The 288358-nt window shown below is 46.4% G+C and overlaps 1 protein-coding gene across 3 annotated transcripts; it reads left to right on the top strand.

Annotated features, from left to right (window-relative positions):
• The first annotated feature begins 5203 nt into the window (after positions 1-5203).
• On the top strand, positions 5204-208403 carry GCNT4 (glucosaminyl (N-acetyl) transferase 4). Of its 3 annotated transcripts, XM_086960770.1 has the most exons (4): positions 5205-5365; positions 102513-102633; positions 123359-123450; positions 207047-208403. In XM_086960770.1, exon 4 carries the CDS (start codon positions 207048-207050, stop codon positions 208401-208403), a length of 1356 nt encoding a protein of 451 aa, XP_086816896.1. In that variant the 5' UTR covers positions 5205-5365; positions 102513-102633; positions 123359-123450; position 207047. The 3 variants fall into 3 exon arrangements, with proteins under 3 accessions (XP_086816897.1, XP_086816896.1, XP_086816895.1); XM_086960769.1 differs by lacking the exon at positions 102513-102633; XM_086960771.1 differs by lacking the exons at positions 102513-102633; positions 123359-123450 and having other exon boundaries at positions 5204-5365.
• Positions 208404-288358: the final 79955 nt, after the last annotated feature.

Consider the following 288358-nt stretch of genomic DNA (forward strand, 5'->3'; position numbering starts at 1 on the left):
TCGTCCCCGACATTCAGTAGTGCTAGTCGTGACTTTCTACGCAAAATTTTGGTTCCAGCACACTGAGGTCGAAGTGAGCGGGATCTGAAGGGCACGACGCGCCCATACTATTTTTATTTGGCACATGCAATTCCTAGGTAAATGTACTGGAGTGGTTAATTCTGGCATTTGCCATGCATTAGCTGATGGGGTTATGAGGAAGTCTCAAGCACTGCGAAGTTGAGTGAGGGACAGACTGCTGAACAAGAAAGAAGCCTTCTTGCCAGGATGTATGCTACCTGAAAGAAATGTAAAGGCACACATTTGGCGAGTATGCAAATGTAAAGACGGCTTGAAAGCCGATATTGCTTCAAATTGATGGAGTCCCTGAAAGAGTATTTTTTAGAGGTATTGTAAGGTGATCTGATGAGCTATGGGATGCATGCTTTCAATTGACAGTTTGCACTAGGTACAAACTGGATATTGTTTCATCGTAGTAGGGGTAAGGCCCAGGGGGTTTTATGCACACGAGACAGGACCCTTTTTAATTATCCAAGGTTGGAAAGCCTATCAGATGGACACACCCCTACTTTCCACCAAGTAATCCACAAGATAGTTTGAAGGAGACAGGCTGTACCTAAAACTAATAATTATTTATATAAATAAATATCCAAATACTCTTTGTGCATTCCAATGAGTTTACTGTGATCATCCGGATTTGAGCCTGAGACTCATCCTAGACAAAGTAGTTCCCTTGAGTGCTGCAGGATACCATGACAATGTGTTCTTCTTCAGACCAAAATAAAGTTTTCCTTTTAAGCAACTCTTAAAAAATATATATATATGTATACATATATATAGATGAGGATCCAGCAGCTCAACCAATACATATTGCATAAGCCAAGACAAAACAAGCAATGTTAGAGTCAAAGGGTTGGTTGCCAGTGCTAGACTTCTTGGGTTTGTAATTGCAAATGCTAGGTGTCATTGGTCTAAGAGTTGTTCACGCTCATTTTTGCAAGTTTCACCTTACGTTCCCGCAGACATTTATCAATATTTCCGCAGATGTTACACTTTTGGGGAGATCCCGCAGATTTGGACCACCTCCAGTCACTTGCCACCTATGGTAGAGGTGGACACGGCAACAAATTAACACTGAGCCTAGCCAGAGCTGAGGGTCTGGAGGGGCTTTCACCTTACGTTCCCGCAGACATTTATCAATATTTCCGCAGATGTTACACTTTTGGGGAGATCCCGCAGATTTGGACCACCTCCAGTCACTTGCCACCTATGGTAGAGGTGGACACAGCAACAAATTAACACTGAGCCTAGCCAGAGCTGAGGGTCTGGAGGGGCTTTCACCTTACGTTCCCGCAGACATTTATCAATATTTCCGCAGATGTTACACTTTTGGGGAGATCCCACAGATTTGGACCACCTCCAGTCACTTGCCACCTATGGTAAAGGTGGACACGGCAACAAATTAACACTGAGCCTAGCCAGAGCTGATGGTCTGGAGGGGCTTTCACAGCCCGTGGACCAGTTGAGCTCAGAAAACGTTTGGCACATAAACTGTGTAACAAACACTATATAAAAATATGATGAAGACTCTTCAAAATAAAAAGAAAGTGTTTTGCTTTAATATGTGGAAGTGTTTCAATCTAGTAATGAGATTATACAACTGAATTGAGAGGCATTTATTAAAACTGACAGTTGTTAAACATGAACTTAAAATGATTCACGTCCCATCTATCTTCTGCCATAACAATCAATCAATCAATCAATTTGTAAAGCGCACTACCTACCCGTGAGGGTCTCAAGGCGCTGTGGGGAGGGGGCTGCTGCTACTGCTCTAAGAGCCAGGTCTTGAGGAGTCTTCTGAAGGTGAGCAGATCTTGGGTCTGCCGTAGGTAGGTAGAGAGGGTGTTCCAGGTTTTGGCAGCGAGGAAGGAGAAGGATCTGCCGCCGGAGGTCGTTCGTTGGATGCAGGGGACAGCGGCGAGGGCGAGGCTGGCGTAGGGCGAGGCTGGCGTAGCGAACCTGGCGGGTGGGGTTGTAGAAGCTGAGACTGCTGTTGAGGTAGGCTGGTCCGGTATTGTGGAGTGCCTTATCTGCGTGGGTGAGGAGCTTGAAGGTGATCCTCTTGTCGACGGGGAGCCAGTGTAGGTCTTTCAGGTGAGGGGTGATGTGGCTGCGGCAAGGGACGTTGAGGATCAGTCAGGCGGAGGCATTTTGGATGCGTTGCAGTCGGCGCAGGCGTTTGGCCGGGATTCCTGCATAGAGTGCGTTGCCGTAATCTAGTCTGCTGCTGACGAGGGCCTGTGTCACTGTTCTTCTTGTTTCAGTGCGGATCCACTTGTGGATCCTGCGGAGCATGCGGAGGGTGTTGTAGCAGGAGGAGGAGACAGCATTGACCTGCCTTGACATGGAGAGGGAGGAGTTGAAGATGATCCCCAGGTTGTGTGCGTGGTCAGTGGGTGTCGGTGCTGTTCCCCATAGCGGTCGGCCACCAGGAGTTGTCCCAGGCTGAGGAGGTCAGACCGAGGATGAGGATCTCCGTCTTGTCTGATTTCAGCTTCAGTCGGCTGCTCCTCATCCAATCGGCGATGGCCTTCCTTCCCTTGTGGAAGTTGGTTTTGGCTGTGTGCGGGTCCTTGGTGAGGGAGAGGATGAGCTGGGTGTCGTCGCGTAGGAGATGATGTTGAGGTCATGCTGGCGGGCAACTTGTGCGAGGGGGGCCATGTAGACAGTGTCAGGCTGAGGGATGAGCCTTGGGATACGCCGCAGATGATGTGGGTGGTTTTGGATCGATAGGGTGGGAGGCGGACGCTCTGTGTTCTGCCAGAGATGAATGATGCGGTCCAGTTGAGGGCCTTCTCTTGGATTCCGGCTTCTTGGAGGTGTGTCTTTAGGGTGCAATGGCAGACCGCGTCGAAGGCGGCTGACAGGTCCAGGAGGTTCAGGGCTGATGTTTCGCCGTTGTCTAGTTGGCGCCTGATGTCATCTGTGGCGGCGATGAGGGCTGTCTCGGTGCTTTGGTTTCTTCTGATTCCGGACTGGGACGAATCTAGGATGTTGTTGTTCTCGAGGTAGCGGGTCAGTTGTGTGTTGACAATTTTCTCGATGACTTTCACCGTGAATTGGAGCAGGAAGATGGGCCGGAAGTTCTTGAGGTCCTTGGGGTCCGCCTTGGGCTTCTTAAGAAGGGCGTTGATCTCGGCGTGCTTCCAGCTTTCCGGGAATGTGGCAGTCTCGAGGGAGATGTTGATGACCTTCCATTGGTGGGGTGCGATGGCTGCGTCTGCTCTGTTGAATACGTAGTGTGGGCGGGGGTCAGATGGTGATCCTGAGTGGATGGAGTTCATGACCTTGCGTGTCTCGTCGTAGTTGACGTTGGTCCAGGAGGTCAGGCCGTTGATGCGTGTGGGGTTCATTGGGCGGGTGGGGATTGGTGTTGTCGGGGTGGTCGAGATGTTGAAGCTGCCGTGGATGTCAGTGATCTTGTGGTGGAAGAAGGTAGACAACGAGTCGCACAGTTCCTGTGAGGGCGGGATGTCGTTGGTGTTACTGCTGGGGTTGGAGAATTCCTTCACGATACTGAAGAGCTCTTTGCTGTTGTGTGCGTTGTTGTCCAGGCGGGTTTTGAAGGAGGATCTCTTGGCTAATCTGATGAGGTGGTGATGCCTGTGGGTGGCGATAGAGTCACTGAACTGAGTCTAGGGTCCGGGGGGGTCTGTAGACGAGTGTTCCTCTTAGGGTGGTGATGGGGTCGGTGTGGATCCAGCAGTGCAGGTGTTCGGCTGTGCTGAGGGTGTCGCCTGAGTGGGTGGAGACCTTGAGGCTGGACTTGTGGACGATGGCTATTCCTCCTCCGATTCCGTTGGTGCGGTCTTTGCGGGAGATCTTGTAGCCGTCTGGGACGGCTATGGCTATGTCGGGTGCTGAGGAGTCGTTCCACCAGGTCTCGGTCAGGAAGGCAATATCTGGGGCAGAGGTGTCGAGCAGGTCCCAGAGCTCGACGGCGTGTTTGGGTGCGGAGCGAGGGTTCAGGAGTATGCAGTGGAGGTGGTTGGGTCCGGTCTTCGGGGGTTTTGTGACTCTTTCGCAGGTGAGGCTGCAGGTGCGGCAGGAGAAAGGTCAGTGGGTGCTATTCGGGGCGGCTTGGAAGCAGCTGTGGTTTCGTCCGTTGTTGAGTGCGTGGAGGGTGCTAGTGTTGCAGCATAGTCTAGCGTCATCGTGGCTGTTGCGGGGTCCAGGGGTTCTGGTGCTGGGCGCGGTCCAGGCGCGGACGGGCGCATAACAACACTATTACTGAATTAAGAGGCACTTCAGTTGTCCATTGCACCCTATATGTAGCCTGGATTTTTAGATAGAGCAACATTGTAGTGAAGTCTATTTAACCCCTCCCATGCTCGTGACGGAACTGTTCCATCACGAGCCTCGGTGGGCTGTGCTGGTGACGGAACGGTTCCGTCACGGCCTGCTCGCCGCGCCTGCGCGGCGCAAATTCCGCGCCTGCGCTGACGTTCTAAAGAGCAGGCGGGGCCGTGACGGGACCCTTCCACACAAGCACAGCTCACCTGCGGGCCGTGACGGAGCGGTTCCATCAGGAGCACGGGAGCGCCGCGCGGCCCCGCCTCCCCCTTAGCGCTGTGGCGGAATAGCCGCCGCAGCGAAGGGGTTAAATCAGAAACAAGGAAGGTGCTCGGATAGCAGCACACACCCTGAACTCACATACTTCAAAATGCTCTCAAGTGCTACGAGGAAAAAGGAAATACATTATTTGTTTAGAATTACACAATTTGTTTAAGCCTGGAAGAATTCTAGGAATTTATTTTCACATTGTATCATTCAGCCACTAGATGGGTATCTATTTTCGTCTCCTTTTACATCAAAGGTTATTTATTTAATTGTTGGGGCCACGGATTAGCGCACGAGTGGCAGGCAGAAGAATGCACATTCAAGCTCGGCTCGTTTTGGGCTCGAGGGTCTCAAAAGACCTCGAGCTAAACTAGAGCCAGGTATCTGGCTCGAGATTTCAGTGGCTCGCCCAGCTCTAACCACTGGTAAGCTGAGTCAAAACTCTTCTAGTTACAAAATCCTGGCACACTCTTCCAGCTACACAATCCTGCCACAGGCTCTGTAGATAAGAAGGGAGGCTCCCGCTGCAAAGAGGAGTTTGACAAACGCCCCTCCCGTCGACGGCGGCCGCCCAGCCTCTTTTCCGGGACGTCACGGGGCTGACAGCGCGAGCCAACCCTGGAGTGCTGAAGAAGAAGCGGCAGCAAGCGGTAGTTCCAAGTAGCGGTAGAGAAGAGAAACTCAGAGGCAGAGTTTGCGATACTATTGCAAGCGGGCCGAGCACAAACACTCCTGCTGCTCTCTCGTAAGTACTCTGTTTTTTTGTTATGTGTGCTTAGAGCAGCAGTGAAAACGTTTGTTTCACCCGTAACCGCTTGTATTAAAGTGAACGATAGACTTGTAAGTTAGGACAGCTGTTGTGAAGACCTGCCTGTCACCGTAAGCGGGCGCGTGCACGTCCCTCGGGTTAAAAGCGAGTTTGCCAGGTGTGTTCGAAAGTTTCTTTTCAGCCCCCACCACTTGCCTATTTGCGAGGATGGCCGTATGAGACTTTTGGCGGTTTACTTATGTTTTGTTGTTCCGACACCCGTAGTGTGTGACTGCGGGGAGAGAACCTGGAGGAGAGAGGTCCTCCTGTCTCACGTGGTACGTGTGTTAACAATGTTTTTTCTGACGGGTTGTTTGGTTGCCCCACAAGGTGCCCACGGCGAGAGAAGTTATTTTGTAATCTTCCCCTGCCTGGTGTTTGTGTACTTCTCACCCGTATTCCATCATCTCACATCGCATTCTCGTGTGTGCGCATCTCCAGTCCCGCGAGCAGAACGTGCTATTTTCAGTCAAAACAAGTTTGAGTGCGCCCTTCCTGTTGCTTATGTCAGAGCTGCAACCAGTTTCCCCTGGCATGCTTTAACAGGCAGAATGTTCCTCAGCGTTGCAGTCGTAAACCAGTATTGTTTGTCTTGAATCAAGCGTAAGCAAGCGCCAGACTTTGCCCTGCGAGGGTCGCCGGGAAGCCTGCGTGAGAGTGCGGTTGAGGCGCATGTGAAGCCCAAGGTCTCACAACGAAGCCGATACTCATTCTCGCTAAGTGAGCGCGCAGTACCATTAAAGATTCATGCATTTGGGCGGACACATCAATTTTTTTGTTCACGACAATTACTTTGTACAGGATGCAGGGAGAGCCCAATGGGGAATAAAGGGAGATAAGAACCTCCACCCCTTCCTAAAGTGGCTCCCACCGACCATTAATCTGCGTTCCTCTCCTCAGGGGTGAGGTGCGCGTCTTTTATATGGTGCGGTGTGTACTCCATCAGGCCTCAATGCATCGGTGGACATTCACAGGGCACTGGCATTTCCAACACCGTGTGCATGTGTGCAAGTGCTGTGGTTCCTTATTAACACCCTGTCGCGAGCTGTTCGAATGCCAATTGTCAATAATTAAAAAACAGAATTGTATTAAGAGATTGAACTTTGCCGCAAATCAGGTTTGATTCGCTCCTCAATTAAAGGCGAAGGGCGAATAGCAGCAAAACTACTAGTGACATAGTGCATATATAGGCAACACTCCACACCCGATGCGAAATAGCATGCATTGCATAATGGAATAAATAAATACACAACACAAATTTTTGTTTGGGAAAATATTGCTGCAGGTTTATTCCATACAAAAGTATGCAACATGGTGGTTTATCTTACGGGCGATCCAAGGGCAGGCAGCGTTGACTAACCTACGCTGCCCTGCCCGCCTGATGAGCCAAATAGCACTGAGGCCAACCCAATCAGTGCTACCAATTACTGTGTGGTCCGCCTCACTAGGATCACGTGGACCACTGGACCACCATCTTACTCGCGCCCCTTTCAGGGGGGAGAGTTGCAAGGCAAGCTCCCGGTTGTTCAGGCCTACAACCGACCTCAGGACCAGCGGGGCGCCTAAGCTTTTATTCTAGGGACCTGCCATGAGAACTCTTGAGATTTGGTGCTCCTGAAGAGGTACCCTTCAGCCTCCAGATCGCCCTGTAACTCCGCCTGCAACACAAAAGAAAACATTACAAGGTCCTTCCTAGCCATGCTTCCCATCCACACGCCGGGTAAGTGGTGGGGTGGGAGACGGTGTGTCCGGTGCAAAGAGGGCGTTAGAAAGGCAGGGGGAGGTATGAGTACCGTCCCCCCAACCCTTTAAGCGCTGGAAATGACGCGACCTGCACGCCAGGCAGAGGGACTCCTCCCCGGGTCCCTCGACTAGAAGGAGTGCTGGTGTGCCTAAGTGGCATCAAGGGGGACACCCTTTTAGGTGGCCCACTGCGTGAGCCGCGGGAAGCCACATAGTGCCTATATAGGTAACACTCCCCACCCATGCGAAATAGCATGCATGATGGAATTAATAAAAACACAACACAATTTTTTGTTTGGGAAAATATTGCTGTAGGTTTATTCCATACAAAAGTATGCAACATGGTCGGTTATCTTGCGAGCGATCCAAGGGCAGGCATTAGAGACTAACCTACTCTGCCCTGCCTGGCTGATGTGCCAAATTGCACTGTGGCCAACCCAATCAGTGCTACCAATTACTGTGTGGTCCCCCTCCCTAGGATCACGTGGACCACTGGACCACCATCTTACTCGCGCCCCTTTCAGGGGGGAGAGTTGCAAGGCAAGCTCCCGGTTGTTCAGGCCTACAACCGACCTCAGGACCAGCGGGGCGCCTAAGCTTTTATTCTAGGGACCTGCCATGAGAACTCTTGGGATTTGGTGCTCCTGAAGAGGTACCCTTCAGCCTCCAGATCGCCCTGTAACTCCGCCTGCAACACAAAAGAAAACATTACAAGGTCCTTCCTAGCCATGCTTCCCATCCACACGCCGGGTAAGTGGTGGGGTGGGAGACGGTGTGTCCGGTGCAAAGAGGGCGTTAGAAAGGCAGGGGGAGGTATGAGTACCGTCCCCCCAACCCTTTAAGCGCTGGAAATGACGCGACCTGCACGCCAGGCAGAGGGACTCCTCCCCGGGTCCCTCGACTAGAAGGAGTGCTGGTGTGCCTAAGTGGCATTAAGGGGGACACCCTTTTAGGTGGCACACTGCGTGAGCCGCGGGAAGCCACATAGTGCCTATATCGGCAACACTCCCCACCCAATGCGAAATAGCATGCATGATGGAATTAATAAAAACACAACACAATTTTTTGTTTGGGAAAATATTGCTGCAGGTTTATTCCATACAAAAGTATGCAACATGGTCGGTTATCTTGCGAGCGATCCAAGGGCAGGCATTAGAGACTAACCTACTCTGCCCTGCCTGGCTGATGTGCCAAATTGCACTGTGGCCAACCCAATCAGTGCTACCAATTATGGTGTTGTCCCCCTCCCTAGGATCCCGCGAACCACTTGTCCACCATCGTACTCACTCCCCTTTCAGGGCGAAGCGTTGCAAGGCAAGCCCCCGGTTGTTCAGGCTTACAACCGTCCTCAGGACTAGCGGAGCGCTGACGATTTTCTTCCAGGGACCTGCCATGATGACTCTTGGGATTTGGCACTGGCACCCCTATTGTGCTCATGAAGAGGTACCCTACTGTACCCTTCTGCTTCCAGATCACCCTGTAACTCCGCCACAGCCCTGGGGGCAGCCCCCATTGCCTACAGAGCCCCCCAGCAACACTGCTGTTTTCCTCACCTGCAACCCGCTGTTTCCAGGGCCTCCCTCATGTCCCATTGGAACAGCTCCATGCTCACTTGTGACAAGTGCACCCCATCTTTGTCAAAATAACCTTTGATGTATGCCTGGATTAGCCCGTGCCTGATGGAAGCCATATCCCCTTCAGTCTCTGAACTTGCACATGTCGCTGTTTATCCTTCTTCGGTAATGTACAACTGCCTCACAAGACCTGTAGGAATGTGATGGCCTCCCAGGGGGGAGCTCTACTCTTAACCACAGCAATATTACCCTTCAAGCTAATGTAGGCTCCAACCTCCTGCAATATGTAGTTGCAATCCTTCTAGCACTTTATGTGCCTTAACATCTGTTTCCCCAATTTGAGACAGCAGCACACTTGTTAGATTTTTTTACAAAAAACAGTGGACCCTAGTATTTGTGAGATCTGGGTAAGAATAGACATACACTAGATAGTTAGTATGTCCTTTGTCCAGCCGGACAGGAATTTATTTGAAAAATGCACACAATTAACAGCGATTCTTAAAATAATGTCAAGTGGGCACGGCCTGTGACCCACAACGAACAAGATAAAACAAACAGAATTCAGGCAAGAGCGAACAAGGCGGTCTGTGTACTTGTAGTCACTGAACAGACTTTATTGCATTTAGGGCATTTTATGTGGCTTTCACCCGGCGCAGGCGGCGTATTGATCATAGATTGACATAGAAGGGGGATCTATATCACCAAAATGAACATTTAAACGAAAAACGGCGCAGCAGTACATTTGTACCAGAGCGCTTAGGCTGCTGGAGTTGTCCCCTCTATTTGACACAAGGTGGGCCAAAAAGGGGAAATTATCCTACACCACTAGCACATGTGCCATTTATACTCTTAAAGTACTTAGTCAAACCAACCCCAGTGGACATATGATTCTGGTCTGGCTGATGAGGCTCTATTTTAGGCAGTGGGTTAATGCTGAAATCTAAATGTCTCTGAAGTGGGCTGCTGAAGGACACAAGACCCCGGCAGAGAACCAATGGGAATGGCTCTACTCGGTCAACGACCAGAAAGCCACCTCAAACCCCCAGAGACACCTTGGAGGTATGCTAAACTGCACCAAAATTTGTCTCCCTCTGTAACGGACTGGGAGCATTGCATGAAGGAACAACCTCTCAGCCTGTGAAGCTCGGTGTGAGCTCAGCTGGCTGAAGCTGCAACTGAATTCTATTACAATTGTTTGCCTAGGCCTGCAAAATTGAATTTTATTTCCTTATTCAGAGCCTGGGTGGAATAGAGGTGGTTGGGGAGACTCATACCTGCCTATGGAAACCAACATGTTGTCTATCCCCTTATTTGGGACACAGGTCGCTGATAAAAAAAAAAGCCCCTTCCAATCTCTGTTTCTAGCCCATTGAAGGATAAACCAAGTGGAGTTTGCCTGAAAGAACCCCCAGATTTGACACATGAAAATATGGCGCCTTCACAGGACCTGGAAATGGAGGACTAATGTGTGCTCTACTTTGTCCCCAGAGACTTTGCATTCTAGGTCAACGTAATGAACCCTGCTATGAAGACTCCAAAAGACAGCCAGCTGTATTACTCCCAGTGGGTCAAATCGTATACCAAACCTGCCGTCTGGAAATAGAGTAGAGATGTGCTGCAGTCAGGTGGTTAATGGAGGGTGCCATTGCCCATGTTACTGGGATCTGAACCCTTGACTTGGACGAGGCCCATGGCACCAGCTGCGGACGACTTCGCCTCTGCAGGTCCTGGATTCAGCCCAGTAAATATCCTTAAGTCTGATTAAATGAGACCTACTGACAGCCCCGTCATGGCACTCTGAGCCACTGAATTCTGTAAGCATACATAGGAGCATTACTTTGGAAGCTGAAATTAATGGCTTCTTAGGTTGACCTATTTGGCGCAATGATAATAAGGCTTTCCATTATTGCAATGAGAAATGGGGTAGCTGCTTTAGTACCAGTGCCAGGGTGAGACTGGGAATTGCTGTGATCGGCCCTGCCAATGTCCTGGTCAACGCTGTCCCTAGACAAACCTCCGATGTCTTCCAGGCAGAACCTAAAGATTGTCGCAGCTTTTTGGGAGTTTAACAATTCGGCCTCAATATTCAGTACCTAATCAAGTGTAACTTTGGGCTCACTGCCCCCTTCTCTGTCCCGTGACACCATAACTATGTCACGTTTTTGGCGCAAGAGAATCACCATCATCTTTTACATGCTGCTGCAAACCGTCAGTTGGGTGTGCGGGGGTGGGAGGGGCAGCAGGAGAGGAAGGGAAGCCAAGCGCTAAATACAAAAGGCACCACCTGAAAACCATATGACCCTTGGACACATTCGTCCCCAGGGCCACAAATGCACCACCTTCTCAAGCTGCAGACACTGAACCTCAGAGCCCCACAACCTCGAACTGCCAACGGTGAACAATTGTCGCCGCCCTGAGCGGCTATGCAGCCCGATGCAACCCGCAACAGGAGCAAGGATGAACCTTTCTGCCCCAACGGTACCAACTCACTTGTTGGGAATACAGAAGCTTGTCCCGCCTAACTGCAACAATCTGGGCATGACAGAGTATAAAACTGAAGGGGGCGTGGCTTGGACGCCGATGGCGATGGTCGCCCGAGAGCTCGGCTCCGAGGCTGAGCCCGCATTTATCCTGAATTCCGAGGGTTTTGGGGCGCCCCGACCCCCACAAATCGAAGATCAAGTTGAGGCCAACTTGGTGAGGCACCTGAGTGAACCCGAAAATCGACTGTTGTGGTCGAAAAGCGAAGTTGCGGAGGGAGCGGAGCGGAGCTCAAGATGGCGCCCGGACCTTCTCGATAGACTTGCCGAGACCCTCGGCCCGGAAGAGTCTGCCAGCTCTGCACGTGCCTTCTCCACGTCTCATCTCTCGGAAAGACGACTATCCACCCGACGACCTGGGAGTGTCCGGACACCGTAGACATCCCCGGAAGATTGATAGTCGATTTTTCGGCGCCGGATGGTCCCCGGCGGCCGGAGGTCTTGGCCAGAAAAGCGGAGCCACCCGAGACGGTCAGCTGTACTCCGCTGAGATCCTGTAATCACCTGACCCCAAGGAACTTTATAGGCGACACTATAACATGGCCCTGCGGGAGTCCCGGCTGTATTGGTGACCGCAATCCGAGGCCTCACTTGACCGACGGGCCCACGTCGACTGGTGGTGATCGCCCCCACTACCCCCTTGGTGACCTCCGGGGACTCAGCGGTGGCTCATCCCGAGAGATCGGAGTAGTGGCAGAACTCTGCGCCACTTCGTTGGGGACGATTGAAGGCCCACTCCACCGCGGCCGCTCAACGGGCGAGCAACAGCCGACGCCCATAATTGGTGGGTCGCCTGCCTAGCTTCATACTGCAGGGCACGCCCGCCATGGGACAACCAAGAGGGCCTAAAGGGACTACCCCGGCCGCCTCGGACACGGAAGCGCCGGATAAGGACGATCGAAGTGACCCGGAGAGTTCTGGAGGCCCTCACCTACAGCAACAATTCGACAGGATCCTGGAGGCGATAGCAGATATGCGAACGGCCCTACAACAAGACATCGCCCAGGTTGCGACGAGTCTGGGCCTCCTCAGGGCGGACCATGGTAAGCTCTCGGACAGAGTCAAAGAGGTAGAGAGCTTGGTGAAGGTCCTGGAGCCAGCGCAGAAGACTCTGGCCGCTGCGATGAAGGATGCCCTGACCCGGATCGGGGACTTGGAAAGACGGGGGGAGGACGCTGAAGGGCGTAATAGGAGGAATAATATTCGCGTAGTGGGCCTACCGGAAAAAAATCGAGAATGGTGACATGGTGGCCTATCTAGAATCTTGGCTCCGAACTGTGGTGGCGCCGGAGGGTCTGTCCTCCTTCTATACTCTGGAACGTGCACACAGAGTACCGGCCAGACCTCCTCAACAAGGCCGCTCCCCCCGCGCCCGGTGGTGGCGCGTTTATTGCATTTCCGGGACAGGGATCTGCTCCTCAATGCCGCCAGACATAATGGCCCATATCAGGTGGAGAACAGCCAAGTGAACATTTTTCCGGACTATATTTATGAGACCCAACGTAAGCGGACCTCCTTCCTAGCGGTCAAACGTGAACTGCGGGGCGAGGGTATACAATACTCTCTCCTCTTCCCTGCAAGACTCCGCATCATCCTTGATGATACGACCCAATTTTTTGAAACCCCGGAGGACGTCTGCACTTGGCTTGAACTGTACAGGGCTGGCAAAGATGGCTTCGGATCCTCCTTCCACGCGACGTCGGAGCCCGGACAACAACGGCGATCCAAAAGACTTCGGAGTCGCCGCGGTAAACCGGGCAAGCCCTCAACGGTAGAGACTTTGGCTGAACGGCGAGGAGTATTGGAAATGGTTTCCAACTTATCTGGCTCCCAGGGCGGCCCCATCGTCGAAGAATCGGAACCTGGCAGAGAGGGGGCTCACTCGGACACTGATGACTCGGAGACTGATAGAGTTAATTTACCAGTGGTTACTCTGGACTCGGCTGAGGGCATGCTGGATGGGCAGGGATGAACTCGGGTGAGCTGATTCCATTTGGGCGGGGGACTGTCACGGGAGGTGTGGAGGTTGTAGGAGTTGCTGCTGGACCATGAATCACCGATGGGGTTGGGGGGCCTTGCTCTGCCTGATACCTGTCATTTGGTGCTCGGTCTAGTCTCGGTAGCCCGAGACTCGGTGGCCCGTTGCTGGCGCCCGGCCCGCACTCGGCCCTTAAGGCACACCTGCGGTGGCTACCGCAGGATTAGTTGGGAGAAGGGAGTTTACTGAGGGTACAGTTTGGATGGGAACTGGATGGTGCTATTTGGGTCCTATTCTGGGGTGGGTGGGAGGGGGTTTGTTTCAAGGGGAAGTTTTGTTGTTCTTGGGGGGGATGGCCGCCATTGGTGTTGAATCGAATATTGAATGTTCCATGTCTGAGCGTTGTTGGGGGAACCTGGATGCAGCAATTTGGGACAATGGCTGAGATCACTAATGTAAAATGCGTCACTTGGAATGTGCGGGGCCTTCACACTATGTCCAGACGGCACAAAATTCACGCTTATCTGGTGCGTAGAGGGGTGCAAATAGCGTTGCTGCAGGAGACACATCTTACTAGGGCGGAAGGGGCGGCGCTATAGCGTAGATGGAGAGGGCAGGTTTACTACACTACATACTCAGCTTATGCGAGAGGGGTGTTGATCTGGATAAGAGCTGGGATACCCCTACAGGTTTCCAAATCTGTGGTGGATCCGGAGGGTCGCTACGTGGCTATCTCTGGCACATTGGGGGGGAGGGCACTGAATATTTGTTGCATTTATGCGCCTAACGTGGACCAGCTCGCCTTCCTATCCGGGTTGTCGGGCTCCTTGGCCCATTTCCTGTCGGGGACCCTCCTGCTGGGAGGAGATTTTAATTCGGTGGTGGACGTCGACATCAATCGTTCACACCCCCCCCCCCTTCCGGACTCCCCGGTCCGACGAGTAGCTAAAGGCAGGAGGGAATGGTAGGCTCAATGGGGGCTGACAGATATTTGGCGTGCGCAGCACCCCTATACTAGAGATTATTCGTACTTTTCTGGTATGCACGAATTACATGTGAGACTGGATGGGTTTCTGGGGTCGACGGAATTGGTGTCCGTGACTGTGCGATCTGAATATTTGGCTAGGACCATCTCGGGTCACAACCCCCTATTAGTGGATTTCAGTTGGTTTCCCGGGGTCCCCAGCGTACCTACTTGGAAACTGCGCCCCGAGATATTAGAGGACATAGTCTTCAAGGCGGACCTAGAGGATAAAATTACTGACTATTTTACGTCCAATGGGGGCACTGCTGGGTCGAGGGCCTCGGAGTGGGATGCATTCAAGGTGGTGATCAGGGGCTACTGTATATCCAAGAAAGTGGGAATGCGTCGTGTCATCCTTGATGACCTGGCCAACGCGGACCGGAAGCTCCGCGAGATGGAGCTTCGCCGCCCCGGCCACCCAGAACTTCAGGAACTTACTGCTGCAGCGAGAGAGGCTGTGGCGGCGGAGGTCGAACGATTGCGACGTTTCGATTATAAGGCCTATGTCACCAGATCGCTCACGGAAGGGGACAAGTCGGGCGCGCTCTTAGCTTGGTTGGCCAATCCTACGCGCCGGACCTCCCCGACGGTGTTCATACGCACCGCGGAGGGACTTGAGGTGCATACCCAACCGGAGATACTTGATTGCTACTTGCGCTACTATGAACGGCTATACCATAGTAGACTGACCCGTGACCCTACCCTGCTCGACGATTATTTACAATCCTTAGAGATTCCCGCACTGGAACTTGACATAGCGAAGGCCCTGGGCACCGATATAGAAATTGGGGAAATCCGTAGCGCGATAAAAGGGATGGCAAGAAACAAGACCCCGGGCCTCGATGGGCTCCCGGTTGAATTCTACTCCACCTACGTAGATCTATTAGCACCCCGACTGTTAGTAGTCTACAAGGAAGCGAAACGCTTGGGACGCCTCCCTGGCTCGATGTATGAAGCCTTGGTAGTCCCCCTCCTCAAACCTGGTAGGGAGTCCGCTGACCCGGCGTCCTATCGACCGTTATCAATGCTAACGGTCGACTATAAGATTCTAAGCAGCATATTGGCATCGAGACTGCTGGGACACATGCGTTCCTTGGTGCATGAAGACCAGGCAGGCTTTATCCCTAAACGCAATACAACCATGAATATTCGTCGCTTATTTCGTCTGCTAGAGGAATCACACACGGAGGCCCTGTGCCCCTTGGTCCTTTCGGTTGACCTGGAAAAGGCCTTTGACAGCCTGGAATGGGAATATTTGCGTAGAGTACTACTGCGTTTCGGTCTGGGAGAGGGATTTGTCAGATGGACCATGGTGCTCTATGCCTCGCGTCGGCCAAGGTGAGGGCGGGCCCGCTGGTCTCTCAACAATACCCAGTAGAACGTGGTACAAGACAGGGATGCTCGTTATCCCCTCTGCTCTTCGCGCTCGTGGTGGAACCACTAGCGTTGTCGGTCCGGACCGGAGCTTATTTCGGCGGACTGCGGACCTTATCTGGACAGCAAAACCTCTCTCTGTATGCCGATGACCTGCTGCCCTTCCTTGAGGACTCGGGTAATGCTCTGGATGGGGCTGAAGAGGCTCTCACAACCTTCGGGGAGATCTCGGGCCTTAAGGTGAATTGGGCCAAGACCTGCCTATTTACGGTTCGGAAGGGAGAGCCCAGACCCGACACCACTAGAGAGATTAGATGGGAACCTAGCAGCCTCAAATACCTGGGGGTATACGTGTACCATGACCCCGCCGATCTTCTGGACGGCAATATAGCCCGCTGTATTCGCGCGCTGCAAGGCAGCAAGGATTTCTGGGCCACCCTGCCGCTTTCGGTGGCTGGGCGTATAGCACTGTTGAAAATGGTGGCACTACCCCGGCTGATATATTATTTTAGAGCGCTCCCAATTTGGGTTCCGCCGGCTACCTTCCGGCTCTTGAGATCCATGGTGGTGGGGTTCCTCTGGGGGTCGGGCCGCCGAAGGGTGGCACTCAGGACCCTGATGAGACCAAAATCGGAGGGCGGCCTAGCTGTGCCGGATTTTGAAAAATACTATTTAGCGGCTCAGTTGCAAACCTTCACCCAGGAGATAGCGAGAGAGTTCCGAGGCCCGGAAGATGGGAGAGGCAGGGGAATGCCCAGACACGTTATATCCTACGTTGCATTGCGCCAGCGCTTAGCTCTGCAAGACCTTACGCTCGAGGACCGGACTATACGGCTGTGCTGGAATCGCGCCCACGCCCGGGGGGAGCTGAAACTCCCATATGCCCCGGAGATTCCATTGGGGATGTTAACGGCCTTGCCGCACAGTGGAGACTGGTCTCGCTTAAGGCATTGAGAAGATGCAGGATTGCAGTTAGTGGGAGATCTTTATGAAGATGGGGTGTTACTGCCCTTCCAGGTGATTCTGGACCGTTTTGGCGTTCCCCGAGGCAACTTCCTCCTTCATACAGCTATAATTAGGGCAATTCAGACGCACTGGAAGAGGGGTATGGAGGAGCCACCAACATCATCGGTGTGTCAATATGTTATGATGTCCTCGGGGACGGTCAAGGCAGTCACGTGCTTATATAGGGTCTGCCCCCGCTTGCCGTACTGCGGAACCGCTGGGAAGCCGACATAGGGAAAGATATACCGGAAATGACGTGGGCACAACTAATGCGTCGAGCCTGGAAAGGCACGCGTCACGCCCGGTTTCAATTGGTTCATTTTTATATACTCCACAGGGCCTACCTGACTCCGGCGAAAATCCAACAATACTTCGCCACAGACACGGTGGCTTGTCCCAGATGCCGAGCACCCGCGGCAGACCTCATACACATGCTGTGGTCCTGCCCAGCGCTGTCCTCCTACTAGCTCCTGATAGAGGACACCCTCAATGGGGTCACTGGGAGAACCTTGACTTTCGACGCGGCGGTGGGGATCCTACACTGGTTCCCTCATACCCCTAAAAATAAAATCTCAAGTAAATTTATTGACCTAGGGCTCATTCTTGCTAAAAGGGAGATAACCAGGCATTGGAAGGCAAGAGTTGGTCCAACGGGAGCTAAATGGCACAACGAACTCCTGAAGTGGGCCACAGGGGAGAGCACCTTGCGATACCAGCTGGCGAGGCGACAGCAGAATGAGATGTCGCAGGAAGCTGCATTGGAATGGGAGACGTTAGTGCAGGCCCTGCGAGATTACAGCGCTTCCAGCAATTCCGAGAGTGATGACGCAGCACAACCTGAGTCCCGTTAGTTGCCCATAACACTGATCTCTACTCAGTTACTTAAGGTTTCTTCCCACAAGCTCTTTTTACACATACAACACACTGATGGCGGGGCTGGGCGGGGGGAGGGGTTGGGTTGAGTGGGTGTTGGGGGGGGTTTGTTCTTTTAGGATGTTTTAGAAAAGCAGATGAAGGTCGCTCGTTTATCCGGATCAGCCTCAGCAATATAACGGATCCCCATATGCGATTTTATAGCAGACGCCGCCCGACCCTCGGGTTGCGGGCTGAATGGCTGTGTAACCGGACTGAAACCAGAGAAGCAGGCAGTTCTCTTCGGCCGAATAGGGAAATAATTGTTTTTCGCCGGGAGGACAAGACGAAAGCGCCCCTGGTTTCCACTTCTTTTAAACAGAAAAAGACGCTCTTTAACGAGCAGTATCGCCAAGCGTACCACGTTTATCTGCAGGACTTTTAAACCGAAGTCAGACACACAAAAGTGTGAAAGAAAACTGATGTCACCTCACTTATCCTTAAGCGCACATTTCTACAACTGAACGTACAGGGAGTTTATCCAAACAAGAATTTAAAGGGTGATCGTTCTTGACCCCAGATACACGACAGACAAAAGATTGAGTCTTGATAAAGGTGGTCCAAAACCATTTCAACCACCGAAACGCGTCGACGCAATTTTCAAGTACAATTCCTAGACTCGGATACCGGTGTTGACACAATATAAAAACTGTGCACAGCACATGGTTATCACATTGAGTTCGAATGTACACCTAGTACTGTAACAATTGGATGTCGTACTGTTGTCTGTTCCCCTTTCCTCGTATCAATATTGCTGGTCGATTTTGATCTCCATGTATGCCAAAAAACCGTTTTAACAATTTTTTCCTCCAATTTATTTGTTTTTATTTGTGTACCGTGGTGCTCTTGCCCACTTGTGTTTTTTAATATATTTTGTAATATTAATAAATTGTGTACAATTTTCTTAACTTTATTGTCCTAATTGATTTGTTATTTAAGTTGTTTTATTGAATATCTTATTCAAGGGAACTTCTTCTCAGTATTGGTTGTTTAACCCTACTTCCCTTGAATCTTTTAAGGGGTACCTCTCACTTTGTTTCATTTGAATGGCTGTGTATACAAGGTGTTTCCTCACGGGGGTTCGGTTGTTTTTCTTCTATACTGAAGCTATATCGCTGATCTGTCATGTAACTTTGGCTAATTCCTGCAATAAAAATATATTAAAAAAAAAAAAAATGACAGAGTATAAAACTGAAAGTGTACTAAGAGGGGCGTATCTGATATCAGGCAACTCATCCCTTGTCATCGGAAGGATGAGTCCTGAACAAACACAATTATTAACAACAACAGGGGCAGCCCTGCACACCTGAACCAGGGGCAGTCAATATTTAGTCCTAACAACGGTTCGAGATACTATTTACTTAGACATACAAATTTTACAAGCAATCAGTGATACTGACAAATTAAATAGTTCAAAAAAGGAGAAAAAAAGGACTAGATAGAAAAAACTATATAGAGCGAGAAACCCATATAAAGAAGTATTACAAAATGTCAATTTTATTTGATTTATAAATAGGAAAACAATTAAGACACTTGAAACAATACACTGGTACATAAAAAATTGAGTCATACAATACAAAACAAGACAAGTGGCAGACTGAAGGGATTACATAACAAAAGAGGATCAGGACAAAACTGAAACAACATCAAGTGTAACAATGCGTCCTTCATTAGTTACAGCTACAAATGCGTCATATGCCGTAACTAATGAAGGATGCATCGTCACACTTGATGCTGTTTCAGTTTTGTCCTGAACCTCTTTTGTTACGTAATCCCTTCTGTCTGCCACATGTCTGGTTTTGCATTGTATAACACAATTTTTTATGTACCAGTGTATTGTTCTGAGCATTTGTCTTAATTGTTTTACTATTTATAAATCGAATAAAATTGTAATTCTTTTATATGGGGTTCTCTCTCTATATAGTTTTTTCTATATAGTCCTTTTTCTCCTTCTTTTTGAATTATTTAATTTGTCAGTATCACTGATTGCTTGTAAAATTTGTATGTCTTTGTAAATAGTATCTTGTACCGTTGTCCTTTTACGTGGCCCAATGCGTGAGCCGCGGGCAGCCACAGTATGTAAAGACAAAAACTAGACTGGAATAAATTTCCACTCCTGACCTTGGACAACCTTTGACTTCATTGTAAAGATTTTACCTCTAACGTTTGTCTTGCAGCAGCAACGAGGAGTGGGGCGCTTTGTTGACATTGCTCTTATAACCAAGTGCCTAAAATAACATCAATGATTACTCGTGTAGAAGTCAGTGGTTGCTTGCATCATAGGCTGGAGAGGACAGATGATGGGCATCAAAGAGGAAAAGTGTGTCCAGGACGTGTTCAGCAAACTTGTAATGGAGCTCCTCAATGGAGGCTTTCAGTGCATGCAGCATCAAGGCTAGGCTCGAGGTGCGCACACAGTCAGCACCTTGTCGAAGACTTTTGCATATCTTCAGCGTACTTAGGAGGCTGCAGCTCCTCCTCAAAACTCGAAAAATCAACATTAAGCCCAGTAGTTTGTAAAAAGGCCCAAAAACTTTATTCAGCTCTATTATCACAACTAAATGTGTCCCTGTTTTGTATTGATCTCACTGCGTTGCTTTAAGTCTTAAAACTGAACAAGTGGTTTTTTTAAAAGTCAGATTTCATCAACAGGGCATATGTGTCAGTAGAACTTTGTGTTCACCAGTGTAATTTTAAAACATGATCTCATTGACGATGGGGTGCATGAGAAACTCCACCGCTCCTGTCAAGTGGGATCGAGAGCAAAAAAGTGTCAGTGTGTGTAAAAAAACAGGAGGAGAAAAAGAGCTTGTAAAGGAGGTGAAGTGAGAGGGTTTGTGACCAGGGAATGCAAGGGGTTTGATGGAAATGAGGTTGGGAGTGGGGTTGTAGTTGTCTTGAGAGGAGCTTGTGAGTGTTAGAGAGAGAGTCGTCTGATGAGAGGAGTGTGTGGGATAGAAAGGAGGATCCTAGATAGAAGATTTATTTCCACACTTACTGCTGGCGGTTTATTGGCACATTCTAGCCGCTTTGCAGCCCGTTACTCGCGCTTCCTCCTGAGCCCTGATTTGGAAAGGGTGGGAGGACACCACTTCCTGGTTGGACACCGCTTAGCGGTTAGCGCTCTAGCGGTTCACTAGCTCGGGGCTATTTAGCCCTCGCCTCCCTGTGTACGCACAGCGGGAGCCGAAGAGCAGCCAAAGAGTGGCCCGTCTGTGCCCGTCCGTGCCAGAACGGGCCAGGGGCCTGTTACTCTGTTCCTTTTGTCATGGAATCCCTGCAAGATTTACGATTCAGGTACTCCTCTCACGATTTATTTAATCTACAGCCCCAGGGGGTGGAGAGATGTATTAGTGACTGTTGGCCAAGTCCTGAAGGACCTTTTTCATGTGCCAAGTGTAGGTTTCAGGCTACACACACATCAATTATCAGGGGTTACGTTAGGAAGAATACTTCTATGATGGAAGGCTGGAAAAGCTTCCTACTAAATGTTCGCTCCCTACCACGACATCATTTACAAATATGGGATCTTATCCATACCCTTAAACCTGAAATTAGCTTCCTTACTGAAACGTGGCTAAAACCGCATACTACCCCTTCCATCACACTGGGGATTCCCGCTGGGTATAAAATTCTAAGGCAGGATCGTCCTGATAAAATCGGTGGTGGTATCGCCATTATACATAAAGAACATCTTAAAGTCATCGTTATAGAACAGATTATTCAGCTTGCTATGGAAGTTATGATTTTTACAATTGTCATAGGACCTAAGGAGCACTGGAAGGGTGCCTTAGTTTATCGCCCCCCTGGACCCAATGCTGGTTTCACCTTAGTGTTGATGGAATTACTGGCACAACACATGAAAGTTGGAGAAAAGTTTATTTTATTGGGAGACTTTAACTTTCATGTGGACAATGTAGACCATCCAGAGACAAAGACTTTAATATCTGACCTGGACTTACTGGGTCTTGAGTTACAGAATAGTGGGCCCACTCACAGAGGTGGCCATACACTGGACCTAATATTTACTAATTGCACCTCAGTATATTGTCATCATCCTAAAGCAGTTAATTGGTCAGACCATAGTATGCTTGAATTTATCCCTAAGGGTCTAAACAAACCAAATAAACCCCCTATCATACCGACCATTAAACGAAGGCCCTGGCATAAGATTACTTTAGAAACAGTGGAAGAAGTCTGGAATGAGCCCGTAATATTGGACTCCGATGACATTGGGTTAGCCTTGTCTAAATTTGATGCCACCTTATCTGACATGTTGAATCACTTGGCCCCTTTAAAAACAATTAAATAACCGTCTGTGGCCAAGAGAGAGGTATGGTACACTGAATCCTTAAAATTAGAAAAACAAGGGTGTAGGAAGCTGGAAAAACTCTGGAGGAAAACTCATACCAGTGAAAATAGGATCAACTATCAAAAAGCAATGTCTGCCTATTATAAAAACATTAAGCAGGCAAGAAAGAACAGCATTATTGCACAATTAGCGGAAGCTGGCAATTCCCCCAGAGAGTTGTATAAAATCTTAGATACTTTCACTAAACCAACTGCATGTGAAAGTCCAGACGAATTCACACAAATCCTGTGTAATAACACCTCTCAATTTTTTGAGGATAAAATTGAGACAATTTATAAAAAAATCATCATTACTGCCCAACGCCCCAGTGATCTGGAGCATTCCAGCATGAATTACCCCGACACATCTAGAGGTGCCTTACTTACCTTCCCTGAGATTAGTTATAGTGATACCCAGACACTAATAAACAATATGAAAACAGGATCCCCTCTTGATGTGATACCAGCTAAGCTAACTGTTACCTTGAACAATATTCTTTGCTCCACAATTCAAAAGATTCTAAACCTCTCCTTCAAAGAAGGTCAGCTCCCTCGGCAGTGGAAGGAGGCAGTTGTGAACCCAATACGGAAGAACACGGCCTTGCCATGGACAGAACTCTCCAACCTCCGCCCCATCTCTCTCTTACCTTTTTTAAGTAAATTGGCCGAGAAGCATGTAAACATCCATGTGTCCAGGTTCATAGAGGTGACAGGGGGCCTGGACCCATCACAATCTGGGTTCAGGCCCAAGTACAGCACAGAATCGGCACTCCTCTCCGTGACTGACAACATCAAGATGTCACAGGATAGAGGAGGATCAATGATTCTGGTGCTGTTAGACTTGTCGGCTGCCTTTGATACTGTGTCTCATGAGATTCTTCTCGACCGATTGCAGAGAGTGGGGATTGGAGGATTGGCACTGTCCTGGTTGGAGAGTTTTCTCTCCGGCCGCTCACAATTTGTTAGCATGGGACCCTATCGTTCCATCTCGAGGATACTCACTAAGGGGGTGCCACAGGGCTCATGCCTAAGCCCCACATTATTTAATGTGTATGTGGCCCCCCTTGCAGAGATTGTGAGAAGGTTTGGGTTCACTCCAGTGTCATATGCTGATGACACCCAGCTGCTTTTCCCTTTCAACTCTCTTACGCCCGAGGTGAAGAACAGTTTTGCCGAGGGCATGAGAGCAGTATCCAACTGGATGGCTACCAACTGCCTCCAGTGTAATGTCGGGAAGACCGAGGTAATGCTATTTGGGAAAGCTAGCATGCTCTGGTCTCCCGACTGGTGGCCTTTAGATCTTGGCCCTGTCCCATGCCCAAAGCCAACTGTTAAGAACTTGGGGGTGAAACTGGATCAGAACTTGAGCTTAAAGGAGCATGCTAACTATGTCACAGGAGCCTGTTTTAGAACAATTGGCCAGTTAAGGCGAATCTTCCCTATGCTGCCTGACAACCACAGGAAGACTCTTGTACAGGCCCTGGTAATAAGCCGCCTAGACTACTGCAACGGCCTCCTCATATCAGCAAATGAGGAGGCGCTTAATCGTTTGCAGGTGGTCCAAAATACGGCGGCCAGACTAATTTTAAATGCTCCTGCAAGGACCCCGTCCAAACCCTTGTTAAGACATCTTCACTGGTTGCCCATACGACAACGTGCTACATTTAAAATCTACTGTTTAGTGCACAAATGCCTTTATGGGCAAGGCCCTAGATATTTGGCACAAAAATTTCAGATATACAAGCCTGAACGTCTATTACGTTCCAGCAACCAATGTCTACTGGAAATTCCTACTATAAAAAAAGTCAGACAAGGTGGACGTGCCCTATCATTTATAGGCCCAACCATGTGGAACAAACTTCCATCTGACCTAAGACACAATGACAACCATCTGTGTTTTAGGAAGGCCTTAAAAACTCTTTTGTTTCAGGTAGTATAACCCTCCCTGTGGTATTCCACAGAGACGACATATTCCAGCATTCTTGCGAGCAAAGCGCAGAGATACCTCATGGGTCGATTCTGGCACGATCTAAGTAATTAAATAAATAAAATAAATAAATAAGGGTTTATGAAAAAGCTCAGACCCAGAGAGAGGCTGTGAGGAGGCTATAAAAGAGGACACAATGAAGGCCAGGTAGAAAGTATGATGGTGTGAGAGGTTCAAAGTTCAAAAAATTTGTATAGAGGTATTGAAAAGTGAGAGGAGGTGAGTAGCGCATCTGAGGTTTTAGATGTTGGGCTTGGCCCTTATGGCAGGTTCACCTCTAATCTTTTTGCTTTTAATATGTGATCTGGGTTGATGATTTTTGGTCTCTGCGCACTTTTTTCCTGTGTCCCAGAGTAAAGTGCGTGCGTGTGGTAAGGCTGGCCTGCCCTCCCATAGGAATGCTTGGGGAATGTCTGTGTCCCTGGTAGTTCCTGATGCGTGGGGAGTGCAGGCTCGAGTTTGGTATGTGCGGATTCGTAAGAGTGAGTGCTTCGTAATGATGTATGTGGCATGATTGTGTCTTGTGTGGAAGTGCCACTTCTAGGAGTTGGCATATTAGTGTAAAATATGCCTGGCATGTGATTGGCTGGAGCTGGCTTGCAAGCCTGGCTCCAGGAAGTCTGGATGGGTCTGCCCGGTGGTGGGTGTGGAGATTAGCATGCTGATGGCTGGGGAGGAGTGCACCTGGTTCCTGAATAGGGCTGGGCTTTCCCCACACAATGCTGTCTCCGCCCCCTGTGGGGCGACTGATGACCCTAGCCTGCCAGTGAATAGAGTGAGGGGCTGAGCACATCAATGGTGCTCCAAAACCAGCTGCGACTGGTTTCTCCCCTCACCTTGTGAAAAAGACAAAGGATTTAGTAGTATAAGAAGGGGCTGTGTCCCCTTGCAATTGGTTCTGTTCTGTTCCAGGATCCTGCCTGAGGGGGCTGCTGCTGTTGCAGGGCCAGGAGGACCGCCACTTGGATTGTCTCCCTGCCTGGAGACCCAGTGAGCTGGCTCTGGGCCCAGCCTTGCCCCACTGCCTGCCTACAGACTCTTGCAGGACTTTTTGGTGTCTTTAGCGCTGGGAGCGCTTTCCTTTCCCTGCTAGCGCTGAGGAACGCTTTACTTTTCCTCTAGCGCTGGGAGCGCTTTGCTAGCTGTGCAGGTGCCCACACTGCTTGTGGTTGCCTTGGCGAGTGCCCACCTCGCTTATTTTCTATTATTTTGACCCCTGGCAGGTGCCCACCCCGCCAGGGGCCTGGCCGCTATTTTTATATTTTAAATTTATCACGAGGGAGCCTGCCCCTCTGATAGTGATACCCCGCCTGCAAGTGCCTGAAACGGGCCGCCGCACTGCCCGCGACGACGACCCGGAAGTGTATGCCCTGCGCGGCCCGACCGGGAGAAGGACTGGAAGTCCCGCCCTCGGCGCCGCAGCGCGAGGAGAGGAGGAAGGCTGCCGGTGCTCGCTGGGCTCCCGTGAGGAGAGGAGAGCCCCGCACCGAAAGAGGGACCGGCCAAAGCAGAGACGGAGCAGCTGAGGGTCCGGAGAAGGAGAGAGCCCCGCTAGTAGAAGCCCAGCAGGAGAGTCGACGCCGCCTCCCCATGTAGCCGGTGAGTGCGGGCGGGCTCCGGGGTCGCTCCTTTGCCCAGGGCTCCAGAGGTCATTGTTATTCCGAGTTCACGAGGGACTCCAACGAGCGGGCCTAATTGTTTTAGGGCCGCAAGAGGCTCTTGGGGGCCTATTGTTATTCCAGAGTCCCCCGAGCGGGACTCTGACGTCTGGGCCACATTGTTCCACGAGCCCTGAGAGGCTCAGGAGGACCATTTTGGTTGTTAGAGCCCGCGAGGCTCCCACTTGCCCCACAGATCGTACCGAGCCCTGGAGGCTCAAGGGGGCACATCTGTTATTCAGAGCCACGAGAGGCTCAGGCGCATCCTTGTTTGTTTAGAGCCCAGCGAGGCTCTTGAGGGACAGTCAGTTGGTCAAGCCCAGAGGCTCCCACGCTGTGTTTCGCCCCACCATTGTTCTTGAGCCCACGAGGCTCCAACGTTGGCATCATCATTGTTTACAACTGCCCAGCACTTCGTGGGCAGTTGCCACGTTTAGGTTTGTTCTTTGCTGCCTGCGCAGCCTGCCCTGACATTTTGGAGTAAGGGCATTTCAGCCCTTTCGAGGCCAGTTGGCCTGAGGGACAGTTCTGGTGTTGTGATGTGCACCTTAAGCAATTTATGATTTACTTGCTAATGTGATTCATGCGCAAAGGTATTACCTTTGCTAAATGTGACCTGCTTAGGTGATTGTTTTATGTTTCCTATAGGTCTTGATAATAAGGTCCTAGTTCCCATGTTTCCTATAGGTCCTGATAAGAAGGTCGTAGTTCCCTGCGTGATTTTCCTAAGGTGGTTAGGGTTGCGTAGGAGGTATTTACCCTTTACCAATGATTACTGGTTGTGTGCTATATTTACTATTTTGGTGCTACAGTCATTGTATGTCTATGTGCTAAGTGTTATACCTGCAAGTATTATTATTTCTACAAAGTGCTAATTACAACAAGTGCTAATTCTAAAAGTGCCTACCCCTGACAGTGGGCCATGTGGCCCTGTCCTGTACATAATCCCCTGTAAATTCTGCCTGTTGGCACATTGTAAAGTGTGTGTTTATCTAATATGTTTTGCTGTAATACAAAGGCTATTTTTTATATAACCTTGTGTGGAGTTTCTTTTGTGGTGGGCCTTGGGTGTTGTTGCTGGGTGCGCGCGCAAACGCTTTACACATCGCCTCCGAGATTAGCCTTGCTGCTCGCGTCACGTTACCTAGAGGGTGAGCAGGGGTTATCTTGGTGTGTAACTCCCTTGCCCTGATTTGGGAATGGTGATCTCTGACTGACTTTGGCGCGAGCCTTGGCCAGCCAGGGGTCCCGTTTCTAACAGTAGAGATAGGAGTAGCGAACTGAAAGTGGAAGATGGGACGGGGAAGGAGCAGCAAATGTGAAATAGAGAAGGAAAGTAAGATGATAAAAGGGAATGTAGTGAGTGCAAGTAGAGGAAAGAGGACGAATAAAAAAAGTGATCAAGAGAGGTGGTGTGACAGATGATTGTGTGTGAGAAAGAGGAGCAGGTAGGGACATCCTTCTAGTAGTACCCTCGGCATCCTTCCGGTGAATGCTAGGCTACTACCAGAAGAGGATGCCATATTATCAGTATAGGCAGCAAATGGTCACCCATACTAGAGGATGTGTCACAGAAAAACGTTAATTGACTACTGTGGCAACAGTCTTTGCGCTAGCCCTTTATGGTGGAGAGTGCAATAGTGGTAGGAGAAGGGAGGAAGTAAGAGATGATGAGAGTTGGGAAATGAGGAGAGTGGGTGTTAAAGAATAGGAAGGTGTGACAGACAGGTGTGAACAAAGAATGTGAGTGGGTGAAAGGGGCTAAGAGAAAAAGATACAAAGAGAAATAAAGGTGAAACCGGTAAAAGACTAGAGGAGATGGAGAAGAGTGAAATGAATACTGAGGAGCAGAACTTTAGAGAGAAAGAAAAAGTGAGATGGAAAGAATGAGTAGAAAACAGTGAAAGGGATTAACAGTAGTGATGAGGGGGACATACCGAGCAGAAGGGGCACGGGAAGGGTTACACAAGGACAGTCAGGACTGAGGTACATTGATTAACTATTTATCACAATAGAGAGTGAGAAAGAAGCAGATCAGTTGCAATCTCCTAGGAAAGCTTTTTATCACAAATAAGCAACTGCTGTTGCATGAGTTCCCTACCAGGTCTCAGGCATTCCCTAAAAACAAGCAAGATGATGTGCCCGGTCCTTAAGTAAGTTTTGTTGTTGTCCCTTATCCAAAGATATTGGATTAGACACCTCACTCACTTATCGTGACATGCTTCATCATAGGCGTCTATCCACACCCGGGTAAGATGGTACTACCCGAGCGGACTCAACCAAAGGTGTAATGGGAGTTCCTATATAATGCACAAGCTGGTCATGCAGGGAACCAGAGAGTGATCAAAAAAATACCTGCCGGTATACCCAAACACTATGTTTATTAAGAGGGTACCTGAGGTACAGATATAAATGTGCCAAATTCTGGGTTATCCATTCAGCTGTACCCCATTAAAAAGTGCCACATGTTTCGGCCCACACTCTGAGCCCACATGGGTCTGGGGCCTGCGTCAGGGCTAGGTTTTGTTTAAACGTCCCTGTGTTATGTGAGGAAAATCTACTGGAGGACAGAGTGAAGACAGGTGAGCGCATTAGGCCTCACGGTAGGGCATGCAATTCGTGCAACTTGCATAACACAGGGACATTTAAACAAAACCTAGCCCTGACGAAGGCCCCAGTCTGTATACCTCTGTTGTGACCTGCATCATGCATTGATATCCATATCATGAAACCTTCTTCAAGCTCTGATGAATCGCCTCTTCACGTAGCTACCCTATACACCACTACTGAGGCATTCACAAAGCTCTCACAGTGCCCTTCCATTTCCAGTTCCACCATGAGTTAAGAGCCTGTGTCTTAAAGTGTGTTTGCCTCCATTGACTCGACTTTTCGTATGCGTATTTTCTTGCACATCTGTCGTCACTGTAACTGTTGAGTTATGTTGGGCAGAGTGGTTAATACCTCCCGAAATCTCCGACTTAAGGAGAATTCCTTTGTAACAGTCAAGTGTACAGTGACAGCTTGTTGAACATTCATTCGTTTTTACATTTCCTAAGAAAGCCCTTCTATAAAATGTACCTCAAATCGCTGGCACAGGATGATTGATGGTTTCTTTATTTGATTATAATATAAATATATATAAATTAAAATGAATTTATATTCATAAAAGAGCAAGCATAAAATACATTAAGATTCAATAGAATTGCATTAAAAAGGGACACCATTAAAAAGATAACCATTCCATATTACTGCACACTTTGTAGCTTGTCTAACTTGCGCATAGATGACGCTGCATTAAGATACAATCAGCAGCAGATAAGGAGCTCCAGTACAGTATACATACCAAATAAGAGAATAAGAATTCAAACTTGAGAGAGATCTAAAAATCAATAGACTTTCGCCAACGTAAAGCATTTTCTAAGAAGAGCTGCCATAGATGCTTGCTTCAGACTCTCAAATAAACTTCCCTCTCAAATTAGCAAGTCTGTGCTTGTGTCTCGCCCTCTCTTCATTTCTCACTCAACCTATTTAAACAAGTTTCCTTTGAAAGCTGTGTTGTGTTTGAGTTTAGCCTTGATGCTATTATTTAAGTCTAACGCCTGTTCAGTTTTAATAAGCAGCAGCACCATTCTGTGTGTGCAAATTGCTCTTTTGTGTTTTCATTGAGAGAAAAAAGTTGGCGGTTGGTGGGGGAGTTGTTGAGTGGAGTAATATTAAAGCCACAGACCTCTGTGATTGCTAAAGGCAAGTGAGACTCGTTGGCCTCACTGTACTTACCGCAACAAATGTGTTATTGTAACATATTTCTTAACTGTTTGAAGGAAATGGCAGCATTATGCCTTCTTTTAATGCAACCTGCATTTAAGAGTATGCTGCTAATCGCCACTGCTCACTAAGCTATTTCTAGACCCTCTAGTTCTCCACTGAATGAATACAAGTGAAAATGTGACCTACATCATCTAAGCATTGGGCTCGATCCTTCGCTAAGGACAGGTGCAGCAAACACGTGAAACGTGGTGTGCGTTATATTATTTTGTTTCTTGAGAGCGAATGTAGGTCTAAAATTTGAGTTAAAGTATGTATAGACCTCTCTTTTCCACACACAAGAATACCACCATCTAAATACACCTTCAAACATTGCAAGGCGGTTCTCTTTTGATGATCGATTTATTAGTAACTCTTCTAAAATGGGTGATTATCATATCAGGCAGATTAAACTTGTATTGCTGTAATTGCAGTTACCATGTATGCAGCTGCACAGCTCACAAGGCTGTAGGGAATTGATATGGGTTGGTTCCGGTGCCCTTTGTTAAGCTACTTCAAAGCTTATTTCAACACCTCTTGTTCCTTCTCCCATTCCATTGAAAGCGCGCCCGAGGGGGATACCTGTAGCTGGCTTAATGAGGATGCTACATATAAACACGGCACTTGTGTTTGCATTCTTTGTGGAATTTATCTTGGCTGTTATTTTTGTTTTGTGCTCTCAATGGCGTCATTAAGTTCCTTTTATTTTGTTTCTAAATAACCATTCTTAGAATTCTGGCCTCAGCCTTGGCTTGGGTCCTAGAATTTAAGCGATGGTACAAAGGGATTTTGTATCAGAAGTTATGAACTATAACTACTCAACCAAACAATTTCGTTTTTTTGAGCTACAAGGATGAAACGTAAAATGACTAATCTTCATTCTGTGAGAGCTGCCTCTCGTATGGACAGCTGAGTGCACCGTAACTCTTTAAAGTAAAGGTTCATAATGTAAATGTAAATGTATTTGAGCTTATATAGCGCACAGCTACCCACAAAGGGTTTCCCGGCGCTTGCTTAGGGAACCCGTCCTGGTATTCCCCTGTGAGATAACCCTGGCAGGGTATCCACAAGGTGAAAGCCAGGCATCCCGCCACGAGGGGCCGTTGTGGAGATTAAGCAAGCTATTGCCCAGAGTCGCAGAGTGTGAACCCATGAGTCGAGAAGGCACCGAAGCGAGAATTATCGAGTCCGAGGAATTTTTGAGCCCAAGACCCGCCGAGGCGGGGAATTGAACCCTGGTCCAGGGCCGATCTCAGCTTCCGGGTCTGCCGCCTCTAACCCCTGAGCCACACTTCTCCATACATTCTTGGTCATCATTTAGTCATAATATTGAATTTCCCTGATATATGTTCGTCTTCCACGTTTATGTTTAGAGTTAGACGGATATATATATATATATATATATATATATATATATATATATATATATATATGAAACTCTGTCTAACTCCAAACATACATGGAAGACGAACATATATCTGGGAAATTCAATAATAAATCCCTAGTAATATCTACAACCTACTGGCAGTCACCAGTAAGTAGATATAGTTAGTGTGAGAAGTTGGCCCGATATGCAACGTTCGCTATTCTAGCGACCGCTATGTATCGTTCCAACGACCCTTATGGTGTTTGGTTGTAAGTCAACCTATAGACCAGCTATCCTAGTAGCGTGGATACGAGCAGTCTAAGGCTAAAGACTCGAGAGGGCGCGTTAAGCCAGCTGTTTACCACACATGTACCCCTTGAACACCCAGTGAAAGGACACCACACAAGTGTTATGAAAATAAACAGTATATTTATTAAGAATCACAACAGCCCTGTACTCTTTATGAGGACAGGGTACTAAGCACAAACCAAATCTCTTTAGCAAATACTTCAAGTGCACAATTAAAACAAGTGTCCGAGGACACGGAAAGATTAAGGTCTCGGGCGGACCCGATAAGGCAAGTCGGAAGCGAGGGACTCGGGACCCTAGAGTAAAGAGGCTATGCAGGCACCGAAATGCCGAGTTACCTAGCCACGAGGGCTGCGGCTGCACAAGTCTTACAGGCGTCGGGGTCTTCGCTGACGAGCCAGGAGCCGGAAGAAAAGGAGTTGCTGGCCGGCGACCAGTGATGAATAGTTCGTAGAGATCCAAGCCTGGATCAGAGATTGATGATACCTGAAAGCAGAGGGGACCAAGTTCGTACTACTAGCCAGTAGTCAGAGGGTACCAGGAAGGCACCGGTTGGCCGTCACCTCGACCAGGTGAGTGGGCGACGCTAGGCTCTGCAGTCTCACGGACCAGGAGGCGTTGTCGGCGACCACGGTGGAGGTGCGAGCTGTCCCATGAAGGATGATGCTGTCGGCGTCGCTGGGCCCAGGATGGGACAACAAGCCTTGGCAGATCTCAGGGCCACGTGGTGGGCCTAAGATGGCGTCTTGAGTGGACCAGGAGGGTCCGGGGTGCTTCTCGAAAAGATGGAAGCAAGGGCCAGTCTGGAGCAACCAGACCGGCAGGGTTGATTTCCGGATGTCGTCACAGAAGGGCACAAGCCAGCGGCTAGTGACCAGACAACGTGCTGAGCAGCGAGCAGAAGGGCCCCACGCAGATCGTGGAGATGCTGGGAGACTGCCCTTCGGTGCTGGAGCGGCTCAGGGTCGGGGCTTCTCGGACCCCAGAGCACTCACCAGGGAATTGCTTCGAAGGTCGTGCTGGTTAAGAGCGTGCAGGTTCTGATGATGGCCGGTCCCTCGAGGTCTCGTCGCACCCACAGATCACAGCTGAGCTGATGACGTGGGTAGAGGTCAGAGGTGCCAGGGAAGCCGGTTCTCGTCGAGCTGGGCCGTCGGATTCCTTGAGGAAGGACTTACAGCAAACCGCAGAGTTCTTAGGTGGTGCCCGCTGATGCAGGGTGACTACTCCTTAGTCACAAGGGAGAAGTCTTGAGAAGAGTCTTGAATGTCCTTTCGTAGAAAGTAGTTCTTGAATCAAAGATGATCTAATTTGGAAGGGTCCCCGCTCCGGCCTTTATTCTAAAGAAAGGGGTGGGTACATGACTAGGTCCTGCCCTAAGGGTGGGACCAGGAAGGGGGGTAGCTACTCCCCTCTCCCCTGCCGGACTTTCCCCAGGCCAGGGCTGTCGCCCCTGGAACTGGTTCTAACCGGCAGATGCGTAGTGAGCACCGGGGTGCCACTCCGCAGTCACCTTCTCGCAAAAGCCCTACCTACCCAGAATACACAAACCCTGTCTGGGATGGTGCGAACACCGCCCTCGACAGGAAACCCTTTGTCCAAGCTCTCCTCGCTGGAAGGACTCCCAGCAGCAGGAGGTCAGACTCGTGTCTGTGGTGGCAGCATCCATTTTGTGGAGCTGAGGCTTTAGTTAACTTTAACCGGGGTTCACAGTTACGTACATGTCGTGTCCCTCTAGAAGGGCGGAATGCTAACCTCGTCGCCAGAGTTGGTGAGAGGGCAGCACCCCGATTCGTATGACACCTTACTCGACATGTCTTGATAACGCGACACCGAAGTTACCGATATGGTACGCGTTATCATGGAACAGCCATTGGGTCTTGATTCCGCAAGCTGCAACCGGACTCGGCTCGGGCCAGAGCCTAGTTCACACGAGCCCATGCACTCTGCCTTCAGGATTGTCAAGGCCTGCCATAGGAGTGACTGATAGGAACTCGAGTGTCCATTGTATGGTTAGATATAGTGCTACTATATCTAAAGCAAAGTGTGTTTACACGACTTCGCCCCAGCTGTCACGCAGCCAGTTGTGTCAAATTTAGGAGGCCAGCCAGGGGTGGCATAATACATGCTGCAGCCCCTGGCGGCCCTGGGTACACCTATGCCCTGCGTTACGGGGTCTGATAAGGTGGCCCAGTACCAATGGGAAATGTACCTAGGGTACATGGAATCCATTTTAAAGAGAGAGCAGTAGGCCTGGGGTCCTGATTGGCAGGGTCCCAGGTCGACTATGTCCAAAACCAGCTAAAACACAGGGCAAAAAGTTGGGGGCAACCATAGTCAGGATGTACCTTCCTACAGTTAGGACCTAGTTACCGTTGTAAAATCGCAACATTCTATTCCCAATACAATAACTTTGGCGCGATTGACATATCTTCGCAAAATTTTCAAAACTCGTGGGGCGCTCCGGTCCACTCCTATCTTGAAAGTTTCGGGGTGATTCGGCAAGCAGGGGCCGAGAAAAAAGGGGGGTCCCAAAAAGTGTTTTCTCCATGTTGTTGTCCATAGGAAACTTTAGCCATGGCTACAGCCCGTACTGCTGAACAGAATTACACCACATTTAGCAAAAAGGTAGCCCTTGGTTCAGAAAGAACTCCTTTTGTTAAATGGTGTAAATCCGTTCAGTATTTGCTGAGAATTTTTTATATATATTGATATCTAGAGGAGCGCACGATCCGCGCACCCTGCCGATCACGAGCTGCATGCTAATTGGCTGTCAACACTCCAAACCAGAAGTGTTGGCAACCATCTTGTGCCTCGGTAATCAAGGCACAAGAAAAGAGAAAAACAAACGCGCAAAACACGAAAGGGGGCGGGGTAGAAACACCCTGACCCCCCCTAGGCCTGCTCAGGGGGTCTCACAAAAAGCATTTTTTTTAAAGTCACGAGATGCGTGCTGGATCCGCGGATCTTGCCACAAAAATAAAATAAAATAAAAAAAAGGAGCGCGGCTCCCGCGCTTCGTTTAAATAAAGCCCCCTGGTGGGCCAGGTCCCGGGGGCAGAAAAAAAATGTGTGGGGTGGCCGAATACCCCCACACTGCCCCGGGGACCGCCACCCCCTGGGGCTTTGCAGAAAGTTTTGCGGGGGGCACACAGCCCACCCCAGCAGTCCCGGGGACTGTCAACCTACCCAGGCTTTGATTTTTTTTTACGTGGAGGGCATTCAAGCCCCCCCCAAGCCCTGGGGACCGACACCCCCGGGGCTTTTAATAATAAATTTGCGGGGAGATACGACCTCCCGCTGCCCTGGAGACAGCCACCCCCAGGGGCTCTTTTTTAAAAAATGACTCGTGTGTGTGGGCCCCCCAACGGATAGGGCCAGCTTCGGGGGATGGGGTCCCCGGGGCCAGAAGTGGCCCTGGAGGGGACCTCCCCTCCCAGTGATGTCATTTGAGATGTCATCCGTGATGTCACTGACCATGTAATGAGTGATGTAATATGTGACGTCATCAGCGGTGCATTGCGGGCGTGCAAGTTATAGTTAGGTCTACTGACTATAATGGGGGAATTTCTGTGGTTTCGTTAGTGAAATGTCCAACTAACTATAATGCATCTGAAACCTATGTTTTTTTTCAGTGAATTTCTAAGGATTTTAGGTCTTGCGCTTAGCTTTGTAGTGCTCAGCAGTGCTTGTGCAGCGCAAGACTTTTTGTAGGGGGGTTATAAAACGAGTCTAGGAATCTCACTCGCTCGTGCGTGTGTTTTTTGTTTTTCCCCATGCTATTGGCTTATGCGTGTGTACTTTTAATAAAGACAGCACGCAATTGGCCAAAAGCGGGCGCATCAATCAATCAATCAATCAATCAATGACACTTATAGAGCGCGCTACATACCCGTAGGGTCTCAAGGCGCTGGGGGAGGGGGGGTGCCGCTACTGCTCGAACAGCCAGGTCTTCAGCTTCTTCCTGAAGGAGAGGTGGTCTTGGGTCAGGCGCAGGTCGGCCGGGAGGGAGTTCCAGGTCTTGGCGGCCAGGTAGGAGAAGGACCTTCCTCCTGTAGTCGCTCTTCGGATGCGGGGGACGGCGGCGAGGGCGTGGTTGGCTGATCGGAGGTGGCGTTTGGGAGCGTAGAAGTTGATGCGGCTGTTGAGGTAGCTCGGGCCTTGGTCGTGTAGGGCTTTGTGTGCGTGGGTGAGGAGGCGGAAGGTGATTCTTTTGTTGACGGGGAGCCAGTAAAGGTCTCTCAGATGTCCGGAGATGTGGCTGGTTCGTGGGATGTCGAGGATGAGTCTGGCTGAGGCGTTCTGGATCCGCTGGAGTCTCTTCTGGAGCTTGGCGGTGGTACCGGCGTAGAGGGCGTTGCCGTAGTCCAGTCGGCTGGTGACGAGGGCCTGGGTGACGGTCTTCCTGGTCTCGGTGGGGATCCACCAGAAGATCTTCCGTAGCATGCGTAGGATGTTGAAGCACGCCGAGGAGACGTTGTTGACTTGACTTGCCTGGTCATGGAGAGGGAGGAGTCCAGGATGAAGCCCAGGTTGCGTGCATGGTCTGTCGGTTTGGGTGCGGTGCCCAGGGCGGGAGGCCACCAGGAGTCGTCCCAGGCGGAGGGAGAAGAGCCCAGGATGAGGACCTCCGTCTTGTCAGAGTTCAGTTTCAGGCGGCTGGTCGTCATCCACTCGGCTACCTCTTTCATCCCTTCGTGTAGGTTGGCTCTGGCGGTGGCGGGGTCGTTGGTCAGGGAGAGGATCAGCTGGGTGTCGTTGGCGTAGGAGATTATGCTGAGGTTGTGTTGGCGTGCGATGGCCGCGAGGGGGCTCATGTAGACGTTTAAGAGGGTGGGGCTCAGAGAGGATCCTTGAGGGACGCCGCAGATGACTTCGGAGGCCTCTGACTTGTACGGTGGTAGGCGGACTCTCTGAGTTTTTCCGTCGAGGAAGGAGATGATCCATTCCAGCGCCTTGTCCTGGATTCCGACGTTGCTGAGGCGCTGTACTAGGGTGCGGTGGCAGACAGTGTTGAATGCCGCGGAGAGGTCTAGGAGGATGAGGGCCGCTGTTTCTCCGTTGTCCATCAGGGCTCGGATGTCATCGGTGGCGGCGATGAGGGCGGTCTCGGTGCTGTGATTGGCTCGGAAGCCGGACTGTGAAGGGTCGAGGGATCCATTCGTCTCGAGGAAGGCGGCCATCTGCTTGTTGACGGTCTTCTCGATGACTTTGGCTGGAAACGGGAGGAGCGAGATGGGGCGGTAGTTCTTGAGTTCGGTGGGGTCCGCTGTTGGTTTTTTGAGTAGAGCGCTGAGTTCGGCGTGCTTCCAGCTCTCAGGGAAGGTGGCCGTGTTGAAGGATGTGTTGATGATGTCTCGCAGGTGGGGTGCGATGACAGCGTCGGCCTTGTTGAAGACGTGGTGAGGGCAGGGGTCGGTTGGTGATCCGGAGTAGATGGAGTTCATCGTGCGGATGGTGTCTTCGGTGCTGATCGGGGTCCAGGCGTGGAGGGTGGTGGTGGGGGGTGGTTGTTCGGTCATGGTGTGCGTTGGTTGGTTGTTGAAGCTGTTGTGTATGTCCGCAATCTTGTTGTGGAAGTATGAAGCGAGGGAGTTGCAGAGGTCTTGCGATGGGGTGATGTCGTTGTTTCCTGCGCTGGGGTTGGATAGCTCTTTCACGATGTTGAAGAGTTCCTTGCTGTTGTGTGCGTTGTTGTCCAGCCGGTCCTTGAATGCAGTTTTCTTGGCGGCGAGGATCAGCTGGTGATGCTTCCGAGTGGCCTGCTTGAGGGTGGTCCTGTTGTCCGGTGCATTGCTCCGCCCATGGCCTATTGGTGTCTATTACCGGCACCAATGTCATGTGGTTTCAATTATCGTGCCCAGACCCAGGCACGATAATTGAAAGCACATGGTTCGCTGTGGCACGCGCGCACCATTCGCGGGCTTGCACAACTCATTTTGGGCCTTCATGCCAGTGCATTTAAGTAAAGTAACAAAATAACACGTGCATCTCTCTTCCACTATAAGCATATGGAGGGTGGTTAGCAAAGAAGGAAAAAGATTGCGCCAGCCGGCCAGCTTTTAAGAATTGTGTTTTATTTATTTTTTAAAGGTAACAGTTACATTGGGGGGGGGGAAAGGACTTTATTTTAGTTTTTTTTTTATTCTGGGAATTCAACGTAAAAAGGATGTGTTGGCTGAATTTTCCCCATTCATCCAGGGCTTGACCTTCATTCACCTCTGACCTCCACCTCCCCTTCCACCCACCTCTCAACTTTACAGCAAGGCCTCCCCTCCAATTTGCTTCCCACCGGCACTTCGTTTGGCATGCCTGGGTCAGACTTCTCACTGTGAACAAATATTATGCAGAGTTCAGGTGTAATATCATAAAAGTATATCTTTAACCTGTCTCCTTTTATAAGAGACTTCCGCGACTTCCCTGTAACCGAGGCCTACAGAGCTGTGCATCCTAGCTGTAACGTAGAAATGGTGTGGTTATCATCCATAGAATGAATTAGAAGGCTATGCAGTGATATTTTGTGCAACCATGGATTGGGTGGGGGGAATTCTTCGAAGAAACTGAATTGTACAGAAAGGCCTGTTCGGCTAACACGGTTGAGCTGTCTCTCGGACAGACCTACTGCGTCCATGCCAGTATAGCTGCCTCTGCGCCCGATCACCTTGGATGCCTACGACAGGCTATTTAAATCCCAGCAGGGCAACGCAGTGCACTTGGTCCCAGCGCAGGGCTTTGATTGCATTTCTGTGCAAGAATTCCATTGTTCACACAATCGCTGCCCGTCCTGTGGAATTTCCCCTGACTCATACCTTCCTTCCAGCGCCTTTTGGGGGCAGTGTTTGTGGTGGGGTTGCAGAGAAGTCAGGGTGGCTGGAACAAGTGATTTCCACAAGGCAAATGAAAGTTTCTTGAGTATTGTTTCCCTAAAGCAAAACTTTGTCACATGTTTGCTTTTTTTCAGGTTATTTCAGGTTAGTTATGTATTGCTGCAAGAGGTTCTAGGAACTACTTTGTCTCTGGGTATCCACAGTGTGCTCGGAGTACAACTGACAGCCTGACACTCATTCGGATAGTATCATGCCTTGTCCAGACTGAGGATACCTGGCACTTCACTTTTCTGTGGCCTCTGCCTCTTTCCCCGACAGTCATTGCTGGGTGCGTGACCTTTTCTCTTCGTTTTGAATTAAAGACTTTCGAACATATCACCTACTTTACTGTCTGGTTGATGCTAGCTAGCTAAACATTGGAAAGTGTGTGAGGACATCTAGCAGTTGCAAAGCTTTCATCATACAAAACTACACAACATTCTTGGTCACATTGGCAAATATAAGCCTACATATTAATCAATTTCATTACTGTAAAGTAACCCGTGGTTACATTGTCCTGAATCACTAGACAATCACAACGGCAACAACAGCCACAAGTATATTTTTTAGGTCTTGTGGCCACCCCAGCACTGCACCCTATATATATACGGAGCTTAGCAGCCAAACAAATTGCACAATCGAGTAATCAAGCTTATCCTGTGTATTGCAAGAAACAAATGTGTCCAGAATTGGGTATTTGAATTTCTGACACTCGATGTGCAAGTTTTGATGACAAACTACACTGTCTTTTGTTCCTCTCTCCCCCTCTTATATGTTCTTGTAATTGATAACTGTATGGTACTGTCTTATTTAGGTTGATAAAAAATGTTTTTTCTTGCTCACAATTTTTAGATGATTTAGAACTGTGACAATTTTAGTATAATATGCCAATGGAATGTTAAATTGTTTTTACTGTGCATTGTTTATGTTTTTAATACACAAATAAATGTTATATAATTTTCAAACATACCTATATGTTCTGTCATACTTATCTAATAGTAATGTCCAATATTAACATTTGGGCGTGATTTGTTAGCAATCTTGCCAAGGGAATTTTTTGATTTTACTGTAGAAGTGTTGACAGCCAATGAGCATGCTGCTTTCTCGGGAAGGCATGCTGATTGGCTGCCACTGTCTGCCAACACTCCAAACCAGGAAGTGTTGGCAGCCATCTTGTGCCTCGGTAGAACCAAGTCACAAGAAAACAGTGAAACAAAGGTGGAAAACACGCAAAGGGGGCAGGGTAGAAGCACCCTGAACCCCTAGGCCTGCTCAGGGGGTCCCACAAGGACCCCCAAGGCCCCTAAAAAAATTTTTTTTTGAAACATTAAAAAAAAAACTTTTTGTGCCTGGGGGTCCTTGTGGGACCCCCTGAGCAGGCCTAGGGGGTCAGGGTGCTTCTACCCTGCCCCCTTCTTGAGTTCTAAATGTTTGTTTTTCTGCTTTCCTGTGCCTCAGTCTACCGAGGCACAAGATGGCTGCCAACAATTTCTGTTTTGGAGTGTTGACAGACATTGGCAGCCAATCAGCATGCAGCTCATGCACGCGAAGGTCCACGCACGTACGTGTACGTACGCGTATCTTGCGCATACCGTACGCGGACCCGTGCGAGTGCGGTGCGCGCATATGGATATATAATTTTTTTTCCTTTTGATTTTCTCAGGAACTACTGGAGGGATTTACACCATTTAAGCAAAAGGACGATCTGCGAACCGAACTCTGCCTCTCTGCCAAATTTGGTGTAATTCCGTTCAGCCGTTCGGGCTGTAGCCGTGTCTAACCGTCCTATGGAAAATAACATGGGGAAAACACGTTTTGGGACCCCCCTTTTTTCTCAGCCCCCACTTGACAAATCCCTCAAACTTTCAGGGAAGGAGCGGAGCGGAGCGGGCCATCTTCTTTGAGAAATTCGCGAAGATTCATCAACCGGCGCCAAAGTTATTCCCAATAGAATGTTGAGGATTTCCTGTGGAAACTAGGTCCTAACTATATATACCTACTGGCGAACGCCAGTAGGATGGATATATATATATATATATATATATATATATATATATATATATATATATATATATATATAGATATATATATAGATATCCACTCACAAACGGAAAGATGAAGTGCGAACCCAAAGTTCTTTGTGTCAAGGTATTTTTTATTTTTCAATCACCCTGCATTGCCGCCACGGCGCGTTTCAGCCCCACCTGGGCCTTGATCACATGACTCATTGCGTATGTGTAAGAGAATATTTAAAGTGCTAGTGCAAGAAAATTACATTCAGCTGTTTAACACACAGGAGACAGAGAAGAAAGACTTTTTCAAATGAAGGCACAGTGCATAAGCAGATCTCTAGTGGAAAACACACTCCTGAATTACTGCTTAAATGCAGATCAAAGGACATAATTATATATATTTATATACAATATAAATTGGTAATACATTAGGCATTTAAAATCTATAAAAACATAAAAAATGTAAAAATTATAAAAATGCCACATTAAATAATACAATAGTATAAATGTGTTATACCCTGAATGTCCATATTAAACCAATACTGAGTGCCAATCTGCTGTCATTCTTCCTAATAATATAAACACAATTGTTTATCGACCGGTATGACCATCCTCATGCAAAATGCAGCCCATAGTGGGCAAATTGTATCTTTCTAATCGTGTTATACAGCTGATGTATTTAGAAAAGACTAACAGGACATATTAACTCCTTGAGCCAGCCGGTTCAAAGGATAAGCTACTATATGTGAATTGCCCTCTGAATAAAGGTACCATTACCCTTAAATAAGTGCATTGAAATAAATAGGTGCATAAAAAAGAGATAATAAAGAGATGAGGAAAGCTTTGCACAAAATATAGTTTCATTATACAGTTTTGGAGGATTTAAATTAAAAGCGGACATCTCACATTCTAAAGGCAAGTATTTAAGTCCTCGCTGGTGTTGAGCCCCATTGGTGACTTAGTATTCAGCTCCAGTATATAGCGTGTTTCTAAAAGACGAAGAGTGCCTTCACGATTTCCGCCCCTCCTAAGGGGAGGAACACAATCAAATACAAAGTAGCTGAGATGTGTTGGGTTACTTTCGTGGGCCATCTCAAAATGCCTTGCCACAGGATAAGCCTGGTCTTTGTTGGTGATGGCTCATATATGTTGGAGTATCCTTTTATGTACTGGTAATTTGGTGCTTCCAATGTACCTTAAAGCACAAGGACACTCCAGCACATACACGGCATGGTCTGCTTTGCAATTTAGTCTTTTATTGATACTTACTGGATGTGGCTTAAAGGTTGTTGTGTAATTCATCCTGTTCTTGGCAAATTTACATGCCTTGCACAATACACACTTTGTAAAACCCTTTTGTGCAGACAACCAATTGGTGGGCACTCTAATTTCTGGACTATTCTTAACCAGGCAGTTTCCCATAGGTCTGGCCTTCCTTAAGGTCAATTGAAGTTTTTGAGATTTCCTAGATAGATCTGCACCTATCACAGGGTCATTCAATACCAGGTTCCAGTTTTTATTTAGGATTTTCATGATGGCTCTATGTTGTTTATTGTATGTAAGTATGACCCTACATGACGGTGGTTCCGATTTATTTGGTAATGTCTGTATGTCTTTTTTTTTTTTTTTTTTTTTTTTTTGCAAGAGCCTGATCCCTGGTAAGCAGTCTTGTTTTATTGATCGCTCTATCTACAACCACCGGGGCATATCCTCCCGCTAGAAACCTTTGTTTGCTGTTTTCCTGCGCTGTTTGATCATCAGTATCACTGCTGCAAATACGCCGCAACCGAAGCATCTCCCCATAGGGGATGCTTTGAATTAGGTGTTGCGGGTGATGACTCGTGGCATGCAGCAAAGAATTTCCTGCAGTAGGTTTGCGGTACATTCCAGTGGAGATGATTTCATCTTGTATAAATACCTCCACGTCAAGAAAAAATACTGAGGATTTACTCATATTTGCAGTAAACTCAAGATTGAGTTGGTTTCTATTTATCTGCTCAACAAATTGTAAGGCAAGTGAATCAGGAGCCCTCCAGATTAAAAATAGGTCATCTATATAACGTAGCCAAAGGGGTACATGCTGATCTATGATGTGTTTGAAGTGCCCCATGAGGACCTGCTCCTCCCATAGCCCCATATCCAAACAAGCATAGCTTGGTGAGAAGCAGGTCCCCATCGCAACTCACCTGATTTGTTGGTAGATTTGATTATCAAATGAGAAGAGATTTTGCTCTAAACAGGTGGCGACCATATTGACCAACATTTTATTATGCAAATAGAGATATGCCGGTCTACGGTTTAGATAGCGTTCTACTGCCTTAATGCCGTCTTGGTGGCGAATGGATGTATATAATGCAGTGACGTCCATAGTTATTAAAATTAAATCAGCCCTCCATTCTTTTCCCTGGATTTTTCTAAGGAAATCAGAAGTATCTTGGAGGTAGGACGGTAAACCTTTAACCCACTCCTGGAGGAAATAATCAATGTATTTAGAGGTGTTTTCCATAATGCTACCTATGGCTGATACAATGGGCCTACCGGGGTTTTGGTTTCCTTTTTATGTATTTTGGGAATGAAATAAAGTGAGGGGATTACCGGATGTTCCTTTCTCAAACGATATTCATCATCACATAGTAACCCCCCACTCTTCCCAGCAAGTAATTTGCCATATTAATCATTCCAGGCAGCTCTGACAATGTTGATGTTACTTTTGTTATAACATTCAATCTCATTAGGTTGGAGGCGGGCTTCCTCCTTGTACAACTCTGGGGCCACAAGACAATATTTCCCCCCTTGTCAGATTGTCTCACAATTAGGTTTTCATTGTCCTGCAACTTCTTCATAAGTTGTACATAGCACTGTTGTTGATGATTGTATTTGTGCCCCGAAAAATTTGTGGATTCATAAAGCTTTTTTTAATTCAAATACTGCCTGTTCATGGTAGACATTGAGGTTATCATGTAACATGACTTGTTGAAAACCTGATTTGGGCTTGAATGGTGTTTTCACAATCCCACCTAATTCCATCGTTTCCAACCCCAAATCACTTGTGGTAGTTGTTTGCTCCTTTTGAAGTGTCACCAAATCATGAAACCAGTTCACATCGCCAGCGGTAAACAAAGAGGGACTACCTATGGTTTGCTGGCCAGGATCCGGCAGTATTTTAGCCCGCAATTTATGGTACTTTTACAACTTAAGTTTCCTGATGAACCTGAATACGTCCATCCGGGTCTCCGAATAGTTAAAGCTGCTTTCGGGGCTATAAGAGTCCTAATGCCAGGATTTGAGTTTCGCTTTCGTCAGGGTGATGTCAGTTAGATTTATTACAGTATTTGAGGCCGCACCTGATTCAATTTGGCTTTGCGGTTCCATCTTCCCCTCGCAGCTGTTTTGTATGGCTGCTTTGTGTCGCTGGCTGCGCATTCTTCTCTCACTGCACTTTTCATTGGCTCTCCTGTTGTTTTTGGGCCTTTGTGTGCACGGGGTTGCAGTGTGTCCCTTCTGTCCTGGCACAGGCAGTCGACCTCCTGTGCCAGGGATAACTTGGTAAACCCCACTCCTGAGGATCTTGCCACCTCCCATTCTGGTTCGCTCACTGGTGCCGAACTGTTGTTCTGATTGGGTTAAATAATACATAAAAACATCTGCAAATCATTGGTATTTAATAAATATGTATTGATACAATTCATACCAAATTGACATTTTTGTGCAAATCAGCAATCCTAAATATATAAAAATACATATGTATGTCATCACAAAGCAAGAATATATGGTTATAATCCAAATTCATAAAAATACATACAAAACCCAAATATTGCATAAAATTGTAATAATACAATCAAAAGAGCTGGTTAAGATGTTTGCTTTGTTAATGTTCTGGTCATATAGACGGTATTGGGATAATGCCACTTAAATGTGTGTTTACCCAAGTTTTTAACTCCTATATATTAGGCTGATAAAGATGGTATATGTGCACATTGGTAGCTATGATCCGTGCTGATCTAATGTTTTTTTTTAAAAAAGGGGATAGATATCATGAAATTTTAAATATTCAAGTTGGTATCAGTTGGAGATTATATTGGTTCTCTCAAGAGAAACAGGCTCAGGAAAACCAATACTGGATAAAATTGGTGTGGGAAAGTAAGCAAAAAAACACAAGGAAATTCTGGTCCCTCGTTAACCGCACCCATTTAAACCTGACAAACTCTGGCTCTGCAAATATCCGGGAAGCAGAATGGGTAACATATCTAACAGCTCACTTCCAGGCACAAGATAACCATGATAGTTCCAGACCACCCATGGGACGCGGGACTGTAGACGACGAATCACTGAACACCTCTTTGGATACAAATCAGAGACCAACCCCTGTATATGCACTAACAGAGGAACGAGTCATCAAAGTAGTGACACAAGGGAGACAAGATGGAGCACCAGGCCCTAATGGCCTGCCACAAAGACTATTTAAATCAGACATTCCTTTCTGGTCCATGGTGCTATTGAATCTTTTCAAATACACCCTGCGAACATCGACAATCCCGGAGTCATGGTGGGGCGCAATAATTCATCCCATCTACAAATCTGGCCCACGAGCTATGCCAAACAACTATAGATTAATTGCCCTATTGGACATAGAGGCAAAACATTTTGCAGGACTCATTCTGGAGGATCTAAGGCAATGGGCAAAGGACCACAATCTGATTCCTCTAAACCAGACAGGGTTTGTTGCCAATTCAGGAACTATGATAAATTTACTGGCAGTTTCCACCATAATCGACAAAGCTTTATCAACAAACAGGATGGTCTTCTGCTGCTTTGTCGATTTTAAAGCCGCGTTCGATAGAGTGCCCAGGGCGGCCCTTTGGAAAAAACTGACCCAGTGGGGCATTCCAAATGAAATACTGAACCCAATTATTCAACTCTACTCTGACACATGGGTCCGAGTGAAGCTAGGGTCCGGCTCGCATCTCTCGCGGAAAATTATGACCTCTCGCGGTGTCAAGCAGGGATGCGTGCTGGCCCCTCTCCTCTTCAACCTATTTATAGCCGACCTGTCAAGCACTCTAGACAAGGTAAATAGCCATCCACCCAAAATAGGTGGTGCGGCACTATGTAACCTTTTATACACTGACGATTTGGCCTTGTTCAGCCTTACCAGAGTAGGGTTACAAAGGCTCCTCGCTGAACTATCACAATACACATCTGACAACCAGTTAGAAATCAACATGGAGAAAACCTTGATAGTCCCATTTGGCAAGAAACACCACAGCGGCGGCGGTTGGTCAATTAACAATACAAGCCTTTCGATTGGCCAGTCATATAAATATTTAGGCGTCCATTTGGACGCAAGGGGCAGCTTCTCAAAGCAAAGCAGTGTGATCGCAGCTAAAACTACGGCCTTAGTGGTATCCTTAGCCAAATTATCGAAGAAACTTTCAGGACCAACCTTTGCCCCTTTATTAGAAGTCCTTAGAGCTAAAATAGGGCCAACACTTTCTTATGGCATAGAGATCTTTAAAGGCAAAATTAATACTGCTCTTAACAAATATACAACTAAAATCTATAGGAAGCTACTTCATTTACCGAGCGTTGCTTCCCCTGCTCAGATTAGACTAGAGCTGGGATTAACCAACTATGAAGCCTCTAACGTCGGTACTTACCTTAAGCTATGTCATAAATTAAGACAGGCCGAATCAGGCACGCTAGAATCCCTAATATGGAATGAAATAAACTAGACTAATCCAGGGGGAACATTTGGGCGCCTTCTGAATGATTACATTCATCAAATGTCAGCTGCCGATCTTTGGGCCCTCAACCCCAGCCAGACTGTCTTTAAAACCATAATCAATAAATGCGTCAGACTGAAATCTCTGGCTTCAGACAAAGCTCTTGTCACGAAACGCAGTCACTCCTGGGCGATAGTTAATTCCTACAAACGATTGACCCCTGCGGCCTACCTCTCTACGACATTTGCACTTTATTTAAAGCGCTGTCTGATTGCCCTAAGATTGGGAGACTGGCGCTTTCTTCAAAATCTTCCCACCTGGCGTCGTAAGAAGGAAGATACAACATGTAGAGGATGTGGGTCAGCAACAGAAACAATCTTGCACGTGCTCTGCATCTGTCCCTCATTCAATCTCCAGCGTCGATACCTGCTCAAGCCAGAATGGAACAGACTTGGTATTCGGACCTGTAGGCACGCCATCATCGCTGCTCTGTCTCCAGATAATATTGTTTTAAATATAAATCGGTCTAAATTTGTTCAGTATGCCTATCGCAATTTAGATAAAATGGACATTGCTGAGGCCATATAGCTGATTACTAAGACGGAACCTGCATTTTAAAAGCCTTGCAATAACGGGGAGAGTTAATTTACAAATTGAAAGGTTTTTAACTAACATACTTCGGTCTTATTTCTTTCTTTTATCATCTTTTATTCATAAAACTGTACACAATGTGATTTGTGCAATCTTTTAAAGATATGTTTTTTTATATCTAAATAAAGAATTACTACCAGCAAGTTGGTATCAGTTGGAGATTATATTGGTTCTCAAGCGAAAAAGGTTATAATGCTATGATAGTCCATCACCCTCATTATAACCATGTGTGGAAATCTTCGCTTGAGTTGTGTCCATTAGGGGTCTTTGTATCTAATTCCAAGATATATTGTGTTTCAAGTCTTCTCAGTTTGGCTTCTCTGTTCCCTCCACGTCTGGACTCTATATAGATATATTTATTTTTTTGGTCAGTAGGGGGAAAACACACTGAAAGGACCAAAGTTTGTTCTGAGTTGAACTCTGGGTTTGCTTATCCGTGTTTGTTTGCAGTTGGACTGGAATTCAAGGCCCACTGTTTCTGTTGTGGATTTTATCAGTGTGGGTCCAGCAAGCATTGTTCCAATGTGGAAATACCGAACTGAGTTGCATATAAACTTCCGACAGTTAGGGTTATGAGGAGTTGTCTCCTAAAATGTTGTAAATATTTTCCAAATAATTAAAGTAAAATGCAGGAAATGACCCTTCATTCAACAACAAAGAAGGCTCAACTTTGTAGGAAATCAATTTTGTATTACTCCGCATTGGGCCCTAGTAGGATGGAATTAAATATACAAATCACTCACCTTTCATGCGGCTAGGCTTCTTGGCCTCTCCATCGTCTCCATGTGTCTTTTCCATATGGCACTCAAGTGGATTGATGGGCCCTCATAATGGTACATGAATGGGGGGAACTGTGCGGGTACCACAAACGGTGGGTTGTACATTGGAGGTCTTCCACTTGCCAGTTTTTATAGGTTTAAAAGTGTGTTATACCTGTTGCTCAGCCAGTGTGAGCATGGTGTGAAATGTTGGGGCATGGTGATGCAGTGGAATGGTAGATGTCTGTGAGTGTCAGTTGGAGTATGGACTGAGCAGCAGGCAGGCTGCTCCTGGTGGGGCTCATTACTACAGCTCTTAATTGTAACTACTTAATAAACCATTTTACCTAATCTACACCTGGACTTCCAGACCTCATTTGTATTACAACAAAGTACCACCGTGGAAACCTACCCTAAAGTGCAGTAGTATATTTTCTACCCACTTTTCCCTCTTTCTTTGCTGCAACTGAAAGAATAAAACCGAGCGCAGCGGAAGAAGTGGACATTTTTATAGGCCATTCTCAAATGCCAATATCCTTCACCTGACTCAGCAGAAGCCAATTGTGGCAGGTGTGATATTATCACCAGTCTTCTACACAATCCGTCGGAGACCACTATTGGCCAATCAAAGGTAGTAGCAAAGGTTACTGCTGAGCTGCATGGCTCAGCTGAAATGATGGTATAAACAGGGCAGGCCACCGTTTCCAGATTTGCTGTTTTTACCAGCATACAATAAAACAATGATCCTACCTTTTTTTTAAGGGACGAGTTTGGTAGAGGGATGTTCAGGGGCTGCAAAAGTCTGGCTAGGAGGAAGGCTGAGGCTGATTCAACCACATCCCATCGTTTTGCCAATGTACCTGAAAATGTGTGCTTTGTAATACCCAACTGAACATCAGTGCGGTGTTTAAAACGCTACGTTTTGTCGTGATGAAATATAAGGTAACATGAAGCTAGTATAGAGATACTTTAAACCCTAACTCTTTGCAACCAAAGGCTCTTAGACCTATTTAGGCTGCATGCATTTATCATGCATCATTTTATATACTTATTGTGAGATTTAAAAAGCACCATGGCACATCTTCCTCTGTTTCTGTTTAGGAGGTAACATCCGCCCAGAGTATTTGAAGTGCAAGCTCACACACTACAACTTTGTTGCTGTTTGTTTATTGATAAGATGTGAGGATATTGAAGAACATGTTGTGTGAAATTAGTACAACGCGTTCTATATTGGACTAAAACACTGACTTGTCAGCAGCATTGGAGAGGGAGACGATGAAAAAATGATAACCTTGTGGGCACATGTTATGAGAACATTATGTTTTAAACTGGATATACTTAATCACCTGGACGAACTAAAACAATCTGATTAACACCAAGTCTAAGAAGAAACCATTCTAGACTGCTGAGCCTCAGAAGTTGCATATGCACTATGTAGGATGTGGATGTCATTGTGGTAACCACCTGTGTGGGCAGTGGCGGCTCCTCCACTAGGGTGGAGGAGAGTCGCCCCACTACTTTCGCGCATTGCGAGAAGCAGAAACATAAAATGGTAATAACTGCCATTTTATGTTTCTGCTTCTTGCACTGCGAGAAATCAGAAGGGTTTGGTTGTTGGCGGGTAGGTGGACGGGGCTACTCTGCGTGCAGGGCTGGGCATGGGAGGAGTGGTGTGCCCACTCCTGAGGGAGCAATAACTGTTTGGTCGGCTCTCTGGGGCCGCCCAAACCAGTCATGCACACTCTGCCCTCTCTCCATGCAGCTGCCATGCAGCTAACATGGAGAAAATGGCCTCCCCGTAAGCCCCTGGTTGGGCGGCGTCCCCCCTAATCACAATGCTGCAAATGCAGCGTTGTGATTGGCTATGGGGAGGGGAGGGGAGGGTAGGGAGGCTGCCAATTTCCTGTTCTGCCAGAAGCTGTAGAAGGAGCCAAGAAAACGCAGGACCCAGCCAGCGGACAGGTACGTTTTTGTCTTTTATTAATTATTACATTTACCTCACCCGCAACTGTCTGTGGGTGAGAAGTGAAGAAACAGTTTTTTATGCTATCTGCACTTATCCGATGTAATGGACGCCTTGACCGGATCTGTCCCGGGGCAGGAAAAACGTGCTTTTTGTGGAAGAGGCTCAGATTTTTACTTTTTAAATACTGTTCTTTGTATATACTGTAAATTATGACCTTGGGAGGGGCAGACTGAGCCCGGGGAAGCTGGAAACAAACACCGACACAGAGTCAAACACAGCACAAACAGCGACCACAAGTAAGGACATTTAAGATGTCAAACAGCGACCACAAGTAAGGACATTTAAGATGTCAATTTGAGGTTAAAGTGGTAGACTAAGCCAGAGAGGTTTGAGATAATGGGTGACGTTACTGTTAACTGGGTATGTTTTGTAGTACTCTTAGCAGTGGATTTGGTGCAAAGTTTAGACAATTAAAGCTTCAGTGATTTAGACAATTAAGGAGATTACCTGGGAATTTGAATCTCAGCTGGGGATCATTGACTGTATGTTGTTGATTTAAAACAATAGCCTTTAAATGGAAAGGCTTTGTTTTCAAAATGCCGCCTTGAGTTTCCCTCCAGCTTGTGGTCTGGAAGAGGACCTCAGTAGTGACAAAAATGCGCCTAATTGGTGACTGGATTCCTAGACGCCCATGATCCTATTCTGTTTTTTCTTTTCACATTTCCTCTTTGCCAGAGTCAGTTCTGTTGTATAGCAAGCAGCAGATGGAGTAGAACACTGGGAAATAAAGGACTTCTTAGGAAGGGTAATAAAGGACGTCACAAGAAGGGTGGCATAAAGAGCATTTGTGATCCATTTATTAAACTAATCTACATAGTTGTCAATACTACCAGGAGTCTCGGGCACAGTATGCTCCAAGCAGGTGATAGATTTAGGATGGTCCAGTCTTGACCATGAGTGATAAGAAATGTTGGAATACTCATTGGCTTTCATTTTGGACTCTCTTCTTGATTGACAAAAAAACTTGCTTTGTAGTCCATCTACGTCAGTTCTAAAGCAGAAAGAGTGTTGACTAAATCTTAGCAGGACTAGAAATGGAGTGAATTGGCCCTTGTACAAGTTACAGCAAATCAAAGGCCGAATAAACAGCAACTCTGTGGCTTCCATGTCCGATTCCCTGTCCAAATAGAGATTAAAATCTTAAAGCAATGTAAAATTGTTAGTTTCTTTGCTACAGAGATCGCCTCCAGTAATGAAGTAACAACGTTCTTCACACGGCCAGGAAGTCGGTAAATTAATATTTTATTATTCGATTCATTTTTATCAATTGAAATTTTGAATGAGAAATATTGAGGATACATTCTGTAAAGGAAAGTGACTTGATAGTCCATGAGGAGACTAAAAATTTATTTTTGTAAATAATTGCATGGGTCCGTTGCCTAATTTGAAAAGATAACCCGGAGGAATGTAAATTCAGGGGCAGAGTCCACTATAAATGTTATAAATGCAGAATCAAACTTAGTCTACCAGACTCCTCCCTCAGTCAAAGGTTTAACCATTAAACAGGCATGTATTAGGGTTGGATATGCTACTCCAATAACCAATGTGTCTTCAAGTAGTAGAATAAAATGGGTGATATAGAATCCTGAACACGTTTAGTTCCATTGTGTTTGCAAGGTGTAGTATTCTCTGGTATGATCATCCTCATCCGAGCCAGAATTTCAAATACCGAGCAGCTGATCTGTGTACTGCTCGTTATTTGTTTTCTACTACTTGAAGACACATTGGTTATTGGAGGAGCATATCCAACCCAGATGTAGTCCTGTTGGACGAAATGCATTCGCTGGGCTGCTGTACGCTCGAACTTGAATACCGATGAACGAGACTCCTTGATGAATAGAATTGAATACAATGGATGAATGTATCTTTTTTTTCTGTATATTTTTTTATTGGTGATTATATGACAGTAAGTACTGAGAGGAAGGGGTCCCAGTGTGTGTGTGTGAATTAATTTAATACACTTAAACCAAATGATAATAAACAAATCGATTGGGTCTACATTGTTTTAATCACAACGAGACTCAGTATATCAAATATACACAAGAATAAATCAATTGGTACAATCGGTTGTACAGTGCACCGGGGGGGGGGTGGGGGGGAATAGGGGAGGAGGGGTGAGTGATCAAGTGAGGATCAGGTGGTGAAGAAGCGTGAGTGATAGTAAAATCAATGAATTGAAACGAAACTGTATTCTTGAATCAACTACAGTAAGAAAGACATAAAGTTCATAACAATGGTTCAGAAAATCATACTTCACATTTAACAATCAATGAAATTAGTAGTGGCGTGAAGTTGATGGATCAATGGGCAGTTGTCGACGTTTCGACCCTCTAAATGCAGGGATGAATGTACCCTTGCTGGGGGACTTCATCAGGACTGGTCAGGGGGGCAGGCAACCTGAAAGTGACCTGAGATAAGTAGAAGTCATACGTCGTCCGGTACTGGGAAAGAATTCAGAGGATGGTAACCCACAGGCGTAATTTATTGCCGCACGTGGTAGCAGCAGATGGTGATTCAAGTTACTTGGAAAGCCGGTCTGTGGAGTTTCATCTAGGACCGGCCAGATTTTCTTCTTATCGTACAGGCGTATGTCACGAGCCAATTTCTCCAATTTCCGATTTTGGGTTGTCAAATCAAAATCCTTTAGGGTAGCCTCCAGGTTAGTTAGTGTGTCCTTGGCGCTGGCGAAGTTGGCATCTGCTGCTATCTCGGCTTTCAGAGTCTTGATTTCTGCTGTGATGATTTGAACTTGTTCAGCAGCCGTTTCTACACCTAGGACCATCCAATGACGGGAACAGTTATTGGAAATATGGCTGAACCCCTCTTTGAATTTTGGTACTTCAATGAATATGGCCGGTTCCGTCTTGATCTGTAAACCCACCGGGATGATATTCTCCTTCAAATACCTGGTTAACAGATGACCATGCCACCTGGTCCGGACTAGTTTTTTCTCCAGTCGCTCTAACCGTGATATTTTGTCCTTTAAAGAGAAGTCTATGGTGGGAACATTTGAAGAAAAGAAAATGTTGTCAGGGTTTTCCAGGAGTTTATCAATATAATCCTCAGAATAGGAGAGAAGTTCTCTTTCTACCATGGTGTGCTGTAAGGCAAATGAATTGCACAAAGAAAACCTCGCAGAGGGGTGTCTGCTCGAAGTAGGGTATATACGGGGGGGGTTTACCCAAACATAGTCACTGGGACCTGGGTGCAACAAGTACTGAGAGGAATGGGTCCCAGTGTGTGTGTGAATTAATTTAATACACTTAAACCAAATGATAATAAACAAATTGATTGGGTCTACACTGTTTTAATCACAACGAGACTCAGTATATCAAATATACACAAGAATAAATCCATCGGTACAATCGGTTGTACAGTGCCCCAGGGGGGGGAGGGGGGGGGGGAGTGATCAAGTGAGGATCAGGTGGTGAAGTAACGTGAGTGATAGTAAAATCAATGAATTGAAACTAAACTGTATTCTTGAATCAACTACAGTAAGAAAGACATAAAGTTCATAACCATGGTTCAGAAAATCATACTTCACATTTAACAATCAATGAAATTAGTAGTGGCGTGAAGTTGATGGGTCAATGGGCAGTTGTCGACGTTTCGACCCTCTAAATGCACGGATGAATGTACCCTTGGTGGGGGGTCTTCATCAGGACTGGACAGGGGGGCAGGCAACCTGAAAGTGACCTGAGATAAGTAGAAGTCATACGTCGTCCGGTACTTGGAAAGAATTCCGAGGACGGTAACCCACAGGCGTAATTTATTGCCGCACGTGGTAGCAGCAGATGGTGATTCAAGTTACTTGGAAAGCCGGTCTGTGGAGTTTCATCTAGGACCGTAACACTTTCCCAAACAAGCATATTATTCCGAATACAAAAGTCTTATGGTCAGTCGACCAGTATATATAATCCTTTACCACAGATTATTAGTATTTCTCTTTTTGGTATTCAACCATTGTTCTCAAATCGCAGATGTCCTCATCATTCCTACAACCATTGGTAACAACAACTGTTAACTTCCCCTCCCGCCATCCCTTCCCCTCCCTACCCCGACCCCCGGGTCATGTGCAATTCAGAGCGTGGAGACAGGCATTATGGACACCTTAACTAACTGTTATTCTCTGACGAATGCAAAACCATTGGTGAGCGTGACCTATTGGTCTCTACCTGAGTGGCACTCGGAGAAAGCCCCTCCGTCTCTAGGGTGACCCGTCTCCTTGGATAATTCTGTGAGCATTAAGCGCCAAGCCCTCGCATCATCCTCCAGCCTGTCATCCCTTCTGACCTTCTGCATCCGTATCACTTCCGCGGTGGCCCACTCCAGCACATCTCTGATCCATTTCTTGGGCGTGGGCGGTTCTGAGCTTAACCCATGAATTGCTACTTGCCTTTTTGCTAAGATGAGACCCAGCTGCATGAACCTCTTAGTGAACTTCTTAGTTTGGGCGTAGGTAATAACCCAAACACTACTCCTTAATAGTGACTTGTATGATCCATGCCGTTACAGTCTGCAAGGTATCGATAACACCCCCCAATATCGCACCAGATCGGCCCATGTCTCACAACATATGGATAAAATGTGGATCTGAGCATCTACATCTAGGACAGGTCTGCTCGGTCCGGATATATTTTATGCAGTACTCGAGAGTGAGGTATGTCTGGTGCACCACATTATCTTGGGTTAATTTGAAGCGTGCACTAGCACTTATCTGTTTGACCCCCTTATGTACTTTCTGCCACTGCGCTTCCGTAAGGTGTTCTCCCATTACATCGTGCCATATTGTATGTATCGGAAGGGGAGCCGCGGGCATATCCTCCCTTGGTGCTTTATAAATGTGTGAGACCAACCTGCTTCCCTCAGCCAACGTGGTCATCATCCGCAGTTCCTTTGTGACCTGTGGTTCCCGTGGGAATGCCGGCCATATTTCTCTGGCCACGGCCGAGATCTTGGCATATTGAAAAAAACTGCCCCCTACCCAGTTGGAAGGTGTTGTCTGCTTCCTCTCTGGTCACAAACCGCTCCTCAACGTACCGGTCTCCCATCGGAAGGCAACCTCAATCCTTCCATTTGCTAACATTCATTGTTTGCCCTCTCTGCTTGAAGGGCGTACTCGCCCACAGCGGAGCGTCTGGAGCATACGGCGTTCTCTCGAGTACGTTTCGCACCACTCTTCCCCAGAGCAATGGGACATGCCGTATGATATAAGGAAAGGATTCTGGAATCTTAGACCCCCAGCAGAAAAAGCTCCAGCAACAGAACTCCCCGAAGCAAGCCTGCCAACAATCTCTTCTCCCAATTCTCGTGTTCATCAAACCAGTGCACCGCACGTTGCAACTGCGCAGCTATGTAATAGTACTACAGCTGAGGAACCTCCAAACCTCCCTGCCCCCAACATCTCTGTAGAGTGCTCAACTTTATTCTCTTCCTTTTAGGCCCTCACAATAGCTCTACTATCAAGCTATCAAGCTGCGAGAAAAACTTTTGTGGGTCCAAGTACAGGGAATTCAGTAGTGTGTATAGACATCTCGGCAAGACAACCATTTTGGTCAATGCCACCCTCCCCAATAATGATAATGAAATGAAAATGAAATTAAAATGATTTTTGTGAAGCGCACATAGCTGCCCTGAGGCGTCCAAGCGCTGAGACTGATAGAGAGTACAGATTTAATTGAGATAATGAGGACCCAGGGGAAATTCTACTTATTAAACAGGAATGTTTTTAATTGCTTACGAAAAGAGGTCAGTTCCGAGTTGGATCTTAAGTATTGTGGAAGGGCATTCCACAATTTAGCCACATTAAAAGAGAAGGAGCGGCCTCCGGCTCTCGTTCTCTTTATTTTGGGCGCTGTGGCCAGAGGGGCATGGGTTGAGCGCAGCTGTCTGCTGGGGTGATACGGGGTGATTAGGGAGCGATTGATTACTGGGCTAGTAGCCCAGAATACTTGGTGAGCGAGACAGAGAGATTTGAAACTGATTCTCTCCCTAATGGGGAGCCAATGTAGGCTTTCAGTCTGGATTTAACAGATAACCTGCGAGTAATTTGCAATAATGTCCGGGCAGCACAGTTTTGAATTGTTTGCAATTTACGAAAGGTAAAGTCGGGTGCTCCTAGATACAGGGCATTCCCAAAGTCCAGACGGATTGGATCAGGCCCTGTATCAGTCTGTTTTGCTTCGAAAGGTAACAAGGGAAGGATCTTTCTAATAATTCTGAGGAGACCGAGGCAGATGGCAGATAGTCTGATTGCTTGCTAGTCAAATGTCAGAGATCTATCTAACCAGATTCCGAGGCTCTTGATAGTATCCTTGTGTGCCGGTGGTGGGCCCTGACAGGCTGGCCAGATCGAATCGATGGAGGCTGGAGCGAGCCGTCCCAGCAACATGAGCTCAGTCTTGTCTCCATTGAGTTTGAGACAAGACTTGGTCATCCAGCTTTTGACCCTCTCCAGACAACCCGCTAAATCCACCTTGGCCGAGGGGCCGTTCTCTTGGGCCAGAGAGACCACCAGCTGAGTATCATCCACGTAGATAATTATCTTAATCCCATATGGACGGACGATCTCAGCCAGCGGTCTCATGTAGACGTTAAATAACGTCAGGCTCAGCGATGAGCCCGGAGGGACACCGCAGCCCAGGGGTTTGCTGGAGGATATGGCATTATCTTCATATACCTGGAAGGTTCTGTTACTCAAATAAGATTTAAACCATTCCAGAGCTCTGCCAGATATTCCTATATCCACAAGACGTTGCAATAAGGTACTGTGATTAACCGTGTCAAATGCAGCACTCAGATCGAGGAGGATGACTGCCACCGATCCTCCTCGATCTAAGATTTTTCTGGATTCCTCCGTGACCACCAAAAGAGCGTTCTCCGTCCCATGTTTGGGGCGGAAACCTGTCTGTGAGGGGTCCAGCAGCTGGTTGTTCTCAAGAAAGGATGTTAGTAGGCCATTTACATATTTTTCTAAGATTTTGCCAGCCCAAGGAAGCAAAGAAATCGGGCGATAATTGTTGAAATTATTGGTGTCCAGATTAGGTTTTTTAACAAGAGCCCTCACCATGGCCTGTTTCCATGCCAATGGAACGATACTTGAAGAAATTGATGTGTTGAGTACTTTCAACATAGTAGGAAGAATGGTGCGGGTAACAGCGACCAGGGTACGGGGAGGAGCAGGATCACTGTGTGAGCCTGATTTCACCTGCGTCATTAGAGTGGCAAGTAGTTCGGAACTCAACAGGGGAAATTTGTTTAATAAAGGCGGCCGATTGCAATTAGCTTCCTGTGAGGAAGAGAAAGATAGGTCCCCAGGAATGATCAGATCCGTGGTCGAAAATGAGGAGTATATGAGATCGATTTTACGGAAAAAAAATTCCGCTAGATCCTCACACCGTGATTGGGGGTTGTAGTCAATTAATGGCGGTGGTGGAAGTTTAGTGAGGCATTTCACGATCTGATAGATCTCTTTAGAGTTGGATCCGGCTTCAGAGATTTTGTGTGTGTAATATATCAATTGGGCAGTCTTTATATCATTTTTATAAGCTCTGATAGCCTCTCTGTAAATGGTTTTGTCCAACTCAGCATACCCCAAACGCCATTTCCTTTCAAGTCTTTTGCATTGACACTTTTTCTCCCGGAGCTCAGCCGAGTACCAGGGGTCGGTGATCCTAGATCGTTTTAGGGCAGTTTGCCTAATAGGGAGGATGGCATTGAGAGAGTTCTTTATCCATTTATTAAATGTGTCATTAGCTATCAGCGGTCCTGATTGATTGATTGATGGAGTTGACATTTCTAACTCGTGTGTCCATTGGTCCAGCGGCAGTTTTGACCAGTTGCGTGCTTCCGGCACTCCAGGTGTTAAAGCCTGCGTTTTGTGAGTCTCCCACACGAGGGGAATCAGCAAATGATCTGTTCAAGGAAGGGCAATCAGGGGTTATGCCTTCAGATTAGGACAGTTGCTGAACACCGGATCTAACAGGTGTCCTTTCGTGTGTGTAGGGGATAAAACAAGCTGGGTCATCTGTAGGACGGAAAAGTCTCCGTTTAACTCTCTGGCGATGTTGTCAGTTAAGTCATCGAAATGAATATTCAGATCGCCTAGTAGCGTATAGTTGGCTGGGGAGGAGGCAAGATCTGCGACCGTTGGAGACAGCGAGGCATAAAACTGTTTGGCAGGGCCTGGTGGACGATAGATAAGTGCCCCAGTGAAACTCATGTTGGGAGAAAACTCAAGACAGAAAGACATGCTTTCACAATCCGTGAAGGGGTTAGGAAGGCATCGGCAGGCATAGTGATCCCTAAATATGACTGCTAAGCCGCCTCCCTTCTCGTTGGGTCGATCATGCCTTACTATTTGATAACCTTGCCCCAAGGCTTGAACTAACTCAGGTTCCGAATACGGGGATAACCATGTTTCGGTAAGAAAGACTACGTCCGGTTTAAGTTTATCGAGTAGCAAAGATATTTCTATACAGTGCTTAGGTAGGAACCTACAATTTAGAAGGTACATTTTAAATATTTGTTGTTTATCCAAAGTGGGCACAGGTTTAAGCTGGGCGTTACAATGCAAGCACTGCATAGGCATATCTGAGGGATAGTAAAGATGTTGACAAATCGCTTTAGCCTGTGTTCTTAACCTCAATTCAATAGAAGTGTAGCTCTTAACAGTCCCAGTAAAAGATTCAGGGGTTGTGGCCCCTGGCCCCGTCCGGACGCGGATGGGGGCAGACGGGCTTGCCTTTGGCGAGCCTTCGGCGCGCCGCCAGCGTGCCCGCTGCGCCCGTCCGCTGCCCCTCCGAAATGGGGGTACCATTTTATAGTGACGAGGGCGGGAGTGGCCGAGCACTGGTCTGCTCGCCGTGCTCCTCACTCAAGATGGCGGCCGTTGGGCAATTATGCCGGTTCGAGTTGGTCAGGCACCGCAGGTAAGGGAGGTAGCCCAATATTTGGTCAGGGTGTTGAAGGGATAGCCAAAAGTTAATTAAAAACAAGTAAGTGCAATTTTTAAAATCAATCGCAACGTTCTACTCACGGTCCCGGCTTCCGCCTCAAGACCACACAATTCTCACACACGTACACACTGTCAATCGGAGTACGTGGGATTTCTGGGTATTTTTATAGTGACGAGGGCGGGAGTGGCTGAGCACTGGTCTGCTCGCCGTGCTCCTCACTCAATGGGAGGTCCTTCCAGAAAGCCACAGATCTTCTGATGCCGTTCACTCTCTTCCCTATATTTTCGGCTAAGTATGTCTCGCTGGTGTGTGTCAGCATAATCCCAAAGTACCGTGCCCCATCAGGAACACATCTCATCCCCACCATGGGCATATCAGTCTCAGATTTCCCTCTTAAGCCCCCCATGGGAAGCAGCTTCGATTTCCCTGGATTGAGGTGTAGACCAGACCACATGCCAAACCCTTCCAGCTCCGCAATGAACACCGGGACTGCCTCCTCCGGCCGACTTAAATATACCAGCGTGTCGTCGGCATGCATAGAGACCACATGCACTGTTTCCCCTAATTTAATCCCCCATCCTTACAGCTTTGTGCGTAAAGTGATGGCCAGCGGCTCCATTGCGATGGCAAACTGGAGCGAGGACAGGGGGCATCCCTGGCGAGTGCCACTTTTCAAACACAAACTTTCTGAGACTTGCCCTCAAATGCGAACCCTTGCGGTTGGTCTATTATAATGACTTGCATCCATTTCATGAAGGATTTTCCTACCCCCATCCCGGCCAGCACTGCCCACATATAATCCCACTCTACTGAATCAAATGCCTACTGGATATCCAATAGGCCCAGTGCCCAGTTTTCTGCTTCCAAACTTGGTGCATGTCAAACGTGCGCCAAGCGCCACAAATTATGAGTGGTATTGCTGTTAGGAATAAACCCCCGCCTGATCTGAATGGATCAGTTGGGACATGTATGGCAGTAGTCGTGCCGCCAATATCCCTCTCAAACTTTTTGCATCCACATTAAGTAGCGAAATAGGTCTGCTGGAGCTCGCCAAAAGGGGTCCCTTTCAGGTTTAGGGAGCATAGATGTAATTTCCTCTAACATTGTTTTTGGCAGCGTTTTATTGCCCAAGGCCTCATTGAACACTTCAAGTAAATGATCCACCAATAAAGGCGCATACTGCTGATAAAACTCTGCCGGGAGCCCATCTCCTCCCGGACATTTCTCTGACTTCAAGTTCCGTATGGATGCCAGGATATCCTTCCTGGAGATCAGGCCACAAGGGCTTCCACCTACTCATCATCCAGCGTGGGAAGTGTCATCCCTGCCAAAAACTCCTGTAAACCTCCATATACACGGCAAATTCCTTTAGTATCGCCCCCTACATTTGCAGCAGGGTCCCATCACTTGTCTGTAATTGTAAGATGGGCGTATAGTCCTTTTCCATTTTTATTAGTCTAGCTAGTAGCGCCCCTGACCTGTCCCCCTGTATGTGCAGCCGCTGTCTATACGACGTATAAATACATTTTTCCAGCCAGACCCAGGCGTTTAAAAGTTCCCCACGCACCTTGGTCCATTCAGCTAAGTGTTTCTGTGTCTCATCTAACATGTACTCCAGCCCCTTCGAATGGTGTTCAAGCCTTGGGATGTCCCTATTTAACTGTTGTCTCACCCCGTAGGAGGTTTTCACACACATCCCCCTTACAACTACCTGCATGGCTTCCCATTCAGCTGATCTGGTAGAAGCGGACTCGCAGTTCTCATGGAAATAATTTTGTAAAGTCTCCGACACCACTGCAGCGTATGGTACATTAGATAGTACCTCCACCCTGAGTCTTCATCCACTCGTCCCTAAGTTGCAGACCATGCAGCAGCTGGTCTAGTGATTGCAACTCGCGTGGCTTAACGTGCGACCTTGGGGGGTGGGATGGGGGGGTTCCCTATCCAGATCTGTGTCAAAGACGCAATTAAAATCTCCTACAAGGATAGTCTTGCAATCCATCAGTGCAAATTTCGACACCTACTGCCCCATACCTTCCAACCCCCACCCTTCAAACATCAATTGGAACATAACAAACTGAGCCAAACCTTGGCTCTAGTCCGGATCCAAATTCCGCCCTGAAAGAGCATATAAAATGGAATGCTGTGCAAGAGATCTGAACCCGACCGAGGTGCAAGATTGCTCTCAAGCGTCCTTCATGGGGTCAACCTCTGATGGGGGCGTCGCTACCCCGCGGCAGCCCACTCTTGTTAGTTTATGCAAACAATGAGAAAAATCCTTATTCATGAGTCTCATATGACTCTCAACAACCTGCCAGACCATGCATGACTGGTACCCCAGTAGTGCTTATGCGCCAGCGGCAGCACTTATCTGTCCTTCCGCTTCATCGAAGAGCCGACGCCATCACACCCGTTCACTTTCCTGGTCTCCGCTGTGTGCTTCCGGATAATGAGTCACCACAATAGACTCAGGGACAGTCTTGGTGTCGGATGTGTGCAATGTGCCATCCTGAAGCACCTGGATACGGCCCAGATCCCTCTGTGAGGCCATTTGTAGCTTGTAGGTGTGTCTGGCACGGTGCAACTTCCAGAGGGTTCTGTAGATGTTACCAGTCTCCAGCCGCTCGGTCCCCTGGCAACCAACCATTCTGAAGCGTCTCCAGCTGTATGGAAGAAGAGTATGCCCCTCGTTCTCAACCTGCAGTTTTGCAGGAAACATCCGACTGTATTTCAAGTTCAACTCCTGCAATCTGAGCCTGACCGCTACGTACGTTTTCTTTTGATTTTGTACTCTCTATGTAAAGTCCGGGTATATGGAGATAAATTGGCCTTCAAAAAGGAACTGGCCGCGGTTTCCTGACAACTGCAGCAGGTAGTTTCTGTTCGTAATTAAACAGTTTAGCAATATTGTCTCTCTGTGGTGCCCCCAGCCTTGGGGGTGGAGCAAGCACCCTGTGTGAACGTTCAATGTTGAAAACTTTGGAGAGGGTCTTGAGAGCAATCACCTTAGTGAGCCAGTCTTACAGAAATAACTCTGTGGAGGGCCCTTCTGCTTTTTCAGAAACCCCACAAAATGTAAGTTATTCCTACACGAGCTCCTCTCGGAGTCCTCCGCCCTCTCGCCCAGGTGCACCACCTGCCTCTTCAGGTCAATCACTGTAGCACTGAGGGACTTGACCTTGGATTGTAGTGTACTAACATCCTTCTCGTTGATGGCCAATCGGTCGGACACTCTTCGCAGATCGGCCCTTAGTAAGTTGACATCTATAGCCACGGAATCCATTCTATTGACCATGTCCTTCCTGGTCGACTGGATGGCTTGAATCACATCCACCAGTGTGGTGGGGACCGTCATCCTGACCACCTGGAGGCACCGGGTCCGCATCATTATTGTACTCCCGTTGCACCGCTCCCTGCACCAGTGGCTGTGCATATCTGAAATGTTATCTGTTTGTGGCTTGTGGATTCTGTCCTTTCCCGTATTTGTGGGCGGTTCCTTCCGGTAGTATGATCTGTACTGCCCTGGCTATCAGAAACCTGATGCACTCAGGCCTCCCAACCAGTTGCTTGAGGGACGGCACACACTCTCCTCGTCTCGGTACCCTCCACAGGGATAATCACGCCCTCACTGTCCGGCTATCCTTGCCAGTGCCTTTAGGGACCCGGATGCATAACAAGTGCCCCTAGAAATTGTCCTGAGCCCTTGAGTACTCCCTGTAGTCCAGAGGGCCCCTCCAGACCAGTGGCTCCATCCTCCCTGCAGAAGACCCTTACACACTTTCAACCGAGTATCAGGTTTGTTGAACAGCCCCCCAGCTTAGGCATCTGGGCCTGTAATTCATGGCCCTGCCGCCTCCAAGCCATCTCTCTAAACCACAGGTACTCATAGTACGGCCAGCGGGCCGGCAGCGGCCCGGCAAGCCTTCCGTGGCGGCCCGCGGACCAGGAGACATCGTACCAGTGTTTTCAAAGAGTGTCTGCAAACATTCTGCTGCTCTGTGGGGACGGGCGATTTATTCCAGGAGGCCAGAGTGGAGCTGCAGGGGCGCTCAGAGGAGGTGAAATACAACAAAGCCCTATTCACGTGCAGATGGTTTTTTAAAGACCTGTGAAGTGCTCAGGTGGGGGCTGTGTGTCTGTGCGCGCCGGCTGGGGAAGCTGTCTCAGCCCGGTGACACACAGGCAGGTTGGGGTGACAGAGGGTGACAGAGGGAGGTAGAAGGAAAGAGACAGAGGGAGAGGGAGGGAAAGGGAGACCGAGAAATGGAGACAGAGAACGGGAGACAGCCATAGGGAGGAGGGCGACAGAGGGAGGAGGGCGACAGAGGGAGGAGGGTGACAGAGGGAGACGGAGTGAGGTGAGTGAGGAAAGGTGAGTGAGGAAAGGTGAGTGAGGGAAGGGAGGGGGTGGGAGGGAGGGTAGGGACGGGAGAGAGTGAGGTAAGGGGAGGAAGGGGAGTGAGGGTGAGGGAAGGGGAGAGAGAGGGGGAGGGTGAGGGGGAATAGGGGGAAGGAGAGTGAGGGGAGTGAGGGAAGGGGAGTGAGGGAAGGGGAGTGAGGGAAGACAAGGGGAGTGTGGGAGGGAAGGGAAGGGAGAGAGTGAGGGAAGGGAATGGGAGGGAGTGGGGGAAGGGAAGGGAAGGGAGAGAGTGAGGGAAGGGAATGGGAGGGAGTGGGGGAAGGGAAGGGAAGGGAGAGAGTGAGGGAAGGGAATGGGAGGGAGTGGGGGAAGGGAAGGGAAGGGAGAGAGTGAGGGAAGGGAATGGGAGGGAGAGAGTGAGGGAAGGGAATGGGAGGGAGTGGGGGAAGGGAAGGGAGGGAGGGAGAGAGTGAGGGAGGGAGAGAGTGAGGGAGGGAGAGAGTGGGGGAAGGGGAGTGGGGGAAGGGGAGTGGGGGAAGGGGAGTGATGGAAGGGGAGTACGGGAGGGAGAGAGGGAAGGGGAGTATGGGAGGGAGAGAGGGAAGGGGAATACGGGAAGGAGAAAGGGAAGGGGAGTATGGGAGGGAGAGAGGGAAGGGGAATACGGGAAGGAGAAAGGGAAGGGGAGTGAGGGAGGGAGAGGGGTGAGGGGGGAGTGCGGGAGAGAGAGAGGTGAGGGTGAGGGGGGAGTGCGGGAGGGAGAGAGGTGAGGGTGAGGGAAGGGGAGTGAAGGGGATGGAGATAGGTGAGGGTGAGGGAAGGGGAGTGAAGGGGAGGGAGAGAGGTGAGGGTGAGTGAAGGGGAGGGGGTGAGGGTAGGGGAAGGAGGGAGGGAGAGGGAAGGGGAAGGAGGGCGGGAGAGGGAATAGGGGGAAGGGGAGTGAGGGGAAGGGAAGTGAGGGGGAGGAAAGAGAGGAAGGGCGAGTGAGGGAGGGAGAGGGAAGGGGAGAGGGAGTGAGACAGTGAGAATGAGGGAGAGATATGGAGTGAGAGGGAGTGAGACAGTTAGAGTGAGTGAGACAGTGGGAGACCGGGGAGGGAGAGAGGGAGACAGAGAGAGGGAGGGAGACAGAGGGAGGGAGACAGAGGGAGAGAAAGAGAGAGGTATGTATGCCGGGTCGGGTAGCTCAGTGGTCGAAGGCGTCTGCTGCAGGGACCTGTGTTCAACCTCATGGGCACAGTTTTTTTTTGTTGCTCTAGCCCCGCCCTCTCCCCCACTGACACTGCCCCCACCGGTGCGGCCCTCGGACACAAACCACACTGTAAATTTGACCCCCAGAGAAGTTTGTGAGTACCCATGCTCTAAACTAACCTGACCCATCAGTAACACATTTCGCCAGGCCCTGTCCCAGCGGGTTCGCGCTGTCATCACCTAGTATCTTCGCTGCTACGTACCTCCGTATATCCTGATATTGTGTCTCGGGATGGCTGCAGCTTCTAGTATGTTCTGCCGTCTTCCAGCCTGACCAGAGATGCCGTCGGACACAAACCACACTGTAAATTTGACCCCCAGAGAAGTTTGTGAGTACCCATGCTCTAAACTAACCTGACCCATCAGTAACACATTTCGCCAGGCCCTGTCCCAGCGGGTTCGCGCTGTCATCACCTAGTACAGCGCTTTCCAAACTGTGTGGCGCGACACATTGCTGTGTCGCGCCCCATGTGTGGGTGTGTCGCGAGATGCGAAGCAATGACGTCACGTCTGCGGCCGATATTAGGCCGGGGGAATGCGAGCCTCTGTCAGGACGTGATTGCGACGTACATGAAGGCGAAGTGGTCCGGAGCTCGATTCCCTGTCTATGCTGAGGCTCAGTGGGGGCATTGACTCAAGTTTTAACGGGGGACTGGCGCGGGCCTGGATCGAAATAGCGAGAGGCCACTTGAAGAATTCTATTGACCTCGACCCTCGGGTAGTGCTGCAGCGCTGCTCACTGCTGGGCCCTGAAAATTAAAATCAGCGTCTTCCTTCCCGCAAAACGGGACGTACTAATGGGTCTTAATGTTGGCAGTACTTTGTCCAGCTCTCATATTCCCCTGTCTTCGTGTTTTTTGTTTTGCCACGGAGTCCTCGGGTGGCCTTCGGTGTGGTGATTCGTTGTTGATCATAATTTATTAACTGTCTGGGCTTCGCTAGTCTCTCTGAATTCTCAGTAGATGCTATTTCACAGCACTTTGACCTGGTGAGACTGCGCAAATCTGCTTTCGGAATTAGGGGCTGTTCTTGAAATCGTATCCTCCTTCCATCTGAGTTGAAGCCCATCAATCCTGGGGTAGATTAAGAGACAGAGGAATACAAGTATCCAGAGTTATTATGCGTACTTGTTTTCCATATTTTACTGGCCCGTAAAGTAAAGTCATTTATTGCCAAACTAATAGATTCTTATTCACCATGTTTAGAATGGGTCCACGGTAATCGCATGGCTCATTGTGGTTTGTGAAGTCAGACGAGTAACCTGATGTTTGCAGATCCACTTGGAAAGCTGCACCTTTTAAGATATTATTGGAATAAAAATGTTGACATATTAAAGGAATGACTGTAAATTGTTCCCATGTAGATGATTTGGATGGAAATGCATTCCTTGTAGATATTCTGCTCTGGTGGACCCACGTTGCACGCCTACTTAAGAGTGTTTGTCACTAAAAAGTGTACTCCAGTTTTTTATGATTGTGTGGTAGACACATTTTAATTCAAATTTCAATTGGGTGGCTGCAGTGTGAGTGTTACTTCTGTCGTTTACAAGTAGTCCGGTCTTGTGGCTGAGTGGACTAATGCATTCACTCTAGATATCTGTTGATCAGGTGGGTCCATTCAACCTTTCTGCATTCTGAGGTTGATAAAATGAGTACCATTGATTTGGAGAACAATAAACGTCTTCTATTTCAGCGCCAAAATATTGTTGAGGGTGCCTGTCTGCTTTATAAATACAAGTTATGTTCTAAAGCACGCATCGGTTCTGTGGGATGTGATGTCTGGTGATTGGCAGGAGCATAACAAAGCTTCCGTAACCCCTGTGGCACAGCCCCCCAAACCTTTCACGTGGTACCCTGCCATTTAAAGGGTCCCCACACAGGCCAATGAATATCTGTGAGATATGGTAGACTTGGGAGGTGGCAGGGGTGGCTGGCATGTTTGGGCACCGGTCAGGCAAGCAAGTAAGTGGTGGGGGAGTGCATGCAAGGCGGGTGGCAAATACAAAATAAATTCACTTACCTTGCCTGCTGCACGTCCGACGTCCTCTTCGATACCTCCTCCTTCGGTTTCGTGGGCTCCAGACTTTTTGTATAACTCATATTCAGCAAGGCAGCAGGTGGACTTTGTGCGTGGTTGAAAGGGTTGGCAAGGCGTGCACCTGCCCTTTTTTTGCCGTAAATCACTGGGGCATAAGTCAATGTGTCCATTATTATATTCTTGTTTCATGCACAAACCTAACCTTTCTTACACTCAGTTTTGTCAGTCACTGGCTTTGTTAGACCAGATTAACAATTGCTTTATTAACCTTCATGCTGTCTCAAATTTGCTTGGAATTGCACTATTTGCCCACTACTTTTTCAACAATTTCTCGGGTGAGAACGGGGGTTCGTGCTCGCTGCGCTGTCTCGCGGTACCGTATCCCTGAAATTTTTTTCACAGGAATGTGTGTCACAAACATGGAAAGTTTGGAAAGCTGTGACCTAGTATCTTCGCTGCTACGTACCTCCGTATATCCTGATATTGTGTCTCGGGATGGCTGCAGCTTCTAGTATGTTCTGCCGTCTTCCAGCCTGACCAGAGATGCCGGTACCGCCAACCTTGGTCCCAGAGTGTCCAGCTATAATTGCGAGGAGCCCAGGCCCCTAGTTGATCCTCGGGTCTCTCCGGCGCATCAGCCCAGCCGCCGTCACTGGCCCACGATGGCGCATAGTGCTCCCGAGGCCTTGGTTACTTTGCTACAGGCCTATATGTTAGTAGCCCCCTGCTCGTCTCACATCCCAAACGCCACGAGCAATAAGTGAAACCACTGCAGATTGCCAAGGTCAGGATTATTCAGGATATTGAGGTAATGCGGGCCTCCGTCAGAGCTGAAAATGAAAAGCATCTACATGGCCATGTTTGGTAAGCCATGCCCCCTGGATTAATGTATCTTATTGTACTTACAATCAAGTGATACACAAGGAAATAGTATGATCCTTTTCGCTTTTGTTTATTAATGTTTGTGTTATTGGTGACTTCAAAGCAGTGGGATCATGAAAAGTTGAGCACTGAAAATCAAAACACTGATTAGAAATGTATATTATTATGACAATGGAAAGCCCACACTTTTGGAATTTGAAATTGAGACCTTTATTAGAATGCGTGTCATTTTGGAATTCTGACAAGAATGATATACAGCTTGACTTGTAATTCTAGAAGATAAGGGGGGACGGAATAAAGATCAAATGTGTGTGCTGCTCCTTATATATTTGGTTGCACTAGTGGGAAACTTCAAACTAGTAGGTTCAGTGCTACACAGGTGCAAATCATTTACAGAGGTATTAAGTCCTTGCTTACCGGCTGCAAAAAAAAGACTAGTGAGTATCCCGGACCCTGGACAATGTCTGGGCATCGAGGGACGTAGACCGGCTTGCCTTTATCGCGCTTCTCTCTGCTGCCAGTCTAAAATAGGGCGTGGTTGGATGACCTATCCCAACTAGCAAAGACTAGGGAGAGCACGTCTAATACGGCACCTTTAAAATGGCACAATTGAGGGTGAAGTATAAATTGCCAGTGCACTCGCCCGTATACAAATGGACATTGGCGGCTCGCACAGGGAATGCTGTGGGCCGGGCGTGGTAGGGTGGGGGGTAGTGGAGTCGGACATACGACGGCAAGGAGTAAAGTAAGTAAATAAATAAAAATACTTACCTTGCGCTCGCTGCATCACCGAGTTGGCGATGCAGAGAGCGCAAGGTAATTAGTTTTTATTTTTTTACTTACTTTACTGCTTGCTGTCGATTGTCTGACTCCACTACCCCCGCACCATGCACCGCCCCACCACCCCACAGCATTCCCTTGCGAGTCGCCACTGCTGGCAGACCATAAAGTTAAAATAAAACAAGCACTGGCAAAGCCAATAGGCCTCGCCTATACAAGAGATATTGTCTTTGGGAATGTGTTTTAGCCATGTTGTCTCCAATACACTACCCTATATTTCACCCTATCCCTCTCAATATATCCTCTACCTCCACACTGACTCATCCCAAACCTCATTCTACTACTATGATCTCCAAAATAACTCTTTCAAGACTTCTACTTCCTTGTATCACCCCAAACCTCATTTTAATACTATGATCTCCCAAAACAACCCATCTAAATTCTTCCCTCATAGTATTTATTACCTTTTTGACAAGCATATTTACATCCTTGCCCTTGGTGGGATAGGTCTGCTTCCTATATAGACTTATCATTGTATATGTGCCAAATGACATTGGGCTTTAAAATACTTTGTCACTGTACTGCATCATTTAGGATGAACGTTTTTTTCAAATTCGGGAGAGTCTTTAAAAGGATAGAATTTTTCTCTCCTCTGTTCATAATGATTCATTTAACCTGTATACACATTTTCAGGCGGCGTGCAACATAGCGTACTACCGTCTTTGTAACATTTGATGCCTTCTGGTGACTGTGTCACTCCCCATGTCCCTTGATGATATAACATCCGCCAGAAACTGAACACTTGATCACGCTTGTTGCAAGTAACCGTGTTTTATTTACAAGGTAAATGCCACATGTTAAACAAGCAGAGATATTAATCACATGTAAGAAAGCTCTTTGGATGTTGTTGACCCCTCCTAAATCTTGCATAGTGTACTCGCAGTCTGTATTCTCAACAGAGACCAGTGTCTAAAGCAAGGCTTGAAACTTTACATCCTACCCACCATTAATTACACATCTCAGTCCTAAGTTACTCTCAGCCAGTCGAACATAACGCATCATAACATATGCAGAAGGCAGCAGCTCATGGAAGGTTGTATGATAGAATATTGTGTCTGAAATATATTCTGATATGCATATCATATTCTAATATATAGGTGGCAAAATGTTTATTATTAACTTTAATGTGGTGATATTACTTAGACAATATTTAGGACACAGTATTTATGTCAGATGATCTTCTGACCACACTATTCTGCTACTCCACCCTTGAGAAAGCAGTGATTCGCATTGCCGCAACATCAAGCTCCCTTAACACAGTTAAGTTTCACAGGCAGAGCAATTCCACATTAAAAACTCTGCGAAGACCACCAAACCTCGGATGCACGTTATGCCACTTCCACTTATGTCATCCAGACAACTTCGCACTATGAAACAACTACAGACCAGGTTACATGGTGGGTAGACGACCTGTAAGCCAGGACTAAAACACTCCAACCTCTAGATTGTGATACTAAACTATTTTCTGCTGGTCTATTTGTAGATTGGATTAATAGTATATTATGTGGTCTAACAACTTTAATCTAAGAGGCTCACAATGTGACAGAGGGGGTATGCAAGTTCTGGTTTTGTTATTAGAATAGAAATATGGGGTTGAGTTTAGCTGAAAAGGAGTCAGATGTGTCAAGGTAAAGGACACTTGCATCGAGGAGCTACTTCAGCACATGCTGACATTTTAAACAGAGGAATAAGGACCTATTGCATTGTGCTTAAAAAGATAATTTCTTTGCAAAGAAGAAAAACAATACATTTTTAAAGTGCCATTTTTCGTAGATGGTATGTCTAGACCTTACACCAGATTCATTGAGGTTTTTTAACTAATCATTTCAGGATATAAATTAAATGGAAGAGCACATAAGTTAATTTATTATTTGTTAATTAATTGTCCTGTTTTTCTTCCGTACACCCCCTGTTTAAGCCAGAAGTAAAACCTCTGTCCCTGTCTATAACAATATTATTTAAGGCAGACCTCTTCACGTATTTTTAAGTTCTGATATGCAGAGCAATTAAACATACCTGGGAGCGTTGGAGGTTGCTGCCTGTCCCTCCGATCTTGGGACCATCTGCTGTGTTGCCGTTTGCCGCTGCCCCTCGCCGCACCCGCTCCGCGGGTGCCGCTTCGCGGCGCCAGTACTTGGGAGAGTCACCTGCAAGCGCCGGGCACTGGGAGGCACCTGAAGGACCAACAAGACGGCGCTGTAGCAGGGACTCGCAAGTCCAGGAGTCCCTGCTTCCCCAGCGGACGCGCCCACCAACAGACACGCCCCCCCGCCTGACTAGTGAAAAGGCGGGTGTTTCCCCTCCCCGTTGGGACACACCTGGGAGCGTTGGAGGTTGCTGCCTGTCCCTCCGATCTTTGGACCATCTGCTGTGTTGCCGTTTGCCGCTGCCCCTCGCCGCACCCGCTCCGCTGGTGCCGCTTCGCGGCGCCAGTACTTGGGAGAGTCACCTGCAAGCGCTGGGCACTGGGAGGCGCCTGAAGGACCAACAAGACGGCGCTGTAGCAGGGACTCGCAAGTCCAGGAGTCCCTGCTTCCCCAGCGGACGCGCCCACCAACAGACACGCCCCCCGCCTGACTAGAGTGAAAAGGCGGGTGTTTCCCCTCCCCGTTGGGACACACCTGGGAGCGTTGGAGGTTGCTGCCTGTCCCTCCGATCTTGGGACCATCTGCTGTGTTGCCGTTTGCCGCTGCCCCTCGCCGCACCCGCTCCGCGGGTGCCGCTTCGCGGCGCCAGTACTTGGGAGAGTCACCTGCAAGCGCTGGGCACTGGGAGGCGCCTGAAGGACCAACAAGACGGCGCTGTAGCAGGGACTCGCAAGTCCAGGAGTCCCTGCTTCCCCAGCGGACGCGCCCACCAACAGAAACGCCCCCCCGTCTGCAACGTGCCTACATTACGCTCTGCCTGACGCTCAGCGGGACGCGAGCGGGACGCCGAGCGAAGCCCGAGCAAAGGGCGGGCAGTCTGTGGCAGTCGGGGGCTGTCAAGGCTGGGCTGGGCCACGTCCCTTTCCACTCCAACAGCAGTGTATTCAGGCGGTTTGCGTGAGGCCCCTTAGGGTTTCCTACAATCATGTCCACCCGCTCTGGAAAACTTCTCAGGAGTGAGGGTGAAAGGGGAGTCGTTGCCGGGAGCCCTGTGATTGGAACTATGGACCGCTTCATTACCAGGGTGGCGGCTGTAATAGAAAAGGAGATCGCTATGTCAGAGCGGCGCCTGTCCGAGGTCTACCTCCCTTCCAGACGCTCATCCCTGGGGGCCGCAGCACAGGCGCTTACACCGGCTTGTGAGCGGGTTCAAACTGTCCCCCCTGCTGGTGTTCCGGACGATTCTATAGACCCCCCTCAGCTGCTTGAAATAGGGCAAAATATAGACAGGTTGGAACATCTGGCCGCGCTTCTTCCTTGTGGCATTAAGGAAGAGGATGGTCTCAGTATATCATCCCCCCCTGTATCGCCTAATCACCTAGAAAAAGCCACCAGTCAGCCTTCATTGCCAAAACCGCCCACCCCGACTATAGTAATACTAGACGGGGTGCCAGATGGGGTGCCTTCTATAACTGAAACTGTCGACACTATGCAGGATAAGAGGTCTACAAGTAAAAAGGCAGGATACCGTAAAAAGGGTAGGGTGGTGAGACAGGCCGCGCTTTATCAAAGAATAAGAAAGCCTTGTGGACTTGGTGGAAAACATGCAAAGGGCCTGTCCACAGAGAATAAAGCCGAGGCAGAGGGGGATGAAGTGGTCTCCTCCAAGGGACCACCTACTAATGATAACACCGTTAACGTCCTAAAGCTTACCGACCCCGTGACTATTGAAAATATCTTGGAGAGGGTAAATAATCTCTTGATGCCCCTACTAACTCAGGTTAAGGGCCTGGGGGCGAGATTAGATAAGCTAGAGCAATCAACCCTCGATGGGTTCTACTCACTTAAAACTACAATTAAACAACTATCTAGAGTGAGTGATAACCAGGAAACGGGCCTAAAGGGGAGCGAGCATCCAGTAGTTTCCATACCAACACAGATAGATTCCAACCCCCCAAAAAGCCTAAATAAGGTTGTTACTAACAGAGTCCAAATCCAAGCTCCCAAAATTTCTCCTCTTCCTAAAGCAGGGCCGAAACCCAAGGGACCGGCAACACACATAGAGGCCGCTAAAACTAAACTTAAGCCACTTCCACAAAAACAGCCCCAGACAGCCAGTGGTAAAGTGAAAGATATTCAAACACCAGGCTCACGAGATAATGTCCAGGGACTAGTAACTGGGAAGGTCACCAAAGCTGCCCCCCAACCTATAGCCTCAACTTCTACCACAGTGGCCCCTAGAAATCCAATACGCCGGATCCCTCCAGTAAACCTCCCGCCAGACTGTCAACCCTTTGTCGCTGTTCTGGTAAACGTTCCCCCATTAAAGGAAGGCCAGCTGGAGAATCACCAATCTCTCAAGAATAAGTGCATCCACTGGCTAAAGTCAAATAAGCCAATTCCGCTGGGTGTGGATGGGATTATTCTAAGTGTCCGCAGAGTAGGATGGGTAGGGCAGGGAAAAAAAATCAGGAGGGGGACTGCATAATAATAAACTTTCAAGACCCCAGAGTAGTGAACTCCATCTGTACTCCCATAAAAAACATGGGGGCCCCAGGGGTGAAAGTAGTAGACCTATCCTACTTTTATCCCAGGCAAATTGTTAGCTTAACTGGGGAAAGCCTAAGCTCCCCTGATTTTTTTCAAAACTGGGAGACATCTTGGGCTGGGGCACATGGGGGTACTGGGATGAACCCTCCGTGGGTGCCAGGGTGTTACTGACTGGAGGAGGATAACCCCAGGGTATGCACGGACGTAGCTTCAGACAAAGAAACTGTGAATAGAGTAGATCCTATGGCAGTGTCACCCTCCCGAATTGACTTTCCCTCAATTGTAGATACTAGTGGGATGGTAGCCTTAAAGGACATTCCGCAAGACTTTTGTTCCCTCCAAGCACCCTTTGTGAGGGCCACAGACAATAGTATTCTCGCGACCAGTGACACTCCAGTTGTGACAGACCTAGTTTTCAAGGTTTTCAGCTGGAATGTCGCAGGGATCGCAAGAAAGCTGGCTCTCCCTGATTGGATTGCATGGGTTGATGAGCACTCCTTATGTATTTTCCAAGAGACCTGGAGCTTGGTGCCGGTACACAGGGTGGGATTCTCTTCCTACTTTGTGCCTGCACTAACCTCGGAAACAGGGAGGGGGCGACCTTCAGGCGGTCTACTTATTTGGGTAGCGGCCTCCTTAGACTGCAGAATAGAGGAGATACACACAGGTAGCCCAGACATCCAAAATATCATCTTAAGAGACCAAAGGGGAAGACTAGTTTTAAATGTCTATAATGTTTATGCCAGAGGGACTAAGGGCGGGAGAAAGTCACCTGTAATATCTCTTCTTGAGACCCTCCTGAATAAAACTCCTTACAAGTCGCGCACACTGGTTGCTGGTGACATGAATTGTACGTTCGAGCCTCTGGGCTCGGACGTTGCCCTTGACCAAGACGAGGAGGACATTAGGATAGGGATCCCTGTACTGGAAATCCCACCCATCAGGAGGTGGACAGAAGTGGCGCTACAGCTATACTCCCTGAGCCTTGAACTAAATCTAAGGGCAGTCAATGGGAGGACAATCTCGGATAGGGGGGGTGCCCATACGTACAACAGACCAGGACACACCTCTAGGATACATTACATCCTAGTAGATGTATATCTATGGAACCATGTGAGGGACATGTTGGTGGTGCCTACGATTGAAAGTGACCACAACCCACTTTCCTTAAGCATGGACCAGTGGTGGTGCCCTGTAAAAAAGGGTCTTAATAACCCCGTATTAGCTCCCTCCGACGAGTCTGTAGTCTCGCTCTGTGGAAGACTAATAAAATGGGCTAAACTGGTCCTCTCCGAGGCAAGGGTCGGAGAAATTGCAACCCTCTTAAACCATGCAGTGACAAACCTGGGGTCCCCCTTAGAAGGGGTGGGCAGGGTGAGTGGACTATTTGTCTCCTTAGTAGATGCCTTGACAAATGTGTTTACCATCCATTCTAGTAAGTTGGGAAACAAGCTAGGTAAAAAGCTAGATGATGGCTGGTACACTCAAGCATGCAGGGCACACAAGTCAAGGCTTGTTGAGGCAGTAAAGCACAAATCCCACAGCGATATACAGGAAGCAAGGAAGGCCTACAACAGATCCCTAAAAATTGCTAGGATGGAGTGGGAAGATAAATTCTGGGAAGACCTACTCCAAGCTAGCAAAAGTAGGGATTCAAGGGCCTTTTGGAACCTTGTAGGCTCCCGGAATAAGCCCGAGGCAGCTATGAGACCCTGTAATATCCCCCCTCAAAGTTGGGTAAAACACTTTGGGGATTTATATCTCCCGGCAGATGGGGAACTAAATGTTAGGGTGAATTCTCCACTAGTATTAGAACCTCACGCCTATGATCTCTTCACCCCTTTAGAGATCGAAAAAGTAATAGGGTGGGTAGCCCCCCGCAAGGCAGCTGGCCCAGATGGCCTCCCGGGGGATCTTATGAGGGCATACCCAGTGGAGTGGGGAAGGGTTATTGCAGCTCTCCTCAATGACATCATGACTGGAGGGCCAGTGCCAGAATCGTGGAAGGGGGCGGTAGTGGTCCCGATTTATAAAAAAGGGTGTAGAGAAATCCCGGGGAACTACCGCCTGATAGACTCCACTCAAAAGATAGCAGGCAAAGCTATACTTGGAAGGATTCTACACTGGGTGGAGGAGAAAAAAATACTTTCGGACTTCCAGGCAGGTTTTCGGGCAGGAATGGGGACAATAGAGCAGGTGTTCAGGTTGGCACTCCTGGGGTGGAAGGTGGTGGAGCTAGGCAAGGGCAGTCTATACTTGGCCTTTATAGACCTAAGGACTGCCTTTGACCTAGTTCCCCGGGAGGAGTTATGGAGGGTGCTTCATGAGCTGGGATTGCCCCCTTACATCTTGTCCCTCCTCACTAGCCTCTACGCCCATACCTTTGCTCAGGTCCGCTGGGGTAAAAACGGAGAGCTAATAGAGAAAATACCAGTGTCTAGGGGCTTGAGGCAGGGATGCGTTCTGGCGCCCACCCTTTTCTCACTATATGTGAATGGGGTGGTAGAACATCTCCAACAAGAACCAGCCGACGCCCCCTGTCTCGGAGGAGTGCGGATCCCCACCCTGCTTTTTGCGGATGACACGCTTTTGATCTCCAAGACACCGCAAGGCCTCCAGAAACTGCTAACCCGTTTCCAGGATTTCTGTGCTGCAAAGGGACTAGTAATTAACGTGGACAGAACTAAGTACCTAGTCCTAAATCCTCCAAAGAAACTGGGCCGCCCACCTATTCTTAACTCTGTTGCCCTGGAGAAAGTATCCGAATTTGACTACCTTGGAATTCGGATTACGGATAGAATGACCTGGTTACCCCACATTGATAAGATGGTCCTCAACCATAAGAGAGTAGGTGGAGCACTCCTGAGGAAATTCCGGGCTTCACCTAGGAGATCGCTTACCCCAGTAATTGACATCTACAAGGCTAAGGTAGTAACATCAGCCTTATATGGGGCAGAACTCTGGGGACATTGCCGTCTGGACGCCCTGGCTACAGCGGAGAGTAAGCTCCTAAAATCAATCATCGCCATCCCTCTGAGCACCCCAACTGTACCTGTGCTGTTGGATACAGGCTGCAAAAACATTAAAGATCAAGCCCAGCTTCGCCCTCTCCTTTTATGGACACATATTTGGAGGGGTGAAGAGCTAAAATCTTATGCTGATGGGTTGGCGAAAATAATGAGCTTGGGCGGCTGGGCAAAAATAAGATGGCTGAGAGACACTAAAAAACTTATGGAGAAAATCGGACTGGGGGACTGTTGGTCATCACGTTCAGCTCCACCAAAAGAGGCCGCGAAGAGACTTTACTGGAAATGGGCTGCAGAACAACTAGCTACAAACCCGGATCATTGCAAGTCCACTGCTGCCTTTTTATTAGTAAAAGATGTTGTAGCTTTCGAGCCTTACCTGGACCTTATCACCCTCCCCTTTGACCGAGCCCTGCATTTTAAATTTAGAGTAGGTTCGCTCGCGCTTGGGGCCTTGGTATCAAACTGGAAATCAGCTGCTCATACGTCCCCAAACTGTGCATGTTGTCCTAGTAGGATAGAGTCCATCACGCATATCCTATTCGAATGCCCGGACTATGCAAAACCCAGGAGCTCTTGGCTTAAACCTCTCTGCCGAAACATGGGTACACGTAGTTACCTAGTAGCTTTGCGCATCCTAATGACAGACACTTCCCCTCCTATTGTATGTGGCATAGCTAAATTTTTAAAACAGTTCTGGCTTATTCGTTGCAAGAGACTGTCAGTAGCGGTTTAATTCTCTTTTTAGCTAAATTATTCCGGGCATTTTATGTCCTTTTATCCTTTTTAATGAGATTTAATATTGCCTTCTTAAAATTGTTGCTTTTTGTATATTCGTAAATGGCTGTATTGTATGTGCGCTTATAAGATATCTTGCATATCGAATAAAAGCTTATGACTGACTGACTGAATTAAACATACATTACATTGATTTACATGCCTACAAAACCAGCAAACATTGGCAAAGCTGATCAGTCTCACAGCTGGCACATAGAAAATTTGTAGCAATATAGACAAGGGCCTCTGATGTGTGAGCCTGGGATTACATTTTTTTTTTAATACCGCGAAATTGTGATTTGGTCTTTGCTATTGGCTTATCAATGAAAGATGCTTTTTAAATGTGCTGACATCGGCAAAGATGAGAGTGGTGACAAGCCATCTTAAAATGATAGAAACATTTTTTTCTGTACTCTAAAGTTGACTACCGTGTTGGGTGATGCAACATCATGGTGCAACACTGCAACCATGTTGTAAGTATGAAAATGTTGTCTGTACTTTCAAGGTGGCTGCCAGATTGTGTCTTATTCCATGTTTTTGCCCTGAATTGCACCAGCGGATATCAGTGTCTGCAGTTCAACATTGCTACTATTCAGACCTTCCTATAAATACTCTTCCTCAAAATATTCCCGGACCGGAGTTAGAATAGTAAATAAGCCTCCTGGAATATCTGGTGAGAAGTTGCGCTTTCCCCAAATATTATAGGACTGGAGTTGGAATAGTAAATTTGACATCGCATTGTCTGCCGTACCCACTGCTGACCTGAGGGTGCAGTTCAAGGAAAGAAACACAGTGTGATTGTGTTGTTGCATTGCATTCTGCAATGTGACGTTCATCTTGAAGGCATAGAAAACAACATTCCAAGTATGGAATGAAAATCTTGTTGTCTGTCGTGTTAATATGGGTGGTGTTATACTCCTGGCATTTGGAAATGCAGGCTCATTATGTGGAATCTGGCTTTGGTTAGGCAGCTGGAGTAGGCTACAGTGGAGGGGGAGAGGGGGGGGGGAGAGGGGGAGAGAGAGAGAGAGAGGGAGAGAGAGAGGGAGAGAGAGAGAGGGAGAGAGAGGGAGAGAGAGAGAGAGGGAGAGAGAGGGAGAGAGAGAGAGAGAGGGGGAGAGAGAGAGAGAGAGAGAGAGAGAGAGAGAGAGAGAGAGAGAGAGAGAGAGAGAGAGAGAGAAAATATATATATATATATATATATATATATATATATATATATATATATATAAACAAAAACAAAAAACACTGGACGAGGCGCATGAGTGTGCTGCGTTACAACATCCAGGGAATCACCAAGCCTGCCAATCAGTGCTTTTTATGTGTCATAAATCTGAAAGGAGGGAGGGAGTTGGGAGAGAAACCGGTTGTGGGAGGTTCAGGGCTAGTGGACAGCATCCAGGGCATCTGATGCCTGCTATTTGATTCCTTTCACGCTGAGGAGGAGCACTGGGATGAAGGATGGGTGGGCAGAAAAAAAACATGGAAAAGGATTGGTAAGCATGGTAATAGCATGTACTAAAGAGACAACGAAGCAGGACATGCCCTCCCATGGACTGCTACATAGCAATTAAGTTGAAAACAAAAAGGTAGTTCACGGTTGTCAGCAGTGAAAGACTATACCTCATCCAATCAAAGGTAAATGATGTATGTCCTAGGGACTGGAAACACATAAACGCATGGAGGAAAGACATCCAATAAACAGCATGAACTTACATCGACAGGAAATACATTGGTTCGAGAGCAAGGGGCTGACCCAAACTCCAGTCTGTGCAGTATTGAAGATGATGGTAGCACGACCGCAAACAGAGTTTAAACTGCTACTTATTCCAGGTTATTATTTTGTTAGTGAGGCCAGAGGTAATGTCTCTAGCCTTAATTTACGCATATGTTCAGCTGTAGACACAAACCCTGATGCTTTACATTAGTGGGCCACGCTCCATTTCTTTTTGGCGATGGATGCTGTATAGCACAATGAAAGCCACCCTCAAGTTAAAAAAAAAATCTCCTCAGAAACCTGGTTAGAACCATGAAATATGTGATATTTCTGAACTTCTAGATGGATATAAAAATCACACTGGAACTAGATAAGTCTAACATATAGTGAAGACTGCATCTACCACAATGTCATGCTTGGATGCCTCTATTCACATGTCAAGTGCAGCCATACCTGTTACATACCTGATGTGCCGCAACTCTTCGACAGTAGGCTGCCAACATGATACTGTAAGGTTAGTAGGCAGACTGAAACTAGATCACATTTCAAGAATGCACTGGCACTCTCTGTTGTGACAACTAGAGTGGAGTTGGAAGTAGGCTGTTAAGATGCGTCATCGATTAGATAATCCACATGACAGCGGTGTGCCGTGTTAAGGTTTTGGAACAGTGTTAACCTTAAAATCTATGACCATATTCACATCAGAAATTCAGAATACAGTCCCTAATAAAGGACTGGTTCAAAAAAAGGGAATTCAAAATCAGGAATTCAAGAAACCACAAAGGTTTATTATGAATGAAAGTGCAATACAGAAATTTGGAAAGAAATGCAAATTTAGCAGTTATTCAGTCAGTCTAAATACATAGAACTCAACTGCCATGTAGACTGTTACAAGAATAATGTAATAAAAAGCAAAATCGTGAAAACCGTCTCAAGTTCCAAATGTGCCACAAATCAATAGAAAATCAGGCAGCATCCCTAGAGGTTCAGGAAAGAGCGACTCATCCATCCCCAAAGTTGGCCATTTTCAGCATAGAAAATCATTTAAACTGCAAAGTCCACATGGTACGAGCATTATTCGAATAATTCATATTTTTTAATTTTATTTTTTCAAATCTGTTTTATTAAACATATTCCAGCATTAAAATATAGCATTATCACAAATCTCATATTCTACGCATCCTCAGTACACTAGTGCACAATCAGCAATCAATATGCGTATATGACAATGAACACGTTACAATCAGAATCTGAATCTAACACAGATCTCTTCTCCTACCCTCTCCCTCAGCTAGCTTCCTGAAATCTCCCAGTTGCCCCTATAGGATTCCAAAACTATTCATATTTTAAAAACATTACAACTCTACCCTTTAAATGCTACATGAATATTGATTAGTCCCTTCTGCCCCCTTGCCATTCAAAGGTTTTAGAGCAAAATAGTTACATAAGCAACAGAAAACAATCATGAATTAATGTAATTCAGTGTGCTAACAGGAGGCCTTTGTAAATAACAACACGCATTTGCAGTGCAATAGGCCTTGCACTTATGAGAGTTTAAACTATTAGCATTGTAAATGCCAACAGCTTAAACTTTCGCAAATGCAAGACCTATTGCATTGCAAAAATTCTTTTTTTTATTGTCAAAGACCCCATGCCACACTTTCATGTGCATGAAGGCCACGCCCCTTTCTTCAAATAAGCTGTGTCTAACAAATGGTGCGCGACTGCCATTAAAAGTGAAGCAGTGGCATGGGGGCATTTACAAAAAAAAAAGAAGCATCCGTTTGTCAAACAAATGCTTTTTTTGTTTGTTTTGTAAATGCCCCCATGCTGCTGTTTCACTTAAATAGTGGGCGCGCACCTTTCTTTAGACACAGCTCTTCTAAAGAAAGGAGCGCAGGCTTCATTTGCGTGAATGTGTGGCATGGTGGCTTTGACAAAACAAAAAATATTTGCAATGCAATAAATCTCGCATTTGCGAGAGTTTAAGCTATTGGCATTTATAATCTCAATTGCTCAAACTCTGCTAAATGCAAGATCAATGGCATTGCAAAGAAGCAGACGCCATTGTCCCAGCTGCTTGGAAAGTGAAAGCACGCTTGGCGCTCTGAATGTAAGGAAAGCATGTCGTGCCTGGAGTAGGGCAAAACCCGTTAAAGAAAATAGTTCTTACAGACGAATTAAAACATACCGTGCAGCAACAGATGTAAAAGGGTCAGTCCTCATGGGACGTTTCAAATGAAGACAAGGCGGTACTAAAGAGGGACTAACAAGGCGATTAAGGAATCGGAAGCCAGCATTTTTAAGGGACGACACAAGCCAATGAAAAATATGGGCATAGAGTGGGCGGAGCTTCAAATCCCTAACTCAACACCGCATGCCTCACAGAGCAGCGCATGCGCTGCCCAGGCTCAACCTACACAATCCTTCCTCCAGCGGGTTAGTTGAGAATAATACATCATACAAAATAAACAGTGTATTTCTTGTTTTAAGTGGTGTCCAACTCGAACAAATGGACACAGAATCAACGTCATGAGTCTGCAACCATTTTTTTAAGTTTAGAAAGCTTTATTGAAAATGGTAAACATAGTAAAACATAATTACAAAAGCAAATGGTTTACAATGAAATATGGAATGATATAGAGTATAATATTTGCAAATTCAGTCCCAAGAAAGGGAAATAAAACTGTACATAGGAAAAAAGCTTTTTAAGATTTTTGAAAGGGGAAGAGAGGGAAAAAAATAAAGAGAGAGGGGGATGAAGGGGTAGCATTAAAGAAAAATACCTATTCAACAACTTTAAAATCTGTAAAAAGATAAAAGTAAAGAACTAATAAAGAAAGAAGAGGGCGCTTTAAATGGGAACAAGAATGGCTCAAGGAGCATTTTTGGAGAGCTAAGCTGTGAGAGGTGACCATAAAAAGTCCTTTTTAATTAATAAGGAGACTGCGGTGGCAAATGCATGATCAAGCCTGTGGTGATGGCATAACAAGTTCCACCAAGCCTGACATGAGATTTTAGAGGTATCTTTCCAATTAGTTGTAATGATTTGGAGGGAGATGGCTATAAACAAGTCTATAAATCTTCTCACATTACAGTGAACATTCCATATTGGCGAGGAGGCTCCCAAATATATATGTAGAATATCAAAAGGGACATTGGTGGATAAAATATAATTTAATTTGAACCAAATATGAAACCATAGAGATTTAACTAACGGACAGTGAAAAAACATATGGAGAAAAACACTGTCCTCACAGGACATGACCAACATTATTTAGAATCGAATAATTTAAATCTATTTAAATCAGAAGGGGTAAAAAAGAGTCTGTTATAAAAGAAAAATAAAGTCTGTTTAGTACTTGCAGAATGGGAAGAGGTATGTATTTTGGACGAAACAGATTTCCAAAGCTGAGGTGAAAATTCCTGGGCTAAATGTTTCTCCCATAATAGTTCTGTTGGCAACTTAGATCTGTCTGCTAAACGACGGGAGAGTAATTTCTAGATGGCAGCAGCTCTAAGTGGGGGTAGAGAAATCAAGTGTGAAGAAGGGGACTTGAACAGGTGTGGCTAAAGGGCAATCCTGAGAAAAGATTCGAGTGAGGGAGACTTTCAAGAGGGGTAATGGAGAGAGTTGTTAGAGATGTCAAATGATCCGCGAAGTTCTGAAAACTCCCTTGGTGAATTGCCCTTCATTAAATGATCAAGAATGATTATACCTTTATCAATCCATTCCTTCCAAAAGAGCGCTCTATTATTGGTCTTTAAAAATGTATTGTACCATATTGGGGTTTGGGAGAGAAAGCTCTTAGGAGAGAGAGGCGAACAAAACGGGAAAAGAGAAAGAGCCTTGGATTGGTTGAAAATAGGAGTGGAAAGACGTTTCGGGGGTTGAGATAAATGAGTAGCTGTGAGAAATGAAAAGAGTAAGAGTTGAGCGAGTTCAAGTGAACTCCAAGCTGTTAAGGGAGGGAAGGAGGAATCAGTCAAAAAGGGCCAAATTTGTTTTAATGTGAAGGCAGAGTGATATCGATTGATGTCAGAAAATTAACTCCACCTAAGTCTTTGGGTTGCTGGAGACGGGAGAGAGAAATCCTAGCTTTGCGGTTATTCCATAAAAATGTTGTTAAGGAGCGATTTATGGTACTAAAGAAATAAAGCGGGAGGGAAACCAGGAGCATAGAGAGGTAGAAATTAATAATGGGGAGAAGCATCATTTTAATAGTGACAAGTCCTCCCCACCAGGATAAAAACAGAGGGGACTATCTCTCTATGAGAGCAGAATGTTTTTCAAGTATATTTGTGTGATTAATCTTGATGGTTTCCCTAATAGTATTTGCATTAAGAACACTTACACATTTGATGCTCTTGGGATTCCATTCAAAACCGGAGCCATGAAGCATGTGAGAAAGACAACATTTGTTTAATGGTAAAACTTCAGATATATCAAAATACCATTTATAGCCAGAGACTAAGGAATATTCTTGTAGTAAAGAGAAAAGAGCCGGCAAAGAGGCGGAGGGGTTATAGATGTAAAGCAGAATATCGTCTGCATAAGCAGCAAACCTAATGTCAATATCCTGAAATTGGAAACCTGTGTATAAAGGTGAGCGTCTGATTTTTTTCAAGAAAAGGCTCTAAAGCAAGAATAAAAAGAAGTGGGGAAAGGGGGCAACCTTTTCTGGTTCCTCTATAAAGAGAGAAATATTTAGATTGACAGCCGTTAGCCGAAATAGAAGTAGAGGGGTCAGAATAAAGCAATTGGTCATATCAAATAAAAGGGGGCTGAAACCATGCCATCTCAATGCTCCAAACATAAAGTCCCAGCTCACCCTATCAAATGCTTTTTCCGCATCCAGCGTGATAGCAGCAACAGGAGAATCCATTTTAGAGGCAAGGTGGATGATGTTGAGAAGAGTTCTGGAATTGTCGGTTATAGACCTCCCTTTAACAAACCCAGATTGGTAAATATAAATAAGATCAGGAATCACTTTGTTGATTCGGATGGCCAATAATTTAGCAAACATTTTAAAATCTGTGTTACTTAAACAGATGGGCCTGTCCTTTTTACAAAGGGAGGGATCTTTGTCCTTTGTAGGAATTAGATATAACATTGCTTGGGTAAAGGATCCCTTTGACTCTCCCTCGTCAAGAAAATGATTTATCAGTGAAAATAGATGAGGTATTAGAGATTTTTATAAATGGAGATAGAACTGAACAGTGAAGCCATCCGGACCAGGTGTTTTATCCTTGGGTAGGAGATTGATAGCATTAATAATTTCCGTTTCTAAATTATGAGTATCCAATAATTTAAGATCTGTCGAAGCAACAGAAGAATTAGGGGTGGATTGAAAGAAAGAGTCAATTTGAGCGAAGGAAGGAGTAGACTCTGGAGTGTAAAGAGAGGTATAATACTGAACAAAGCAATCAAGTATTTTGTCATCAGCAGTGTGACGAACACCGGAATTGTCAGTGATAGCAATGATTTTAGACTTTTGTTTCTTAATTTTGAGGTAGTTGGCCAGAGATTTGCCCGCTTTATTCCGTCCGCCATACATTTTTGCATTAAATTTAAGGAGGTTGTTGCATGCGGAATCCCATGAATGTTTATTAAATTGCATTTTGGCTTTGATAAGAGAGGATAGAGTATCAGTAGAATTAGTGGTGAAATATTGGTGTTCTAGAGCTTTGATTTGTTTAAGGATGAGCGAAGAATCAGAAAGGGCTTTTTTCTTCTTCCGAGATACAAAATCAATAATGAAGCCTCTGGCAGCGGCCTTAAAAGCATCCTAAATAGAATGGAATTGAGGAGTAGAGGAAAGAGTAAGAAAGAATTCATCCATAAAAAGTTAAATTGTTCAACAAATTGGGTATCTAAGAGAAAAGAGTTATTAAACCTCCGTTGGCGAGGAGTGGGGGAGGGTGATGGAAAATCCATATCTAAAATGACAGGAGCGTGATCTGAAAAAAGGATGAAGACTATTTCTTAATTGGTCATAAACTGCAGGGCATGCTGAGTGAGAAAAATATAATCAACACGGGAATGAGATTTGTGGACTTGGGAAAAATAAGAAAATTCCAATGTGTCGGGGTCAGAGATCCGCCAAGTTTTTATTAGGCCTCTAGATGAAATTGCTTTATGGAAAGTTTTCTGCATCTTTTGTTTGTGATTTGCGATCCAGGAAGGGATCCATACGTTTATTACAGTCTCCACCCAAGATCAAATCAACGGCATGTGAAGAGAGAAAGGTAAAAAAATCATTCCAAAATTGAAAATCAAAATCATTTGGACCATAAATATTAAGAAAAGAAAGTTGAGTAATGTTAACAGTGGCATTTAAAAACGACCATCTCCCCTTCTCATCATGAAACTCATTTTGTAACTGAACACTTAAAGATTTGTGAAATAATATAACCACACTATTTTTGTTTTTCACAGCCGGAGAACAGAAAACTTCTCCTACTTAATGTTTACGTAAAGAGGACCAATCTTGCAGTTTGAGGTGTGTCTCTTGTAACAGTGCAGCATGACATTTTAGCCTCGCTAAGTGAGACAAGACATGTTGCATCTTAACAGGGTTAGGAATAACTTTGACATTCCAGGATATAACACGGAACCTTTCATTTATAGAATTCAAATGTTGATAAGCTTAAAACTATATACAGGCCAGAGAGAGGGAAAAGAGACATAAAAGGAAGGAGTAGTTTAAAGAGTAATAAGATATAGGAAGTATAAAGGAAAGAAAAGCTTATGTAGACTGGCCACAAAGGGATAAGGAATGGAAAACAGTAAAGTACAGTAAATTGAGGAATAGAGGAAGAAGATAAGGAAAGAGATAGGACGAGAAGATCGTGCAAGAGAAAAGGAAAATAGATGGAAAGAAAAAGAAAGAAGAATAATATATGAGGCGGAACAAAGTTGTCCTGAAAAAGTTAGCAAAGACGAGAAGACAGAAAGCCAGAAGGCTTTAGCCTTGTTGAACCAAAAAAAAAAGAACAAATAACATTAATGGGGGAGGGGATTGACCGCAAAAACCAAATCAACCACACCACTGGGGGGAGCACAGAGAGCAAAAATAAACTATACAACATCAGATAAAAAAGAAGGGAGAAAATCCTCCAAAAAGGAATTAATAGACAAATGAAACAACGAGAAGGGGAGCTTAGCAGACACTAGAGAACAAAGCAACTGGATACGTCAAACAAAATAGGCAAACGGATTATGTAAGCAGGAATCTTCAACCACAGCACAAGAAAGACCTAAGAATAGACAAAAAAAACATTCACATTGATGTATAACAAATGCAAAACCTAAAAAGTAGATAAGAAAACATTAACAAGACAATCAATGTTTGCCAAGTTCCATATGTTCTTCACGATAAGTATGGATACAATTTCGGAGATCAACTGGGTCATCGAATAAAAAAGTTCTGTCTTTGTAAGTCACTTTGAAAAAACAGGGATGCATAAGGCCATAGCAGGCATTCATGGATTTTAAGGCTTGTCTGAGATCTAGGAATTATTTCCGTCTACTGGCAGTTGGTTTGGATACATCCTGACTGAAAAAAACTTTGTGACCTGACCAAACATCTGTTTGTGTTGTTTGACAGCATGGAGGATTGCCATAAGGTCAGAGTATAACAGAAAATAGGCGATGATACATCTTGGTTTAGTGGCAGAGGATGCATTTTGGGGTCCCAATCTGTGTGCTCTTTGAATGTTCAAGTCCATTGATTTTGGGAGGCCAACATTCCTCACAACCTGAGATTTCAAGAAGGAGATCATGTCGGAGCCTTCGGATCCCTCTGAAATTCCATAAATGTGTAGATTGTTACGCTGATTGCGATTTTTCTAAATCTTCAGTAGATTTTTTAAGTTGGTGACTTCCGTGGTGAGGTTTTCAGCTTTAGCAATGACATCTTGTGCATCGCTAACCTTCTGTTCAACATCAGAGAATCTCATATCAAGGCCAGACCGTTTCTCCTCAATTCTTTGGAGGGTGGTGGTAGTGTCCGGCATGAAGGGGCAAAAAAGACGCAATTCATCCATAATGTCCTCTAACGTGATGGGAAGAATTGACTTGGTTGGAGCGGAAGGGTCCTTCTTAAAAGGCTTGCTGTTATTGGCTGTAGAGTCTTTGCGATCTCCACAAGAAGCCCCTGCAGCCCCATGAGGTTTGTTAGACTGGGTAAGATCCATGGTGAGATGATAAATCTGACAATAAGATAAAGTCAGAGGCAAGAATTGCAAAAACCAGGATAAGATTACTGAAACGCAAAAAATAAAGTAATCAAAGAGCTGAATCAAGAAAGCACAGAGCCAGTAACCGAGTAGACGCAATATAGGCAGGAATCTGTTAAATGCCGCCAATGTATTAGTAGATGGCAATAAGAGGCTGTTCAGAAGCAAAAGGCCTTGCTATAACGAACACTAAATGCTCCAACTGCTGTCAGGAAAAGGGTTGGCGCAAAAAAAAACTGTAGCCTTCATAGTAGTAAGGAGACAAGTTCCAAGTGAAGAAACATGATGTTGAATTATTATGCGCCTAAAAACTAAAATATATAAAAACATAATGAGCATAAGAGAGGAGTTGTTTTGTAAGGCTCACCGAGGTGAGGAGAACTGCCTGTCAGCGAGTGCACACACATTGGCAGCCGCAATACAGGGTAAGCTGAGGCAAGTATATTTCTCCGTTGCGTGTGCCCCCACAATGGCGGTTGCAATGCAGGGTGAGCTGACGCAAATTTGAGCGTGTTGTCACAGGTGCGCACACAGTAACGGTTGGAGTGTAGGGTGAACTGAGGCAGGATTGAATACGCCGTTCCAAGCGTGCACAAAATGGCGGCCGCAATTCCGACCGTCTTAAAAAGCAAAACATTGGTCGGAAACTTGACTCTGCAGTCCTGGTAGTTTCCGACGTACTCACATCCTTTTGTGAGCAGGAATGTTGGGGGTGAAAGGTCCCTTCGGGCAGAAGTGTAGCTTGGCGCTACGGAGCCTCCTCAGGGTGCGGCCTTCTTGCCGCCGCGCGCTCCCTCCAGTCTGCAACCATTTTAACAAAGAACTGCAGCCTCCCTAACCTAAGCCGGAAAATACACACTAAAAACAATCATAACTTTTTGTTTCAATTGAAGTAGCTCTGTCAGTTCATTGAGCGAATCAATGTATAGTATGAAAAATATATTTACACTGATACAGTTAAAGTAAAAAACTTCCACAAATAATTAATAGGCAACAAACCTAGGTAACCATAAAAATGTAAAGAAAGGTGGTCTTGCTCTGTATGGAACGTAAAAAATATTTGTTTGGGTAAGGCAATCTCTAGGCCATCTCAAGGAGGTTGAGAGATATCTGTCTGAAAGTTGCAAGGCATCCTGAGGTGATTTTAATTCAACATCTGTGCACTATATGAATTTGTTCATTTGTTATAGTTCAAGTCAATCTGAACTTTCTATGATTTCAATGGGTGGCTGAATGACATGATTCTGAGAAGGAAGTCATTGCTGAGCTTTCTTTTATGTCCATGGCAAATTCAAGCAATGACTAACTATTGTAGTAGGGGTTGCTATCATGGATGCAGCATACCTGAGCTCAGTATGGCCTATAGAGGACCTGTAAAAATAAAACCACAGGAAGCCACTAAACAATGATTGACATTTTTATTGCTTTGAACCTTTTTATAGGAGATAAGACAGTTTGGATTAAATTATTTTTATTTTGATGTGAGTGTACCTTCTCGTCTTTTTACACTATTTAATGTAACTCGCATCAATACTAGGAGTGTTCCTTAAAACCAAATACTCCACTGTTTCAAAAGTTCTCTGCTTGAAGAACTGGTTATCAGTTTCCCTTTTCATATTTTGTCTTCATGTATCATGTCCCCACAAGAATTTCTTTGGCAAGAGGGCCCCTTGTCGTTATAGTCTCTCTTCACCTGGAATAAATGGTTTTCTCCTCTTCCCTGGTCCATGATTAGCTCTTACAATACGTTTTTATTCATTATTTATCTATCATGATTTATCTATTTCAGTGTCATGTAGTGCATATTAGACCCAGAAGAGTTGGAGTGCTTATAAATTGTTACTAGGAAACAATTCAGTAACATTGGTTGGGAATCAATAAAGGCTCAAAACAAAATGCACAATAGAAGATAAAGAGACCAAGAAGTCACAATATTGGTGTGTGTGAGTGTTGTAGGAAAGTGCCCCTTTTGACATGGTTACCCCACCTAGTATCTGATGCTACTTTGTCTGAAAGTGTACTGGGTTCCTTCTCACCAGGTCCCAGCTCCAGTGTTCTTTCCCTCAACTGCACCTTTGTTTCACAATTGACCCCATATTAGGGTCCATGTAAGTCGTTAGTAAGTGGTACCACTCGTACCTAGGTCATTGGGACTAATGTGTGTCTCTTGGGGCTGCAGCATGTATTTTGCCACCCTAAGCGACCCCTCACCAAGCTCATGCAAACTGCCACTGCTGTCTGCGTGTCTTGGTGTAAAGAAAAACGAAGAGTCGACATGGCACACATCCCTGTGTGCCATACCTGCAAAGCACTGCATGTGGTATAGGTATGTCACTTCTACAGCAGGCCTCATAGCCCTAAGGCAGGGTGCACAATACCCATGTGTGGGCATATCTGCATGAATAGCTGTGTCCTTGTGATATGAAGCTCACCCCTAGATACCACAAGTGCACAAGGAAGCCATACAGAGTACATGGGCTGGAGACTTGTCATAACGAGTTTCCAATCTACATGATGGCTTAACTGTACCCATAGATGTTTGGTACCAAACATCTCATCCTAGTAAACCCACACTGATGCCAGTGTTGTGTTTATTAAGAGAACTTAGAGGTGCCCCCTGTAAAAAATAAAATCAGAATACTAGTGTGTAGACAGACTGGTCTTGACCAGCCAGCCACCATTGGCAACTTTCTGACCTCCTGTGGAGAGAGCCTTCACTCTCGGAGGCCAGGAACAAAGCCTGCTCTGGGAGGAGGTGATTACACCTCCTCCACGCAGGATCTGCATTCGAGGGCGGGAAGCTTTAAAAGCCCTGCCACCTTTTTTATGCGACCCAGGGCCTCTCCAGATAGTGGAGAAGCCCACCCCTCCTGTCCTAACCACACTTTTTGGCAGCAAGACAGGTGGGAAAATTAGTAAAGTTAAAAGATGTGCCCACATGAAGCCAGCACCACCCCTAAGGTGGGCTAGCTGATGAGCACCACACTTTTCAGATTCCTCCATCTTGTTTTGGGTGGAATTAGCCTTCTAGGCTCACGTTTATGCCCACAGGATGTGGCCATATAGAGGATGTAGACGCCCTAACAGTAGGCTGCCCATTGGCTATTACTGGTCACTCCCCTTAACATTCCCTAATTTGAGTATTTAGGTAGCACCCCTCAACCCAAGAACTCCGATTCGACTGATCAAAAGAAGGACGAAGAAGAGTCACTGCATGGCGAGAACTACAGAACAGCTGAGATGTTTTGGCGTGAAACCCTTCCTGCTTGCACCTATCTTGACAATCACGATAGTGACTCATCCTGCAAGCTGGGGATTTGCCAGAGTCTTGGGTATCCTGCCATCACTTCAAGAATTGTCTCCAGCCTCCCTTTGAGAAGAGGAGTTATTCCCCTACAGTCTGCAGGCACTGAACAGCAGAGTCCAGTCCACCACTTTGCAGCTCCCTGGTCGACCTTTGACAGCAGATGACCAGGAAAAGGTATCCATACTTTGGAGGGTCAGATGTCTCCCCACCAGGAGTTAAGACACCAGGACCCACTACAGCCATGCAGCACCAGCACCCAGGGTACCGGACTCCCTAAACCAATCACCAACAGCGAGAGTCCAATCTGGATTATCGCTGCACCACGACAAAAATAAACATTGAGGGATGTCGGCATCACTGAGACCCATTGTGTGAGTGGCCCAGCTGTCCTGATTTTGCCTCTACCAGTGGTTCAGCACAAACCGTGAGGATCAACTTTCAGTGCCCTGCCCAGCCGACCTACATCCGAGCCTCCCGGGCTGGGTACCAAAGAACTAGCTGTGCCCCCTTGCTCCAAGACCCTTTGCGACCTATGCCCCTATCTGAGAGCTCTCGGACTTGTCCCCAAGACCCCCTGTGCAGTCTGCTTTCAGCTGACCCCCTTCACCATAGCGTGCCCAGCTACCAACTACGCCTGCACCCTGCTTCCCGCTAAACCCAGGCAGGTCTTGAAAAACTGCTGGCAGTACTTTAGACCTTGGACCTCTATGAACCAAAACCCAGAAGGTCAACCCCTGAAACTGACTGTACTTACCTGTCTGCATACATGACTTTTCCTTCCATAGGATTGCATTGTGCATGAAGGCGCACAGCTTTGAAGTTTTATGCTGCTTATAATCTACTGAACTAAAAACAGTACTTACTTTTGAATAAAGTTCTTGGTTTTACAAAATGATATAAAAAGAAGTGTTTTTTTTCTCATTTGGTCTCGGATTTATTCTTTGAGTGAGTGTCTCATTTATTGTCTCTGCCGGTACAGCAAATGCTGTGAGCTACACTCTGATAAGCCTAATTGCTCACCCACACTGCCACAAAAGAGAGCGTTAGAAGGATCTACTTCAGCCTCTGTAAACCAATTGGGGACCCATTGGATTCTCTATATAGTGCACTTAAAAGAAGTACACTGTGTAAAGAGCCAGCTTCCTACTGTAGGGGGTATCAATAAAAGAGTGAAAGCAAAATGCACAAGCAAAGTCCACGTGCTCAAGGTCATTGTCGGAGACCGATGCTCTCAAGAAAGGACACATGCTCCCACTCCTAAAGAAACCTTCACCTGATGACCTTTCAAACTACTGGCCCATCGCTCCCCTATTATTCATCAGCGAGAATATTGAAAAAAACAGGTTATGTCAAATTTAAAGATCTCCAACCCTCTCCTGCACTGCTACCAGTTTGGCTTCATTTCTGCTCCTACACAGAGGCTGTGTCTTGTATCATAAATGATGCCCTCATACTAAAGATGAAAATGCCTTGTGTCTGAAATTGCTGAACCTCTCAACTGCCTTCAACGCAGTCATCCATCCCATTCTCATGCACCCTGGAGTCTTGAATTGTATTCCCCAGCAATGCATCGCACTGGTTCTCCTCATGCTTTTCCAACCAACACCAGTTTGGTCACTTGGACACTTCAAGGTCCTAGTAGATACCTTTTCACCTGCGGATTTCCTTAGGGTTCTATACTGTCTCCTGTCGTCTTCAACCTCGTCAAAGATCAGCTAGGTGATTTACCAATATACCGATGATGCACACCTCTGCTGCAGCCATTCAGGGCCTCAAACACTGACTTCACATCATCCATCCCTGAATTTCTAGTGCCTACGTGAAGCTCAAGCCAATCAAAACAGAATTTCTGTTACTTTCTAAGAACAAACAACAGTGGTAAAGTGTTGAATAAGCACCTTCCAGGGGTCCAGGACTGGGGTGGCACAACCTGGTAGAGCAGACTAACAGATGGAAGAGTCTAGGTGCAGAAGCAGGATTGAGGGAAGTATTTTATGTCCCTGAGACTTCAGATCAACGGGCAAGCCCTTGGAGTCACTCTGGGTTCAAGCAATGTAGGTCCAGGCCTTCTCAAGCAGACCAGAAGGTTAGCAGGCAGCAGGTCAGCGCAGTAAGAAAGCAGTTCTTTCAGAGCAGCAGTCCAGCTGAGTGTCAGTCCTTCAGCAGCACAGCAGGACTTCTTCCTGTCAGAGTCTTCACAGGTCCTGAAGTGTACTTAAGTGGTATGGTCCTGCTTTTATACCCAGTATTGCCTTTGAAATTAGGGAGACTTCAAAGACTGGTCTTTAAAGTGCACAGAGGTCCTCTCTACCTTCCTGGCCTGGCTCTAAACTCACTACAGGGTGGTATGCAGCCCTTTGTGTGGGAACTGAACATAGCCCATTCAGGAGTTAGTGTGAGGCTGTTCCCACCTCCTCCCTCCAGTCTTCTCAAGATGGCCCATCAAGTCACATTTAAAATCCCATTTGTGTTTGGCTGTCCAGAGGGAATATATAAAGCTCAGCTGTCACCCTCTCCAGATGTGTATTGGAGACAGGCTTCAGGCATACAGGGCTAAGAGCAGAAAAATGTTATCTTCTAAAAGTACATATACCTAGTCACCTTAAAATTTAGAAATCAACGACACTTTAGATTGTGGGTCAAGTAAATGAATTGTCTTCACATGTGTATTTATTCCCACCTTATTCATAGTCATTCAAACAGCTGAAATATACACTTGTCCTGAGAAGCACCTTCAAACACTTGTTAAACATATTCATATGTTCTGTTATACATAAAAAATACAAAACGGGACAGCACTATAGTGCAGTAACACAAAACATGAATAACTCAAAAGAGCTCTTGTGACCGGACTGTTATTCAACATAATGCATAGGTCAGTAATCACACAAAACTTCGTGGACTTCTTGTTCACAAGTCTTTATAAGGTTCAAAGCTGTTTCATTGAAGTGGGCTTTGCAGTTCGTTCTAGTTGCCTACTAGACCAATTGAATTAAAAATGGAACGCTCCCTAAAAAAGGGATTCCTTCGACGTGTTTCGAACCTCCTATTATTTTGGGGTTCTCTTCAGGACCCTGACTGGTGGCATTCTGTGAAATAATTAATTAAATAAACAAACCAAATTAACTTGTGGACTCCTTAGGTCTTGATTATTTTTATTCTCAACTCACACAGCTTTGAAGCACTAGATTACCTTGTTTTTCTTTTGTAATGGCCATTGTCCTTATCCTTTTACAAAGATTCCAAAATATATCCTTTTAGAATCTGTCAAGTTATGTCCTCTTACTTTGTTTATCATCTGTAAAAGTTGAATTAATATTTGTAGAACGTGTCTGATATAGTGAGACCGTTGCTAGTAAGCTCTTTATCATGCTGCTCTTGTCTGCTTGAAGCCTTGCGTTCTATACATCCAAGAAACACTTGTATTAACTCTAAAACTTCTTCAGCAGAACAACCTTTCCTCATTATGCTTGCTTATTTGATCTTCCAAATTTTTTCAAGAGCTGGTTGTTTGAATATGAATTTGAATCGTAAACTCGACTTATTTTGAATCAAAAAATCCTTGAACTGAAGGAAACTTGTAGCCTTGTGTTTGCACATTTAAACCAAAGCTTAAATATGATCTAAACTGTTTTTCGGCTGTGAAAATGTTGCTATATTGTGTCATTAATCATATTAAACTAGCCTGGCTTATCTCAGGCTTCTGCCATACTTCTTCTATTCAAGGTCTCGGAAGTTGCAACACATTGCAACTTTATGGCAAGCACGATCTGCTAACCTGCAACCTCCATACTATAAAACTTGTTAATGCGTGTGGAAACTTCAACGGGGTTGGTTTCTGTTCGCTTCGAATTCAAGTGTGTCACGTCATCAGTGGTTCGAATGCTTTTTGGACAAAAGTAATGGAGCGCCCATCCGTTTAACACTTATTGCATTATAGTATTTTTTTTTCAGTTCTCTGCAGTTCGTCAGTTTATTTTCTCATCAGATTTGTCTCCTTGTCGCCACCTCTTAGATTGGGACTAATGACACTCAAAACTGTCCATTTGTTGTCCTTTTCCTTGTAGCCATTATTTAAAAAAATGGCAAGGGGTAATGAGACTGTTTTTGCTTTTATTCGGTATTTGAGCTGCATTATCCTCTGTTTGATTTCCTTGCTGTTTTTCTCAAGATATATTTGATCACAGGGGCAGATTATAGCATAAGCAACGTTTTTTGTCATGCAATTACAAAAGTTGTTACGTTTCGCTTGGATATAATTTTTCGAAAAACTGTACCTTCAATCGATTGGTTGCAAACTGTGCAATTCCCACATTTGTGATGTCCTTCAAGAGTTGTCATATTCCATTGGGACACCAAATTGACTCCCTTAACTTGTCAGAGTTTGCAACTTTCTAGAAGCTGATTTCCTAAGCGTGTACTTTTGTTAATTGCACAGAGTGAGCATTCGAACCCACATTCCAAATTCTTGATTAAATGCCAGTTGTTGTGTATTATCTTTTTGAAATTGGGCTGGAGACAAAATGTAGAAACACATACCTATTGTTCTAATGATTTTGTAGATTTTTTGACTAGAAAGCACTCCCTCGGTGTGTAAGCCAATATCTTCATTGCATTTTTTTTTAAGTTTATGGGGGTAGCTTTTTTCTTTTAATTTGTCAATTAGATGGCTGCATGGATGAAAGAATCACCATCATCTTTTCTCATTCAGTTTCTTTGAATTCTCAAATACTGCCGAAGGGCAGATTGTCTTGTAGATTCAGAGGATGGAAACTCTTAAAGTGCAGTGCATTATTCTTATCAGTTGGTTTTCTATGTTGAGCTGTGAACATTTTTGTATTTATTGGGCCAACTTTCGCATCCAAAAAGGTCCTGTTTATTTGGTTATTTATCATGTTGACATTGCTATCTGGATTTTTGCTACTGAGCCACTCGTAGAAAGCATTGAGAGATTCTTCATCCTAGCTGCATAGGCACTATAAATCGTCTATATAATGGAGCCATTGAGTAATATAGACAAAAATGGATTGTTCTAGTTAAATTTTTCTTCAAAAAGTGCCATCAAAAGTACTGCCAGTTCTGGTGCTTATGAACAGCCCATGGCAACCCTTTAGATTTGGATAAAATATTCATCTTCAAATTTAAAATAGTTCTTTTTGAGGGCAATGGCTGCCAATTTTAGTATGAATTGAGTTGGGACCCTCTGGGGTCGTGACTTTTTTTCTAAAAAGAATTTAATAACCTCTAGTCTTTCTGTTAAACAATAGATGGCAAAATACAAAATTCAATTGGAAAGCTGACTGGAACAAGCTCGACCAGGTCAGCACATATAAATATTTAGGGATCGTAGTGGACTCCAGGTTAAATTTCATAAGGTACCTCGCACAACGAAGAGCCCTAGCTAATAAGCTATTCTTTGCCTTTAACCTAATAAAAAAAAGATGGGGCTCTCGTCTCAGTTTATACCTACTGCAAATCATTGGAGCATGATTTTTATCTTAACTGATCTATAGCTCAGAACTTCTTAAGGGCAAAGATGTAACGACTCTCAATCATCTACAGTCCTCCTTTTTCAAACACATCTTTCACCTACCATGACACACCTCTCAAGCGCAAGTGCGTCTGAATTCGGGCTCCTTTATCTGCTCCCGTTAAGGATGGCCGTTTTAATTAAATTGTGCTTGAAGATAAGCCGCTCCACCCGATTCCTTAGCCGCTTTGTGTTGGACTGAAATGGAAAGCAAGCATAATAATAAAAATGACTGGCCAACAGTGATCCACCAAGCTTTGACATCTCTTAACCCCCACGAGGCCAGGAAGTTAAACATCAGCCATACAGTATTTAAAAAAATTGCCAACAAAGCAGCCAAGCTAAAATCATGGTCCCTTAATGAAGCTGAAAGAGCTGGAAAAAACACAGCTGGACAGTCCAACAATCTTAGAGCAACTGGGGTCCATAACCATATCTCACGTGCCACATCTCTCAAACCACCTAGCATTTCTTTTTAATAACACAAATGGGAACCTTTCTTTCAAAAGATCAGGTTCCGCCCTGGAAACAAAGATGGTTGAACTCTTTGCCGTCTATGTGGCCAATTCGATAAAAGCCTATTACATTTCCTGTGTATTTGCCCCGCTGCTAACCAATGAAGACAGAAATTACTCTGCCCCACCTTTCGGGCTCTCAAGATAAGATCCTGCCGTTGTGCAGTGCTGACATTATTGAACAGCAGACCAGTCCAGCTTTCTTGTAGGGGCACCAAGTTCCTACTACAAGTGAGCAAATTAATAGTATACCCTGCCACTTTAGACAACAAATGGCCTTCTCTGGGAAGGGACACTATAGACAAAGTAACTGGAACTTGTTAGTTCAACTGGGCTTTTATATCCCATCACAACTTAATATATAGCCTCATCAATTAGGAGGCCCCAGTGCCTAACCTAGCCCGGACAAATCTACCTTTGCCTAGCTTGGAAACAGTTTGAGACCTACCCCCCCCCCACCCCTCCCCCTCCAAGCAGAAATTTGTAAAACTCATGGGAGTACTTGCATGGAGCACTTTATGTACTATTGGTTGTAATATACGAGGTCACCCCTATGGTATAATATAATTCTTCAAAAATAAACTCTTTTCAAATCACACTGCTTTTCGCAACCGCTCCCCTTGCAGACGTTGGTATAAATGCACCTGTAAATACCTGGGCATAGAGCACTTTACTGAACTATTGGTCATAATGTTTTAGACCATCGTTTTTGTACAGCATGATGCTTTTAACTATGAATTCCTTTTAATCCACAATGTTTTTAGTAATAGCTAAATGGAAATAAACAGGCCACAGGGAAGTAAATGAGTTGTGCATCGATGTTTTGGAAGCCTCTGAATGTGAGTACTGTGCCAAAATCATTCACCAATAAGGTACCTCAAATGAACAAAGTAGTGTCCGCCACTTGACCATAATTGATGAATGCAGGCTTTTGGAAAAGGGGATTGTTGGGCTGTCCTTTATGTAGAACTTGAAATGTTTGAAGTCACTGCCTCCGGGGTTCCAGTCTTGACTGTTGGAGCTGGGACTGAAAGTGAAGTAGGCTGGCCTGTGCACAGCCTGATTAATAAAACCAACTTTATTTTAATATTGTCTGATGGTGTGGACTTGCAATTTTTTGCTGTGGCGATAAGAGTTTGTGCAACAAGGGTGAGTGCAAGGTGTAACAGACAAAGTACTCAATTCAATTCAATAATGACTTTATTCGGTAGTTTTACAAAAAACACCATAAAAGTTAAAAAAAAAAAACAGTTACAAATTTATCAAAAAAGTTAAAAAGCGTTAAGTATGCATTTGTTTAAAAGAAAGCATATTAAAAATAGCAAGTACTTCTCAGTTCAATTTGTGCAAGTTTTTCGGCATTTATAGTAACATACAGTTTTCCTGTTATCTTAGTTTCTTTCGTTTGTGCAAAATAGCAATGTTATTCGTACTCATAAATTCATGCGATGACGTATACAAAATTTAAGATAAAATACGATCGCTTTAGCATAGTTTTCATTTTCAAGGTACTGAAGTGTCAGATACGCTGGACGACATTGACGAAGACCCCAGAATTTCAAAATGGGCAGTATCCAGCGTTCACGGGGTTCAGTAAAGAATTTACAGAATAACATTGTATGTATCGTTGATTGTGAGGACACTAGATCGCAAGGGCACATAGGAAGTGTGGATGTCCTAACATTTTGCTTTGGAAATGCGACCAATAGATGAAACAGGTCGAATCTGAAACGGGTGAGCAACATTTTTTCAAACTGTGTTAATTTAAAGTTCAAGTAGGGTTCAACGGTAAACACAGTCTGGACTAATAAGGAGTGTTGAACAGATGGTTTGTGGACCTCGGATAGTAAGCGTAACTGGCGCAGATGAACAAGGCACTCCCTTTTTAGGTTCTTTTTTGGGATTTCTTTTATCAGCAACGGATGATCAAAATACTTCCTATATCCTAGATCTGTTAGTAGCGTTTTGACATAGGACAACCATTTAATCTTCTTAGAGTAGTCTAATGTTAAGATGTCTTGAATGATCGCCCTAGTCAAGTGACATTGCTCAGTGACCCATATTCTGCGCCACAACATTATTGGCTGCAATTTTATAGTGTCTGTAATGTAATCAATGCCCAACTCAGTATGGCAGGCATAGGTGGAACAAGTTTTTGGTACCGCCAACAGATATCTCAGGAAAAAGTTCTCTATTCTTTGTATTGAGTCCACATTTGTAAAGCCCCAAATCCCCGCCCCATATGTTGCTGTACTTACACATTTTGAGTTATATATTTGCAATAATTCTTTAATTGGTCGCTGCCCCAATCTCTGTGAGAAGGTTTTGAACGAAGATGTCTCTCTGAGGAATACCAATTTCCTTGCATTGATAGCTGGGCTCCATTTAAATTTTTCGTCAATGACGATCCCTAAATAAGGATAGGTAGTGGTCCTATCCAGATGTTCACCCTGTACCAATAGTTCCTGTGTTTTACATTTCTTTTCTCCCATGCATGCATTGTATAGGTTTTTTTTGCATTTAATTTCAGATTCAGACTTGCCATGAAGACACAATATCTGTTCAAGGCCAGCTGTAGTTCATTTAGTGTTCTTGCTAAAATAACGGCATCGTCGGCGTATAGGAGTGCTGGTATCTGCCGACGAGCTATTAAAGGAAGGTCCTTACTGCCTTGTAGCATGGCAACCTCCAAGCCGTTCGTATAAAGGGTGAATAGAAAGGGGGCCAGGACGCACCCCTGCCTGACCCCCTTTTCCTGGACAAAGTACTCCAATTTCATGGAATGAAAATGTATTTGCAAGCTGTGGGTGTGAAGCACCTTAAGACCTCAATGATCCACCCCTCCTATAATAGATTGGTTGAGAGCTTCAACTGGATGACTAAGGAACATTTTCAAGTGTCTTTTATTAATAGGTTTGACTGGAAGGAGTGTCTCGGCATGATGATTTGGGATAGGCATTCCACACCCCACTTGTGTATGGATATATGACGTTACAACGCATACTTTTACAACGCATACCTTTACAGTGCATTTTTTACAACGCAAAATCCATTACACCGCATTTCATTACAACGCATGCTATTACAATGAATTTTTAAAAACTACCTTTACAACGCATTCCATTACGACGCATACTACCTTTACAACGCATACAAAAAACAACGCATACCATTACATTCCATGTAGGGTAAGTATTGGATAGTGTAGGGGTAAAAATTAGTATTCTAACTCTAGGGGGGTGCAACAGTAGGGTAAGTGTTGGATAGTGTAGGGCTAAAAATTACTATTTAACTCCAAGGGGTGCAACAGTAGGGCAAGTGTTGGATAGTGTAAGGGTGCTATGCGTTGTGATGGTATGCGGTGTGATGGTATGCGGTGTGATGGTATGCGTCGTGATGGTATGCGTTGTAATGGTTGTGTTGTAATGGCATACGATGTAATGGATGTTGCATTGTAAAAGTTTTGTTGTAATGGTAGTGCGTTGTGAAAGTTGCGTTGTAAAGGTTGTTTCCCCTTGTGTACAGGAGTGAGAATGATTGAGTTGTTAAAGGGAAGGGAAGCAGGTAGTCTGCTGATCAGGAGATAAATTGAAAGGGAAGAAGCAGAAGAGGTTGAAGGGTGTCTGATGTGAGGATGAAGGTGAAAGATATGTACAGGTGTTGTTTTGAAGAGAATGTCATGTGTAGTCAGGGGAGTGGGTTAGAATCTACTTTAGTGTGTATAAAAGAAGCCAACATGTTTTATGCTCCTATGAAGTAAGTAAGTGAGTTAAGTTTCTGAATGTGTGGTGGTGTTGGAGAATGGGAAAGTATGGAGCAACAGCAAGGTGTCTGCAGTTCCTAAGTGGGTGTGTAAACCGGTTTGTGCAGAGTTTGACAAAAATTAGATGAGACCTGCCTCATTCCAGGTAGTTGACTTAAAAGACAAGTAGAGAAACCTGCATATTTATTGTAATAACTGTAAGACCAGAGTGCAGTGCATTACTCTTTTAGTGGGTTATGTCTAGACGTTGTGTGACTATTATTCTCCGCCTTACTTGTGCTACATTTGTGGGTATTTGTTGCAACTGGCACTTTCTGGTTGGCTCAGGCGATGCCCCAGCCAGGCAGAACCTACAACCCCTATGATGGGCGGGTAATAACACAACTGTATAACCGACACTCACCCTTTGGTAGTTTAGCACTGAGCAGCCAGGCTTATCACAGAGGTAATGTGTAAAACATTGGCATAGCAATCACTTATGATAAATACACTGAGTGTCACGAAAGAGGCTTCACACATATGTAAATATACATGTGTGTTGAATACAAACTTTAATCAACACAACATGAACATCATGTATTTCTGGCATCAATCCCACTTGGAATTATTATTAGCAGTACTAGGCACAACTGTGTTAAAATGACATCAGTAATATGCACATTTGGGAAAGATCCTGTTCTAACCCTCACAGCCCCCAGCATTCTTATGCAGTGCAACACATTGTCCACCCCAGTCCCACCCTAGCAATTCTTATAATTCAATACCACACAGTTCGAGTGTGCACCCTGGGTCACAACAATGTCAATATGTACATACACAGAATTTACCACTTTTTAGCAACCGCGCAGGTTAAGCCAATGTCAAACGTAATGTTTGTCTGGCAAGAAATCAACGTGTTAGGCACCACCGCCGGCAAGTGTCTTGAATCCCAGGCAGTCCTCAGACTGTCACTCTCTCACACACACACACACACACACACACACACACACACACCCTCTGCACCACTACGCTGTGCAACTGATATCAGGCAGGCCCGTACAGATGCACTCACACACATACCCACTCGGCACCCTAATGGGGTGCACTAATACCCTTCTGATCAATTGATAACAGACTGCACACCCTGTTTCCCAAGCCTCCCTCCACCCGGAAACTCATCCGACTAGCTAACACCCACAGATTGGAGATCACCTGTCAGGAAGGACATGCAGTCCCTTTCATTGACAGTAATACTCCTTGTGCACAATAGATTCCTCTGGCAGTGTGCACCATGCTGTCCCATGTTCTCCGGTCCCACGTCCCGACAAGTGTATCTCTACCCTGCTGTAGTATGACACCAGTACTAATACTGTAGAGTACCTTTGAAGTTGGGGGTAGTATAAAAGGTCTCTGTTTGAACCACAGATGCCTCACCTGAATTTCAGCCCTGCCTGTCATGAGACCGCGGAATTCAGATATTAATCTTTAGTGGGGCCATGATCTGGCTCCAGAGGCCAAGTGTCAAAACCTCTTCCTCCAATCCATCCAGCCAGACCCGCAATTGGCAGAGGTCTGTCGTTTCAGTTACATGACCTATGTTTTATAGCTGTTGCTGTGGAATGGCCATTTGTGCTCCCCCCAACTCCCAGTGTGGACATGAGCAAAGCACAACGGCACACAAAGAGTTTTAGAACATAGAAAGGCCCAGGTTCCAGAAGCGGCATTTCTACGCTAGTTATGCCAAAACCACTTTTACCACTGGAAAGGGTTTGTCACTGCGAGTTTAATGATAGGCTACATTATGAGGCTGCTCCATTGCAATCCATTATTGCCGCCTGAAGTCATTTCACACCTTTCCCCGTGTTATCTTTTGGGAAGTGCAAACCTCATAGCTAGTGAAAACACACATGGGTATTCTTCACTACCTGCGCATCGAACATACATGTATACTTGGCATATTTTTACCACTTGCTTCACCCTTTAAGACGTAACCGTGGGGTGCTCTTGTGATAGTGAAAGGGCCTCTAAGGATGGCTAGTGTTTCAGACAGACAAGCCTGAGTAGTCCCACAACTGCGCACACAGAGACCTACAATGGCAGGTTAGACACATTTTAGAAACCCAATAGGTGCAAGTGGGCACACCAGCCTGCAGTGGTAGGCTGACGTGTGTAGAAAACATCAGGTAAACACCACTTTCTAATGTGTATAGGGAAGGGCACATGTGCTTTCCCACTGCATTTACAAAGGGAAAGTGCCCAAAGCCCGAAGACCACCAGAAGAGAATCCGCAAAACCCAGGAGGAAACCCTAAAAAGTTTAGAGAAACGCTACCTGAAGAATTCAAGTCTAACCGTATTGTAATTAATTTTGAGATTGCTCTGTACCGTGGTTTTGTTCTTTTCTAGTTTTGGTTATTTCTAATGGAAGAAGGATGTGCTGGGTGGTGCACGGTGCAGAATTTAGTGCATTAGTGAATTTAGAATGTGTGAAATCAACCACCTCCAGATTTGCCTTTTAGAGCTGAGATTGGATGTGGAGGCTGTTGGTCTTAGTGCTCCCTGTTAATTAAACCGCCTTTGTCCTATGGAGTGGCTCTGTTTTCTGCCATGATGTCTCCCTCATAAAGCCACGTTTGGTAATCATGCCTAAGTAGAAAAGCAATGGAGCGGTTTACTACCAGGGTGTTTTGGCATTCAATAATGAAGCGCGATCAGTTCCATCCCTTGGCGTGGCGCCAAGGCAGTCTATTTTTCCTTGCCCTTGTTTTCAATTTAGGTTTTCGCGCGCTCGGATTGATAGATAAAAGGAGCTTAGATTTTCCTCTCCTTTCACTTCGGGAAGAGCCGATACTGGTAGACCGCCATTCTAAGGTAAGCCCCGATAATTTCCCTTCAGGGCGGTTTTATATCTCTCATCCCGCCTGTACTTTGCTTGTGTTTTCTTCATTCCACCTTGTCAATATTAGCCCGTTTTTTGTAGATATAGAGAGCGTTGTTTTTTATACAAAGACAGGATGTTCCTTAGATGGCTTCATGACTCATGTGACGAACTCGCAACACTCATCCTGCATACCTGGGGATTATGTTACCGAGCACACTGGTTATGCCTCCTTGACCTTAAACAACTTTCTTAGTGTGTTTTTTGTGTTCTTCGTTATACATTTGTCCCTGTGCTTTTATTCGCCCACGCCGCAGATTCATCTGCATACCGCTCGATATTCCCACTCTTCTAACTATGTGTTTAGTGTGGAATGCAGCCACGGGCGCGGGCTTTCCGCAGCATGGGCTCCCGGGGCCCAGTTCGTCCATGCAGCCCGGGACACCCTCCTGGCATACTTTCAGTCTGTGTCCTCGACACTGAGATTGTTTAAATATATAGATCCTTGGCAAACTCTGTTTTTTTACATTTGTCATTTTTGATGACATTCATTTACCTCAGTTATATCTGCACACCTCCCCCATGTCGCCCCCCCTCTCCCCTTGTCGGTAGCCCCCCCCCCCCCCTTCCACTTAGTTTAACCACGTCCGGATTCATCCTGTTACTTGTTTCTAAGTAATATCCTACGATCCACAACCTTTTGCTTATTATTTCTCTTTGCTCTTCAGGCTTCACGCTGTCGGCCCTTATCATGGAGGCCCGTGCTGCAATCTCTTTGATCCTTACATTCTGAGGTTGCTTGGACCTTACTTTAAACCACATTTGAAGGATTTCGACATACATTAATTGGTATGTATATGGTTAACACAACATGGTGCCTTCTGATACATAGTGCGGGGGAGTGTGTATTTTCTATCTAACATGAGGTTTCCCTGACTTTCATTGTCATATTTTTGTATTGTGTCCCTGAATTACTATTTTTCTGTTATTTATTCTGATGGACTCCTTGTCTTTATGTTCACCCACCTAGGATCTGCCCTAATGCATGTAGATCTTGCAGTCCATAAGTCCTAGAAGGATCACCATTATACTCAAGATTTACCTTATCCGCCTACAATTGAAATTTATTTGATGTTCTACACAATCTAAATTGGAGCGTACACATTTTTTAGACTTAGTAATTTGACACTTTGCCTACTTACCACATTCCACAAGGTACAATAAGCGTGTCCTGAAAGTCTTAAATGCTTGTATATGCTTTTGTATTATACAGACTTAACCAGCACCTGGGATTGTGACTCTCCCCAATGGCGACTGACATGATTTTATCTTTTGTTGTTGTTCCTGTCGTTTTTAATGGAACTTTGCCCATGTGTGATGGTGTCTTTTCTTTTGTTATTTTTATTAGTATTGTAATGTGGATGTTAATTATAATTGTTACATAGTATTTGTGTTTCATTTTTGCTCTTTTTCTAGCCCTGGCGAAGTTTATTTCCTTGAACGAAATGCGTTGGCTGATGTCTGTTTTCTGTTCATTTGGATATATTTGAATAAAGATGGTACCAACGAAGTAACTAATCGTGCTTCATTATTGAATGCCATTACGCCCTGGTAGTGCACCGCTCCATTACTTTTCTGGTTTTGGTTCCCGAGCAGGCGGGTTGCATCCTTCAACGGCAGATGCAGGAGCAGGTTGTGCACACCACTCAACCAATTGATATTTGATTACACCTTGGTTAACTACACTGAGGCCTGTGCGGCACTTGGAGCCCGCTGTTGGATCTTTGTTTCTACAATCATGCCTAAGTAGGCGATAAGGGGAAAAACACTACTATTATTTTGTAAGAAATATAACAAACCAAGATTTCGGTGAATTCTGCCTCTTTGTCGTAACTTAGGTTATAGGCAGTGCTGGCAAGCCCTATGTTTACTAAAATCTGACACTTCTGAACCCATTGTGTAGCCCTTGCAAGATTTCTACATTGGGCTTGGTCGCTTAGCGCTGATGCATTGCAGGGTGGTGGAGCAGATGGTTTACTCACTCAGATGTCCTCCTCTAGGGACGTTATAGAGGGTGTTGCGATGTAACATTCTTTTCTTCTTTAACTTATGAGTTTTGCCAAATTTTATAGTGTATCCGAGCATTTTTTTATCACTCGAGGTTATTTAGTGATACAATGACGTGCTGTGCCATGCTTGATATTATATTCGCAGGAAACAATACTGGCATATATTATTTTACTTTATCTTCTGGCAGCTGTGTAAGCACTATAGTTTTATTACGCACTTTACTACTACAAATTTTATGTCTGAATTTTCAATCTCTGTCAGATTTCATATATGCCTCCAGGATCAGAATTGTTAAGGAACGATCTAGAACCTAGAGATGTGGACGATTTGCAATGTTTTAAATATACTTTTTTTTTTTTAATTAAACATTTTATTGTAAAAGCAGACCAATGCACGTCATGGTACAGTGCACCCAGCCCTCCATCACATAATTCATGTAGTGCGCTCATCAAATTTCTGACACAGCCGTAATGCCAACATCCCAGTTTGGGCCGGCGGCGGTTAACTGTAAATCACACAAAACACATCACAATAGGGGTTAAACCGAAAAGTCTCCCAGCTGGGTCATGAAAGCGCAAGCCACATTGACCAAATGCTTTTAACATGTACAAAAGCTAAGCCCCCTGAACGCGCACCTGCTCTTATGTCTACCGTGGTTGTAGTCTCAGCACTTGCATATATTCTCCTGGTAACCCACAAATCAGAATCATTCCACACGTCACAGTGGACGGACCAGTCGCGCAGGGCCTCATACGTCTCCAGTGGATTCATCAGCAATTGTATCACCTTTGTCAGAGACAGTAGCTGTATCTTCCCCACCGTCACTCATTGTACCCAGGCTATATGAGGCATATAGTCCCCAAAAATGTTTTGGTCGGCTCCTAGGCGGAAGCAGCTCACTATAAGTTTCCGACTGTGTAGCACAATACATCATGTCCCTTGACCATTCCCGTAGCGTCGGGACGGAACCTCTCATCCAACACAGAGCAACTATTCTCTTGGCCAGGAGTAGCCCCTTGTCGATCAGTCTATGTATTGCCTTTGGCAATGTCTTAGTGTACCCCAGGAGCACCATCAATGGATCCGGTGCGAGTTCTGTTTCAACCACCCTTCCCAACTCAACAAATATACCTTCCCAAAAGGAGTAAACTCCCCGGCACGACCATGCCAGATGCAGGAAATCCGCTGGTGTAGAGTGGCATCTCTCACAATTAGCGTCTTCGCGCAAGCCGTACCTGCATAGTCTTTCAGGGGTATAATATGTCCTATTAAGATATTTGAAATGGACAAGCCTGTGCCTGCCATGGAGCGATACTTTCCTAGTGTTCATACAGCAATATGACCATTTATCATCATCCAGCTGAACATTCAAATACCGTTGCCATGCAAGCCTGGCCACCGTGTATTTATGCGCCCTGTGCGACATAGCAATTCTGTAAATAGTTGTAATCATCTTGCGGGGGGACGCGGTTTTAATAACGTGTGTTAGCTCTAGAACCTCTGGGGGTTCTTCCATACCGTCACCAAGCAGTGACCGAAGGGCCCCCAGTACCCAGTGGAATTGGAATTTATTCAAGAGTGTGGTGCCATCGGAAGTCCCTAAAATTTGCTCTGAGGTACGAACCGCCCCATCCTGAAAGAGATCCCCTGCCACCTCCATATTCAATGCACGTAGTGCAAGAATAATGCCCCTTTCTGTACAAGGTCCCAGCCATCTCATCCACTCAATAGGCATTGCCAGTGAATACAGTAATGCACCCGCTTGATTTTGCAGGAGCCAGTGCCATGCATGCCTAGTGGTGTTTAAGGAGTCAACAATGCTGGTCCTGCAGTCTACTGGTTCCATAATTACTGCCGGCAAGGGTTTATGGTCAGTGAACAGTCTCTCCATTTGAGGAAGAGGATGTCAGCCTCGCAGTGTATCCAGGCATGGAGTTGAGCTCCTTGTGCCGCCCTATAATACAATTCAAAATCCAGCGCGCCCAGAACTCCCAATTGATACGGAAGAGTGAGTATCTCCCCACTGTACCCTAGCTTGTTTACTTGTCCAGGCCAGTTTTATCATGGATTGTCTAAGCCTGTGAAAAAAGGTGTGCGGTAGTACCAAGGAAATATTCCAGCAATGGCCGTGCCGTAGTTTTCCCTAAACACAATATCAGCATCTGTATGAAGCTTGAGGCCTAAATATCTAACTGAATCCTCAGTCCATTGCAGAGGGTATTCCATCGCAAATTCAGTAGTGGCAGGTGTTCATGGATACACAAGTGTATCCCATACCCTGGAAGAGGATAAATGGGATTTACTGTTTCTTACTGAGACATGGTTAACAGACGACACTAATCCCGCGATACATCTTGCTATCCCTACAGGTTACAGAATACTGTGCGCCAACAGACAAAGCCCACAACATGGGGGTGGAGTGGCCATTATATATAGATCTCATTGGACCATTTCGTCCTTCCCCTTCATTCAATCAGAACGCATCGAAGGCCTTCCTTTTTGTATTAATATTTCTCCTAAATTCACATTTTCTGGTCTTTTGGCCTATCGACCACCCAATTCCAAACCAGCCTACCTCCCAGCTTTTTTAGACCTCATTCTACAAGCTTCACTGCGATATGCCAATTTCACTCTTCTTGGGGATTTTAATCTCCATGTTGACAATTCTGAGGACACTGCCTCTATTAACTTTGTATCCACTCTAGCAGAAGGTGGACTGAACCAACTTATTAGCACTCCCACCCATAAAGCGGGTCATACACTCGATCTAATCTGTACTAACTTGACGGGCTTGGAGGTCCTTGACCTAGTTCCAATCGTTTGGTCAGATCACCTGCTTATCCCTTTTACATTCCCCTGTCACTCCACAAATCGACACCCTCGCCCGGCTAAACAACAAGGCAGAAATTGGAGTAAGATTTCTCCAGAGAGCCTAGCTCCTTGTCTTTCACAGGTCGACTTTTCAGATATAAGTTTAGACCTTGACAAACGACTGACTAACCTAAATGATCGGTAGGCATGGGCGGAAAATCCGTTCCGCTCGCGGATTTTGCGGATTTTCGGGAAATCCGCAATCCGCGAGATTCGCGAATCTCCCGCAAAATCCGCAAATCCGCGAGCAGCGGATTTTGGTCGCACTGCTCGCACTGTTCGCGTGAGTTCGCGTGAGTTCGCGTGAGTTCGCGCCCCGCGAATAAGTGCAAAATTGCAGAAATACGATCTTAGCAAAACTGAAAGTAACTACTTACCAGGTTCAAAAGTTCAGGCTCATCATTAGTAGCCATTTCCTGTAGTGCTTCCTGAGGGGCCCCTCCAGAGTTCAGTTGCCAGTTGAAACTATTATGTGACCCTGCTCTGAACCTCAGAATAGTTACACATATGCCACAAAGGTCCTGAATTACAGCTAAGGGAGACAAGCAGGAGCCAGGCTGGAAGTTAAAATCCATTAATCAGCCCCTAATTCATTATTGTCAGTTGGGGCAGGGCAGGTGTTGTAACTAATTTTGCAACAATGAAAGCACTTAGCAAGTGCAAAAGATCACTAATCAGGGCGCACTAAGGAAGCAGGTGCCAGCTAAAAAAATATTCTGTGACACATTAATCAGCCCCAAATTAATTCAGATCACTTGAGGCAGGGAAGGTGTGCTTTGCTTTGCCGAAAATAATGTACACTGGACAACCAGAGGGTGTGGTGATGAAACAGAGGGTGGCATGGGTGGGCCAGAGGGTGGCATGAGTAGTCAGAGAGTGGCAGTGGTGACAGAGAGTGGCAGTGATGAAGAAGAGTGTCCCAAACAGGCTGGACACGTAGAAACAACAAGTTCGCGAAACTTGCGACCCGACAGGTAAGTTCGCAATTTGCGAAAGTGTACAAAACCCTCGCGAACTGGCAGAAACACGGGCGAACACAAAAAAAAAAAAAATCCGCAAATTCGCGGGAATTCGCGGATTTTGCGGATTGCGAATCCGCAAATCCGCAAAATTCGCGAACGCGAGATCCGCAAAATTCGCTCATGCTTAATGATCGGATTACCTCGGTAATCGATCGCATCGCCCCAGTTAGACCCATAAAAACCTACTGTTCAGCCCCCTCGGCTCCATGGTATTCGAATGATCTCCGAGTGCTTAAATCGGAATGTAAACGTCTTGAGAGACGCTGGAGAATTACTTTTTCCCCCGACCGCAAAAGCCTCTATAAAGCCGCTTTGAAAAATTATAGGAGGAAGATCACTGAACACAAAAGGAAATTTCTAGAAGATAAAATAAATCGCTCCCAAGGGTCATCTAGGGAAATTTTCGAGACAGTGAGATCTTTTACGGATCCCCTAGCCCTAAAACGCCCCCCAGTGGTATCACAGACTCTCTGTGACAACCTCAACTTTTTTCGAGAGCAAAATAGCTACTATTTATGACTCCTTCCCCAGTACCACTCAGGTACTAAAATGTCTCTCTCCTTCTCCTCTCGCGGGTCCAGAGCCTTTGTTTTCTGACTTCGCAGAGATTACACTGGAACAATCACTTGCGGAACTTTTTAAAACTAAATCTGGCTCCCCATTAGACCCTTGGCCTGCTAAACAGTATAAATCTTTAGCCCCCGTTCTTAACCCTTTCCTAAACAGGATTTGGAATGATTCGTTTAAATTGGGACTTTTCCCTGACACCTGGAAACAGGCACGATTGGTTCCTATTATCAAGAAGGCCACCGCTGACCCCAGTGACCCCGCCAATTATAGACCAATCTCGCTGTTACCTGCTCCTGCTAAAGTATTAGAAAGAATCGCTCAACAACAGTTAGCGAGCTTTCTGGAAACATCAGGCGCGCTCCATGACTCCCAGCACGGCTTTAGGCCTGGATATAGTACAGAATCGGCACTCATCGAGATGTCTGATGCTGTAAGATGGAGCCTGGATGAGGGATCTAGAGTGGTGTTGGTGCTGCTGGAATTGTCAGCAGCATTCGACACCGTCTCCCACCCCCTCCTCCTTGATCGCCTGCATTCGAAGGGCATTCAGGGTACAGCGTTAAGGTGGATATCATCCTTCCTGTCTAACCGCACCCAGGCGGTATTCACCCCCCCCCCTTTTACTTCTGAAAGTCGCCCGCTCCGGTGGGGAGTCCCTCAGGGCTCCTCCCTGAGCCCGCTCTTATTCAATATATATTTTTCCCCACTTTTTGATATCATTGCCCAAACCGGTATAAAATTCACTTCCAATGCTGATGATATCCAGCTTTTGTTTTCTTTTAACAGTATCACCCCCACTACTTTCGATCCCTTAAACTATTTACGAACAATCACCCAGTGGATGGACACTAACTTCTTGAGGTTGAATGCAGGAAAAACGGAGGTCCTTTTTTTCCACCAGCCAGCTCCACTTGACCCTAACATCTGGTGGCCTCTTGATTTAAGCGCCCCTCCTCTCCCAAAGGACTCCGTGAAAAATCTAGGAGTAAGATGGGATTCCAACCTCTCATTTTTCCATCAAGTCCACACAGTCTCTGCTGCCTGTTTAGCTAAAATTCGAATGATAAATAAGTTCATTCATTTTCTGCCCAGTAACACTAGGAAGATCGTGGTACAGGCGTTAATCACCTCACACCTGGACTACGCTAATGGCCTGTATACTAGTCTGTCGGTGGGGCTTCGCCATCGCCTCCAGACAGTTCAGAATGCCGCGGTGCGACTGGTTGGCGGTATCCCTCTACGGGAGCACATAGCTCCTCACCGTCGTGAACTTCACTGGCTGCCGGTCCACAAAAGGGCAGAATTTAAAGCTCTGGTCCTGGCCCATCGAGCCTTGTGAGGCAAGGGTTCTGCCTACCTCTCCACGTGCCTGATTCCTTATAACAGCTCCAGGACCCTACGCTCTTCTTTTAAAAACCTTCTTACTGTCCCTAGATTCAGGAAAACCCGTTCTGGTGGGAAATCCTTCCCAGTACTGACGGTGGCCCTCTGGAATAAATTACCCAATGCCATTCGGCTGATTAAGGATGAACAACCTTTCCGAAGAGCCCTAAAAACCTACCTGTTCTGTTGAATAATTATTTTCTCTTAACAACCATTTCATGCAGTATGAAGTTACACAGAAGCGCCGGGACACCCCGTTGGGTAGCTGTGCGCGATACCAAGACACACTAAATAAATAAACAATTAAGTGATTTTTCCCAATTGACCTTCAGCCCCGACAGTGCCCTGGAGTGGACCACCTCCCTGATAATTGAGGCCAAGTTGTTTTCAGGTTCTCTCACATACATGAGCGTGTCCTCAGCATAGCTCCATACTACTATTCTGTACGTCCAAAATCAGATACCCTCATTACTATGGTACTCCTTTAGGGCACAGGCCAAAGGTTCTGCCACCAGAGTGTATAACAGCGGGGACAGCCCTGCCTAGTGCCTCTAGTAATGGGAAAGGGTGCGGTGACCTGGGTCCCTATGCGCACACCTGCCGTAGGCTTATAGTATAGAGTCCCTAGCAGCTGCAAAAAAACTGCCCCAAGCTCCATCCTCGTCAGCACTTGCCTTAGAAACAACCACTCAACCGAATCAAATGCTTTCTCCATATCTAAAAAGACAGCTACCGCTTTGTACTCCTGGCGGACGTGCTGCATCGTGCCAAACACCATCCGAATATTACAAGTTAAGTTTCTGGATAGTATGAATCCCACCTGTTCCGGAGCAGCTAGTATATGGGACATGAGAGCAAGTCTAGTGGCCAATATTTTCGCGAATAATTTAGTGTCCACATTGAGAAGGGAAAGTGGGCGAAAGGAACTACATTCATCCAGTGTCTTACCCGGTTTAGGGATGGCAACAAGTAGCGCCTCTCTCATTGACTGGGGTATGGTGCCCGTTACACACATATCTTCGTACAGGGCCGTGAGGTGTGGGAGTAACTGCTCTAAAAACGTCTTATAAAAGCCTACCGTTAAGCCATCAGACCCCGGGGAGCTCCTAGCTTTCATACTACCCAAGGCCTCGACAATCTCATCTCTCTCTATCGGGTGCATTAGGAGTTCCCTATGTGAATCTGGGAGAAACGGGAGTTGTATATGCTCCAAATACTCCGCAATCTGTTCTTCCATCCCTGCAGACAGGGACCTATACAAATCCGCATAATACTGTCTGAAGCGTTCAGCTACATCCACCTCTCCCGTCAATAGTTTGCCCTGTGCCGATTTAATTTCTGTTACATGTGTCCTACCCTGCCGTGCTTTCATTAGGCATGCCAGAACAGACCCGGCCTATCACCCTCACCATATGAACGCGTCGTGGCGTACTTGCCCATGTGCTTCACTTCTGAATCGGCAGCGTCATGATATTTCTCAAGGAGTGACTTAATCTCATTGTCCAAAACCTCATCGCACCCAGCAAGCCGTTTCTGCTCTAGGTCTTGTAACTTAGCTTCCAGGTCCGTCAGAGTCTTCTGAATGGCCTTTAGCACACCTAAATGCTTAGCTATTGCGACACCCCAAATGTACACTTTAAACGCTTCCCAAACAATCTACTGAGCCAATATTAGTATCAAAAAAGGTATCAATGGCAACGGCCATTTCCTCCTTAAATAATGGGTCTAAATGGGGAATACGGAGGAAATCTCCACGTGAATGGTGGCAGATTTTTCCTGGGGGGGTCTAAGACCAGCAACAGCGGTGAATGGTCAGTTAGTGTGCGTGGCAATATCTTACATTGTCGCATCTGATTCATCAGTGAAGTAGATGCCATCCAATAATCAATAAGTGTGTGTATGTTGTAGTACGCCGAGTAGTGTGTATAGCCCCCTCTATCTCCATTCCTTGTTCGCCACACATCGCACACGCCAAGACACACCAGAACTTCCTCCAACTTTCTCGCAGCCGCAGCAGGGTTTCTAGGGGGGCCTGCCGATCTATTCAGGTCCGAATCCCTGACCAAATTAAAGTCCCTTCCCCAAAGGATCTGGGCGTCTCCAGATTTGCTAATAATTCTGGCAATGTCCCCGAAGAACTCAGGGCAGTCATAGTTGGGTCCGTATACATTAATGATGAGTAGGTCCAAGCCCGACCCCGGCATTGAGATATGACATAACGGCCATCTGCATCCTTTGAGAACAAAAGATTGGGGAAAGGGGTTTTAAGCACAATTGCACCTATCCTGTGTACTGCCTCGTTCGTTCTTTTTTATGGTGCCACAGATCGGAGATTCTATTTCCCTAAATCTCCTACAACAAAGAATTGTTCCGACATACAATTTTTTAGCAATACTGATCCAGCACACAAACTATTGTTTTGTAAACATGTACAGTAGTAATCAAAGTTCATGAATCACAATGGAAAAATATTCAGTAGCAGAATCTTGGATGTTTTTTTTAGAAGTTCGATCTTTATTTGGTTCTTCACAAATGTAGCCAACGCGTTTCGTCCTCCACGGACTTCTTCAGGGCTACAAATAATATATATATATATATATATATATATATATATATATATATATATATATATATATATATATACACAATTATTATATGCACATTATATACACTATTTTACAATTTAAAACACATTTAATTACATTTCAACATATTAAAAAGAAAGTTAGAGAGTCCAAATATTGGGCTCTAGGAGGTTCTCCCATATACATCCAATTACATACCATTTTTACAATACAATCGTTTCAAAATTTACATATTTACAAAAAACATCTGTCAGGATGAGTCCTTTAGCATCTAATTTTATTGAATTCTGCTACTTTCTTGTCTTATTGGGCAACTTTGAACAGGAGTCATAATTAAGCTAGAGAAAACAACCAGTTCTGGGCCTAACAACCTTGTTGTCTAAGACATTTCATGGTGGGTTTTGAATATTGTGTTAATGTTGACTAGTTAATTCTGTACCTGTAAGGTTAGATTCTCAAATAAATAAAGCCTGAAAGTGGGCTTACCAAATAGAATGAACTCTTCTTAGGACAGAATATAAATGTATTCTTCCATCCAGTCAAGAGACAGTTTTTTTTTAAATTTTCTAAAATGGAAGATTAAATCCATATTAATTTTTACCATATCATAAAAAACGTTTGCGTTGTTTTGGTCACATTGAAGCTAATAGCATACCTTTTTCTTTTTTAAGTGACAGACACTTCAATTTCACAAATGGGGTCACTCGGGTCAGATAGCCCAATGTGGCAGGAATCTGAATGGAGAAAGCGCAAAAGAATGCAAGCACTATAAGTTGGTCAAACCATTTTTGTCTAAAATAGGCGTCAAGGCTAGATAACACTCGAAATTTGAGTAACAAAATTTGTTATTTTGAGAATCTAACCTTACAGGTACAGAACTCTCCTGTTCAAAGTTGCCCAATAAGACAAGAAAGTAGCAGAATTCAGTAAGCCCTACCAGCTTCTGAACGCGACATCCCGATTGCTTCGGTAAGCTCATAACTTTTCCGCGGTCACTTTGATTTAATTTATTTATCGTCACGCACTGTAACGTGCACAATCAGGGGTGTTTTTATTGTGGGTTCCTCAGGTTTCTTTAGTTAGACCTGCTTTCACGTACAAGTTCACTTTAAACCAACGAACCACCGTTTGTTGTTTCCGTTTTCCTCTTCTTACCTTTTCACAACCCCAGTGCACTGATTCGATTAACCCACTGATTCCCGTTTAGCACTTATGTTTTCTTGGTAACCATTCGCTTTAGTTGGCCTTTTTTCAGTTATTTTATAATCTGACTGAGGTTCCAGTCCCCTTCCTGAAACAGTGTTTATTTCCTTTCTAGATAAAGTAGAGTCCCCTGATGAAGGGACTTTCGTCCCGAAATGCATAGGGATTTTCTGCACTTTTGAAAATCTTTATGATGGATAAGACATTCTACAACCCTACTTAAGTCTATATGAAAACAATATATGACTACTTGACTAAAATTCTGATGAAATTTACCGACCTTTGAACTTGAATATTCATTGAAGATTTAGAGGTTTGTTATACCTCCAGAGGAGCACCTACAGGATTCAGTGTGGGAACCTCCCACACTCCCTTTACATGGGCATCCTAGCGCCCCCATCCGGGTCAGGGTCTTTGGGCTTGGCTCGTATCTGGTCGAAGGCAGCTTTGTCTGGGTCTTATCTCCCTTTCCCATGTTAACTGGGAGTATCGACCCCCGCTGGTGGCACGCAGTCACACATGCTCCTTGACTGAGAATCGGGTAAGTTCTAGTTTGGGACCGCCTAGTGAAATCCACAGCAATTGCCAACCACGCCCCACAGCCCCACTGTCCAAGCAGCTCGTTACACAGCCCCAGCAAAGTACAGCTATGCCCCCAGGGCACGATGATCCACGGGGCACTCCGCCCGTTGATGCCAGGCAGGGGGGGGGGGGGGGGGGACACCAAAGATGTGAATTGTAGTCCAATGCCCTGCGAGAATTCAGGAAATCCGCTATAGGCCTCAACCGGACAGCACCGCAACTGCGCGGATTATGTAGCGTGTGTGCAAATAGCAGGACCCCGCCAGCTGCATGCTCAAGCCCCAGGAGGTGCAGGGAGGTTTCTGGCCCCTCGTGTCCCCTCTGACCTGTCCCTCAATGCAGCCTGTCCTCCAAGACGCCGCGGCCACTTCAAGTCCATATGGGGCTATGAAAGTGAGCCCCCACATCCGATGGCCCAGCAGGGGATCGAGATCTGCTTTTCCCGCCGCTCCCTCCGCATGGGACAGGCAACGATGTACAAGGCCCGGGCGGCGCCGAAGGCGTTCCAACGTCGCCTTATGCGGCAAGGCCTCAAAGTGCTTTAAGTCCTTTGTAGCATCTCCGGCCACACCTCAGTATCCTCCTCCAGGTTCCGCGAAGGCTCCACAAACCATTGGGGCACCCCCGCCAGCAGTCGGAACACTTGGATTCGCCGCACGTCCCACCGCAGCGGAGGTCCACGAAGTGCGGTCCAAAGGTCAGGCACCGGCCCCACGTCTAGCGACGACGCCCGGCCAGAGCTCCTACTTTGGGCCGAGGATTCGCGCCTCATTCGCCGCCGACTCTACCCCGGCAAATGCTCTTCCTTTTAGCCATGGGTCTTTGGGTTCGACCGGTCAGTTTGTTCTGCACGGTGTCCGACACGAGAGGTGCTATTTTGAGAGCTGAAAAACCCCGTAGCTGCAGAACTTTTGAATAGTTCGATGACTCAGCGGAGCTCCAGGCTCAGGCGGCCAATACGGTCTCGAGCTAGCTCCGCCATGTTTTAAATATTCTTACTCTGTTTCTTACTGTGAGTATATTCGTGTGATCTATTTTTAAAATATTGTATCTCTTATAGTCTCTTAGACCGAAATAAAGATAACGTGGGGGGGAGTGAAAAACATGTGTTTGTATGTGTTAGGAAATTCATTTATGGCCTCAATTTCAAACATCAGGTGGCTTTAGAGTGCAATGAAAGGGTGGCTCTGTTTTCCTCCCATTTCCGCATTCTCCATTTCACACCCAGCCCACACTCCAGGAAGAACAAGCATTGAAAATGAATAGGTCTCGCCTTTGATTAAGTTAAAGCCATTTCCTTTGCTAATAGTATAGCAAAGCAAATGGCTTTGACTCAATTGAAGGCGAGACATATTGCATTTTCAATGCTTGTTGCTGTAGAAGCTGTTGCTGTTGCAGGTCCACGTCCATGACATCAACGAGTCTGCCGCTTGGAATACCGCGGAGGAGTCACAAGCATCCACCCTCATCCACGGTGAGACACGCGGGGTGCTCAAGGTCTTCCTCACACCGCGGTGAGCATAGAGGGGATAGTGAAAGAGCACAGAGATAGCACTGTTCTGGGAGGGAGGGAGAGAGGTAGGAGACAGATGGGGTGGGAGAGATTGGGGGAGCAAGAAAAGTGAACAAATGCAGTGGCGTCACTAGGGTTGGTGTCACCCGGTGCTGGTAACTCATGTTGTCACCCTCTCACGACTTACCGCATGGACCTCCTCTGCTCCGAGTTCACCAAGAAGGTAGGCCGACACAGTCATGCGTCAGATCTTCCAAATACACAGTGCTGCCTTGTGCCCACCATCTTTTTTTCATTCTATATCTGATTTATCCGAGGGGATTCCCTAAGCAGAAGAAACCCTGGAGCACATACGATAATAGATTAGATACAAAGCTAGGTGCTGCTCCCGACACAGGCGCTTCATATAGCGATAGCGAACACCAGGCAGCTCTGAAAATAAATCACTCCTTGACACGTCTTTAAAGCTTCCTTCCTTTTTTATAGCACTGTGACTTTCTTGGGCCGGCCTTGGAGACTGGGAGTTTAATGCTATTGCGATGCGATCTGATTATGTTTGTGTGCCACATTCAGGCCTGCCAAGTGTCACACATCTCGCGTCACACTAACGCATTATTTATCTCAAGAAACTATAAAGCATACCCTAAGGTAACTATAACTCATGCCCTCGCTATGCACTGCTAATGACCCACATTACTCATGACACAATGACATCATTGATAATATCACTGCAACATTTGCAATGAAATTATTGTTGAGAAAACTGCGCGTGGTGGGGCATGAGTTATAGAAGACTGGGCTATTCTTATCACTGTGCGGTCTGATGAGACATTATGGGTAATTAGCAGGCTCCCTAATTTACCCTATTTACGAAGGCACCCTCAGTGATGGGATTAGTAGTAGTACATATTAGGCAAGCACTTGCTCCAATCATGCCCAAACCTATTCAGCTCAAGTTAACTCGAGAGAATTTAATCAGTCAAGGGCACTAATAATTTGAGGAGGGACACCACTCTCCCTCCCCTCCCCACCCACCAAACACATAAAAAAAAAACACGAATCCCTATTTTTCCTGCAGTTACAGTTCAAACCTTATCAATGAGATTGACGATATATCAAAGGGAAGCACTTTCTGGAGTGATGCCACTAGCCAGGCAAGTCAAGTCCATTAAGGTTAATTTACTCAATTGATGAAAGTAACAGCATCATATTGGCATTCACAAAAAATATAATAAATATGGCTGGCAACAGGTACTCAGGATACTTAACCCCACTCTTACCCTAGGCACTTCTTCATTGATACTTTTAAATAATGCAAAGCATCACAAGGAAGTACACTGACCTCTAAGATGTTTCCAATTAAAATATTAATTCTATACAGTATCTTCATACACAAGTAAATTGCTATCTACAATAAAAAATGTTTCCCCAAACGTAATATCGCTGTGTTACAGCGTTAAAGTACAGTGAGTAAGTCTAACTTTACTTCAATATCTCCTTTCAAGGGGAGAAATAAAACCACTCACATTTTATCTGGGGGCTTTTCTACAATACAGCTCGGGCAGTGCCCAATGAATCACTTTTTCTACTACCCAAGAGTGGTCACAGCCAAAATTAACTTCCTGTTCTGCAGTCAATAACAAGGCCTGTATTCCTAAGTCGCACTCTTTCCAATACTGCCGGACAATCAGCCGAGCGCTTACACAACAATGCACAAATTCAGTAATAAACACCATGCCTTACCTTACCGTGTGGATGGGGCCAGGCTGAAGTTCCTCATGCGTGAAAGTGTGAAACGCTCAAAATAACCTGTCAGATTTCCTTTATGGGTGAGGAATGACGTAAAATGGTGGAAACAAAACAAAGGGAATGAGAGTAACAAATTCGAAATCCCTGGCCATTCTTTCAGACTGCTGGTAATTGATCTCCATGCCTGGCTTTATTATTCAATAGGTATACTACACCACGTAACATCAAGGTCCCTTTAGCGGTTTATTGATGTTCAGCAATCACGCGATTGTACATTTGAGCACAAGAGGAAATATGACAGAGTCTAAAAATATGTCTGTAATAGGGCTACGTCACCAAGGCCGCCCTTTTTATTATGATAAAGTGCTCGAAGTGCCCTCATGCAGACTGATACCCACTGCCATATCCTATTTATTAGGTGGCTAACGTCATCATTTCAATAGACTTAAAAGCAAATTCGGCACTTGAATAATGTTTAACACCTTCTTGCTGTGCATGCGGACTTTCTTAGCATTCACTAAAGCATTATGTTCTCCAGTGGTATTATTATTTGAACATTCAGGTTTTTAATACTTCATCAATATCACAGAAGTATTCTCTAAAGGAATCCTTTTGTTTGCAGAGCGAACCACTCAAGAAATGTGGATATTTTCTGTTCTTACCGTTGTTTCGTGTCAAAAAAGTCTATTCAAGCTCTTAGAACTTCTACATTTTGGTTGACATTTGAAAGCACAGATTAGTTGGCAGCTCTGCTCGTTACGTTAGGTCATATCTGTCCCGTCTACAGGAAGATGGCTGAATGTTTGCAGCACTCCCCTGGCGTGCTGAGACTGTTTCTTCTCCAAATCTCTGTCCGACGTGGGTCTGGCGCACGACCGCCGCCGCCACGTCGGAGGACGGAGCACAGCGCGCGTGGGCTGTCCCAGGGCCGTCATTGGTAGCGCTAAAGATTGCTGGCCCTGGGACCCACAGCGAGCCAGCGTAACCAGATTGGTGTCACCCCAAGATGGGGTGACACCCGGTGCGGTCCGCACCCCCCGCACCCCCCTAGTGACGCCACTGGAGGATTCTAAGCACTATATAAACTGTGACAAATGCAGTCACCCCTCATAATGGATTATCCTTTAACATAACTTGCAGGCTCAATTAAAAAATTCCTTTCATATGCCACATTTTTTCAGCAGTGTCCTTCCCCTATCTATGTAGGAGACGTCAGAAGTAGAAAGGGGCCAGAAAGACAGAGAACGAGTAGAGGCAGTAGAGTAGCGTGTGAAAAATGATGGACTGAAATGCAGCCGTGAACGCCCTAGAGTGTCTGAAATTAAATCATGCATTAAATTAATTGTTTGTTAATCTTTCCCATCAACATGCACTCTCTCTCACCTCTGTGACACATTCACTCCTTGGCTGCACTCTCTCTCTCCTCAGCTGCACTTTCTCTTTCTCTCTCTCTTTGGATGCACTCTCTTCTCCCTCCTGGACAGCACTCTCTCCCAGTGGCGTCACTAGGGGGGCGCGGGGGGTGCGGACCGCACCGGGTGTCACCCCATCATGGGGGTGACACTAATCTGGTTATTTAGCCAGTCTCGCGCCCTCACGGTACCTCTCTGTGCTTTTTATTTTGCCGCCGCAACTTTCTCTTAGCGCACCGTCTCACGCCACGAGTGCACTGCTTACAAAATAAAAATACTCACAGTGCAGTGAGTGTGCACTGCAGCACGTCGCCACTGACGCACGCACCGGAGGTGTCGGTGATGATGCGCGGCGCACCCAGCAGTCTTTGGGTCCAAGGGCCGTCAATCTTTAGCGCTCCAATGACGGCCCTGGGACAGCCCCCGCGCGCTGTGCTGAGCTCCTCTGTCACGCGCCAGGGAGGAGACGAGACGGCAGCGCAGGGGAGTGCATGCGGTGCTGCACTGCTCCTGGCTGCCTAGAATAAAGAATTAATGTGTGCCAGCACAGCAGCAGCCAGCCAGCATCTTCTTTCGTCTCCCTCCCCTTCAAATTTGGGACCGTGCTGAGACTTCTTCTTGGGTCCGGAGGCAGTCGAGTTGAGACAGTCACGGTGAGAGAGACGTATCATGAGAGGATTAGAGTGTTCAGACGTGATTGAGGTGTTTTAACTGCAGGACACATGGGGGCATCTACCAATAATCTACCACAATGGTAGGTGACAGGAGCCTAAGACTAATTTTTGAAAGTACCTTATTATGATTGGGAAACTTTTAAGGATGTTATCGGAGGTAATAATCATGTTGGTGGGGACTGAGTGATGAGCTTCCAGAAAATGAGAGCATAAGATTTTATTAGTGGGGTCTTTTGGTCAGGAATTTTGCCCGTGTAAGGGGAGGACACCAAGTCTAGCCCTCGGCAGTACCAGGCCTATCTGCAATAGTGCTAGTGATCTCACTGGTCACTTGAGGTTTTCAGATAGTGGTCATCGGGGGTGGCCAAACACAACCAGCCTCATCTTTGGAAAAGTGGATTCTGTGATTCCATTCCTCAAGAGGCTCTGTGGGCCGCTTCTTGTCTAACCACCATGGCATGGAGAACATTCTCACAAGCTCAGTCTGACTGCCCTGGTAATCCCGGGACTGCGCACTCAGGCGTTTGTCCAGAATCAAGAGGATTATTAATGCACAAACATCATCTTGGCACGAATTTCAGTGTGGACAATCTAGCGAAATGAGTGGGAAAATCCAGTATATTCCTAGATTTTCAACTCGGAATGAAGGAAAGAATAGATTACCTGGTCACACTCCATTCCTAGATAACTACCTCGGTGTAATGCAGTAATACCGCATGAAGGAAAACTCGACCCCTGCGGTGTTACCGGTCCAAAATACCACAGACAGCGAAATGAGGCTTGGAATATTCAGCTAGTCATTCACCACTTTTTAGCACACTACACACGCACTTCTCGCGATGCCATTCCAGTAATGGATTCCATTAAAAAATAGAACATTTTTCTAAGAACTCGCAGTGCACATTCCCTTTTATTTTATTTCTGACCGAGGATGAAGGGAGGATTAAAGAGTGTATGCATCAGGAAATAAATAGCGACATAAAAGAGGAGGGCATTAAAGGCCTTCGGTAAACAGAGAGGCCAAAGCTCGCAGGCTGGCCTCTCCTGGGACACACCTCATCAGGCAGCGCTTGGCTCTGATAAACTATCCAGCCAGCAGAATTATTCCCAGGGATTTTAAAGTGAAGAGTTCACATGTATATTCATAAATATTGAGGTAAAGGTGCCCCGTACAGTCCACACATCAGGTTAGCAGAGCATTTTGAGTTATGTTACTTTAATTTGTTACTATAATTTGTAAAGCGCCTGACCCCCTCCCCAAAGAGGTATCTCTGCGCTACTACTATGGAATCTCAGGCAGGTAGTGTTAGTTACTGAGTGGTGCACTCTTCAAATAATAGTGAATATTCATGAACTAAATTTACAAATGTTACTAAGGATTCTGTATGGTCCCGTTATTTGCCATCTGTGTCCACTGGCGGACTCGGAGTGGAGGAGGTCCATGCGGTAAGTCGTGAGGGGGTGACACCATGAGTTACCCGCACCAGGTGACACCAACCCTAGTGACGTCACTGGAATCCTCAAATTCACATGCCAGTCATGATACAACGAAGTGTGTGGGGCAGTCCTGGTTTCTCGCGCTCCTAACTGTCTGTACTTGGAGCGGGCACCCCCGATATATAAATATTAGAGGCGCCACGCGGCCCTGATTACATCAGTCCGTGGGACATGCGGATATTAAACGAAAGAGCTGCCGGCTGCCGGCAGTGCAATTGTTCATTCTAACTTTCGGATATTGAAAGAAGAATCTATGGACAACCTTCGCCTCAGAGGTGTTAAAAGAGAATAAATTGGCTGCCGCTGAAAACTCCTGTACTTCATTTCCGCAAAACAAATAAGGTGCACAATCTGGTTACTATAGAGACACATCGTAGAATAGCTTTAAACCACAGTTCTTCATCTGCGGGTTTATTATATTTGCAAATCTTATATTTTACGGCGACCGTCAGACGGAACTTTGAGACAGGAGATGTTTTTACACGCGTTAAGACACGGAGACCTGCTTGCAAAGGTTATGCCTTGCTGAAGCTTGCAAAGAATGAATATTAAACAGGGCGCTGCCAAATGTTGAACTTTCTGTCGCTAGCAGGCTCCCTGTAATCTTCTCTCCTCCATTTTGGTTGGGCTCGTGGAGGCGTATGTGATACCCTGCACTGCATTAATATCCAAGTAAGAAGTAATTGCATTTATATAGCGCTTACGACCTCTGACGAGGTGTCGAAGCGTACTCCTTAAGTCCATGTGTGCCATATGCGCTCGGATTATAACTCTACCCACCTTCGCAGAGCATTGGGTTAATTTTTTCGTGTCTATGTGTCCGCAGTGAGGGCTTTCTCATAAAACGGGCAGTCCAGTAAACTCAGTTTCGAAATATTCAGCCTGAATCCAGATTCATTGGCTGAGATTTTTGCTGCCAAGTGGTTTTACAGCAAAGTAATGAGCCGGGTGGTTTGGGTGAAGCAGTGGTGTGGGGGTTTCAGGTGCTTGTACAGTAAGGTCAGAAGTACAAAAAATAACTTGCTGAATGGTCCACGTCAGTCCAGTATCCGGCTTAGACCTACATATCACTGTCCTTCCATCCCCGCTGCCCCACTCCCTGAAAGTCCACATAAAACATCTGTGTCAAGAATGTAAATAGACGTTTTTACACACGTTAAGACACAGAGACCTGCTTGCAATTGTTATGCCTTGCTGAAGCCCGTTCTCCCGGTTCCTAGCAGCTGGCAGCAGTGCCGACTTCTGCCAAGTCTGGTGCTATTTACAGTGGAGTGAGTATGTGTGGTTGTTGTAAAAGTATGAGCAATGGAAAGCGAAGCACACACACACACACCGGAGAAACTCGTTCCCCGGGTGTGAGAGTTACACGGGAGGGCGCCTACCAATATTTCTTCATCGCTGTTGGTAGATTGAGACCCACGGTTTGCACAATGCATGATGTATATGGTGCATGTTGTGTAAATAATTTTCGTATAATTGTATTGGGTCTTTTTATGATATCAATTTTCGAATAAAAGTATATTGACTGACTGACTGACTAAATAGTCACATCTTAACTTTAACTAATATCAGACGATGCCAGGCTGTGGTGAGTGGAAAGGACAGTTTCTGTGGGCAGTGCCGGGAGGCTGGCATTCCAGGCTGTTCACACAGAGCTGAAATCGCGCAGACATGTTGAGGCTTGCAGGCCAGCCGCCCGCTGCGAACCCCGGCGCCGCTTTTATGCCTCAGCTGCTTTGCATAACAAGCGCGGTCCCGAAAGTGAAAGAGGAGTGTGGTGCAGCCGATCTCTTGTCTGTATGGGGCCATGTGTTAGAAACACTTGGCCCCATGAAGATAAGAAATCCCTTACGACAGACGCAAAGCAGGCTAGCCAGTCCAAGTGGCCCGGCACAAAAAGCCAAAGGGAGGCAACACAGATAGCTTATTTCCAATGGCTGGCCACCGTTTAGCATAAACGGTGACACCAGCCAATGGATATAAGGGGCAGGGCTTAAAGCACTTTCCTAAAAAATACTCATCTGCATTAAATTTCACAGAGCGAGCTGCGCATGTGCGCAGCAACGCTAGGCGAGACCTAATAAATGATACTGGGGCAGTCACCTGTCCTTTTTTGTGCACTAATAGCCCACGGTGTCAAAATATTCAGACTGTGCAGCACTATTTTTCCATTCAATGGTTAGTAGGACTGACCATAAGCAAACCCTTAAAGTACCACTGGTAGTCCCATTACCTTGACTGTATTGTATCTACCAATGTACTGCTCGCAGCTGCCTGAAGCCAATCAAGCACATCATATGTTAGCCAATAAGGCTCCTTTGATATAACGTAGCTGTAGGACATGCAAGTGCAGACTAGTGTGTAGCGCACATAATCACATCTAGATGCTGGTAATGAGTCTTACTGTAAACCACCACCTTAATGGGTATTTTTTCATCCGCAGAATGATGAAAGAGGCAGTCGATCCAACCAGGAGCTCAGATTACTTGTACATCACCTTGGCGTATGCTTTTATCCAGGCAGCAAGATCACAAGGTAACAAAATCCTTTTATGATTTCAACTTTTAAAAGAAGATATTCATAAAGACTACAACAAGATAGGATTCACAAAACATATTTCCACACCTCCCTGCCCACTTCCGCCTTTAATAACCGCAATCATATCTAATATGTAAACATCACAGCAGAGCAAAAATTGTGTTTTGACCCTGTAAGCTCCAGGGTTTCCCTGGGGTATCAAAAAGAACAGAGAGGCAGAGAGACAAAAAGCCCTGGCAATACAGAAATGCATAAGATGACACTAGCACTGATTTAGTTTACTTCCGGTATGTCTCCATCGAGCCTTACCAGGGCTGCAGAATCAGGCGGGTGAATAAACTAAAGCACGATTCAGGAAGGAGAAAGTAACACCTTAGTGCTGAGGAAGTATTCAAGGTTAGTTGTGATAAGGCGGGGTTGCACTACCAAAATTTCAAAAGGAACCCTAGGTCGATTTATCTTTTTTTACCTGCTGAGAAGTGAAAAAGGGAGAAATAACTCATTTTAGTCAATCCATCTGTCCATATTAACTATAGCTCAAGAGGATCACAAACTACGAACTCCAGTTTAGGGGGTTTATTACAAAGCCAAAAATAACTAAATATACAAGCACATCAAAACAAGGTTGTAAAAGTACATGGGAACTAATACAAAACCTAATCTACAAATTAGCCAAATCGGATGGATCATAAAGAGAATAAAAAGTTCAAAGAATAAGACGCAAGCAAGCACTGCTCCAATATTCAATCAGACTTCATCTGTCGCTGAAAAATAAAGCATTACACTATCCCTACTCTATCTCTAAGGTGGCATCCCTACTTAGCATGTCCCAGGCAAAGTCCGTTAAAGGTGTCCCCTCATGAAGACTTCCTAAGAACTACATTCACTTGTATGAATCAGGTAGCCAAAGCTACTGAGCTCGTTCTAAGATGCTCTCTTCAGATCGATCTCCTCACCCCCTCTCACCTGAAGTAATTCAGGAATTGTCTGTTGGTTTAAGGTAGGTCTTCCCCCTCAGCCCAGAAGCTTCATGTTACCAAATTTCGCATCAGAGTGATCATCTCTCTCTGTGGCTTGCAGGTACAGCTTCCTTAGTAGGGTGGCGTGAATTTCATCTGGAAAAAATGAATTTGCACCTCATTAATCTTTAAAAACATGGATAATGCCAGTGGACCTTGTATAAGCCTATTGGCTTTGCCAGTGATTGTTTTTTGTTCTTGAGGCATTAGGGTAGAGCGTAGGTAGTTGGGAGAGCTAAAGAAAATGTTGACTTTTTCTGGATTCAAGGGTCAATGAGGGCCGTGAGCTAAATGAAAGCCAGGTCTCTGTCTAGACCCTTTAGTGGATCGATATCTCTAGAAGCTACACATAGTTCTCCACAGCTATCAGCACCCTCTAGAACACTCTCAGCAGAGCCAGTTCTCCTCAGATTTTCACTGCGCGTCGTGTGGAAGGGAGTCTCCCTGAGTGCCACTCAGTTTTTCTTCATGATGTCTGACAAGAAGGCCTTGTTCAAGCCCTGCAGAACCTGCAACAAGAAGAGAGTCCATGTTGACGACCAACATAAGGACTGCATCTACTACCTCTACCCTAAACATGAGGCAAAAGATTGCAAGATTTGCCGTACCTTCCCTCCTAAAACTCTCAGGGATAGGGAGGCAAGAGTACTGTTGTGGCTTAAATCTTCTTCGGCTGAAGATGATGATAGAGCTTGAACCTCCAGCAAGAGAGCTAGATCACAGGACAGTTCTTCAAGTGAGGGGAGAAACACCTTAAATCCTCCCACTCTACTTCTGGCCCCTCTCAGAGGTCTCCCTTAACCTCCCCTGGGTCTGCGCAGTCACCTCAGACTTCTGCTCTCAAGGACTCTAAGAAACCATCTACTAAAACAGTGAGTAAAAGCCTCTCAAAATCTCTGGCTTTCCCTCCTTCGTCGACTATTTCTGTCACTTCTGCTCCTTCGTCGACGGAAACTATCTCAACTACGTCTATCACATCTCCTATACTGTCTACGAGGATTACTATCTTGTCAAAAAAGACTGTCTAAGAATCGTCGACGAAGGCTTCATCGAAGCACACGTCAACGAAAGTACCGTAGACGAAGCCTCCACCGTCGACGAAGACGCAGTTGTCTACTTCACCATTGACGGCTGTACCGTCAGCGAAGATCCCAAGTCTGTCGACTATGAACCCGTCGACGGGCTGACCCGTCTACGTCGAGCCCTGACCCCGTCGACGACACTAGCAAAGAGCCCGTTGACGACAAGTCCATCGACTGAGAGCCAGTCGATGACCATACCATCAACGGTAGTTTTACCTGTTCCGTCTAAGGCTTTGGTTGTAGTTCCATCTGATTCAACGCCTGTTCCTTCTAGGAGCTTTCAACTGAAAACATTTCAAAGACCTGAGTATTGCAAAATTTCACCTCTTACTCCGTCGCATCTACAGAAAACATATGCACAGGAAGAGGATGATGATTATGACGATGAGGAAGAAGGACCATTTGGTATAGCTCGTCATCCTTCTAAGCTGCACAGCAAATGTCAAGATGACGAGGAGGAGGATTACAACAAACAATATTATGTAGAGGACTCTGTCGTCCCGCATCATACAATATATCATAGGCAAGCTTGCCAGTCTGAGACCCGCCATCTGCCTCCAAATCCTATTCAGGACTTGCAAGCCATGCTTGCAGATTATAGACAGCGGTTTCCCCCGCAGCAGGTTATTCCACAAGCCCCACCTCCTCCTTGACTGTTCTGGATCCTTTACCTCTACCTGAAGCTCCGGTCACAACGCCTCAATTTACAGAACCTCGTCAGGAACAAAAGCCCCCAGATCCTTATCAGGGTCAAGACACATCCTCTGATGAGGAAGTTGAAGCAGGTGAATTGCCAGAGAACCATCATGTGGATCCTTGGGATTCTTACATTATCCCTATGCCTTCACCACAGACTCCTCTGCCATCTGATGTGCCACTTGAGGATATAGGAGGATTCCACAATCTCATGCAGCGAGCTGCTGCTTGATTTCAACTACCGGTCACTGTTGAACAAACAATGTTTTCTTCACGATTTTAAAGAGTAATCCAGGAAAATTACCAGGGCCGTTCCTATAATTGAATATACATGGAATGAATGTATCAAGATCATGAAAATTCCTGCATCTGTGTCTGCAGTAATTCCACGAATAGATAAGAAGTATTGTGCTCCGGCCAATAGTCAATCCTGTTTCAATGAACACCCTCTGCCAGATTCCGTCATCTCCCAGGCTGCCCAACAAAGATCTAAGAACCCGGCAACACCCATTACTACACCACTGGACAAGGAGGGGCACCGTCTTTATCTGATGGCGAAGAAGTTTTCAACTATGGCAGCTGCTTCCATCAGAGCAGCTCACTCCCTGGCGATCATAGGGCGTATGACTGCCAAATGTGGTCAGATATGGCTGGGCTGATTGAACTCATTCCTGAGGACAGAAGACAGGAAGCATGGAAAATCTTACTGGAGGGAGAACGTGCGGCACCTAAAATATTAGATTGCGCACTGGACATTGTTAATACAAATTTCAGACAACTGGCTGCAACGGGAGTACTCAGACGCCAGGGTTGGCTTAAAGCCACCACTTTCAGACCAGAAGTCCAGACAAAAATATTGGACATGGCCTACGTTGGTGAATCGTTGTTCGGAAAACACATCGATGAAGCCCTCCAGGCAATAAAAACTGATACGGATACTGCAAGATCCATGGGCTCACTGCAATACAAACGTGGAACCTGCAGAGGATCTAGGGGGCGTGGTTTTCCTCTAGAGGAGGATACCAAACCCAGCAGAACAGACCAATACCAGCCTCAATATAGACAGAATGACCAATCTTCATACCGGCAATCCAATACAGCTTGTTTCTCTCGCCAGGGAAGTCGGAAATGATCGCAAAGGCAAGACTCTAACAGAAAACTGTGATCTCCGCAGGGCTCCAATCACACCTCTTCCCATTCCCGTGGGTGCGAAAGTTTCAACATTTGTGGACAAGTGGCGAGAAATTACCTCCGATCAATGGGTTCTAGACCTGGGGAACAATGGATATATCCGAGAATTTGTCACCAAGCCACCTACTACTCCACCCAAGGGACCCCCTCCCCATCGTCTTCACTTATTGTTCAAGGAAGCTTTAACAATGCTCCTCAAGAATGCTATAGAGCAGATCCCACCACATCAGAAATGGACAGGTTTCTATTATCGTTTTTTCCTGATCAAAAAGAAATCAGGGGAATGGCGGATGATCCTAGACCTTCGCAACCTGAACAGATTCCTCAAAAAACAAGGATTTCGCATGGTCACACTTTCAGAGATCCTAGGCTGCCTAAAGGAGGGAGATTTGATGGCTTCTCTGGACATGGAAGACACACACTTCCCAATCCATCCCAAACCACGCAAATATCTCTGCTTCACTGCGGCTGGCGCCCATTATCAGTTCAAAGTGCCCCCGTTTCGACTAAAATCGGCTCCAAGGATCTTCACAAAGTGCCTAGCTCCAGCAGCATTAAGATCCCGGGGAATCAAGGTCTTCCCGTATTTGGACGATTGGTTAATCAAAGGTCCTTTGGGGCAAGCAGTCAAGATTGCCACTGCAACATCTCTTCATCTTTTCAACTCTCTGGGATTAACTGTGAACAAAAGCAAATCCCAGTTACGTCCAATGCAAGTCCTTCCATTTCTTGGAGCCCTTCTGGACACAGTCCAGTGCTAGGCATTCTTATCTCACGAACGACCAGTTCGCCTTCAAAAGCTAGCAACTCCGATTTCAAGAAGAAAGTCAGTTTCTGTTTGCTTCGCTCCTGGGGATGTGCTGTTCGGCCATAAATCTCATCCCGCTGACACTACTCAGAATGAGACCTCTACAGGAAGAACTGCACCTTCAGTGGCAGCAAGATGTGGGTTCCTTCAACGACAACATCAAAATCACACCAAGCTTGGTAAACGCTCTACATTGGTGGTCACAGATAGCCAATCTAGCAGAAGGACTCACTATCATACAGGATGTTCCAGATTTTGTTCTGACAACAGATGCCTCCATGGAAGGATGGAGAGGTCATCTCCAGGATTTACAGATAAAAGGCAAGTGGTCTCAAGAGTACAGACCGCAACATATCAACAGCCTTGAATTACGAGCAATTTTTCTGTCCCTGCAAGCTTTCCTTCCAAGCGTTCATCGGTACTGGTTCGAACCGGCAATACCACCAGCATGCTTTACGTAAACAAGCAAGGATCGTCAAAGAGCTCTCGAACCCTAGCGCCGGAAACAACGACATCACTCCCTCGCAAGACCTCTGCAACTCTCTCGCCTCGTACTTCCACAACCAGATCACTGACATACACAACAGTTTCAGCACACAGCCGACGCACCCTACGACAGCAACAACGCCTTCCACCACCACCCTCCACGCCTGGACCCCGGTCAACACAGAAGACACCATCCGCATGATGAACTCCATCCACTCCGGCTCCCCAACCGACCCCTGCCCTCACCACATCTTTAACAAGGCCGACTCCGTCATCGCACCCCATCTACAGGAGATCATCAACGCCTCCTTAGACACCGCCACCTTCCCAGAGAGCTGAAAGTACGCCGAACTCAGCGCCTTACTGAAGAAACCATCAGCGGACCCCACCGACCTCAAAAACTACCGCCCCATCTCGCTCCTTCCTTTTCCTGCCAAAGTCATCGAGAAGACCGTCAACAGACAGCTGGCCGCCTTCCTCGAGACGAATGGATCCCTCGACCACTCGCAGTCCGGCTTCCGAGCCAATCACAGCACCGAGACCGCCCTCATTGCAGCCACTGACGACATCTGAACCCTGATCGATAGCGGGGAAACAGCGGCCCTCATCCTCCTGGACCTCTCCGCGGCGTTCGACACGGTCTGCCACCGCACCCTAGTACAGCGCCTCAACATCGGTATCCAGGAGAAGGCACTGGAATGGATCATCTCCTTCCTCGCCGGAAGAACACAGAGAGTCCACCTCCCACCGTTCAGATCCGAGGCCACCAAAGTCATCTGCGGCGTACCACAAGGATCATCACTCATCCCCACACTGTTCAACATCTACATGATCCCCCTCGCGGCCATCACACGGCAACACAACCTCAACATCATCTCCTACGCCGACAACACCCAGCTGATCCTCTCCCTCACCAACGACCCCGCCACCGCCAGAACCAACCTACACGAAGGGATGAAAGACGTAGCCGAGTGGAGATGACCAGCCGCCTGAAACTGAACTCAGATAAGACGGAAGTCCTCATCCATCTTCGCCCTCCACCTGGGACGACTCCTGGTGACCCCGTGCCCTGGGCAGCGCACCCAAACCAACAGACCACGCACGCAACCTGGGCTTCATCCTGGACTCAACGCCGTCTCCTCATCATGCTTCAACATCCTACGCATGCTACGCAAGATCTTCCAGTGGATCTCCACCGAAACCAGGAAGACGGTCACCCAGGCCCTCGTCACCAGCCGACTGGACTACTGCAACTCCCTCTACGCCGGAACCACATCCAAACTCCAGAAAAGACTCCAGCGCATTCAGAACGCCTCAGCACGCCTCATCCTGGACATTCCCCGACACAGCCACATCTCCGCACACCTGAGAAACCTGCACTGGCTCCCCATCAGCAAGAGAATCACGTTCCGACTCCTCACCCACGCACACAAAGCTCTCCACAACCAAGGCCCATGATACCTCAACGACCGTCTCACCTTCTACACTCCCACCCGCCAGCTTCGATCGACCAGCCACGCCCTCGCCTCGGTTCCCCGCATCCGAAGAGCCACAACGGGAGGAAGATCCTTCTCCTACCTGGCTGCCAAGACGTGGAACTCCCTCCCCATCCACCTCCGCCTGACCCAAGACCACCTCTCCTTCAGGAAGCAATTGAAGACCTGGCTGTTCGAGCAGTAGCGGACCCCCTTCCCCAAGCGCCTTGAGACCCTCCGGGTGAGTAGCGCGCTATACAAATGCTTTGATTGATTGATTGATTGAGGGACAAGATCGGCAACTTTGTCAAAAGAGGCTCAAGAATTGTGGGAATGGGTTGCACTTCACAACATAACCCTCAAAGCAAAATATGTCAGCTGCCTCCACAATACCCTGGCGAACATGCTCAGCAGGTCCCTATCGGACTGTCACAAGTGGGAGCTAGAGCACACTCCAATGAACAGAGTGTTCCAAACTTGGGGCAAGCCGACATTGGATTTGTTTGTAATGAAGCACAACAAGAAATGCTGATATTACGCCAGCAGATATCCTCAACAGGGATCAAGGGGGAATGCCCTGTCCATGCGATGGTCAAGGATTTGTGCTTATGCTTTTACCCCAATACCTGTAATCCCGAGGTCTACGCAAGATGAAATCGAAGGGCTGCCGTCTCAACCTGATTGCACTCCGGTGGCCACATCAGTACTGATTCCAAGAGCTGCTGTTACTTTCCCAGGACAAGCCGATCAGCTTCTTCCAACACCCACAATGTTGGCGAGGAACAAGGGGCAGGTGGTTCACCCAGACCCTCTGTCTCTAAATTTACACGCATGGCTCCTGATTTCCTAGAATTCAAGGACCTTGATATCCCTCAGGACTGTTTTGACTTCTTAACTAAATCACAAACTTGGAGCACAATTAAAACTTTCCGTCTAAAATGGAAGAGGTTTTGCTGTTGGTGTGAGGCCAACAAGGTTCAACCGATAGAAGCTGCTGCGGAACAAATTCACAGTTATTTGCTACATCTGGCTAGGTCTGGACTCACTTTTTCATCAGTTAAAGTCCATTTAGCTGCACTTACCGGATTCAAAAAAGGTGCTAAGATTCCTTCTTTATGTTCATCCTCATTAATCAAACAATTCATGAGAAGTCTTTTCCGAGCATTTCCTCCGGTGCGGCCTCCTCCACCGGAGTGGGAACTTAACACTGTCCTCACGCAGTTAATGAAACATCCATTCGAGCCCATCCACAAGGCCGAGCTTGAGTTTCTCATGTGGAAAGTTGCTTTACTTCTAGCTCTAACATCTGCTAGAAGAGTGAGTAAAATTCAGGCTTTCATTATAAAGGAACCATTTTTACATTTCTCTCCGGATTGTGTGACCCTCCAGACTAATCCTACATTTATACCTAAAGTGCTGTCACAGTTTCACCTCAATGAACCGGTGAGATTACGGACTTTCTTTCCAAATCCGTCTACACCAGCGGAAATAACCTTACATTCTCTTGACATCAAAAGATGTTTAAAGTTCTATCTTCAAAGAACAAAGACCTTTAGAAAATCCGACCAGTTGTTTGTGGCTTACGGACAAGCTACTCTGGGAACTGCAGTCACAAAAGCCACAATTGCCAGATGTGATAGCATCTGCAATCCATTTCTGTCATGACCAGACTAACAGGCCATTGCTGAGGAAAGTCAAAGCCCACTCTACAAGAACTGTGGCAGCCCCTACAGCGTTGTTTCCTGGAGTGACTCTAGAAAATATCTGTCATGCTGCAACATGGAAAAATGTCCACACTTTCACAAGACATTACTGCCTTCAATCCACATGTCAAGAAGATGCGACGGTTGGACAGGCTGACCTACTCCATCTTTTTCTTAAAGACCAGTTTTCAGGTACCTTTAGATCTTTTAAATACTATCTATGGTTGTCATTGTTCATGATACACACCAATTTCTGCCATTATAACATGTTCATTGTATATAATATATGCATAATACTTACATATCCATATAGTGATATTACAATGCACGTTTCTTTTCCTATTTATAGGTCATGCTTTTAACTTTGAAGGTTAGGTTTATCATACCTTTTGTTAACAATTTCTGGATGCAATTGGGAGTTTATCAGCACAAGTCTCCCACTATCTGCAACCAACTGTATACTTGGTGTACTGCTTGCTACTCTGATTCAGGCATGTGAATCTATGAAAGATACCCCAATACTGGATAAGAAAGCAAGTTACTTACCTGTAACTACAGTTATCCAGGATTGGTATCTTTCATAGATTCACATGCACCCAACCTCCTTCCCGGAGAGTCAGTTCTCTATGTTTTGGGATACTTATTTCCCACTGAGGAGAACTGGCTCTGCATAGAGTGTTCTAGAGGATGCTGATTGGTTGGGACCAATTTTTTTGTTCTTTTAGCATTATGATGTAGATAGGCTACTAAGATCGAGGCCTCAGGCCGTTTTCCTTGGGTCCTACTACTGTTATTTACCTTTGGAACTACTTTTGTATTTACCGTGGGACTCCACTGGGAATGATTCAGGCATGTGAATCTATGAAAGATACCAATACTGAATAACTGTAGCTACAGGTAAGTAACTTGTTTTCGTCTCCTGTCAGGTCTTAGAGCACTTTTTGGCAGAACATTTTCCAAGGCCCAGGTTTTTAGTTTTGCTTGTTTGGACACATTTAGCACCACTTTCAAGGGTCCAGGATTGGGTGGGCCAGCTTAGAGGGTAGGACTCTCTTCAGGCAGGGTCCAGATGCAGAGTTCAAGTTGTTGGAGCTTGTAGTGTCCCTGTAGCTCAGTGCAGGAGGTCAGACAACTAGTCCTTGAAATCACTCTGGTAGTCCTAGTTTCAAGCAACAAGGAAGTCCTCAAGCAGTAGGGCAGTACTCTAAGGGTTCAATGCAGGCGGTCCTCTGAAGTACAAGACGGGCCTTCTGAGTGTTCTCCGCAGGTCCACGAGTGAACTAAAGATTGGAAATGAGGGTCCTATTTTTACACCCAGTGACAACTTTAACGTGGAAGAAACTTCAAGAGTCCCCCCACCCCGCCCATATGGTTCGGGAATTTCCTTCATCCCAGCTCCGGCTTTAGGAGGTCTAGGGTGGCAAAAGACTGTTGTGAAGTTATTTGTGAGTGTGCTGTGGCAGCTCCTTTGAAATGTAAGTGGGGCAGGGAACAGTTTTGTCTCTCCCATCCTGGCAGGATGGCCCATCCTCCAACACCTAGCCCCCAATTGTGTATGCCTATCGGAAAGTAAAACTAAGGCCAAATATTCACAGTCATGGGACCCAGGACACAGGATGCAGACATGGCCTCATTTATAAGCCCATTTCGCCAACGGTGCATCACTTTTTTAGATGCACCGGCGGTGCAGGGATCCCGTCATATTTACAAGGCCACATAAACTCACCCTGAGAGACTTTATCATGATTTGGTAAACAAGGGCCTCTTTCACGCATTACTCTGAGGGAAAGGAGTGTTCCTTGGTGTTGCTGTGGGTGTTCCCACACAACATCCTGGGAACCTGACACATTCTCAGATTTACAAAGTGTTGTAAACCTGGGAATGCATCAGAATCCTACTCATCCCCAGGTGAGGTGTAAGAGTGGCGCATCAAGTAAAAATACTTTTATTTGTCCTTGTTTTTTGCTCTTTCTGTGTGTGCTGCATTTTACAGCACACACAGAAGGAGCAAAGCGTCTTTAATGATTGTTTATGTGCAGGAAGGTGTTCCTTCCTGCACATAAACAATCATCCTGGCTACACAGGCACCCTTGCACCATGGCACAATGGTGTCTGCGTTGGCGCATTGCTGATGATTGTGTGCCGACGCAGGGAAGGAGGACAGGAATGTGCCTTCCCACCCTTTCATTTTGACGGACAGCAGCGCAGCAGGAAGGCTTGCTGTGCTGCAGTACGTCAAAATATAGTATATGAGGCCCCAAATGGTTAGGACACGAAAATGCCAACTTTCTAAAAGTCGAGAAAAGGACAAGGGAACCCAACTCACTAAGCAACCTGGGTGGGTAAATTACTGTCAATTCTGACAAAAACTTTCTGAAAGTGGCATTTTCAGAATTGTGGCTTAAAATCCGACATTACCATTAAAGATAATTTTAAATTACAATTCTTTTGAGACCAAACATGATATTTCTACTTGTTCCCAAACAGAGGTTGTCAGATATTAAATATAATAAGGTACCCCAATGGTATCCTATGCAAGAGGTAAGCCTTGCAGTAATGAAAAACTAATTTGTGAGTTTTTCACTACCAGGACATTTAAAACTTGAAAATACACATCCAACTTTTTAAGTACACTGAGCCCTGCCATAAGGGCTATGTAGGGCCTACTTTAGGGGTGACTTAAATGTATTAAAAAGGAAGGTTTAGGCCTGGCAAAGGGGTTAGTTTGCAAAGTGGATTTGGCTGTTTACGACTGCATACAGGCAATGGCAGGTCTGAGACATGTTTTGAAGGACTACTTAAGTGGGTGGCACGATAAGTGCCGCAGGCTTATTAGTTGTTTTCAATTTACAGGCCCTGGATACTTGTAGTATCACTCTAGTAGGTATAAGGCCACCATAATTGGCCTCGCAACTCAGCCTAAATTAAATGCACCAGTTGTGTGTAAGCCAACTTTGCCATGTTCTTAGGAGAGAGCTCAAGCAGTTTTGCATTGGGTATTTATTTATTTATAAGGTTTTATGACCCAAGGTAAAGGGGATTAGTATTAGTAAGTGTGTTGTGTTTCCTGAACTTTATAGCCTCTAGCCTGCACATCGCCTTTTCAACCTTAAACAAACCCCTTCATAACCCATCATTCTGTACAAGGCACAACAATGAATACATGCAATACTCCAAGCAACTGATGCCATATACATTTCTATTTTCTTGCTGTCAGAACTATCCACACGGTGTGCACACTTGACCTTTCATACAGAGACTGTCTGACTACAAACTTCCTTCGCTTCCTTCCTCATCAGTGTCTTCAGTCTGACAAAGATTAGCTCTCTTCTACTTTCTTACTGGCTTCATCGTATCGTGCTAGAACTGGTCACTGCTGTAAACAGCAACTCACAAGCTTAGCTATGTGTATCAATTAGCAGACCTCTTTATTTTCTTAAGGGTAAGCATCTTTACTCCGAGCACTACAGCCTGGAGTGTTGAGAGCAGAGGCTGCTAAAGCCAGGCACACGTTGTTACTTCATCTCTGGGACATTTCTGTTGTACATAAGTCACGTTCCCATTTATATTTGTGTTATATCGGATTGTTCCTATGTGTGTATAATTAACCGCAGTTGGATATGTATTGGAAACTTTGGGCCTTTAACCGCACTTCTAGCCAGTACATTAGCTGATCAGCTAAAACATACATTGTGACGACCTTACACCTTAGTGGCACCTAGAAGTATTGATTACCCAAATCCAGAACCCAAATCCATGCACTTACATATTGAATCTCTAAATAGCATGGTATTATGAACGCTTGCAAAGTTTTATGAATAAAACAGATGATATCATCTTTCTTTATCATCTATTTTGCAGTTTTCTGTAGAGTGAACACGGCCTAAGGGCATCTGGTCGAAAGGTGCGAAATAACCAGACCATCTTGAGAGCAAAAGGCCACTTTATTAGGACCGGTATGCAGACTATGAACTTTATATTTTATATACATATTCCGGACCCCTCCACCGTTAAACCTCCCCCAACAGTAAACCGTCCCCCATCCATCATCCAAACATTCATTCCTCGCCATCCCCTTTCTTTCTATTCGCTGTCCTTCACACTCAACCCAACCACATCGCTCACCTGTATTCACTCTTCCATTCTTACCCTGCAAGGCCCCCAACACTTCAGGCCAGTCTTGAGCTCCTCCCTTTCTGCCACCAGTAAAAATCCCAAAGGAGGCGTTTTTTCTATTCCCTCCACCCCCGTCATTCAGATTTCATGGCTAGGCCCCAGATCAGTGGATAGGCTGTTGCCACAACCACCGCAGAAGATACAATTTAAAAATCAGCACAGTATAACAGGGCTGTCGCCATACCAGCTTTTAGCACTACCCTTTCCTGGCCAACACCCTAGTTAAAGTATATTTAACCGCCAGAAAATCTAACTCATTCCCAGTAAAAGAGGGATGAATCCCATCCTGCCTAAAAATGACGAATTCTTCTTTTTGAATATCCGTATGTTGTATCCAACCTGCTCCCCGAGCTCCCTATTGCTGAATACATAATGGGACCGCACCAGATCCTCCTAGGAACAAAAGCTGTATAGAAAACATGAGTACCTGACCATGATCTCCCAATCATATCTAGACCATTTTTAATTTCATTCTATATACCCAAACCCGATTCTTGCACTAAATCATTCTTTCCCTAAATGCACAATCAAAGCATCTGGACACGGTCACACAGAAATCAAATTTGCTAAACAAGGCAGCAACTGACACCCTTCATACCACCCCTACTCCACTAATCAGTATGACTGTCATCAAACTGAAATACCAAAATTCTTTTCCCATGGTCTCTTCGCTGCATGTTTAGCGTCTTCCTTTATGAAGTTGTGCCCACAGTCCACATGTATAGGGCTGCCATAACTGGCCCTGCAACACAACCTGAAATTAAACAAAAAAGTTACCCCAAGAAGATCATAGTGCATCCAGATTCCTAATTTATCTTAAACAGTTGGAGGAACACCTGCCTAATCTCTTGACTAACTGAATTGAAAAACCCAGCCTAGCGGCTTCCGATGCTGCACCAATCCTAAAGGAATGTTTACCAAAGTTGGACAAGTCTTCCCCTAATACCTGCAGGATGTTTCTCACTGCTAAAACCTGCCCAACTGTTAACCTGGTTCTGTCTTTGTGTCTCAAACCTAAAACTTCCTGCGCCCCTCCCACTAATTTAAAATCATGCCAAGCCTGTACGGGGCGCACTGTGCCCCCGATCTTGTGAAGAGTATCTTGCTTCCTTTGCCCTCTTGTGTTAAAAAAAAATACTCAATGGCCTGCCCGAAGCAACGTTTACATTGCGGATTTTATACGCGTGCAAACACAACGCAGTAGTTACAACGACCGTGTTGTTACAACGCAGTGCCATTACTACGTAAGTTGTTACAACTACGTGCGCTAGATGGCGCTCTAGACTATGGAATAGTATGATTTACTATTCCAACACTTTCCCTAGTGTTGCACACACTGGAGTTGGAGTAGTAATTCATACTATTCCGAAGTATAGCGCGCCATCTAGCGCAAGTCATTGTAACGACTTGCGTTGTAATGGCAGTGTGTTGTAACAACTGCATTGTGAATGCTTCGTGGAGTAAAATCCGTGATGTAAAGATTCTTTTTCGAAGCTACCTCATGTTCAAGTCTCAGACTCCCTTCCTTGTTGGAACCCTGGAGTTCAGAAATCCTAAACACCCCAAAGAGCAACCAAGACTTACATACTTTGAATAATACAGTTTCAAAATAAGAATAGCAACAACTTATCAAGCCTTTGATCAGCAATATAAACTTCTCCATAGTTACCAGCTCTCTTGTGTACTGCTTCCTCTCCAATTCTTTTTCCCTGCCTGCTACTATCCACTTACCCATCCCACCTGCTGAAGGTCCATATCCCTAAACATGTTTCCATAGAAACCTATTTCCAACAGCTTTTCTAAAATAATAGTAGCTGACACCTTCCAGCTAATATTGCCCATAATAAACTTCACCACATCTTCACATCTATCCTGATCTCTGATGTGCACACCTCCACTTAAAAATTCAATCCAAGCGTGTCTGTAGGCATTTCTTGTGTTCAAAGCAAATGCATTTTTCTATTAATGCCATGATATTCATTTTGCTAATTTTCAAACCTCTTGTGGTACCCAAATCTTCGGCAAATTTGCTCCGGACTCCAAACCACGGAATCTCTGCCACTGTGAACAAGAAAGTGTCTGCAATGTTATTGTTCACACCGGGACCATGTCTGGCTCTAAATATATGTTAGGCATCAAACAGCCTAGCATTAATCTCTGAAGTAATCTCAACAAACAATTCTCTATTGCTTTTTGGCCATTCACCACGTCAACAACCGTCCTGTCCACATGAAAAGTCACGGTCTTATTCGTCAATTCTTTACCCCAGACTACAAGGGTCACCAGCAAAGGGAAGAACTCAAAGAATGCAATACACCTACCATCTTTCCTCCATTGTGATGGCCATATCTACCTTCCCAGAATATGCCAAAACCTTCCGTACCTGCTGCACCTGAGTAAATGTGAACCATCCAGTGAAAAACCTCATCCATTGACTATATTTAAATATCATTAAAACTGTAGTAGAGTAGGGTCTGCAATCCTATGATCACCCGGACTTTTTGCTTTTGTTTCACTGGTTTACGACTTTCTCGGGCTGTGGGCCTGCCAATCAGACCCACAGCCTAGCTGTTCTCTCGCTAAATTGATATGTGTACCTTAGGTGCATTACCCAATTGGAACTGGGCCACCCTGTCAGACCCTGTAACTCAGGGCATCGGTGTACCCAGGGCCTATCAGGGGCTGAAGCATGTATTATGCCACCCCTGGATGGCCATCTAAATCTGACACAACTGGCTGCACGACAGCTGGGGCCACGTGGCGTACTCGCCCGTTGCTGTAGGTGTAGTATCCCTATACCTAACCTTAAAATGGACACCCGAGTTCCTCTCAGTCACTCCTATGGCAGGCCTTGACAATCCTGAAGGCAGAGTGCATGGAACCGTGTGAATTGGGCTCTGGCACGAGCCGAGCCCGGTTGCAGCTTGCGGAACCAAGACCCAATGGCTGTTCCATGATAACGCGTATCATATCGGTAACTTCGGTATCGCGTTATCAAGACATGTCGAGTAAGGTGTCATACGAATCAGGGTGCTGCCCTCTCACCAACTCTGGCGACGAGGTTAGCATTCCGCCCTTCTAGAGGGACACGACATGTGCGTAACTGTGAACCCCGGTTAAAGTTAACTGAAGCCTCAGCTCCACAAAATGGACGCTGCCACCACAGACACAAATCTGACCTCCTGCTGCTGGGAGTCCTTCCAGCGAGGAGAGCTTGGACAAAGGGTTTCCTGTCGAGGGCGGTGTTCGCACCGTCCCAGACAGGGTTTGTGTATTATGGGTAGGTAGGGCTTTGCAAGAAGGTGACTGCGGAGTGGCACCCCGGTGCTCACTACGCATCTGCCGGCTAGAACCAGTTCCCGGGGCGCGCAGCCCCTGACCTGGGGAAAGTCCAGCAGGGGGAGAGGGGTGTAACTACCCCCCTTCCTGGTCCCACCCTTAGGGCAGGACCTAGTCATGTACCCGCCCCTTTCTTTAGGATAAAGGCCGGAGCGGGGACCCTTCCAAATTAGATCATCTTTGAATCAAGAATACTTTCTACGAAAGGACTTCGAGACTCTTCTCAAGATTTCTCCCTTGTGGCTAAGGAGTAGTCACCCTGCACCAGCGGGCACCATCTAAGAACTCTGCGGTTTGCTGCAAGTCCTTCCTCAAGGATCCGACGGCCCAGCTCGACGAGAACCGGCTTCCCTGGCACCTCTGACCTCTACCCACGTCGTCAGCTCAGCTGAGATCTGTGGGTGCGACGAGACCTCGAGGGACCGGCCATCATCAAAACCTGCACGCTTTCTTAACCAGCACGACCATCGAAGCAATTCTCTGGTGAGTGCTCTGGGGTCCGAGAAGCCCCGACCCTGAGCAGCTCCAGCACCGAAGTGCAGTCTCCCAGCATCTCCACGATCTGCGTGGGGCCCTTCTGCTCGCTGCTCAGCACGTTGTCTGGTCACTAGCCGCTGGCTTGTGCCCTTCTTTGACGACATCCGACAACCAACGCTGCTGGTCTGGTTGCTCCAGACCGGCCCTTGCTCCCTTTTCCGAGAGGAGCCCCCCGGACCCTCCTGCTCCACTCAAGAAGCCATTTTAGGCCCACCACGTGGCCCTGAAATCTGCCAAGGCTTGTTGTCCCAATCCTGGGCCCAGCGACGCCGACAGCATCAACCTTCGTGGGACAGCTCGCACCTCCATCTTGGTCGCCGACAACGCCTCCTGGTCCGTGAGACTGCAGAGCCTAGCGTCGCCCACTCACCTAGTCGAGGTGACGGCCATCCGGTGCCTTCCAGGTACCCTCTGACTACTGGCTAGTAGTACGAACTTGGTCCCCTCTGCTTTCAGGTATCAACGATCACTGATCCAGGCTTGGATCACTACGAACTATTCATCACTGGTCGCCGGCCAGCAACTCCTTTTCTTCCGGCTCCTGGCTCGTCAGCGAAGACCCCAACGCCTGTAAGACTTGTGTAGCCGCAGCCCTCGTGGCTAGGTAACTTCGGCATTTCGGCGGTGCCTGCATAGCCTCCTTACTCTAGGGTCCCGAGTCCCCCGCTTCCGACTTGCCTTATCGGGTCCGCCCGAGACCACTAAACTTTCCGTGCCCTCGGGCACTTGTTTTAATTGTGCACTTGAAGTATTTTCTAAGAGCTTTTGTTCTGTGCTTAGTACCCTGTCCTCATAAAGAGTACAGGGCTGTTGTGATTCTAATAAATATACTGTTTATTTTCATAACACTTGTGTGGTGTCCTTTCACTTGGTGTTCAAGGGGTAGGTGATGGTATAACAGCTGGCTTAACACGCCCTCTAGAGTTTAGCCCGAAGACTGCTCGTATCCACGCTACTAGGATAGCTGGTCTAAGGTTGACTTACAACCAATCACCATAAGGGTCGTTGGAACGATACATAGTGGTCGCTAGAATAGCGAACGCTGCATATCGGGCCACCTTCTCACAAAAACCATGCAAAAACCTCAACCATACCTCCAAATCTGCTCTCAAATCAACTTTAATCCTCACCCTGAGCACCAGCCATTCCAAAACCAATCCTGCGACAAAAAGCTCTAACCGTTCGCACCACTCGGCATGCAAATTTAAGATGTCCCCACAATTGCTGTATTTGCCTCAACTGCAGTTTGCTTATTGATTCTGCCTGTTCCAGTAAGCTCACCAGTTATTTTACCTTCTGATTCAGCTAACATGCTTCCATTGTAACTGTGCCCAATTACCAAAAAGACAAGACAAGAAAAGTACTAGGCCCTTCTGTTTTTTCCAGTGCCAAGGGAACACCCAACTCCTTTGCCAACTTCTTAAAAGTCTGCAGTGCAGTTTTGCTTTGCCATGCTGCCACCCGCACCAATGAACAGACAATATTCCAAATAGTGGGTTACTAGTTTATGTCCAGTCCTGAATAAAAAACAATATTGCAAAAAGCAGCTAAAAGTCTCAAAAAGCCAACAAGATATTGCACATCCTATGGGAAGAACTTTGTCAACATACAATCTGTTCTGAAAACGAATGCCCAATGATGAAAAATCACTGAGGTGAACAGACATTAGTCTATCAGCTGATATAATGTCACATTTAGCCAACTCAGCACCAGAGCCTTCCTTCCCCGCCAATGCTAAAGCAACATCTAGGAAACAAACTGAACTGCAGAATCCTCCCTCGCAATATAATCATTGACCGATGATCCCTCTGGCCAAGGAAGAGGATGAATCAATCTAAGTTCTCCAACATGCTTCTTCAGAACGACCCCCAGAGGATACGCCATCAAATCTGACAAAGGCCAATGCTCAAAGGGGCCTGCCATCCTAACTTATTTGACCTCCTTCTCTAGCTTCTCTCTTACCATGATGCTGATGGATGTTCCTTAGCAAATGTTAGATTGTCTGCAAACCTTCTAACTCTGGGACCTTGGTAGCCTAGACAAAATCTTGCCTCAAACCCCCATTTCAAAATCAACGCTTCTTCTCTGTTGGGATAGGACGCTAGCCATTCTGCCAAAATCTTCAGCTTAACTGAAGTAAAAGCCCTAGGCATGTATGTCCTTCTTCCTCTGCCTTGACTACTTCCTCTGAAAATTACCTGCTCCCCAAAACATTGTAATACAGCATGCCTACTCCCACATGTTGCACATTCATGCCTATACTTAGGGTTCCAGGAGCAAAATCCTCTATTGAAACTCAAATATCCCCCTGGGTTTTTGTTCTGACCTCTGCCCCAGCTCCTTCCCCAATCGGGGTGGTTAACCCCTTAAAGGTCAGATAATGCACTGCCAAACCACTGGCAGTATGCCTGGTTGGAAGGGGTCTTTGGGGACACAGCCACTGAACCCATAATTCATTTGTCAACCCTTCCCTAGGGTTTATCAGGCTTTAAACTATCCCTGCCTTGAATTCTTAATTGTAATGTAACTAGGCAAAACCCCCAAATTCCATATGTGCTTTTAAATTGGTGTCTATGTACTTGAACATTGACACTGATCTTTCAGGAAATTTCTAACAATAGCTGCTCGCATAAATAAAAAGGGCTGACGCCCATGTATCTATTGTAGGCACCCGGGTCGCCTTGCTAGCTCGCACGCTTCTTCCCTAGATCCCTCTTTTGACTGCAATTCTCTGTGGAGCAGTTTATAAACCTCCACTAATTCACCTGTCTAAATTTTCTCTTTTGTTGCATTATATAAATGTGTCTCTCAGTGGCTTGAAACCCCCATATAAGGCAGTCTCTTTAAACCTTCAACTTTGCTTTTTTCCCCATTTCCCCCCACACTTCTTTTTTTTCTCTGTCTTTCTTAGTTTCCCCTAAATAATGTTTGTGCTTATTTTTCTCTTTGTTCTCCTCTGTCTTTTTTTGATATCACTTTGAACCAAAATCCCTGAGTCACTGACCCATACTTCACTGAAATTCATACCAAGCCCTCTCTCCACTGTCGATGTCCCCACTCCTATTTCTACTGAAGATGTAACCTTCTTTTCCCCCAATCCCAGCTGCTCCACCACTGGTTTTCACTTGGTCTTAATCTGCGATTGCCTTTCTCTTTAGACAGCCTCAAGGTTTGATCTAGTACTGTCTTTGATGCAGTTCCCAATCCTTCCTGTAATACAGTACTGGTGCAAGAGACATTAGTAATTCCCCGTCCTTTTATTCTTCATATGACTCCCTTTGCTTCTTGCTAATGAGGAATCTCTCCTGCTCTAGTTCATCCTCATCTTCTTCATAGTACAGCTCACACTCCATCTCTTCTTCATAAGCACTCACACCAGGCTTCTCACCGTCCCCAAAAGCCCCATAAAAACATCCCCAATTAATCTCAGACACTCCAAGATCCTTTGAAGCTGTGGATCCATCCCTCCTTATCGGGATGGTTGCCCAGAACCTCTCCCATACTTCGGGCCGGTTGACTCAGATCCTCTGTTATCAGTCCTGATCACACTTACCACACCTGCTTCTCTGTGGTGTTCTCCCGCTGTTGTCCTGTGGGTCAGCCCATCCTGCTGTATCTGTGGTACTGGTCCCTGAGCTGCCAACTGGTGGCCACTGCTCCACCCATACCCATCTTCCAGGGTGATCACTATTCTTTTTCAAAAAAGGAGTAACCTGCTTCCCCTCTAATTCATCCTGCTTGCTGATCAACCATAGTTTTTGCTGCCAACATCACAAGTTGTATGCAGAACTGTAGGAAAATTGTCATATTTTTTCTCTACAGCTGATCTGCCCTTCACACCTGTTTTAAATTCCTTAAACTAACCTCCTTCTGTAAAAGTTTCTGAAGCACCCGACTGCTACGATCACTCGACGGGCCCACTCGAAGGCCCCATCCGTTTCTCCAAATGCAGAAGTGCTTCAACAGTTTCCATGATACTTCTCATAAGAATGCTCGTTCTGCTCAAAATGAGCAAGCACTCTGCTGCCCCCTGCCATGCTCCTGCTGTCACCCCATTGCTCACCAGAGCAAAATTTCACACAGCTGCATTGCACTAGTTGCTTGAGAACCTCGCGGGCCCCTCATGCATGCGCTACCTCTCCCAACCCTGGAAGCAGCATCACCGCGTTTGACAGTAAACACGCGCATTTGTACACTTCTCACACTACTCTCGCCCTGTCAGTACCAGAAACAGTCTCTGCTGCACTCCGAGTCTTAATTTTGGCCTGTGGCAGAGAGCAAGCAAAGACAGTCACAGCGATAGTGCTAGCAGCTGACCGTTTTGGATGCACAAGGCCCACTCAAACCTGAGAGAGGACTCCTGGTTTAAGAAGATCCTCCCTCCCAGCATTACATCAACCTTTTAAAGCCTTCTTCACTGCCTTTGCCTTATCAGCCATACTCTATACCTATTATTAACACCAATCTGCCAGCTGACACCGGCTCAAATAGATTGACAAAATCTAATCAGCCTACCTCCGGGACCACATGGACTAACTGGGGACATTCCCAATGTGACAAGGGACCCGAACTGTCACTAATCCCCTCCCTGACTGCTAATAGTCAATGGGTACCTTGGTGGCCTGTAATGCACCACCTGCCTGAAGAACCTTTGGATGCCACCCCCATTAGATTTCTTTACAAAGGATCATGATTGAGATTCAAGGGGCAACCAACAATACAGTTAGGCAACACATCAGTACAGTACGTCCAATCAACTGATCATAATGAAATTTAGAATTTTGTAAAAGGCTTAATCTATTTCAGTCAATCAATCAATCAATCAATAATCCTTTATTCAGTACTTAAAAAATACCATAAAAGTATATTTTACACTGTTAAAATCAATAAAATACAGTTCATTACACGTGGCTTGGGACAGTTGACCGAGAAGTTCATGCAACACCGCCCTCTTGAGTTCCTTAGCCTTAAAGCAACCTTAATAAAATTCATAATACAAAACAGTGTATGAGGATCATTAGCCCTTTGCAAGAATAGTAAGGCAACCTTGGCATGTTTAAACTTTGCCTGTATTAAAATTCCTACTAACACACTACGCCTAGGTAAAACATAAAATGGGCATAATAATACAAAATGAAGGGTATCCTGCGGAGACCTATTGTCGCAGCCGCAGGAACCTTTCTGCTCAACTGTTGAAGTAAAACCTGTTGGATCAGCCAGTAAGAGATGTAAAAGGTTGAGCCTAAAACGGGTAATTAAAAATTTGTCCTGGGCATTATACATGAGAGCAAGGTAAGGTTCCATTCCTTCCTCAGTTTTCACCATTCAGTGGGCACAGACTGAGGTTTTACATTCTTCCTCGGCCGCTCTACGTGAGGCTACCATATCCAGGAAGATTTTTTTAACTCTGTCTGTCTGTCCTGGGGAATAATTTCTGTTGGGTTGGTAAAAAGATCCTTACAACCAATTCCCTCAAGTGTGGTCTTAACATATTTTAGCCAAGGGATGCTCATTCATTTGTCCCTTTCTGAACAGTCTCTAATAATCTGTCTGCTCAAGTCTGCCTCAGTATTTGACCAGATCTTTAGCCAGGCCATAAGAGGTCTGACCTTTATCAGGTCCTCAATGTATACCCTTCCTAGTTCTTCGTGGATGATGTAAGCGGAAGTACTTTGTGGAGTTTTTAGAATCTTTCTCAGGTATGTATTCTCCTCCGTCTGTAATTGCTTAGTGCTGACAAAGCCCCAAACTTCAGACCCACATACCACTTTTGAGCAACAGATTGAGCTGTACAAGTTCATAACTTGTTGTGGTGAACACCGGCCCAGCCTGCGTCCATAGTTCATGATCGCGCCAGTCGAGGCTACTAATTTGGAACACCGCTCTTCAGTTAAAAGTTTAAAGTTTAAAAGCCCATCAAATAACAAGCCAAGGTAAGGTAAGAGAAGGTCTGTACCTGTCCTAATTTGTTTGTGCCTATTTTGTATGAGAACGTCTTACAGGGTTTAGTTCCCGCTAGCATAACATAGGTCTTAGTCAGGTTTGCCGACAGATCTAAGGTATCCATAAAACTGACAAACCCGTCTATCAGGGATTGCAGTCCCTTGGGGGTGCAGGCTAAGAGAACCGCATCATCTGCGTACAACAGCACAGAAACCGGGCGGGAACCTATTCGGGGGGAATCTACTTTTAATTTGCCTAGTGCCTGGTCTAAATTATTAATATATAAGGAAAACAAAAACTGGTCCAGACTGCATCCCTGTCTGACCCCACTGATGCATGCAAAAGGTGCTGTGGTGCCCCCTTCCAGATTAAAACGCACCTTAGCAATGGTATTGCAATGCAATGATCTCAGAATGTTAACCAGGCCCTGGTCAACCCCCAATCTAGTCATCAAAGCCCACAGCTTCTCTCTATTGACGTGGTCAAAAGCTGCAGTGAGGTCCATAAACCCAAGATATACAGCCTCATTGCTAGCTATAGTGTATTTTGCCAGCAATAGGTAAAGGTTCAGGCACTGGTCCGTTGTTGATCTCCCCGCCCTGAACCCATACTGAATATCTGTGATTTGGTGTTCTTCAGCCCAGTCCATGAGACGGTTGAGTACCACTCGACCCAATACTTTGGCCGTCACATCGATCAAAGATATGGGGCGGTAGCACTGGGGGTTGATCCTGTTCCCTTTTTTAAAGATGGGAACTATTGTTGCAGATGACCATGAGCGCAGGAGGCCAGTTGCGACCGCCACATTTAACACTCTGGTGAGGATTGGGGCCCACAGATCCACATTACTCAAGTAGAGGTCTGGTGGGATACCATCTCGCCCTGGTGGTTTATTTTTCGTTAAGCCCTGGATGCCCGCTACCACTTCCCCTAAAGAAAATTCAATTGTGGTAGCCCACCGGGGTCCCTTCCCATCATCCTTACTGACCTCCACGGTATGATTATACAACCTTTTAAAATGATCATACCATTGTTCTGGCAGAATGGTAGTGCCAATTTCTGGGGTGTTGGAGTCCTGAAAGTATGGATTATTAATTATTTTCCAAAACGCAATTAGGTCCCTTCTGTCTGCGGCGGCCCTTAAATCTTCCCAGGCTTGAGATTGGAGAGAGTGTTTCCTGCACTTGATCGCCTTATTGTATGTAATCCTACACTGTGCGGTGCGCGACTTATCCCGGGGCACAGTTTTAAAGCTAGATTTTAACTCTTTCTGTGCCCGGGAGCAGTCGCTGTTAAACCATCTGGGGGTGGTGTTTACTCTCCCTTGCTTAGTGGTCTTTAATAGACCATCTATTACATGCGCCACTTCCTCAAATGCTTTGACAACGGCAGCTCCCTCCACCAAAAGATCAAGACACACCCCAATCAGTTCATTCCCTATCTCCATTAGAGATTTGTAAAATGCGTCCCCATCGACTTTGGTTCATCTAAGTCGCCTCCCCTGGTCCGTTACTCTCTCCATACTGGTTGCCCCTACACCTCTCCTAACCCTTCTGGGGGCCAAATCTTCTATCACCAGCACTAGGGAGTTGTGGTCGCTGAATATACTCCCTTCGATCTCTGCCCCTCTAATCCAGTCCTTAAATATGCTGGAGACCACTACATAATCTATAAAGGAGCGACACCCTCTGCCCCTGAAAGTTGGATTGACCTCCCCTCCACTTCCTATTGCCACAAAGTCAATAGTGTGTACTAGGGTATGACTTTTCAGGATCCTATCCAATTCCATCCCCTCACCGGAGTGTTGGAAATGCGGGCCTTCCTCCGGCATGCAACGGGACCAGTCCTCAGTAACAGGAGTCAGGTTTGAGCACAGGTGGCAATTAAAGTTGCCCGCTAAGACCACCACCGGTGCCACCGCTCCCTTCCTCGAGGATGTCTCGGCGCTTAATCGATTATCTAATTTACTTATTGTGGATCCCCTCCCCTTGACTACCCCTGCGTTATACAAATTGATCAAAATCACGTTTAGCCCATTTGTATGGAACCCGAGGGCCTGCATATTGTTTGTGGGCCAATTTAGGTTGGTCCAAACTCCTTCCAACTGCAGGTCTACAAATATAGAAAGTCCTCCCATAGCTCGTCCGGAGGTTGACTTCTCTGCAGGCACAGAGAAACACTTATACCTCACTAGGTGAAAGGGGCTACAATCTATCGCCCAGGTTTCCTGTAAACAGATTACCTGAAACCTGGTGATATACTTCCTCCATTCCTGGTTGTCAAATTTTGCTCATAACCCGGCTATGTTCCAGGATACTAGTCTTCTCCCCTCCTGCATTTGTGTCTCCCTTGGGTATGGTGTAGCAACCTTATTATCCTCTCTCCTTTCACCAGTAGTATCCTCATTAAGCCTGGGCAGGTTATATGTGTTCCCTGCTCTCTGAGGGTGAGGGGAGGAATACTCCGTCCCTGATACTTCCTCACTCCCTGCTGATCTAGCCAGTAGTCCAAGAGGGATTCCTGGAATGGGAGGCTCCGTAGCCCGATCCGTAAGAATCCCGCCCGGGGACTCCACCACATAGCTGGTGGGCACATACAATGCAGGGTAGTGAGGTAACATTGCAGTCTGGGAGATATTGGGGGAGCAACCCCTTTCACAGAGTCTATTCCTGGTAGGGGTTCTATTGCTCTTCAGGCAGTCCTGTTCATCTAAAGACATAAGTGGGTCGAATCTATTCCTAAGGCTAAGAAATCCCTGGTTTCTATGGGGGACATATGGCATTGGACGGCAGAAACTCTTCCCACCCGAGAGGCTATCACTTCTGCTTCGCCATCCATGACCTAGACCAAAACACTGGGTTCCCCTTGGATAAAAAAAACTCAGGGGCAAGGATCTAATAGTGCTTGATTGACTGTCTGGTCCCCAGCTTAATATTTGATCGACTACGCGGGGTTCCTAAAGTAAACCACCACGCAGTCGCCAGAGGCCTCCTTTGGCCTGTTCCCCAACCAGCTCACCCTTCGGACAAACACAATTTCCCCCTGTTCCTTCCCGATTAGTGGCCTATTCTTGTTCAGCCAGAACATTGTTTTGTTTTTGAGTTTATCGTAGGCCTCTGTATAGTCTGGTTTCAACTCCGGGACCCCCGTGAGTATGATTGCATATGGGGCCGCTTCTGGGGGTAGGTTTATACAGGGTAGGGGGTTAATGGTTGCTTTGGGAGGTGGCGGCAGGCAATGGGATTCAGGTGAGGGTTGCTTGTGGGCTACGGCTTGTGGGATGCGTGATGATACAACCGGAATAGCATCCCCTAAGTTCACATAGTGACCATTAGTAGCACGACCAGTATGAGGATATTGGGAATTTAAGGACAATGGTGAACACATGACAGTGGTGGTTTGCCCTTCTAGGGGGTTGCTTGATGATACAACTGGGGTGGTTGTAGTGGCAGTCTCAGTGACTTTGGCAGTTATTAGTGGGAGCGAAATGTTACCCGCCCCCACCCTCTTTGTTTTGACCAGGTTTACCACTTTGTCAAGTCGGCTCAATATTAATTTCATTTGAGTATTAATGAGCTGCTCAAAATAATTCTGCAAGTCACTAATAATTTGGGATACCCAGTTCGGGGGTACTTGTGGTAACGTCGCATGTCCCTTAACTTCCCCTGCAGCCACGTTACTGGTTTCAGTCCGGACAGTGGTGGTTTTTCCCCTCTTCTGCTTGGGTTTCTTAGTACTAATCTTTTTTTTTTCCTGCCTGTTTGTCCCTTCCCCACTGCTGTTTGTGTTTCTGAGTCATCGTTAGTCGCCAGGTGGGCACTAAGGGGATATCCATGGATGGGGACCCTATTAGGACGTTTGGGGGGGATTACTACTGTGTCAGGATCCGCTTCTTGGGACAAAGAAGTAAGGTCGATTTGCGGGGTCAATGAAAGACGCCTCTCGGTGCGCTCAATTTCGTTAGCAACCACACCAATGGCTTTTCGTAACATCCTATCAATTGCGGTTGGCTGAGCGGGTTTGGTTGCTGATCGGGGGTTAGGTGAAATATTCGAGCTCAGCTTGGATGACCTTGTTTGTACTGAGCTAGCCATTATATACAAAGTTTGTAAGACCGATGACTAAAAGACTGGCCCGGGAAATCTTCCCCTTCAGAATGCAAGAGAGGCAGAACCAGCTGTTGTGTCAAGCAATACCACCCCAACTAGACGCAAATTAATAGTCCAATACCAGCCCACCTTGATCTAGTCCACGGCTGGGTCCTTGTTCACCGTCAGGGTTCGTGGTGATCTTCACAGAGGGGTGGCCGAGCCCCGCCTCTGCCGGCCCCCGATGGCCCGCCCTTTGCCCAGGCTTAGCCCGGCGGCCGCCCGCGCGTGTCCCGCGTTGCGGGAGTTTGTAGGCGGTTAAATGCCCCCCGGCGGGAAGGGGGAGGGGCTGCCGGTCCTCGCACTTGCCCCCACAGCTGCTGGCCAAAGTCCTCCTCACACGCAGCATCTCCCGCAAAGCGGGAGGCGCAAGAAGTTGTTAAAGCCCCCGGCGGGAAGGAGGAGGGGCTGCCGGTACTCGCACTCGCCCTCACAGCTGCTGGCCAAAGTCCTCCTCACACGCAGCATCTCCCCAGTCAAGTAAAATGTATTGCATAATTTAGAAAAATTAAATTAAAAGCCATAACCCATATGTATTTTTTAAGCAAAAGCAAAGGTGCACCACCAAAGAACCAGACAAAGAATTTTTGAATCAGTGTCCACGTATATATTCTTCATAAATCTTCTTTTATTTTCATACAGGATTAAAACACAATCAGGATGATAAAAAAACAGCAGACTCGTTTCGTCCCTACAAAAGGACTTCTTCAGGGCTGTTATGTTTAACAGATATGAACATAAATATGTATAACAAAGGACATCAACAGAAACACCACTTATAAAAAGACATTTAAAACTCAAGTTCATTTGTACATTGCTACCATGTCCTCATACAAATCATGTTCTACCCAGATATGACACTGATATTGTATACTATTTTCGTACTGTCATTATACCATAGGAGTTCAATTTGCATAATAAAATAACAAAATGGTAGAGAGGTTATGAGTACAAGCACTCACAATCTAATAACAAGATGGTACAAAAGTTGTAATTACAAACACTCATAATCTAATATTTACAAATGCAGGCAAAGTCTCATCTATTGTAGGCCTACAAGGAAAAGAGAAAAGTAAGAAAGAAAAGTATATAGGAACTAAGAGGAACAGAGAGAAAAACGGGAGGAGGAGCCCTATTTTAAGATGCCCTTGTTACCAATGGAAGAGAATAGAAAACCAAATGTAGGGTGCGTAAAGGAACAAAGTGTGACTAGCCATAAAGAAAGCCTCTCCCAGTGTGCTTATTGCTATAGGATATACCCACCACAATAAGTCTGTACGTTCAGTAAGGCAATGAATGGTCCAAAATAAGGGAGTGACCAGGGATACGGTATACTTCCGTCCACTTGTACGTGTTGTTAATTCTCTTGTGAGCTTTCTCCAGGTTATCTGAAGGGTATCCTCTTGCAAGAAAGCACTGTTTCGTCTAACTAATATTGTTAGCAAAAGTCTCATCTGTGCTACATTTCCTCCTCATGCGAACCATCTCGCCATACGGAATATTGTTAATAACATGGTGGGGATGGGCACTTTGGAAAGAAAGAGTGCAGTTACAGGCAGTGTTCTTAGGATGCGTTGAGCTCTGTATGCAGTTGTTCGCAACAAATAAATAAATGTCAAAGAAATCAATCTGTTCCCGCCTGACGTTGATGGTAAATTTAATGTTATAGGGATTCTCATTCAGGTATGCATGGTATTCCAGACCTGGGGCAGTTCTATCCCAGAGTATGAATACATCCTCGATGTAACTGCCCCAGAAAATGATGTATTCCATCCAACTGGCGAGGGCGAGATTGCCGGATCAGAGGTTCCTCTTTGGTACATGCAAGAAGATTCTGTCGTTGAGATATTGAGGTCCGGTGTTGTGGAGGTATTTGTAGGCGTGGGTGATTATTTTTAAGGTTACTAGCTTCTCAACTGTGAGCCAGTGGAGGTTTTGCAGGTGCTGGGTGCTGTGCTCATGTCGATGGATGCCGAGGACGAGTCTGACCTATTTTAACACCTACTTTAAATAGGTGGTAACCCATTCGCTAACAGGAAGGGGTCCCAAAGGGATATCTTCCCCTTTGTAAATGTTTGTAAAAACATTGTTTAAGAGCAGGCAATGGTCCCATGAATCACTGCCTGCTCTTAAAAAATGAAAAGAAAACTACAAATTTTTCTTTTTTAAACGCAACTTGTTTTTCTTTAAGGAAAACGGGCTACATTTAAAAAAAAATTATTGCTTTATTTAAAAGCAATCACAGAGATAGTGGTCTGTTGACCTCAGCAAGCCACCATTCCTGTGATTTTTTGCGATTACTAATGGGCCACAAAGTGTGACCTACCTCAATAATGTTCATGAACTAGGTCGATTTGCGAGCTACTAGGAATTGCTCAATGAAACTTTGAGTTTCATACTTTAGGAAGAGCGATTACCTAATTGCGATTGCAGAGAATCGCAATTAGATAATCTCTATTGCCAATAGTGATACATCTGGCCCTTAGTGTTCTAACCTATACCTTGTAGTTTGCATGCAGTTTGCATGCAGCTCTTTGATGACAGTTTATAGGTCACTGTGCCGTATTAGGATTGTAACCTATGAAATGCAAGTGAGAAAAGGATCTCTGTGACGAAAGCATGAATCCACTGAGCTATCCACATAAAATACAGTTCTCTCATCTTCTCGATACAGGTTCTTACCAGCAGGCACATTAACCCTCCATTGATGAATCATATCTGCCACTAAACAAAATGAATAGGCCATGTTACTCTGCATGTGTTTAGAAAGCATGCCATTACAACGCGGTCTTTACAACAACGCGTTGTTACATCGCGGCCCATTACAACGCAAGCCATTCAACGAATTGCTGGGGGGGGGGGGCTCTGGATGTTTGAATAGTATAATTTAATATTCCAACTCCAGTCTGTGCAACAGTAGGGAAGGTGTTGGATTTAAAATCAAACACCTTCTGTCTCCTACAGCAAGTCGTTGTAACAGCTTGAGTTGTAATGGCATGTGATGTAACAACGCGGTCGCTGTAATGATCACGTTGTAATAGCATGCGATTTGTAAACTATGTTTATCAAAAAAACTCCATCTCCTTCCAGAAGGAACATTAATCCCAGCGTCATCATGACGTTTTTATTGTAGCCTGACAATGGCTGGACACACAAAGAGCTCTGCAGTGGGTGTGTTTAAAACAATGAGGTATTTCTAAACACAGCACCAGAGCCCAACACCAGGTGGGGTAAAGCCAGCCCTAATGTTCACTCACCATAAAATTAATTAGTTAAAAATATGGTCTACAGACATGAGCACTTATCAGACTTGTACCAACGAGTGTTGAAGCTGCAGCACGTTAGTTGAGTGTGATGATTTCTATGTAACATTTTTTAAATAGTAAAACCTTCATGAATGTTGCTTTCTAAAGGCATTTTAAGAGGGCCACTATGCATGTGCATGCGCAAAGGTTATATAAAGAAAAAAAAAGCATCGCCAATAGGTCTGCACCCCGTATCCTAGGCAAACCATGTTATCTTTATCAGTACATGTTTGGAGTTTATTGCTCTGCCAAGTAACAAGTAACACCAAGTGACAAACAAATGCATTTCCCAATTATTTCTGTGTTTTAATACCTCAAGCATCATGCAGAAGTGTCCTATCAACTTATGCAATCCACAAAACATAACTCCAGACTCAGAAGGTGGCATTTGCATATGTCCCAGAGACTCTCCATGCTAACTTTTACTGTCCGTCTTGTTTCGTCTCAGTCAACACCAATGTTCAAGCGAACATTTTTCAATGCTCTTGTCAAGTCAAAATATGTTGTACACTTCTACATGGCCGTGCGCTCAGGTAAGTAAGTCATTATAGTTAGAAATAAGCACTCGGGGACATCAAGTTAGTGTTTTCTTCATTCTTCATGAGAGACTTTGGCGGTGCCTAATAACACATTTTTTAATAAGCATTAAGCAGTCTTCGGAACGGAACATTTTGCTTTATTAACCATGTGAGATTTAGGTGACTTTCCTTACTTTGTATATCTTTTTTGCGCTGATATGACTTTCTGCCATCTCCATGTGTGTTGTATCCCTTTATTACCCCATCCTGTATAGTTATCTTATTTTATCCCTTAGTTTGTTTTATCGATCACTCTACACCTCCTCCTGTGTGTGCTGTCCTTCTGCCACCTTTCAAGCGTCAACCTTTGCAGTCCATGCTTCTTCAATCTCCCTTATGTGCTGCTCAGCTTTCCATTCCGTCTTTGTTGCCTGATTGTTCTTTCACCTCTTGTGTGACTGATCATTTATGTCTCACTCACTTGAATGTCCTCTTAAAGTCCCTTCATGACTGATCTTTCTTTACTTTTTGCGTGGCTTATTATTCCGTTCCATTCCATCTGTTTGTGATAGTTTATTTTAGTGTATCTAGCCCCTTACACCCTCGTTATGCATATGATTCCCTATCTTTCATACAATTGCCTTGTGTGGCTGGTCTCTCACCTTGTCTTCACTTAATGGATATTTTGTTCACCAGGCTCCTTCTAGTTCTTTCTTTGAGTGGCTCTCCATCCATTTTCATTCCCACCTTGTATGGCTAGCCCCTTTCAATTCATATATGTGGGACGTGAATGCTAGGATTCTATACAAAATATTGTGCCCTGTGGCCAGCCCTGACTGTGTACAGCAGAAGGGGGTTGGCTGCCTTGTTGTATATTGATTCTTCTTGTAATATGGTTGACAGTAGTCATTAGCCCTTCCTCAGTGTTTTCACCTTCTCAGCTTCCCAGAATTCCTGTGTGTTCTAATCTGTACCAGAGTGTTCTTGAAGGAATTCACCAAAACTGTCTCCAACAGTTCTGCCGAGTTAAATGCTGTTGAGTGAAAGATTCGACATGCAGATTGAACTAAACCCTATCAATGGATATGGCAACACGAGAAATACCCCCGCAAAGTGTAGAATTTAATTGCAACAGTTCAGTACACATGGAAAAATTCCATCGAATATAATTTGAAGAAAAAATGCCAAAGTTAGAATGTGTTTGCTTTCCTGTACTTTCTGCAACATTTCAACGAAAACATTTAGGGAAAACATGTTCCTCCTTTCAATCACTCAAAATGCTGTAAATGTTCCGTTCAAAATTTGTATAAACGTACCTTACAAGTCTTTTGATAACCGAAGAATATTTCGCTTGCATTCAACAAAAAGAAACTCCGTTATGCCTGAATAACTTGCACCTCAGCATTGCCGGACACTGACTAACCTTTACATAAACTTAAAATGTCCGCTACAGAAGGAAGAACGAGAGTGAGGCTTGAAAAGCACGTATTGCGCATGGGTGAGCCGTCACTTCCTGTCACTTCCCGATGAATTTTCTCCTGGCCGAGATCGTTCTCCTGACATCACTATGAACGATAGGGAAAAGGTTGCCAGGATACCATGACGCATCACTGGAAGAATGTCAGACCGCTTTCAACTGAGACGAGTACTCACAGTTGCAGCTCTTCCACTGAGACCGATGGAGAAGCTAATACGTCATCAGATTGATGTGGGTAAAGGAGAACTACAGATCAACACGGAGGGGACAAAGGTCCCAGGTGAGAGTCTGGACAGTAAGTCCACAGCGAGGACAAACGTCCCAGGGGAGACTCTAGACAGTATGTCCACAATGGGGACATAATTAGTGTATTACTGCACAATTATGATTTATGATGGCACGATTATGGATACAGTATGATTGAGCTCCTTGTGTATGTGTTGTATTTTAAGTTGTGATGTGAACTCTTACTGGTTATAAACGGTGCAAGATATAAGCTTTGGTGAGCTCTAACCTATAAAGACATGTCCTAAATAAGATGAAGATAGATGACCGGATACTTCTAGTTGATTACATGTAGATTTATTGTAGGACACAGCTGAGTACAAAACCTCACCAGCTGACCAGACCATCAACTGACACTGGTAGAACACTCTGGTACAGATTAGAACACACACAGGAATTCTTGGAAGCTGAGAAGGTGAAAACACTGAGGAAGGGCTAATGACTACTGTCAGCCATAATACAAGAAGAATCAATATACAACACCTCTTCCTTCTTTACAGAAAAGAAATGAAACAAACATAAAAATAAAGCGAGTCCACAGGTTATAAGCGAGTCCAAAGGTTTGTCCCTAGCTCTTATTAAGTCCCAAAATCCCTTCGAGTCCTTCCTTGAGCTTGCCACCTTTAGGTCATGCCAAAACTGATTCTCATGCTCAGCCTTGGCCTTAGATATTGCCCTCCTATAATTACTCCTTGCAATGCTAATCAGACCTCCATCCTTGGCTTTCACCTCCTTGATTAGATCACTTTTGGCAGCACGACAGGCAGGGGAAAACCAACCCACATTGCCCTTGGGTCCACCTCTTACGTTGCCCCTTGTGCCTACAGGACGAACTAAGAACAGTTCGACTAAGGCGTTGATGGTTTGGGCAAACAAAGCGGGAACCTCATGCGCGCTGAGTGCGGGGGAGTCTAAACGGGGCATGATGTTAGACATTATGGATTTTACTTCCAGAATCTTCCCCTCATTGGCAGCAATGGTGTTCCATTTCAGGCGCCTACCACAGTTGGAGGGGCAAACTTCGTGTGTTGTTTTCCATACACTAATTATGCCTTTGTAAAAATTATCTGTTTTTATCAAGAGTGAGATGATGAGCATTAACTTTGGTATGCATGTTGTGAATTGTGGCGCTAAACACAACTGGTGAATTTTTTAGATAAATATTTAATTTAGTATCAATTAATTAAAATCATACAATTTTTTTCCAAGTCCGTGAAACCAAATGATTCATTGAAATTAACACTCCTAAATGTGTTTTCATTTTGGGCATATTTGCCACTCATTGAAAATCTCAAAGCCTCTTCTTTAAGAGCATCTCTTTTTAATAAAGAAAGGCCTAAGCTATCTTTGTCATTCTGGCATAAGAATTGAATAAACGCATAATATGTGGATTAAACTTTCTTGTTTGTAGCCGCATAAGTGGCAACAAATAGAGCAATGTTTGTAGCTGGCTTTGAGAGTTGAAATTCCATTATTGGTATCCATATAAAGCATAAATAAATACATTGATACCTGGTTACTTTAGTCAAAGGGGCTACATAAGATGGGTCTGAAGAGAGTTTTCGAAATGACTCCTCGCCATACAATTGTATTTATTTGTTCTGCGTGTCATTCTATTCTATGTATCACATTGGATCTAGAGTTTCTCCTTCTAGAGCCTTCATCTGGCTTGAGTTGCTCTAGAACACCCACGTATCAGTTGCTGCTGGCGCTGCATGGGTAGTACGTTTTATCTGTAGACACCTGCTGCTTCTGAATAAAGAACCTACTTCAAACTTGTCCAGTGTGCTACAAACCTACTTCATTACAATCAGGCTTTTTCTTGCTCCTTGCCCACTATTTTAAAATTTCCCACAGTCTCGAGAGGTGTGCTGTCTTGTGGTTGTGACTCCTGCTCAGAGTCTGAGTACGCATGGTGGTGCAGCCTAGGGGCATGCCTGGACTCGAACAGGAAGTGGGACTGTTGCTTATGTTTTCCCCATTTTTTTGGTACTTGTGTCACTTTTCTATGCCTGGTAGGGACAGAAATAATCAAGGTCCCAAAAAGCTCTCCTACAGGATATTGGCAACAGTGCATTATCATCATAATTTGCCACTGTCCAGGGGCTGCTTGCAGGCCAGAGCTCTGCCTTGCTCAGCTTGATTCACACAGGCGTTTAGGGCTAATTGTGAGATATTCCATGCTTCTGAAATCTGATCTAAGCTCACCTGGCCCAGGTTGCTCTCTGGTGCATGCAGCCCGCCGTGCTTCACAAACAAGTAGTCCAGACAGTCTGGCCCACAGCAGGCGACTAACAGGCATCTCCATGCGGGCCCGGTGGTTCCCAACCAGGCTGCATCAGAATTCGGGGGTACCTCCCCTCTCACAGCCAGGCAGCCTCCACGTGGCCCAGTTCACGCACCGTTCGGCTGCTCCCAGGCCTCCATGCCACCAGGATTCCCAGACGCGCTGCAATCAACCGCTCCCAGCCTGGGCCACCTCTCCAAGCCGGTGCTCCCCAGGTTCCAGCATTCCAGTAACCACCACAAGTGCTGCCTCGTTGTGCTTGGGACTGGCACCTCTCTCCACTGCTGCCAGTCGAGTCCTACACCCCAGAGGAGGCCCAGGTAGTCCGGGCGGTCTCGTACCCTGAGGATCGTGGCACGCCATCTGCTCTCCACACTCAGCACACCACACGACTCCTCAGCTGCACTCTACACAGCTCGTGATTCCCCCAGCACCCGATGCAAGCTGTCAGGAAGTCACCATGGGAAGACTGTGCAGAGTCAGGCGCCCACCTCTTGGCCCAGCATCTCTGCTCACCGCTCCACCGTCAGTACCTCGCCATCATGCACGATGCCCTTGCTGCTCCTTTGTGTTTGGCCATGTTCACAGGTCGGGCAATCTCGTATGTTGCCAATTTCAGCCCAAACTGCTGGCCAACAGCTTTACAAATATCATGCAGATGACAGACTATTTCGCGGATAATTGTCAAATAATTGTCCCCAACCTGCGGATCTGCCCCAAGGTGCGTCCATCTTGCTGTGGGTTCTTCGGCACCCCTCAAGGATTGTAAGTTAAAAGAATATAGACTTTTGCGAATTATAGGCTTGCAGATTCCATCTTTGGGATGAACTAATCCCTGCTGAAATGCCCCAGATGTAGTCTGTATAGACCAAAATATTTTCATTTTATTGAGGGCCAAATTTAAGTTAAATTAAACCCTTAAAATAATAGACCTATTTCTGCCCAGCAATAAGTCTTTAAGAAAAGAGATCAGTTTCTCTATAGACTTCCAATTGATCTTGTTAAGTGGATGAAGATCAATGTTCAGTAAAAGCAGCAGATAAATACGGTTTCCTGTTCAGTTCCATTTAAACTCTAATGCATGTATCTTGTTGCGCTCTGCATTAATAGGGTTGATTGTGCAATTACAAAGATACATAACCCACCTTTCGCTCTGCCCCTCCCTTTCTCTTTGATGGCTTTTAATAATAGCTACAATAGCCTGACAGTGACATGGGTTCACATCGATCAAGTTTCCTGACCACTAAGTAGGTCATTGTGAGCCAAGAAGGAGCTAGAGTCTGGATCTGCAAGGAATTGGAGAGACCTGTGATGTTCCAAGAAAGTAGTAAAATAACTTTTTTTCCAGTTACAGGCTGGGAATTGGAATCCAGCAAAGGTTGAAATGTATGTGCTGATTCGATGCTACCTTAAGCATGTGGCAACCTGAGTCGTGGTTCCAATTTTGTGAGCAAGGCAACTCTAATCATCTCCTTTATTAAAGTTCTGGTTTGTCTTGCAAGGAGTGCACCTGTGTCAATGATTCTGAGCAGCATTTGATTGTTAAATCATTAGCAAATGCCCTAGGAGAGGTTGCATCTTGATGGCCTCAAAGACTGATTTAGAAACGATTTTCGGAGGCATAACCTCATTTCTGTTGTTGATAAATGGATTGGAGTATCTTCCAGATCTGACTAGCTTACCTTTGTAGACCCTTTACTCTGGATAACAGCCAAACTTACAAACTCTCTTTCTTCCATGTGATTTGTAATCAGTTTATGAAGTGAATTAAAGTACTTAAGAATATTCCCTCTGTTCAAATTGTCCTGCTGGTCCCTTAATATATAGGATGGTGTTAGAAAAGAGCGTGCAAGTTGTTTATTTTTACATATCTCCCACTAAAGTTCTTGAAGTGGGTTTCAGATTCTGTTTGTTAGTGTTTAAAGAAATTGCTTCAGCAGGCTGCCTGGTAAAAGGAGCTTCCAGGCTGAAATAAACACTAGGGAGTTTGGGGGCATAGAAGGTAAGTTTAAGTATCTGAGATGTTTTGTGGTATACGAAGGAAGACTGGTCCTGTCTTTCCCAGATGGTTTCTGGTAGTAGAGGCATACAGACGTCCTTTGCAAACATTTGCTCGTCTAGAGCCTATCTTTTTGGGCTCAAGTGAGTTAGATAGTAATCTGTGACACGCGGCAAAAAAATTGCTTGAGAGTTGACCCCAGCTATAATAATAATAATAATAAGGGTGGCTTATAAAGCGCTTGGTTACGCGGAAGCGTGTCCCCGCGCTACAACTGAAGACAATAAATGCTACTGCGGTTTGTTCCTAACATGCATGGGCCTGAATTGGTAAGGGCTGCTGTATAGTTATAATGCGGGGGAGGGGTCGTGTGAGTCTGACACGTCTGAATATGTTTACATGGCTGACTTGTAAAAAGCCTTTACCTAGTCTATTACTGACACCGAACATCAGCTAATGAAGACAGAGTTTCTAGGTTCCAACTTAGGCTTGTCGTTCTTTTAATCCGGTGATATGTCCTTTTGGCAATTGGAGGAAATTGGGTAAATTGAGGATCAACCTTGAGTTTGTGAAGGATTTCACAAACCTTTAGGTCTGCATCTTTTTTGCCTTTTAAGGGTTTTATTTTTGTTTCCTAGTCAAAGCTTTTGGGTCTTCAAAAATTCTGATGAAGCTTCCGTTGGTTGACTTATAATTGTCTCGCTCAAGGTTGAGAAACTGTGCAGAGGGGCCATGTGTTTTGTTTGAGCCACTTCAGGCCCAGACTGCACTAACAAATCCGGACTATTTGATGCACAATTTTCAGGTCGGGACCCAGCTCTTCTGACTTTTGCAGTGTCTTCAGTGGGAAGTCAGGGTAAACGGACTTCTTTACCCAGCGAGGAAAATAATAAAGGGAGGTCTCCCAGTATGGTAAGTATGGGACAGCAGTTCGAGAGAGGGGGTGGAAAATTCTTATTTCTGTCCTACTGGAAGAAATAAGAGCACTTGGATTAGAGATCCGGGTGTCAATTGAGGCTACAAAGGCAGTGCTCAGGTCTCTAGCAATTATACTTCAACATCCAGCTTCGCAAATTACCAGTTTAGTGCGGAAGTTGTTGCTTCCAAAGACCAGCAAAGAGTGAACAGTGTTTTATTTAAATGAATCTGTCTACTTCCTGAAAAGACATGGGGGTATGTGAAAGGTGTGAAATGGTCCTTTTGTTTAGACAGTGAGGATCTGAACTGAATATGGGGGAAGCTCGCACCAGAAACCGATTTTGCATACATCGATAGATGTTTTTTTTAAAATACTTTTGGAAAGGTGGGCAGTTAATCTTGCTGTGAGTCTTCTAAGATTATTAATGTGTGCAGATACAAGAGGTGCAGGCATGGTATGGAGGAAAGTGGAAGGTCTTGTCAAATGTGCTAGATGAAAAAGGCACAAGTGCTATTCTGTTGGGAAGTACCTCCAGTACATCCGATTGACCCAATTGGTTTGGTCCTTTAATAAAAAAATCCTTCATTTCTTCAGAAACAGTACACCATCATTTGTAAAGTGAGAGGTTCTTGTCTCTGGGGTCTGTCTGATTGGAAACTATTAGCAGCAGAAAATGAAACTGAATAGAATACCACAGAACCGTTATTGTTTAAGTCTGTTGTTGCTGAGAAAAAGTTTTGCGAGGGCATCTTTGTTTGAAAACATGTTACTGGCTTTATTGGCAGAATGTGAGGGTGGCGATTGTCCATCTGCTTTCACTGTGGAAGTCTGTGATGTGAATCATGACTATGGCTCCAATTCCGAAGTTTTAAATATCATTTACAAAAACAAAAATTTTGTTTAAAATATTGATTTATTAACGTTATGTATTTTAGTATTTTGTATGAGAATTGTTTGTATTTTTAGTATATGTGTTAAAAGTTTAGTAGTTAATATATTTTTTTTAAATACAATTTCGCGTTTTTAGTTCCGTAGTGGGTTGTGGGTTTATAGGGGAATAGGGTGGGAAGTAATTTAATTATATAGATGTTATTTATTATTTATAGTAGGTAATCATTTTTTTTTTTTTTTTACTTTTTTGAAAACCTTTATTGTGCAAGCAGAAGCATACAAATACGGGCCTACAACCAATCAGGCCGGCCACGACACTTTATGGACGCCCCAAATCAGTATTGAAATTCTCCAGCAGTTTCTCAGCAGTACATGAACAATCAGACAACATTAAAAGGCTCGGTATAACCGCTAGGAGCAGGATAAGAGAAGGTTAATTTTATATTATAGTAGGAAGTATAGCAGGACCAATTGCAACTGTTAACGTCTGAATTCCTATGGCGGGCAGTTGGTAAAGCATCAGTACAAAGGAGCAGTGAGAATCGGAAATAATAGAAACAATTGGCGAAGTCAACACACAGTCTCCCCGTTTCTAATCCGTTCCCACCGCTGCCCACCATCCACCCGTCACCACCTGAATATGTGCTGGTACAAATCAAAGAAGTCAGAGCAGCAATGCAAAGATAGCCATCCACTATACTAACCCAAAGAAAGGGAAAAGGAGAGAAAGGGTAGAAAAAAGGAAGGAATATTAAAAACAATAAAGAATGAACGCAGCACCGCAGAACGCGCCCCATGGTGAGCAAAGCAAACAATACTAGAGACCCACAGTGGGGGTCGAGGCAAGTAAGACGTGTAAGTGTGCTATCATTATCTTTGAAGCGAAGAAGTCATATCCTACACTGTCAGCTAACATCCCATGGAGTACGTACGTGGACACAGCGTCCCGATAAAGGGATACAAAAGAGCCAAAGAACTAAGAAAAAAAAAACGAACAATATACAGACCCCATCCCACCCACACCACCCTGCACCCCTGCAGAAGGCTACGGCCTACCCCCTCGGCAGCGTGCCTGTCGCCCTAAGTAGAACCCGAAATACAGAAGGATCAGAAAGTAAGAACAAACACTACAGACAAAAAGAAGGGAAGGGGGAAGAAAAAAAAAAACCCCAATGGGAGAGGAGATATGCATTCGAACATCCAGCTCCCACCCCCCGCCTGAATACATTTAAGACCCACATCTAAACGAGATCGACACAAACTCAAACATAGGAACATGTAGCGGAATCGGTCATACTGTTACAGCTGCGAGCAGTCCTCGTCTCCATACATTAATTAGCAGTCCGCCGAGGCAAGTCCGTCTCACCCCTGTTCACTCCTGATCATTACTTTAGCACACAATAAAGAGAAATACAGCAAGCAGTTAGGCATGAAGTGTACATAGGATCGGAACAAGATAGGCCAAGGGTGCAAAACAGGGGATCCCAATCTCGAGCAGCAATGCAAACAATGGCGGCAGCGGACCAAACAGATGAAGAGCAACGTCAGGAGCAGCAAACAGCGTGGGTGCAGTCCCGCCGACCAAAGGGGGGAGGTGTCCCCCACGGAGCAACCGTGGGACCCCACCAAAGCAGTTTGAGTCAAACAGCCGCCGGGTACTCCAGCCAGACTGACCTGGACGGACCCCAGCGTGGGGCCCTCACCCACGTCCGCCACAAGCAAAACCTCCCGGAGACTCGAGGCAGCAGGTATATGATCTCCCAGATGAGCGGCGGCAGTATTCCTCGCAGCAGCCGGTAGAGGCAAGTCTGCACACTCCCTCAGTCGGGCCGCATGTATGGGGGGCGGCCCAACAGGCCCGGCGGCAGGACCGCTATCTTTCACAGCTGGGTCAAAGGCCATGGTTGCACGCCAGGAACACAGGGCAGCGAAGACATCGCCAATCGTGGGCTCATTCCCACAATCTTCAGCCATCGTGCAGTTCGACAGACCAGAGTCGCCTCCCCCAACAGATCCAAGACCCAGGGCGTCGGCCGCCATTTTGTCAGTGCAACAAGGGCGCTCCGTTCCCCAACCCCGGACCGGGCCGTCGAACAAGGCCCCGCGGAGTCTCACCGGGGCCCGCTAATGGCAATCTTGGTGCAGAAAGATGGGTCGCCAAGAAGCAAGGGGTAGCCGGCGCCACCTTATCATGGGCGCCGCCCGCTGATTCCGGGCGAAGGGCTTCAAGATGGCAGGGCAGGACAACAAAGGGGGGACAAGCCTCCTATATGGTCTACCCCCGTCCGAGGCAGGCCGCGCCCTGCAGCCGAGCCCCCGGGCCACCAGACCGGGCCCGGTCAGTCGCCACCGGTTCAATTGCTCAATGGCTTCTTCAGCCGACCCCTCCCCTCCACCGGGGGTCGGCGCCGATGCCCCGCTCCGGCCGACCGTCGCAGGCGAGTCCCCGGCCTGCACGCCACGGAGGCTCCGGAGCAAACAAGGGCACAGCTCAAGATCCGCGGCACTCAGGATCTCCCGGGACAAACGGTGAGTGCAAGCAGCCTTTCACCTTCCCATAGTTCGTGGAATGTGCCTCCTCGGGGCAGGATGAAGTACAGGATTTGTGGTTCAGGCGGGAAGGTTGATGGAGCCGAGCTACAGTGCGGCCATCATGGTCGCGAGCTAGGCTCCTCCCCTGAGTAATCATTTTTTTTAAATTGAATTTTGCATTTTTAGTTCCGAAGTTGGTTGTTGGTTTATAGGGGATAGGGTGGAAAGTAATTAAATTATATGAAATGTATTCAATAATTTATATTTATTAATAATTGTAGAATTGTGATGTTAGAGTTAAATGTGTACATTAATTTATTTATAATTGTTTGATAATTAGTTGTTAATTTAAATTAATTAATAATTATGGTAATTGTTTAATTTTAGGTGTGTTGCGTTTATAGGTATAAATGGTGGGAAGGGTGAGAAGTAATTTATTTTTTATTGATGAATTATTAATTATTTGTTAATTCATTTGCATTAATTAATTGTAATTGTGTAATTAATTGTAGGAGTATGCTGTGGATATTATAGTGTTAAACAATGTGTAATTTTTTAAAATCTTTTTTAATAATAATATTTTTCAATTACAATAATATTTGTGTTGATTTTGGAAATAAAATGTAATTAAAATGTAGATTTTCTTTTATTATTGGTGTGGTAGCCAGCACTTTCCCTACTGTTGCACTCACTAGAGTGGGGATAGTAATTTTTACCCCTCCGCTATCCAACACTTTCCGTACTGTTGCACTCACTGGAGTGGGAATAGTAATTTTTGCCCCTCCTCTATCCAACACTTTCCCTGCTTTTGCACTCACTGGAGTGGAAATAGTAATTTTTACCACTCCGCTATCCAACACTTTCCCTGCTTTTCACTCACTGAAGTGGGAATAGTCATTTTTGCCCCTCCACTATCTAACACTTTTGCTGCTTTTGCAGTCACTGGAGAGGGAATAGTAATTTTTACCCCTCCGTTATCCAACATTTTCCCTGCTATTGTAATTATTGTGTTGCGAAATGTATGTATTTTTTTATTATAGAATAATGTGTTAATGATAGAATATTTTGTTTTATTTTAAATTATTGTTATATGTATATATTTTATTTTTATATAATTTAAAAAGTTTATAAATTAAAGATAATAGTTAATAAAATGTATTTAAGTAAATATATGTACACATGTTTGTGTTTATATTTCTTCAATTAAGTTTGTTATATTTAGTTAAATATATTAAATGTAATTTATTTCGTTAAAAATATTAATATATTTTAAGTTACATATATAAATATTTAAAGTCGATATTTTTTACATCTATATTTTTACTTTGATAATTGTTGTTCAATATTATTGTACTTACCTGTTTAACTATATGGAGTCGATATTTTTGTATTCAATATTTTTCCATCGATATTTTTGTAAACTATATTTTTTACATCGATGTTTAAACGGGGAACTGTTGATGCTGCATCCTTCCCTGCCTGTCCCCCTGTGCTGCCCTTTACCCTCCATTCTTTGTTTCTTTGTTTGAATTCACATTTACCTGAATGAAGCAGGATGATTCATCTGTGTTTACCTTCCGTTGACCACGCCATTTCTAGCAGGTTGGCCTCTGACCCTAATAAATGTTGTGGCCTTTCGCATAGCCAAATCCCCCACATTCTGAGTCCCGTTCTGCTGATGGAGCGAAGACCAAGGATCAGCATTTGAGAGGCCATTCCTTTTTTTCCCTTGTGGCTCATTGCCATATAATTGTGGAATACCAGAAGGAAATACATTTTCAATAGTCCGCTCTCTGCAAAAGTTTGGGTCAACATGGAATAAGTGGTCAGCTAGTTGGTAGACTGCTGTCTCATAATGAAAACAAGCTGATCCCTATGGATTATCCAGTGTTCATCTTTCATTTGGAAGGACTTTTATCTGTATAATAGAAGGCTCAGACCAGAGGCAGCATCTTTGAATGTCTGCTCTACATTGGCAGAGAGTAAACCCTAGTAATGAGGATAACATTTACTGCAGCTATATCCTAGAGTGAGCAGAGGAGTTAGGCAGTCTGATATGTGGAGACCTTTCTGATTCAGAGTACTGCCAAAATCCTTTATCTTATTTCACTTCCTCGATGAAGGTAATGTGATGAGAGATAGAAACTGACGAAAGCAGACATGTTTTGCATCTGTCTCCAGAGGGGACTCTAGTAACAATTTGTGGAACTGCATATTCATGAAAGAATAGATCAATGCATTATCACTTGTGGTACCTATCTTATGTTGATGCGCTGTCGTTAACTAGTCCTGAATATGAATTTAAATAATAACCAGTGGGATGTTGCAGCTAAAGTTGTTTCAGAGAACCGGCATCTTCTTTCCTTTGCACAGCGTCGTTCTGATTCATATTCAGGACTAGTTACGACAGCGCATCAACGTAAGATAGGTACCACAAGTACCATCAGGCCACAGCGGTGGCCGCGCCCATTGGGGCGTGACTCAAGTAAGTTAAATGTGGTGCCAGAAAATGCTGTGCTACTCTGAGAACAGTCCAGTGCCTCTGATGAAATGTTCCCTGTATGAAAGGCAGGACTCATTTGGCTGTAGCTGTGGTTTGTGCACGCTGCTTTCTGCATTGAATAAAAGTGGCCGAATTTGATTTTCGAGTGAGGCTCCCTTTTTCAAACAGGCAACTGTTTTTGGAATTACTTGCGGCATGCCAGAGCCGGCGAAGTGCTCCAAGCCCCACTTGGGACTTCAACTCCCATAATGCCACTGAAAGAGCAGCTGCATAGCCGGCAAAAGTCAAAAAACATAAAAGTTACTACAGGGTCAGTATCAAGAATGTCTCATCAGGATAATGGCACATGATAGTCAGAAAATAGTAGCGCCAACTTTTAAAATTAAATCCAAGATAGCACAACCTCAGGATTGAGGAGGACCCATCAGCAAAAATGATAGCGCCAAAACCACCTCACCGCATCGTCGTTTGGGGTCTGCGGTGCCCAATTACCAGCTGGTGCCAGACTTCTGGGCAAGGCTTTTTTTGCTTGCAAGCACTCAGATCCCATGCTGGCAGTCGCGAAAACCGCCCCGCTACAAGACCCAAATCCTCAGCCGCAGTCATCCTCATTCCTCTTCCTGGTCAGCCAGCTGGGGGCTCCCCCTGTAGCACTCCAGTACTCCTCCAAACAGCAGGTCTGAAGGGAGAGCCACAAACAACTGGTGTTCCATGTAAGCGGGACGACCTCTCACGCTGCAACAAATGAAACAAACAATCCACCTCCCACAGTGACTCCATGGAAGGAAGCATGGACACGAAGTGGCTTAAGATACGGCATCTCTTTATTAGTTGATGTCGCCCTCAGTCCCGAGCATAAGGAGAGATGCGTTTCGGCCTCGAGGCCTTTTTAGGTTTCGAAACCTGGCGAGGGGCGAAGCCCCTCCCAGATCGAAATCTATTGTTTTCAATAGTGAGGTTAGGACAGCCTCTGTTTCCAATTGGTTAGCTCCATAAATGGAGACTAGCCATTGGGAGACAGAGGCTGTCAATCGCGCTTTCTCACGAAAACGCGATTCGGGGGCGTTTCTGGTGCTTTTTTTAAGCCCCGCCCCTTTGTCCCGGGCCGCGCTGCGATTGGCTGCCGGCCGGGAAACCCCCGTGACGTCAGCCAATCACAGCGCGGCCCGGGACCTGACTTGTTTTCTATCTGTATCTGGATTTCCTCGGCTCCCAAGAGCCCCTGCCGCCCAAGATCTGTAACGCGTTTTTTTTTTTTTTTACTACTAATATACTATTAAAGTTACCCATTCCCTCCGAAGGTCGAGCAAGGCGACGGCTGCAGAAGAGGGGCGGGGCCAGGTTTTGACAGCGCGGACTTCATTTCCCTGCATGCACGAGGTACGAGGCACTGGCGTAGCTAGGGGGGGGGCGAGGGGGGCGGTCCGCCCCAGGCGGCACTATTTTGGGGCGGCAGATGCATGGCACTGGTGGCCCATGCTGCGGCCTTTATAATTTATTTGGGGACACTCAAGTGTCATTACAATAATGTCAGTGTCCCCAAATAAATAATAACAGCCGCTGCAATGGTCCGTCAGCGCCGCGCGCCCCCCGTGTAAAGTGCAAGCAGCACACCTACTTGTTAAATGCTGCCTGCAGTGCACGTACGGTGCGCAATGTAAACGTTTGTGGATCCCGTGACCGTCCCAGGGCCGTCAATCTTGTAGCGCGCGAAAGCGCTACCAATGACGGCCCTGGACCCAATGTTTGGCCAGCCCTCGCGCTGAAATTACAGTGCCAAGGGAAGGACAACACTGAAGTCCCAGTACTGCCTGGCAAATGAATGGGAAAAGTAAAGTGGCACACCTGCCTTGTGTTGACTGCAGCTGGTAAATCTGCAAAGACGCTGCAGCCCAGGAACAGATGCAGGCACGCGGGAAACGGCGGCACAGGTACTGCGCCATGCTGCCCCCACCTGCCCTCGGTGCGTGTGTCACTAGCGGAAGCGGTAATAAAGAGGGAAAAAGAAGCCGAGACAGCAGCAACCCGCCCGCAGCTCCAGCCATCTCCCCAGCCCACCGGGCTGCGAGGTCGCCTACATCAAGTACCAACTGCACGGAAGCGAGCGGCGGTCATTTTTATTGAAGCACTTCTGGCATGATGGTAAACTATATTATTTTTACTTAGAGAGCCATGTACACTCTTTACTCAGCCTTGTTAATAGCAAGCGGTATCTCATGCTGGACGACCCCGGGCCGGTGTGCTCAGCTAACCGTTTTTAATTATAATACTGCTCAATACTGTCACTTAAGTAAGAGGCCTGAGTGAGCGGCGGTTTTTTGTCTTAAAGCAGTGCACTTGTGTGGTACAATTTGTTTGCTAAAATGTGCGAAGACATATTTTATACAGAAAATTATGGACGTTGGGGCAAGTGGGGCAAATCCATAGTTGTACAGGAAAGCACAAAGCCACAGAATCATATATTTCCAGTGGCCCTGCCCTTGACTCACATTTTACTTAGTGCTTCTCGAAAGGTAGTCATTTTATCTCTACAAGGATTAGAACCTTCAGAATCTGAACACAGGGTCGACTCTTCGACTGAACTGCAGAAACTCTGCACCCTTCCCCGGGCGTGCCTTGAAACCCTAAGTGGTGATTAGCCCCGCTCTTAATTGAATACAGCATTGAACAGCTGAATGGTGGACATCAGCGTTCCAAGAAGTTTCTGTATTGCAGCTCATATGCACCTTTTAAAAAAACTTGATGCATTCGAGCAACGCGCTATTTTTCTGAAATACACAGAATCTGTGCAGAATATGGATTGTGAGGCAAACACAATAAATCACTTTTCAGTTGTATTAAAGTAAACACACATGTTTGCTAACTTTATCTGCTGCGCACTAAAGGCTGACTGGCAGCTGTGAGGTCTGTGTTGGGGCCTCTCACATCCTGTTTGACTCCTTGGCCCCGAGTGTCCCATATGGACCTCAGCGATGTTCCTGTGCATAATTGCCAAGGAGGAGCCGGGGCCCAGCAGTCAATGTTACAGTACAATAAGGTTACAAGGGCACTAAATTAGTGAATTGTGCTCCGTCACTGGTGCTTTGTAGCGTTTCTTTAAGGATCTTCTTAGAGTTTCTCATCAAATGGGTGTAATTTCTGATATTTATGTTTCACTGGTCTTTGCTTGATTTTGTTTGCAAGGAAGTGTCACTCGTAGTCGTTCATATGTCACTCATAATTACACAGAAATTATGAAAATTTCACACCAATCTGAAACCTTGGCAGCTATACTGTTAATCGGTATTCACGGAGCACGGTGCGTCTACTCGGGGTTCAACATGTCGGTGTAACATTCTGCGTGAAACGAGCCCTTAGCCTGACAAACTTCGCCACCAAGGAGCGGCCCCCCTCAACCCTGATTACGGGGTTCAACCTAGAAAAATCATATGTACACCAAGGCCCATTCTAAAGTCCCACCACGCACGTCTGTGCGTAGATAGTTTTATCTGAATGCACAAATTTAATCCTGTAGGTTAACTTTAAAAAAAAATGTTATGCTGTTTGTTAACTCAAAGTAGAATGATTTTTTTCTGTCTTAGGCACATTAGGTGTGTATACGTGAATGTGATATACACACTTATCATTACCCGAAGCCACACCTCCCACGTTCCCCTGTCAGTCAGCACATTATGTATAGGGGTTTAGTTGCCAAATGAAGTGGCTGCTAGGTGTCCTCAATCAACAGGACCACTCATATTCCACATCTAGCACTCCCTGGACTCCAGAATTGTGACCCTTCTGTTGCTCTGTAGTCTGTGGATGGCATTTCTCCATAACCCTTTTGCTGAAAGTTGCTGGCTTGTGGCAGTGGTTATGGGCCTACAGAATGTCTGTAGCCAGACTCCCCTGTGTAGATGTCAAGCTATTCTTGGAGAGAGCCAAATAATAAACTAGAAGAGAAGAATCACTAAACTCTATGCTGCTCTCGCTGTCACCTGGGCCCAGACTATTAACAGGATATCAGAGGCCCTAACACAAATCTCAGTTGTCTCAGGCCTATACCATAAACTCATTAGAGTCAGCTGACTCACGGACTCCGGCCGCCACAGTGAGAATGTGTGTGTTAGCATGATTGCTGGGCAAGGCTCGGGAGAGCCTGTGAGACACACATAGCGGTTAAGCGAGTGACCCCAGGGTACTTGATACTGCATTTGTTTATCCACTTAATCTTGCCCTGAGTGACCCCAGGGTGCTGTGCGCATCCCTCTTCAACTGCGAGTTCACGTAGTTAACACTTACTTGCACTAGTTAATAGACCAATCTTAAACTAGCATTCCAATGATACATGTGAGAAATATTTGTGCCTGAAATTTGACATTGAGGTGAGATTCAAAGTTCCTCACACAATCACAGGACTGCGGATGCCATGGGCGGCAATCTGAGGGATAGCCCCGGGCGCCACAAGCTCTAGCTACGCCCCTGGTACGAGGTCAAGCAGCCTATAAGTAAAAGCGGAAACAAAAGACGACAAGAGTGCCGGGCTGCTCCGGATAACGCCCCGTGTCAGTGAGTCAGGGGAATCTGCCGAAACTGAAAGAGGAGGAGCCGGTGAGTCACCGATCCTCCATTCCAGTACCGGCGACAGCAGGTCCCGTCTCCAGCGCGTCCCGCCGCCGCACAGTCTGCCGGCCTCTCCCATGGCCCTCAAGCGGATACATAAGGTGGGCATTGCAAACATCCTAACAAAAGAGGCGCCAGGGCGAGCTCACTGCCCAACTCTGCGCCTCTTCCGGGCAGATCGCTAGTGTTGCTTACAAGGCCGCTGTGGATTTAGACCGTGATCACACATCTATGAGTCCCGGACCAACACGTTGCCAGGTTCCCCCGTTAAAGTATCTTAGTCCCCTGTTTCTGGTTATTGGGTTGGGTTGCGCGGTTACAACGTCACCGATTTGTGTTCGAGGGTACCTTCCTGACTTGGTCCATCCCTCCCATTCGCCCGCCATATCTCTTGCTTCCGCCTCTCGCAGCCTTGAGGACGCGGCCTTGAAGTTGAAACAAGTAAATCAACGCTACCTTGCTCTTTTAGGCTTCACTGGCATGTGCTATACTTCTTTATCTGACTATCCCATATACCTTCAGATATAACCCATAAAGCATGAACTAATAAAAAGTGCACTCGCCCCAAACGCACCCCATATATGGTAGTGGTCTAATAAATAAATCGCACAGGAAGCTGGAATAAGACCTGAATGCCTTAAGTAGGGGCGGCATTCGTCTACCTGCCTGTACTTACTAGACTGTAGGAAAGCCGAGATCTATCGGCGCCTAAAAGCCGTGTAAATGGCAGATTTGCTATATGTAAACTGTGTAACATAAAACCCAAACATTGGGAGTAATCTTTTGTTAATGCCTTTTAGCGTGTCATACCTTTTGAGCAATCACATGTTGGTTTTCTGGTTCTGTGTGTTTCACTATTCACATCCTGTAATGGCTTATATTTGCTCGCATGCAAAGTCTTGTTTGGTTGAATAGCCTTGACTGCATGGAAATGAGACATGTCGTGAAACCACTTGGACTACATATTTCTATGAGGCATCTTATATGTCTGCTTTAAACAACATTTAAAGGGCGCTCTAATAATATGTATTTGACGCATTCTTACTTACTAATTTGCCTTATCACGTAGTGGGCGAATTAGTTTGGATTTGCCACTAAGTGTAATTCGTGTTTAGTTGATATCACGGAAGAATGGATCTTAGTGCCTTGCTTAGGTCGTTCGTGAGCTCACTATGTGTTTATATAGCTCATCACTAAATCACAACACTGCTTTCTACAGGGACAAAGTAGGTGCTGCTGTTGGCCAGAGCTTTGCATCTTCCTCTCCACATGCACAGTTTGAAGACCACTGTTTAGAGGAGGGAGTGTCACTGTTAAGCTGTTGGGCCCCTTAAAATGAGGATTTTTAGCAAAACATGCACTTTAATCAATGGAAATATATAATTTCTAGTCACACAGGCAAGGTTGCTATGTGAAGAAATATTTTTGGTTTCTAGGTGGCTAATTATGAACTCCATCCCAGATTATGTTCGTGACATTTATTGTTTTTTAATCTAATCTCTTGATTTATGTTCGGTTTCTGATGAACGTTATTTCTGTCTGTAGCCCAAATGATTTTTACTCCATAGTTTTTCAAACCAGGAGTCGAAAGGACAAGTAGACACTGCACAAGTAAATTACTGTGTTACAGTGCATGAAAGTTAATTTTAAAACTGGCATTCTTAGAAAGTTTCGAAGTGCATGGATTCGATGAGAAACATTAAGGGCCTCGGATATTTTATTCCCTCCTCTGAGGGCAATATTCGTAAACTATCTGCTGCCTGTCTTTTTCCTAATGCTTTTTAGTGGAAGGACCAGTTTGTTTGCCCCTAATCTCTTCTCTCGCTAGCTGAGAATGTACAAATCATTTTTCGAGATTCAGAACTGTTAATTGAGACTGATTTATGAAGAATTGTGAGACCCTTGAATTGAATCCATGGGGTCAGTGAAGAACTAGAGACCAGCAGTCCTTACTGGATTCGTGATTGCACTAGATACTTTATTCTATATGACTTGCAGTTTATCTTCAGTGACTGTGAATGATTCATGAAAAAGGGAATCCCTAATATTGCATTGTCGCGAAAATGGCCTTGGCAGTTCTAGACTGATCTGCTTCAGAGTAAAGGCGACAAGACCTGCTTAGCAGCCTCAGGGTATAGTGGGAGAAAGATAGTTATGGCTTTTCATAGACATCTTGAAATTCATGTTCTGATGAGTTGATCCAGGGACTGGGCAAGAATGCTGCTTAACTTTAGAAAAACGCAATAAAGATCCACTTTAGTACTTTATATCAAATATTTATTGTATTTGCTCTTTCCATTCACAGCCAGAGCCTTTCTCTTGGACAATATTGGCTCTTAGAGCCTCTTGATACCAACCTACACACTGCTGAACAGGGTGGGGTGCTCAGAGGCGTGTTAATCAGCTGACAAATTGAACACAATAAAGTGGGCCACCTACATCCGCAATATAGGGAATGGCTGTTTGGAAAGCGAAGAAAAAAGCTGCCTTGATGCTTCTGAGATTGAAATCCTGACTTAGGCTCTGAATTTTATTGTTCGTCATAAATGCTTGCAGTTGGAAAGAGGGCACCTTCCCTAATGTTTTTACCAAAAAATATTTAAAATTGGGTGTTATTTCATATGCAATAACTAGATTATTTTAACTAATTTTGAATAACGTTTTTTTTTTTAAATATTTGACTTTGGCTTATTTTAATTCCATGTGTTTTCATTTCATTTTATTGTGTTATCTTTCATGATTTAAACGAAAACAGAAATAAGATTGACTTATTTTTCCAAAGAAGACCTACTCGAACATTGGAGATGCACCAAAATATTAAACATACACTGGGTGGGGTGTGTCCAAGATGGCAACGGAGTAGGAGCCTTGTATCCCCGCTCTGCACCCAAGAAAAGTCTCCCTCATGTCTTCCTGCCCGGGCTCTCATAGTTACTATTGGGCTGCAGATGTTGAGCGAGCGATTTCGAGGTCTGTGTCTGAAGAGCTAGGGCCTGCAGCTGCAGTTCGGGGACCTGGAGCTGGGTAGGTGCATGGTGCTCTGGGGTGGGCGACAGATTACTGCCATCTCATCCCCCAGCTATGAAGAGGAGCGGCACTGCTGCCACAGGGCCTACACTGCAAGTTCCTGCAGCAAGGAAATGTGTAACATTCATAAAAATAAAGATGATGAGTCTTGGGTTGGTAGGTCCAGATGTAGGTTTAATCTTGGAATCAAAGGTTGATGTACAGGATAAAAGCAGGAATGTAATTCAGTAAAATCCCCAGTTTAGACCCCACCGGGAGCAGCTGCACTGCTGCTCAGCCTAAGATGTAACTGACAATCATCTCAAGCAGACACAAAAAGAACTCTAGGTGACATAGATGTAGGCTGAGCAGCTTAGAACAAACACTAAACAAGGATTTACAATGCAACGGTTTCGCCTTTGGAAATGTTAAAGCTATTTGCAATGTAAATGACTGCCATTTATTTATCTGTTTTCAAAACCAACACATAAATACAAATGTTGTCATTTACAATGCCAATAGCTCAAACTTTTCCAAAGTCGAAACCGTTGCATTGTAAATGCTTGTTCAATCTGGTTTGGCGCTGTTTACAGCAGTATTATATAGCCCCTCCCACTGGATTTATGAGTGAACATAGAAAACATACTGTGGTATATGTGATTGTCTTCAAGCAACATAACATCTAATGCATGCAGTCTGTAGCTGGAAGTCAGCAAAATGAAAGTAAGGCATACCACCAACAATTATTGTACATAATGCGTATATTAAAATTGCCCAAAATACCTCAAATTCAGACCGCATAGTTTGTTTTTGTATATAAATCTGATCAGACGCTATACACAGTGAGAGTTAATACGGGTATTTAACCTCCGTGGCCAAACCTATAAATCCTATAGTGCCTAATGAAAAATAAATATGTCAAAAGCAATTTAAAGTAATGTAATTCAGTGTCCCGGAAAAGCTACTCTCGAGCTGATGCCAAGATCGTAACAGCCTGACCTCTGACCTCAACCATTAAATCACTTTGAGTCTTGCCGTAGTATTAGTGTCATGTTCTTATTGATGCAAGCCACAGGGACCGGATAAATATACTCTCCTCTCGGGGTCACAAAACTGGAAAGTGAGCAAACTGGAAACTCAGTCTATTGAGCTCGTGCTCCCAGCCCCACTCGGGACTCCAACTCCCATAATGCCACTGAAAGAGCAGCTGCATAGCCGGCAAAAGTCAAAAAAATAAAAGTTACTACATGGTCAGTATCAAGAATGTCTCTCATCGGGATAATGGCACATGATATTCAGAAAATAGTAGCGCCAACTTTTAAAATGAAATCCAAGATAGCACAACCTCAGGATTGAGGAGGACCCATCAGCAAAAATTATTCTTAAAGGCACACAACTCACCGAAGGAAGAGATGGCACTACAGATACCATCAGGCCACCGGGGGGGGGGGCCGTGCCCACTGAGGCGGGGGGCCTAATTGCTATGTAAAAGCCAACAAACTGCTGTGTCTTTGATTTGAAGTCCGTGCCTCTGAGGAAGTGATATGCACGAAACGCGCAAGGCTGGACTGAACATGCTGTTGCTGTATTTGCATCAATTTCGTTGCTGCTCCCAATAAAGATTTGAAGCCAAAACTTACCTTGCTCGTGGGTCCTCCATTGCAGGCAAACTGTGCTTTGGATGTTTGCGGCCTGCCTGAGCCTGTGAGTCAGCCCTGGGGCTGTGTCAGCCCACCAACGGAGACGCTTTACAACGCCATCGACATTGGCAGCAAGGGGCTTTTGTTGGAAGGTAATGACAGCTACGTTGTGAGGTGTTTTGCAGCAAACCCCACTGTGGTTTTATTATCGACTAAGACTCTTAAAAGGCACACAACTCACTGAAGGAAGAGATGGCACTACAGATGCCATCAGGCCACCGGGGGGGGGGGGGGGGGGCGTGCCCACTGAGGCGGGGGCTTAATTGCTATGTAAAAGCCAACAAACTGCTGTGCCTTTGATTTGAAGTCCGTGCCTCTGAGGAAGTGATATGCACGAAACGCGTAAGGCTGGACTGAACATGCTGTTGCTGTATTTGCATCCATTTCGCTGCTGCTCCCAATAAAGATTTGAAGCCAAAACTTACCTTGCTCGTGGGTCCTATATATATATATATATATATATATATATATATATATATATATATATATATATATATATATATATATATATATATATATAATAAATTCCCAACACAAAGAGCTCCTTCTGGACTCCACGAGACTCTTGGAAAGTGGTACTCAGGCTGGTGGAGCAACCAGCTAACCATCTCTACAAACATCCATGAAATCAGCCTACTCTAATTAAAGACAATATAATACTCAATTATTGTAAGTAACTAAACCTACTTGAGATGCATGGAAAAGTACATGGCCAGTATCTCCATAACGCAGGTGCCCACAGTTCATAAAGCAATGATAATGTATGTGTCATGCACGAGGCAAGCGCCCTAGTCAAAAGTGCTTGTGTGCCTTCCCATGATGACGAGACATGATAGCCATGTCACATGAATAACGCGAAATGCGTGAGTCGTGGTAGTCCGACATTGTCAATAAAGTTACATTGACAATATCGCTGCTGGTGTATCATTCCCGTCCTAACATCAATAGACAAAAGGACAGTGACAACACTGTTAGTCAGATATTCTCCAGTCCCTTATGATCACAAATATTGTCACATTCAAGTATAAAACGGGGCAGACAGACTAATCCAAATGAACATAAATGGAAGCTCCCAACCAAAGCAAGTGCCAAATGAAACTACTTTTCCATGCATCTCAAGTAGGTTTAGTTACTTACAATAATTGAGTATTTATATAGTCTGATACGATACCATAACATGCGCCATCTTGAGTGAAAATGTATTATATGTGTCATTATGTTGTGAATATATTTGTGTTTACACTGTTCCAACATGTCTGCTATCTGCTTTGCGACAGTCCTATGTTGATGATCACCCTCATAATACTATTTACGCTGTGTTGTGACTGCTGTTCGTTTCACGTGAACAAGCCTCGCATGAGGTGAAACGCGTTGTGAATTAAAACAAAGGACACCATCATGATCGTGCGTTTTGTCTTTACTGAGAGTACGCTGATTTCATGGATTTTTGTAGATGTGTGTGTGTGTGTGTATATATATATATATATATATCACGTGACTCCTCCTCGAATCTCTCGGCGTCTCAGGCCCAGCTCAGCCTCGCACGCCAGCAAACAAAGGGAGACGGACCACAGAGATTCAGCATCAGCAAGTTTTTATTCGACGCACAGAGAGCAGCTATGCGTTTCTGGCAAATTATGCCCTTGATCACGCTGCAACATGCATAGAAGACAGAATGCTACTTTTAAATGCAATGTTAGAAGGGAACACCCCCTCACAGTGACGTAATGTGTCATGTGACAAATAAAAAGTGAAAACATACTGCCACTGGTAGTTCTTTAACAGAAAATACGCACAAGTTATTTTTACCGGATAAATCCAGGATTCCTGTATCCATACTGCAATAAGTAAGTAAGTTAATAAACAAACTAACTACATATATACGTCAAACAGTGGAACAAAATCTAACTGTATAAATACAGAGTTCTCATAGGATGTACAATTGTAACCATATACAGTATAATTCACAATGTGCCTATTTGATCATAAAACAGTGGCAGACAATAAAGTGCTATGTGAGAGTGAAATAAAGTGCAAAAAAGAAAGAGCAAGAAAAGGAGCGAAAGATAAGTGCAATACCATTCATTGTACAAGGGACAAAAATATCATGACATCAGAACGTTTCACAGGTCCCTGGAAACATTTGAATATACCTAGTTCATGAACATGATTAATCACTTTGCAATAAATAGTATAAAATAGTATCAAAAATGTGATAAAAACCAATATATACACCTAAATCCTTATCCAATAATATATATACATATATATAATATACTATATACACGCATGTATACACAAAGAATAAAATCTATGACCAATATGATAATTCATGTTTTCAATTCAGGCTCAGTCAAAGTAGTAAAGTAGAAAAATAGAAAATTAGAAGTATATATAGATAAATATATAATAAATATAAACATCTATATACAAATACATGTACATCAAGGACTAGTTTACAAACAGAACATACATCATACAAGCTAGAATAAATATGTTATATATCCACAAGTCAAAAAATCCATAAGCCAATCAATAAATATTACTCATTTCAGACACATTAAGTAAGATAATTAAGAGAGGGGCAGAAATTAGGCCCGGCCTCAACCTCGAAATAGGGAACCTAACTAAGAGGGAGTGAATATAGACTGCCAGGCACTAGAATAATTCTAAAGAAAGGATTGCTAAGTAAGAAAGAGGCATCACAAGAAATGATGCATTTCGTCAATGTTATTCAATCTATTCGGCCAACGGGTATCTAGTTCTAAGATCATCTTGGTTTCCAACTGCCTTAACAGTGACTCCCTGTCCCCACCTCTTTTGAGGGGGGGTATGGCTCCAATCACAAAATATTTTAAACAGGAAAGATCATTATCGTGGATTCTTTTAAAGTGACGAGCTACAGGGTAAGCCGGGTCACTATGAAGTATAGCGCGTAAATGCTGTAAAATCCTGACGTGTACCTGGAGCTTGGTACTACCAACAGATCTTAACCCACAGGTACACGTCAGGACATACACAGCAAAGTCAGTCTTGCAATTGAAATTGCCGGTGATGGTTTTTGGTTCTGCATCAAATGGAGTTGAATAATGTAAAGTGTTGATACCGAACCTGCACGCGCGGCAGCTGGAACATTTAAAGAAACCTTTAGAGGGTTTCTACCAGGGAGTTTTAGATTTTAATTCTGGGGCTGCTTTGTCCAAAGCAGAGCCCATACTTCTGGCCCGTCTAAAGGTGATAGTAGGGTTGGCCGGTAGCCTAGTGTTCAAAATGTGATCACTAGGCCAATTCTTTTTTAGTATGGCTTTTAGTTTTCTGTCCTCGCTACTAAAGGCATTGATCATACGTGGACCGTCTTCTTGGATTCCAGAGATATTTCCTTGATCTAGTTCTAACTGAGATTCTGGAAACAGGCTTTGTCTGGATCTGAGTTTAGATTTTTCAACTACCTTATTCAAAATGGTATCTGAATACCCCCTGACTTTTAAACGCGCCAACAACTCTTTTAGGCAATGCTCATAGTCGGAGGGAGAACTGCAGATTCTTTTGAGCCTGAGAATCTCACCATACGGTATCCCCATGATGGTATGTTTAGGGTGCATACTAGCCGCATGCAGGGTCATATTCCCGGCAGTAGATTTTCTGTGTAACGCGGTGTTAAGTTTAGAGTTAGCCACATAAACCTCTACATCCAAGAACTGCATCCTATGTTGGTCAATATGTGCAGTGAAGTTTAAATTCATGGAGTTGTTATTGATACTTTCAATAAACAGTAGTGCATCATCCTTAGAACCTTTCCACACAATGAATATGTCATCTATAGATCTCATATAGCTTACAACCTGATTATTCATCACGGTGGAGTATAATGCGGCGAGGACCTGCTCCTCCCACCAGCCGACGTGCAAGCACGCATAGCTGGGGGAGAAACAGGCCTCCATCGCAACTCCTCTTAGTTGTCTATAGATGTCTTTGCCAAAGGTGAAAAACTTATTGTACAAACACCATTTGATAAGTCCCAAAATGACTTTGTTATGCTCATAAAAAGCTATAGGTTTTTTGGCCAAATAATACTGGATAGCGTTAAGACCTTGTACATGGTCAATACGTCTAGCGAAATTAACCACATACTGTCTTCCCATTCAATATTATCGATTTTGAGCAAAAAGTCACTGGTGTCACGTACATAGCTGGAAAGATTTTTAACAATGTCTTGGAGGAAAAAGTCTATATATTGGCCAACCTTTTCGCCCATGCTTTTAATGGCGGAGACGATAGGCCTCCCGGGCACAGGTACTACACCCTCATGCACCTTTGGAATCAGGTAAAGTGATGGCATGATGGGAAATTATGTATACATAAACTTATATTCCTCGGAAGAAATAAGTCCTTCTCTTTTCCATTGAGCCAGCATTTGTTGTAACTCACCCTTGGCATTTGAATATTCCTTCTGGGTAGAAATTTTATAGCAGAGGGGGTCATTCAGTTGTCGTTTGGCCTCTAGTATGTAATCCTGCTTTGGCCAAATCACCAAATTGCCCCCTTTATCTGATTTCTTCGCTACTATTTCATGATTCTCACCAAGTTTTTTGTTCAGCTTCACATATTCTCTTTTCATGTGTGTAACTTTCTTTTTCGCTTTGGTGTTGGTCTGTCTGTACAATTTTTTGATGTCATTAACATCGATGGCGTCTTTAGGCATCAAAGGTACATATTTGGATTTGCTTTTAAATGGGCTTAGGCCCGCTCCTTTTTGCAAGACCGAAATCTTGCTCAAACGTGCTTGTGTAGAAGCATCCGGGTCTGCCTCAGAGTCATAGGTGGAAGTATTTAAATCGTTTGCATCCAGAAATGTATGCACATCTGAAACTGCTAATGCACTAATATTCTCATTATTTGATTCATTAGATATGTCGTTGGTACTTGGAGGTTCTTTAGTGGCTTTTAGCGGAAAATGCTTTTTCAATTTAAGTTTTCTTATGTAGAAAAACAAATCAACCCTAGTCATGGCATAATTAAAGCTTTGAACTGGACAGAAATTCAGGCCCAGGGATAGTAACTGCTTTTGCGCCTTGGTTAGTATGATACTAGAGAGATTTATTATGGTGTTATCGTTTAGCGGCGCTTCACCCATGTTTTCTTCTTTCTGTTTTGTGTTTGGGCGCTGTTGTTGCCGCTTGCGGCGCCTTTCTTTTCTCCGCTTGTTCCTTCTTTGTTTATTTGCAATGATTGCTGCCTTGGCCTCAAAGTCTGTAATCTTTCCTCCACAATAAAATCTATTTCTTGCTACAGGCTGAGTTTTGTTAGTCCAACCAAGTTTAAATCCGAATTTACTGAAGATTGAGAGGTCAGATTTTCACTGGAATTACTCCTAATAGAGCTTGTATCTGAATCAAGGCTGATTGTTTCAATTGTTTCGTTGCTCTCAGCGCTTGCAGGCAAACTTCCGGATTGCACATTATTTCTGTGTGTGCTGGTGTTTGTGCTAGTGCTAGGCATGGCAGAGGCAGTGGCATCAGTGTAAACTTTCTTTTTGCTGAAAGCCTGCCTTTTAACTGAATCGTACTTCCTTGAAAATGTGAAGATTTTGCCATCACGATAATCATTAGCATCACGGGTAAATTTGGTTGCCTTACGGATTATAATTTTCTCTTCATGTTTTTTCAGCCGCTCATTCATTATGTCTGATAGTTTTTTTTTATCTCTTTCACTTCAGTATGTGTCGATAACTCGGTTTCAATGAGTTTAATTTCATCAAGCAATCTGCTCCGATCTTTAGCGGCATACTTGATCAAAATACAATCTAAGTTCATTGAGGCCGCCAAGTTACTCTCCCCCCATTCCTGTAACATAGCGGGATCGGGTTTTTCAAAACTCGGGGCCAAAAGAATGCGTAGTCCGCGTGGGACACGACCTACTTCCTCGTACTTGCTCAGCGATTTGTGCTCCCACCACTTGGTGCATTCCAATTTTTTAAGCTTCTCCAATTCCTTGAATATCATTTTCAAATTCCTTGTTTGCTCAGTCTTGAGTTATTTCAGTAGGCGTTTTGGTATTGCTACTATCGCTGGTTAAGCCGTTAAATAAATTAACTGCAGCTTCCTCCCGCAACCTGTCTAATTAGTCAGACATGTTCTCACTCTCTGTGCAATGTAGTTTAAATGGTAATTGCGCGAATATTACTTCACGGTTTCGTTCCGCTTTTCGTGTATCGCAAAGCAATTATGCTGCTGTTCTTAAACTTCCCCACCTGGAACAAAGCTCCGTCACTCACCAAATCAACAAACAGCAGGATCCGCCCAGTGTGCCGCGTCCGCCGACACGAGCCCACACCGCAGTTCAACCGCCGAAGTGCTTCGTTTTTCAGTAGTAGTTTCAGTAGTTTCTTGCAATCCAGGGGATATCAAAGTGACAAAGGAGCTGGGCTCCGAAACGCGTCCGGCAAGGATTTGCCGATGATGGAAACTAAATAAAAAACTCGCACGCGTATAACGTTTGGGCTTGGTTCTTTTGAAAATACACGAAGGATCTTGGTGCAATATATATATATATATGTATATTTATATATGTATGTTCATTGCCAGTAGGTAGTTATAGTTAGGATCTAGCTTCCTTCAAAAAAAATGTATTAGCCATAAGTATAATACCATTAAACAAAAATACAAACCAAGTAACGATATCAAAACACATGAGAACACAGAGAGTAAAACATACATTGCACTAACAAAAGTAAGAAGATGACATTAAATTAGTTAATTACACAAAATAACAAACTACAAATCGGAAACAATACCACTTCTTAGTCCCACTGAAGGCTCGACTACACCCTTTTAAATTTGCCCAAGAGCGTGTACCTCGGACTTTAAAAAGTGCCAGTTCCATTTCATAAATCTCTCTCAATACCCAAAATTCATTAATACTTGGACTCACTGTTTGAATCTATTCACGAGCAATGCATAGACGAGCACATGCTGTGATAATCGAAACTACAGATTTCGTTAGATTGCCCAATCTGATATTACCCCCAATACAATTTCCTTCTCTGTAATCTGATTATTATAACCTGTATTGCAAACTCATGGGTTACATCAGACCAGAACATATTTAACTTTGAACATGTAAAAAACATATGGCGTAGGTCTGCAGCATATTCTTGGCACTTTGAGCAGTGCGACTTTACGGATGATTTGGTCGTAGTGCACTTAGAAATAAGCTCAGTTGATGGACAGAATGCAGAACAATGTCATACATTCACCCCAGTACAGAGATCTGGGCCTAAATCCATCATTTTTTTGCACTCCACACCACCCCAGTTCAGACATGGCCATATGCAAATCAGTCCGACCCTGTGCCTCATGGGAACAGTCCAGCCCGAACTGCCAAGCCATGCCTTCCCTGGACCGGAAACAAGCTTCCGAGGACCATTTTCTGGCATTCCAGCCGTCTTCAGCCCGGCTTGCTTGAATCCAGTGGTGTGGAGAGCATGGGACTCACGTCTGAGCATACCCATCCCACTCGGGGTGACAAATGCAAAAACCACAGTTGATGGACAGAATGCAGAGCAATGTCATACATTCACCCCAGTACAGAGATCTGGGCCTAAATCCATCGTTTTTTTGCACTCCACACCACCCCAGTTCGGACATGGCCATATGCAAATCAGTCTGACCCTGTGCCTCATGGGAATAGTCCAGCCCAAACTGCCAAGCCATGCCTTCCCTGGACCGGAAACAAGCTTCCGAGGACCGGTTTCTGGCATTCCAGCCATTTTCAGCCCGGCTGGAGTATAATACAGCATAATACAGCATAAAAATTATCCGATGCTGCTGAAGTTTCAAATTTACTGAGGTAACTGCAGCATATATAGTTTTCAAAGATTCATGTACTTCCTCTTTCGTTATATCAGATTCAAAGATCCAGCTCAGCCTGACTGCAGTTTGTAAACCGTCATCACTAGCAGCCGCTAAACGTTTATGATAAACTTTACCAATACTAGCTCCTCCAGAAATCTGAAAAACTGCAGATGATACCTCAGCCAAGCTTGGCAATTTCAATAAGCCCTCTCCACAAGTAAGATAATTCCTTACTTGTAAATATTTTAAAAAAGTATTCTGTAATAACCCAAATTCTTCTTTCAAAGATACAAGTGATCGAAATCCTTGTCCGTCATACATCTGTCCAAGCTGTGTTATACCACTACGCTGCCACCCTCTCCTCACATGATCAGGGAACATATCTGACAATCTCGGATAGCTTAGTGTATGCATGCAGCTCAGGCAATGTGTAGACCTTACATATATCTTGCCAGATCCTAGTGATTTGTCTGACTACCTTAAATCGAACCCTCTTGTAATAATTAGGGTCGGCCGTTTTATATACCCCGTATTTGGTCCACAAGCCAGCTGATATGAGAGCCAAATCATGCCAGTACCGGGCCCCTTATGTAGACTTCAAATTTGACTAACAAAGGCAGCCCAAATATATAATTTAAAATCTGGGAGTTTGAAACCACCTTGTCCATATGGTAACTTAATGTACCGAAGAGCTCTCCTTGCCCGCCGGTAGCCCTATTTAAAGCTGCCTACTGCACTTTCTAACTGCTTGAAGAACGACTGTGGCACCCTTTGAGGGATATTACAAAACGGGTACAAAAACTTTGGGAGAATGTTCATTTTAACTGTTACACCTCCCAATTGTACTGAGGGGTAGCCTATGCCAACTCCGCTTATTTGCTAACACCTTTTTCAACAATGGCTCGTAATTTAGAGCAACCACGTCGTCAACTTGACAACTAAGACACACTCCATGATATATTGCCGCTCTTGTAATTCCTATGTAATTGGGGCTGTTTCAGATTGGAAATTTAAAATCGTCTGTGTTTAATCCAAATTTAATTTGTAGCCAGAAAAAGAACCAAAATGCTGGCCTCTTGAGTAATCTCAGCTATAGTATTTACTGGTCTCGTAGAAAAAAATAGCAATCTCATCTGCGTATGCAGTTAATTTTAATTCCATACCATTAAGTGACACTGGAGAGATGTGAACATATTGAAGCAAATGCTTTACAAAAGGATCAATATAAAGAGCAAATAGTAATGGGGATAACGGGCAACTCTGCAGCGTACCCCTCTGAACATTAAAGTAAGATGAAGGGAGGCCATTAAGCTTAACAGCAGCTGTCGGTTTGCTGTAAAGTTTCTGTACTGCTGAGATAAACCTCTGACTGAGACCTAATGATGACGCTGTGAGCCATAAAGCTCCCCAAACCACTCGGTCAAAGGCCTTCTCAGCGTCCAACATCAAAATCCCAATCTGCTGATTCAATTGACCAGAAACATCAAATGCAGCAATAGCTGTATTAATGTCTGCAGCCGGGACAAAGCCATGCTGTTGTTCAGATACTAAAAGATGATTAATAGGGGCAAAGCGAGAGGTAAGAATTTTCGATAAAATGTTGGCGTCCGCATTAATTAAAGATATTGGTCGGTATGAGCTCCTATCCTCTACCGATTCCCCTTTTTTGGAACAACTATAATGTTAGTAATATTCCCTGAGGAGGGGGATTCTTCCTCTTGCATTATTTTGTTACACAGCGCAAGCAGGACCGGAACCAGTATATCTTTAAAAGTTCTATAGAATTCTAGCCGAATAGTGTCTTCAACTACAGCCTTACCTGTGGCCAGTGCACTAATTGCTTTTTCAACTTCTACTAGATCCACATATTTTTGCAATGGCTCTGTAAGCAGCGGATTCAAAACAGTCATTGCGCTCTCTTGTATGTAATCCATAGCAATTTGCTGGCTAAATGATGCTGAATTGCTGTAGAGCTCGACATAAAATAGCCTGAATTGTTCATCTATATCTATGGATCTAGTATAGACTAGACCACCTGCCACTTGCATTTGTTTAATATGTGATTTAGCCCTCTGATCGGCTAACTGATAGGCCAACACACGGCCAACCCTTTCCCCATATTTTTATTGTTTCGTTTTAAACTTCTGATAATTGCTACCTACTCTGTCCCTTAGCCTTCTCTTAAGCTTTGCTCTTAATTTAATAACCTGCATATAAATCATCTGCTCACCAGTGTCCTTTGAAGCAATAGCTCTGGCGTGTTGCTGCTCCAATTCTTTATGCAGCCTGTGTTCCTTCTCCCCCAAGCATCCATTTTGCTGGTTCTGTTTTATAACATATTGCAGTTTAGCCCCTTTCACATAAGCCTTCAAACAGTCCAGGCTATTGCACTACAAGCTGTGCCCTGAATATTCTATATGTACTCCCTCAATATTCCTTGCATATATTTCACATAATCAGGGTTATTAAGAAGATGTCTAGGAAAAGAAAACTCCCTGACTAGCTCTTTCCCCCCTGGCTGGAGCTGCACTTTCCTCCAAGCATCCTCCCATTGATGTGTGAAGTAGTTCAAATATAGCTGCCTTCGTCTGAACAATTCTGACAAGCATTCGAGAATACGTAGTGTCAATTTTTTTTAATCTAAAATACAATTAAAGTTTCCCATAACTATTAATTCGCCTGCCCATTCCAATAGTTCAGAACATAAATAAGAAATGACCTCAGGGCAGTCAATATTAGGACCATATACCATACATACCGTAACCTTATGCCCTAAGATCAGGAGTTGGGCAATTGCCCATCTCCCTTTAGAATTGGCCATTGTTCGAAGCACAGTAACTATGCATTGCTTGGACTTCAATATAGCCACCCCTCGAATAGAGACTGATTCTGAAGTGCACACAAGTAAGTCATACCTAAGCTCTTTTAAACGGGCTCTATCCTTAAAAGCTAAATGTGTTCCAACAAGCCCTAATATTTGAGGTTTAAATACCCGGAGTTCTTCCGTTACCACCCGACGCTTTCCGGCCTGATTGTGCCCAGATATATTCCAACTCATAAACTTAAAATACGGCATTTAACAATAATTCAATCCAGTCACCTTCCCCCTCATTATGTGCCCCTTACCCCTGTGCTCTATCTGTGCAACTTTTACTAAACTTTGGCTATTTATACCCCTATCTCCGTGACACCCTCCCCACCTGCCATTCCAAAAGATTGACCAAAAACGATCAGCTACCATTCTCTGACCTTCCCCACCCTTCCAACCTCCCCAGTGCCTGCGAAAAGGAATAGCCCCCTTCCTTGCTGTCCCAAGTTGACAGCATACAGAAGACGCCACCTCTCCCCTCAGGAATGCCGTGTACCCACCACACCCCAACTACTCTACCCCAAGTAAGCATATAGTAGTGACAAAAACAAAACATTAAGTTATAACAATACTTTGTAATACATATAACCGAAGCAGTCAAAAGTTTTACTATTGTCTATTGTCACAAAAGTTCCCCCTTTACACATCAGATCAATCTTTAGCGGTGGACTGCCACTTAAAGAGGGCTTGGCCTCCTGCTCCTTGAAAAAGAAATGTGTGCGACCATCCTTCATAATCTTTAGGCGGGCTGGCTCTTGCAAAAAACCCTGTGTGCACACAGTTTTCAAAGGATCCATTAATTGATGCAGCCCCCAACGCTTGTCCATTGTCAGTTTGTACAGGTCAGAGCGCACAAATATGGACATAGTATCCAGCTTCACAGGAGCCGATTGACATGCCTTCAAATATATTGCTTGACGTAGCAAAAAATTGCCTGGAAACACAAGAATAGGAGGTGCAAAGTTAGATCTGGCTTGATTGCCTTATGAGAGAGCCAGAGGCAGTCTGTGCGCACACTGAACCCGAGTGTCCATTTCCCAGTCTGCTAGGTCGGGGAAAGCTTTCTGAAAAAGAGTGACGAAGAAGGCCTGCGGGTCCGAACCTTCCCTTCCTTCCGAAATACCAAAAATCCTTAGATTCTGGTGCCGCTGCCGATTCTCGAGATCTTCAATCTTGGCTTGCATGAGCATCATTTGCGAGTCCGTGTGTTTTACCAGGTTCACAGTGTGAGTATTGACCTCCTCTACAGCTACAATTCGTTGCTGAAGATCAGTAACCTCCGAAGAAAGCCGAGTGACCTTGGATGTTGCATCTGACAAAGCTTGATTAATCTCTCTACTGTCAGCCTTGGCCTGCTGATTATAGTCTCGAGATTCAGCTCTCTGGATAGCTTGCACCTGCATAATTCTATAGAGTGAAGGTTTCTCACCGTCATCAGCAGCTTGCTGAGCCTTAGTAGTACTTCCTTTTTCTAATGCAGGCAACAATGTATCTACTGTGCTGGGAGGGAAGACCGGCGATATTATGGGAGTAGCAGGCATAATTTCCTCTACTTGTGCTACCGACGTAGCTGATGATATTAAAGAGAGACCGTGGCATCCACTATTGGGTCCATCTAGCAATCCGCCCTGGCCATCCGAACCCTCGGTGCTCTGATTTATGGTGATAAACCCTCAGAAATAATTGCATCTGCTGATGCTGGTTGTTTGTTGTCTGTTGGAGCAGTTACCATATTGCCAGAACTAGATAACCTAGAGATGTTGGCCTTAACCACACCCATTTCTGCAAAGGGCTTGTCCCAGGACCGAACTTTGCGGTGCTTCCTGCTGCTTCCTTATTATGACACAATGCGTCAGTCACTCGCATTTTTACTCCACTGCCCGACCTTTACCTCCTTTACCTGCCCTGATAGTTTTAGGTACTAATTTTATATTACAAAGGTCCTAGGTTTTTAATGATATCTAGAGGATTAATTTTCACAGGCTAAAAATAAAGACTGTGTTTTTTCTTCAGTGTCCAGCCGGACCTAGAAGTATTTATTTTCAAAGTAGTAAAGATAAACAGCATAAAGCGAAAACATTTCGCACATTAATAACTGGGCACAAGCCTGTACCAAGTCAAGGGGAGACAATACAAAAGAAAAGGACAAAGAATTCACAGGCAAACAAGGAGAACAGGGTGGCTTATAATACAATGCAAGAGGTTCTTGAATAAGCACAAACCCACAGTAACTGCCGGCTTGTGCCCAGTTATTAATGTGCGAAATGTTTTCGCTTTATGCTGTTTATCTTTACTACTTTGAAAATAAATACTTCTAGGTCCGGCTGGACACTGAAGAAAAAACACAGTCTTTATTTTTAGCCTGTGAAAATTAATCCTCTAGATATCATTAAAAACCTAGGACCTTTGTAATATAAAATTAGTAGCTTAACCCATGGTCCTTGGCCATTACTTTGGGTTCCCTTGTACACTAAACCTACTGATAGTTTTAGGGCCTTTTCTTTTTGCACCTTCCTCCACCCCGCAGGGGTATTCTTTTTTTGGGCTACTAAGAGCCCCTGCTTTGCTGTTAAAACAAGTCACAATGCCTTGCCCCTGAACCACAACAGGGTTGGGCAGTGCCATATCTAAAGGCTGTTCCCGTTGTTTGGGCTGTTCTGAATTTCTAACACCAATGATCCCATTGGTTCAGTGACTAAATATCGAGAGACATAATATAGAATGCCCAAAATATCTACTCCAAAATATCGAAGTAGAGAATATAGAAAACCCTAACTACAAACAGGTAAGTACTAAAATATCGAATCCAAAATATAGAATGCTAAAATATAGTTAACTAAAATATCAATTTTTTTAAATGTATTAAAAATAATATAAAAGTAATTAAATATTAAAAACAATTAAATGAAACATACTTAAAATAATGTAAAAAAGCTTAATGTAATAATAACAAATGTAATATAAAAAAGTCGAGATTTTGTTGGATAGTGAGTGTGTAAAAATTACTATTCCCACTCCAGGGAGTGCAACAGTAGGGAAAGCGTTGAATAGTGTAGGGGTAACCATTACTATTCCCACTCCAGGGAGTGTAACAGTAGGGAAAGCATTGAATAGCGTAGGGGTAACCATTACTATTCCCACTCCAGTGAGTGCAACAGTAGGGAAAACATTGGATAGCGTAGGGGTAAAAATTACTATTCCCACTCCAAAGAGTGCAACAGTAGGGAAAGCATTGGATAGCAGGAGGGTAAAAATTACTATTCCCACTCTTGTGAGTGCAACAGTAGGGAAAGCGTTGGATGGTATATGGGTAAAAATTACTATTCCCACTCCAGTGAGTACAACAGTAGGGAAAACGTTGGATAGCCTAGGGGTAAAAATTACTATTCCCACTCCAGTGAGTGCAACAGTAGGGAAAGCCTTGGATAGCGTAGGGGTTAAAATTACTATTCCCACTTCAGTGAGTGCAACAGTAGGGAAAGCGTTGGATAGCGGAAGGATACAAATTACTATTCCCACTCCAGAGAGTGCAACAGTAGGGAAAGTGTTGGATAGCGGGAGGGTAAAAATTACTATTCCCACTCCAGTGAGTGCAACAGTAGGGAAAACATTGGATAGCGTAGGGGTAAAAATTACTATTCCCACTCCGGAGAGTGCAACAGTAGGGAAAGTAATGATATAATAGTAAAAGAAGATTACATGAATTATCAATACCAATCAAAAAAGTAATTAAAAAAATTACCAATTAATAAAAATTAATTACCAATTAATAATGATCAATTAATTATCAATACATATAAATAAAAATATTTACTTTATTACAATGAAATTACTTCCCACCCTATTCCCCTATAAACCCACAACCCGCTCCAAATAATAAATACAATTAACATAATTATCAATTAATAAAAATTAATTTCCAATAAATATCAATACATATAAATAAAAATACATATTAACTTTATTACAATTAAATTACTTCCCACCCTATTCCCCTATAAACCCACAACCTGCTACGGAATTAAATTACGCAAACATTTAATGACATAGCATTCTTTACTTTAAAAATGTTAAACATACATTACAAAATTAATACATAATTTTAACACATGTACTATTATACATAACACTTGAAAATAATTTGATATTATGGAAATCGATATTTTAAATTCGATATTATGGAAGTCAATATTTGCTACCCCAAATTTGAAATTCTGACTAACTATATTTTGGTAATTCTGTCCTATCTATATTTTGGAGTCGATATTCTGTCCTGTCTATATTTTGGATTCTATATTTTGGTCGTTCACCGATCCCATTATCAGCAGAAGCACAAATCAATTACTCTGGTATTTTGGCAATACCATTATTCCCGTTCTCACCAACTATGCCAGCACTCGACGAATTGGTGTTTAACTGCATCACATTTTCCAAAGAGTCCTCTGAAGTCAACACAATAAGCTCTAAGTCTGAACTGAATTCATTCTTAAAGTGTCAGCATAGCCAACACCAATAGCTGGGTCATAAAACACTGCCTTACTTGCAGAAGCTTCCACCGTTTTCTCCGGCGTCTTAGCTGACAGCTCAGTAATCCTACCAAGATCTTCACTAATAGAGACAGGGTGTATTGAGGATAAAGCCAGTTGATTCACTGGTAGTTCCTCACCCTCCCAGCCCTCCTGTACTGCAGCATTAATAATTTCGGCCATTTGAAAACCCGGAATGGCAATCTCTAAGCCACAGGACCGAAGCAGCTCCTTTGTTCTCCCAGAGCACAGCAATTTCAGGATTGGTTTCCCGAAGCTGGGGGCAAACGGCAATACCAGAGCCAAGATTACATGCACCCCCAAGGGCTGCATCACATACCAACGCTTCTCCCCCTGGCACTGAGTCACTGCTGTCACCACCGCCATCTGGTGCCTCCAAGGCAGTCCCGGCTTCGATCGGCATATCGGCTCAACCTTGTTGAGTAGTTCGTGGTGGAGCCATTTTCACTTCTGGATCTGCCCCCAGCCGCACCGTCAATGCTCGCCTGCTACCTCGCATCAAAAGGGCACATCCATTGTTCAGAGCTGATGGTAGCGGTAACGAAAGTGAAAACCACTGCACCGCTCGACCACCATACACCGCTGTGCTCAATTGCACGATCCGGCACATAAAATGAGAATAGCACAGCCACGTCCGTAAGTTTCCTCCCTCTTTTCTCTGACTGCAACCGCTTCAACGCATCTCGTAGCTGCTTCCCGCAGCTGTGACGTGGTAGCAGGCGGGTAAGCAGTGGCTCACCCGGGCTCCATGTAGAGAGCAGAGTTAGGCATCCTCCTAGCGTGGAATCAATCCGCCATCTTCCTTTTCACCCATGATCCGTAATTTTAAAGTGCAAGCCCACTACATTCTCAGGACCTAGCCTATTAGGAAAAACATTTCACCAACCCCACATTTTTAACTATAAAACTGACGAGGTCTCAGGAATCCCACTGTATGGGTTTCACTGGTGGCAACAGTAGGGGTGCTAAGCCCCCAACTACTCGCAGTAGCCAAGGGGACTTGATCACCCAACTAACAGTGTTCAAGGAAGGGTTCTTGCAGGCAGAGTGGTTGAGAAAGGGGGTTGGGCCTCCCACACGGTCTCAGCAATCCCACTGTGGGGGACTTACTAGTTGTAACATAAGGGGTTTTTGGCCCCTAACTACTCTCAGCATCCAAGGGGCAATACTCTGCCTGCTCCCGGAATTGTGGCAGAGCTAGCTTTCTGAGCTCCACCCAGGCCTAGTAGAAAGAAAAACTAAAGGTCAGCAATGAGCAGAAAGAGGCAAAGTAAAGGTCATAACTGAGCAGAAAAAGGCAGTAAATGAGCAGAACCCACTCAGACACTCATGCACCCACACACAGAACAACTCAGACACCCACTCAGACATCCACAGACCCAGTGAAACACTCATGCACTCCCTCACACACCAACTGAGACACTCATGCACTCGTTCACACAGTCACTCAAAGGTTACAGGTTACAGTTAGGAATAACATTAAAAAACATAGAAATTCACTGAAAAAACCAAGGTTACAGGGGCGTTATTGTTAGGAAACCGAATTTTAAAAAACCTTAGAAATTCATTGAAAAAAACAATGGTTACAGGGACGTTATAGTTGGACTCAGATTTCACACATACGAACCATAGAAATTCAGCAGTTTTAGTCAAGCAATCAATCATGGGTTTGTTGAGCGCAACTACTCACCCCTAAGGGTCTCAAGGCGCTAGGGGTCGGGGCCAGGGACAGGGTCCTGTCCATCAAGGAGGAGGTCTATCGAAGAGTCATGTCATACCTTAGCTAACTATAGCTTGCACCCTCACAATGCACTGCTCATGACCTTACATATTACATCCCTCATGACATGCCCATTACATCACTGATGACATCATCCACAGAACCACTTACGCACACACTCACATCCCAATTCACCCTCTCATACCCACTCAACCACTCACATACCCATTCACAGACCCATGCAGGTACTCACACATCCACTCACCAATACAGCCACTCACACATCCAATCATACAGACACTAACACACCCACTCATACACCCATACAGTCACTCACACAGTCACTCATACAGCTACTCACACACCTACTCATTCGCCCATACAGTCACTCATACAGCCACTCACTCACCAATAGTCTCTCACACCTACCCAGTCTCTCACACCCACCCACTCACTTACCCATACACCACTTATGCACCCACTCACTCACACAGCCACTCACCCACTCACCCATACAACTACTCACACATTTATAGAGCCACTCAGACACTTACTCACACATGGATACACACAGTCACTCACATAATATGTGTTACAAATAGTATCTCAATCCTTATATAAACCCTTCACCAAATGTCTTTATCTGGTGTTTTTCATGTTGCTTCTTCCTACCACAACCTGTAGCATAACTAGCAGTGAGCATTTTACTGGGACAAAAATATAGTGCCACTCAAAAACAAGTTTCCCAACAATGAGGTAAGAAGGCACTGGACCTTTTTTTTTCTTCTTTTAAATGGGTTTTATTTACTTTTTAATCATGAGAATATAGTATCAAGTGCAAATTCTGGCATAACGAGACATTGCATAATGTCACACACAAGTTAGCAGTGTGGTCTGGCATGGCAGCCGACGGTATGTTTCACATTGCGGAATATTGCGAGCAAACACATAAACATTAAATGATCACAATACAAACTTTGGAGTCAACCAGGGCCAGGGGTATAGCATCATGTACGAGGTGGGAGGGTCTAGGCGATGCTACTTCTGGTGCGACACTTCCAGTGGAGGTGCCAGACAGGCGGGGGCAGAGAGCCAGTGATGTGTAGGGGGCACATGTGTATGAGTAAGTGATGGTATCGCATAGCAGTAGGGGTCAAGCTCTATGGTGGTATTGACTGGGAGGTTTGTGCAGATGTGATTCCCAAAGGTCACGCAGTTCCCCTGGGTACCACCCAATGACACATATCCACTATCCTGGTAGCATGATTTATGTGTGGGTAGTGCAGACGTGGTTCAGGGTGGTTGTTCATAATTTTTTGCTTCAACTTTAATTAAGAAGGGTCCCCCTAGATTCCCCTCCAGAGTGTGAGTCCCTCCTCATGCAAAGCAACTTGAGGCTGTTAGCCTCTGCCCATTTCCAGGTTAGTAACGTGGTAAGCCAAATCTGGAGATCAGAGGGGCAGATGCCTTCCTGGCCATTTCCACCTGTCTTTTAAATAGGAAAAAAGGTGAGGTCAATAAATCTGTAAAGATGTCTATCATCCTATGGAAGAGGATGTAGCCACAGCAGACATGATTCGGGTGTGGGTGCCTCAGTGTGCAAGTTCAACAACCGTGCCAACAATCATTTGCCAGACTGGATATAGCATCGGCAGTCTCATGCCATCTGTAGAACCCAGCGTGGACTAGTTTGCACTGAGGGCATTCGGAGACAGTCCTGGGAGCACGCCCTTGATATGGTGGGGGAGAGGTAGACGTGGTGCAGATAATTGAATTGTGTGAAAAGAAACTTAGGGTTACAGGATGCATCCTTCACCATTTGTAGTGCCCGGGACCGGGCTTTATCTGACAGAGGCTGCTGCAGTGTTGTCCAAGCGTGTGCGCGCTCCCTGTAGTTTGGTGGAGCAGAGATTAGTGGCACACAGTGGGTGGTAATTGCGCAATGTGTGCCGTCCGAGGACAGAAGTGTGTGTAACATTGCTGATGAGGGTGGCTCACTTTCCCGGCGCCCCCTGTGGTGTGCAGTGCATATTGTATGGAGTGAAAGGATAAGAACTGGCCAGCACCTAGTCCGTAGGTGTCCATAGCATCCTGGAAAGACACGGCGGACCCCTCATTATAGAGCTCCCCCCTTTTGGTTGATTTCTGCTTCCCTCCATGGGGCAGTGTCATATCGCCATGCCACTTCACGAACATGCAGCAGATCCCAATGGTCTGTGAGTATGGGAGTGAAGGGCCTTTAGGATGCACGATCCTGTGTTAACTGGTTGGGGCCACAACCTTCTGCCATGTCGCCACCTGGGGGCTGTTGGTGTAGTGGGATAGCCAAGTGTAGACGCTCAAGGTACCTAAAACCGCACGGATGAACGGCAACTCAGGGCAGCTGGGTGTACCTTTATATGCTAGGTTTTCTTTGCAAGTGTTCCATAATAATTAAGATATAGATTACAAATTGAAATATAGATTCGTCAGCATTTACCTGCTTTGGCATATTTATCCTGTTGAAATTAAGCACAATTGTATTAGATTAGCAAATGTGCATGTGTACATTTTTATGTGGAAGCCACACCCCCTCAACCATGTTAAGTTAATTTGAAGCAGTTGCATCTTATTCAAGCGGGACATTTAATAACAACGAGAGTTATTTCAGCGTTGTGACAGTCCTGTAATGTTTTGAAGCGCTGCAGTCTTGTTAAAGACTCCACGCTATTTCTTCTGCCTCGAAAAGGACATATTGTAATTACTTGAGGTACTGTAGCTTTTTCCTTTTTGTTTCTTCTTTATTTTTAGGGTCGCATGTAAACCGCTTTTTCCGGCTAAATGCAGACCTTTTTCTCTTAAAGGTAAAACATATACTTTGAGTGGGCCTTGGTCAGCCCCTTTCTTCTGATTGGATGGCTTGGTTGTCTGCTCCTGGTTCAGGAACTTTCCTCCCTATTCTTGTGTTTGTCTCATCCATGAGCATCTCAGTCTCGCAGTGTTCTGATTGATCAAGTTGTGCCCTTAGCTGCATACTTGAGAAAACTTTTAGGTCTGCCTACAGACCGCCTTAACTGTGTTTCCAGTGCATTCTTTCTGGAAAATCAATACATCATATCCATGTTAGTATACAGAAAAAAAGAACTGTATTATAGGCCCCTTCAGCCAGCCATGAGTTGAACAGTTGAAGTGTTGATCACCTCTTTGACCAGCTTATAGAATAGCATACATGGAACGGGTAAATGGGTCAGCCCACTTCTACTTAAGCTGTATTGCATGTGTTATTTAAGTCCATCTACAGAACAGCCATTGGAGGGTGGCATGTCTGGCACTATGAGTGACAGCATTTTGCTACATTGTATCCAAGTATGCATCCATGGCCTGCGTGATCAACTAGAAACTGTCCTTCATGGAGCCTATTACAGTTTTCCACTCAGAGAGTAAATACAGGTGCTGCACATGGTCAAATGAGGAGCATATGCTGTTCACTGCAGTGTGTTGCTCTGCCAAGTCTCCTCCTTGTTTTGGCTTTCTTGATAGGGTGGGTAAATCTTGGAGGGTTTCTCCGCCCAACGAACATGTGAAATGTTAGCTCCTCATGTCAAAGATATGTGTAAAAAATATCTTTCTTTTTTGTCTCTGCAGCCATCGATTATTATTATTTTATCATTATGTCATTTCCCGCCCCGGAAAGTTTATTTACAGTAGTTTAAATCAGACAAATGAAAAAAAGTATGAAGTGGTTCTTTTTAATCCTTTAAATGGGCATATATGTATTGTTAGGAATGGGTTCTCTATTTGGCAGAGGTATGTACCCTGTCCAAATAGGGACCCACACTTTAGTCGAGGTAAGTTTAGTACACACTAAAAGTTAACTTGTGCACACCCTCTGGGAGCTTGGCGCAGAGCAGTCAGGCTACTCTAAAGAGGCAATGTGTAAAGTATTTGTGCACACATACACACAGTAACACAGTGAAAACACCATAAATCATTATTCGAGCAAATCAAGCCCAAAACGACAAATTCAATTTACACAAGTCAAGATATCAATTTTTAAAGATTAAATCATAAATCCAGATGCTGTGCTGAGAAGTCTTTAGCTCCAACTGGGCTATCTGATTGAGCCTGACCAGGCCAAATCCAAAAGTTCACTCCGACCGCGATAGTGCACGGGCTGGATACAGGAATCTCACAGATCCCCTTAAAGTACCTTGGATTCGTCAGAAATCAAAGACTATGTGTTGTGCAGAGGGAGGTGAGGTGTAAGTTCCTTAAGGCGGTTCTGGGTTGTTGAAACTTTGCTGCTCCAGAATGATGCATTGTGCAGAGGAGATGTTGCGGGTGTGAGACCTCTGTTCCCGACCGCGATGCAGTATCGATGATGCTTCGAAGTCCAGAGCGCAGCGAGTCTATTCTTTAGATTTGAAGTCAAACCGCTGGGCTGAAGGTCGGTCGAAAGCGACGCAGGGCCGGGGATGCGTCTGAGTCGTGACGGTGCACCAGGAATGTCGGTGGCAGAGTGTATGAGACTCGTGCAGCAGCAGTTCTGCACTGCAACAAAGTTGAGGTTGCATTGAAAGTCAAGGTCAATTCATCGCGCACTTGGCGAGCCATGCCCACAACTTCGGTGCAGGCAGCAGCCATGCCGCAATTTCTCTGTGATGCACCAGTTCCAAACTGATGCTTGGAGTCGATGCGTCTACTTTCTTGTATGCAACATCCGAATCACCTCCAAGGTCCGAGGACTGGATGTGGCACCACTTGGCAGGTCAGGACTCACAGTAGAGGAGCCCAGTTGCTGGTAGCAAGATGCTGGGGAAGTCTTTGATACCCCTGAGACTTCAGAAACAGGGGGCAAGATCAGTCAAGCCCTTAGTCAACCTTTGAAACAAGGATGCAACAAGTAAAGTCCAGTGCTTCTCACTTCCAGGCAAGAAGCAGCAGGCAGTAGTAGTTTTGTTAACCACACATCTTGTGTTGATTGCAAAATTGTTAGAAAATACCACTATCTTTGGTTGGTGCTGTATTGGTACAGTAGCACCCTAATACCATGGATGCTTGAAACACATTTGGACAAATGCTTTTGTGTGAACTTGGAAAACTGTAGTACCAAAGCACTCGCAAAGGACAGTTTCAAATTCGCTTAATAATTCGTATTCACATTGCTGTAGATTCAGAATTGAAGACAAAAACTTGTGGACAGTAAACATGTATTGAAACCAGGAAAAACAGCTGACACCTGTTTCACCTCAAGGTGACTTCTTCAAGGCTAGATTCACGGTCGATTGGTAACAGGTTATAAAAGATGGTTTAAAGATTGAAACATATAGTTGATGAGTCATTCTATTGCTGAATGTCCCATATTCTTAATATTCCATTTCGATTGGAGATATCCAAAAGAGTCGTACTTCAACTTTTGATCGGTGGCCTTCTGTTCAATCCCGAACCAGTTCCTGTGGTACCAAAATGGCCGACGGCAGAAGAAGTTCCTTCAGCCAGTCAGCGGGCCCTATGGAATTCTCTGTACAGTGGTTATACCACAAAATCAACCGTCCAGATACACATAACCCATTCATGATCATCACAAGCACTCATTTAACATGAATGTCCTGAAAATAGATGAACGGATTCATGCCAAATCACAAAAGGCCTTCTTTCTGAGTAAAGTTGTAACTTTTCTTTCAAATTTAGTATGAATCCGTTCAGCCATTTCGTTTGTATCAGAAAGCAGTTTTCTTATGGGAAATAACATGGGAAATCGCTACTTTTTCTACTTCTAGGTCCCTACTTGATGAATTGATTCAAAACTTTACAAGAAGGGGCAGAGGTGGGTAATCGTTTTGGGGGAACTCTCATCCATATTCACAAAATGGTGTCAAATGATTAGGGAAATAAAAAAACTCTCTTCCTATGGAAGCTCTAACCTAACTATAACTAAATGGGGGCAGCCGCCACTTTGTAATGTAAATTACTGGCAGTCGCCAGTAGGTAGATATAGTTCGGACCGTGTTTCCATAGGAAAAGCGTTTATTGACTTGCCTGTATCTTTGGCGCCGTTTGATGAATCTTCAACTAATTGTCCCCAAAAACGTGTCCAGGTGATTCTTGTTGTGCTTGGAAAGTTTTGGGGCGATCTGCCAAGTGGGGGCGAGAAAAAGGAAGAGTGTAAAAAAAAAGTGTTTCCTATGTTAATTCCCATAGAGTCTTCAGACACACCTGTAGCACGAACTGCTGAACGGAATTGCACCAAATTTGGCAGAAAGCTAGTATTTGGTCTTCAGATTAATTCTGCTTTTTGTTATTTGGTATAAGTCCATTCAGCAGTTTGCAAGATATTAAAGAAAATCCAAATTTGTAATCTGTGGCTGCAACGACTTCTCAAATAATGACAAGTTTGTGCAGAGAACTGCAGAGCTCTGATTGGCTGCCAACACATCAACAAATGTTGGCAGCCACTTACTCCGGTTCCAGTAGGTGGGAGCTCAAAGTGCTCCCGCTTGCTGGAAGCAGAGGTTTCAGCTCTTTCCCTGCCTGCAGACATGCAGGCAGGAGATTAAACTATTGCCATTGCACACAGGGAGGTGCATTTCCAGCAGCTCCCTGTGTGCAATAGCAATGCTGGCTCCCACAGGAGGGGGAAAGCTGACTGGGACTGCTGGGGCCTTGAGGCTCCCACTACGGTCCCCAAGATCCACTGGGACTGTGGAGCCTGGGGCCGAAATCAGTCTGAAGAGACGGCCGCTCAACCCCACTCCTCAATTGCATTTTGGCCAGGCCCCGGGGGATGAAGTCCCATGGGCTGAAATTGGCCGGGGAGGGGGCCACTTAGCCCCCTCCCCCATTAAATTGTGGCTGGGTCCTGTGGAATGGGATGCCTGGGCCGTTCTGGCCTTGATGCTAATTTCAAAATTAAACCTGTACAGTAAGCACTTACACATATAAACATAGCAGGTGTCCCCGTGAAGCTCCACTTCTTTAAAGGACATATGATCCAAACTCCTAGGCTTGGCGAAGGCAAAGCAAGTGTGTTTTCTGAGCAATTCCATATTTAAAAACGATCTGAAAGCTTTGTGGAGGCGAATGCATCATTGATCTATTGCCGTGGTACTCATAGTACGGCCGGCGGGACAGGCAGGCCTTCTTTGGTGGCCCGCAGACCTTGCCATGCCGTTTTTAAATTTCCAGTGAGACCAGCAGTAAACCCAGAAGATGACTGCAGCAGCATACGTAATGAATACGTATTAAATACGTATTCACTACGAATGCTCCTGCAGCCATCTTCTGTGTTGACTGCCGGCCTCTTTGACCTCACACATGGCACAGTCGGAAAGCTTCCTAAAAGGCTGTTTAAAAGTCAGCTGTAAGTGCTTTCACATCTGACTTTCAAAGGACCTTTTGGGAATCTTCCTGTTTCGTGTTGCCAACAACGAGGTCCTCTTCTCACTCAGCCTGTACTCCACCCACAGAGAGTCTCACACACACACATGTACACAGAGACACACACAGACAGAGACACACAGACCGACACACACACACACACACACACACACACACACACACACAGACCGAGAGACACACACAGAGACGCACACACACACACACACACACAGAAACACACAGAATCACACGCACACACACACACCGAGGCGCACAGAGACCGAGACCCACAAAGACCGAGACGTACACAGACCGAGGCGCACACACACACAGAGACCATGATGCGCACACACAGAGACCATGATGCGCACACACAGAGACCATGATGCGCACACACAGAGACCATGATGCGCACACACAGAGACCATGATGCGCACACACAGAGACCATGATGCGCACACACAGAGACCATGATGCGCACACACACAGAGACCATGATGCGCACACACACAGAGACCATGATGCGCACACACACAGAGACCATGATGCGCACACACACAGAGACCATGATGCGCACACACACAGAGACCATGATGCGCACACACACAGAGACCATGATGCGCGCACACACAGAGACCATGATGCGCGCACACACAGAGACCATGATGCGCACACACACAGAGACCATGATGCGCACACACACAGAGACCATGATGCGCACACACAGAGACCATGATGCGCGCACACAGAGACCATGATGCGCACACACAGAGACCATGATGCGCACACACAGAGACCATGATGCGCACACACAGAGACCATGATGCGCACACACAGAGACCATGATGCGCACACACAGAGACCATGATGCACACACACAGAGACCACGACCTGCACACACAGAGACCACGACCTGCACACACAGAGACCACGACCTGCACACACCGAGACCACGACCTGCACCCACCGAGACCACCACCTGCACACACAGAGACCACCACCTGCACACACAGAGACCACGACCTGCACACACAGAGACCACGACCTGTGTACCTGCACACACAGAGACCACGACCTGCACACACAGAGACCACGACCTGCACACACAGAGACCACGACCTGCACACACAGAGACCACGACCTGCACACACAGACCATGACCTGCACACACAGAGACCACGACCTGCACACACAGAGACCACGACCTGCACACACAGAGACCACGACCTGCACACACAGAGACCACGACCTGCACACACAGAGACCACGACCTGCACACACAGAGACCACGACCTGCACACACAGAGACCACGACCTGTGTACCTGCACACACAGAGACCACGACCTGCACACACAGAGACCACGACCTGCACACACAGAGACCACGACCTGCACACACAGAGACCACGACCTGCACACACAGAGACCACGACCTGCACACACAGAGACCACGACCTGCACACACAGAGACCACGACCTGCACACACAGAGACCACGACCTGCACACACAGACCACGACCTGCACACACAGAGACCACGACCTGCACACACAGAGACCACGACCTGCACACACAGAGACCACGACCTGCACACACAGAGACCACGACCTGCACACACAGAGACCACGACCTGCACACACAGAGACCACGACCTGCACACACAGAGACCACGACCTGCACACACAGAGACCACGACCTGCACACACAGAGACCACGACCTGCACACACAGAGACCACGACCTGCACACACACAGAGACCACGACCCGCACACACACAGAGACCACGACCCGCACACACACAGAGACCACGACCCGCACACACACAGAGACCACTACCTGCACACACACAGAGACCACTACCTGCACACACACAGAGACCACGACCTGCACACACACAGAGACCACGACCTGCACACACACAGAGACCACGACCTGCACACACACACAGAGACCACGACCTGCACACACACAGAGACCACGACCTGCACACACACAGAGACAAAGAGGTGCACACACAGAGACAAAGACGTGCAAACACAGAGACCGAGAGACACACACACACAGACTGAGAGACATACAGAGACCGAAAGACACACCGAGAGAGACACACACACACATAGAGACAGAGACACACTCAGCGAGACTGAGACACACACAGACACACACACAGAGTTACACATCCAGAGACAGAGAGACACATACACAGAGACCGAGAGACACACACACAGACACACATAGAGGCAGAGACACACACACAGACACACACACATAGAGACACACACACAGAGACAGAGAGGCACAGAGATGGAGACACACGGAGATGCACAGAGACCATGATGCTCACACACAGAGACCGAGACGCGCACACACAGAGACCGACACATACAGACACACTTAGCGAGACTGAGACACACAGCGACACAAAGACACACACAGACAGAGTTACACACACACACAGACAGAGACACACACAGGCACACAGAGGCAGAGACACACAGAGAGACAGACACACAGACAGAGGCACACAGACACACACACAGACACACACTCACACACACAAAGAGACAGGCAGACACACACACAGAGACACACACACAGAGACACACACACAGAGACACACACAGACAGACAGACACACAAAGACCGAGACACGCTCAGAGACACACTCAGACACACACAGGCAGACACACAGGCCCACAGACACACACACACACACAGACACACACACACACACAGACACAGACACAGACACAGACACACACACACACACACACACACACACACACACACACAGACACACACACACACACACACACAGACAGACACACAGACCCACACACACAGACCCACCCACACACACACACACCTGTGTGTCTATGCTTGGTCTGGTGGTTCATTGGGCTAATGCGTCCGATGCAGGGGCCTGTGTTTGACCTCATGGTCACAGTTTGTTTTACTCTAGCCTCGCCCCGAACTGACCCCGCCCCCACAGGTTCAGCTCTCTGCCACACACCACACTGTAAATTTAGCCCACAAGATAAATTTTGTGAGTACCCATGATCTATTGGAACGCTATCTGTATGTAACTGTGACAAGTGGGTTATTTCTTGTCCTGCCCTGGTAAAAGCAGAGTCAATGGTCCCCCCCTTTAAATGACTACGAGTATGGAAATGTAAAAATCACTAGGAAGCTTTACCTTTTTGGCCCCACCCACCTTGCTAGTATGCAAAGGTCTTCCTGCCTTTTGCCAGGATGATGGACAGCCTCACAAGCGGCCCCTCAGCGCATTTCCAGCTGATTTTGGTGAGAAGTTCTTGATGGCGAGGATTAAGAGGACATCTCCACCAAACAAAGAAGCAATTACTTCATATAGCTAAGAGGATGGACCCTTGTTTGGTGGAGATTTGCCTCTTTATACTCTTGTCGTCTCTATTTGGAAGATTCATTTTATCACAGATCTCTGGATAAAGGTACATGGGCAACAATTAAGTTGCCAAAACGCACACACAAGGTCACTCGTGACAGACTGTTCCTCGTGCGCCATTACGCAGCTGCAGTGCAGAATACGTACTAGACATTGCCCAAGGAGAAAGCACATCGTACGGAACCAGTAGAAAGTAATCCACATGGGTAGATACTTTGTGCAAAACTGTGAACTCTTTTTGGATAAAGGGGCACATGCGGTTGCGTTATGGCCCAGTCACTGACACTGCTGCTGACACACCCAAACAGACACTTAGAAACACACTCAGACACTCACACACCCACTGACATACCTATACAGACAATGATACACCCACTCAGACACTTTCACACGCACTCCTAGACTAACTCAAATAATCATTCACCTACTCACAGAACAACTCACTCAGAGTCCCTCATAGACTCATTCAGACTCTCTCACAACCACTCACAGATCCACTCAAACATACACCCACTCGGACCCACTCATACTCTCTCACACCCACTCACAGACCTACTCAGATACACATACCGACTCACAGACCCACTGAAAAAACCCACTCAGACTCACACACCCACTTAAAGACCCAGTAAGATACTCTACTCAGGCACTCACTCATGCCCACCAACAATCATGCACTCACACGCTCACTCTCAAAAGTTACAGGTGATGCAGCACGAAGCTTACCAAATTTGTCTTTATCCTTATAAAAATCTTATCTTACTAAGCCCATTTCATCATCAACCCTCAGTCTCATACTAGTCTCAATAATTTCTTGGATTTCTGCAAACCATGGTCCTCAGATGGAACTGACGGGGACTAGAATACTAGGAAATGTGAACAATTATTCTATGAGGACCTGGAATAAAATAATTGTTACCTAAAACCTAATCCAAAACCTTTCTCAGACACAGATAGAAATGCCTTGAGACAAGAAGTATGACCAAAAGAAGGAGACAATCAATAAACGTAATTAATGGAAAACATTTATCTAATGCCTCCTATTGCATAGACAAGTTTCATTACGAGTAGCCTCACAAAACAACCAGAACATTATTAGACAGCTGGAAAATTCTCTGTGGAGAGAAACAGGATACATTTGAGGTTCAGTTAATAATCATACGAAGCAAAGCTGATCGCTTCAAGTTCGTCCTCTGATAGATCAGGTCAAGTCTGATCTGCAGCACCATGTGCCACAGTCTGAGTCAGATAACCTCTCAGCCGAAAGGTTATTTTCCTGCACACTTTACTAGATAACCTCCCTGATGTAGCACCACATTTTACACTCTGAGAGGAGTAATCAGAATTTGGACTCGCATCCTGATATCCTGATAGACCTTAAAGGCAGCTGTAAGACATTTACTGTAGATATTGTGGAAAGTTAAATATATTTAGGATTAAAAGCTGCTGTAGATGCACTAGCAATTTTTAGACCTCTTTACATGCATAAAATACAGCTGTAAGACTGAATTACTACTGTTTTCATCTTGATGCCCACAGACCAATAAGGTACTGCAAAAAGGCTCTCAGTACATTCTTACCACGTGGCTTTGTGGAGATAGTAATTGCACTAAATTTTGCTTTCGTCAACTTGCTTACCTGATGAGGAAGTCTATGAGTATGAGATTAAGTATGAGTGAGTCTGTTTGTTTGCTGATGTGTGCTCATACAGTATCTGGTATTTGTATATTGTTCTATCCCTGTTCACCAGGTTATGGCCTGGGAGTACTGGAGCTTATGAACAACTTGTGCAGCAGAATATTGTTTGCCTTCTAGTTAAAGTGAGTAACTCAGGAATGTTATCCCTTGGACTTTTAATATTGTCTACGTCTGAAACTTTAGTGGGTTCCCCATCTTTGATGTCAACCTGCTTCATGTAGACAGTGATGCTACATTTTGCACATACACTTCACTCGCTTCCTGTAAAAAGTAAAGTTAAGGCTGTAGAGGAGTAACCTTAACGCTCACCTCTCTATAACCCGTGGAATGTTTACATTAAATATGAATGAAAAATGGATGGAGCATGTCCTTACAACTTGAAAGATTAATATGATTGTTTGACTTAGTAGATGTACTGACACTGAATTGAAATAGTGATTGGTAATCATTTCTTCAGGGGGACGGTAATATTTGATCAAAACTTCGGACATTCAGCACATGATTTGTATTTGTTGCTTTGGTCATGAAGTATTATCATATGCAATTGTACATTAGTACTGTGTTTAATGTATTATATTGTTGCAAGTGTTTAATTGCGACTGATAGTCTACACAGAGTAATGTCGTATTGTATGTACACAATTATGGTAGTCGTTGCAACAGATTCATGGCAGGGTATGAGTTTGGGTTAAGTAAGTAATTTGGGAGTGAGGAATACGATTAAGGTACTACCTGAGCTTGTGAATTGTATGCCTTTTTAGGTTTTGTTTTAGAGGCAATTTCTTTAGGCTGTTAACTGTTCAGGGTAACTTGTCTAAGGAAATCCCAAGCCATTTGAAGAAATCACAGGTTTTGACCTTTTTTTTTCACATTTGAACGCTTTTATCAGTCATTACCAAATTACATATGTTCAAGGGTTGAAGTTTGAACATAGTTTCCCCCAGGTTTGGTGAAAATTAGTGAAGGATGAGGACAAAACTACTAAGGAAATGAACAAGATTTCTTGTGTCTTTAGAGGTCTGTCTTAAATATAGGTGATGTGGGCATTTTTCTGGGGATGGAGCACTGTCTCTAAATGAGTGGCTTTTTTAATGCTGTAAAACTGATGTGAGTCATTGGTTAATACCTATTTGTATGGTCTTTATTGCTGACTATAATGCCAAATTCAGGTTTGAAATCTAATGTGCAAGCAAGACTACCAGTAAAGTATACATAAATCTGAAATTAGGTTTCCTTTTATTGTTTGGGGATATTTAACAACACAGGACTGGTTCAAAAGCCACAGTAAATGTTAAATGCAGATTTATAAAACCGGGTCAAATATTTAACTATAGAAAAGCTTTTTTTATGGATACAGCATCTTAATTATAACTACAGAGCCCCTATTGTCTGCTCTGTAATAATTAGTTGTGCGTATGTAATAATGGTCAGTAGCTTTTTGCAAATGTATTGACAGAATATATATTTTGTACAAATTAAACATTCTTTATTTATTTTACAGAATGAAGAACTACAACTGCTTTTATAAGCAGCACCCAGGTCGGCACAAGACGTTAGTGGTCCTATCTACAGTGTGTCTGCTCTTTGTGTTAAAACTTTTAAAAATTGAAAGATTATTCGCTTCAAAGAGCCTTTATTTGGTGGAGCCTGAGTTGAGCAACTCCGACAATGTCATGAACAAGTATGACGTACGCAATACCTACTACTTTAATTGCTCAGATATTTATGAGCTAGACCCTCTTGCGATTGGCAAAAGCTTAGAAATAAGAAGAACGAACATAGTTGATTTAGAGGATGAGGATGTTTTAGCTATGACAACAGACTGCCATGTGTACCGTAAAATAAGAAGATACGACCAAAAACCAGTGTCCCCAGAGGAAGTGGATTTCCCCCTGGCATACTCGATTGTTGTTCACAAAGATGCAATTAATGTTGAAAGACTTTTATATGCAATCTACAGTTCCTCCAATGTTTACTGTATTCATTATGATCAAAAAGCATCTTCTACTTTCAAAGCAGCTATGGAGAATTTGGCCAGTTGCTTTCCTAATGTTTTTATTGCATCAAAACTCGAAGCCGTTATTTATGCCCATATTTCCAGGCTCCAGGCTGATATTAATTGTTTGTCGGACTTAACAAAGGCTACTGTTCAATGGAAATATGCAATTAATTTATGTGGTCAAGATCTTCCTCTCAGGTCGAACTTTGAACTGGTAGCAGAGCTGAAGAAACTTAAGGGTGCAAACATGCTGGAGACTGTAAGACCCAGTAGTGTTAAAAAAGAGCGATTTACCTTCCTGCATGAAGTGAAAGATGATTATGACTATATCCAGATGCCTTCAAAAGTGAACATTTCCAAAGAGCCACCACCACATGATATTGAGATGTTTGTTGGAAGTGCCTATTTTATTTTAAGTCGGTTATTTATTGAATATGTTTTAGAAAGTTCTGTAGCTAAAGACTTTTTTGTTTGGTCAAAAGACACTTTTTCCCCAGATGAGCATTTCTGGGCAACTCTTGTTCGGGTACCAGGAGTCCCTGGTGGAATTACAAGGTCAGAGGCTGATGTAACCGATCTGCAGAGTAAAACCCGTTTAGTCAAATGGAATTACCTGGAAGAAGGTCTGTATCCTCCTTGTACAGGTGAACATATTCGTAGTGTCTGCATCTATGGAGCTGCTGAATTGCGGTGGCTTTTTATGTACGGACACTGGTTTGCAAATAAATTTGATTCTAAAGTTGATCCCATATTAATCAAGTGCCTGATAGAGAAACTTGATGCTCAACAGCGGGAATGGAATATGTTGTCGTCTGATGCTGTTTTTGTAAACCGAAACTCTACTCAACCATCGCCTTGATTACATTCAGGTGTGATAGAATTGTATCCAATGGCTAGATGTTTGTCCAAAAGAGGTTTTGATTCTCCTTTGCTCTTACATAGTAAAATCAGATATATGTCAAGAGAGGGGCAGAGTGTCACAGTTGTAAAATAGGCCTTGCCCCATTTGGGAGGGGGTGAGTTTTAAGAAGTGGCATACCTAATAAGCAGGATTTATTAGCGAAGATGACTTTGGGAGGATTGTTTTATACACCAAATAAGACAGGGATATTTATATAATATTTATATAGCACCAAGAGTTTGGTAAAGAAACAAAATATCAAGTCTCACCTATGCTACATGCTGCACTATAATGAATAGCTCCATCGTGGACATGTTTTTTTACAGAGGATGTATGTGCCTTTCTATTGACAGACAATCTGTTGTCAGGCTGCACATTTTGAAGCTTCACACGGACATTATTTAAATTGCATTTCTGGGCACACATGCTACTAAAATGTCACATAGATAAATCTAGCATATATCTTATTGCATTTCCTTGGCTGTTTTCTTAACCTTTTATGGCTGTAACGCATTTGTATTTTAAAAAAATAAATAAAATGGACCTGCGACCATACTTGAAAAGAAAAAAACTTTACGTTGTTCTGCTGCCCGATTTTTAAGAAAAATGCCTTTTCGCAGCTGCTCGAGTGAATAAAATAATGTTATCACCATATTTATTGTTACATGATCTAGAGTGTAATACTTGAGTTTGGCACAGGCCCTCCATTATTATTTATTTTTAATTCATCAAAATGTCACCTAAGTGGGTTAGGGATCACTGAAATAATATCGAGGGACAAAATATCGACTTGCAAAAATATCGTGGACAAAATATCGACAGACAAAATATCGAGTTTGTATCTACAAACAGGTAAGTACAAAAATATCAAGTACAAAATATCGTTTACAATAATATAGTTTTAAAAAATATCGACTTTATTAAAAACAGTGTTAAATTAAATTAATATTAAAATTTAATTAATAAAATATACTTAAAAATACTTAAATTAACTTATAATAATTAAATAATAAATGAAATTAATATAAATAAATTTTTACAATCATATTTGTTAAAACATATATATATATATATATATATATATATATATATATATATATAGTAACATACTATAATTAAATAAGATACTATTATATTACCGTACGATAGCAGAAGTGTAAAAAATACTATTCCCACTCCAAAGAGTGCAAGCGTAGGGAAAGCATTGGATAGCGTAGGGGTTAAAATTTCTATTCCCACTCCAGTGAGTGCAACAGTAGGGAAAGGGTTGGATAGCGTAGGGGTTTAAATTACTATTCCCACTCCAGTGGGTGCAACAGTAGGGAAAGCGTTGGATAGCGTAGGGGTTAAAATTACTATTCCCACTCCAGTGGGTGCAACAGTAGGGAAAAAGTTGGATAGCGTAGGGGTTAAAATTACTATTCCCACTCCAGAGAATACAACATTAGGGAAAGTAAATACTTCATAAATAATTATAAAATGTATTATTGAATATCTTTTAATAATTAATTAAAAATAATTAATATTTGTATACAATTTATTAATTAATATATTATATTTACTAATTAACAATAATTATTTCTATTGATCACCTATTAATACTAATTAATACAAATATTTACTATTAATTATTTAATAATGAAAAAGTATTTAACAATTATTTGAAATTAAATGAATATAAATAAATGTAATTAATTATTTATAATTTAATCACTTCCCACCCAATTCCCCTATAAACTCACAACCCGCTACAAAAATAATTTAGTAAAATTTACATAATTACCAATTAATCAATTAATTAAAATTAATTACCAATTAAACATTAATTAATTAACTATTATAAATTAATTAATTATTAATTTAAATTTACTATCAATAAATACATTTAAATATTTAATTAATTATAATTAAAATACTTCCCACCCTATTCCCCTATAAACCCACAACCCGCTACAGAATTAAATTACGCAATGACTATAAAAACAAATCATTAATAAAAATTAATTATAACATAAATACACACTTTTCACACATATTATACCATAAAAATGTGGAGAAGTGTGGCTCACTGGTTAGAGGAGGCATACCCTGAAGCAGAGGTCACACCCGGGACCAGGGTTCAATTCCCGACGCGGCAGGGTCTTGAGCCCAATTGTCCACGGACTCGATAATTCTCGCTTCGGTGCCCACTCTAATCATGGGTTCACACTCTGCAACTCTGGGCATTAAGCTTGCTTAATCTCCACAACGGCCCCCCGCGGCGGGATGCCTGGCCTTCACCTTGGGGATGCCCAGTACAGGTTATCTCACAGGGAAAGGCCAGGACGGGTTCCCAATGCAAGCGCCGAGATGCCCAAGGGTAAGTCGAGCGCTATATAAGACCTCACAAAAAAAAAAAAAATACACTATAAAAAATTTGATATTATTAAAAATTCGATATTTTTTACTATCTATATTTTTAACAGTCGATATTATATCACTTACCTTAAAAACAATATTTTGGTCATCAATATTCTGTCCTGTCGATATTTTGTCCAGTCTATATTTAAAAGTCGATATTATGTCCAGTCGATATTTTGGAGTCGATATTATGTCTGTGCACCATGGGTGAGTAAATGAAAAGCATATTTCACTTAAGGTTTGTGACCTGTAGTGAATAGTTTTTTTGTATGGTTTTCCACCTTTGGTGATTTGGACAAAGTAGTTTTAATAGGCTTGTGTTACTAACTGGTCGCCACCATACTGTATCCTCTATAACTTCTTGAACTATGTACCTTTCACTTTCAAGCTTTAAGGAGTTCCTTCCCTAGTTTTGGAATAATTTGATTGTATTCAATTCAGTAGCTTCACGTGAAATGCGAAGTGGCTAGGTTTCTTGTGCTACAGAACTCCGCACTAGAGGTAGGTAAGAAAGATGGCTTGGAAAGTGGCAGCTAAAAAGCTGACAAAGCAAACCAGTCACAGGACAGCACCCCATTCCCATTTGATCAGGATAATCATTGTTGGGGGAAGCTTCAGAGTAAACAAGACTATATCCATCATAAAAGTGGAAGGTCTGTGTTTTCCATGGGGGTTCAAAGAAACCCCTTATAATGCAGCAGAGAAACCATAATTTTTTGCCTTGTGGACATTGCTACCATGAGGATGGCATGATGCTCTAGAGGCAGAATTTGCCAGTGGGCGACCACAGAAACTTGATAAAATATCTGTGATAGACGAGTAGCCTAGAAAACCACCACCTTCATTCTCTTCACAATAGGGATATTTTTGATGGTGCAGATTATTCAGTAAATCAAAATCTGGTTTTCTCCAGAAAAAAAATAAACAAAAATGGGTGTCCCATTGCATCCTTTGATTGAAGGTGTAAAGATTAAGAACTGATCTGAGTACCTTCTCCTTTCTTCTGATAAGGAAAAAACTTGGAAGCGTGCCAGAATGATGGCTCCCTACCATACTATATCAGCAACCTTCTGGTCCATCAATGTGTTCTCATTCAGAACAGAAATATTTGGCTGCTGTCACGTGCCCTTAAAAAGACAGTGTCTGATTAGGAGTTTGGCAGTGCGTGGACCATCAAACCGACATTGGCACGGCCGTTGCGCTGCAGCTGCCTCTGCACCTGTGGTCGGACCGGCATTTACGAATCTGGTGGTTAGACCACCAGGCAACTGCGATTCCTGGCAGTGGAGAGGCGGCAATATGCAGTGGCAACGCCAAGCATTTTGAGTTTACTCACCACCAGCGCTCTCATGGCAGTGCTCACGCCACGGAAATGCTGGTGGTAGAGCCCCCTGTTGCCTCTAGACATGGGGGATACATGCAGGGGGCACATGGTGTGCCCCAATGTGTGCATGCACCCCCTTTCTTGCACAGCAGGGACTGCGCAGTCCATGCCATGCAGGTACGGGCTTCAGCTCTCCCATTATAGGGTCTTATTAATGGGCATCACCGTGGGAATGCCAAAAGACCTCCCGCTAGACCACAAAGAAACTAATCTGGCAGGCAGCCAGCTGTCGAGTTTAGCGGTGTGGGAGCGGAACACCTGTGTGGCGGCCGCTCCCATACCGCCGAACTCCTAAACGGGCACACAATCTCCTTGATAGCGCTACATGGTTTTGAGGTCCAAATGCCAAAGGTACTACTAAGCCTATTTGGCAAAAAAGGTGATGCTACCTTCCAACCCAAGTTAAGGAGTGAAAAGTGGAAGGCCCTATCTAATTGAGAGGTTGCGTACATACACTCATTAAAATATCATTGAGTTGGGTAACAATACACATCTGTTATTTCAGCGAAGGTGAACCTGTTTTAGCCACAACTTTGACAGCATTCCAAGTTTATCCTCTTCAGTCCAAGAGATGCTGTGGACTCTCTGTTGGCAGTCTTTAAGGCCATTTTTATCACCTATGCAGGGTTCCCTATCCAACTGTTGCAAGAAGAAGAGGTGCAGGGTTGATCTCCAGTGTTGTGCAGATTGTGCTTGTGATGGTGGGACGAGGCCGCCAGTAACACAAGGTGTTTTGGGATGACTTCTCAAGGGGCTACATAGCAGAAATCCAGTCACCTTAGCATTGTAACTGGAGGTGGAGTATTCACTGCAATTGTCGTTGTCAAATATTGAAAACCTTGACATTTGGCTGAAGAGCTCAGATTAGCTACACCACATGGAGGACAAAATTATCTGTGGCCCACTTATCCTCCTCCTTCCTTGACAATATACTGTGGGATGATTAGTCACTATCGTTATCAATCTCCCCGTTGCTCACCTCAGAAGAGGATTGTTTTGTATCCAAAAAGTATTACCAGCTATTGGCCTATGGAAACGATTCAGTCACCTACACCCGCTAAACTCTGGTGAAAGGCTGTTGCCAGTTTTTGCTTTTTCAAGGCACCTTGCCCAACTTACTGTACCAGGTGGCCTGTGTTGTCCATCCTTTCATTATGAAGCACCTCAAATTCGGAGATGATTTCCAAAGTTTGCAGTCGCATGGTGCTGGATAACCATAGGTAAGAAGGCCTGGCCTAGTCTTTGATACTTGATAGTCTAATGTAGTTGAACCTGGGACACAGGAGAAGGGAAGGATCGTACCGTTTACTAAATTGTCTGATATGACATAGGGCCTAAGTATGTTGTCGGACAGAGAGGCTAAGGGTGCCCTTCTTTCTGACTGCCACATTATGATGCAGGCGGTTGGACCCTTGTTGGACGGGGGACAGACAGCCGCCTCCAGCAGTATCTACTCATCCAGACAGGGTGGCAATCAGATTCGCAATCCTGAATTATGGCGGTGTGGCTTGTGCTGCTGCCCTTTTCCTGGGCCACAGCACAAGCCACAGTGTTAAAGAGCAGTTTCCGACTGCCAGCACAGTGTTCCTGTCTTAATTGGTTTGTCTAACTGCTGACTGCTTTTCGGGCAATCTCCTGACTGCAGTGATAGTGGTCAGTGATTCGACTGCCCATTATTGTAAAGAGAGCCATACTGGTATGCCGAAATGTTATTCTCCCTTACAGTATGTTTTTCATTATTTCTTTTCCTATTTTTGTATTATTTTAAGATGGAAATGTATGTGTTCATATTGTCTATAGACCATTGGGGTCATGCCTTATCCCATTTTGTTTTGCAGATAAGTTCTCTGAAGCGGTTTGCTTGATACTTTTTCCTGAATGTTTCGCTCTAAGGCACTCACAGCCGTATACAGGCAGTGAATGTCTCTCAGCCTGCAGGAAGCAGAAAAATAGGAGCACACAAACTGGTAGCTGGCCACAAGCATAGGCCTTTTTTAACCTTTTCATTTCTTTTTTTTTGTTTTTTATTCAGTTGAATGTAAACAGGTGTGGACAATCACAATTGTGTAATTACATCTGTTGACGTAGGGCTGCAGTTGCTTCAGTGAACTAAGGCTAAAGTATCATGGCAGCATGGAGAGAAGCAGGTAGTTCTAATCAAAGATTGTGGCTGTGAGACCTAAGAATGATGTGATGTGTACTGCAGCTGGTTGATGGACCTGAGACACCAGTGAACCTTGGTGTAGCAGGAGAGACTAAGTGCAGTGGAAATGCACATGGACGTAGGTAAGGCTTGTGAAGAAGGCCCTTTGAGGAGAGATCATTTGACAAGGACAGTTTCAAAACTGAACAAGCACTGGTTCATGTAGTATCAGGTAGAAGAAAGAAACAGTCGGAAAAAAGTGAAATAGGAAGAGGAACTTAGAACTAGGGTAGCAGCTGTCCCACAGACCAGGAAATACAAGAACATTATTCCACTGAGGTTTTAAAGAAAGGAGTGAAGGATACTTCAGATGGTGTTGAAGGGTAAAACAAAAGGTTTGAGGGACCAAATAGGGTATGAAGGAAAGGGGAAAGGAGGTTATAGACGTTAGGGGTTGGTTTTATTGTTCGGTGGCAATGTCCACTGTTAATAATGTATTCTGTTTGCCCTTACTTTTCAATAGATTTTATTGGGATTTAAAGGGCCAAACAAAAGTACATTATAAGGTACAGGATAGGGAACTAGATTAAAACCTCTTTGTATAGAATTGAGTGTAAAAACATTTTTTAAAAGGCCAGTACACAGGACAGATAAATGCAGGCATAGACTATTGTTGTGGCCTTCTGTGTTGTGGCTTAACACGTCACAATGTTCATCTTCATCTGATTAGGTTCTCTCAAAAAGCGCCAGGATACCCGTAGGGTGGCAGTTGCGCTATCCAAGAACTATATACAATACAATACATAGCTGTTGAGGGTGCCTGTAATAAAGAGGAATACATATAATATGTATCCTTATCTTGCCTTAATGCCAACCAAAATTGCACAAGATACGTTGCTGAGTTTTCAGCAAAAGCAAGAAAATAACTAAGTGAACATTTCAGACCAAGTAAAACCTTGTTGCATTGCTGCTTTCCCTTTTGTTAGTGCTTGTTTGTCGTGTTATATGTGTGAGAATAGGTGTATGAATTTTTGATACATCTTTAATATGTAATGAAATGGTTTTATGCGAATGAGATCAACACAAATAAATGTTTAGAAATGTATGGAGCATTCTGAACACACAAACCTACATGTGTAAGTCGAAAAATCAATTACTCAAAGTAATTTGAGTTCCTGCATAATGCTAAAAACGAATTTGATGCTTGTAATTCTTACTAGTAGACTGTTTTCTTTTGTTTCTGCTACATATAACTGTCTGCCGTTAGAACGCCTTTTGTTTTTACAATATGTAGGATGATAACCTGGCACTTTACAGCATGTAAAGCTTTAGTGTGTTTCTAAATGCCGTCCTTAATTAGGTGCAGATTGTACAGTCATGGGAAATGGAATCAATGGGGAAAATGGTGTTGGCCAGTGTTATTTTAAGAGGGTCAGGCCCATCTCATACTTTGAGCCTATCTATTAGATAAATGTACATACATGTATATGAGTGACAATGATTTAGAAAGACAGTGAGTACCTTGAAACTGAGGCAAGATTGTCGGCATCACCATTCATCGCAGTCAACACATGGATATCTTTGCAAGATTTGTAGTGTTACACAGCTGGGGTTTTCATTTTAAAATATTTTAAAACTGGCATTATCATTCCAAGTGATTTCTGCTATTACCATTCTGATGATTTCACAGGCGAATGATGATCACTAGAGTCCATGAATAAATATTTTTTTTCTAAAGCATAGGGAAAAGACAGAATGGAGGTTGTGACTGGTAGAAACAGTCAGCTAATGCCTAGGCGTTTCTAGAACTGCATTTGTTTGTCATAGAACACGTTCAGCTCCTCAGGAGATATCCTGTCCCTGACATCTTCTAAAATATGTGTATAATGATGTAAAGTATGTTGAAACCTTCTGTTGTAATTTCAAACATTTCTCATGTTTTAAAAAAAACATTTTTATTGATTTTAACTGTAAGCGTACTCAGGTTTGGCAAAATGTCTCATTGTTTAAAGATGATGCATTGCTTACTTGCAGGAAAATAATTTGACATTTTATTTTATTTTCATCCAGGAAACTGTTTGTAATATTTGTATATTGAAGTTTTTCAAAAAATTGTCATATATAAATTCTTTTATTGCACTCTATTTGATTAAGGATGAAATCTGGAGTTCATTTTACTAATTTCTCTACAATGGTTTCACAATGGAAATATTATTACTTTTGAGAAATAAAAGACTCTACTTTATTAACTAATGTAATTCCTTTTGTGTTCATAGGCAAAATTATTTGATGTGTTGGAGAAAATGTTTTTTAAATCAAATGAGGCAAGGCATGTAAGTTGGATATTGCAATACTTGGCATGACGAGATTTGTAGATTGTTAAATGGAAAAGCAAAACTAGCTACATAATAAGAGAAAAATGATTTTCAGGCAGCAGATCTGGAACCTATGTTTTTTGGAACAAGAGAAGAATGTGCATTTTAACTATTGAGACCTTCCTTCAGTGAAGAAAACAAATTTGTCCTGTGAGGTAAGTTATTGGGATCAGGGAATTCATTTAAGTTTGTTGGCATCTTCATTTGTTTGCTTCATGCATGTGATGTGCTCAATCAGTTTTCCGTACATTTGTGATAAATGTTATGTTTCTTATGTATTCTGTTATGCTTTGTATAGCACAGATCCAGACCAGCAAGATGTCCGAGCACTTTATATACATGAGAAGGCACCTGCACACCTAGCTTGCCACTTGCCTGCGGCCTCAAATTCCTGCTTGTTCCAGACTGATCCAGTGACACCGCAGATTCCCGGGTTGTCTCGCTGGGGTGTTCCCACTCCTTGTTATTCCCACCAACAGAAGCTCTTCCCACCCCCGGACCTACTTATTGCAGGCTGCTGCGTGAGCACTTCGGTAGGCACCTAGACACCTAGCTTGCCACTTTCCTGTGGCCGCCAGTTCCTGCTTGTTCCAGACAGATCCAGTGACACCGTAGCTGTCCAGGTTTTCCTGCTGGGGTTCTCCCGACCGGGTTTTCCTGCCAACAGAAGCCTCACTCACCCCAGGACCTACTTAATGCAGGCTGCAGCGGGACTGCGCATCCGACGCGCCGCTTGCACACCAAAGATGCCAGAGACCAGCCTGTCTGCACCCAGCGCCACATCCACTTGCCCTCCTGCCCTCTAAAGATACACCATCACTGAGCTCTACACAATTTTCACCTCCAGCAACCTCATCACATCCATCCGTGTCACAGAACTCACATGGATTGATCACTCCATTATCCATTTCAGCATCTCCAGCCCCCGCATTGCTACACCAAGATGACCAATGCCCCCTATCGAAGGTGAAACAAAATCTCAGAGATCAGCTGAGCTAACGCCATCAAAACCTCCAACCATTCTACCGCTACCAACCTCTTAACAGGGAGTGAAAAATTTGAATGCCAGGATCACCAATTGTGCCGAGTGCATTGCCCCGTCAAGAGCAACATCCAGTGAAAATCCTCAAAAAGGGCCAGCTGGTACTCCCAAGAACTAAGGAAACCAAAACGAGATAGCAAACAATTGAGATGACATTGCCCACCAACTAGGACACCTCCGAAAGGGCAGCCTTAAATACCTGTCTCAACCTCTACTATGCCTGCTGAGGACAATAAAGAAGACAGCCATTGCTGCACGCATTGAAACCAGCGCCAACAACACCAAGGACATTTTCAACATAGTTAAGGAATTCTCCAACCCAGCTGACAGCGCAAACAACTTCAGACCTTCACAGGAGCTGTGCAATAACCATGCCTACTTCTTCCATGACAAGATCGCAACCATATACAGAAACTTCGAACCCCAACTCACACCTTCGTACTTCCTCCGCAGATACGCCACCACCGTAACCGACACAAACCCCACACTGACTACCTGGAACATCCTCTCCACCCAAAACACCACCTCCACCATGAAATCCATCCACTCTGGAGTTTCCACAGTCCCATGTCAGCACCACATCTTCACCTTCAGGAACAAAAGGATCAGCTACAAACTCGCCACCCTACTCAACACCTCTATCCCCCCTGCAACATTTCTAGACACCTGGAAACAGAGCAGCTTTGATCCTCCTCGACCACTCTGCAGCCTTTAACACTGTATCCCACCGGACACTGATTGAAAGGCTGCACCACATTTGCATCCAAGGGGACTTGCTTGGATGTATCACTTCCTTCCTCACTGGAAGAACCTAGAGGATCCACCTCCCCCCTTTCACCTCTAAACCTAAGGAGATCACCTGCGGTGTCCCTTCAGGGCTCATCCGTAGGCTCCATGCTCAACACATATATGACTCCGATGGCCAACATAGTCAGATCCCACGGTCTCAACATAATTTCCTATGCAGATGACACCCAACTCATCCTCTCACTCACCGACAACCCCACCACCACTAGAACCAGCTTCCACAGATGCATAACAAAAGTCAACTTCCAGAGGAAGAACAACTGTCTGCAGCTGAACACAGGCAAGACAGAAGTACTGATTTTTGGCAACAGCAACAACACATGGAATGATTCCTGGTGGCCATCAGACCTAGGATTTGCACACAATCCCTCCAGCCATGCCAGAAACCTCTGAATCATCTTCATTAACAAGTCTGCGAAACACAATTGTGATTAACCAAAGTGTCTTTCACAATGGCTGCTATGGATAGAGAAATGAGAAAGATGTGGAAACCTGGTGAACTGCATTGGAGGAATAGAAGACGACATAATTTTCAGAATAAGGAATAAGCTGTTTAACCAGATAGAATGGGAGATGTGTAACCAATATAAGCTTAGCAGGCAAGTAATATTGGAACTAATTTTTTAATAGAACTGTGCGCTAGGGAAAGCACATTCAAAGGTCAAGTCGTATCGACACATGCCCAGGTAATCTGTTCACTGTACCTACGGATAGCTAAACTGTAACAATCAACACTCACTAAGTGGTGTGTGTGATTCAGGGGTGTCTGAGCAGACATTGTTGCACTTTTTACAGGCAGCACCCAAGTCTGTTACATGGTCAAGGAAATTGCAAAGTGGGATTTACAACTGCCTCGCAAGAGGATATTTTAGTGGTAGACTTATCTATGCGGTTATTCTCATACTTAGTGCTGTAACACTCTTGTTTCATGAAGTTACAGTTTACATATAACAACATGTATGTAAACATATCAGTTGTAGCTAACAATCCCTTATCCAAGAATATCATGGTCAAAACATCAAAGACTAAAATATTGAAAGATAAGTGCATATGGAAGAAGTTTAGAATTATTATTCCTAACTCCACACCTACTTACCTGTGGGAGAAGGAGCTGCCGTCAAGTACATAAATGTAGAATTAGATTTAGGAAATCTATACTTAACTTACCTTTCAATATTTTGGATTTGATATTTTGTCCTCCATGTTTGCCTCCCTCTATATTCTTGATTTGATATTCAGAGTGCTAAAAAATCTCCTCCCTTCTATCCCACAAAGGACAGGATGCAACTAGGACTGCAGAAGGAAAGGCACGATGCACAGTAAATCATTTCTATGGTAAATGTTGAGAGTGGTAACAATGATTAAACCACATGGCACAGATTTGCTGCCAGCAAACATAACATTTTAATTTCCAGGCACACAAGCAAAATAAAAAAATCTTCCAGTCCTGGCATTTATCCAATGATATCAGTATCTGAGATTACATAATATGCTAAATATAGGCATAACATAAAAATATTGCAATGCGATTATTTCAGTGCTTTATCTCACCCTTCAAGTTATGCTGGCGGATTCAGATTTTGCTCCTCCAATAGCTCCTTAACTAGCAACAGGGCTTGAGCTGCACAATCCACTTTGTTGTTCTTGAACACAAATTCAACTGAGGTTGGAAGCCTCTTCGCTCTCTGTTGGTGGCCACTGCTTCCCAGTTGTTGTACGGTCTGCAGCTGTTCAAGGGCCTCAGGCTTCATCTCCACTATAGTGGCTAATATCTACCTGGAAATAAACTTTGTTCCTCCTTGATAGTATAACATTCACATTTGTAGGCTGGATGATGGACCTACAACATGCATCCAAGCGATAAAGGTAATGAAGTTGTATGTGCTTGGTTGCTTTGTCCTGCAGCACATAGCAACACAGCAAAGTGTACTCTATAACCCCCTATAACTTGTTTTTCAGTGATCTGTTCCACTCATTCATTCTTGGAGAGACTGTCTTACTTGATTACTTTTCTGTGTCCCCCTCCTGGGCTACGTATGCTATTAAATGTGTTTATTGTAGGTGCTGGAAAGATAACATTGAGCTGCATGATATTGGCCTAGTGTTGGGATCCCTTTGTCGCTAGGAATTACTGTGGTTCCCTACCTTGCCCTGACTTTGGCTGCTCCTTTCTTGGCATTTGTTGCTTGTTTTCAGACTGTGCAACAGTCCATAAGCAAGGGCGTGCAACTCCTGGCCCATGTGGTGTTCTTTGTGGTGCTGTTGAGGTACTGTCTGGCAGTCCACTTGGCTCCTCAGGCTCCGATTCCCGTGATCTCAAGGTATGTTTGTACAAAAACAGTACTGCTTAGTATTGTGTAACTGACCATGCAGTTTTAGAACTACGCCACATTTTTTAACGGACTTTGTGTGTGAAGGGTATTTTCTTGATCCGCTTTCCATGCTGTGGATGGTGTAGGGATGTGAGATCATGGAAATGTGGTGAAGTGCATGCTAGACTCTCTCCACTGTCATCACATGGCTGTGACTACAGTTCCTTCAGCACATATTTATATGCATTGCAAAAGTGAGACAAGCGTGTTTGTCCCATGTGTTGGTGTCATAATAAACAATAACACATGCACTGTTTATTGGGCTTCCTCTCCCTTCACACGAACTGTTTTTGTCAACACATCTGACGCAAGCTTCTCTTTGGTAAGAAATTGGGTAGTTGGTTGATTGGAGTGAAACCCCACTCAAGCAGGAACCACAATTCTTGTCAGGATGAAGTCACAAGTGATCCCAAAATTGACCTATGCTCAATCCCCTGGTAGTATGCCACAGAGCAGTCAGGCTTAACTCAGAGGCAATGTACAAAGTATTTGTGCAACACTTGAAACAATTTCTAGGTGAAAACACACCACAAAAAGGATCCCATACCAGATTAGAAAATTAGAGTGCATTTTAATAAACAAAGCAAGACCAAAAGGACAAATATCCAATCAATCGAACTGGAAATATGCAATTTTAAAGATTTAAGTGAAAATAGCGCCAAAAAGCAGAAAGCACCACCTGAGGATATATGGTCGTGCCAGAATGGGACAGTCACAAGTTAAGGCTGTCCACAATGGAGTACGGGCCTGCTACTGGGAACCAGTAAGGCCCAGTAAACAAAAATAGCACAGGCATCCTTGCTCTCACCCACTCTTTAACTTGTTCCTGGAGCCTCTAATGGAACTTCTGAGTAAATCCAACATTAACTATCACATATATGCCCACTACACCTAATTGTACCTCAAAGTCTCCTCCCTCAAAGACTCCAAGGAAATCACCAATTGGCTGACATGCAACCACCTCAAACTAAACAATCTCAAAACTGAATTCCTCCTAATTGCCCTGCCCAAACAGTCACCTGTCATTGAGGATTAGATGAAGCAACTAACAGCTCTCAGCTGCCTGCCACAAGTTGATTCAGCAAGATCTCTGGGAATAACTCTGGACAAGAACCTGAACATGCAAAAGCACATCAGTGGTGCCCCCAAAGGAACAAACCTTCAAATGACCATCGTAAGAATATTAAAACCTTTCCCCCCTCTCAATGACTTCAAGTCTGTCATGCAAGCACGAGTAATTCCCAGGGTAGACTATGGAACTGCAACCCTCTATGGCTTCGAGGGGCCTCTCTTAACTCTGTTGCAAGGCTCATCTCAGGATCAAAGAGAAACAAACACATCACCCCAATTCAAAATAACTCAATTGGCTCCCTTACAAAGCAAGAATACAGCTAACAATTGGCTGTATTACCCATAAGGCCCTACACATCAATACCCCGAGATTCCTCGCTCAGAAACTGGAGCTTTCTGGCAGCTGCAGATCCTCCAGCACCTTACTGTTGAAACCACAAAGATTGTATAAAAAGAAGCTACACCTGAACCTTCTCTGGCATCGCCCCAGGAATTTGGAACTCCTTGCCACTTGAAATCAGACTGATCCCTGAACTGCATCTTTCAAGAAGGAAGTTAAAATACTACTAATGAACAAATGTCTGCCCTAGAACAGGAATCTGGGCCTAAATCCATCGTTTTTTTGCACGCCACACCCCCCCAGTTCAGACATGGCTATATGCAAATCAGTCTGACCCTGTGCCTCATGGGAACAGTCCAGCCTGAACGGCCAAGCCATGCCTTTCCTGGACCGGAAACAAGCTTCCGAGTACCGGTTTCTGGCATTCCAGCCGTCTTCAGCCCGGCTTGCTTGAATCCAGTGGTGTGGAGAGCATGGGACTCACGTCTGAGCATACCCATCCCACTCGGGGTGACAAATGCAAAAACCACAGTTGATGGACAGAATGCAGAACAATGTCATACATTCACCCCAGTACAGAGATCTGGGCCTAAATCCATCTTTTTTTGCACTCCACACCACCCCAGTTCAGACATGGCAATATGCAAATCAGTCTGACCCTGTGCCTCATGGGAACAGTCCAGCCCGAACCGCCAAGCCATGCCTTTCCTGTACCGGAAACAAGCTTCCGAGGACCAGTTTCTGGCATTCCAGCCATCTTCAGCCTGGCTTGCTTGTATCCAGTGGTGTGGAGAGCATGGGACTCACGTCTGAGCATACCCATCCCACTCGGGGTGACAAATGCAAAAACCACAGTTGATGGACAGAATGCAGAACAATGTCATACATTCACCCTAGTACAAAGATCTGGGCCTAAATCCATCGTTTTTTTGCACTCCACACCACCCCAGTTCAGACATGGCTATATGCAAATCAGTCTGACCCTGTGCCTCCCGGGAACAGTCCAGCTCGAACCGCCAAGCCATGCCTTCCCTTGACCGGAAACAAGCTTCTGAGGACCGGTTTCTGGCATTCCAGCCGTCTTCAGCCCAGCTTGCTTGAATCCAGGGAGTTCGGGCTGGACTGTTCCCATAAGGCACAGGGTCAGACTGATTTGCATATGGCCATGTCTGAACTGGGGTGACTGAGTGAGCTAAAGTATGGTGATGGAGTAAACCCAGATCAGTTGACTGGGGGTGAGTGTTTGATTTGCTCAAAAGCTCCGTCCATCATCCACTTTTGTATCGCTTTGTTCGCCCTAAATGTGGCAGGGTATGCTCAGACGTGAGTCCCTTGCTTACTTGGCCACTGGATTCAAGATAGCCTGGCTGATGAGGATTATGAATCCGAAACCGGTCCCAGGATGCTTGTTTACGGTCCAGGGAAGACATGGCTTGGTAGTTCGGGCTGGACTGTTCCCATAAGGCACAGGGTCAGACTGATTTGCATGTGGCCATGTCTGAACTGGGGTGACTGAGTGAGCTAAAGAATGCTGATGGATTAAACCCAGATCAGTTGACTGGGGGTGAGTGTTTGATTTGCTCAAACGCTTTGTCCATCATCCCCTTTTGTATCGCTTTGTTCACCCTAAGTGTGGCAGGGTACGTGCGTGGTCCGTTGGCTTGGGACTGGTGCCCAGGGCAGGGGGCCACCAGGAGTCGTCCCAGGCGGAGGGCGATGATCCCAGGATGAGGACTTCCGTTTTGTCTGAGTTCAGTTTCAGGCGGCTGTTCTTCATCCACTCGGCGACGTCTTTCATCCCTTCGTGTAGGCTGGCTCTGGCGGTGGCGGGGTCGTTCCTGAGGGAGAGAATCAGCTGGGTGTCTTCGGCGTAGGAGATGATGTTGAGGTTGTGTTGGCATGCGATGGCTGCGAGAGGGCTCATGTAGACGTTGAAGAGGGTTAGGCTGAGTGAAGATCCTTGTGGTACACCGCAGATTACTTCGGTGGCCTCGGATCTGAACGGGGGTCTCTGGGTTCTTCCGGCGAGGAACAAGATGATCCACTCCAGTGCCTTCTCTTGGATTCCGATGTTGCTAAGGTGCTGTGCTAGGGTGTGGTGGCAGACAGTGTCAAACGCTGCAGAGAGGTCCAGGAAGATGAGGGCCGCTGTTTCCCCGTTGTCGAGCAGGGATCTGATGTTATCGGTGGCTGCGATCAGGGCGGACTCGGTGCTGTGGTTGGCTTGGAAACCGGATTGCGAGGGGTCTAGGGATCCGTTCGTCTCGAGGAAGGCGGCGAGCTGTCTGTTGACGGTCTTCTCAATGACTTTGGCAGGAAAAGGGAGGAGCAAGATGGGGCGGAAGTTCTTGAGGTCGGTGGGGTCCGCTGTCAGTTTCTTTAGGAGGGTACTGAGCTCGGCATGCTTCCAGCTCTCCGGGAAGGTGGCGGTGTTGAAGGAGATGTTGATGATGTCCTGGAGTTTGGGTGCGATGATGAAGTCGGCCTTGTTGAAGACGTGGTGGGGGCAGGGGTCGGTTGGGGATCCGGAGTGGATGGTGTTTATCGTGCGGGTGGTGTCTTCGGTGCTGACTGGGGTCCAGGCGCTGAGGGTGGTGGTGGGGGCACTGATTCGGTAGTTGGGTGCGTGGTAGGTGCACCGAAGCTGTTGTGTATGACGGTGATCTTGCGGTGGAATAAGGAGGAGAGTGAGTCGCAGAGGTCTTGCGTGGGGGTGATGTCGTTGTTTCCGGTGCTGGGGTTGGAGAACTCTTTGACAATGCTGAAGAGTTCCTTGCTGTTGTGGGTGTTGTTGTCCAGTCGTTCTTTGAGTGTTGTTCTTTTGGTGGTGCGGATCAGCTGGTGGTGTTTACGGGTGGGATTTTCTTGAGGGCAGTCATGTTTCTGTGGTCTGGTCGTGGCGCCAGGCTTTCTCGAGGGTGCGGCTGTTCTTCTTGGAGTTTTTGAGTTCGTCGGTGAACCAAGAGGCTTTCTTGCTGCCGGGTCTGCCTGGAGGGTTCTTCAGTGGTGCGAGGTCATCTGCGCAGTTGGTGAGCCACTGTGTGAAGATGCGGGCTGCTTCGTTGGGGTCCGTTGTGCTGGTAGGAGGGTTCTGGATGAGGGACGTGGTGAACTGGTCGGCGGTGATCTTGCTCCAGCTCCTTCGGGGAGCCTGTTGCGGGTGGTGGTGGGTCGTGGTTTTCTGAAGCTGAAGTGGACGCAGCTGTGGTCAGTCCAGTGTAGTCCGGTGGAGTGGCTGAAGGAGATGTGCTTGCTGGAGGAGAAGACGGGGTCAAGCGTGTGTCCAGCGTAGTGGGTAGGGGTGTTCACCAGTTGCTTGAGTCCGAGGTTGTCCAGGAGGGTGGTGGTGTTGTTGTAGTTCTCCAGGTGGAAGTTGAGGTCCCCTAGGAGGATGTAGTCAGCGGAGGGGAGGGCGTGCGGGCTGATGAAGTCTGCGATGTCTTCGCTGAATTGTGTGCGTGGTCCCGGGGGTCTGTAGATGAGTGAGCCTCTGAGGGTGGTCTTGGAGTCGGTGTGTATCTGGAAGTGGAGGTGTTCGGCGGCGGTGAAGGTGTCGTCGGAGTTGGTCGTGATGCGGATGGTGTTCCTGTGGACGATGGCGATGCCTCCTCCGGTCTGGTTGACGCAATCCCTCCGGGTGATCTTGTAGCCTTCCGGGATGGCTATGGCTATGGCTATGGCGATGTCGGGGGCTGAGGAAGCGCTCATCCATGTTTCTGTGAGGAAGGCGACATCTGGTGATGTTGTGTCGAGCAGGTTCCAGAGTTTGACGGCGTGTCTGTGGACGGAGCGTGTGTTGAACAGGATGCACTTGAGGTGGTTGTTGCTGGTGTCTGGCTCGGTGGGTGCGGTGCAGGTCCGGAGGCAGGTGAACTTGCAGGCTGCAGGCTTTGCAGGTGAAGGGTCCGTGAGTGCGTTTCGGGGTGGCTCGGTGACTACTAGTTCGTAGTCTTTCAGAACAGCAGTATGAGAAAGATAATATATTTCTTCTGGTCGCTCTTGCACAGAGAGGATACAAAGTAGAGAGAGAAAAAGTCCGGTATTGCTAGGAGAAAGTCCATTATTTAGGGCAATTACTGTCACCTTTGGACTGACAAGTAAACCCTGAGATAGCAGCATCTATTCGTCAAATCACTGATCCAGAAACCGTTAAAGGAATGTAGAAGTTTCTTTCCCTCAAACTGAACGGCGATAAAACGGAGGTGCTGATCTTTGGGAAGGACCAAGATTTGTGGTCGAATGAGTGGTGGCCCTCTTCTCTTGGCATCTGCCCCACTCCCTCCCAATCTGCCAGAAATCTTGGTGTACTATTTGACACCTCGCTTTCTATGTCCCTGCAAGTCAACAGGACCGTGGCCACCTGTTCGGGTGTGATGAGGACACTCAATAAAATCCGTGGATACCTCTCCTCCCAGGCGCGCAAACAGGTTGCAGTCGCCCTGGTAGGCTTGAGGCTAGACTACTGCAACTCCCTGTACATGGAAGTCAATAAAAGCCTGATACATCGTTTGCAGATTTTGCAGAATGCTGCAGCATGCTTTGTCTTAGATCTCTTACGAAAGCCTCCTCTGCTACCTTAGCCAGGAAGGAGCTCCATTGGCTTCCGGTGCAGCATAGAATCGCCTTCAAAACCCTCTGTTTGACCCACAGAGCACTGAAGGATGGCTCCTCCAGAGCCATTGGTTCTCTTTTACTGCGCTACGTCCCCACAAGAAGCCTTCGCTCTGCGGGACTTTGTCAATTGGTTGTTCCCCGTGTCAGACTTGCTAGATGGGGAGCCAGAGCTTTCTCCGTGGTGGCTCCTCAGCTTTGGAACTCCCTCCCCCTTGAAATAAAAACTCTCCCTTCCATCGAATCGTTTAAAAAAGCTCTCAAAACCTACTTCTTCAAGAGGGCCAACTTATGATAGAATAGTACTTAGGAGGGTGCTAGCTTCTGCATTTGACTTAGGCGCCTTGACGCCCATTGGGCTAAGTGTGCGCATTAAAAGAACCACTTCATTCATTCATTCATTGGTCTCTGTAATTCTATGAGACAATTGTTTTTTGATTACAGCACTTTAATAGAGCCTTTTCTGGCTTCTATCAAACAAGCAAAAGACAGGAATGACAAGATAACATGGACCCCAGAGATGAGGGAGACTTTTCAGAAGTTGAAGATAGAAATAATGAATGCTCCAGTTTTGGAAACTTCTTATTATACCAAGAAATTGAATCCTCTTTTGTCATTGCAAGGATCACGTGATCAAAGCAAACACAAGGAGATGATGGACGGAGCGCAGAAACTTTTCAGACACTCGCCCCAGTCACAGATCTGGGTTGATTCCATCATCGTTCTTTAGCTTACTTCACCGCCTCAGTTCAGACCCAGATATATGCAAATCAGTCTTGACCCTGTGCCTCATGCGAACAGTCCAGCCTGAACTGCCAAGCCAGGTCTTCCGTGAACCGGAAACAAGCATCCTGAGACCGGTTTCGGGCTAACAGCCCTCATCAGCCAAGCTAGCTTGAATCCAGTAACAAAGTGAGTCAAGTGATGACTGCTCTCCTTACGCAGAAATATTTCTTAGGACACAAACCCATTGCATATTTTAGTAGACAGTTGGATTCAGTGATGAGGACATTATCCTTGCGAGCAAGCTCTTGTCACTGCATGCTTTGCAGTGCAGAAGAGCACCCCCATTTTTATGGAGGAACCTTTGATTCTCTATGCAAAGCATGCAGTATTTGCTATCATTCAGAAGGTTAAGACTACTCTAACGACACAGAAAGTGTCAAGATACAAGGTGATACTGTTACTACCATCTTTGAGGGTTGTGCACTGTCATACGATAAATCCTGCAACATTTGTTGCTCATCCTATATTAGATTCTGAGGATGATGCACAAGACTGGGCAACTTACCTTCCAAGTGAATCTAATCAAGCAACAGTGGATCCTATACCAGAGAGCATTGTCTATTTTGGTGATGGTGCTTCTACTACTGACTAAGATACAGGAGTAAGACACACAGGTGCAGCAGTTGTTGTAGCACAGCAGCATGATCCACCAGGCACATTCCACATAGTAGAGCAGTTAACACTACCAGCATATTATTCTGCACCAGCAGCAGAATTGAGAGCAGCTCTTAAGCAAGGAGCAGGAAATATCATCATTATCTTTTCAGGTTCAGCTTATGTGACGACCACTTTACATTCCAGCATTATGAGATGTAGCAGGAGAGGTTTTCTTAAGTCAGAAGGAAGTCCTGTTATGCATAGGAATCTCCTTGAGGCTTTAATAGACACACTTGTGTGTCCACAGGCAGTGGCAGTAGTCAAATGTGGATCACATACAAATGTACAGAGTTGTGTGTCTTGGGGGTAATGAACTAGCAGATTGGGCAGTTAAAGATGCAGTTAGGCGAACACCTCTGAATGTGTCATTGGGTCACAACATGTCCCTGTTTTGGTGGCTCAGACTGCCTCACCATCTGAATCTAACCCTACCACAGACAATATCATGCCTCATTAAGCTGAGACCACACGTTTGCATCTTCAAAAATTGCAGGAAGCTGCTCCAATTCATGAGAGACCGTTAGGAGAGGCTAGAAGATGCTCTTAGTCAGGGGATAACCTAATATATTCACAAATATCTTCAGGTAAACCAATTATGCCTCAGGCTTTACTTATGACAGCTTGATCAGTTGCATTTACCAGCTTACATTTCAAGACATCATTTGTCTATGCAAATACAACAAGAATGGCTCACTCCCAATTTGCATGATACTCTTACCATGTACCTTTATAAATGTACTGTCTGCCAACGATTCTGCCCCCAACCCCACATTGAAAGTGACAAATTCTAATATTCTGCAAACGCTAGGTACATTTTGCTTTCCATATTGACTTTGTAGACATGCTTGATAGGTGTAACAACTAATGTTATCTTATAGTTGTAGTTTGTCCTTTTTCCTGATGGATTGAAGCATGACTGTGCATCCATGGGGAGCTAAGTCAGCTGCTACCTTTCTGATTTGTGAGGTGATTCCATGCTGGAGAATTCCAGAAGGGATAAGATCTGACAACATCATACATTTTGTAAATGCAATCTTCACACATCTTTTGAAAATGTTAGGGATAAACATAAACCATCCTCTGTTTACCATCCCCAAAGCAATAGCATTGTTGAGTGGGTAAACAGCCCGCTAAAGAAGATCAGCACGCTATGTGCCACACTGCATAAGAAGTGGTTGTATTGCTTACCACTCTAATGCTTTTCCTTTAGGAATTGGCCTGGATCTGATCATCACCTGAGACCCCATCAGATAGTGACAGGGAGACTCATAAATGTATGAATACCTGCCACCAGACGTAATGTAAAGGGAGAAAGCACAGCAGAAATCTTAAACTATGAAATGCATGTTTACGAGTTTGAATTTAAGCAAGGCTGCAAAGTTCATCTCTGAACAGGTAACCAAAGGGAGGGAGAAGCGTGCACCACTGAGGTTGACCTCCCAGTTGTGCACATAGGCAACAAGGTTTTTGTACGCAATTTTGTCTGGAATGGAGATCGTCCAGATTCAACAAACCATTTAGGTTGTCCATGATGACCCTCACTGCTCTTAAGTTAAATGGCAGGAAACCATGGATCCAACGCCCCGATATTCGCTGAATCCAGCATCTCAACAATCATCAGAGACCATGTAAATAGAACAAGAGGGGAGAAGACGAATGTCATCGTAAAAGTACCCCCCTCCACCTCTGCCTTTGGACAATTCTTTGAAATAACAGAACAAAAGTTATGTATTTTTGTTTTCCTTTTTGTCACTTAATACTATCTATTATTTTGTTGCTCTTCAATAGCAATGTTTCTTCTAACTCTAACGTCACCCACCTATGCAGAGAACTTTCTATTCATGTGATGTGACCCCTAGTGTTCATACCAGATAATCAGATAATATGTAGCATCAGCATATGTTAGATATAGGTTCAGAGAGTACCAATGAATCATGTTTCGTCTGCTCTCCAATTACTCCTACTACAGGATCAGATAGGCTACATTCAACTAAAGAAGTACCTCCAGGCACAGTTCTGTCTTTTGCCTCTCTTTCCCTGTGTAGGATTAAGGCACAAAGGCAACTAACACATGTTAAAGTAGCATTTTTTTATAATCAAAACCACAAAATATGACTCTTCATCAGACGTTTTATACATTCTTACAGATGGACAGGATATTAAGGATGAGATAGCACGAATGAAGATAACTGGTCGTCCTACTACAGCAGAATGGATACAAATGGCCCTAGGTTTAGGGTTTTTAGGAGTAACGTGCCTGCTCACCAAGTGTAATTGTTATTTACTAAATCCTTTACCCCCAGAGTGTGTTTGTAGGCCAGGATTTAGAATCAGTGGATCAGTTTTTGCCCATGATCAATCGCATTCTGATGTTGAATTTTCCTGTTGGGTCATGTCTTTATAGAATGGTACTGATGTTAGTCAGGATACAGTAGGAAGTGTTCACAGATATGGGACAACAACATTGTGCATTACACTTGAATAGATAGTATAGTTAGTCCTTAGACAGTCATTAGACTAATATCTGTTTCTTTGAATTTTAGAGAAAATGGAACCATTAATGTAGGTTCCAATCAAAACTGTTGTGCCACAATAGATAACACTGCCATGCAAGTAGGCACCTAAAGCCTCATGAATTATTATTGGCAGTGTGAAGAACTACTCTATGCTCAGCTACCACCGAACTGGGGAGGCCTCCGCACATTGATCACCTTAAACATAACTTTTTTGATAATTCCTGGAATTAACCTTTCTATGCTTCATGAACACCCCATGAGCCGTTCAGCAACTTTGTTACATCATTATTGAATTAAAAGAACTGCTGAGCATAGTGGCACTACCACTTGGAATGAAATTCTCCAAGAGTACCAGTTATTTAATGACGCACAGTTGTTCTTTGGAAACATTCTGCCACTTGTTCAGGCTAAGGCAACAGAACAGCTCTATAGCTACAGATAACTAGATGGGAATTGCTGACATGCATTAACACTAGAAAGGATGAATGTAATGCCATAGAGGAATAGCTGCGTGCCGTAAGAATGATGATAATGCAGCACAGTTATATAGTTGACATTATGACTCCCATTGAAGGTATGGTATATGCCAAGATAGGAACTCCTAGCTGGACTTTTATCCCAATGGAACTTTGTCAAAGGCCATATCAACTTTTTATAATCTACAGGAGAAATTGTTAGATGAAGGAGATGCCCCAGATAATTGGTTTACCAGGTGCTTTTCTTTTCTGCCATCTTGGGTGTCAGGACGGTTAAGAGCCTTGTAGCCGCTTACTGTTACCCTATTAGTTATATATTTTACTATCCAATTAGGTCTAGCATGTTATAGAAGGATTGGTACCAAGGTGGGGGGATGTTTCCAATTAGCACACCAATATGTGTAGTAGATACTCAGGGCAATACAAATCACTTAGGGCCAGATGTGGGAAGGCTATTACCGGTCGATAACGGCCGAAATCGGCCGTTACCGTCCGGTAATAGCCTTTTCAGATGTAGGTGATATATTTGCAGATTCTGTAAATAACGAATCGGTATTTACCGATTCGGTATTTACCGAATCGGTAAATGATATTTAGGAAGCACTTTAAAGAGTGCTTTTGTGCTTTAAGGATTAGTTATTTACCACCAATTATTAGTTGGTGGTAAATAACGAATACCTCTGTAAATGCAAATCTGTGCATTTACACCTGTGCCATGTGACAGACATACATGTCCTTAGGGCATGTATGTATGCCACATGTGCACACCAGCACTAATCAGGGGTGCAACAGGGTGTCAAAGTGACACCCTGCCACCATTGACTCTTTCCCTATCTTACCGAATCGGTATTTACCGATTCTGTAATTGACATTCATTCCTATGGGCCTCCAGACCCATAGGAATGAATGGCAATTACAGAATCAGTAAATACTGAATCTTAACGATTCAGTATTTTTTACCGACTTTTTATCTACATTGCATTTACCAATTCAAAAATACAGAATCAGTAAAATTCGGTATTTTCTAATCGGTAAATTACAATTTCCTGCATCTAGCCCCAAGTGCCAAGTGTAGACCAAGGTTTAGAACCAGTAGTTGAAATATCAACTAGAGGGGGAATGTTATGGAGGAAATTAAATATGAAAACACAGGACAAAAGCAAACATCAGTAGCATAGTGGCGCCCTGTGCGACAATGTTTGTTGGTGCCCACAACGACCATCTTAGCCACAGATTTGAAGTGTTTTACTTAATAGCATAGTATTTTTTCCATGATGTAACCTCCTATAATGTACCACATTTCAGTGCTGCGTGATATCACTTCTTGTGATATCCCAATGTCAAAGTTCATGTAATATCACTTCTTGAGGTGAAATTGGTGTCAAGTGATGTGACGTCACATCCTGTGATGTAACAGAAAGTTAAAGGGTGCATGATGTCACTTCTGCTACCCATGGCAATTTTGGTGAATCAACGTTCATGGATATAGGCCTTCCACACCCTACAAAATATATTTATTCACGTATCATGTTTCTAACACACATCTGATTTTTCAACTCCCACAAATCAGAAGAACTCATGGTAGGTGTCATTTATTGAGGATTGAAAGAACAACTTCAGGGCAACTACTGATCTCAACATCCCAGGCCAGTCTTTCAATGAAAAGAATACAGAATAAGTTTCTGAAGGACTGTCACTCCACTACTGAATAGTGGCAGTCATTCAGCGAGATAACAGTTGTGAAGCCTTCATTTAACCACTGCAAAAAACACAGTTGATGGACAGAATGTAGAACAATGTCATACATTCACCCCAGTACAAGGATCTGGGCCTAAATCCATCGGTTTTTTGCACTCCACACCACCCTGGGTTAGACACTAGCTATATGCAAATCAGCTCTGACCCTGTGCCTCATGGGAACAGTCCAGTCAGAACTACCAAGCCATGTCTTTCCCAGACCGGAATCAAGCATCCAAGGACCGGTTTCTGGCTATCAGCCTTCATCAGCCTGGATAGCTTGACTCCAGTGGTGTGGAGAGCCTGGGACTCACTTCTGAGCATACCCAGCCCACTCGGGGTAAAAATTGCACAAAATACAGTTGATGGACAGAATGTAGAACAATGTCATACATTCACCCCAGTTCAAGGATCTGGGCCTAAATCCATCGTTTTTTTGCACTCCACACCACCCTGGGTTAGACACTGGCTATATGCAAATCAGCTCTGACCCTGTGCCTCACGGGAACAGTCCAGTCCGGACTACCAAGCCATGTCTTGCCCAGACCGGAATCAAGCATCCAAGGACCGGTTTCGGGCTATCAGCCTGGATAGCTTGACTCCAGTGGTGTGGAGAGCCTGGGACTCACGTCTGAGCATACCCAGCCTACTCGGGGTAAAAATTGCAAAAAACACAGTTGATGCACAGAATGTAGAACAATGTCATACATTCACCCCAGTACAAGGATCTGGGCCTAAATCCATCTTTTTTTCGCACTCCACACCACCCTGGGTTAGACACTGGCTATATGCAAATCAGCTCTGACCCTGTGCCTCATGGGAACAGTCCAGTTCGAACTACCAAGCCATGTCTTTCCCAGACTGGAATCAAGCATCCAAGGACCGGTTTCTGGCTATCAGCCTTCATCAGCCTGGATAGCTTGACTCCAGTGGTGTGGAGAGCCTGGGACTCACGTCTGAGCATACCCGGCCCACTCGGGTGAAAATTGCAAAAAACACAGTTGATGGACAGAATGCAGAACAATGTCTTACATTCACCCAGTACAAAGATCTGGGCCTAAATCCATCGTTTTTTTGCACTCCACACCACCCTAGGTCAGACACTGGCTATATGCAAATCAGCCATGACCCTGTGCCTCATGGGAGCAGGGCTGAAGACTGATGGAATGCGAGAAACCGGTCCTCAGAAGCTTATTTCCGGTCCAGGGAAGGCATGGCTTGGCGGTTTGGGCTGGACTGTTCCCATGAGGCACAGGGTCAGACTGATTTGCATATGGCCATGTCTGAACTGGGGTGGTGTGGAGTGCAAAAAAAATGATGGATTTATGCCCAGATCTCTGTACTGGGGTGAATGTATGACATTGTTCTGCATTCTGTCCATCACCTGTGGTTTTTGCATTCATTTAACCACTGGCGCAAAGCATGAGAAAGAGCGTTGAAATGGGTGTTTTTGGTCGTTCTCGCACCCAACATTAATCCCAGTAAATAACAGCTGCGTAAATGGGGTGTGAACATTTTTCAGAGGTGGCTATAGTGTTATAAATTTTGTTTTTTCAAGTGATATATTTCTGGTAGAGAAGACATGAGCATAGAAGTAAAGTGAATTTGCAACTTATGAATAAATGTAAACAGGTGAACTTTCCACCACCAATTTAATGGTTTAGTATGCTCACACATCTACACAAAATGTAAGAGGAAATGTATAAAGAACACATTTGCAACTTTAAAACATGTCTCTGGATTGGGGCCACTGGATTTTGATGGGCTGGCAAATGCCTGACTTCAAAATGGTAAGCTTCTTCCTACTCTTCTGTATTTCTGGTCTTCTCTAAATTCTCTTAGGTTTCATATCAGGGAATTACATGATGCACTTCACTTCATGGCTCTTAGAGCAGTACATCATCATGATTGATGCAGTCATTTGCCGACACAACATACCAAGCGTTTTCACTGTACATTCAGAGTTATAAATTTAAATCCGGTCACCCCCAGATACCTCCTAACACAAGTTCCAAACTCAGCCTTCCCCATTGTATGGACCCCAAGGGGTGACTACACTTTTGACGTATTAGTCGCTCACGTCCGGTTCTGGGTCCTCAGGTGGAGGGGCACATATGTTTCCCCGAAAAGTGTTCCAGTTCCCCCACACTCGTGTCCATTTTCGGGGGCATCCCCTATTAATAAAAACTGCCTTTTCCTTCACCATGGCGCTATCAAGGTTGTGGCATCATTGCTGATGGGAGGGGACCGTTGGGGCTCTCCAGTGTTGTGCGATGTTTCGTTTGGCTAGTGCGATGCTCAGTGTTGCCCAGGCCTGTGCTGCATGGTTGAGATCCATGGACCCCCACACATTAAGTAGGCATCTCCGTGGCTCAGGGGGGACATCAACCCCACACACCTGGGTTATCGTGGCTATCACCGCCCTCCAATAATGTTGAACGAGGGGACATTCCCAGATAGTGTGGTAGAATGAACCTTTAAAACCGAAACCCGTAAGGCAAAGTGGCGTGCCTGCTTTCCCTATTTTGTGAATTGTCAATCTTGTGAAGTATGTTCTATGCAGTATTTTAAGCTGCCCAATCTTTAGTCTTGAGGGAGTTGCCACCTCTCGTGGGGACGCCAGCGCCTCCTGCCAGTCCTGCTCGTCCAACTCTCCCACCTCCGCATGCCATCTCTCTTTAAGGGTCTGTGTAGGGTCTTTCTGATTATTAACCAACTTTTGGTATGTTAATGAGATTGCTTTTTTGGTTAGGGAGTCAGTCAGCAAACTATCCTCCAGAGGTGAGGACTCGGCTAGATCGGTTCCCGGAAGTATGGCCTTCACAAGGGCGTGCTTTATTTGCATGTATATGTATTGCTCTTTTCCTGCCATCTGATACATTGCCTGGAGTTGCGCAAAAGGAACCACCTCGCCCTTTTCCCAAAGGTCACCAACCCTGGAAAAGCCTATGAGGTCCCATTGTGTAAAACATTTGCTCTTACACAGCTTGCCAAACCTGGAAGAGTCCCACAATGGCGTGTGTTGAGTTATCACCCCCTCCCAGCTCAGTGCCCGCTGCGCCTTAAACCAGACCTGCACGGTGTGGGCCATAGGGCTGATCAGTGTGTTTTTCTTGGATTTATCATATAGGGCGCCCAGGATTCCATTCGTACCCAGCATGTGCCTGTCAATGTGCAGAGCCGGTTCGTCCTGGGGGTCATGCAGCCATTGATTGATCACTATAAGCTGGGAGGACTGTCCCATGTGGCGTCCATTGTGGTATTGAAATCGCCCCCTATCACGAGTTCCCTGGGGGGGCAGATCGAGCAGGAACATACCCAGAGCCTGGAAAGCTATTGTGTGTAGTGCTGGGGGAATGTATAACAAGACGAAATTAAAAACCTGCACCTCCCACCGATAGGAGGCTGCTGCAAATCTCCCCTGATCATCAGTCCAGGTTTCAGTCAATACCAGAGGGCAGCTCTTGTGGAGCAGGATCCCGAACCCCTTGAGCAATAAGCGAATTCATAGTAGGTCGCCATTTTAAAGCCCCATCTGTCCAATGCTTTGACGGCTGTACCGACCAGGTGCGTTTCTTGTATCAGAGTGACTGAAGGGGTATGTCTTTTGAGGTATTGTAACACCAGGCCTCTTTTTAACTTATTACCAAGGCCATTTACGTTCCAGGAGACTACAGTCAAGGGTGACCCCAGTGCATGCACGTTATTTACCTGTGAGCTAAAGGCTGTGTCTGCCATAATCTTGTGGGTTTGGTGACAAAGGCATGAAGGCGGGTCTCAGCCAGTGGTGTACCAAGCATGTTTAGTGACATTTGTATGACCGACTCCATCAGATGTGCATGTCCTCGTATGTGTAATGTAAAATAAACAAAGAGGAACAAGAAGCAAACCCCCCTCCAAAAAAACGAACAACCCCCTCCCCTATTTCCCCTCCCTGCTCCCCTGCCAGACGGATTCCCAACTACCCGCCTCCCCAACAATGCAGAGTGCTTCAATCCCATTAAACAGTACTCGAAGTCCTAGAGGCGCCTCAGGCGTCCCCTGCACAAAGACGATTATCTGGTTGTGAGTCGTAGCGTGCAAGTGCATCGTCAGAGTTTCGATATGATGTGCCATTCCTCTTCTGGTTGTGCCGGGCCGCTCTCGCTGCGCGATACCAGCTCAATGGTCACTTAGTGATTTGCTGCCGATTTCAGACCGGTCCACGTGGTTAGATATTGCACAACTGTTTTAAGGACAATGGTCGTCAATGCTCGACCTCCGATTGTGGGCAGTCCTCCTCTCTGTTCTCAGTTGTGCGATCCCTTGACTCGTCCCCCTCTTGGAGTCGTTGTTGGTATCTTCCTGCTCGTCGGGGTCCTCCTACTCATCGCCAGCCCTCTAGCCAGTCCTGGGCCTCCTCAGGTGTCTCAAAAAAACAAGTTTTTCCATCTGCCACAACTCGTAACTTGGCCAGGAACAGCATGGAGTATGGTAGCTCACTGCTTCTGAGTTCTTTCTTTACCTCCTGGAAGCTTGTCCTTCGCTTTGTTACTGCTGTGGTGTAATCAGGGAAGAATGAGACCACTGAGCTCTGTATATGCAGTGGAAGAGCCACCTGTGCCGTCTGTAGTATGACGTCCCGGTCTCGAACATTGAAAATATGGGCCTGGGGGGCCCCCAGCTTGGGCTTGCCCCCTGGAACTCTGTGCCCCCTTTCCACTGAAAGGAAGGTGGAGAGCCCCCTGGGCTGGAGCCGAGTTTTAATAAGGTCTTCTAAGTAGAGATCCATTGCTTGGCCTCCTGTGCTCTCAGGGACTCCTGTGATTCTAACATTGTTGCGTCGAGAGCGCCCTTCCTGGTCGTCCAGCTTGGCTGCCATGATCTTGTTGTCGGCTTCCAACTGACTGACCTTCCGTTGTAAGGCGTTAGTGTCGTTAGTGAGGGTTGTCGCCACCTTTTTTTACCTCCGAGACTCTGGTGGCCATTTTCTGAAAGTCTGCTCTCAGGAAGCAGACATCTGAGGAGATCAATCCCACTGTGGTTTGCACGTTGTTGAAGGCAGACATTATATCCTCAAGCGTGACCTTGGGAGACCTCTCAGGTGTTGGGGCTGTTTTCCGTTGGGGCCTGTCGCTCAGGCAATGCTGGAAATTCCCCTTGTAGTATGCATATTTATCCAGCTTGAGCTGCAGAGTCATGCATGGCCCCCTGCCCCCCCATCTACGGCTGGTTACTTGGGTCTCTATGTGCCTTTATCCAGTCACTGGACGGTAGTCGCCGCCGCCTGCTGCGTGGCTACGTGTTGCGCACGGCCTGTCGGTTTTCCCGGGCACTTAGTAAGATAGGGGTTGGCAGGGCAGGAGACACCGCAGCCGATGCAGGCCAAGGCTCCTCTGTGTGTGCCGCAGCAGAGTGGGCCCGTTGCAGGGCTAGATTGGAGATGGCACCGCCCGAACCCGCCTTTGGGACTTTCAGTGGCTCCTGAGGCCTATACCTTCAAGTCTGTGGGCCTCTGCACCTTATAGCGTGCAACACTGTATGTCTTCTGCCCTTGAGTTTTGTGTCTTTGGAGGAGCTGGATATCAGATCCGCGGGGCCCTTGCGTCACCCCCTCACTTGCCTGTATACTTCAGGAGTGTTGATCAAGTGGCAGCATTCACGGCTGATGCTCAGCATCGTATCCCTCTCCCTGACTTGCGGGCTCCTACTCCCGCTCGGGCCTCTCTCCGTTGCTTCCCCCTAAGTGTTGGGAGGGTTATCCAGCCCAGGTGACCGCCTTTTCACCGAGTTCCCCCGGTGCCTGTAGTGTCCATCTCAAACGTCGCTGTCTCGTCAATCTGCGTGTGTTCCCTCCAGGCTCCTGCACTAATCGAGGCCCGGGCTTCTATCGTGCACTTAGGCCGCTGTGGATCTAGCGGCCTCAGCATCTTGAGCGGCGCGGTTTTGCAGCTGGAAAACTGAATCGGAGGGTGCCCCTTGTATTCCGGTAATCAATAGTGTCGTCAAGGGTGCGTTTATGCCGGTTTTCCGCCACGTTTGCAGGCCGCTCCAACTATTTCAGCCCCTGTGTGGCAGCCGTGTCAGCCAGCGCTTTGCTAGGCACCCCTCTCCGAAAGTTTCGGGCTCCTACTCTTGCCAGGGTCATATTACGCTGTTCCTTCACTGGTGATGTAGGGTTAATGAGCCTGGTCGATCGCCTTACTGTTGGGTGCTCTCGAGTGCCTGAGTTTCCGGCCCAGGATTCAGTGAATGCATCGATTGGCGTATGCTCCCGCCGGGCCCCTGCCCTAATCGAGGCCCCAGTGTCTATCACGCTTGCAGGCCGCTTCAGGCAGTACGGCGCCAGTAGCTCGTGCGGTGTGGCTGCGGAGCCGAAAACAGGATCAGAGGGTGCCCCTTGCTGTCCGATGCTCAGTGGTGTATTTGAGGGCGGATTTATGTCAGCATTATGTGCCGGATTGATGGGAGAACTTGCACTGCTCTCTTGTAGTTATAGACTCTCAAGATCCTTAAGGTGGACTGCCCAGCTCTGACCCTTCTTTTATCCCCAAGGGTGATAACTAATAGGAATCTTCAGCACAACCAGTTTGTAGTATTAGTGCAGTTGCTGCAGTGGACCAGGGCATACAGGTTTGTGTGGCTTTTTACAACCTAATTACAGCTGTATTTTGGTTCCCAAAAGTAGTGCAGGGGATCCAGTTTCTGTGCTTTCAGGAGCACAGAAACTTCCCATAATATACCACCCCCAGGGGACAATCTGACATTCATTAATGAGTTAATGGAAGTCATTACATCCAACGACAACTCACAAGTGCCGCAGATTTTCCTGGGAGACTTCAGTCTCCATTGGAACAACACAAGCGATCATGATGTAAGCTGTCTTAAATCCTTTTTGTCAAATCAGGATCTATTCCAATTCTATGACAGTCCAACCCACAACAAGGGAGAGACATTAGTTCAGTTATTTTACACTTTCTTTTGAGTGCTCTCAAGTCAGTCGTGTACCACTTCTCAGAGTGGGGTCAAGTTCTCTTTGTGCATTTTACCATTGGGCGGATAGGTCTAGGACTTTTGTGATTTCTGGTTCGAGATTGGCTGCTGCCATATTCACTGGGAGAGTACTCAATGACTTCATATTATCGGGAATGAACTGGGCCTGAAAGGTGTACTGAGTAACTAGCCTCCAGGCTCTATTGGCCACCTGCAAGGGTTTGCCGTATTTTTCTGATTTTACCGGCAGGCTGAATGGAAAGAATATAGGGGAATGATCCGTCCAGGATAGAGGTTGTATAGCATGGTTAAGTGTGGATTCAATAGTAGAAAAAAGTTATTCTAGTGTAAGCCCAGCAATATGTGTGGGTCCCTTGATCCACTGCTTAAGTTGGAGAATTTTCATATAGTTTTCTAAGTGTGTTGCTGCAGGGTTGTTCACCTTCTCAAAGTGGACATTAAAGTCCACTATCATTAGGAAGTTCTCGTGTTTCAGGCAGACAGGGAGAAGTTGGGTGAGTAGTCTAGAGCTGAGTTCAGCTTGGTGTCCGGGGGGAGTTATAGATCACTGCTCCAGCAAGTATGGTGTGGCCATCTTTGGATAGCTGAAACAGTAGTATTTCGTGCTCTCCCAATTGTGCCACATGGATATATAGTCAGGCCAGTTAATCTTTAAACACAATAGCTGTCCCTCCTCCCTTCTGACCAGGTCTGTATTGTTTTAGTAACTTGTAGTATGCCGGTAGGGCATTAGAGATATCAGGGGAATTGTTATCGTCCAACCAGGTTTCAGTAATGAAGGCCAGGTCGGTTTTCCTCTCGTTGAGAGTGTCCCAAATTTTGAGGTAATGTTTTGGTACCGACCTGGCAATAAAATAAATACGGGTCAGTTTACACAAATCCACTTCTTTGTTGGGCAAGTCTGATTGTGTTATGCTGCTCCATTGAAAATGGCTCTCTGAGACAAGGCTCGATACCTGACTCTCTTAAAGTAGGGCAGGTCACACCCATACTTAAGAAAGCCAAACTCCCTCTCCTCAGATCTCAACAACTACCACCCTATATCCAATATCCCCACTTTGGCAAAACTGCTGGAAAAATGTGTACTAATTCAATTATGCAACCACATCGAGAATTGCCTGCCTGCCCTGTTGCCTGGTCCTCCTTGCCTTCTGTACCCAGTTTGCCTGCTGCTTGCCCCTGCTGGCTTCTCCTGCTGGCTGCCCGAGTGCCGTGACTGTGCCCTCCTCCTTCAGTATCCCCGCTCCCCCCGCACTCGAGCCCCGCGCTCTGTCAGTTTCCCGCCACTGACTCCCCTGCGGCCCCGCCCCCAGCGCCCATTCTCCGTCCAGTCCCTCACCTCCTGCCTCCCAGCTGAGCCTCCCTCCCCTCATCGCCATATAATGCCGTCCGCTGTACGGCCGCTCCATTGGCTCACCGAAGGCGACCCTAAGGCAAGCCCGTCTACGCCCGTCCGCACCTGGACTGCGCCCAGCACCAGAACCCCTGGACCTCGCACCACCCACGAAGCCTGCTTCCGCTACGATGCCAACACCCTCATCACACTCAACCATGGACGACCACTCAGCTGCCGCAAGGCCGCCCCTAAACGCACCCATGGCCCCTTCACCTGCCGGAACTGCAGCTTCTCCTGCGCCAAAGACGCCAAGATACCCACCGCAATGGAACCCAACCAGCTCCGATGCATCCTGCTTAACACCCGCTCCTCCCTAGACATCGCAGTGGCCATCCCCGACTGATACAAGATCACCCGCAGAGACCGCACCAACGCAGTCTGAGGAGGAATAGCCATCATCCACAAGAACACCATCCGAGTCTCCACAAACACCGCCGAACACATGCACTTCCAGATCCACACGGATCCCAAGACCACCCTGAGGCATCCTCCTCTACAGACCACCCGGACCCCGTCCCCAGTTCAGCAACTCCATCGCCGACCTCATCAGCACGCACGCACTGATCTCCACCAACTACATCCTCCTCGGCGACCTGAACTACCACCTGGAAAACAACAACGACAGCAACTATTCCACCCTGATCGACAACCTCTACACCCTCGGACTGACACAGATCGTCACAGTACCTACCCACATGGCAGGCCACACACTCGATGCCATCTTCTCTTCCAGCGCCCACGTTGCCTTCAGCCACACGCACCAACAGGGACACCAGCCAGAGAGCCAGCTGGTTCACCCCGGAACTCCTAGACTCCAAGCGCACCTGTCGGAAACTGGAAAACATCTGGCACAAGGAGAAGACACCAGACAGCTGTGCAGCCCACAAAAACGCCACCCACAACCACCACAACCTCATCAGGAGTACCAAGAAGGCCTCCTTCAAAGACCGCCTCGACAACAACGCAGCTCTCTAGCCCCAGCTCCTGCACCAACGGTATCCCTCCGTCTCAAGCCCTGTGCAACGCCCTCTCTGCCTTCTTCCACAACAAGATCATCGACATTCACGACAGCCTCATTCCTCGGACCATCCCTGATAACTTCACCACGCCGGACCCACCGAACCCCACCGAACACGACCACCTCACTACGTGGACCAACATGAACACCGAGGACACTATCAAGACCATGAGCACCATCCACTCAGGCGCCCCATCCGACCCTCTCCCCCACCACGTCGTCATCAAAGCTGCCAGCTCCATCGCACCCTACCTGCATAACATCATCAACCTCTCCTTTGAGACGGCAATCTTCCCTGAGAGCTGGAAGCACGCCGAGATCAACGCCCTGCTGAAAAAACCCAAGGCAGACCCGAGCGACCTCAGGAACTTCCGGCACATCTCCCTGCTTCCGTTCCCAGCCAAGGTCATCGAGAAGATCGTCAACACCCAACTTACCCGAGGGGGGCTTGGTTTGAGCGCCGACCGGGATGGCTGTGTGAGCGTGCAGCTCCGCGCCGAGTCCCGACAATTATCCTGGTATCCCTGCCTTTGGTGCCCACGGAGGCGCGGATTTACAGCACGAGGTGTTGCTCGAGCGGAGGGGAGAGTTTGGACGCCAGCGGGACCTCGGAGACCGTGTGAAGATCCAGTCCCGAAGTTCGGAGGAGCCGGACCGAGGACAAAGGAAAATGGCGGCGTGAGAGGCTCGATAGACCCGGGGACTGACGCACCAAAGCTGAGCCGGTGCTCCGGCGGCTGCCCAGCGGAGCAAGCGGAGCGGGGGTTCGACGGAGGGTACCCTCGGCGCCTACCCGGAGAAACGGAGATATCGGAACCCTAAGGTTCGGTGAGTGCGGCACCCCTCCCCTCCCCCCACCCCCCGCTCCTCGACATGGAGGCCAAGTGAACAACGGGCTGCTCCTGGGCGGCAACGCCTGCAGTCAGCGGCGGCCGCGTACCCGTGGAACTGGCCGAGTTCTTCTGGAGGGGGCCGCATTGGAGGGGGGGCTCTGCCGCCTGTGCAGGGAGCGCTGTAGGCGGGCGGCGAGCTACAACACGGCAGCGGAAGCGGACGCGGAGCTGAACATCTCCAGTCCCTGAATTCCGAGGAGCGCTGCAGCTCCCGAGAGTGGCTGGGACTAAATTGGGACGTGCCCTGCACAGCGGTGGGGACTGTGGGGAGCCGTTGTGAGCGGCGGACACCGCCCGTCTGGAGAACACATAGTGTGGTGGTGGAGCGAAAGCGGAGTGAGAGCTGGGACGGCACTCTCAGCCTACTACAGTGCACTAATTTGGGCGGCCGGCGCGATCGGCTCTGGAAGGCGCTAGCCTGCTCTTTCGGGGGTGTGCTGCGCGCTCGCTGCTCTGGATTGGAAAGTTCCCTGGGTCTCTGTTGGCGCGCTGGTGGCCCCACACGGCCATAGATCATCTGTAGTGGCCCGTGGAAAGAAGTGTACTCTATGGGTGCAGAAGAAAGGAGGAGAGGGCATGGACGGTCCTTGACTGTGAGTGTGGAGCCCTTGTGTTAACAAACATTGGTCCCCACTGGGAGGTGTCAGTGAGCGGAGGGCCTGTGTTGAGGGCACTGTGAACTGGCGTGGCCCTTGGCGGTGGCCCGGGTGGTACACCTAACACGGTCAAGATGGCCGCTCTTGGCAGTGTATTGAATAAGCCACAAGGGCGAGACGACGCGACCGCTTTGGTCCAAGATGGCGGAACCCAAGCCCCATTGGAGGCATCGACGCAAGAACAGAGGCTGAACCTGCGTCTCGACACCATCCTGGAGGCTATCACCGCGACGAAGGAATCGCTGCATCAAGACATAGCGCAGGTCGCAACGGGGCTGGGCCTACTGAGAGCAGACCATGCCAAGCTCTCGGACAGAGTGCAAGCGAATGAACACTTGCTTCAGGAGCTGAAACCAGCGGTGGTGACCGCGGAACACAAACTGACGGATATCCTCGGCTGCTTGGCGACTCTGGAACGACGGGCGGAGGATGCTGAAAGTCGTAACCGGAGGAATAACGTGAGGGTGGTGGGTCTTCCAGAAAAAATTGAAGGAGGTGACGCTGTGTCCTATATGGAGAACTGGTTTAAAACGGTTGTGGCACCGGAGGGTCTGTCTCCCTTCTTCTCCCTGCAGGGAGCGCATAGGGTCCCGGCCAGACCGCCCCTGGAGGGCCGACTACCTCGGCCGATGGTGGTCAAATTACTGCACTATAAGGACCGCGATCTGCTGATACAGAGGGCACGATCCCAGGGCCCCTTCCAAGTGGACAATAACAAAGTTACGGTCTTTCCGGATTACACGCAGGAAGACCAGAAAAGCAGAGCATCCTTCTTGTCAGTGAAAAAAGAACTGAGGGACGAGGGGATTCAATACTCCTTGCTCTTTCCTGCCAAATTGAGGGTGATCCTTGATGACAAGACCCACTTCTTCCAGACTCCTGACAAGGCATGGTCGTGGCTTGAACTGTACCGTGCCGGGACGGATCGCACAAACAAAAGTGGAAGGGAATGGCAGAAGCCGGTCCAGATTAGAAAGTCGCAGCGCATCCGCACCCGGAACAAACTCAAAAGGGCCGTGCGAGAAGCTCAGATGGCGGATGGCAGGAAGGGAGCATTGGCTGTAACGGCGACCATTACGGGGTCGCAGCAGGAGAGAACATCGGGGGATCGGACTCGGAGGAAGAGGGAGAGAAATCTGGGGGAGACGAATCAGACACGGGGAGTGCAAAGGGACCAGCGGTCACACCGCAGACTTCGGATGGACTGTTTAACGAGTGAAGCTCAGGAGAACTGAGCAACTCCGAGGTATCTGTTGGTACAGACTCTCCAGACTTTTGATGGACTATCAGGTATGGGGCTGTAAAAGCAGTGTGGGACTGAGGGCGCGGGGTGGGAGCTCTGCCCACCCTGGATCGGCGCTCCATCACCCTCTTGTAGCCCTTAAGGCCTTCTGTGGTGACGACCACAGATTAGTGTAATGTGTGGGGTGTTGATGGTTTGGAACGGGGCTGAAGCTGGGTTATTAGGTCCTGTCCTGGGGAGAGGGGTTTGGGGAGTTGTGTTGGGTGCAGGCCCGGACTGGCCGTTGAGGGCACCGGGCAATCCCCCGGTGGGGCGCATGGTTGGGGGCCGGTTTTGGGCCCCTGGGACCGTTTTTGTTACAGGGCCGTTATGCTGCAAAAACGGTCCTGTAACAAAAACGGCCGAAAACCGGCCCTGTCACAGTGCGCGGTCGCACCTCTCCCCCTCCCCTCTCCTCCTGGAGGGGGAGAGGGGGGCCGGCCGAGCATATTGCCAGGGCCGGTTCTGGTTCCCAGTCCGGCCCTGGTTGGGTGTTTTGAAGGGGGGATACAACTGCTGCGATGCGGGGAACAACTGTTTGTTAGTGACACTGTGCAGAAAAGTATATCATGGGGACGTTACCTAATTTAAAATGCATTACATGGAATGTCCGAGGACTTCGAACGATGGTGAGACGTCATAAGGTGCATGCCTGTTTGGTGAGGCGGGCGTACAGATAGCAATGCTTCAAGAAACTCATTTGACCAAGAAGGAGTGCGAGGCCTTACAGAAGAGGTGGCGGGGTCAGGTCTTTGGCACAACATACTCAGCATTTGCCAGAGGGGTGATAATATGGATAAGAGCGGGGACACCATTCCAGGTAACGAATCAGCGGGTTGATCCTGAGGGTAGATATGTAGCGGTTGAGGGACGACTTTACGGCAGGGAGGTGGTCCTGTGTAGTGTATATGCCCCCAATTCCGATCAGGCCCGCTTTTTTGACGGTTTAACAAGTTCGCTGGCCTATTTCTTGGCTGGCCCTGTCTTACTGGGGGGATATTTTAACTCAATCACTGATGTGGTGCTGGATAGACCGCATCCGCCATTGGCCGACTCCCCAGTGCGCAGGCTGGCAGCTCACAGGAAGGATTGGCAGGAGAGGTGGGGACTGGTAGATGTGTGGAGGGAACAGCACCCTGAGATTAGGGATTACTCCTACTTTTCCACAATACACGAATTACATGTTAGACTAGACTGGGTGCTGTGTAGTGGCCCCTTGGCGGCTGTGGTGACTCATACTGAATATTTTACCAGGACCATTTCAGATCATGACCCCTTATTGGTGTCAGTGGAGTGGCAGCAGGCGAGGTCGGCGGTTCCATCATGGCGGCTGCGGCCTGATACACTGGAAGATCTGGTGTTTAGTGACACGGTTCAACAGGCCATTGACCGCTATTTTAAGGAGAATGAAGGCTCAGCCACGTCGAGGTCAGTAGAATGGGATGCAATGAAAGTGGTGGTGAGAGGCGTGTGCATGGGTAGTTTTTCGACTGCGAGAACGGCTGTCTTGAATGATCTTGCGAAAGCGGAAGAGGTATTGATGAGGGGGCTGGAGCGGCAAAGGCCTGAGCGACCGGATCTACAGGAGCGACTGATGGAGGCCAAGGAAGTGGTGGCGACTGAGACAGAACGGCTGCGGTGCTATGATTATAAGTTGTACGCCATCAAGTTGCATGAGTAACAAGATAAAGTGGGCACGCTCCTTGCCAGGCTTGCCGATCCAGAGCCTAGGGGGTGTCCGGTCATGAGTATAAGAACAGAAGAGGGGGACGTAGTGTACTCTCAATCAGCAGTCCTGGCGCGTTTCAGTCCTATTACACGGGATTGTATGAATGCCAACTAGAGGCTGAGGTCTCTGAGATAGGCGAATACCTGGACCTGATCCCACTGCCGGTGCTGGATGGCGAGGAGGCGAAGGAACTGGGGGGCCCCATAACATTAGCAGAGATCAGGGTGGCAATTAAACAGATGGCTCGGAATAAAACTCCAGGGGTGGACGGCTTACCGATAGAATTCTATGCCAAATTTGTTGATATACTAGCACCCAAACTATTGGTGGTGTACTCGGAGGCAAAGCAGGTGGGGTGCTTACCTGAGTCAATGAGGGAAGCACTGGTAGTGCCACTGTTGAAGCCAGGCAGAGATGCGTTGGATGTGACGTCCTACCGACCCTTGTCTATGTTGACGGTGGATTATAAGATCTTGAGTCGCATCCTGGCCACCAGGTTACTGCCACACATGACCGCATTGGTACATAGAGATCAAGCGGGATTTATCCCGACTAGGAATACTTCGATGAATATACGTCGTCTGGTCCGAATTATAGATGGTGCCGGGGCTTCGGCTCTTGACCCCGTGGTGTTAGCAGTTGATGTCGAAAAAGCTTTTGACAGCCTTGTGTGGGAGTACCTAGATGAGGTGTTGCTGAAATTCGAGGTCGGGGAAGGATTTCGGAGGTGAACGAAGGTGCTTTACTCGTCGGCGAGGGCACGAGTACGACTGGGGCCAATTGTATCTTCGACTTACCCTGTTTGTAGGGGTACGAGGCAGGCTGCTCACTGTCCCCCCTGTTGTTCGCATTGGCGATGGAGCCGCTGGCGGCACAGGCAAGGTCGGGTGCCATGTACAGTGGGGTCGCGCAAGGGTCAGAGTCGCATTACATATCACTATACGCTGATGATCTGTTATTGTACCTAGCGGACCCTGGACAATCCCTAGAAGGAGCAATGGATATGCTGGCTAGATTCGGGCAGTTGTCAGGCCTTAGGGTGAATTGGACTAAGACCTGTGTATTCCCATTGCGGGCGAGTACGCCCTGTCCCCCACTAGCGAGAGAGGTGGTGTCGAATACTTTGATATTTGCCCGGGGAAATAAATGGACATGTATTCCTCCTCCCCACTCTTCTGATCACACCTGTTACAATGGTTCACCTGCTTCCTAAATAACAGAACCCAAAGAATACAGAAGAAGCAATAACTTTCTCAACCCTCCATGGTCACCATAGGCGTTCCACCGGGCTCAGCACTTTCCCCCATTATTTTTAATCTACTCATGGAACCCCTGGCAAACGCATTGAACTCTTCGAACATTCTATATCCCCTGTATGTGGATGACACACAACTGTATATGAAAATATCCTCTCCAGATGACTTCATCTCCCTCAACGCTATTCTACATAATACTCAAAGTTGACTCACCCGCAGCCATCTCATGCATAACACCAAAAAAACGAAATTCCTTCTCATCTCCCCCCCACCTATCCCCCCAATTACAGACCCAAGATAGGCTTATGGCTGAAGCATCAACCTCCCTTTGACTGCGCTCCCCACATCATTGACTCCGCGAAATCCTTGGGAGTCACCCTAGACAAACACCTGAATATGCAGGTGCAAATCAATAATGCACCAAGGGAGCTAATCATCAGATGAGTAGCCTAAAGAAACTTAAACCCTTCCTCCCACAGACCAACTTAAAAATGGCGGTACAAGCCCTAGTGTTACCAAGATTGGACTATGGAAGCACCACTCTATGCGGTCTTCGCAAATACAAACTGGCCCCCTCAGGGCATCTCATGTTGCGGCCAGACTGGTCTCAGGAACTAAAACAATAACCACATTTCTCTGACCTTTAAAGTTCTGAACTGGCTACCCTGCGAGGCAAGAATACAACTAAAGATCGTCTGCATGACCCATTAAGCCCTGCATAGCAATACCCCCAGTTACTTAGCACAAAAGCTAGAGCGGTCGGGAGGATGCAGACAATCACGAAGTGCGAGTTCACTACTACTGAAACCACAATCCTTCCATAAAAAGAGAACTGGTTGCAGAGCATTCTCCGGGATCGCACCGAAGATTTGGAACTCCCTACCTCCAGATGTACGCAGAACCTCTTCCTTTACCTCCTTCAAATAAGAAGTAAAAATGTTTCTAATGAACAAATTCACATCCTAAGACTTTAATTATTTGATGTCTACTAGCCACCTATGTTATCCATATACCACTGTATACCTTGTTTGTATTGAATGGCGAATATAGAATGTATGTATATTACCCCAAACATCTAATGTTTAATAACTGTGTATTGTAAAGCGCTCTGATACCCTTGTGGGTCATGTTCGCGCTATACAAAACTTTATAAATAAATAAATAAAAATGCTGGATTACATAGCTCTGATCTTTTTGTTATGAAGCTTTATGACAGATAAAGTAAGCCTTGCATACTTATTGTGAAAAGCATGCGTTGAAGGTAATAGGCTTTTAAAGATGGATTGTTATTACTGTGCTAACACCTGTAGGTAGGTACTTTGTTACATGGAATTTCTCATGGAACTGTAATGCACTAAGCAAGGGTTTTGATTTTGGTGATCTACCCGAACAAACTTGGGCTAGACTACAACATTCCTTATTGGACACTCTTAGGAGAGATTGTATTTTCCATTGTCAAGAGCAGTTTTGTATACATTTGTACTTTTATAATGTATGCCACATGGTTGCCTTTTGGAAACCTTGCACTCACTACAATGGTCTTGCTACAATTGGTTATGGCGACAAACCACTGATAAGTGGTATATATGAAAACCTATGCTGAATGCCATAGGCCTGACATATTGATTGTAAAAAGCATATTTTAAAGTCAATTGGCACATAAGGGCAGATTGTTATTACTCTCAATCTAGCTTACAGATAGGGTTATTGTTACATGGACTCTCATAGATTACATAATATAGGTTTTGGTGTTGTTTACCCCCTCTGACAAACCATGAGTATAAAAGAGTTGCACTCTGAGAATCCTTGTTAAACCCTGTCAGGAAAGAAACTATGTTGATTTGCCAACTGTAATTTTGTTTGCATTTGCAATTTCATGACTATGTGGCAGATGGTTGCCTTGAGGGAAAGCTTATGCTCTGTACAGTAGCCCTGAGTTGGTTATGGCAACCAGCCAATGATAACAGTTTGGAGGGCAGGGAATTGTTATGCTGGTGCTATAGGTCTCAACTGTTTATCATGAAAAGTTATTACAAAGGCAGTAGGCCTGGCTTATCTAGTGTGAAAGTATATGGCAAGGCAGTAGGCCTCTAACAGTGTAAGTTTGTCACATTATCTTACAGGCTATAGAAAGGTATTTAGTTACACGTGTTCTCACAGATTACCATTAAAGGCAAGGGTTATGTGGGTGGTCACCCACTCTGACAAACCCTGGGAGTGGAATTTCACTGTAATGATTCTTGTTAGGCCCTATTGAAAGGGACTTTATATTGTGTTGCTAACTGTAATTGTGTACATATTTGTAATTTTATAAATGTATGCCTGACTGTTGCCAGCTTCTGCGCACTTCTGTAGGCCTGGGTTGTACATAGTGTCAAGCCATTTGTGAAGGGCAGTGGCCTTATCAGTTCACTGGGAAACGTTATGTCAGTTTTCCCAGGTGTGACCTGTTTATAATAAAAAGTTATGATAAATCAAGTAGGCCTCACTCACTTATTATGAAACATATGCATTAAAAGCAAACCGCTTTTAAGGGTGGATTGTTATTACACTGTGGGAAAGCTGTAGGCAGGTATTTTGTAACGTGGAATCTAGCAGATCACTGTAGGAGTCAAGTGTTTTGGTGCTGGTGACTCACCTGATCAAACCATGTAGATAGACAATTTGCACTATGGTAATCTGTATTAGGCTCTACTGGTAGGGATTTAGTATTGATTTGACAACTGCAATTTGCACATGCTTCTACTTTTTTTGGGGGGGGGATAATCAAGTTTAGTAGATTTTCCAGAGAACAAAAATACATTGGTACCAAATCAGACACATTATTCAGATACAGTACAATCAAAAGAAGACGACTTAGACTCAGAAGGCACTTGTGGAATCAGTACAATATTTGCTTGTAAATTGTCATGTACACATAATACTTGAAACCCTCAGATGGGCAGTAAGTTGAACCATTTGTCCCATATTTTGCTGAAAAGTTTGGGGCATCCCCGGGCCTCAAAGAGGAGCTCCTCTTGAGTTCCACACCAAACCACTCCTCGTCTTCATTTCCGCACAGTAGGTGGCTTGGCCTGGGACTAGAGAGCCGCTATATCACGCTTTGCCACTGCCACTGCTGTTCCCAGGTAGCACTTATTGGCCCGGGATCCATCAAGGCAGTTAAACACCCCCAGGATCAGGCGTAGCAGATCATGGTGAACGTCCCACCCTAGGGTTTGTGTAAGCTCACATTCCACCCCGCCCAGAACGGCACAAGGACGGGACATTGCCACACCATGTGGTAAAAGTCTACTGGAGCATGGCTGCAGCGTGTGCAGGATGTGGAGGGCCACATGCGGGCACTGTACAAGCGCGCTGGGGTGAGGTATGCCGTGTGTAGATAATAGAGTTGCACTAGATGCAACTTGGAGGAGGTTGTCAAGGTCTTGGGGACCATAAGGGCGTCCCTCCAATCCGCGTCCTCCAGGGGACCCAGGCATCCCTCCCAGCGGGCATGAAGCAGGTCTAGGTATGCAGGGCCATTGTTTACAAAGGAGCGATAAGTCTGCGATACCCCCCTCTGACCAGGTTCCCCATCATCACTTGGGCCTCCGGGGGGCTAAATTCTGAGAAGGATGTGGGGGACAGAATGTGGGCTTGGAGGGTGTGCCTCAACTGTAAGTACTTGTAAAATTGGGAGAAGTGGAGGGAGTAGCGATGTTGTAAGTCTGCAAATGATCTGACATGGACCCCCACCCAGACATCTCCTAATAGCAAGATCCTGACGTGGTCCCAACTACGGAAGTCCCGGAGGGACGAGACCTCGTCCAGCCAAGCCCCACTCCATAGAGGCGTCTGTCTGGTGAGTTTCCGGTCCTAATTTACGTGGTGTAGGGCAGCTCGCCAGGCCATGTGCACCATTCTGGTGACTGGGGAAGAGCCTGTGGTATGGGGCTCACATACTGGTAGGCTTGGATCTGTGCAAAGTCCATTGAGCTGAGTTCCACCCGATATACTGGGTCGGACTAGCTGCCCGCAAACCAGTTGTGGATCACAATGAGCCTCGTGGCCAGGTAGTAGAGGTGAAGATTGGTCACCCCCATGCCCCCGTCAATGGGGGGTATGCAGCAATGTGCTAGGGACATTTGCGGCCTCCCTCCTTCCCACAAAAATCAGGTGAGGACACCATCCAATTCCCGAAACCAGCTGCCTGAGAGATGAGTGGTAACATTTTGTAAGATGTGCAGGAAGTGGGGGAGGACCATCATTTTGAAAAGGGCACTCCTACCAAGGGGATTGAGAGGGAGGGCTTGCCATTTCCTGAGGTCCACCTTGGCCCTGGTGACCAGGGGCATGATATTCAGGGCCCACTCGAGTTCCAAGAGGAGGGCAACCCACACCCCCAGGTACTTGAATGATTGCCTATGCAGGGGAAAGGTCGTTTGCCAGTCGAAGCACGCCCGGGATGGGTGTAGGGGAACTAGTGTGGATTTCGCCGGGTTGAGACTGAGGCTGGAAACATGTTTTAAGGCAGAAAGGGCGTCCGAACATTGTGGGCCAGAGCTCTCCGGGTCTGCCAGGAAAAGGAGGACGTCCTCAGCGTACAGGGCAATCTTGTCGACCTGGCTCAAATCCCAAGCCCAACCACGGATGAGGGGGTCTTGGCGGATGAGGGAAGCCAGTGGTTCCATTGCTATGCAAATAGAATCGGCGAGAGCGGGCAGCCCTGGCGAGTGCCTCTCTGGATAGGAAATGCCTCTGAAAACACGCTGTTACTGGAGACCCTTGCATTAGGAGTAGAGAAGAGGACCCGGATGAGGCGTCAGAAAGGGGGGCCGAAACCCATCCTCTCTAATACGTCCTCAAGGTAGCCCCAATCTACCATATCAAATGCTTTTTCAAAATCTATGAAGAGCGAGGCCAGATACGGGGTGAGGTGATGGTGGTGTGCAAGGGCAAGATGGAGACGGCGTATGCAATGTTGGGTACCCCGGGCAGGCATGAAGCCGCATTGATCTGGGTGCACCAGCTCTTGTAAGTGGGAGCAGAGCCATTGGGCCACCACAGTGACAAAAATGTTGACCTTCGTATTGATAAGGGAGATCCGGTGGTAATCTGTACAGACAAAGGAGGACGGCTGTGTCTTCGGGAGGACTCAACAGTGGCCACATCGTTCTCTGGCGGGAAGGACCCTTCGTCCACTACGTGTTTAAACAGATCCACTATGTGTGGGACCAATGTGTCCTAGTAGGCCACATCATACTCTTGGCGGTAACCGTTGGTCCCGGGTGTTTTGCCGGAGTGCAACAGTGAAATAGCCATGTGTATCTCTTCCGGAGTGAAAGGCAGATCTAGAATCTCCGAGTCCGTCTGGGAAAGGCAGGGCAGCTGATTCCCGGTCTCTGACAATAAAGCCGCCAAAGAAGTCTGGGGGGGGGGAGGCAGTTGAGCCACGTAGAGGGCCACGCAATAGCCCATAAACATTTGGGCAATGGCCTAGCAAGTGGCGTGGTGAGCCCCGGTCTCTTCCCGAATCTCGGGAATTATGCAATTGGCCTTGGGATAGGACAAATGATTATGGAGAAATTTGCCATTTTTATCGCCTCATCCATACACGCGCGCCACAGAGGAGCGCCAAAGCATTTTGGCTGACTCCAGAGAGATCTTGAAGATCTCTTCTCGGATCAGTGTAAGCGGAGTCATCGCTATCATTGGTAGCCTGGGCACCTTCCAGCTGCGCCGCAGGGGCCTTCAGCTACATAAGTCGGCCGTCTAGTTCCAGGTGTTTCGCGTGGGCTAGACCTCTAGCCACCCCTCGTATCATGGCCTTGCAGACCTCCCACAATGTGCCTGGCGAGGAGACCGAACCCGTATTAGTTGAGAAGTAATGCCTCAGTTCCTGCCCGAGGGATTCAACAAGGTCCGTATCCTGCAGGAACCAGGCATTCATTCGCCATGCCGTACGGGTGCCGTTAGGGAGGTTCCTGAGATGGAGGGAGATGGGGGGAGTGATCTGAGATGCCCCAGGGAAAGACTGTGGCCCCCAACATCATTTGACAGTCCATGGCAGATAGTAGGAATAGGTCGATACGAGAGTGGGTGTGTTGGGCCGCTGAAGTGTGGGTATATTGTTCCTTGCGGGGATTCCACACCCTCCAGGCATTACATAGACCCAGGGAGGGACCATTCAGATAGGCGTTTTGCAGAGGCAAGGCGGGAAGCTGATGGTACACCTGTTGTGTCACGTAAGGGTTGTAAGATGGCATTGAAGTCACCCCCTACCACCGTCAGACCCTGTGGAAAGGAGGAGAGCACAAGCGTGAGGCGGCGGAGGGCAGAGGCCATGGTGGCGGGGCAAGAGATTAAGAGGGTGTACTTCGATCATACCCGTCAGGGCCACATATTGGCCTTGTGCGCGTCTGTTTCGGCATGTGCCAGGGTGAAGGAAAGCCCTTTCTGGAGCCCCGTGTAAAACCAGAGTGCCAGACCCTATCAAAACCAACCGGGCGAGGAAGTTTCATTGTGAGCCCAGAAGGTGCATTTCTTGCAGGAACAGGATATCTGGCGCGTGTTGGTGGGCGCTATGAAGGACAGCAGTACATTTTATACGGTCCAGTAGGCCGTTGACATTCCAGGAGAGGAAGTGGAGGGCCCTATGTAAGGTGGACGCAATCATGGTGGGTAGTGTGTGGAAGAGGGGACACAAGCGCAAGTAGGCCCGGGTCCCAAGAGAGACAAAGTTCCGTAGCCGGGGCTTCTGGGCAGAAGGTGCGCGATCCGGTGAATCTTGTGTCATCATCAAAGGCAAACATGCATGTGTAGAAACCAATAAATACAGAGAACAGCGGCCTGTAGGCGGCTAAAACAACAAACTATCAGGAGACAACGGTCCTCCCCTCCCTCGCCCCCCAAATCCCCCCACCCTACACTTCTGAAGATGAAGCATCTGTCGCCCTGAAAAGGACAACTATTTAAAACAACAACCCCGCAATGAGGCTAAGTGCTAAGCTAAATCGGTTAGCGGGACATGAACAATACAGAAATGAACCACCCTCCATGTGGTCGGTTAAGAGATTCATCAACAGCTGCAATGAGATGAAGAGATCCTGCTGCGTGTCACCGTTCAAGTACCCTCAGCTTCTCCGGATCAACGGAGCGTAGGGCTCCTAGACCGGTCTGAATCAGATATGGCGTGACGCAAGGTGTCAGAGGGCCCTGGGATATCACTCAAGTCAATCAATGAGGTGGTTGGGCTGAGAGTGGCGGACCTCCGGGTTGAAGCCTGGGAGGGAGGGAACTGGGATGTTGCATCTGGCGATCGAGATGCCTCCCCTCGACGATCATTTTTCTTGCAGGACCTAGTCCAGCGTCTCTGGGGTTTAGAGAAGGCTGGGTGTGGCTGCGGGGGGACCAGCCGGGTGGGGGAAGGAACAGGCCGATTCAAGAGGGGTGTTCCTCTGTGAGCCAGGCCCATGCTGCCTGGGGGTTGTCAAAGAAGAATGTCTTGTCTTGAAAGATGACTTTGAGCCGGGCCGGGAAGAGGAAACCGTAGCAGAGACCCATGTTGCAAAGCTTCTGTTTGACCTCATCGTAGATTTGGCGCTGGGCCTGCACCTCCCTGGTGTAATCTGGGAATACCATGATCCTGTTGTTCTGAAACTGCAATGGACCCTGCGCCCTGGTCGCCCTGAGGATGGCATATCTGTCCCGAAATTTAAGGACCCTCAGGATTATGGGTCGGGCAGGGTCCCCAGGCGAATGTTTGGGAGCCAAGGAGCGGTGCGCCCGTTCAACGGTGAACCAGGGCAACAGGGCGTCTTCGGGTATCCAGGAACCACCCAAGTTTCCACAAACGTGTCGGCATGCCCTTGCTCCACTCCCTCTGGAAATCCTAGGAGACGTAAGTTGTTTCTCCTCGACCTTTTTTCGGCATCTTCAGCCCTTCGGTGGAGCTCCGAGGTCTGGGTCTGGAGGCGGGCCACTTGGGTCTTAAGGTGGCCGATGTCATCTTCCGCCGTGGAGATACGGGATTCTGCCTCCGTGATGCGTGCCATGGCATTGCGCAGGTCCTGGCGAATGAGAGCCACTTCCACACTCACCTCACCAATCTTGTTTTCTACAGAGGCCTGTGATGTGTTAATCGCCTGAAGGATGATGGAGAGATCCCCCCCGGTGGCGCCAGGTGCCCTAGGTGGCCCACCTCCAGGCTCCCGGTCTGACGTGGTAAATTGATCCATTTTGGTTTTGGTTGGGGGGGGCAGAGTTCTGTAGGGTGCGATTTCTGCCCATCGCCACCAGAAGTATAGTCCGGCAAGGCACAGGTAGGGGCGAGCAGCGGTCTTGCAGATTGAAGGGGAGGAGGGGTCCCCTGACACTCAGACCATCAATGCTGAGTCCCGAGTCCACCCCCACAGGTCCCCAGAAGAGACAAGATTTGGTCTGTGCCCCGGTTTTATCCTCAGAGCCGGGTGGAGTGCTCCAGCAAAGGGTGGCCAGGTGCTCGCCACAGTGACAGTCCCCCAGCTCGGTCCCAAAATCCGACGGAGATGGCCTCACTTCTGAGAGAGTAGTTTGGTGCAAATGAGGGGCCCAAGGAGGTGCCAAGGTCAGCGATGGATTCCACTTCCGACATAGGCTGTCCGGAGCACATGGGGGGCAAAGCAAGGCCAGGTCAAAGAAGGGTGCCGCACCCCCCCCCGACACACCAGCCCCAGCCGGACCTGAGATCTCCCCGGCGCGAGCAGCAGCAATCAGGGGGCAGGCCCCTCAGGGCGGCGTCAGTGGACTGCCCGAGGCCACCAAGGAAGTCCAGACGACCGAGAGGCCGGGCGGTGCAACAAAGGGAGATGAAGGGAGTCAGGCGAGTTAGGGAGAGGCCAGACAAATCCAGTGCACCCCACAGACCGGCAGACACAGGGAGGCATCTCCAGAGGAGAAGTGTGGCATGGGAAGGGAGGGGAAGGTGCGCCGATGTCACCACTCCACCCGACACAGTGGTCGATCCCCGTCCCCCCAGTAGTTCAAGGCCTGAGGCCACCATTGAGGACAAGATGCCCCAGAAGCCCCGGCAGCAAAGAGGAGGTCGCCACCCCCACGCTGGTCCGATGCGGCCGGGGGGAAGGAGCGAGACAGCCGAGGAAGGAGAAGTCAGGCGGGACCAGCGCACCCCACCGGCCAGCAAACACAGGAGGCACCCTCAAAGGAGAGGTGCGGCGTGGGGGGAGGTGGGAGCGCTGACGTCACCACACCATCTGCCACCCAACACAGTGGCCGTTCCCCAGCCCCACTCACGGGCAGTCCAAGGCCTGAGGTCTCCCACGAGGTTTGGATGCCTCCACAGGCCGCCGCACTCGTGCTTATACCGCGCGGCAGGAGGACACCAGAGCGGGCCCACAGGAGAAGAGTCTCAGTCCGGGAAGGCCCCACTTCCGCCAGCCCACCAGACAGCTCAATTGGCGGCAGGCCAGAGAGGGAGCACCGGAGGCAGCCAGATGAGAGCACCGCTCCCCACACCGCTGCCGGACAGTGGCAGCCGAGGTTCGGCGATCTTCACACAGCCGCGGGCACACTCCAGGGGAACTCAGATGCAGGCCTCCTGGAGCAGCGGCTTGCAAAAAACAGAAAGCAGAACAATGTCTTACATTCACCCCAGTACAAAGATCTGGGCCTAAATCCATCGTTTTTTTACACTCCACACCACCCTAGGTCAGACAATGGCTATATACAAATCAGCCTTGACCCTGTGCCTCATGGGAACAGTCCAGCCCGAACAACCAAGCCATGTCTTTCCTAGACCGGAATCAAGCATCCAAGGACCGGTTTCTGGCTATCAGCCTTCTTCAGCCTGGATAGCTTGACTCCAATGATGTGGAGAGCCTGGGACTCACGTCTGAGCATACCCAGCCCACTCGGGGTGAAAATTGCAAAAAACACAGTTGATGGACAGAATGCAGAACAATGTCTTACATTCACCCCAGTACAAAGATCTGGGCCTAAATCCATCATTTGTTTGCACTCCACATCACCCTAGGTTAGACAATGGCTACATGCAAATCAGCCTTGACCCTGTGCCTCATGGGAACAGTCCAGCCCGAACTACCTAGCCATGTCTTTCCTAGACCGGAATCAAGCATCCAAGGACCGGTTTCTGGCTTTCAGCCTTCTTCAGTCTGGATAGCTTGACCCCAGTGATGTGGAGAGCCTGGGACTCACGTCTGAGCATACCCAGCCCACTCGGGGTGAAAATTGCAAAAAACACAGTTGATGGACAGAATGCAGAACAATGTCTTACATTCACCCCAGTACAAAGATCTGGGCCTAAATCCATCGTTTTTTTGCACTCCACACCACCCTAGGTCAGACACTGGCTATATGCAAATCAGCCATGACCCTGTGCCTCATGGGAACAGTCCAGACTGAACTACCAAGCTATGTCTTTCCTAGACCGGAATCAAGCATCCAAGGACCGGTTTCTGGCTATCAGCCTTCTTCATCCGGGATAGCTTGACTCCAGTGATGTGGAGAGCCTGGGACTCACGTCTGAGCATACCCAGCCCACTCGGGGTGAAAGTTGCAAAAAACACAGTTGATGGACAGAATGCAGAACAATGTCTTACATTCACCCGAGTACAAAGATCTGGGCCTAAATTCATCGTTTTTTTGCACTCCACACTACCCTAGGTCAGACAATGGCTACATGCAAATCAGCCTTGACCCTGTGCCTCATGGGAACAGTCCAGCCCGAATAGTCCAGAACCGGTCCTTGGATGCTTGATTCCGGTCTAGGAAAGACATGGCTTGGTAGTTCACTTCAGTATCAGGGCTGGTGGGCTAGTCATTTATTATTGAATTTTCTCCTTTTATAGTTCCCTTGCATTTCTTTGCTCACATGGGCACTTTCTCTAAACTAGGAGATCATTATGGAATGCTATTGTATGTAATGTATCATTGTTCTACCATTCCAAGATGGCCAATACATTGGTTCCAAATGTCGTGACCATGCGTGAATTTAAAAACAATGATCAACTATTTACAATAGCTTTGCAAGATGGACAACCACCACTGTTTTTGCGAAGATATGCCCTGCTTATTTAGAAGGCAGCATTTTTTCTTTACACTACTTGTATTCTTTTAATCTATCATGCATATGTTGTTGAGTTTGTGTGTTTTTTATTGCAGCTATGTCAACGGGTGAATGGTAGGATGAGCCAGTGGATTGATGAATGGATGCAGGAGTGGCAGAGTGCGTATATGATGACCTATTGAGGAGGGGGGCGTGGCTACGCATGCAGCGAGACTGGACGAGTCCTAGAAGAGCTCCGGCGTGACCCTCCACATCGGGGGTGATTTATCCGATAAATTCATCAGCTGGCGGGCCGAAACTCGGGGCAACCCACCTCGAGACCGGTGTCCAGCGGCGGATCAAGTTTCAGACTCCGGCGAGCACCGGGACCGCACCGGTCCTCTGGGGCCTGGTCAGGCCGGGGAAGGAAGCGACTCCGCGGGCAGCACCCGTCAGGCACATCCGGGGACTGCGCCGGAAGTATTGGCCGCGGAGGCCCGGGACACTTGGCGGCCCTACGAGGGGAGTGGAACTGGGATGCAGCTGACCGCCGCTGACCCCCGGTAATCACCGAGGGCCGGGGCGACCGACGGGGGCCGCCTCCTCCACACGGACGGCGCATTATTGTGCGGATCCGGGACCAGCGCTGACAGGGACACGGACTGCCATCGGAGACCCCGAGGCAAACAGGTACCCCTCCCCCCCGCCCACAGGCCACGGTTGCAGCGGAGGGGACCCCAGGAAGCACGGCAGCGACCCCCGGCGACGGCGGGCGGTGCCCGGCCGTCCAGCAGCCCACACGCCTGCCCGCAACTGCAGGAGTAGAGACCCGGCGGGGGCCCCCGAGAGACCAGGAGCGCCCGACCCACCCGTTGGGGGACCCTGGGGCAGAGAGAGGTGTGACGGACAGAGCCGGGGCGCCCCATCGGCAGCTCGTAGAAAGGACACCTTGCCCCCGTGAAGATCCCGGCAGACGGCCATACTTCACATGCACTTCCTACCGGCCCAAGCAGGAAGCTGGAGAGGCGCCACTACGCCAGGAGCCCCTCGGTGCTACAGCTCTGACTTCACGCCGCTGGACGGGGGCGGCGAATTGCGGTGAGCGCCGGGGGTCGAACCCGGGAGTGGGCCACGCGACCACCGGGGCACACACGCACCGGCCGCCATCGGCCGCCTACCGGGGAGCACACCACTCAGCAGCGCCAGACGCCGCCACAGCAACACGGCGAGCGGCGTCTGACACGGTCCATAGCAAAAGGAGACTCCTCCCGCCGCCTCGGCCGGGACCGGGAGGGGGGGGACGGCCACAAGCAACCTTGTCACCAGGGTACCCTACGCACAACTGGGGCGCTGTAATCACGAAGTGCACGACCGGCTGCCTACAAGACCTGGACACCTCCACATTCCTGCCCTGTCAGCGGAATAGCACGGGGGCGGACCACAGACCGGGTGGACACGACCTCCAGAGCTGAGAGTCACGGCGGACAGCGCCTGGCCGGGCGCCAAGGGAGGACCTTCTACACGCCCCAATCGATCCCGACAATCCTCACCTTGCAACTGGAGGATCCCCCCTGCCCAGCGTCCCCAGGCTACGGGCTGCGGACAAGCGAAAGCGGCACACACCGCTCCGACAGCCGAATCAGGACACGGGACTCTGCTCATGTCTGGAGGAGCGGGGAAGCGCACAGGAGCTGGGAACACAAACCCGAAGGGCAAGATGGACAAGCCTCAAAAGTCGAACGACACGGACCCGGTGACGGCCAGGTTGGACTCGGTCCTGGCGGCCATGGAACGGCTGGAGAACTCCATACAGTCTACTAGGACGTCGCTCGAGGCGAAAATCGATGGGGTCGCCATAGACCTGACGCATCTGAAGGCGGACCACAAAAAGCTGGCTGAACGCACCACTTTCCTGGAGCAGACAGTAACGGATCTGGAGCCCCGAGTCAACCAATCGGATAAACAAATAAAAGACCTCCTCAATAGAGTGGAGTTTCTGGAGGACAGGGCGGAGGATGCGGAAGGACGGGCGAGACGCAACAACGTCCGTATAGTGGGACTTCCTGAAAAATGGGAAGGGAGAGACCCGACAAAGCACGTGGAGGAATGGCTACGAACTTTGTTGCCGGAGGGCGCCCTGTCGCCCCACTTTGTGGTTGAACGGGCTCACAGAGTCCCAACTAGACCACTCTCAACTGGCTCTAACCCACGCCCGCTCCTTATCCGGATCCTAAACTACAGGGACAGAGACACGGTCCTGAGAGAAACCCGCAAACTTGGCACCATCCAGGTGGAAAATGCGAACATTATGTTTTTCCCAGACTACACCATCCAGGTGCAGCGCCAGAGGCACTCTTTCCTGATAGTGAAAAGGCGATTGCGCCAGCTCGGACTCACGTATTCCCTCCTTTTCCCGGCAAAGCTGAGAGTCATAGCTAACGAAAAGACCCACTTCTTTAACACACCGGAGGAGGTGGAAGCATGGCTGGACAATGGGACGGATAAAAGCACGAAGAGGCAAGGAGACCAACCCCGGACGAGGAGGATCTAAGCGGAGACGGGGCAACAGATCTCCCTCACCAGCGGCAAGTGGTACTCAACACAGCACAAGTCCACCCGAGGAGGAAATGCGCCGGGAACAACAGGAAGCTCTGAGGATGGTCACGGAGCTCAGCAGCTCGCCGACTCAACGCTCCCAGACACTCAACAGCCCCAGGACACTACCGAGTGACGATGAGGCGGTCTATGGAATACCAGATTCGCAAGTCTCAGGCGACCTACCTGATATCACACCACAAACATCCGACCTGTTCGGCTAACGGAGCGGTACGCATCAGCGGCCCGTCTATAATACCCCACCCATCCTCCCGCCCCCCCTCCCGCACAGCTTCTGGTCGGGGCGAGCGGAAGCACCTGAGGGGGGCAACCACGGGGTATGGTGTGCCTGCACGAGATGGACTAGACGGACCACCGGCCCTCCCTATGGAAGCACCGCCTGGGACACAGTGAGTAGACGCTGAGACATTTACACTGCTGGATACTGACGGGCAGATGGCCAGTAGCGCCCATCCTTCATCGGTCAGGCTGCCGTGAGAGACACGCTGGATGGGCCTAGCCCTCAGCCACACTCAGAGTCTTGGTGACGCGGGCCCCGCATGACTTGCTGGGCGCGCTGCTTTGCCCTTGGTGGGACCCACTAGATGGCCAGCCGGCAACGCACAATTCCTTCCCCATGTGTGATTGTACACGCACCCACGCACTGCTTGATGATTGTATTCCATTCGTCCGGCGTGGCGAGCAACAAACCTCCAGACTTGACTGTTGCCTGTCTTGGCAGAGTGTTTGGACGGCTGCACGTTTGGCAGCCGACCCTGTGGTGTTATCCCCAGTTAGTGTTCTTTCCTCTCCCTTCTGTTAAATGATGCTGCATCTACAGCTTGGCGATAAATCTGCTGTACTCATTAATGTGCCCAACAGGTGTTTGTGGAAATGGTGTCGAGACGGGTGGTGGGTGGCTCTGCGGGGGGCCGTGTGGGGCCGGGGGAGGGGAGGATGTGACCCATCTGACATGCTGTGATGGCTGAGGTTAGAATCTGCACTTGATATGTGCGTGGTATACACACACCATCGCGCAGGTATATGATTTACTCCTACCTGAAGAGACACGGGGTCCAAATAGCACTCTTACAGGAGACACACCTGACAACATCTGAGGTACACACACTACGCAGACGGTGGCGCGGGCAGTTACATGCGACTGGGTTCTCCTCCTACGCAAGGGGCGTGCTGGTGTGGGTGAGACCGGGGATCCCGTTTGCCATTGAAGATACCCACATAGACGGGGAGGGGAGACTGGTAGCTGTCAAGGGGCGCCTGGACGGGCGCCCATTAGTATTGGCGTCGGTCTACGCCCCCAACACGGAACAGCAGGGCTTCTTCATGAAAGTATCGGCGGCCCTATCCCACTGGCATGGGATACCCTAGATACTGGGAGGGGACTACAACTGTGTACTGGATACCACACTTGACCGCTCCTTCCCGCCATTGCCTAATGCGCCAGTGGTAGGTGCCATGAAGGCCCTCAGGGCCTGGGCTGAGCATTGGAACCTCCGGGACGTGTGGAGACACCGTAACCCGTCCACTCGGATATACTCATATTACTCGGGGGCTCACACCTTACATACACGACTGGACAGGTACATGATCACTGAAGACTTACTCCCGCTGGTGACGGATGCACACTACATGGGGAGGACGCATTCGGATCACAACCCACATATGTTGACAGTTTCTTGGATGAGTGCTCCACCCCCTATTCCCACCTGGAGACTGCAACCGGATCTCCTGCTAGACGCACCCTTTCGGGACTCGCTGTTCACACACATAGTGAAATATTTTGAGGAGAACGAGGGTTCCGCCACCAGCCCCCAGATTGAATGGGATGCTTTCAAAGTGGTTATAAGAGGGCAATGTCTGGGCACGCAGGTCAACTTTAAACGGCATGTAGAGAGAGAACTGCGAGGGGTCGAGGCGGAGCTTCTACAACAAGAACAGGACTCCGTGCAGGGCGAGGGGGCTGAACTGCAAGCCGCGCAGGCGAGACACGAAAAGTTACTGGAGAGACTGCGATGTTTAAACTACGCAGCCCATGCAGCGCGCACTCACGATAGAGGCGATAGGCCTGGCAAGCTATTGTCCTGGCTAATCAGTAGGGAGAAGACAAGACCAGTCACGAAAGTGCTGGGTGCCGACGGTACGCTCCTACATACCCGACAGGAAATACATTCCGCGTTTATAGCACATTATGACATGCTTTACCGCTCCTACCTGCCCACTCCCTCCCCAGACACAGAGGGATACCTCAGCGGCATACCACTGCCGGCACTGCGAGACACACAACGCGCAGACTAGCGGCGCCCATTACCGCCGAGGAACTCCGGGTAGTCATAGCAGCGCTCTCGAATGGGAAATCCCCGGGCCCAGATGGACTCCCAGCGGAGTTCTACAAGGCGTATCCGGACCTCCTGATTCCCGAACTAATTAAAATGTATGAGTCGGCGATTGAGGACTCCTCCCTGCCGCCCTCTTTGAATGAAGCCACCCTGGTCTCCCTCTTGAAACCAGGAAAAGATGAGACGCTGTTGGGTTCGTACAGGCCACTCGCCCTCCTGAATACCGACTATAAAATACTGGCGTCCACACTGGCCCGAAGGCTTGCTCAATACACGCCCACACTGGTCCACACAGATCAGAACGGCTTTGTCCCCGCACTTAGCACGTCGCACAACATCCGCCGGCTTTTTAGAGTGCAGGAGTACGCGAGGGATCCCTGGCCACAGTCGGGATGCCTCGTGCTAGATCTGGAAAAGGCGTTTGACTCAGTCGAGTGGCCGTACCTCAGAGCAGTCATGCGCAAATTCGACCTGGGAGAGGAATACCTGGAAATGGTGGGCCTCCTCTACCAAACACCTAGCGTCCGGGTCCGGACTGGGGGCCTCCTATCAGACACCATACGAGTTAGGCGGGGCACGAGGCAAGGTTGCCCCCTATCGCCATTACTCTTTTCCCTGGCAATGGAACCGCTGGCGGAGTTGCTGAGGAGACGGGGCACGGACTGGGGTATCCCTCTGATAAACGGCACACATACGGTCTCGCTATACGCAGATGACCTGCTCCTCTACATCAGAGACCTTACTCAGATACCGCAGGGCCTCACGGACACCCTACGAGACTTCACAGCCCACTCGGGATTAAGAGTTAACTGGGGGAAATCCGGGGTCTACCCCTTCCATCCCGACATGCAAGAGTGCGAGGTGCAACTAGGTGGCACGACTTTGGCCTGGCACGCGGGTGCCTTCAAATATCTAGGCATTCATATATATCGGTCTCCGGCAGATGTACTAGACGGCAATATGGTCAGGGCTACATCTTCCTTGCGGGCCCAGGTGGCTTTCTGGGGTACACTTCCGTTGAATGTCCCGGCCAGAATCACTCTCACGAAAATGATCGTCCTGCCGAGACTCCTTTATTACTACTCGAACATACTGGTATATGTCCCCGCCCGGATCTTTAAAGAACTAGAGTCAATGGTACGAGCACTCATATGGAACAAAGGGAGACCCAGAGTGGCCCTGAAGAAGATGTACGCTCCGACATCTTCGGGGGGCCTCGCGGTCCCAAATCAGGAACTTTATTACCTTGCAGTGCAGCTTCAATGGGTGGTGGCCTGGCTAGCGGGAAGAAACCTAAGCGATACGGCCTCGGCAACTCCGGCCCTGACGCATGCGGGGGCTCTCGCGATGTTCCACCCCTTAAACACGGCTGCCCGTGGGGCACAACTGCACCTCACGGTGGCCCTTAAATGCTACAGACGTGCGCTTAAACTCACGCGGGAGGCTGCCCCCTATGCTCCGGCACTCCCACTACAAGGTATGCCCAGACCAGGAGGGGCGATTACCGCGACGCAACTGACCAACTGGGAGCGGGCGGGAATAGAGTCGATGGCGGACCTGTACAATGAAGGCGCTCTGATCCCGTTTGAGAGCCTGGTGGAGGACGCCGACATCCCGGCGGGGCAGTTCCTATTACACGCCTCCATGGTCCGGGAACTCACGAGACATTGGGGAGACATCACGGAGGAACCGCAAACGCACCTGCTGATACAATACCTCCACATAATGGGGAAAGGCTCCCACGTGATACATTGGCTGACTCAGGCATTACAATCACACACTACATGCACGCTTCAGCCATTGAGGGACAAATGGACGGCCGACAGGGGGAGGGACTGGACGGACAAGGAGTGGGGAAGGATCCTAGAAAGCCCCCGTCACATACCCCGCAACTCGAGGTTCAAGATAATTCAATTCTACATCATACACAGGGCATACCTGTCCCCGGACAAGATCAACCGTTACTTCGCGCTGGACACCACCTGTTGCCCGCGATGCCAGTTGCTCAACGCAGACCTCCTGCACATGCTATAGGCATGCCCTAGGCTCCGGGAGTATTGGCAGGACGTGACCAAACTCTTGACTAAGGGGACGGACACTGAGCTACAGCACGATTGGGACTCCTGCGTGCTAGGCCTGTTTAAAAGGACGAAACACAACAAAGCTCATACCAGGTTCTGGGATCTGGGACTGATTACCGCCAAGCGACTCATAACGAGACACTGGAAGGGCACACACCCACCACAGACGACACACTGGTGTGCCTCTCTCATCTACTGGGCGACGGCGGAGGGCACGGTCCTCCGCAGGGAAGAAACCGCGGGACGCAGAGCCATCCCGATAGCACAGATCTGGGACGATATCCTACGGACATTCAGCACGGCCTGCCGAGAACTGGGGATAATACAGGCGGGCGGCTCTCCCCCCCCTCCAACCCCCCTCCCCTCATAGTATCGCGGAAGCACACGGCGGGAGGGCAGGATGCGGGGTGGGAGCGAGGTGACAGGCACACACATATATGGGCACGCGGGCAGCACCCGGTAAATGTAAATGTAGTTGAGCTTATATAGCGCACAGCTACCCGCAGTGGGTGTCTCGGCGCGCCACCTCTGCGCCCCCCCCCACCCGCGGACCCTCCCTCCCCCCCGCCCCCCCCCCCCCTGTGAGGGACGACTGGCCGGGAGGCCGACACACTCGAAACAACACCATCTCACAGCCAGCGGCCCCCGCGACTCATCCACACCACACCGACTCACATGTGTACCGCATCTTCACTTCACGTACACACGACACCTGGACATGGGGCTTAGACAATAGGAACCGCAACGCAGCACCCCCTGCCCCCTTTGGAACTCAGGTTCCCTTTATCCCCTAATTTCAATGTTATTTCCCCCCTTGATCCGGAGGTCAGTTCTGCAGATAGTCGCCCCCCAGTTGACTGTGCAGCACACTAGTGACAGCTGAACACGTACATGAACACACGCCACGCGGCGTCCCGGGCCGCAGCCCTCCATCACACCGAGTTCACGACCGGGAAGCTTACAAAGGCGCCAGCACGATGGCACAGAACACACTGACATCTCTGACCGGCGAGGTAGGCTCCTTGGAAAAATGGCGCATTGTAGCACCGAATGGAGGGCTGGGGGCACCTCGGGGAGCTCCGCTCGGGGGCGCCCCCTGCACGAATGGGCGTGCCGGACGCTCTGGCAAGATAGATGACGCAGCATATGATGGTGTGTGATGAGAGACTGTTATTTGTTGGCAACACTGGGATTACCCCCATCACAGCCGATCACACCACTTGCTGATGATTGACTTTACCGGACTTCGGCTGATGCAACAGCTCTCACAAATTAAGTATGAACTGCTCCTCCTTCTGTTTCCTGCTTGTATTATGCTCACGATACAGTAACTGCATGTTAAATGTTTCAATAAAACATATTTTTAAAAAAAAATGATGACCTATTGAGTGTCTACACCCATCAGTGACACTCATAAGCCAGACCAACTGGCATTGCTTGTTTTCATATCCCTCTTGCCCCACTCTGTTGTTGTTCCCCTATGTTTCCCATTTGTAACTTTCTCCCCACATCTACCACTTCATTTTTAATTGTTATCAACTTTTGGGCGCTTTCACTGCTATTTGGGGTGTCATTGTTTTTTTGTTTTGTTTTTTTCCCCATTTCAAGCTGGCCACTCAAGAGTGCCAATGTGCATGCATGAAGTGTGTGCACTTAGAAATGGGTTTGTATTATTTTAACACACCCAATCAAAGATGGCCATTGCAGATGAACATACATTTACCATGAAGGGTTGGACACCTGTTTACATGCATCTATCCATTTTGGAAGCAGGGTGGACGTGCATATGTAGCCATCCAAATTAACTTTGATCCCAGCACATTTACATTCTATGGTACATTGCACCTCCCTTCTCTGTTTTGCATTAGACAGAGACCGACAGGTCGCTTTGGAGTGGGCATTTCATTTACATATTTCATTTACAGGGTCAGCAAGCTCAGTGCAAAGGGTTCTGGTCCCTAGGCGGAGTGCCCTTGTGTAACATATGCCCTTTGCACTAGGAACACATTTGCTGCTTCCATGAGCTATTGGGTGACTCTCAGCTAGTGGTGTCCTTGCCGAAGAACCGGCCCAGTCCAGTTTATGAAGAACAAGTTCCAGAGAATTGGTTTATACTTTATTATTTAGATATTGTGTTCCTACTTATCTTTTAGGCAGCTGTTGGCACCAGAAGTAAAACTCACTGGACCTAAGAGGTGCACTGTTTTCGGAAAGAGGGTTGCATCATATCAGTCCACTCAAGGGTCTAGTACTGGGGTGGGGTTCCCTTCAATGTTATGTTTCATCTTTTAATTGATCCATGACTCCTATTTTAGAGCATTACAGGCCACAAACTCATTTTCCACTTGATGCTGGGAGGTGGTAATTGAAGTGGAGAACATGAATACACATTTGGAGACATGAAGATGGATGGAGCTCAAGAGCATTTGTAAAGAGGGCCATGAGAAGGAAAAGGATGCATTGAGAAGGGTTTGTGAAGGTGAATGTTTGGGATGTAGAGGGTGGGTGTAAGTATTTTTGGTTCGCAGATGGAGCGAGTGCCAGGTGAATGTAGTTGTTTGGAAAGGCGTGGGTTTTTGTTAGGGGTGAGAGTAGATATGTGAAAGAAGATATCTTGAGAGGCGGGGCATACAAGAGATCTGCAGATACGTTATCAGCCTCAGTGGCCGGGTGGGTAGAAAGAACAAACCCCTTAGCTAGAACAGTAGTAGATAAACTGCTCCCTTCCACGCAGATTCTGACTTGCATCGTTATGTTTCTTGCAACATTCGAGAAGTAAGAAGACCTCATATCTCATAGATATCTCATAGATATCTCTCTGCTGGCATCATCGGTAACAAAGCTATCCATCTCTGAAGTTTAAAAGCATGAGGGCTGTTGACCTGGGTTTGATATTAGTAACAACTGGTACGACTGCGAAGAAGTATCCATTTGCACTTCATACAAAATGTAATCTTCATTTGTGTTCTGGATAGCATTCACAAAAGCTCCAAACATTACCATTCGCTTCGGCCTACCTTACACACGAGCATCTGTTATAAAAACACATCCACATATCTGTTCCTGGCCTCTGTGTATAGTTACTGCACATGTATACTGTTTCGAAGGGGTTGAGAAGCCTGCTATGATGCTTGGAAGGCGTATATATGTAGGGCATACGTCACCCCCATGAATAGCTGGTTAAGAAAGCTTCCACAAAATGTGTGTCTTTTTCCCTGAAATTGCTGAATGACTATTTCAGTTCCCTCATGCAGACGCACATCACTGAAGATGGGGGTGTTGTGTGTTAATTTTGAAGGGTCTCCCGAGGTGTAGCCATTAATGTGCATCAAGTGCACTTGCACCAGATGCCCGAGGGGCCGACTGAGCCTTAATTATTGCCGAGTTGTATTACCCAAAGAGCAGCCGGGGTGGCATTTGCTTGCACTAGTGCCAATGGCACCCCGATTGCATCTGTGACCAGTTCAATTTGTAGCTGAATTGAACAATTCAGCATCCGCCATAGAGCATTCAAAGTGTTTTCTGGATCAGAGCAAATGTCGTTTTGAATTTTTCGGGCAGTGCGTGTTTCCAGGGCAGTGCGTGTAACCGCTACCCGGCCCCTGGTGAAAGAACGGAGTCGGAGCCCTGCAGTGCGCGCTGTTTAGACGTTAAACAGACGAGCGAAGCGCGTCGACCTGCTGACGCTCCCCTGCGATCAGATTCTATGTATAGGTCGTACAAAGGGCGCTTTTGTTTCTGAGTAAATATGTGTTCAGCGCACACTGGAACTGAACGTGGTGAATGAGTAACGGGATACGAGGGTAATCCGCAGTGACTTTTGTTTCATGAAGGGACCCACGTGGGAGGCTGTGTTACAACTAATCTTACTATAGAAAGGTCAACGTGATGACATTCTATTACCTATCTTCAATGAGCTGATGAGTAAGGTGATGTTACATATTAAGATACGCTGGGGCATGCAGTCAGGTGTTACTTGCATTCTTCCAGTACCACGCTATCGAGCACACAAGCTGTTGTAACGATTATCTTGGAAAATAAATGAATGGGCCACTTACATAACAAACATTTAGCTACATCCATCCAAAGCTTTACTGGGACGCAACCTTCTTTCTTTCGAACGTCTACCAGGAAGAGAGAATATTAATGCAAGCAAAGAATGCACATCACTGCCTTGAGGGGCTTATTTCTAGGGGTGGGCGGAATTTGCGTAATCGCGTCACGCAAATTGTGGTAAATGTGTTTTTTTTATTTCTATTGTAGTTTTCTAGGATTAATATGTACAGCTTTAAGGCAATAGCTTTATTTTACATCACACAGAATGTTATGTATGTAATGTGGAACGTGTTTGTGGGAGCTCAGGTTTGATTGTCAGAAAAATGGTTGGAGCTTATCTGGCAGGACACCTGAGCTTGTACACCTGTGGGTCCTTTATTACTTACTTAATAAACAAAGTTTTAATTTAACCAGCCTCCTCCGCTCTTTACAATGGCGACGAGGTACTTTAATAAATTATTTATGGACCCACGTTGTTTTTCAAGCAATTTCCGCTGAATCTCATGAAGAAATCTTTTGAAGTATACTCTGAACTTACTTTACTTGGCGGTATGGTGTTTTTCAAGAATTCTACGCGCTGAAGTTGTTCGTGATCTGGAGGCCCTCTTTAATCTTTATTTCTAAAGACGGTTGCCTGCTGTGAGCTCGAGCGCCTGCAGTGAGCTCAAGCGCCTTTCTCTTCACGTTTTCAACTGATCACGCGTAACCAGTGCTTAACTTGTAAAATATTAAGTCCAGGTGCTCAAATTTTTGTAGGAGGCCACACCCACATCACTGGCTCCACCCACTGCCTCTGCTGGCTCCACCCACTTCCTCCACTGGCTACACTTACCTATTTCCCTGAATCCAAAGCGGTCTTGGCTAACAATTAAAGACTGGCAGAGGAAGCAGTTGCACAAGACACTCCCAGTTGGCAGTTCCCTACTTCCAAAACCACTCCCCCCACACCAAGTTAAGCACACCAATGGATGCAAGCCTGTTCTGCTGGGAGGTAAAAATCCAGTGACGACTGCCTGTGTAGTCTATGTATCAGCATTATGGTAAGGCTAGGTTGGTGAGCTGTCATGAATAGCGGCCAATTGCAACCATAATGTGTGCTACCTTTAGCCAGTACAAGGCTTTGAAGAACTAGCATGACACAATGTGTTGTAGGACTTCTAGTTTTACTTTATAACAATGCAAGAAAGCGTGGTGATGACAGAAAACATGACTACTTGAATATGCCACTCCAGGCAAAATAAATCTTTTTTTTAGCTTAAAAGCCAGCAGCAGTGGAGGAATAACTGCATCCGTGGGCCCACTCTATAAAAAGTTATTTAACATAACAAGCCATTTCTATGCTTTGCAGACAAATATAACACTGAACACGGGTACACAGCTGATGGCAGAAAAACAAGAAAACCAAGTCTACCTAAATGTGCCACTCGATGCAAAATTGCCTCGAGTGGCACGTTCAGGTAATCTTGCTTTTCTGCCATCAGCTGTGTGCCAGTGTTCAGTGTTATATCTGTCTACAAAGCATTCAAATGGCTTAGTTTGCTAAATAACATTTTATAGTGTGTGGGGCTTACTGCTGCAGTTCTTCCACCACTGCTACCGGCTTTTAACATTTAAAAAATATGTCTTTCCCTGCAAAAGTTAAAAGACAGCAGCAGTGGAGTAAGAGCTGCAGCTGTGAGCCCCACATACTATAAAATGTTATTTAGCATAATCAACCACTTGAATGCTTTGTAGACAGATATAACACTGAACACTGGCACACAGCTGATTAGAGAAAAACAAGATTACCTGAACGTGCCACTCGAGCCAATTTTTTGCCGCAAGTACTCAGGGCTTGTTCCAACACCGACACACACCAAGAAGACAGGACCTATAGAGATGAGAACCGCACATCAGAGCAGTCAAGAGCACTCGCCCAACATCAAGCACCAGCATGGAAAAAGTAAGCCATTCTCTCGGTTTCTGCTCCTGCAACTCCGGGGTAGAGTTATTGGTTAAAATGGGAGTGTCTCCTGCTTTGCATCGTAGAGTGCGTGCTTGACAGCCTGAGGCTTAGTGAGCAGAGCGTCTCCTCTAGATCAGCGATGAGGAGCTTGATTACGGAAGGCAACGACCTCGCTAAAGCCACGAAAAAAACTGTGGACACCATTGAAATGGAACTAATTGCTATTAGGGCTGAACAAAGTAGAGCAAATGAGAGGTTAGACACGGCTGAAAGAAAAGTGAGTGCCGTGGAGGACCGCACGAAAGTGATGCACAAAGACTTGGGCATGGTCATAAGAAGAACGAGCATCCTGCAAAGAATCCAAGCAGAACAAGACGACAGAAGCAGCAAGGGGAACATAAGACTGCTGGAGGTGCCTGAAGGCGAGTAAGACACCCCCGGATCGTGCACAGCCATGCTAGAGACCTTAATACCGAAACTGACAGGCCTCAAGTTCGACAGGCCCTTTGAAATTGAGAGAGCGTACCGTAAACCAGCTAGGAAACCCTCCAACAGCAACAGCCCAAGACCAATAATATGCAAACCACTTCGAGCAAACCAAACAGATGCAATCTTCGCAGTTGCAAGGAAAGGGCAGCCTCTTCACATCAATGGCCAGAAAGTAACAATTACACAAGACTTCTCCAAAATAATGGTGGAGATAAGTAAAGAGTTCCTAGCCCTCAGAGACAAAATGAGAAGGAACAACATCACGTTCAGCTTCGCAGGGCCATCCAAGATGAAAATAACAGACAGGAATGGCACCAATGCCTTCGAGGACCCTAACAAACTAAGGAGATACCTAGAGGGACCAGTCCAGGAGGAAATGGACCTGCAGAGCCCAGGAGCAAAGAGAAGAGCATCGTCAGACGCCGCCACAGGCGGAGCAGAATAAGGACGCACTGAATATAAACAATAGCCAACCGCAAGTCCTACATGCGCAACTACCCACAAACTTTCAACAACATACCTACCTCAACCAGGAGGAAGCAGCAACATGACTATCATGCGGCCCCAAGAGGGACCCTTGCACAAGTACACAAAAAGACAACCTATCTACCTCAAGCTCCCGACGAGCGCAAGCGTGACAACTACGACCACCCCATGACATTAGCAGCAGAGGGGTAAAAAAGGACGCAGACACCTCGGAAGGCACCGGTGGAAGAAAGCAAAGACACTCCAGAGTCGACATATCCTTTTTCTCTTTTCCACATGTTCGAACAATGGGGGGAAAGCCACCATGCATGGGACACAAGACCTCCTCACCGTCCTAACAGAGAAGGACTTGAGGGGGAGAGAGGGAGGACCCTTGCTGTCACTACGGGCAAAAACCACAGTACATGTATATGCATCTCACTCACTGTACATCTCTATCTTATCTACATCCCCACTGTCACTACCCCACGGTCCGGGGGGGGGCGCTAGAAGAGGAACCTACAGAACAATGCTACAGATAGCCACACACCAAACCCACCCACTGAGCGGCGAAACACCAAAACCACCATGAACCCACCAACGCAAGCCGGGCGAGCCACAAACCTCAAAGTAGTGTCCATGAACGTCAAAGGTCTCAACCACCCCATCAAGCGCAGGAAGGTGCTAGACCACCTAGCCAAACTGAAGGGAGACGTCTACGTACTTCAGGAAACTAAGCTATCACAAGAAGAAGCATCCCATCTGAATGGCAAGATGGATAGGAGAAGTCCTATGCTCTCCCGCCAAACAAAAAAAGCGAGGGGTGATCACCATAGTGAGCAAGAAAGCTAACCTTATCCTAAACACCTCCTGTACGGATGAGGAAGGCAGAGTACTACTCGCAAGCCTGGCCAGAGGAGATGAACGGATACATATAGCCAATATTTACGGCCCCAACTCAGAGGACAAACATTTCTGTCAGGGAGTAGGCACGATGCTCGAGGAAGTCCCTCAAGATGAGCTTCTATTAGTGGCAGGCGACATGAACTAAGTTTGGGACCAGGCAACAGACAGACACCCACACAGAACAAGCCATGACTCACACAACACCAACACCCTGAAAATCCTCTGTGCCAAGCTCCACCTCGCCGATCCATGGAGACTTCAACACACGAGCGCTAGGGAATACACCTTTTACTCACACTCACACAACTCCTACAGCAGGATAGACTATATACTGATGTCCAGCACACACACACCTTATAGACCACACTGAAATAGCACCGATAACCTTATCAGACCACGCACACATCACACTGTCACTGAGCGGAAGACATAATGAGAAAGCAACGAGCAGATGGAGATTGAACAGCGACATCCTGCAGAACCCCAGCAATGTGAAAGAAATGGAAGACACCATACGAGAGTACCTGGACCACAACGACATTGATGAGGTGGAGAAGAGCACTATCTGGGATGCCCTAAAAGCGACATTGAGAGGGAAACTGATAAACATCAAGGCCAGAATGAACCGCGCCAGGAACAAGAAAATCAAGGACCTAGAAGAAGAGATTATCCTTCTGGAAAAGGGGCACTGCGCGAACCTGACAGACAGGAACACCCTTACGGCCCTAACCAAAAGGAAATACGAACTAAACAAGATCCTAAGCGAGAGGGCAGGTACGTGGATAAACAAATTCAGGGCCATAAACCTATGCGCACCCAACAAGGCGGGGAAACAACTGGCGTCTTACCTGAAGGCAAAACAGAGGCAGCACACAATCGCGGCCATAACGGACACATCAAACAAATCACAAACAACAAACAAGGGTATCCTATAGGTCTTCAGGCAATTTTACCAAGAACTATACTGTGCTGACAAAAACCTAGACGCCGATGGAGGCTCAAGCCTACTCAGCAAGACCAACTTGCCAGCACTCACAGCGGCTCAAAGGGACACACTTGAGGAAGACATAATGGATGCGGAAATCGACGCAGCAATCACCCAACTCAAACCCAACAAAGCTCCCGGACCGGATGGGTACACGGCAGCCTTTTACAAGACATTCATCGACCAACTGAGACCCATTATGGCTGTAACCTTCATGCAATGCATTCACAGGGGCAGAATGACAGACTCCATGGCCGAAGCCAACATCATTGTGATACCCAAAGAAGGGAAAGATCCGCAATTCCCACAAAACTACAGACCTATATCCTTAATCAATGTAGATTGCAAAATATACGCGAAAATCCTGGCAAACAGACTGAACAGGGTCCTACCACTACTCATCCACAACTCGCAAGTGGGCTACATCAAGAACAGACTTTCCCAGGACAACAAGCGACTACTATGCCATCTCATCAACCACACAACACACAGCGAGGACCAGGCAGTAATGATAGCTCTGGATGCTGAGAAAGCTTTCGACCGAGTATCAAGGCCCTTCCTCAACGCATGCATGGAGAAATTCGGACTAGGTACAAAATACAGAACAATGGTAATGGCCCTCTACAACAAACCAAGAGCAAAGGTGGTGGTAAACGGGTGCACATCGGAGACACTAACGCTGGAAAGAGGCACAAGGCAGGGCTGCCCCCTATCACCCGGTTTCTTCCTCCTGGCACTAGAACCACTACTAGCCAGAATAAGAAACAACAATGACATAACCGGTGTCGAAATCAAAAACAAGACGGTGAAACTCGCTGCCTACGCAGACGATATCCTCATCACCACCACAGAGCCCACCTCATCAATCACAGCCCTAATGGAGACCATAGGGGAATACGCAGCAGCCTTGGGATACAAGCTCAATAAGGACAAGTCGGAGTGTAAGCCAATGAACGTGCACACCACTAAAGAAGTACTGGGTCAGTCAGGCTTAGCCTGGCAAAACAAACCACTCAAATACCTAGGCCTACTCTTCGGCAGGGACCTAAAGACAACACTGGAACACAACGAAGAGGCCATCCTGAAAAAGATAAAGGAGAGACTGCAATGACAGACAACTTCCACAAGAGACTCGATAAACTAATCAACAGCTTCATCTGGAGAGACAAAAGACTGAGAATAAGTCTACAAAAGCTGAGGCTAACAAAAAATTTGGGAGGCCTCAACCTAATGAACTTCAAAAACTTCCAGACGGCTTGCTTAGCGAAACAGGGCACCTTTTGGATGACCAGCTGCCAGGAATACGAACCAGAGTGGCTGAAGGTAGAAAAGAACATCTTGGGGGGGGCTCAACCCCATAGCGCTACTCACAGCGAACAAACACCCTCACCGATTCAACCCAATCCTCAGACACACCAAAGAGGCACTAATGAAAATAGACAAACGAATGGAACAGAAACTGAAGGGATCAACCTGGGAGTCGATCTGGCTAAACACAAAAATAACGTACCAGGGTAAGACACTAAGCAGTGAAACGTGGATGGAAAAAGGCATAACCACACCCAACCAACGGGAAACAGAAAACTCGCCAATCACATTCCAAACCCTGCAACAACTACACGACCTCCCGGAAAAGGAACTATACACATTCCTGGAAATCAAAACAGCCACTACAAAGGCAAACCTAAGCAAAATCCCGCCAACCATCATCAAATACATGGAATCCCTCAACGCGACTGGCCACTACACAGCAAAAATATACAAGCTTCTCAACCCTCAAACATCCTCGCTAAACAAGAAAGTAACGAACACATGGGAATCACTCCTTGGGAGGCAGCTAAACGAGGAAGAAAAGGACAAACTGTAGTGGCCGGCAACAACAAACAAGGTCACGCCACAACTGGCACAAACTAAGTTCTGGCTCCTCCACAGAACATACTGGACCCCGGCGAGACTTCACAAAGTAGGCATAAAGGACACGGATATCTGCTGGAACTGTGATAAAGAGGAAGGGACCCTGGAACACCTCACCTTCGAATGCCACAAAGTCAAGAAGTTCTGGGCGAAAGTAAACAACGTTAACAACGACCTCACCAACAAGAATATAAAGCTAACCTTCGTGAGCCTTGCCACAGGTTTCATGACGGACTGCCTGGAAAGCAAAGAGGAGAGAGACCTGGTAGACATACTACTAACGGCAGCACTAAAAATCATCCTAACAAACTGGAAGAACACAGCCAAAGCAAACTTCAAAACATGGATAAACTGGGTCACTTTCCTCAGAGGCGCAGATAACATCACCAGCAAGTTCACAAAGGAGCACAATGCCAAAGATGGAATGTGGGAGCTCCTCGACACATACCTGGAGTCACGAAGTACTTAACGACAGACACCCCCCATTTCTCTTTCTTTCTCTCTTCTTTCTGCATTATAATGTACTGTATGTAACTTCAGATATGAAACTTATATTTTAATAAAAACATTTGAAATTGATAAACACCACAAATAAAGCAAGGTCCGACAAAAAAAAAAAAGAAGTCCAGGTGTTCCTTTGGGAGTGCTTGGTTAGAAGTCCAGGGGTCATCTTTAGAGTGCTTGATTAGAAGTCCAGCCGTACTGCATTTTTGTTATCATTTTTGTTTACAAATACAATACTTCCTTTTTGTAGGGACTTTGAAAAAGCTGTGGAGGAGCATCCACAGCAGGGATCAGGCAGGAGAGACACAGCATAGACTTGACAGGCATTTTACAAGCAGAGTGGGCCAGGACAGGCACGACTGGTATAGCACTGTCAAAGCAGGCACAGCACAAACATGTGCAGAGAGCAGGCCGGACAGTTGTAGAGTAAGTGAGGCAGACAGTGTGAGCAGGCACAGTGCAGGCATAGGGCAGATAGAGAGGGCAGGCAGGGCACACGGAGGCAACATGCAGCTAGGAGAGGAACAAAGCAGACCGGGCATATGCCCAGAGCATGCAGGGCAGGCAGAGCACAGCCCCTAGATGCACAGTCTAGAGAGAACAGGCACAACGTTGTCAGGACAAGTAAAGTGCAGGCAGAACGATATGACACCACGAACAGAGCTGGCACAGCGCCTACACAGAAGGCCGAATGCAGGCTAGATAGGCACAGGTTGCACAGAAAGAGAAATCATGGCTCGGGCACCGCTTGATCAGGACAGCACAGGCAGGACAGTGACAGCACAGGCAGGAACAGCGCAGAGCTGCTTTAGGGTGAGAGGCAGTGTAACGTTAGTTAATAATGACTCGCAGGCAGTGGTTGAGGTACTGTGCACGTTTATTAATATAATTGGTAAACTTCTCCGAGGAGCGCCGGCCGGCGCTCTGCTCCGTTGAATGTCAAGCGCGCAATGATGCGCGCGCACCCCGGCGCCAACATGGCCGCCGTGCGTCACGTCAACGTGACGTGGAACAACTAGAACGCTACATATCTCCCCCTTTTACCAAACCCAAGATCAGTCACTTACAGTTCGCCGTCTAGTTCAAAGTCTCGGAATCGGGCAGGCCTTACAATTTGTCTGCCTCTCCTGGTCACCTTGCCAATGTTCTCTCGGGCACCTTGCCCCTGCGTTTCCGTATCTTCTGCTCCTCCGCTCATTGCTCCTTCATCATTTGTATTACCACCCGACACGTCCATCTCCGCTCTCGGAGTCTCGCTCCCTTCTTCACCTTCTTGCTCTCCTCTTGCACTTGCTCCATCTTCTTGCTCACTTCCACTGGGCTTCTCTTCCCCGATCACGTCATCCATATCTACACCTTCTGAGGACCGCCGTCCCCACCTCACTATCTTGTTGCACCTGGCCATGCGGTCCTGCGACCACACATTTCCATCGCTGAGCAGAGCCGCTCGATCGTATACTTCCTTGACTTGCAAGGGTTTGCTATACTTGCTGTCTCCTTTTCTTTGTAAGGTGGCTAGCCTTACTCTTACCCACTCTCCTCTTTCCAATTGAGTGTCCTTCACATTCCTACGTTTGTTGTAGTTATTGGTGTAGATGGCTTGTGCTCTTTCCAGATTGGCCCTTACTACGGCAGGAGACCACTCGCTGGTTACCACCTTCTCCTTCCAGACCCTGTTGTCATGCGTGAAGGGCTCACGTCCTCTCAATATTTGAAACGGGCTGTACCCCGTGCCTGTGGGGGTTATTCTGTAGGCCCATACCATATTCTCCAACGCTCTCTTCCAGTCTTTGTTGTTAGAAATAGCCGCTTGTATGGCTCCCATCACTACTCTGTTAAATCGTTCGACTAAGCCATTCCCCGCTGGATGGTAGATGGCTGTGTGCTTTATGGAGATGCCATTCCTTTCCATGAATTGTTTCCATCTTTCCGACGTGAACTGAGGTCCATTATCACTTAGGATGGACTTAGGAATTCCTTCTCTGGTGAACGTTTCGGACAGAAACTCTAGAATGTTCTCCGTGTCCATAGATTCACTCACTTTTATCTCTGGCCACTTGGAATAACGGTCTATGAGGACGCATACATAGTTCTGTGTGCTCTGGTCATCAAGCACCGGTCCTAAAATGTCTATAGACAACTCTTCCCATGGATTTAAGGGATTGTCGAATTTTCCTAGAGCTGGACGTAGTGGTCTCAACGTTTTGTCGGCCCCTTGGCATTGGGAACACTCTCTGACATGCCTCTCTGCTCTTACGTCCATTCCTGGCCACCAGTAATTTTGTTTCGCTCTGGCCTTGAGCTTTCCTATTCCAAGATGGCCTTCATGTAATAACTCCAGCAATTTGTTGATGAGATTCCTTGGGGGAACTACCTTGTCTCCCCGGTAGATGAAGATGCCCTTGTCTCCTACTGACAGTTCTTCTTTCACCTCATAAAATGGTTTGAGGTTTGTCCTCACCTTTCTCTTCTCTGGCCAACCTTGTATGATGTGCACCCTTACATCTTTGATGTCGGTATCTTCTTCATACGCTTCCATCCATTCTTGTATGCTAATTACCTTCTCTTGGTCTTCTATGAGAGCCACCAATTCCCCTCCATCTGCTGGATCTTCTTCCCCAGGCTCCATGGCTGCTGCTCGACTCAGGTAGTCCGCCACTCGATTCTTGTTCCCTGGGATGTACTCTACATCATATCTGAATTCCAGCAATTTTAAGGACATTTTCGATATCCTGGGTGTGGCGCTGGCATGTCCACACGATGTTAGTACCTTCACTAACGGCTTGTGGTCTGTCTTTAGCAGGAATCGGGTGCCCCATAAGAATTGCCGAAACCTCGTCGTGGCCCACACTACCGCTAGCATCTCCTTTTCGATGACGCTGTACTTGCTTTCGGTCTCTGTCACTGCTCTGGAGGCGAAGCTGATTGTCTCCATGTCCCCTCTTCCTCGGTCTTGCATGAGTACTGCGCCTAGGCCCTTGTCGTCGGTGATGAGCACGGTGGTGCCTTGTGGATCGTACCCCTTGAGAGGTATGGCTCCTGAGATCTCCGTTTTGATGACTTCAAACTCTGCTTGGGCTTCCGGTGTCCACTGAAACGTCGTGCTTTCTCTGGTCAGCAGTCTCATGTTGTAGGTTTTGGAGGCGAAGTGTACCACAAATTTGCTATAGTACTCCGCCATTCCCAGGAACGACCTGACTTCCTCCTTGTTCTTGGGGGGCGGTGCTTCTGCAATGGCCTTCACGTTCTCCGCCTTAGGCGTGATCCCCTGTTGTCCAATTCCGTGGCCTAAGTATGTCACTGATTGCAGGCCCAACCGACATTTCGACCACTCTGCCGTGAGCCCTTTGGCTTCCAATGTTTGCAGTACCTTCTCTAGTTTTCGGTCATGATCTCTCCTGTCTCTTCCCATCACCAGGATATCATCCTGGAAATACTGGACGTCTTCACAGCCTCTGAATAGGTGGTGCATCATTTTTTGAAAGACGGCTGCCGCCGAGGCCAGCCCAAACGGCATGCGACAGAATCTGTAGCATCCAAACGGGGTAATGAACGACGTTAGGCTTTTGCTGTCCGGGTGCAGTGCTACCTGGTGGTAGGCTGACGTAAGGTCGATGGTGGAGTACCACTGAACCCCTCTGGTTTTTGCCAACATCTCCTCTATCCTGGGAAGGGGAAATTTCTCCACCACTATGTTTTTATTGAGTTCTCTCAGGTCCACACAGAGCCTGACCTTCCCGTTGGGTTTCATTACTACTACCAAGGGCGCCAGCCATTCGGCGCAGGTAATTGGCTCTATGATGCCCTTCCTTTCTAGGTCTTGGAGTTCCGTCTGGACCGCTTCTCTCACTGCGATGGGCACGTTCCTCGCCTTGTGTGCCACTGGAATGGCTCCTTCCTTAAGCACTATTCTATGTTGGAATTTCTCCATTCTTCCTACCGTACCCCCGAACACCTTCGGGTAGTTCCTCTTCCATCTGTTCAAGTCTGGCCATTCCTCCTGTTCTGTGAGGAGAATTTGTTCCTTCCCTCCGGGGTCGAGTTTTATGCCGAGATCACCCTGGTCTAGCCATCCTAGGACGGAGGGTCCTTTCTCTGCAACATATAGCTTGCACCACGCCGATCGGCCTCTGAACTCAAACAATAGGTGTCGGAAGCCTAACATGGGAATGCGATCCCCATTGTAAGTGACTGGCCGTATGTCAAGTTTCTCCAGTTCTGGGCCCAACTTGGGTTGGAATTCTTCTTCCCACACTGCTCTCTGCACGATGGTGAACGGAGATCCAGTGTCTGCCACAACCGTGATGGTGATGCCGCCTATGGACATGTCTAGGACTGGTTTGGTAGATCTCTTGCCGTCCACGCTCAACACTTGGTCGTATATGCATAAGACGGTGACCACTTCTTCCTCCGTGGCTTCCTCGGGGTCTTCTTCGCTTTGGTCAACGTATTTCACCATTCCCTTCTGCTGTTTCTTTCGACATACCTTCTCGTAGTGACCTACGATGCCGCAGTGTAGGCATTTGGCCCGGAATGCCGGACATTTTCTGTCATGGGCTTCATGGGACCAGCTTCCGCACCTGTAGCACGTTTTCTTGTTCTCACTGCTCGCCTGTTTCCCTTGCCATCTGCTGATTCCTTTGGTTACTGGTTGCTTGTTTCTTTGGTCTTTACGGTGATCTTCCTCCTGTATTCTGTTCACCATGGTGGGAGCGGCTACCTCTTTCTTGGTTGCATTAGCGCATCTCTTTGCGAGTTCTGCTCTCTTCACTATAACCAACACGTCTTTGAGCGTAGTGTCGCCGCTCGCCCACAGTTTGTCCTGTACATTTGCACTCGTGGTATGCATGACCACCTGGTCTTTTATGAATTCATCCTCCCACAGCGCGTATTTACACGTGGCTGCCAGTTTTCTCAATGCTGCTACATACTCTTCGATAGTTTCTCCCACCTTTTGTTTCCTTTGCTGGAAGTTATATCTATCCACTGACACACAGATGGTGGGGCGATACCTTTCGTCCAGGTCCTCCACTGCGTGTGCATATACATCGTCGTCTGTGTCTTCTCTCTTCTTCGGTACTAGACTCTTGTATATTCTCAGTCCTTCTGGTCCTAGATTTAGTAGTAGGATTCGTTTCTTTCTCTGGGGAGTGAATTTTTCTTCACTTTCATCTTCTAGGACCCCTATGAAGTTATCTATATACTCCTTCCAGTCCTCCCACTTCATTAGAGGCTCTCCGGGCTTCGGTAGGAATTGTACCGGTGCAATTGCATATCCCGCCGGGGTACTCATCTTCACTTCCTTACCGCCTGTCCCGTCGGTGGGCTTTCCTGGGGGGCTGCCTGGGGTGCTGTTTTCGTCTCCTGTATGCTTGTTCCTCTGGGGGCTCTTGTCGCTAGACCCCACTTCCTCCTCTTTAGTAGCCAGCGCAGCGCTCCCTGTGCGTGGTTGTGCAGGAAGGTGGCTGGTGTGCTATTGGCTGCACTGTGGACGTGCTGTCTCTCTGGCCTTTATGCCGCTTAAATGCTGTGCTGTGGCACTGCCACGCTCCTCGGGTTCCTCACTGCCTCTGTGCGTTCGCTGGGGCCGTTTGCGGTGTGTCCCCACCCTTGCTGCTCCAGGTGTACCTTGCTGGTGCTTGGATGGGCCTGGTGTCCTTGTGCCTCGTGGGAGCCACGTGGGTTGGTGCTCCCTTCTGTGCTCCCAGCGTCGGTCTGGTCGTCGTCCCGACCTCGTCGCCACTGTAACGTTAGTTAATAATGACTCGCAGGCAGTGGTTGAGGTACTGTGCACGTTTATTAATATAATTGGTAAACTTCTCCGAGGAGCGCCGGCCGGCGCTCTGCTCCGTTGAATGTCAAGCGCGCAATGATGCGCGCGCACCCCGGCGCCAACATGGCCGCCGTGCGTCACGTCAACGTGACGTGGAACAACTAGAACGCTACAGGCAGTACCGGGTTCACAGTTCACTCTGATCCTCCTCTTGCCCCCAGGCCTGCTGCGGCCTGCTACTCCTCTTCCTCTCTGCAGAAGCCGCTGGCATCACATGGAGGCACCGGATGGACTGCCTGCCCACGCCTATCTGTTTACAAAGCATTCACATTGCTTATTTCGCAAAATAACTTTATCATGTGGGGCCCACTGCTGCTGGCTTTTAACGTTAAAAACAGATTTCGCTGAAAAAGTTAAAAGCCAGCAGCAGTGGAGGAAGAGCTGCAGCCACGGGCCCCACACTATATAAAAAGTTATTTAGCAATAGCATTTCAAAGCTTGCATTGCAGACAAACATAACGCTGGTGAAAGGCATTACTTACTTGCAATGCGGTACAGCCTTTTTAGTTTTAATTAATCTGCGAGGGAGGAGGCCTGGTGCAAGACGTGCTGATTGCCTCTGTCGTTTGATAATGATTAAGGCGGCAGCTGCGCAGTATGTTAGGCGGGCCGCGGGTGAAAACACTTCTCATTGGTTCGATTCGGGGCAGCAACATTATGATACAACAAGGAGGGACGGGCGCAGGCTACTAATATGTTTTGCAATAGTTTATTGGTAGTGCACTATGTTGCTAGCGTGCTACCAATGAATGACTGCAAAATGGAAATAGGGTGTGACGGTGTTGGTGACCTACGCCAAGGCAGGGACCCACACAGCTTCCGTTTCTGGCGGTAATGTGATGTGTGTGGCGCATCTAATTTGAAATGTTTTATATGCACGCATTAATGTGTGATATCAGCTCTTCATGGGGATGGGGGGAGACTGGAACAGTCGCATCTACTCTGAGCATATATCTCTGTCTCTTTTTCAAATATTTATTCATAAAATGATGCTTCTAGCAAATGTCAGAATTATATAGACTCTCCGTGTTTCATTTCAGATAATGTTTTTACATATCTTTATTAATTGTCTTTAATCAATACCAGTTGGGACATTGTTGTTCTTACACTAAAGCTCATTAGGCAAGGAATATTCCGTTCATTATCAGGGAGGAAGTCAAAGGAGAGTTAGACAAAATGCTTGCTAACAAAGTAATTGAGCCAATAGAAGCGGCTGAATGGGTTTCTCCATTGGTCGTTGACCGGAAGTCCAACGGCACGGCCTGTTTATGTGTGGACCTTAGATATCTGAACAACAACATCCTGGTCGATCAGTTTCCCCATCCCAGGATTGATGAAATGCTGGCCTTGACACGTGATGCAAAATGGTTCTCCACTCTGGACCTTTCGGCAACATATCATCAGGTGGTTTTGGACAAAAAGAGCAGGCAATTTACTTTGTTTTGTACACCCTTTGGGTGTTACAGGTTCAAACGTATGCCTTTTGGATTGGCATCGGCCGCTGCCGTGATTCAGAGGCTCATGTCAAACCTATTTGGCCATATTAAAGAGGTCGCATTTTTCCAAGATGATATTTTGATAATGGGGAAGGACAAGGCCCAACATGATGCTCTATTAAGAGAAGTCTTGTCCATTCTCAAGAACAATGGATTGGTAGCTGAAAGTACAAAATGTACATTTTCTGAAAGGTCTGTCACGTACATAGGCCATGAAATTGGAGGCAGTGGTATTAAACCCAAGAGTTCCCTTGTGGAGGCCATACTCAATGCTCCTGCTCCCAAGTCAAAGGAGGAATGGCGTTCGTTCTTGGGTTTGGCAGAATTTTATGCGAAATTTGTCTATAATTTTTCACAAAAGACATATGAGATGCGTTTATTAATGAAGAACAAAGTTCCTTTTGTGTAGAGTGATGGTTGTCAGAAGTCATTTAATTGTATTAAGGAAGCCATTGCTAATGCACCTGCTCTGCAAGGATTTGATCCACTGGCGGACAATATTGTTACAACTGACGCCAGTGGTACTGGTTTAGGTGGTGTGTTGTCTCAGATCACAGAAAAAGGTAATGAAGTGGTCATTGCTTTTGCATCCCGCTCACTTTCTCCTGCTGAAGCGAAGTATTCAGTTATAGAGCGAGAAACCTTAGCATGTGTATGGGCTATGGAACACTTTAGAAAATTCATATGGGGAAAGACATTTTTATTGAGATCTGACCATAAACCATTATTTATTTTATTTATTTATACAAGATTTGTAATGCGCATGGCTGCCCCAGCGACGAGGCGTCCCAGCGAAACCAGAGACCGTCAAAGCGATCGGGGAGACTAACAAGTGCGAGAAGTTACAGAGTGGGGAACAACCATGTTTTTAATGATCTCCGAAATGTCAGAAGATTGGGAATCGCTCGAATGCTAACTGGAAGAGAATTCCAAAGTTTAGCTGCCATAAAACCAAAAGAGCGACCCCCAGCCCTTGCTTTCCTCACTCGAGGGACACAGACCAAACCATGGTGTGCGGAGCGCAAAACGCGCCTAGGCAAATAAGGCTTCAGCAGGCCTGATAGACCAGAAGGGGCTTGCTGTTTCAGGGTTTTGCGTGCAGTGCATAGCACCTTAAACTGAATACGGGCTGCAATCGTCAGACAGTGCAGTTTCAGAAGCACTCGCGCAACAGATTGAGATCTTGGGAGTCCCACTAGCATGCGAGCTGCCGAATTTTGGACCCTCTGCAGTCGTTTGATACTTGCCTTATTGGCACCTAGATATAGGGCGTTACCATAGTCAAGCCTTGCAAGAATGGAGACTTGCATGATGGTTTGGCGAACGCTGGGCGGAAAGAGACCAAGCAAAGGCCTCAGTCCTCTCAGGAGCCCAAAGCAAACAGCAGCAACAGCTCTGGTCTGCTTCTCAAATGTTAAACCGGAGTCGAATCAAACACCTAGGTTCTTTACCTCCTCCTTCGGAAACGGGGCAGGTTTCAGATGTTCAGGCCACCACTGCTCAGACCAGAGCTCCTGGTCCTTCCCATATAAAAGAATCTCAGACTTGCTGGCATTTAGTTGAAGGCAATTAGCCTTCATCCAGTCTGAGATAATAGCCAGATCCTCTTTGAAGGACTCCAAGTTGGCACGACTTTTTTTAGAAAAGGCATTCACCAACTGGGTGTGGTCTGCATACGACACTAGGGACAAACCCCTGCCTCTGGCTACCTCCGCTAGGGGTCCCACATAAAGATTGAATAACAGTGGGCTCAAAATAGAGCCCTGGGGTACCCCTCTACACAGGGCATGGTCCTGCGAATGGAAAGGGGGCACAGATACCTGGAATGACCGCCCTTCCAAAAAGGATTGAATCCAGGCCTGAGACTCACCTCTGACTCCAATTGTCCAGAGCCGTTGGAGAAGGATCGTATGGGACACCGTATTAAAAGCGGCGCTTAGATCCAAAAGGACCAAGGCCGCGGAGTCGCCTTCATCCAACCGACTACGAATAGTCTCTGTAACAACAAGAAGAGCTTATTCGGTGCTATGACGGGGACGAAACCCGTGTTGGAAAGGGTCGAAGATATTGTGCACCTCTATGTATCTGGACAAGATGGATTTAACATGTGCCTCCACCACCTTAGCCATAAAGGGCAGTTAGGAAATGGGGCGATAGTTACCAGGATCGTCCGAATCAAGTGAGGGTTTCTTTAATAGTGGGATGATTTTAGCATGTTTCCACGCCCTTGGAACGGAGGCTGATTTTAATGACAAGGTGGCCAGTTCGAGGATCACGGGGCAATAGATGATAGGGACTTGTGAAAGTAAGATGCCGTCATTGGATCCGCAGGCGAACCCGACTTGATTTTTACACTTAGCATCTCGAACTCCTGAAGCGACAGAAATGGAAAGCACAACAGGACCCCTCTCGGCCCAGCATCTGACCCTTCCAACAGAGCCATTAACAAAATTGCTCACCACAGAGGGTCTGTCCAGAGCTTCTGCGAGAATTGCAAGGATGTCAATGCGAATTCAAGATTTTGTTTATGAGGTGCAATATGTGCCTGGGGCTAAGAATGTCATTGCAGATTTCCTCAGTAGACTTCCTTTGTCCCTTAAAGAGATTGAAGCTGATCCATGGAATGATGTTTGTGTCGCTGCAGTGTTTACTGACACCCCAGGTTTGTCCAAGGATAGTTGGGGTGAGGAGAACAAAAAGGATGAAGTGTTGCAGATTGTGAGAGACCAGATCATTCAGGGCTGGAATAAAGATTCTAAACGTGATCCAAAATTGAGGCCTTTTTGGGAGGTTCGGGATGAGTTAAGTGTTGATGGTGAGTTTCTTTGTAGAGCTGGGAAAATGATACCTCCATGTGGCATGAGAGGCAATATTGTGACTTTAGGTCATGAAGGACACCTGGGTGTTTCTCGCACCAAGAGAAATATTAAAATTTTATATTGGTGGCCTAGGGTGGACCTGATATTGAGAGACATTTTCGTGATTGTATCCATTGTGAGAGTGAGGACAAGTCGCAAAAAACCCTTAATCCACCTATGTCATCTTTGGGTTGTCCAAGTTTACCATGGGAACAAATTGCTTTGGATATAATGGGTCCGGTAGTTTGGCAAGATGGCATTTCTAAGTACATTTTAGTTCTGGTTGATTTGTTTTCAAGGTGGATTGAGGTAGAAGTGGTCACACGTGTGGATACAATGGTTGTGATTAATTTTTTGGATAAGTGTTTTCTGAGGGAAGGCTTTCCAGCTTCCATTTTAACTGATAATTGTGTGCAGTTTAAGTCTGACTTAATGAAGAAATTTA

This window comes from Lissotriton vulgaris, chromosome 3_1 (genome assembly GCF_964263255.1).
Source record: "Lissotriton vulgaris chromosome 3_1, aLisVul1.2, whole genome shotgun sequence".
Taxonomy (NCBI): Eukaryota; Metazoa; Chordata; class Amphibia; order Caudata; family Salamandridae; genus Lissotriton; species Lissotriton vulgaris.

Excerpts from the sequence above, each read along its gene's own strand:
- GCNT4 (XM_086960771.1), top strand. The coding sequence starts at position 207,048 with ATGAAGAACTACAACTGCTTTTATAAGCAGCACCCAGGTCGGCACAAG.